The 249,898-nt window shown below is 46.5% G+C and overlaps 1 long non-coding RNA gene across 1 annotated transcript; it reads left to right on the top strand.

The window, feature by feature from the left end:
- The first annotated feature begins 40,065 nt into the window (after positions 1 to 40,065).
- Positions 40,066 to 227,853, top strand: LOC138452548 (uncharacterized). Its single transcript, XR_011260210.1, has 4 exons — positions 40,066 to 40,323; positions 186,196 to 186,342; positions 194,116 to 194,262; positions 227,748 to 227,853. It is a non-coding gene; the product is annotated as an uncharacterized lncRNA (long non-coding RNA).
- Positions 227,854 to 249,898: the final 22,045 nt, after the last annotated feature.

Genomic DNA, 249,898 nt, shown 5'->3' on the forward strand with positions numbered 1-249,898 from the left:
TTTTCCGCTAAAACCCCCCTGAACACGCCACCGGGTCGAAAAACCTCTTAAAATGTGGGCAGAAAAATCACAAGAATTATGGTATCATTTATAAAATTTTCACATGTCCGCTCTATGAATGATCCATCTTTTTAAAGTTATGTTCTGGCTCCAAAGGGGTGTGGTTTTCTCTCAGCACAAGGTAGAAATACTGGTTAATCCAGTTCTGCCAAGCCAGCTTGCTCTCACAGGCAGTGCCCCTCCCCTTTCCTCAGGAGGAAGCCACTTTTTACGACCATTTACGACTCCTGCCAATAAAACCTTTGCCTGAGCCAGGACAGGGCTTTGTTCACTTTCCTGCAGAGCACAGGTAATTCAATTATCAGATAGATGGCATATCCTTAGTGTGAGCAGCAAAAGGGCAGCTAGGCCTGGGAACACAGCTGTGACTCAAGTTTCACTCCTGATGGGGGTAGTTGCCAGGCAGAATTCAGTTCCTTAAGCCAGGTTTCAGATAAAATGTCACTTTTTGTTCCCCAGTTTCTGCCTTCAAATAAAACTAAACATTTTCACATATGCAGTTAGAAGGCTGATTCTAAGTTTAAAACTATGACATTTAAACAATTACAAAGGCATGTGACACCAAACATAGGTCACTCATTTAATCTAACATTTTCGATTTTAGTGTCTTTAAATCCAGTGCAACTTAAACTGCTGACTCCATAGCTCAGCCAGTTTTGTTATAAGCATTGTTCTGGGCTCTTCATTTCCCAGATTTTGTATGCACACAAAACTCCATTCTACCAAATGTCTGCTGGTGTTCAGTGAATATTTTGCACATATTGCAATGTTTGAAATAGGCACTTTGGCTTGCCTTCAGAGAAACACAGGGTGGTTTTAAACTGCCGGCTTTTGGATAGTGGTGAGTACTGGTACTGCACCCATTTTTGGGATTTAAGAAAACGAATTCCCAACAGTTATGGGTTTGCTTTTGGCAATCAGCATTGCCATTCCCAATGGTTTCAGACTACTGTGTGGGTAGTCCAATGGTGGGTTTAGGCAGTGTCCTTCTGTGCCCATAACATCGGCAAAAATGAGTGGCAGCCTATTCTTCATGCATTTCCCTGTGCATTTTCTGGGAAGCTCTGGCCATCATGAGGTTTTCCATGTCAGTACTGCACAGTTTTGAGGTATGGCTCGGATGCATGGGTAAATACATCCCACAAGCCCCCCTCTTGCGATGGCCATTCTATTTCACGAATGGGACTCGCAAGACCTGGGATGTTTCCTCATCTTCTTCCAATAGATGGCACAGTTCAGCATCTTTTCCTCCATCCGGTACTGATCGATCGGTTCTCCTCGCCGGTCCTGATGGGAATATTGGGCGGTCCACTGGGCCCATTGGATCTTCGTTCCCGGTCTCCGGATCGTCCTCCTTGGCCAGTCTCAAGGTCTTCTTTCTCCTAGGACGACAAAGGAAGAGCGGCAATACCTACTCATAGACGTTTTTCCACCACTGTTGAGATGGTGGGACAGCATATGCATTTCATCATAACGAAACATTACATTCTTATTTTGAAAAAAAAACAGTATAACTAAGAGACAGTTTCATGCAAATCACAATATTTTAGAGACTAGATGTGGTATGTTTTATGATTGGAACTGAATTAGTCTGAGACAGTACCCGCTAGGATTCCAGAGGATTCCTCCAGTTGTTGCAGAGTGTGCCTGGGATGGCAACATTTCAACTGGTTTATGTGGACCCACTTGTCTTCCCCCGCTGCCAAAGGACCTTTGGGGATGTGGATTTTGTAGGCCACAGGGGAGATTTTGTCTATGATCTCGAATGGTCCCTTCCATGTAGGCAAAAATTTGCGCTGCTTGGCCTGGTTCCTTTGGAAGTTGTATAGATAGACCCGGTCTCCCACCTGATATTCCTTCCTGGAAGTTTTCAGGTCATAGTGGGTCTTCATGCTATCAGCTGATCTTTCTAGATTCCGCTGAGCATAAGCAAAAGCATGTTGAAGGTGTTTCCTTAAATTCTCCACATACTCATGAGTAGTGGAGGCATTTATCAGTGTCTGCTCTTGGGTCCTGTAGAGCAAATGCTGAGGAAGCACCATCTTGCGCCCAGTCATCAACTCAAATGGTGACATTTTGGTTGCAGATGAAGGGGTAGATCTGATGGCCATTAGGACCAGAGGTAATCGGATATCCCAACTTGGCCCAGAATCTGCCACAAACTTTTTTAAGATGCTCACAATTGTCCGGTTATATCTCTCTACTGCCCCAGAAGAAGCTGGTCTATAAGCAATATGTAGCTTTCTCTTGACCCCCAGTATCTCCCACATCTTTGTCATTACTTCACTGGTGAAGTGGCTACCTCTGTCTGACTCAATCCTTTGAGGTAGACCAAAACGGGAAAAGATGTGGTTAATCATCAAGGCAGCTGCAGTTTCTGCCTTGCAATTTGGGGCTGGGAGACATTCCACCCACTTGGTAAACAAGCATGTCACAGTCAACATGTACTTATTCCCCCTAGCCGAGCGAATCACAGGGCCTACAAAGTCGATTTGTAAATCTGACCATGGCAGTGTCATGCCCCTCTTTTGTAAAGGCGCCCGGTGCGTAAGGGATGATGGCTGAAATTGTGCACACACAAGACACCCCTTCAAGTATTGGTCGAGGTCCTGCCCCATGTGTGGCCAGTATGCAACCTCTCTTAAGATTTCCAATGTTGTGTGAAACCCCCTATGACCGGCGGTGGCCGCATCATGGGCGTGACTTAACATCAGGCTTCGGAATGAGGTAGGAACCACCCACTGATCGTGGCCAGCTTTGGATTTCCTTACCAGCAAACCGTCTTGGATTCGGAACATTTTTGGACATTTCATCAACACTCTTAGGTCCTCTTTCCCAATGTAATCGGTATCCGTCAGGGGAAAGTTCTCAGGGTCCTCAAGGTGCTGGTAAAATTTACCAATTATTGGATCCCCCTTCTGAGCGGTAATCAAATCAGCATCAGGGGTCTCCTTGCTCCATTGTGCAATTGAAAGGTCGTTGTGAGCATTTGTCTGGGACCTAGTGATAGCAGTGACCTGGATTTCCCCCAATAGGGACTCAATCTCAATTAGATCCCCTTGGATGGCCCCGGTTTTGGCCAGCTGATCAGCTAAGTCATTTCCAGTTTTGTCTGGTCCCTCTACTTTGGAATGACCCTTGATCTTTTTCCAATAGATGGTCATCTCATTCGAGGTGACCAGATCATCAATGTTTTGGATCAACTTCCCATGTTTCAAGGGTTTGTTGTTAGCACATAACATGCCTCTGGTTTTCCAACTAACCAGGTGCTCCACGAACCCGTTCCGTACATAATCCGAATCTGTGATTATGACCAGTTCGTGGAGTTGATGCTGGACAGCAGTGAGGATGGCCTGATGCACAGCCATCAATTCTGCCACCTGACTACTTCGGGGACCAATTCTGTATCCAGCGGAGGGTTCTGGGGACTCATTCACCCATGCATTCCCTACGCCGGCCACCAGTTCTTTCTCCCCGTCGTTGTCAACATGGTAAGAGCATCCATCCACATAGACAGTGGGCATTCCCTCACACTTGTCCTCTTCAAAGACTTTGTGTGGGGAATTAAGGTATGCCTCCGTGTTGTCCTTGATTTTTAGACTTTCGTCCTCCAGACAGTTTTCTCTGGCACAATCATGCAAGTCAGCCAGACCTTGCGCGAGTGGACTCTTCTTGTTTTGGCCATATCTGACCTCCACAGGAAAGCCTTGCATTGACAGAATCCAGGAAGTAATTCGGGAATTACTCACATTTCCGGCCCGGATTCTGTCACTTTGGAGATATTGCAGAGGCTGGTGTGGAGTCTCCACTATGATGTGTTCCCCCTGGATAAACGGGCGGTAATTCTTCAATGCCCACACCGTTGCCAGGAGTGCCTTCTCACAATCGTTGAATTTTTCCTCCACAGAGGATAAAGTTTTGCTTGCATAGGAGATTACTTTATTGACCTTGTCATGCTTTTGGTATAATACTGCCGTCAAGCACGTATTAGAGAACCCTGTCTCCAGGAAGAACTCCTTGTTTCTGACAGGGTAAGCTAGGCAAGGCGCTTGTGAGAGGCTTCTCTTGAGTTGTCTTACTGCCTCGGATTGTTCTGGACCCCATTCCCACTTGACCCCCCCCTTTAGGAGATGAATCAGGGGTCGGGTGATCTCTGCGTATCCCTCAATGAACTTTCTGCTGTAATTAGTCAGTCCAAGGAGGCTCCTTAGTTCCCGCAGAGTTGTGGGGTCTTTCAGTTTCTGAAGTGCTTCCACTTTCTTTTCCTGGGGACAGAGGCCCTGAGGAGTAATCTCATGCCCCAAGAAATTAACACGGGTTCTACACCACTGTGCTTTCTGAAAGGAAAGTTTTGCTCCGGCGGCCCTCAACTGTGTCAGAACATAACGGATCTCCGCTATGTGTTCCTCCACAGATGAACTTTTGATGAGGACATCATCTACATAAGCCAGGTTACCCCTCGCACCCAGGTCGGGCATGGCCTTATGTAGGAAAATGTTGAATTCATTGCCGGAGTTGAGGTATCCGAAGGGAGTCCGGGTCCATGTGTACTGCTGGCCCCCAAAGGTAAAAGCCAGTTTGTATTGGTCCTCCCTGCTGACAGGCCCGGTCCAGTATCCATTGGTCAGGTCTATTGCAGTGAATACCTGTGACCCCTGGATCTGGGCCAGCCCTTGGTCAATGTAGGGCAGAGGCCATCGGGAAGTATGGACCCGTTTGTTGAGCTCCCTGAGGTCGGCGCAGAGTCTCCACTGGCCGTTCGGCTTCAATATTCCCAGCACCGGATTATTGAAGGTGCTGTGGACTGGACGGATTATTCCCCGGGACTCAAGGTTCTTAATTATTTCAGTAAGGGACTCCATTGATGCGAGAGGCAAGCGATATTGCTTCACAAACACTGGAGTCATGCCAGGGTCCGTGGGGATTGTTGTTGTGTGGATGTCAGTGCGACCACAGTCATATGAGTCTACCGCAAAGAGATCTTGGAAATCCAAGAAAACTTGTTTCAACTTTTGCTTTTGTTCCAGAGTCACACAGGCATCAGCTAGGTTGACTCTCTCTTCCACCATCTGCCTGAAGCCTGGAAAGACTTCTGGTTTGGCTATTTCAGCGGCCTCCTCCAGCTGGGTGGAGAAGTCCCTGGTCAGAGTGCTGATTTGGACTGGAGGCTTCAGGTGGGAAAGGCAGCCCTCATGGACCTGGAAAATCACCTCATCCCTCCTGAAATCACAAGTCACATCTTCCTTACCATAGGGGCAGGAAGTGTACGCCAGGAAGTTCCCCCCATGCCGGGTAAAAATCCTGTCTGGTGTTGTATGGTCCTCACTGTCACTGTCAAAACAGTCCTTGGGGATTGGTCCTAACAGTTCATTTACAAGATCAATGGAGAAATGTCGGTCATCAACCGCCATTCCAATAATGGTGCCTGCGGCTAGAGTAATACTCTTTAAGTCGCTGTTATCCACCTCTATTGGAATGGTGTCATGTTCTATGTTGACTAATGGAGTTGGGTTTACCCCCAACCCTTGCTGTTGGAGAGAAGCATTTAGATGTATGTAAGCATCAGGGTTTTTCAACTCTTGTCCCCTTTTAACTTTCACTTCCAGGGAGAATTGTCGGGTCCTTTCTGGGATGGTGACTTCCTCTTTAACCTGAATTTCAACTGCATAAGGTAGCAATTGAGCTGACCTAAATGCTTTTTCTGGATCATCAAAGCCCATGGGATTATCCGCTAATCGGGACCAAGCTTTGAAGTTTATTAGGTCCAAACTAATGGCAAAGCGATTGAGAATGTCACTGCCTAAGTAAAAGGCGGCAGGGACGTCTCGCACGACCCAACAATTATGGACTATGCTCTTGTTGCCAATGGAGATTTTGAGCATACACCTGCTTGGCAGGAGATGTTTGGAATTAGGTGCTTCCAGGTCCATTTCACATTTGTCTATCAGTTTGAAGGTGGGAATGGCTGGATCTTTTGGGAGTTGGCGAAACATGGCTTCGCTGATGAAGCTCTTACCGTTGTTCACACACACTCGAGCGAGAACAGAGTCCTTCCCCTCATTTAACTGAACAGGGATGAACAACTGCTCTCCAATTTGCTGAATATCAGCCAGGCTCTGAGCTGATTTCACATCTTTCTGGACTATAGGAGTGGGAGTTTCAGATTGTGGATGAGTATAGAATTTCAGGGTGTTTCCTTCCAGTGTGGAATACCACCTTAAACTGGAAGGAAGGTTGATTTTCAGAAATAGAGAGGACCCCCCATCACCAGTCTGTTGTCCTACTGCTATTACTGTCACGTCTGGAATCTGGTTGTTCTGGAAGTGAAATTCTACTTGGTCAGATTTTTGTTCAACCATGTGGCAGGTGCCGTTTAAACTAACATGGTTGACACTCTGTTTTAATTTTATTGGTCGGCTAGTCTGGGTCCAGAGGACCTTGTTTACGCAATCTATTAAGGGTGACAACCTCCTCAGGAGGTCATTCCCTAGTAAACAAGGGGTGCCCTCTGGGGTCACAACTATGACCGGGTGTTTCAACTTATGTCGCCCAATTTTAATGTCCAAGTCTGCAGTCCCCTCGACAGGAATTTCCTTCCCGTCAAAGTTCTGGAGTTGCCCAGGAAGAGAGGTGAGAGGAATTTGGTAATTCCCTCCCCTTCCTGCATTCAGTTCGTCAAAGGCCCTTCTTGACAGAAGGGTAGCTTGAGATCCAGTGTCCACCAGTGCCGAGATTGTACCCTGCCCCTGTACTTGTACCGGGGCATAATATCTTCCCTCCTTCTCCTCAAGGGGGCACAGATAATGCACATTTTTGGACAACTGGTGGGCTAACTTTCTGGTTTTGGACATCGCTAGCGAAGAGATTTGGGCAGAATTCTGTGGAGAGTCTTGGGAATCTGAAAGAAAAAGTTGGCAACTGGAGATCAGAGCCATTGTGGGTTCCCCTGGCTCCGGTTCTGGGCCGCCCCCCCCTTTTTGGAGGCAGTCACCAGGATGGGTTTGAACCAGGGGATTTTCTTGCTGTTGGTTCTGGGATGAGATGGTGGGCGGCGGTAGCTCAGTCTCCGCATCTCCCCAGTCTGGATTTGCATCCCTAGGGACCCATTTTTCTTTGGGAGGAGTTCCCCCCTCTCTGAAGGAGAAGATCCTTTTCCCAGGATCCTCTGAGGATCCCTCTCCCTCAAATTGGAAGATCTGTACCTCCTCCTCAAACTGAGTCTGTTTGGGTCTTTTGTTTCTCCTACCCCCCCTCTGCTCCTTAGGAGGCAGACTTTCAGGGGCAAGAGATTTTGTTTCCGGTTCCTGGGTTTCCAGGGGCTGTTTACAAGTGAGGAAGGAAGCTTCCTCCAAGGCTTTACACCCCCCTTCCCTTTGTGCCTCCTCCCTGGGAACCGGTGTGTTATCGGGGTGCTGCCCCCGTCATTGTTCTGGAGCACCAGGTCCAGAGTTGGGTGCGTTCTGCGCCGGCACGCCCATCTGAGGGTTCTGCTGAGCCCTCAGTATGTGACCCAGGTCCCGCGCCATGTTTTGAACCTGGCGCTCTAACTGGGAAACCCGCTCAGGCTGATACGGGGCCCTGTTTTCTCCCCTGGGCTGATCCCGGGAAGGGTAGCTGTCCCTCCTCTGGTAATACCCCGGGTTGGGAAGATTTGGGTACCCCTCCACCCTTGGCCTCCCCTCTCCCGGATTCAGTGGTCTGGGCTCAGGGAATTGGGGAAAGAAGGATGGATGGTTTTGGGGCTGGAAGTCGGGTGGATATCTGGGGAAAAAGTTCTGCCCAGGGTTTGGTAAATTTCTGCCCTCCTGTGGGAAGTTTGGAGGGAAGTTCCCTGGGTTAGGTGCTTGTCTGGATCCCCCCCCTTGGGCTGGAGGAGTCCACACATAACCCAGGATGGGTCGATTTCCCTTGTAACGGGGACTTACATAATCAGGAGAGCGAGGGACCCCATTTGTGGGGCTGCCTCCTTGGCTCCCTGTCTGTGACTGGCCCGAGGACCTTCTGGGCCTAGCATTATTAGGTGCAGGTAGGTTTTTAGGCCCCCCCATCTCCAAATCCAAAACGGGGGTGACCTTTACCTCTGCCACCTTGGCAGCAGCAGGGGTGCTGTTGGCTTTGGGGTTTTTCTGGGCATTACTTTTGCTATCTATCGGTTTCTGCACCTCATAGATCCGGGTAGCCTGTTCAATGACCCAGTCTAAAGATCTTTTCTCGTGAAAATCCCTCACGAGCTGGGTCATGATATATTTGGGCAAGGCATGGAAAAACGTATTAATAAATTCCCTGCTATCCGTGCGCACCCTTCTTGTGGTCTGTGCAAAAGCCCGCTTTAACTCCTGCACAAATTCTTGTGGGGCCTGATCCTCCCCACATTGCAAATTGTAGGCTGCCTTGCGAGCCTCTTGAGGATTTCTGTGAACAGAAAAATGTTTCAAGATGGCCGCCTTATAGGTGGACCATCTTAAATGATTTTGGTCCTCCAGCCCCGCAAAGAAACTGGAGTATTCCGGGGAGAAGGTCCACTTTACATATTGAATACAGCTTTGGCTGTCCTTCAAATGGAAAGTCTCCATCATTTGTTCAAACAACTCTAAGTGCTCCCAAACAGAATACTTAGCGTTCTTATGGTAAGGCGTGATGACGCTCCTGATCGCCTTAATCTGCTTTAAAGGGTCCTTAAGCAAGGCCCTTTTTGTCTTATTGGCCTTTTTGGTTCGGGTAACCCTTGTCCATTCTTCCTCAGACTCAGAGGCACTGCTCCCAGAGGTTCCCGTCTGTTCTTCCAGGTTTTCCCGGATTCTGCGAGCCTGGGAATGGCTGGCAGAATGTGGGGACCTGGTCTCCTGTGTCCTGCGCAGTTCAGAGGAGTCTTCAGATTCCTCCTTGCTGCCAGGATTTGATGGGTACCCCCTCCACTGACCTAACTGGGCAGAGGTTTTCAGGATGCCCTTAATGGGCCTACTCTCCTGGGGTTCCCCATTGAACTGTACTGTACTTGGGTGCCCATACCCGGATGCCCACCCCTCCATTCCTGAGTGGTACTGGCCTATGAGCCCCATACTCTTAGCTGGATAGTAATCTGCCATCCCTGTGGCCCTGTGCTCATGTGCGCCAGGGGACATGGGGGTGGTAGAGTCCAGGGACTGGGGGAGATGAAGGCCCCTGGTGTTAGGGCTCCTGCGGTTATGGTCAGGAGTCTCTCTTTCCCAGCGGACCTCATCTCTATCCGCCCCTGCTCCCTGTTGCAATGCAAGAGCCTGCATTTGTGCTTTCAGTTCCTCTGTTAAGGCCTTACTCGACTCTATCAGTCTCTCCTGCATCGCTACCTGTTGTTGGAGCCTATCATTGTGTTGACAGAGGGCCTCATTTTCCCTCTGTGCTTCCTGGTTGGTCCTGGAGAACTGGGCCAGTCTTTGCTGCAGGAGGGTTACCTCCTGAGCTGTGTCCCTATTGGCCTGCTCCTTTCTTGCTAGAGCATCCTCCACCCTCCTGGTGTGCTCTAGCAAGTTCTGGTGTTCTTTTTGGAGGTCACCCAGTCCCTGGTGGGCCAGGTGATTTTCTTCCATTTTTCTTTTTAAATGGCAGACTTCCTGGCCTAAGGTATCCCTTTCCTGACTAAGAGCCTGCATCTGTGCCGCCAGGTCGTCCCTTTGCCTTTGGAAGGCACCAGCATTCTGGCGCTCCTGATCAAACTCTGCCTGGGTATCCAGGTCTTTCAGAATTAGTTTGTTGCTCTCCGCCTTCACTCTATCTAGGTGGCCTTGCAGGGTGACTACCTGCTCAGCACATACCCTGTTGAAGTCCAGTTGTTGCTCCAGCTTTTTCTGGTTTTGCAGTAGGGAGTCCAAACCTTCTTGGTATTCCTCCTGCAAGGCCAGAAATCTGGTATCCTGTTCTGACTTTTCCTTTTGCAGCACATCCATATCCTCCTTTATTTTAGTGATGTACAGTCTGCTGTCATTTTCTGACTCCTGGCTCCTCTGCAGCCTCTGCTCAGAAGAGACCAGGTCAGATTGGACCTTCTCTAACACCATCTGTTGCCTATTTGCCAGATTTTGGCTTTCAGCACATCTATCCTGCATGTCTCCCATATATAGGTACAGGTATGCTGCTATCCTGGCAATCTTATTGTGTTCCTCTTTGGCTTTAGGAGCCATATATAGTTCACTCAGGGCCACATGTAAGGGACCCTGATCTCTATATATATCTGACCCTGTTTCAGTGACCTGTCGCGTGATGGCCTGCAACCAGGCATCCTGGCCCTGTTCGGTCCATTCACCTCTCACAAATAGCTTATGCAAGAGGTGCTCTCTGGCTATTTTCATGTCTACTAAGGTCGTCATTCTAGAGATTGGTCTCTGTCCTGACTTACAGAAGTTTGTATTTTATTTTTGCAGAACAGAACTTTTCTTGGAGTGTCCCTTTTGAGGAATGCTTCACAGCGTAATGCAGCGTGGTGATCCGACTGGATGTATGTATCCCGTCAGTTAGCACACTGTATTAAGCTGCACAAGTGGTAAATCTAACCCAACGTCTCGGCTCGAGCCCCCAATTTGTAAGAGGATTCAATTCAGCACTACAGCTAAGTTAACGCCTAGTCTAGAATACTGAATGAAAACCCTTATTGATATATCTTTAGGTCCAGTTCATGCGTTCTGGATGACTACCCCTATATAACACCCCTCTCTTGGAATCCCCCTGACCCCACTGAGCCAAGAAGTAGTTCTGTTTTGCAAGTTTAAAAGGTTTATTTGATAATTTAAAATATATATATATCACACTTTATAATAAGTTAATAATTGAATAGCACACTTAATCTGATATGATAAAGATCAACAACGGAGAATCTGGCACTAGCACACTTCTTTATAATTACTAAGGAGTTGAGATGAAATGGATAAGGTAGCACACTGGTAAATAGGTACAGAAGTATAATGTGGTAGAAAATGCTTTATAGGGTTCAAGGAAATGCAAGGTTGAATGAATGAAATGCAGTATAGAAAATACAAAACAATGTAATCACTTTTCTCTGGCTATTCACTCCCCCCCTCTTTATGCAATGCAAGGGAATGGGAGGAAAGCACGCAGTTCTCAGAAATGCAATCAATGTAATCAGTTCAATCCCCCCCAAGCTTAGACAACAGAAGTTTAAAACACAGATAGGAGTTTTGAAAACACAGGCCCAAATGCTTTGATATGTGCTAGCAATGGATGAGAAATATGCTGGAAATGCTTTTTAATTCCCTTTCAGAGGTTCAGGGTGAGTGGTATCTAGTTAATATTAGTCCAGGCTCACACTAGCAATGGGGCAGGGATAGTTAGCAGGTTAAACGAATTTCTGGCAAATGGAAGGCAAGCAGCAGCAGTTTTTACATGTGAAGAAATTTGCAAATCGCGGCAAAATTCGCGGATGCGTGTTCCGCGATTGCAATAAAACTATAAGGGGTAGGAATGCGGTTCTAGGTGCGATTCAAAGCTAAGATTCTAAGCTTTCAAATAAAAGTTATTGCAAGTCTCTAGCACAAACGGTTGCGGAGATATGAGCGATTTTGTGAAGGTCGTTTTTCAGATTTGAAATTTTAAAGTTCAAAAAGACAAGTGCAGCTTGCGACTAGAAAATGACAAGTGACAGCTTTACAAATGACAGGTGACAGTTAGGAGGCAGTTCTACTTAGATTAAATAGATTGAATTATATTATTTTAACTAAGAGATTGGTTCTGCACAGTTTTCTAGGTACTCACACTATATTCTTGAGTGAAATGGGCCTCGCCATGGATCTGGTCAGGGTTTTGGACTGGGCTCGGGTCTCTCTCTGGGCACAGCACTGCTTTCTCTCTGGGTACAGCACTGCTTTCTCCCTCTGGTCTGGTCTCTAGTTCTGGCTAGATTGAAGTCTCTAGTTTGGCTCTCTGGAGGTTTGATGGAGGTAAAGTCTGGATCTCTGGATGTTGTATGGTCCGGCAGAGCGCGTTGCAGCAAATGGAATTGAAGGTCCCTATCTGTCCTGTCTGTCTGCTTTTATGTGTTTAGAATGTGGGTGTGTTCTAGCATCACTGACCCTACCTCTCTCTCAGCTTCTAATTGGTCAAACTTCCATTTATCATTTGATTGGGGAATGAACTGTGAGTCAGAGTGATGTCATTTTACAGCCTGCAGAAAGTCCACTCCTCCTGTCAACTTACACACATCTAGATTTGAAACAAATACATATTTGCAGAGGTACATATTGTTTTAAAATCATATGCACCCATCATGCATTACAGGAGGTATCCCCTGTTCAAACTCTGCTCTTCCTGGGAGCTTGCATTCAGAAATGGCACATATTTCACTTTTTAACTGATTTTGCAATTTCTGACATTGACCCAACTTTACATACATGTGCGCAGGGAGTAGGGACATTAACTGATGAAGTTTCAGATTTTTAACATGCACACATTTAGAGTAATATCCACTTTTCCGCTAAAACCCCCCTGAACACGCCACCGGGTCGAAAAACCTCTTAAAATGTGGGCAGAAAAATCACAAGAATTATGGTATCATTTATAAAATTTTCACATGTCCGCTCTATGAATGATCCATCTTTTTAAAGTTATGTTCTGGCTCCAAAGGGGTGTGGTTTTCTCTCAGCACAAGGTAGAAAAACTGGTTAATCCAGTTCTGCCAAGCCAGCTTGCTCTCACAGGCAGTGCCCCTCCCCTTTCCTCAGGAGGAAGCCACTTTTTACGACCATTTATGACTCCTGCCAATAAAACCTTTGCCTGAGCCAGGACAGGGCTTTGTTCACTTTCCTGCAGAGCACAGGTAATTCAATTATCAGATAGATGGCATATCCTTAGTGTGAGCAGCAAAAGGGCAGCTAGGCCTGGGAACACAGCTGTGACTCAAGTTTCACTCCTGATGGGGGTAGTTGCCAGGCAGAATTCAGTTCCTTAAGCCAGGTTTCAGATAAAATGTCACTTTTTGTTCCCCAGTTTCTGCCTTCAAATAAAACTAAACATTTTCACATATGCAGCTAGAAGGCTGATTCTAAGTTTAAAAATATGACATTTAAACAATTACAAAGGCATGTGACACCAAACATAGGTCACTCATTTAATCTAACATTTTCGATTTTAGTGTCTTTAAATCCAGTGCAACTTAAACTGCTGACTCCATAGCTCAGCCAGTTTTGTTATAAGCATTGTTCTGGGCTCTTCATTTCCCAGATTTTGTATGCACACAAAACTCCATTCTACCAAATGTCTGCTGGTGTTCAGTGAATATTTTGCACATATTGCAATGTTTGAAATAGGCACTTTGGCTTGCCTTCAGAGAAACACAGGGTGGTTTTAAACTGCCGGCTTTTGGATAGTGGTGAGTACTGGTACTGAACCCATTTTTGGGATTTAAGAAAACGAATTCCCAACAGTTATGGGTTTGCTTTTGGCAATCAGCATTGCCATTCCCAATGGTTTCAGACTACTGTGTGGGTAGTCCAATGGTGGTTTTAGGCAGTGTCCTTCTGTGCCCATAACATCGGCAAAAATGAGTGGCAGCCTATTCTTCATGCATTTCCCTGTGCATTTTCTGGGAAGCTCTGGCCATCATGAGGTTTTCCATGTCAGTACTGCACAGTTTTGAGGTATGGCTCGGATGCATGGGTAAATACATCCCACACAATGAATGCCCTGATAAGCAGAAGTGCTGCCGGCTGCCATGCAGCATGAATTGTACCAATCCAGTGAACCCAGGTGAGGTGTGCAGTGTAAACTATGGCTTTGAATCATGCAAGGAATCCGGCCGAATCATTAATCATAGTACTGGTTATTTATATATAGCACTCCTCCTTTCAGCTTCCACAAGCACCAATGTGTGGATCCTTTCAGCTTCCACAAACACCAATGTGTGAATCATCACACACTTCATGCCCGACTCCTCCTTTCAGCTTCCACACTCACCAATGTGTAGATCATGGCACACTTCATGCCAGACTGCTCCTTTCAGCTTCCACAAGCACCATTGTGTGGATCCCTCCTTTCAGCTTCCACAAGCACCAATGTGTGAATCATCACACAGTTTATGCCGGACTCCTCCTTTCAGCTTCCACAAGCACCAATGTGTGGATCCCTCCTTTCAGCTCCCACAAGCACCAATGTGTGGATCCCTCCTCTCAGCTTCCACAAGCACCAATGTGTGAATCATCACACACTTCATGCCAGACTCCTCCTTTCAGCTTCCACAAGCACCAATGTGTGGATCATGGCACACTTCATGCCAGACTCCTCCTTTCAGCTTCCACAAGCACTAATGTGTGGATCCCTCTTTCAGCTTCCACAAGCACCAATGTGTGGATCAACACACACTTCATGCCAGACTCCTCCTTTCAACTACCACAAGCACCAATGTGTGGATCATGACACATTTCATACCAGAGGCCTGTTTTCAGCTTCCACAAGTACCAATGTGTGGCTCATGATACACTTCATGCCAGACCCCTCTATTCATTTTCCACACGCACCAATGTGTGGATCATGATACCCTTCATGCAAGACTGCTCCTTTCAGCTTCCACAAGCACCAATTAGTGGATCCCTCCTTTCAGCTTCCACAAGCACCAATTAGTGGATCCCTCCTTTCAGCTTCCACAAGCAACAATGTGTGGCTCATGGCACAATTCATACCAGAGGCCTGTTTTCAGCTTCCACAAGTACCAATGTCTAGATCGTGGCATATTTTATGCCAGACTCCTGCTTTTAGCTTCCACAAGCAGCAATGTGAGGATCATGACAACTTGGTTCTTGGAAACAGAGGCGGCTGAGAAGTCCACCATGACCAGAAGCACCCCATCCTCCCTGCCGGCAGCTCCCCATCCCCCCCTTCCGGCTGCTCCCCAGTCCCCCTGCCGGCAGCTCCCTTAACCCCCTGCCGGCAGCTCCCCTATCCCCCCTACCACCAGCACCCCGCCCCCCTGCCAGCAGCACCCCTATCCCCCCTGCCTGCAGCACCCTTATCCCCCATGCCTGCAGCTCCCCTATCCCTCCTGCCGGCAGCACCCCAACCCCCCTGCCAGCAGCACCCCATCCCCCATGCTGGCAGCTCTCCTATCCCCCCGGGCACCAGCAATCCATCCCCCCTGCTGGCAGCCCCCCATCCCCCCAAGCTGGCAGTTCCTATCCCCCCTGCCACCAGCACCCCATCCCCCCTGCCAGCAGCCCCCCATCCCCCCATGCTGGCAGCCCTCCTATCCCCCCGGGCACCAGCAACCCATCCCCCCTGCCGGCAGCCCCCATACCCCCATGCCGGCAGCTCTCCGATCCCCCTGCCACCAGCACCCATCCCCCCTGCCTGCAGCCCTCCATACCCCCATGATGGCAGCTCTCCTATCCCCCCTGCCAGCAGCACCTCATCGACCTGCCGGCAGCACCCCTATCCCCCCTGCCGGCAGCCCCCCATCACCCCATGCTGGTAGCTCTCCTATCCCCCCTGCCGGCAGCCCCCCATACCTCCATGGTGGCAGCTCTCCTATCCCCCCTGCCAGCAGTACCCCATTGACCTGCCGCCAGCACCCCTATCCCCCCTGCCGGCAGCACCCTTATACCCCCTTCTGGCAGCACCCCTATCCCTCATGCCTGCAGCTCCCCTATCCCCCCTGCCGGCAGCCCCCCATCCCCCCATGCTGGCAGCTCTCCTATCCCCCCGGCTACCAGAACCCCATCCCCCCTGCCGGCAGCCCCCCAAGCCCCCTGCCGGCAGCCCCCATACCCCCATGCTGGCAGCTCTCCTATCCCCCCGGCCACCAGAACCCCATCACCCCTGCCACCAGCACCCCATGCCCCCTGCCATCAGCCCCCCATACCCCCATGCTGGCAGCTCTCCTATCCCCTCTGCCAGCAGCACCCCATCGACCTGCCGGCAGCACCCCTATCCCCCATGCCTGAAGCTCCCTATCCCCCCTGCCGGCAGCCCCCCATCACCCCATGCTGGTAGCTCTCGTATCCCCCCTGCCGGCAGCCCCCATACCTCCATGCTGGCAGCTCCCCTATCCCCCCGCCACCAGCACCCCATCTCTGCTGCCGGCAGCCCCCCATACCCCCATGCTGGCAGCTCTCCTATCCCCCCTGCCGGCAGCACCCCTATCCCCCATGCCTGCAGCTCCCCTTTCCCCCCTGCCGGCAGCCCCCATACCACCATGCTGGCAGCTCTCCTATCCCCCCTGCCACCAGCACCCCATCTCCGCTGCTGGCAGCCCCCCATACCCCCATGCTGGCAGCTCTCCTATCCCCCCTGCCACCAGCACCCTATCCCCCCTGCCGGCAGCTACACATCCCCCTGCCGGAAGCTCCCCATGCTGGTAGCTCTCCTATCCCCCTTGCCACCAGCACCCCATCCCCCCTGCCGGCAGCCCCCCATGCCCCCATGCTGGCAGCTCTCCTATTCCCCCTGCCACCAGCACCCCATCGACCCTGCTGGCAGCCCCCCATCCCCCCATGCTGGCAGCTCTGCTATCCCCCCCTGCTACCAGCACCCCATCTCCGCTGCCGGCAGCCCCCTATCCCCCCATGCTGGCAGCTCTCCTATCCCCCTGCCACCAGCACCCCATCCCCCTTGCCGGCAGCCCCCCATCCCCCATGCTGGCAGCTCTCCTATCCCCCCTGCCACCAGCACCCCATCCCCCTTGCCGGCAGCCCCCCATGCTGGCAACACTCCTATCACCCCTGCCACCAGCACCCCATCCCCCCTGCCGGCAGCCCCCCATGTCCCCATGCTGGCACCTCTCCTATCCCCCTTGCCACCAGCACCCTATCCCCCCTGCCGGCAGCTACACATTCCCCCCTGCCGGAAGCCCCCCATGCTGGCAGCTCTCCTATCCCCCCTGCCACCAGCACACCATCCCCCCTACCGGCAGCCCCCCATCACCCCATGCTGGCAGCGCTCCTATCCCCCCTGCCACCAGCACCCCACCTTCCATCTGCCGTCAGCCTCCCATCCCCCCATGCTGGCAGCTCTCCTATCCCCCCTGCCACTAGCACCCCATCCCCCCGGCCGGCAGCCCCCATGCCCCCATGCAGGCAGCTCTCCTATCCCCCTGCCACCAGCACCCATCCCCCCTGCCGGCAGCCCCCATCCCTCCATGCTGGCAGCTCTCCTATCCCCCCTGCCACCAGCACCCCATCTCCGCTGCCGGCAGCCCTCCATCCCCCCATGCCGGCAGCTCTCCTATCCCCCCTGCCACCAGCACCCCATCCCCCCTGCCTGCAGCCCCCCATCCCCCCAGCTCTCTTATCCCCCCTGCCACCCTATCCCCCCTGCCGGCAGCACCACATCCCCCCATGCTGGCAGCTCTCCTATCCCCCTGCCACCAGCACCCCATCCCCCCTGCCTGCAGCACCCCATCCCCCCATGCTGGCAGCTCTCTTATCCCCCTGCCACCAGCACCCCATCCCCCTGCCTGCTGCACACCTTCCCCCCTGCCTGCAGCACACCTTCCCCCGCTGCCGGCAGCCCCCCATGCTGGCAGCTTTCCTATCACCCCTGCCAGCAGCTCCCCATTCCCCTGCCTGCAGCACCCCATCCCCCGTCTGCAGCACCCCATCCCCCGTCTGCAGCACCCCATCTCCATGCCGGCAGCCCCCCATGCTGGCAGCTCTCCTATCACCCCTGCCACCAGCACCCCATCCCCCCTGCCTGCAGCACCCCATCCCCCGCCTGCAGCACCCCATCCCCCCTGCCGATAGTTCCAAATCCCCCCTGCATGCAGCACCCCATGCCCCCGCCTGCAGCACCCCATCCCCATGCCAGCAGCCTCCAATGCTGGCAGCTCTCCTATCACCCCTGCCAGCAGCTACCCATCCCCCCATGCTGGCAGCTCCCCTAACCCCCTGCCACCAGCACCCCATCCCCCCTGCCTGCAGCACCCCATCCCCCCTGCCTGCAGCACCCCATCCCCCTGCCGGCAGCCCCCCATGCTGGCAGCTCTCCTATCATCCCTGCCACCAGCACCCCACACCCCCTGCCGATAGATCCACATCCCCCTGCCTGCAGCACCCCATCCCCACTGCCTGCAGCACCCCATCCCCCTGCCGGCAACCCCCCATGATGGCAGCTCTCCTATCACCCCTGCCAGCAGCTCCCCATCCCCCCATGCTGGCAGCTCTCCTAACCCCCTGCCACTAGCACCCCATCCCCCCTGCCAGCAGCACCCGATCCCCCTGCCTGCAGCACCTCCTGCCCCTGTCGGCAGATCACGGGCATTTTCTTAGAAACTAATCAGGGGGTCTCAGTCCCAGCTCTTTGACAGTAATGCATAGATCAAGGGTGGGAAACATCAGACTTCATCGAGGGAGGCCTGAAGTGGTCCCACTACAACATCTGCATGATTTGTGCAGCAATGGGTGAATGAGTGATTGATTTAAAAATAGCTGGCAAAGTACTGTCGCTCCCTTTTCTTGCCTGAAACACCTGTTTCAGTGACACCTATTGGTACTGTTTTACCCCAAAAATATCGTTTCTTCTCAACTTCTCCTAAAAAATGTTGTGACTTCTGTTTCCCTTCCACCTTCTGAAGTATTGAACCCTGTGAAGCGCTCCAAGACACTCTGGGAAGGGTCAGCGCTGGAGGACAATTCAAATAAATAACCACACTATGCAAATCAACTGCTAGTGCCTTGAATACGCACTGTAACTAAGCAGACTACTTGGAGGTGTAATCCCATCCCTTCCATATGGGCCACACCTGTGTATTGGACCTTCTGTTCTATGTTCTATTGCACCTTAAGTACATACATCATTGCCTTGCATTGCCATCAAATGTCCACAAACTCCCACTATTGGCATGGATGACCATCACATGTCTAGTTATTTCCCTGACTGACAGGGACTGTGCAAAGTGGTTAGGTGTACCCCATGCAAATGCTGGCCCCTTCATTATGCCCTGTGCAGAGTCTTCTCCGATACACTGGTGATGTAGAGGAACCAGCCAATATTGACACACACTGCTTCAAGGCGCTGGCCCCTTCATTATGCCAATGGGCAGAGTCTTCTCCCACACACTGGTGATGCAGAGGAACCCGCCGATATTGACACGCACTGCTTCAAGGCGCTTGTCCCTTCATTATGTCAACGGGTAGCCTCTTCTCCTATACACTGGTGATGCAGAGGGACCCGCCATTATTGACACACACTGTTTCAAGGCGCTGGCCCCTTCATTATGCCAACAGGCAGTCTTCTCCCATGCTCTGGTGATGCAGAGGAACCCGCCAATATTGACACACACTGCTTCAAGGCGCTGACCCCTTCATTATGCCAACGGCAAAGTCTTCTCCCATACACTGGTGATGCAGAGGAACCCGCCGATATTGACACACACTGATTCAAGGCGCTGGCCCCTTCATTATGCCAACGGGCAGAGTCTTCTCCCATGCACTGGTGATGTAGAGGAACCCGCCGATATTGACACACTCTGCTTCAAGGCGATGGCCCCTTCATTTTGCCAACAGGCAGTCTTCTCCCATGCACTGGGGATGCAGAGGAACCCACCGATATTGACACACACTGCTTCAAGGCGCTGGCCCCTTCATTATGCTAACGTGCAGTCTTCTCCCATTCAATGGTGATGCAGAGGAACCCGCCGATATTGACACACACTGCTTCAAGGCGCTGGCCCCTTCATTATGCCAATGGGCGGAGTCTTCTCACATACACAGGTGATGTAGAGGAACCCGCCGATGTTGACACACACTGCTTCAAGGCGCTGGCCCCTTCATTATGCCAACAGGCAGAGTCTTCTCCCATGCACTGGGGATGCAGAGGAACCCACCGATATTGACACAAACTGCTTCAAGGTGCTGAGAGCATGAGTGAGAAATACAATGAATGAAGAAAACTGTACTGATATTATGCACAAATCACCAGTGTGTATATGGGCAGAGAAAAGGTACTTAAGGACAGGACGGGGAGTGGGATCCAGGGGGGCACAAGTGGAGCCAATCAGATCGTACATGTTGGTTAAACTTGGCATAGATCCTTATGAACACTTTGCACACAAATGGAAAAGCGCAGTCTTGCTCAAGCCTCTCCTGGCAGCAATTGTTTGCATGTTTAAAGGGAGCCGCAATGGCTTCAGTAAACATGCTGAATACCTGATCACAGTGTGTTGATTACATTCAAAGAGCACTGCCTGCGGGCCTTGCACGCACTTAGGGGTTGTAACTGTAACCCCACTGTCCCCCTACCTCCTTGCACTTACCCATACGCGGGCTGCCTTGGGTACACTTCCCCCTTCCCTCTCCCAGGAACTCCCCCCCTCTCCCTTCCCCCTGCACTTCTCGTTCTCGCACTTGCATGATCTGAATGACACAAGGCCTAGTAAGATCGTTTGTCTTGTCCTGCATCTGTCTTTCCTCCCTTGTCTTGTCGCACCTAGAAACACTTGTGTACAGGCGTGTTATAAATGTGATATCATACCATATCATAGTCCCTCGCATTGGGTGAGTGCCTCGTTATAAACAGTTTCATGCAGTAATTAAATCATATGCACATTTTTCTTCATTGCATTTTTTCAAATAAAGGAATGAACTGCTGGCACATGGCTTATTCCTGACACACAATGGCTCTCATTTCGAGTAGGGTGGTAAGGGATACCGGGAACCGGTAAGGAGACCGATGCCAGTAATCCATTACCACCTTACTACGAGGTCGTTTAGCAGGTCCCTTCCTTAACGCCTGGTCTGACCAGGTGTTAAGGACGGGACCCGTTAAGGGACCTGGGCGCAAATAACAGGCTTGGCACACGCCAGCCCTTTATTTTGCACCCTCCCCATTCCCATTGAGCCCCATGGGGGCTCAATGGGAATGGGGAATGGTTTGGTGAATGGGGATTTACCGGTCCTGCCAAGGTCGGACTAGACCGGTAAGTCCCCATTGCATCAAACGGACACGGTACCGTTATTGGTGGAAGTCATGGCGCAGCGCCATGACTACCACCAACCTCGGAATGAGGGCCAATGTCTTTCTCTTCATTATTTGGATGTGTTTGTGCATTGTGCATGCACACTGTGGGGGCATCTGTGTAGTAGATGGGCATATGTACAGTGTGTAGGTATATATGCATTGTACATGTATTTGGACAGTGGGTATGCAAAGGAACATTCTGAGTGCTCATGTGTGCGTTGTGCAGTGTGTGTGGGTATGTGCAGAATGAGGATGCATGTGCAGAGCGAGTGCAGCGTTGGGAGTTGCATTGACCATGTGAGGGTGCATGGACTGTCTTCATGCATGTACAATGTGAGTGTATGAAGAGTGTGTTTATAGGAGCAGCGATGGGGTGTGTGTAGTAGCACTTTGTGGATTTTTAGACATGGAATGCAGGTGTATGTGTGTGCACTGTATGGGTGCATTTGCATTGAGATGGTGTATATGCTGTGTGAGCATGCATGTCTGATGTATGCGTGTATGTTCAGCGTGTGTTTGTATGCAAAGTGTGAGTGTTGTTGTGCATTGTGATGGTGCAAGTTAATTTAATTTTGAATGTGCTTTGTGGGGGTATGAGTATTTCTTTCTGCTGTACTGCACTCTGTGCTGGGCTATATTATGTATCACATTCACAGTGCAGCAGACCACAATAACAAATACATGTGCCTGGGAAATTAAACCAAAATGAAGTGCAGGAACTCAATAATCTTTAAGTGGGCCAGTATCAGCCCTTTGTGTTGTTCTCTATTTGTCTTACTATGTGTGTATCACTTTTTGTGTCTCTATTTGTTTCCTTTTGTATTTGCCTCTCTCCTCATACACGCACTCCCCTGCAACAGTCATGTTTCACCTCCTCTTTGTCTGTCTGTGTAAGTCTCTCTTTTTTTTAGAGCTTATATGGATTCACATGCTTAGAATATTCCCTGTCGTCAGGCTGGGAATCCTCAGTAAGTTATATAGACCTTTTCCATAGGAAAACTTCCGACACTTTTGTGTCCTATCTAGGTCGTTTTGGGCCGCGTACGGCAGCGCCACTAGGACGTAGAGGTATAACTAGCCCCACCCCCGCGGCTCCCTCAGATTTCGACCCCCAAAGTAGTATGCAGGGATCTCTGGTTTGCATGCGTAGGGGAGGCTGGCGGGCGGGTGTGAATCCATGAAAGATACCAATGCTGGAGAAATGGAGTTACAGGTAAGAAACTATTCCCTTCTCCAGCATTGGATCTTTCATGGATTCACATGCTTAGAATAGATTGTACAGCAGTATCCCCCAACATTGGAGGTGTGTATGCAAACCAATATCACAATAACCATAATGCATATTTATCATGGTAAAACAACACATTATAGTATGTTAACAGAGAAAACACCACACTTAAAAGTACATTCGCCGAAGGATGTGACCCCTTAATTGGGGCTTACCTTATTGAACCAGGTGCCGTAGGACTGCACGACCCATCTGTGTATCCTCAGCATGTTGCTGTTCGAGGCAATAATGCCGGGCAAACGTGTGTGGTACCGACCAGGAAGCCGCCTGACAGATATCTCCCAGCGGAATTCCGGACCACAATGCCGTCGACGAAGAAGTGGATCTCGTCGAATGGGCCCTTGGACGCTTCTCCAGCAGTTTTCTGGCTTTTGAGTGACAAAAGGAAATAGCAGACGACACCCATCAGGCTAGTCCTTGTTTTGAGATCGGTTTACCTTTAGCTGAAGGGCCATAAGCCACAAATAGTTGTCTCATGTCTCTGAAGCTTTGAGTGAGATGGAGGTAAAATTTTAAAGCTCTTTTCACATCCAATGTATGGAGAGTCTTCTCCGCAACCGATGAAGGTGTTGGAAAAAACTTCGGCAGCACTATAGAAGAGTGCTTATGGAACACGGTAGGCACTTTAGGAATGAAATGAGGATTAGTAGCCAAGACGACTTTATTATTGAAAAACCTCAAGTACGGTGGATCGATCACTAAAGCTTGTATTTCTGACAGTCGTCGAGTCGAAGTAATAGCCACCAGAAAAGCCAGTTTCCACGACAAAAATTTCAATGATGACGATGACATCGGCTCAAAAGGGGGCTTCATCAGCGCTGCCAGAACCAGGTTAAGACTCCAGCTTGGAGGAAACTTTTTCGTGGGAGGAAAGGTTCGGAACAATCCTTTAAGGAAATGTTTAATCAGCCGGTCACTAAATAACGTAGTTGAATGTCTCTTCCGAGTAAATCTCGAAATGGCAGCCAGGTGCACTTTTATGGATGAAAAAGACAAGCCTTTTTGAGCTAGGAGTAGCAAATATGGTAGAAGCTGTTCCAGTGTGATATTAAGCGGGACCAAACCTGGTTGACCTGTGCACCATATGCAGAATCTCTTCCATTTGTATGAATATGAAGCGTTAGTGGACAGTGCCCTCGCCGCTTGCAAAATGCAATGACAGTCCGCTGGAATCTCTAACGTACCAAACTCGGAGAAATCAGGAGCCAGGCTGTCAGACTGAGGCTGTCGGGGTCGTGATGCAAAACAACCCCTTTCTCCTGAGACAGGAGGTTCGGGATTTTCTGGAACATCATTGGTTCTGCCGCTGAAAGATGGAGTAGATCGGAGAACCACACTTGTCTGGCCCAGTAAGGGGCCACCAGGATCACCCGACATGGATATTTGTGGATCCATTGCAGCGTCCGACGTATGAGCGGAAACGGGGGCATACAGAAACTCGTCCGTCCACGGGAAACAGAACGCTTCCCCTAGTGAGTCTTGCTGTGAGTCCTGAACGCATTTTGTGGCCATTTTTTGTTGTCTCTCGTCGCAAAGAGATCGAGGGCCGGATGACCTCATTTCTCGAAGACACGGTGTAGTTGTTGGTCGTTCAGTTCCCATTCATGTAGTTGATTCATCTCCTTGCTGAGAGAGTCTGCTTGCACATTTTTGGCTCCTGGCAAGTGGAACGCCAATAGATATATCTTCTGTTGAAGGGCCCAATGCCAGATCTCTTGGGCTTCGGTCGACAGAGTTCTGGAGCGAGTTCCTCCCTGTTTCCTTAGATAAAACATTATTGTTGTGTTGTCTGTCATAATCCGTACAACTGATCCCTTTATCCAAGAAAAGAAAGGATTTCAGGGCCCAACGCACCGCCCTTAATTCCAGCACATTGATATGAAGTCCGGACTCCTCCAATGACCAACGACCCTGAACTTGTAGGGAATCCAGATGAGCTCCCCATTCAGTTAGAGATGCATCCGTCACCACTGTCATCTGGAACACCGGTTCCAGCAAGGGCATTCCCTTTGTCAGATTTATGGAAATTCTCCACCATTGAAACGCCTGCACGAGTTTGCTGTTGATGGTCAATTTGTCCGACCAACGCTCTTGACTCTGTGCCCATCGATCCGCCAAGAATTCCTGAATCGGTCTCATGAAGAGACGACAATTGTTGATTAAGGGTATGCAGGACGACATGGTCCCCAGTAGGGACATGTACCTTCGCACTGACACTCTGGTGTCGACTTTCCAATCAGATGCTTTTTGCTGCAGTTTCAGAACCCTTTCGACGGATAGCTTTACCAGTCCTGACTGCGTCTGCAACTCCGCCCCCAGAAAGACCAAGGTCCTTGATGGCGATAAGGAGGACTTTTCAAAGTTTATTGTGAAGCCCAAACGTTGTAGGAGGCACATGGTGGCATTCAGACTTTCCTGTGCCCTTTCCGGAGACAATCCCCTCACCAGCCAATCGTCCAGATAAGGGTACACATAATGACCTTCTTTCCTTAACCAGGCTGCTACTGGAGCCAGACATTTGCTGAACGTCCTGGGAGACAATTTCAGTCCGAACGGTAGGACTTTGAACTGACAGTGGGTTCGTCCGACGACGAACTGTAGAAATCTTTTGTGTCGTCGACGCATCGAGATATGGAAGTATGCGTCCTGAAGGTCGAGCAACGACAAATAATCTCCTGGTTGTATCGAACGGATCACTTCTTGGAGCGTAAGCATCTTGAATTTTAGGTTCTTGAGCAGTTTGTTGAGAGCTCGTAGATCTAGAATGGGACGCCATTTTCCATTGGGTTTCTTGACGACAAAGTAATGGGAATACACACCCTGTCCTCTTTCTGCCACCGTGACCAGTTCTATAGCCTCTTTCTGCAGCATATGCGCCACCTCTTGCATTAGTATTTGAAGGTGGGGCTGCGTCGATACCACCGGTGGAATACGTGGTGGCTTGCCCTTGAACTGTAGAGAATGGCCCAGATGTATCGTGTCCAAAACCCATTGGTCTGTTGTTATGTGCGCCTCCCAGGACGTTCTGTAAGTTGTCATTGTTGGCTTTTGGCCTGTTTATCCTTCGTCGACGAGGAGTAGGCGGCTCGTCGTCTGGACGTTTGGTAATCTCTGCTTTTACGAGTAGCCTGGGCTGCACGTCTGTAGCCTTGGGAAGAGTAGGAGGGTTTGCTGAAACCTCGGTCTCTAGATGATCCAAACCGGGAGTTACCTGATGCTCCTCTGAAGGGACGAAAGGAACAAAAATGACTACCACTCTGGAGGGCTCCAAGGGAATGAGCCGTGTCAGAATCTTCTTTCATGCCCTTCAAGGCTTCATCCACTTTCTCCCCGAAAAGATGTTCTACTTCGCACGGCATATCCATTACCTTATATTGTACCTCCGGTCTGAACGTCGTGCACTTTTTTCGTAACACTACGCCATTGTTGATTTGCTTAAAGCCTGATTCCGCCAGGTCGACAGCAATGTTAATGGAATGATTGGAAGCCTCTCCTCCCTCACGTATGAGCAGCATGGCAGATTTCCTGTGTTCCTTCAGGAGATGGTCCAAGATAGGAGCCAGCCGATGCCACATCTCCCTATCATACCTGGCCATAATAGCCAGGGAGTTGGCTGCTTTAACAGTAGTAGCTCCAACCGATAGCACTTTCTTCCCAAAAGCACCTTGTCTCCTGGCTTTGTTGTCTGGCGGGGTCGTGCATTTGTGTTGCGACCCTGCCTTTCTGGCCGCCGCGGCGGATACCACTGATTCCGGAGAAGGTTGAGACGTCAAGCACTTGGGACTCGATTCCAGAGCCTTGAATTTCTTTTCCAATCGACCTTTTACTGCCGGTTCTGAAAAAGGGTGACGCATGGTTTTTAGTACCTGCTGCCAGACATGGTCCAAAATGGGGATAGCAAATATCGCCTTTCTTCTCTTGCCCATAGGATCGAACAGAAAACAATCTTTTTTCTCTTCTTCTGGGACTAGGCCAAACTCCGCACACGCCTTACCCATCATGGCATGGAAAGCACCCTCGTCATCAGGTGGTGATGGCTGCGCCGGACTCTTTGGAGTTTCCATCTCCGCTTCGGAGTCCCATGTAGGGTCCCTTGAGGGGGATAGCGAGATGTCTGAACCCGACCCTTCACGTTCCGACTCTGACAGTTCTCATTCTTCCTGTGGACAAGGACGATCTTCCTCAACCGGGTAAGCGGTAGGAATTCTGGATGGAGGGCGAGGAGCCGGGCCCGGCTCGTCGATGACTGGCGAAGCCTGTAACACTGTCGGGACAAGCTGAGGTAACCGAGTATCCAACCGCTCCAACAGCTTCTGTAATGTGTTCAACACTTCCAGGGACAGAACAGCCTGGGGATTCAGTAAGGAAGAGGTAACTGGAATGGCAGTTCCACTCAAGAGCAACCCCGAACCAGTTGGTTGTAATCCCAGATCGGTTGGATGTGTGACCGGATCACGATCATCCTCCGCTGATGAGATGGAGAAAGCCGCTTCTGGTTGCAGCAAGGCCTCAGGCGGGATCGGATCAAAAACCTCCAGTTGCCATCCCACCGACGGGGCCACCGTCGACGATGACATCTTTTCCATAGGCGCTGTTTGACCTGACGAAATAGCCGTAGGAAGAGCCGTCGCCGAAGACAAAGCAGGCATCGACGACTGGATCGTTGTCGATGAAGTCTTTGGCGCAGGGCCTTGAGGCGTTCCCGCCGTTTTTGACCTCGACTTGTGGGACGAGGACTCTCGACTCAAGGTAGACTTATGACGGTCTCCTGAGGAGGATTTCGATGAGTCTTTCTCTCCTTTTTAGATGAGGAGGAAGAAGACGGAGCCTTATGCGAAGAGGAGGACCTCGCAGGATGTTTCTCCGAGGGGTGTTTTTCAGATGAGCGCAATTTCTTTGCCGGAGGCTCCGCCGACACGGAGCGACGAGGGGGAACAGGAGACTTAGATCTCGAGGCTGTAGAGCCTACGTCCGATGCCGGGTATGCACCCGCTCCGTCATTGAGCCAAGTAACCAGACATCTGTTGCGGTCTTTTTAGGGTCTTTTGTGAGAAGCCCTGACAGATTTCACATGTGTCCGCCGTATGATGAGGGTGAATACAGTAGATACAGTCCATACGCCCATCTCCCTCATACACCTTCTTAAGACCACATGTAGCACACGGACGAAATAACGCCTTTCCAGACATTCTTCGAAAAGAAACAGTCGAAGAAGCAGAAGAACGCACAACCTAATAAAATAGTAGATACTCGAGGTAATCCCACTACTTTGGAAGACGGTTGAAATCTGAGGGAGCCGCGGGGGTGGGGCTATTTATACCTCTGCATCCTAGTGGCGCTGTCGTACGCGGCCCAAAACGACGTAGATAGGACACAAAAGTGTCAGAAGTTTTCCTATGGAAAAGGTCTATATAACTTACCGAGGATTCCCAGCCTGACGACGGGGAATATTCTAAGCATGTGAATCCATGAAAGATCCAATGCTGGAGAATTACATTTACATTTCATTTTCAGTCTCTCATAGATCATATCTCATCAATCACAGGCAGATTTTTCTCCATTTTGGCATCGGTATTGTGATGTACAAAAATTTGGAGATTTTGAGAACTCCCACTTTTTGCAAATTAGGCAAAGTGAGGTGAATGTATTTGCCCAGGAGCACAAACTTTGTTAAGCAGTGAAACTGGGATTTTAATCCACTGTGCAATTTAGGCACCTGACCACATAACTCTTGAGCTCCAGTTGTGGTAAATACCTTGATTTTGGCTTTCAAGAACACAAGCCTATGGAAGTTACTTGCAAAGTACACAAATCACGTTGTAAATCAACTTGACACTGTATATAGGTCCCCATAGAAGCATGTTGAGCCAGAAAAGCATAATTGCTGTTTCGATTTACACATCCTAAAAGGGAAAATTGCAAGTTCTAGAATGCAAAGTAATACAACAATTACACCACTTTAGTTTCAGAACTTAAAAGCACACAATCAAATACTTTTTGTGTTAAGGTCACCCTCCTAAAGTGATTGTTTGAGGGAAACTTCCAACTTCTTGTTTTCTCGTTGTTAACAATCTTTGAATATCAGCATAAAAGTATACCCTTTTATTTTTGCAGGTCAAACTAGCAGGTATTATAGAAATAACAAAGATTCAAAAGGGGAGCTTTATATTTGTGCTGACTTTCATGGTCTGGTAAGGAGGCAGGTAACTGGAGGGTAATAGCATATTTGACCGAATATATTTGGCCGAATGGTTGCCCGAATTTGGCCTGTACCATTTGACCAACTGTATTTGGTCAAATTGGCTAATACATACCAAACATGTGGAGCAAGGGTTGCAGGGGTCTCCCCATGTTCATTGTGTATTGGCCTGGGGGGATGCGCGGGTGGCCCCTGCTTCCTCGATATTAGCGGCGGTGGACTGAATAAAAAAATAAAAAGAAAAAGGGACCCTGTGGCATCGGATACGACCTGCATTAGAGGGACGGATGTGATACTGCAGGGTTGATGTGGATCAGGCGGCGAGAGAGCAGGTAAGTAGGGGTGGGGAGTGGAGTTTCATCATATGAAAAGTGACCGCATGCAGGCTGGTTTTTTTCGGTCAGTTTGCCGCTGTCACTTTTCCTACAATCAAACACCCCCAATCCTAACGGAGTGGTGTGTTTGCTTTCAGTATGAAACATCCCATCACAGTACCAATCACCTAAGCATTTACACATTAAAAAAGGCACTGCTAATCAATAATACATATATTAAAAGGGAATTGCCACGTCCTTCTTAAGGTGCTGCCCGTGCAGGTGCGCCCTGGACACTCAATTTGCGGTACCGTTATTAGCGCCCTGGTCCCTTAGCGGGACCCATAAAGGACGTGTGGTCAGACCACACATTTTTTTAGGCTCCCGCTAAGGGACCTCGGAATTGGGCGGTAAGAGATTACCAGTACCAGTCTCCTTACTGGTGCCCGGTATCCCTTACCGCCCAACTTGTAATGACCCCCAAGGTCTTTTATTCATTTCAATGCATGTTGCATCAATTTTGAAAAAAGATGGCTGCTCAGTGATGCTGCGTTTCTATGTTAGTGAGCTACATACGAATGTTGTTCGTGTTGCATTCGGTGTATATATTGCTTATGTTATGTTCTTCATGTCGTTGTGGTTGCAAGTGATATTCTTTGAGTATAAATGCATATTTGACCTATTGTCTGTGTTCCTTCATGGTGAGTGTATATTTGCTTTGCGTCTATTGCATGCATGTAGGTTATCTCACTGAGAGCTTGTTCGTTCGTGACATCTTTAGTTAGAGTAGGTCAATTTCCTCTTGTACCTGCCTGGGATAAGGCCGGCATGGTGGTCTTAGGAAGTAACGTTTCCCACATATGCAACATTGGGCTGGGGTAGAGGCAGTAGCTATGAATGACGTATTCATCTGCCTGTGAACAACTTGGATACTGATCCCACTGAAGCTTTTCTTGGAGAAAACAAACCCAAGCCAATGTCCCCTTCTAAATGAAGGGGAGCAGAGCATTTCCAGCAGTGGTATATCTTCACTATATCAGCAGGAGTAAGGGTTGATGGAAGCCAAAAATATATGTGACCATGTCTGTGTGTCCGTAAGTGTGCATACTCTTGCCCTCAGTGAAGTATGGTCTGTGTGTGTTTTCTGTGGGGTTTTTTCGCCCTGTGTGTGCGCTTGCATGCGCTTGATAAAAGGCCTGTCAATGACCCTCCCCTTCAAGCTGTGAGCTAGTATGCTTGGTAATACTCTGCTGGCAACAGCTGTTCCCAAAATTATTTTTAAAGTTGTGCCTTAACTTTTGAGGAATCATTAGGCAACAGCCCACAAGACCCTACGTAAAATTATATTTAAATGTCACCCAGTTTTTGCTAATGTACCTTAAAACACACCATCTGCTATAACCTTTCCTAGAAGTTCCGTGGGTGAGAGTCCCAAACCACGCTATAAAATCCCCAAATCTCACTGAAAAATTGTTTCCAATCCTGTCCAAATTGGACTAATATTGCAAGGTCAGTAATTCTAAATGTACCTTTTTGGTCAATCCTTTGCTAAAGATTGAGGAGGTGTTTTAATTCCATGCAGACTTAAAGGAATGGTTTGGTCAAAATTTGTTATTGTCCCTACAGGTCGACCATGTGTTTTTAAGCCTAAATCACTCGATTTAGGAAAAATTTCCGATGGACCTTACCCAAGTTTTTGACCATTAAACGCACGCAAACACAGGCACCAGGGCGCTGCCATTTTGTGATAATCCTATCACTTGCCCCAATGCCCTGGCTGACCTGCTTTTGCGGCACTAAATCATATCCCCCGCCTCTGAGCCTGTCATCAGCAGACGCGTACCGCCCATTTCAAAACGCCAAATCACGTCTCGTGTCAACAATCGCTGAGCTTCAGCTAATGACGAGTCGCCATGAAAATGGCAAGACGCCTCTTTCCTCAATAAGTATTAACAGACCGTTTCACAACACACAGCGCTGTCCAGTTATTTGGTCGACAGACAAATGGTCGACAGACAAATGGTCGACGCAATTTGGTCGAAAGACAAATGGTCGAATTTTTTTTTTTATTTCTATATATATTTTTCAGGTTTTAGTTTAGGAAAAAAAAGGGTTTTTTAGCAAAAAAAGGGGGCTGTGGGGGACCCCCCCCCCAAAAAAATTGAAAATACAAAAAAAAAAATTCGACCATTTGTCCTGTCGACCATTTATTTTCGACCAAATGACCTGTAACCCACGCAGCAGCAGATTTTTGATTCCATTCCTCTCTCTGTTACTTTGAGTATTCTGTGACTCGTTTCTGTGCTCTGGTCAGCTACCTTTGCCGCTTGTAGCCCGTGTGAACACCTGTACCATAGCTATAAATTATTTTCGTTTGTTTACCACACAATGGCTACAATAATGCCCTACATGTACGAGCCCGAGTGTACCGAGGAGGAACTACTGGAAAGGGAAACATGCGAAAACGATGGGGCTTCGGACGGCAGTTGGCAGGACGAATCAACGGATGAGGACACTGGACCTAGTCGCATAGACGGTGTTTCCACCTGGTGCACATGCAATTGGTGCAAGCTAATGCCAACCGAGGAGGAGAACTGCTGCTGCTGTGAAAACTCGGGATGCATGGCCTACATTTCGGAAGGCGAGCCACGGCCGCAATGCATCACCGAGCTGCCAGACTTCAGGGCAGCCTGCCTCACACGGTCCGTGTTGAGGATAATGATGGTGCTTATGCACGAACTTCGCACAACTGTTCGTCCTCGTAATCCGAGTAATGAGTAAGTATAATCTGCTTGTGATGCCACTACTATTTCATGGTTGTCTCCTATATCCAAAATTACATCTGCATATCATTGTAACGCATGAAAGTCGTTCAATAGTGTGCAGTGTCTAGATTGCATTTGTCCGAGCAGAATGCCATTAGTTACAAGAATTGTCATTGACAACAAACGTTTAATCAACTTATCTTGGTCATTTAAAAACAGTTTGTATCATTATTTTTCACAGGTGGTACCGGCTGGTGGCCTATCGTTCCTTTACATGGTGGCTTCACGAGAGGCTTGGACACCGCGTTCGAAGAGTAATACCCGCCTGTTCCGTTCGTGCCATAAGAGAAACTTTCCCGAGTGACAGCGGTCAGTACAGGGGATTTTCCCTTGCTTGGCTGCAACCTGACCTGTACAATGTGTAAAGTTTTGTATTTTTGTGCCATCAAAAAAAGAAACAAAATAAAACACCACATATATTTTAACAACGGTTGTTTCGATTTTTTTAAATGAATCAAGTGTATCTCCATTCAGCAGTCTTCCTGTGCCTTGTCTGCACGCCCCAGGCCCATCCATCCCACCCCCCTCTATCAAAGGCGGTTCGTGCCAGTGGATGCGCACTGCCATGGGGGGCTGTCAGGGGTGCGAACGGCCAAGGTGCCAAACAGCATGTACACTTCAAAAGGTATCCCACGCCAAGGGCCCATCGCTCACATGGCCTCCTCAGACCCCGTGTGTCCAGCCAGGACCCCCCGTCATGCTGGCCGGCCCCCGGCTAACCACATAATACCATGACATACACACGTCATTCATTCAAACACACCCCTGTTTGTAATACTTTATAAACCACTTGATATGTCTCATGAGAACATCTTTGTGCTTTGCAAGTCAACTCCTGAACGTGCTACCTGAGGACCACTGAGATCTATGCTAATCTGCTCGTATCGTGCTATCCGTGAACTTCTGTGACCGCTTCGAGCAAACTCGTCAGTGTGCTACCTGTGGCCATCTACCTGTTCTCCTGCAACATACTGCTCTGCTTGCTGAATCCAACTGTTTGTTGGTCAAGGTAAGGCCATGTATCCTAGTCATATTTTGTTGATTTTTAAATTTCTATCTATTTGCGAGTAGAGTACTCAATAGGGCTATGTTCATTGGTCTCATTGATATTGACTTGGTATAGTTCCTGCGACCAAAACAAACCTTGCATTGAACATTGTATGGTTCATTTAGTTTTGTATCAAATTTGTATTCATCAATATTGTATAATAATGTCGATATTTACTTTTCAGATTTTTCAACAATGCCTGCCTGTTCGATTAGCGGTTGCCCTTCGAAGACCCATGCTAAATCTGAAGTCACTACAATGCATGTATTCCCGAAAACTGTTGATCGAATAAGAGAATGGGTCATACATTGCGGATATCCACTGGATGAGCTGGAAAGTAGAGTCGAACAAGTCTTAGAGGACAAGAGGGGTGATCGATACCGCATCTGCAGCCGGCACTTTTCCTCGAACATGTACACAACATCTTGGGTAACAAAGAAGAATAAACGGCGAACAACACGAAAATTCCTCACGAACGCTATTCCTACTCTATTCGTCCACATTCCGCCACTGGTGAGTCAAGTGTCCGGATTTAGCTTTAGGCCTTGCGGTAGTGTGTAGGTAGCCGAATGGATTCATTGATATTTTAGGTGTTGTGTCCCTTGTAATACTTTCGACATTGATATGAGTGTATAGCTTTTTGAATAATGACATTTATCAATATATTCTTTTTCGATTTCATAACCCACAAACGAAATCTATATATGGGCACAGAGAACTGTGCTATATTGCGCATTTTCAATAGCATTACTCTCAAGTATTCTGTCTCCTTACATGGCAATTTTTAATATTGGCATTTCATTATCAATCAATAATTTATCTTTACAACTGCTTGACTATCCCTTGAATCTGAAGCAAGAACATTCTACATGCGTGACGTGCTCGCAGTTATCAACCACTTTTAGCGCGTAATCTTATTTGGCTATTCCGCTACAGACTTGTTTTATGCATGTCAAGTAATATTTTTATTGTATCGTGTAATTATTTTACCGAATGTTTGGTTAGTGCTTTCCAATTGATATACACCTTAGTTATCGTCCACTGGTGTTTGGTGTTTGTTTTCAGTTATAATTAGTGTTATCCATAGTAATGCAAGTACTGCCTCTCAGGGAGCTGCTGAAGCGTCCACCACATTGACAACATCCCTAGATATTCTTCAGTAGCACAAGGTATGGATACTGACAGCTCCATCGAACTAGATCATCAGAGCTGGAATACTTGTCGTTTTATTGTTCTACACGTTTCATTCGTGGTTAGCCATTGATATGTACCTGTGCGGTCGACCCCAAGTGTGTGTTATGTTTTCAATATTGTAATCCTTACTAATGCAAGTACTATGTTTCAGGCAGTTGATGGAGCGTCAACCCCTGCACTTGATGCGGAGTCTGACATTCAAGTAATTCCAGGGGAAGTGGAAGCGGGACCTTGCGTATACAAATCGGCGCAACAGCTTTCGGAAGTGCGCACTACATGTACAACATCCCTACATATTCTTCAGCAGCAAGAGGTATGGATACTGACAGCTCCATCGAGCGTCATCATATAACTTGATTCCATTTGCTATACTTTCTTCCCTATTAACGCAAGTACTGTGTTTCAGGGAGACGACGGAGCTTCCTCTACAATTACAACATGATGCAGATGTAAAGAAATCGGAGAAATAAGTCGAAATCTGATCATATTTAGATATTCCTTGATTCTTTTAGACAATGCATCATTTGTGGTTATCTCTTTATATGTACCTGTGCCGTCGACCCCAAGTGTGTGTTATGTTTCCAATATTGAAAACCATACTAATGCAAGTACTGTGTTTCAGGGAGTTGCTGATGCCTCCTCTCCAATACAACCATTCATGGCAGTGTATGCGGAGCCAGAGGTATGGATACTGACAGTTCCATCGAACTAGATCATCAGAGCTCGAATACTTGTCGTTTGATTGTTCTACACAATGTTTAATTCGTGCTTAGCTATTGAGATGTACCTGTGTGTTCGTCCTTACGTGTGTTTTATGTTTTCAATATTGTGATACATAGTAATGAAAGTACTATGTTTCAGGGAGTCGATGGAGCGTTATTCCGTGCTGTCTATGCGGATCCATAAAATATAGTCGTTGCAGCGCAAGAGGAAGGGAAGACATGCGAAAACAAATCAGAGCAACAGCGTGCAGATGGTGAAGTTCGAGTCAAGAAAGTTGCAAAGAAAAGAAACAAAAATAAGGTTAGTTACAAACAGTTCATAATTTTAGGAATTGTTTTGTGTTGGGGACTATATTATGTTTTTTTCCTGTCAATTGTACTTTACTTTATATTGTGTTGAAAATGAACATCCCTTTTCCAATCTGTCCTCTAGTTACCCATGGGTGTATGAACTATACATACACATAGAGTGAAGCAAATGAGAGATGTTGCTTGCCAGACCATTTACACTATGGAGGAACTATTAATTCAGACTCAAGATGCTCATATCCAATGGCCAGAACATGAATTGAATGTGTCCGGAGAATCCAGTAAACTTTTATTGGACCATTGCTACAGTTCGACCGCACCACCAAAAGAAGATGATACTGAACGTATTGAAGATAGCTCTGAAGTAGTCGCAGATCAATTCACACAATCTACACCCGTCAAAAAAATGCCACCCAAAAGGCTGTCGACATTGTTGTGTTCTCCCATCAATGCTGAAGTAACAGACGTAGAAATGACAGAGAATGAACCAGCAGCAGCACCCAACAATGCATCAGAACTTGATACCAGCAATATTTCTTTCAAATTTGTTGATATGTCCTCAACGGCACAGTCCGAAACAACTTTCACGCCGGATGACAGTCTAATGAAAGAGAGCAAATACATAGTATTCGACAGTTGTTTGATGGATATTATAAGTATGCCTAAATGTGGGCATTCAGTTGGAGGGGAAGTATGTGGGGAGCCACTGATTCATGTGACTCGTCAAAAATAAGGCAGTAACGTCAAAATACATGCCGCCTGTAGATTAAATCATGCGTTCTCATGGACTGCACAACCGACGCTGGGGAAGCTGCCAGCAGGCAATCTACTGTGTGCAGCTGCCTTACTTTTTAGTGGATCCGGTTTTAGAAAGTTAGAGTCTTTCTTTCAGTTTGTGGGACTCCATTTCATTTCTAAAACGCAGTATTACAAATACCAACATGATTATCTGTTTCCGGCCATTAGTGATGCTTGGAAAATTTAACAATCGTCTCTAGGAATTACATTCGAAGGGAAACGATTCAGGCTAGCCGGCGATGGACAGTGCGACAGCCCTGGATTTTCTGCCAAGTACTGCACCTACCACTTTCAGGAGATGGATAGTAAGATAATTGTGAGTTTGGTGGTCGTGCAGGTGTCCCAATGTAAATCCTCAGTGGCCATGGAGAAACAAGGATTTATAAAATCATTGCAATATCTACAATCAAGGGGAGTGCACATCGACCTCATAGCCACGGACAGACACGTTTCAATTGCCAAGACAATGAGAGAGCAGTTCCCACATATTAAACATCAATTTGACGTATGGCATCTTGCTAAATCAATCAATAAGAAAATCTCGGCTGCAGGGAAAAAAAAAGGTTTTGAAAGTATTTCACAGTGGTCCCAGTCTATCAGCAACCATCTTTGGTGGAGCTCCAAAACTTGTGAAGGGTCAGTGGAAATCCTACTTGAAAAATGGCGGTCACTGATGCACCACTGTACCAACGTTCACCGCAGGACAGAAAACCAACATTTCCACCAATGTGAACATGGCCCTTTGTCCACAGAGGAGGCACGGAAGAAGAAGTGGTTGATTGCATCTTCACCTACACACAAAGCCATTGAGAAGATTGTTTTCGATAAACTCTATCAAGAGATTTGAGGGGACTGACAGAATTCTGTCACACAGGAGAATTGGAGGTGTTCCACAATATGTGCCTAAAGTACAGGCCAAAGCGATTGCATTTCGGCATACAGGGCATGAAACATAGGACTCTACTAGCGGTCTTGGCCCATAACGAGAATGTAGGCCGTGAACAGTCGAGGACTATGGGAAATGTAGGGATGCTTCACTAAACTACGACCTTTGGAAAAAGAAGTAAGAAATGTTTGGTGAAACCAGTATATGAGGAAATGGAGTTTGACTTTGTTAAAGGCCTTATTGTTAGTGTACTAGAGAAGCACAGATATGGAATTTTGAGCTTTTCTGTGCAGAGCACTGATGCATTGACACCAAACATTGCCACTGTGCCATGTCCACCCAAAGCAGAGCTTGTTGAGAAGTTTGAATCCCTGTTTAAATAAATCATTGTAATCTGATTGTCCTTTTGAAAATAATGTTATTGTACAGTGTGCATACAAAGTATGCTAACCCTAAACCCTCCATTCACCATCCGGGGTGGCGAACAACATGGGTGTCATCTCTCTCTATTCACCTCATATCGCTGACCTTGTGAATATGTGTATGTATATATTTTTGTTGCTGTAACTAAGTTTCGCAATCTCATGTAAATGCTGCGCACTGTTAACGGAGGGGAGGATTGCATATTGCAAATAATAAAACAAATAAACAATAAATCTCACTTTCGACTCAACTCCTCGGGTACTTTATACTTTCCCTGACCTTCCCCCAAAAAGTCAATGTCTCCATAGTTATGGTTCTGTAGGGCTGCAAAGCTCGCGGACAACGAGGACAAAATTGGGGGCCTTAGAACGCGCCAAGCGAGACGTTGCAGATGGGAGAGAAGCCAGTTCGCATTTGCACATTGAGGCCTAGTACAAAGATGGAGTCGAAAATTCAAGTTCTCACAGATGGCTTTACACGGGAAGTTGCAAAGTGAGAATGTACGCTCATGCAGAGTGAAGGTCAGCGGCTGATTTTTTACTTGCGGGCTGAAGAGGTCCGCGAATCGCACTGGCAGTATAAGGTTCTATTGTTTTTTGACCTTGAGAGACAGGGACCATGCCGAAAGGACTTCATTTGAAGCAGGGGGGCAATAATGTAAGACGATAAGGCTGAAAATTCTGAAACCAGACCGAGTTTCATGTTAGTTCAGTATATGAAAAATCGTTGGCACGAACACAGTGGGATTTACGGACTGCATTACGCAGAGATAAAATGGAAATGGCAAATATAATGTAAGTAACTCTTTAGACGCTTTTATACCAGAATGAATGAATGAATGAATGAATGAATGAATGAAGAGCAAGTACAACATTTGTGGGATCGTCTTTCTACCGGGCACATGGGCATGTATGTGCCCATTCGACACGCATGTAGACAAACAGTCGTTTCTCAGTGGTTCAATGGTAAATAAAATCATTAGTTTGTGTGTTTCCCTCTATTTATTTTGTTAGTTTTCGCATTGCTTTTAGAGCCGCACATACTCCATTGCACTATCCTTGCAAGCAAATAGTTTCAGCTCGCCCGTAATAAATAAAATTAATAATAGTAATAAAGATCGGCTGGTGAGACTAATTTCAATTTTTATGTTTTCTAAACAGGTACATCCTACCGTACTGCGACTGCCACCTATTGCAGACCCCGGCCGATGGCTTCTTCAATCGCCAGCTGCAGCTTCTTGTAAACAACTGCACTACATTGACTATCTTATGGGACGATCGCCAAGGGCCCATATGCCCTTATGCAGTACTAGCGGCTAAAGCAACATATCGACCTTTACGGTGGCCTAGTGCCTAGTTGATGGAACAGCCTTGCGGTTCACTGTGCGTCCAAAGTGTTTCTTTTAACGAAAACCAACACCCTGTGTACCATAAAGGAACAGCACGTGACTCACTTTTCCGGATTTGCGGATCGAGAGAAAAGAAAAAAAATTCCATTCTGATTTAATATGCCAATTTCTGAATATTCTCTAAACATATAATGTCAAATAAATGTACTTTACCAAATGTACCGTATTGCTGTTTGATTTTAAAGTACAGTTTCATATTCCGAATTGTGGCGCGCTGTGTTTTGAGTTGATCTGTGTTGGTTTCCGGGTTCTGTGTGAAGTCGCATAGAAGTCGACTGAGCGCATTTGCCTACGCAGCACAGTAATGTCACGGAGAGAGGCGGGAATATGAATGTTTTGATAATGTCAGGCTCAGGGGAGGGGGATATGATTCAGTGCCGCAAAAGCAGGTCAGCCAGGGCGATGGGGCAAGTGATAGGATTATCACAAAATGGGAGCGCCCTGGTGCCTGTTTTCGCGTGCGTTTAAAGGATGAAAACTCGGGTAAGGCCATAGGAAATGTTTCTAAAATCGAGCGACTTAGGCTTAAAAACACATGGCAAATAAAACATTTTGACCGAACCATTCCTTTAACAACTCCTACTAGTTAAGTGAATTTTAACGTGTTCCAGTTGCCCCAAGCCAACTTTAAAGTCCTTCTGAGATGCACAGAAACCCACATTATGGGATTCATAGTACAGATCATTTCGAAGGTAACTTTAGCCAGAAATTGGTCCAAAAAATGCACCTTTTTGTATTACTTAATGTGTCCTGAAAAGTCAAAATCATACACGCGGGCCACTTGTATTTTGGTGCCCTGGCCTAATATTTGCACCAATCAGACCCTGCAGCCAAAGTCTAACCCTGAGAAAATTAAAAGCCATACTTTAAGAGTCAGTGTTCCCTGCCGCTCATCATCAGCTGTGCTATTTTTCTCTTCTAGTTCAGCGGTGGGCAGTCAAAAAATAATACTTCTTATGGAGCTCTTAATTGGATCTATGTGATTACTGCACGACTGAAAACATTGTATTACAAATAAACAAAAGTAAATAAAACGAACATAGAAAAGTGATCAATAATGTTTATGTGTGGTGATTTGTAACGCGCCTCAGGCACAAAGTCAAGCGGGTGCACAGACTGCTTAACGCGTTCTAAATGAGTCAAATATTACGACGCTGTAACCTTATGCGGAAGTCCCCTCGCAATCTCCGGATCGGCTGGCATGCTACATGCCCTGATTTACCTGATATGCTACTGTTTTTTTGATGGGCCCTCTGCTCTCACTCCCCAGGTTTGCATTTATTAGTCACTTCACTGGAGCGGCACGCCTGCAACGTGACGCGAGAGAACAACAAAATGCAGATGAATGTGGAGAAACAGCCCCGTTGGGGCTTGACTGGCGTCATGTTTTAATTCAGTGATTTCGTACCTGCTAAATTCTCAGTAAAGCGGCATGAACCAAAAAAAATCAATGTTTTGGAGCTATAGCCTCTTCATTTTCCACATGGAAGTTTCCTTCCTCAGCACTACTGTGACACTGCAGTGCCTTCCAAATCCGGAGAGGCCCGCCATTTGGCTCCTGCCGACTGTTCGCACGCACGCATCCACGCAGGCAGGCGCCATCTTGACGCCCGACGTCATGACGTCACGCAACACGTGCCCCTCGCGCTCCGGCGGGATTCGAGTGGCTGCATGAGTACAGTGTTGTCTCTGTGTCCCTCTTTGTTGTGTTGGATCAGGCTGATCCTTTAGGCATGCACGTCACCTCTGGGATGTTGAAGTGACATCACCCCTGCCAGAGGTTTCGTGGCAGTGAAGGAGGAATTCATGACTTTTTCAGCTCACACTGAGGACAGTATATGCTGCGCCTATGAAGTTCCCCGGAGCTCCTGCTAGAGGAGTCTGTGCTAAGTCTGAAGACAGCATCTTTGCCCGGGAACATGTAAGTGCCATTTCTCAACTCTCAGCACTAAGAAAGCAGCCTCATGGTTAAAGAAGGAATGTAAAGAAGGAAGGCATTAGAGAGCTGCTGTATGCTCCAAAGGACATCCCCAAAGACTATGCACAAGTTAGGGTTAAGAAACTAGCATCCAGGAAAGGCCTTAGAGCAAGAGATGTGAGTTGGTGATATGATAAGATATGACATGGCTTTCATAACGCGCCTATACACAAGTATTGTATTGTTTACTTATTTATAGAGCGTGCCAGGCCCCCAGGCATCTGGGCGCTTTGCAAGTTAAGTTACAGAGGTTGCAGGTAATACATTGAGAGGAAGAGGTTACAGGTAATAGGTACATCATTATACATATACAGGATATAAATAACTTTGTAGGTCATCATTGGTACATGTAACGTGAGAGAAATCACTGGTCACGTGAGAGCAGCCACTGCTTAACGTTGGTTTTGAATGAATGGAAGGAGGGTGGTGCTCTAAAGGTGTCCGGAAGGGAGATCCAGAGTTGTGCTGCTATGACTGCAAAGCTAGAGCCTCCTGTCTTTTTGAGTTTGAAGTTGGGGATTCTCAAACTGTTACGATTGTGCCATTCTGATGGGTCGCTCTGATGTGTGTTTAGTGAATATGTCCGTCAGATATATGGGAGCCTTGTTAGAAAGACATTTGTATATGATGTTAAGAGCTTTGAACTTCATTCTTTCATTTATGGAAAGCCAGTTGATAGAGTGTCTTTCATGTGAGATGTGCTGCGATCTTGGGATACCTAAGGCCGATTTTAAGGAATTATTTTGGAGTTTATTAGTATTGTGTTTGTTTGTGCCCAGGTATAGTGCGTTACAGTAATCCAACTTGGATAGAATTAAAGCATGTGCTATGGTAGTACAGTTCACCGGGGATAGGTACGGTTTGCATGCGTAGCTGGTAGCAGATCAGGTAGCATTTACTTGTTTGTTGAGTTAAAGTGCTGAGTCCAAGCAGAAACCTAATGTTTTTACTTCATTAGCGACCTTGATTTTGATTCCATCAATAGTGATGAAGCTGTATTGAGAGAAGAGTTTGTTAAGTCTGATAGAGGACCCAATTATTAAAAGCTCGTTTTTTTCATCATTGAGGCATACGCCGTGAGTAGCCATACATGTTTGTTTAATTAGATACATTTTGTTGATCAGTTCCACGTCTTTGTCATTGTTTCCTTGAATTGGGATGAGGATCTGGGTGTCTTCAGCATAGTTGGTATATGGGACATCCAGTTTGTCAAGTATGTCAAAGAGGGGCTTTGTAAATATATTATACAAAGTAGGGGAGACACATGAGCCCTGTGTTACGCCACAGGTGATGGGTACTCGGTCAGCAGCTGTGGAAGGGGAAAAACTCTTATAGATCTGTTATCTAGGAAGGAGTTTATCCACGTGGTGACTTCCTTGGAGAAGTGGGCAGCTGATTTAAGGTGGTTGCACAGGACTTTGTGGTCAACAAGGTCGAATGCAGCTGATAGGTCCAAAAGGAGGAGGATGGAAGCTTCTCCTGCTTCTCCAGTTGGTTCTTCAAGACAAGGAGGGCCGTCTTGGTCGCGTGACTTGGCCTGAAGCCTGATTGTCAGGTGCCTAGTAAATTGTTGATCTCCAGGTAGGATTGGATCTGGAGGCAAGCGGCACAGTCCAATATTTTAAGGAGAAATGGTACAGTCGTGATTGGCCTGTAATTGGTAGGGATGCTATAGTCCAGGTTTTCTTTTTTAAATAATGGTAGTACCCAAGCATCTTTAAGGTTGGTGGGAACTTAGCAAGATTTGAAGGATGCATTGATGAAAGTGGTAACGAACGATGCTAGGTCATTAGCAGCCTCTTTAATGATTGGTGCAGGACAAGTATCTCTGAGGCAGCGGGAGGGTTTGAGGGATGTGATGATGTTTACCGTCTCAGTTCTAGGGATGGCTCTAAATTTAAACTGGCTGCAAGGTTTAGTTTGATTTTTGGCAATTTCTTGCAGGATGGCTTCTTGGGTATGTAAGGCGATCCTGTGTAGAGTAGATTTTTTGGCAGTAATTTTGTTCTGGAGCATGGACATTTTGTTACAGAGGACATCTTGGATGTCTGTTCACCAAGTTTTGTTTTTAATACATGAGTTGTTTGGAGCAATTGGGGATTCTAATTCTCTTAGTATAGAGAACATTTCCCTGGTATTAAAATTGGCTTTTTTGATTTTTTCATTGAATGACTCGTTTTTGGTTTGGATAATTTATTTTTTGTATCTGGCTGTGAGGGATGTGAGTAGTTTTTTATTCTGATCAGTCTGGTTGTATTTCCAGCAAGATTCGGCCTGTCTTTTTTTCTAAGTGTAGTGCTTTTAAGCTAGGGGTGAACTAAGAAAGTGAGCTTGAGGTTTTTCTTTGCTAAACGTCAATAGTGCAATGACTTTAATAGCTGAGTTGATATTATTATTTTATAGATCGACCAGGTCGGTGGGGTCTGCAGATAGGTGGATAGGATTAGTTATTGGGTGGAGCAGGGGTAAGAGGTTTGTCACTGTAATGTTCTTTTTGCATCTAGTTAGGGCCTGAGGGTCCATAGGCTTTGCTAAACTGGTTTGTAGGCTATCTTGGATTGTGAATGAAATCAGGTAGTGATCTGTCCAGACACAAGGTTCAATAGTGGATATTCAGGATGTGCAGTTGATATCTGCGAACCAATCTAACGTGCAACCTTCAGTGTGAGTACGTCTATTATTCCTGACAGTAAGGCCTTCTTCGGTAATGGTGTTAGCTAGAATGGTAGCGTTAGGGTCGTTAGGATCGTTTAGGCCTAGGTTAAAATCACCCATTAGGATTATTTGTGAATCAGGTGTTTGTATTTAATAAGGACATTATGTCTTCTTCGAATGTTCTTTATGGACCAGGTGGTCTGTAGAGCAGGTGTATGGCAATGGTACGTGAGGGCGATGGGGCCAGCTTAATTGAGAGTAGCTCAGCCGAAGGGAGTGACTTAGATTCTGTCTCTCTTATGGTTAGGTTAGGTTTGCATATAAATGCTAAGCCACCTCCTTTAGTGGTTTCTCTATCACGTCTAATAATAGTGGAGTTTGTAGGGACGGCTAGGGAATGGGCAGGTCCGGCTGCTTGTGTGAAGCCAGGTCTCAATGTCTGCTAGGAAGTCTAACTGGTTAGATGTGATGATGTTGGCGATCTCAGTAGCGTGGGCCACAAGGGATCTGCCGTTGATTAGGGCACCCTTCATGGGGTGGTTTTCCTTTTTTGTGATTTTATTCTTAGGTACTGTTTTGATAGGGCGAGGTGAGCTGAGTTCCTTGTTCAGTGTGGGTTTGAGGTTGCAAGTGTTAGGTGTGCATGACCTTTGTGAATGTTGAGTGTTCCCTGACGTGGTGGTTAGAGAGGGTGAAGTGAGTCTGGATCCTAGTCTGTGGTTTCTCCACTTTGTAGAGCAAGGCTGGTTAGGCTTGGGATTGGTAGCGAATCCTAGGACCCATTGGGTAGGTGTCAGTTCAGGCGTGTGTAGGAGGTCAACATTAGCAGAGCAGGATTCCTTTTGTGTCCGAGCTAAGGGAGGCAGGAAGTAGGTAAGCTTCATAAGGTTAGAAGGGGGTCATGTTTTTCTTGAAGATGTAGAGTAGAGGCCAGTGTGCCTCAAAGTAGTGTTGGCTCTCAGTTTTAGGGATGGCATGGTGTAGATGGGAGCCTTGGATGTTGGGGTAGGAACAGAGGCAAGGCTAGCAGTGAGCACTGTAAGGATGACAATTTCTGTCAGGGCATGGATCATGGCTACACATCATACAGGCTGTCAGTGGTGCGACAGTAGTCAGCGTGGACAGATTCTCAAATTCAACAAATGGTTAGTTTAGAGCAGGGGTCTCCAACCGTTACGTTAGCTAGAGCTACTTGTAGTGGATGCCAACAGTGGAGAGCTACTAGCGGACGATATCGGGGTGGGGATATTTATAAGCCTCGGAATTTTTACCAATATTTTTTTGGCTCGATTATTTCCCCTCTATAAACAGATGGAATAACCTATGCCTTCACAAATATATTAAGAACTTCAAAAACCTCTTTGTTGCATTATTATTTATTAGTAGCTGTCTCAAAAAGACAGATATTTGTTGGACTACCATACAAATATCCTGTAATTTTTGTGCCCCTTCCTTTGCGTTTTATGCAGGCTTTCTACATGCTAGGCACACTATTATTTTCCAAATAAAAAAAGTAATTTCCAAATTGAAAAATGTTGCTTGCGTTCAAAAGTTTTCTTTGAAATGTTTTTTTTTGTCAGACACCGTTATTTGCCGGTAAGATAGCTCAGCGGGTTGAGCGCTCGCTGCTGCTATCTGAGCGTGATCTGCAGGTCGCAGGTTAAAATCCCGGCAAGGCCAACTCAGCCTTTCATCCTTCTGAGGTCGATACACATACCAATTTCAGTTGGGTGATATTGCATGTAAATATGTGCTCTGTAAAGTGCTTTGGATTAAGGCGCTATATAAATAACACATAATTATTATTTGTGTGCCCCTCTGTGTTTTAGCACAAGTTATATTTATAAAGATGTTAAATGCTTGTCAAACTGGTTAATCACAAATGCTTCTGTTATGCTGACAGCAGTTTTTAGGAAATTAAACTGTGGGTTCATGGGTGCCAAATTTTGATTTTCACAGGGGCAGAAATATCCTCACCTCAGCCCTGAATATAAGCAAGCAACCAGCCCACCCATACCCTGGCCAAACACATTGTATAGCACTTTGTTTATAATGCATTGCAAAAAGTCATACGATTTAACAACCTGTAGTTTTGAATATATAACATCTCAGCATCGGTCTGTCAACCTGCTGAACTACCCTGGTAGGCTTCTACTGTACAGCGTGTCTATGGATTGCTTAATGTACTAAAAGTGGGTGTACTTGTGTCATGGAAGTGATTTAAAGTGGAAATGTACGGTGTGGAATTTGGAAAGAAATTGCACCATTTTTTAAAATATTATTTTGAACATTTCCAGGCGAGCAGCAGTGCTACTGTGATATTTTCATTGCGTGGTCACAATGATCCTGATCCTGCCCCAGCCCCTCCAACATGTCTGGCAAACAAGAGTAGCTTGCTTAAGAAAGACTGTCGTGGGGGCGCACAAGGCCAACTGTGGTACTACAGGCGGCCTGCAGAAGCATAACGTGATACTGACATTTGTCAGTGGATTTACAAGCAGTTCCAAGTGGCACAGTAGCCAAGCTCTCTGCCTGCAATTGGGCCGACTAGGGTTCTGATCCTGAACACGGAACATGGCTGCAAAAATCACCATTAAATAATATAACTTAGGATAAATGTTTATTTTTCTCAGCGCGGGCGACTGAAAAGGCTCAGGCGAGCTACTAGTCACCCGCGATCGACTGTTTGGCGACTTCTGGTTTAGAGCTATCGATTAAGCAGATGTGGAGTGAATACTCATGATACAACATTTAGTAGTACACAGATGGGAGAGTACTTGCTATAGTTAGGTATGGGATGGATGTCGTTAGTGAGGGTACCAGTGCGCTCAGTGGGTTGAGGGGCTTGCTAATGCTCGCAGGTAATTGGTTTCTGTTGAGCAAAGATGACTTTTGGGATCGTATCAATCTCGTGCTAAGATAGTAGCATAAATCTGAGGGGGCATGTTGACTAACATAATTGAAACGTAGCTGGGGCACAACTAGATATAACAAGAATAGAAAGCAAGGCTGAAGCACGGCTAAGCGTGGCGTTATCAGTTGGTTCTAAAACGTTAAAATGCAGTAGCAAAGGCAGATATGCTTAACAAAGGCAGGTGTGCTTTTCGTATCAAAACATGCATATCAGGTCACAATTGAAGCGTTACTGGGGCACCGCTTGACATAACAAGAATAGAAAGCAAGGCTGAGACACAGCTGGGCGTGGCGTTATCAATTGGTTCTTAAAACATTAAAGGCAGTAACAAGATGCAGATGTGCTTTATGTATCATAACACGCATATCAATTCATAGTATTAATCACAGGCAGTTATGCAGAGTTGTCAGGCATTGATCAGAGGTAACATATTGATTGCAACAGAAGGCATTTATCACTGACACCTCCGGATTAGGCTCGATCTATATAGCTGTGAGACTATAAACAGGTATAGTTTGATCACCCATTGGTAGTATGTGGTCGGTACATATGCCAAGTGCAATTGTTAGATGCAGGGACGTGATAAAGGTTGAAGCATAACAATACGTGATGGCATGGCAAATGGAAGTGGACGGTAGCGTGTCACTTAGTCATGAGGCCGTGGCCATGTGGCGATAAGGCGGACATCAGTTCTGAGTACGTTACTGTCAGGACTGTGTTTATAAATTGGCCTGCGGAAGATGTGCAGGATCAGCGTTTGTTCGATCACCGTTGATACTCTGGGGATGTGTGGAGGGCAGTGCACATCAGGGTTTGTTACGCATCTAGCACATGGGTAGGTGCAGGGGAGACAGACCGGTGCAGGATTGGCAAGGGGAGCAATGCTTACCGCTGAGAAGGATTGAGTGGAGCAGCGTGACTGGCCCCTCGGCCACGGGCAGCCACGCCAGGCCAAGACAGGCCCACAGCCTTAAGTACCTGGCCTTAGGAGTAGCTGGCCGGCTCACGCCTTCCGGTGCTCTTTGCAGACGAATAAAGGCAGCGATGACCAATCTGTGGTCACGTGTTTCAAGGCATGACAAGGCAAGGGGGGAACAGAGGGAAGACAGAGACAACAATCTTACTAGACCAGGTGACATTGAGATCGCGGAAGTGCTGCAGGGAAAGGGTGAGGGCCAGTCCAGTACATGGGAACAACAGTAAAAATAGATAGAATAAATAAAAGCAATAAGAAAAAAGTGTGGCCAGCTGGTGGCAAGTGCAAGGGTAAGCGCAGACATCAGGTGTCAAGTGCTGGTAGGGGGCTGTAGGGATACAGAAAACAGTCCCCAAGTGTGGGGGTTGCCAGGGAGGCAGTGCAGGTGTGCAACTGGCAGGGAAGGGAACATGGCCCAAGATCAGAGGGTAGCCAGGTGACCAGTACAGTTTCAGCGAGGAGTTCAGCAGGGGAGATGAGGAGAGAAAGCAGAGGCAAAGAGGAAGGTTTTGAGGTGCTTCTGGAACCGGAGATGGTTCGCCTCAAGTTTCAGGGAGGCAGGGAGCTGTTCCAGAGGGAGGCCACAGCCGAAGAAAGAGATCTACCATCCACTCGTTGCTCGGAGAAGCGAATGACCCCGAGGGAGTTGGAGGCGGATGAGCAAAGAGCTTAAGAAGGAAAATATTTAGGAAGAAAAAGTTGAAGGTATTGAGGTCCCAGGCCCCAGAAGGCCTTGTGGACAATGCAGAGGGTTTTGAACTTAATCCTCTCAGCAACTGGGAGCCAGTGCAGAGATTTCATTCCTGGAGAGATACGATCCCTGTGCTTGACACCAAGGACAAGTCCTGCAGTCCTGTTCTGGATTAGTTGCAGAGGGCGGAGAATAGAAGCAGGCAGATTTAGAAAGAGGCTGTTGCAGAAGTCCAGCCTAGAGAGAACCAGAGCTCTGGAGACGGTGAGCTTCTGGGGGAAGGAGAGGAAAGGAAGAATACCTCTGAGGAGGTGCAGCTGGTAGTGTGACATCTTAGAGACGTCAGAGATGTGAAGAGAGAAACCTATGAGTCCCGGGAGGTGCTAGAGAAGCTACGAGTCCCTGGTTTTCTGGGAGAAAAACGCTGGATGTGCCATGCTCAGGTACTCCTGTGGCTTGCGTGGATGAGGAAACGTTGGGTTGACTTCTTTAGTATAGACTATGAGAAAGAGGGATAGGACCATTCCCATAGTGTTTGCTGCCAGTATTCTACTGATTCTAAATCAGGCGAGCAGGCTTGGCGTTTTGCTATGATAACCTCTAGAGAGGTTCAAACTATACTAAGGAAACACGTTCTGTTTAAGAGCCCGGGAGGGAATAGGATTCTGAATAACTTTTTTCCACAGGTAGGAGGCCCTCTGGTTGTCCTTTCTGACCTTAGCCTTTAACTCTATTATCGACACTAGGCTAATTCCAACTAACTGGAAGAGTGGGGCTTATAGTTCCCATATTTAAGAAAGGGGACCACTTTGACCTGATTTCTTACTGGCCAAATACCCTCATGGAAGCACCTCTAAAATGTTTACATGTGTTATTCTACGTAGATGACTGGATTGGGTAACGACAAACAAGCTCCTATATGATGTGCAGATGGGCTTTAGAAAAGGGATAGGGACTATACACTAGAACTTAAACCTGTACTTGATCCTAAGTAGGTATGTCCTTGGTGTGGGTGGCATTTATGAATCTATGATCCGCATTTCGCCACATGGACAGGGCCCACCTGTGGAGGGAACTAATAACAATGGGTATTCCTGATTCCGTAGTGTGCATTCTGGTGGAAACTCACTCCAGCACTAATACCAGGGTGCACTTTGTTACAGAGATGGAAATGACAAGAGCATTTTTGGTTAGCAGGGAGATATGGCACATGTGTGTTCTCCCCCCCCCCTTGTTGGACCACTTCCCTCCCGGGTTGGCTAAAGATGACAACCTCCGGTACTCCTCAGATGGTCCTTAGGAGAATCCCCGTTTTGCTTTATGCCGATGCCACTATACTTCTAGTGAGATCACCAAAGGCCTCACAGATTCTGGCTGATTCATATACAGAATATATGGTGGATAGGGGTGTCAGCGTCATGTGTTTCTCGCAATCTAATAAAGGGTTTGAGGAAAATCCAGTGCAATAACCAGCATCTCCTTGTGGTCAATCTCTTGCCTATTTGGGAATTAAATTGAACAGCAAACTTGGTTGGGGCGATCATATCCGGAAAAAGACAATAGGTTTTCCTGAAGTAATAAGTGCCCCTGTGTTAAACACCTACTGTCTATTTATAAGATCAACGCGGTGCCTACTGGGGAGTTTGGAGGTGATATTTAGGTTTTATAAATCTCATTAAATTGCAGAAGTCCAATATTCTTCTGCATGTACGTTGTTGGAGGATCCGCAAACGACATCCACTTTCATGGGTCGTATGGAATTTGGTTTGGATCTCTTTACTGACTATCCCGCGATGCAGGCCCTAATTTATTGGGTATAGTTTTGGAATAATGATAACTGAGAACTTACAAAATCCAAAATATATAATTTAAGGGACTCGCCAGTGTGTGAAGAGATCCCCTGGCTAGAGTTTGTAAAATAACCTTTTGCTGCTGTTAGCAGAGGAGAGTGTTTTGAAATTTGTGATATCGCCCCACATAATGTAAAACGTGCACTTAAGGTTGGAAACTGTTGGCAATTGTTGGAAATTCTTAGAGATAAACAGAATGTTGCTTTTACATACAAAAGTAAATGAAAGGTGTATTTGCCAATAGCACCAGCAATGGATCATGCAAATTACTCAGAATACGATTGTAGGAAAGCTCATTGTGTTATTTCTCATATGAGATTTAATATTCTTCATTTGGCTCATGTTAGGGTTAACGGGTGTAGTAGGAGTTGCATTGCAGAGTCTTTGTGCAAATGTGGGGAACAGGAAACCCTTATATATTCTCTTGTTTTTCGCTTCTTATTTTACACTGAGGAAACAATTCTTGATGCATGTCCTGCAGACTTTGGGTTCTGGCGAATAGTTGTGTAGCAACTACTTTTTCCAAGATTTTGTCGATAAACAGGAGGCTCGTAATGGGTCGGTAGCTGGCCAGATCTTCTGGGTCTAGAGTCTTTTTTTTTCATAAGGGGTCACATGAGATAAGTCGTGCGGTTTTCCAGGAATGACCCTTCAATGAGGGATGGATTATTTATGCAAAGGAGTGCTTTAAGAGCTGGGCCATTCAAGTTTTCAATTATGGAGGCCTGGATGATATCATAGGAGTAGGAGGTAGGTTTGAGGAAGGCAAATGTTTTTAGATACTGCGGGGAGAGAGAGGAGAGAATTCAGTCCAGAGGGGCATTGTGCATGCTGAGGTGCAGGTGGGTGGGTTGTAACCCTGGAGGAGGTTGATTTGATGATCTGTCAGATTCTATTCAGGTTTTAAATTAAAAAAATGATTCCTTCCCATTTTTCCTGAGTTGCTGACACGGCGGGGTTGGGTGAGCATTTGGTACAATTCTTTACTTTTTTGAAGAGGGCTTTGCTTCTGGTAGAGGCTGCTGTGAAGGTGGTGTAGTAGTAAGCAGCTTTGGTCCTGGTGATCAGAATCCAACGGCTGGCGCAGAGAAACTTAAGGTTGTGCGATCTCCAGTGTTACGATTTGTGTGCTACCGTTTATAGAGCATTTGTGGGAGGCTAGCTGAGGGGTGTACCAAGGGCCTGATGCTTTGGTCGTAGTGTGGCTGGTTTGTAGTGGGGCATGAGTGCCCACCAGTTTCATAGCAGAGTTGTTGAATAATTATTGGAGGACTGTGCCATTCTTTGTGGTGGGGACGTCTGTGATGTTTGCTTCTAGTTCATTTACCAGAAAAGTTTTGAATGAGCAGCTTGCGCTAAGGGAGTGGGCATTTAGCTTGACCTTTGTGGGCCTTGGTCGAGTGGATGATCAATAATGGAATGGCAGTGTTGTCAGACCAGTCGAGTGGGACAGGGCCTGTGCAGGAGATGAGGGGGAATGAAGTAAAGACTAGGGCCCTGATGTGTGGATTTATTTGCATGTAATACACGGATTTGTGTGCCATTCTGCATGCAAATCCCTGTTTGATGATTGGGGATTTGAGGGCAGAATCCCGGTTTTACACCAAATAATTCCATGTATCAGGGCCTAGGTCTATAGTGTTGTCTTTGGTGTGAATGAGGAGAGCACAATTTGCCTACGGTTTATGGATGCAGTCCGTGCGAATAGCATGCTTCGAGTGTGGTTGTTGGTGTGAGACTGAGGGAGGTTGAAACCGCCAAGAAAGACATTAATAATGTGCTAATTTGACAGATAAGAGTAAGTTGTAGATATCGTTAATGAAATTGTCACTAGTGTGAGGTGGTCGGTTGATGAGGTCGAAAGTGATGGATTCCTTGTGAGATAAAGGGGACTGATAGATGAGAGATTTGAACACGCTTATTCTGGACACGTGAATGATGAGGCATTTTCAATAGCTCCTGTAGATGACTGCCTTTTCTCCTCTGGTCCTTCCTTGCTGGTAAGCATGTTGATTCAGTAGTCAGGGGTTAGGAGGACATCAAAAACATGGGGGTAGGTGGGCGTACACAATGTTTTGGTTCTGAATAGGGCATCAAGGTTTTTGTATGAGATGAGGTTGGCGATCTAGACTGCGTGAGCGACTTCTGAGCGAGCATTGATCAGCATGAGGGGCATGTTTGTTTTTTGTTTATTTGGTAATGCTCACCAAATCCTTAGATAGCTGGACACAACAGGTACAATGTTACTTAAGACTTAGTTACACAATTAATAAGTACAGTAAAGACAATAGGTAAAATGCAGTTAGAAGCAGTGATATGGTACAGTAGGATACAAACATAGGCAGGTCCATACATGGGCAGGTACATGGGTGTATAAGGTAGGGTCTCCAGTGGTCACATGTCATTGGCATGCAACCAGTTAAGAGTGTCGCACCTGAAGCTGTAGTAGGACTGGTCAGTTCTGAGGGTTAGGGGTAGTGTATTCCAGGATTGCGCAGCTTTCACCGGGAAGCTGCTACCTCCCGCTTTTGTTAGCTTAAATCTTGGTATCTCTGGGCAGTGGGAGTTGGGCATTCTGGAGGGGCGGGTCAAAGAACTTCTGACCATTCTCTCTGTAAGGTATGGTGGTGCTGCATTGTTAAGGCATTTGAATGTGAGTGATACTGTTTTGAGTAGGATCATGTCGCTTATCTTTAGCCAATGGTGATCTCTTCTGGTGTTGGAAATGTGTTCTCTGTATGGTATGTTAAGGGCAGTTCTGAGGGCATTGTTTTGTAACGTGTGAATTTTGTCGAGGATATATTTGTTAGCTCCTAAGTATAAGGCATTGCAGTGATCCAATTTTGAAATTATTAGGGCATTGGCGAGGGTGATGTAGCTGGTTTTGGTTAGAAATGGTCTGCAGGTCCTGATGAGCTTGCAGGTATACGCAGTAGAGGATGCCAGGGAGTTGAGCTGTTTTCTTAGGGTGGGTGGAGTCAAGGTAGAAACCTAGTGTTTTTACCTCTTTAACTACTTTGATTGTATTGCCGTCTATGTTGAATGCGGAATAGTTTGTTCTTTTTTTAGGTTGGCATCAGAACCGAGAATAAGGATCTCTGTTTTATCGTCATTCAGGCAGAGGCCGTGGGATGCCATCCATGCCTGAATGAGGAGGTATATTTTATTTACCAAGGCTGTGTCTTCGTCAAAATTGCCCAAAAGGGGAATGAGGATCTGGGTCTGCATAGTGTGTGTAGGTGACAACAAGTCTGTCCAATTTGTCAAATAGAGGCTTGGTAAATATTTTATACATAGTGGGAGAAACACATGATCCTTGAGGGAAGCTGCAGGTGGTCTGGATGGGGTCTGCAGATGCCGAAGGGGAGAAGACCCTCGTTCTATTTTCTAAGAAGGACTGGACCCAGGCTATTGCATCACTCGAGAAATGGGCTGCCGACGCCAGGTCTTTACATAAGACTGCATGGTCCACCAGGTCGAAGGCCACCGATAGGTCAAGGAGGAGTAGCATGGCCATCTTGCCTTTGTCCTTAAGCTCGTCAATTTGGGTTTTTAGGTCGATTAATGCCATTTCCGTGCCATGTTGTGGCCTCAATCCAGATTGGTGAGAGCCGAGTAAGTGGTTAGCTTCGAGGTATTTCTGGATTTGTAAATATGCCACTCTATCAATTATTTTAAGGAGAAAGGTTACTATGGTGATGGGTCTGTAATTAGTGGGGATGGAAGGGTCTAGAGTCTGTTTTTTGAACAGAGGTAGAACCCAGGACACTTTTAAGTTACTTGGGACAGAATTAGTTTTGAAGGGGGCATTTATGAGCTTAGAGATGAAAGGCGCTAAGTCTCTCGCAGCATCTTTGATTATTTGTGCAGGACAGTTGTCGCATGTGCATGTGGTTAAGATTACTTCATAACCTTCCATCCATTACATTTTTGTCTATAGGCACAAACAACCGCAGACATCTTGTTAAGATTAATTCATGACCTTTCACCCATCGTATTTTTTGCTGTAGGCTTATTTGCAGCAGACTATTGGTTATCATGTCCAACACACAAAGCTCTGCATACTTTAATGTAATGCAACGCCATGATTATGGTTAACCTTTCAGTAGCATCCATCTGGTGACACAATATTCTATTTCCTTACATGTCAACATGTCCGCGGGATGAATAGTAGCAATGTGTTTCTCATGCAACTTTCACTTGGGCAGTTTTTCAATTTCTTAGTAGTTTAAATAACAGGAGTTCCTTATAGCCAATTTAAGGGTACACATATTGCCAACCTAGGAAAGATGAAAGGCAGAGTCTGCCTTGCGAAGACTCAAACCTGTCACCTGCAGCTTACACTCAGATGTGAACAGTGAATGCTTAACTCTCACTGACTCATGATACGGACACATGGCGTTAGTGCTAGGCAGATGATGGCAATACATGGGCAGCGTGAGAGTTCCTTTGTATGTCTTAGCATTGCCTGAACACCCTAGAGGACCCGAAAGCCAAATCCATTGACTTTGCCAATGCTTGTTATTACGTAAAGTTTTAAAGTCTCACAAGAAGTGTTACAAAGAGAACTGTCGTGCCCGCCTGGACCTGTATCCCAGTAAGTGCCTCTGTTACTGGATGGGATTACACCAGAATAAATCTGTGTCCAAATAACCGGACAAACTCAAGAAGATGGCAAGTTGCTGTTTTATTAGCAATTATCTAAAATAGGATAAGAAAAATGGTGGTCTCCTGGTTATCTCGCTTTGGAAGTTAGTGAAGTAATTACTGTGACACTTTGTTCCATACGAATTGGTTCGTTTTTATTAGTGGTGGTTGTACTTGCATTGAGTTATTACATACTCATAGTTGTTTTTGAGAAACACTGTTTCAACCTAGATAAGCAAGTTAGGTCAGCCGACACGTGTTTCGACCCGTACGGTCTTTCTCAAGGCATTTAATTCTGGTGTGTGCCCTCTGTGGGGCTCTGTTAGAATGTGGACTGTCCTTACGTCAGTCCAGGCTCCTGTTGGGCCCTGAGTGCTTCTCTGTAGTCCCTCGGCGGGGCACACACCAGAATTAAATGCCTTGAGAAAGACCGTACGGGTCGAAACACGTGTCGGCTGACCTAACTTGCTTATCTAGGTTGAAACAGTGTTTCTCAAAAACAACTATGAGTATGTAATAACTCAATGCAAGTACAACCACCACTAATAAAAACGAACCAATTCGTATGGAACAAAGTGTCACAGTAATTACTTCACTAACTTCCAAAGCGAGATAACCAGGAGACCACCATTTGTCTTATCCAACCAAACAGGGGCTTGGGCTAAACCCCTACAATTACTCCTGTGATCTTGCTCATGATCAATATAACTGAAGCTCAGCACTGGCAGGTTCCAACCCTAGAGCCTAAAACTACCTTATATCTAAAATAGGAGTTAACAGCGAACATCAACCGACATATGCTCATTCGCAGCGATGACCACATGAAAAACAATGATGTACTCTGTTTGTGCGTCAGAATGACATCACGCTACCTGGCAATAGTGAAAAACCTATCAACGGTTGGGATTGGTTGAGCAGCGCATCTAGATATACAATCATATAGGAGCTAAGTTTGTTATTGGCTGTCCGATATCAGGTGAACAACTCATGACTACCTCTTCAAGCATGTAATTTTAAGAAGAATCAGTTACACAGTGTTTCATTGGTTTCTCAAGCTATAAGGTCTTTCGTTGTATGGACTAATACAATTGGTTGGCACACTTGTGCCATGTCTGGAACTTTCGGTTCAATTAGCAGCACAATTCCTGGGTGAAAGCAGGAAGTGAATGCGGCAAGTGTTGGTGGCCACAGTTTCACAGAGGACGCTTGGATCATGTACTGGGGTGCACCTGATCTGTTTCAATTGTTTTGACCTGGGAGCTCGGTGCTCGGCCTTATCCCCTGACTGCCTCTGCTCCTGCCTTGAAATTGACATCCTTAGCGCAAAAGCGCGTGCAAAAGCAGGAAGTGAAGGCAGCAAGTCTTGGTGGCAACGGTTTCACAGTTCTGTGGCTCTGTGGACTCTATGGATTCCATGGACTGATACTGTGAGTATTAAAACTCTGCTCTACTACAACCTTACCCATGCTACAAGGCTTGTTCTGGGTCTTAATAATTGTCACAATGCCAAAACCTAACCTCCACATGTATGGTTTATGCAGCACTGCACAGTGTAATGGCAAACGCCCAAGAAATCAAGTTGCAGGGAAGCAGGATTTGGGTGCCTCCCTACCCCCCAATCGCTCTAAAAAGGACAAGAAGGATTGTACAGGCACACAGGGCTCATTACAGCCCAAAATCACCATCTTCATGGGCGCAGCACAAACTGCGCACAAGGAAACTCCCGTGGTAAACACTGCAGTGTCTTGTCCACATGGACCATGTTTTGGAACCCGTGAACACTGCAATACACCACTCCCCTGGGTTTTCTAATATTGACAATAATGAATCACTACTAAAACATTGTCTGAACATACAGCACAACTCCCTGGATCCCTCAAAACTGGACTATAACCACTTGATTGGTTCCACCCTATCCAATACTCCAGACCTGGAAGATTTTCTTTCCACCTCAAACTTTTCATCAAGTGACAGTGAAAGGGAGGATGAAGAGTACAACTACGAGCCTGCGAACAGGGGGAAACCTACCCCAGTGAAGCAAGGCGTGCTGCAAAAAGCCAGCAAATTGGACAATCTGGAATTCGAAATGGAGGCCCTATTCCTACTCTGCTCCAGCATAGCTAAAGAACAGCGGTTCTTAAATACACTACTGGATAAAATGCATGAGGCTATCTCCTGATGCATTGTCATATGGACAATGTAGGACACAGCAGACAGCGGAAGGCAAAAAAAAATAAGTCTCCTGGTAAAACTGTGACATCTCAACAACCTGCCTCGCTACCACCTGCGGTTTTTACCATCGCCTCAGGGGAGGGTGGTCATCCCAGCTCAATCTCTACACATTTCGTGATGAACCCAGATCTATCTGAGGCTATGGTCCACTCTGCAGCAGTGACAGACTCTGTTAGAGTAACTGCAGACTCCGAAGAACACGCCTTATCTGCTCTTCGCATTGAACAGTGCCTGTAAAACAACTGAAATACAAGGCGGACCCCAGGGGTTAATCAGCCATTGGCAGATCAAAAAACACAGAGGAGGGCCTGTCCCTGATCAGTACTAAATCTAACCCCACTGCCCATGCATCCACATCATTGGGCCATATCTGGTCCAACGAACTAACCAACAGTGAGGTCAGGTGAGTCATACTTCACGGCCCTCTGGATAACTGGGTGGTATCAAGAGCAGGCCAACTGGCCAATGTTTCGGGAACTACTTCCGTGGGAAAATTTTCCACCACCCTGACGCCTACAGGTCAACCGGCCCACCTTTAAAACCATGGAATACAAGCAGTACACAAGTCGGGGCACCTTCTGAGGTCAAACAGAAATCATTGCCTGACCCTTCTGCAATGGCCACTCCTACCGTCCCCTGGTATAATTGTCCTGGGAAATCACATAGTTCAAATGTTCCTCTCCACTCTGATCCTACCTGGTACACAGATGTACGACATATAAAGCTGGTTGAAACTTTCAGCGACATCCAGCAGTCAATTTCTAAATAGGAAATGGCTCTTGAGACTTCTGCATCCCATTCCTGATCTCAGCACAATATCGAGCAATGACATAGCTTTATTCGAACTGCCTAGATATTCCAGTGCAACAAACTGGGTAATCACATCTTTCCACTCGCCTTTAGTAGTTGAACATATATGTAAGCATGCACAAGTATTCCTGGCCTTAGGCCTCGAACTTACTGCTTTTCGACCATTCGGTCTCAATAATCAATTATGGGGGTAGGGTGCTTTGGGCACAGTTGCTTGTCATACTGTTGGACATGAGAACAAGGCAACTAGGGAAATGCCTAAGAGACTTGAGGGCTGTTGGTCTAAAGTGTATGCTACCTGTTGAATCCCCTCTTCACATGACTTGCCCCTAGTAAAGGTTGTGTCCTGGAATACAAGAGGGTATAGCTCTTTTCTTAGTCATCCACGAGGGTTAGCTCATTTGACTGGAGTAGAGGTTTTTACTCTGCAGGAAACTTGGATGACCTCCCCATTTCAACTTGATGACTATAGCATGTTGCACAGCCTTGCAGCTCTGGTCAAAACGGGTCTCCCCAAAGGGGGGTTTTGCATAGGCTCAAAACTAGGCTACTTAATGGAGTTTGTTGACAGGCCCACACACACAAATCTCTTGGCTGCATCCTTCTCTAATTCTACATGGTGCCTTGAACCACGCTTAGTGTTCACACTGTATGACCCCCCCACCCCCCTCCCGGTGGGTACTTTACCAAATGTGTCATGACTGCAGTCATGAAGACATTACGAAATGGGTGTGGTATATACCCCAGAGCAAGTATTGTATTACAAGTGATTTTAACGTAGACTGCACTGATTACGTGATTGGAAGCAAAAGGGGCAAGCAAGGTTGTGTAGCCCAGACAAGAATCTTGCTTTGGCAAGCAACTCTCGTAGAATATGACCTGGAGATGCACGTTGATAACTCGGGAGATCCTATGTTGACATGGTCAAGTGGTACTTACATTTTTTAAGCACCCGCCACAATTGCAAGCTGGTTGCATAGACATATGTGACCATGCTCTATTGAGTATATAGTGCCAATCAACAATCAAACGGCACGGGATGCGCCTGGGCATGAATCCGATTTTAACTTCACTGGGGAACAGGTTATGTTGGTCAGCTCTCAACATCAGTCACTTCAATACGAATTTGAGAACTAGCATGGAGAACTTTACTTTACTTTATTACATTTATATTGCGCAGCCATAAACACGGGTGTGAGGGCGCAGACAAAACAGATAGGCTTTAAGCAGACCGGTAGGGTCGGGAGCAAAAAGGAGAAACTGAGGATCGTATACTACTACTTAAAAAGGAAGGTTTTAAGGTCCTTCTTGAAATTACTCAGGGCTACCGAGTATCTTAACTGAACTGGTAGGGTGCTCCAGATAGCTGGTGCCACAAAGGCGAAGGCACCCCATTGTGCTTTTTTGGTTTTGACTTTGGGCTGGTGAAGCAAGTTCTGATTATTGGAGCGAAGATTTCTGAGATTGGGTTTTATTCCTATGTACCTTTGTAGGTAGGTGGGCATAGTACCCTTGAGGCATTAAAAGGTAATAACCATGAGTCTAAAGGTAATACGCGAATCCACAGGCAGCCAGTGCAAAGCGCGACGCGCCTCAGAAACATGTGCTCTATGGGCCAGACCAGCAATAACTTTGACCGCTCCATTCTGCACCACCTGAAGGCGGCTGATGGTCTTTTTGCTAGTACCTGCTAAGAGACTGCAGCAATAATCCAGTTTTGATCCTATGATGGCACGCACAATGGACTCTGCATTAGGTTGAGAAATAAGTGGTTGCATGTGGGATAGCAATTTAATATAATAGGTGGCCGAGGACACAGTACTAGCCACATAAGAATTCATGGTGAGCGATTGGTCCAGAACCACCCCCAGGATCTTTACTTTGGGAAGAGAGGGGATGAGAGCATCTCCCAGCTGTAAGTGTTTATAAGCTGGGTCTAATTTAGCCAAAATGCTATCAGAACCCACGATCATGAGTTCCGTCTCTCCATGGTTAAGAGGGAGATTATTCAACATCATCCAGTGTTCAATGATTGAGAAGATGCAATTGAGTTCTCTTTCATCCGGGTTGTGCTGGCCAGTGATGGGGATGACACACTGTGTGTCATATGCATAATTAGAGACTAGAATTCCCTCCTGGGCAAGGTGGGCAAAGAAGGGAGTAATGAAAATGTTGTATATGCAAGGTGACAAGCTGGCTCCTTGAGGTACACCAAAGTGTATCTTAATTGCAGGAGCTTTGGCATCATGAGCACATACTCTACTGGATCTATTAGATAGAAAGGAGAGTAGCCAATTAGTGGCGGACCGCGAGAGGTTGGCTACTGACATAAGCCTTTCTGCCAATATAACATGATCGACAAGGTTGAACGCTGCCGATTGGTCCAAAGAGATGAGAAGGGAGACCTTCTGATTGTCCATTCTTTGGAGCAGTTGTGACTTGAGATCCAATAACGAAGTCTCAGTGCCGAAACCTTGTCTGAACCCTGACTGGAAAGGGTTTAGAATAGGGTGTGAGCTAAGATGTTGAGCCAACTGAGTATAAGCAACCCGATCCAGGATCTTTAATAGGAACGGGGTGTTAGTTATAGGCCTGTAGTTAGTGGGTACGCCTTGATCCAAATTGGGTTTTTTCAGTAATGGGGTAACCCAGGCTTGTTTCAGGTCATCTGGGACCGTACAACTCAGAAGAGAGGCATTAACGAATTTACATATGGCCTGTACCAGAGTAGGGGGGCACGTTTAATGATAGTAGAGGCACATGGATCACCTGTGCAATTAGTAGCTTTCAGTTTGTCGATAATGGAGGCTCGCTCCACCTCTGATATGGGTATGAAGTCAAAGATGGGGATGTCTGGATCCCTGGTAAAAGTATTATTGACTGTGTGGGTGCCCTGTATGTTGAGTGCACTTTTTTTAGTGTCTATGGATTCTCGGATACCATTCCGTTTATTAGCTATGGCATTCTGAATATCCAGACACCAGTCATCATTTTTTATGATCATCGATACTACAGGTTCTGAGACAGTCTCTTGTTCTTTCAGAATTTTGAATAATTCCTTAGAGTTCGAGGTAGCCTGTAGGATTCTGGAATCCAGATAAGATTTCTTGGCTTCAGTGATAGCTCTTTTATAATTATGGGCGGATGCCATGGGGTTTTACTTAGTAGTCACGATTGGGACTTGAAATGCTTGCTGGACAGGTATAATTTCCATGCAAGGAAGCTAGTCTCACGGCCAAAACAAACAACCAGTTTAGGGGTCTTGTATGATCCAGAAATAGCAAAAAGGAAGAGATCTTTAAAAGATACCAATTGAGAAATAATAAAAAATGAACAAACACTGGTCAGCAACAAATGCAGGCTTAAAGTGGCAGCAAGGTTGAAGTATAAGTGCTAGTTGCGTGCATATAATTACAGTAATAATGCTTGTAACTGACGTCTAATTGACAGAATCATTAAGATTAATGATACCAAGAAATTATGGTTCTTGCTGCAAAACATTAGCCTAGCAAAAACTGAACAAATGGTATGTGGTATTTCCGAAAACACTTGGGCCATGCATATTAAAAAAACACTAGATGGCACTTGAGCCCAAGCTACCCGTATTAAAAGGTCCTAATATAGGCTCAATGGTCTGGCACCACGTGAAGAAGGCAGACATAACCTCCAGGTGTCCAGATGGACTTTGTAACATATTCTTGGAGGATGACCCTGAATATTGTGCAGAATTATTGCAGTCGCTATTCCTCCATGTTTGTGAGAGTGGTCACTATCCTTCTACATGGCTGGAGTCCATTTTGATTCCAGTTTACAAGAAGTGTCCGCGAATGGACCCTAATAATTATCGCCTACTAGCCATGTTGGACTCCAGCTCCAAGATATTTTCCCGACTGCTGCTGGAACTACTCTCCTCATGGGCATGTGCAAATTATATATTGAACCCTACGCAGATGGGTTTCAGGAAGGGGTACAGCACTAAACATGCCATCTGGATGCTCCTTATACTGATATCAAACTCGCTGCATAACCCAGGCATAAGTCTTTATTTGTGGATTACAACTCAACGTTCAATACCGTAGACAAGGGCAGACTATGGAACAAACTGTCAGGCTGGGGACTGAATCCCTCAGCTCTATTTCATCAGACAGCTGCATGATGAGACTTTAGTAAGGGTGTGGTTAGCACAGGCTGGCTCCCTTACGGGACCATCATACACTAATGTTTGCCTCGAACAGGGTTGTGCACTCGCCAAATTGTTATACTACCTCTATGTGGCAGACTTTGCCCAAACCCTTGAAGCTGCACACAATTATCCACCGTCCTATGGGGGCAAAAAGATAAGCAGCATTACCTATGCAGACGATGCTGTCATACTTGACCACACACCCATGGGTCTACAGCTCTCGCTCGACGCCCTATTAAAGTATGCTGAGTCAAATGGCCTCCGAGTAGCACATGATCTAAATAGTACTCACCAAGCGAAGGTGGTTTCTTCCTCAGCATGGACCAAATGGTGACACTAAAAAAACACTAAAAAATGTTGTCGATAGGCAGGGGGCAGATCCATGGAGGCAAATCTCACTGCATATAAGTCATCCATATATATATATATATATATATATATATATATATATATATATGCACTGGAAAGATTGCCCTTGGGTTCAGTTCTCTGGCTGACTAAACTGGAGGGCAAAATATTGAGATTGATACTGGGCCTTCCAAAATCAGTACCTGTTGAATCTGTGCGTCTAGAACTAGGATTGCCATCCCTACATGTTCTGTGGCAGTTGGCTGTCAATATGTGGTGGGGCACTATATACTTCAGTGAAAATGGCAGACCCTCAATCATAATGAAGTGCCATGACCAACACTGTGGGTGCAGTGTTTGGTTTTCTGACATGCAAAAACTTCATTTAAATCACTGTGTGGTAATTGGCATGAAGGGCTTACCAGATTCACTAGGCGAGGTATATGCTTTCGACTTCGAAAGAAAGTTGTTGGGCCATGACCGCAGGATGTCCATTGATCACCTCTCTAATAAACGCAAATAGAACTTGTGCTCCACACAGGGAATGAATGTAAATGCCCTACGTGATTACCTGGTTAAACCTTATTCTCCACATCTGGTGCACTTCATTCTTTTCCTGCGTCTTGAAACCTTTCCGGTTCATGAAAATATAGGGGTGGGGATTGGGCTGGAAAGAAATGACCGACTCTGTCGTATGTGTAAGGCAACTGTGAACTCAGCTAGACACCTTCTCACCCAATGCAGTATGTTAGAACCCCTCTATGAAAGGGGATATTATAAGTTTGTGGACTATACATCAGACAAATCTTGGAGTCTTATTTACGGAGCAAAATCCCTGGTCATGACCGCGGCTGCATTTCACATGTGGAGGGAAAACTGGACTTGTTGGATACTTGCTCCTTGGTTAGTAAACCTTTGTGCTTGCCCTTGCTAAAGGCTGGTACACATTGATGACATTGATTGTTTTAACTGTTATAAATGATTTGATCTGGTTTTAATTTTAATTGTATACATTTGTTAAAATTGTAATATGTGCAATTGTCTGAACAGTATAGTTTAAAGGTCACGATTGACCATAAACCCTAATTAAAAAATTTTAAAATAAATAATTATCAGCACATGAGCCAAAGACCAGGTGCAAGTAGATAGTTCAAGAAGTGGCCTTACCACCCAGATATCCCAACATCTCTCGTCACCTGTGCCTTCTGCTAGGAAATTCTCTTTGTACATGGCCTTGCAGAGTATTCTTGTCCTAGGAATGCAAAGGGAGTGAGGGCCCTCACTATCGTGTCTGGAACGCTAAGTTCAAGCCCTATTTCTAGCCTCAACTCACGTGAAAAGAGACCACGATTCTGTTCATTCTGCAAACTTTTAAATGCTTTAAATGAATTAAGATTTGGCATCCTCTGTGTTCTTTCTTGCACCTTAACTTGAGAAGATTCATCCTCCGCACACATGTTCCCCTTCAGCGTAGATAGCTGACCTCTGTTAGGTAAGAATCGATGTAGTAACACTGTGTGGGGCTACACAACACCTATCTGCTTGGTATTAGGTAGCCCACCTTTTGGTATAGGTCTGTACTACACGAGTTGGTAGTGTGACTGAGCAGCCAGGCTTATCTCAAGAGGGGTAAATGTGAGCTGTAGAAATGAAATTCGCAAATATAGGTAGGCAAATAACACTTGCACTCAAGTTTTCAGTTATAAATTGTTATTTATTTATTTAACATCAATTTTTAAATAAGCGCTCTTTAAAAAGGGCAAGATAGGTAACATTCAAATATACTTTACAATACTTTTCCAGAATCAGCACAAGTTAGTGGATACTCTTTGGATATGCTTTGTACACACTTCCTACACCCTGAGATGACTTCATTCACAAGGACAATAATGGCATATGTATGTCACTAGTTATACTTTGCATATTCTGAGGTTGCAGAAAGCCAAGGTTAGAGAAAGGAAAAGGTTAAACAGGTTCTCAGGGCATGTGAGTATACTTAAATCTTCCAATGAAGTCTCGACAAGCCTTTCCCAGCAATAACAGACTAAAACAAGTTACCACTTATGAGAGACAGACATATCAAAGTCAATGGACTAGAAGAGTCTGCGGGGTGCCAGGACAGCCAAAGTCAATTGGAGCACAGTCTATGGAGCTGAGGCACTTCTTAGACAAAATAAAGTCTTGCAAAAAAGTTAGAGAGTTTTCTAGAAATCACTTGGAGGGTCACAAGCTGTTAAGCCTGTGAAAAGCAGAGTTGGAATCAACTCTGAGGTAAACCAATGCAAGTCTCAACAGAGAAAAGCACAGCTCAAAAAGACACCGAGTTAGTACCCCAAGTCTCAACAGTACCTCTGGTTTGAAGAACAGTGGTCCAGCTGGATTCTGTCCTGTTGCAGCGGTGCAGACCCTGGGCTCCTGAGATTCAGTCTTGGGGACAAGAGGGAGGACGTCTCGAGGGCTCCTCGCAGCTACGGGCTCTTTTCGGATGAGCGCCACTTTGCGGTTTCAGCGATCGGTAAACAGCACCACTGCAGATCTTGGATACCAGTTGGGATTCCATCACTCCTTGGGTCCTGCACTCTGGTGAGGGGACTCAAGCTCTGGTCGTCCTGCTTCTGGAGGGTCCTTAGGAGACTCCTGGAGCTTTTGGACGGATTTCAGACATTGCACTCGACTACGGATTTCTCGACCCCTGGCACTCGGTTCTTGCAGCAGCGAAGAAGTACAGCCAATCAGGGAAGATGGTCCAGTAGAGTTTGTCTCGGGGTTAGTTGGTCCCACTAACCCAAGGGAAGAAGTCGCCTCTTCCAGAGCTTCTCTTGAAAAAGGAGTTTCAGCACCGCAGCAGGGCTTCACCGGGCAATTCAAAGATCCAGGTCGATGCAGCAAGCTTCGTTCACAGTTTCTTCGTCGTGTGTTTCTCCCAGTGGTCGACTCTGACTCCAGTCCCAAAACCCTCACCTTTTAAGCAGGTTTCTTCCGTTCATGCACATCCTAGCCTGTCAATCACACAGCAGGGTGGCCGGCCAGTCAGGACTAGTTGCGTTTAGGCATTCCTAGAGGCAAAGGGCAGGGGCGTCTTGGGAACCTCCCTCACATCCTGCCTTTCCAGACACACTGGAGCAAGAGGCAGGCTACAGGGCTGAAGCCTGCCAAAAGCAAAATGAACAAAGGGCTCAACTCGGCCTCGACGCACAGAGTAAAACCCAAGAAAGATCTCACAGACAGAAAATGGCAAAAAAAGAAGACCAGGGCCATTTTGACAAAAATGGTCACCCATGGGTGCTATACTGCAGCTGAGGGTTCAGAGCACAATGGTAGGAAAATGAAACCACTACCACCGGCCACCGCTGTTTGACCTGACGAAATAGCCGTAGGAAGAGCCGTCGCCGAAGACAAAGCAGGCGTCGACGACCGGATCGTCGTGATGAAGTCTGTGGCGCAGGGCCTTGAGGCGTTCCCGCCGTTTTTGACCTCGACTTGTGGGACGAGAACTCTCACACACAACCTAATAAAATAGTAGATACTCGAGGTAATCCCACTACTTTGGAAGACGGTTGAAATCTGAGGGAGCCGCGGGGGCGGGGCTATTTATACCTCTACGTCCTAGTGGCGCTGCCGTACGCGGCCCAAAACGACGTAGATAGGACACAAAAGCGTCAGAAGTTTTCCTATGGAAAATGTCTATATAACTTACCAAAGATTCCCAGCCTGACGACGGGGAATATTCTAAGCATGTGAATCCATGAAAGATCCAATGCTGGAGAATGAAAATACTATTAACATGGATGGAGAGAGCGTGGAAAGAAAGCAATGAGTGATTAAAGAGAACTAAACTCGGAGGACAGAGAAGCTGAGAGGGAGGAGAGGTTAAAGTCTCCGGTGACAATGAGGTGATCATCGGGTGAGATAGAGTCAATAGGTTGGGAAAGGTGGTCGAATAATTGACCTACAGTGCCAGGTGGCCGACATAGAGAGATAATGTGAATGTTATGGGGGTGGTGAGAGTGGAGATAGTGTACTCAAGAGAGGGAGAATTTGCAGGAGATAGATCAGTCGGTGAGATAGGAAGTATGTTTGATGGAAATGTCCTATACCAGCACTCCTGCCTATAGGGCGGAGAGAGTGGGTGAAGGTGTGGTCAGGGTCCTAGAGGGCAGCAAAGTTGGCAGAGTCAGAAGGCGAGATACAGGTTTCAGTGAGGGTAATTAGGTCAAGAGAATGAGAGTGAGGAAGGATGAATTTGTGGTAAAGGGGATTTTATTACAGACAGACTGCACATTCCAAAGAGCAATGGCAAGGGAGTGAGATGTAGAAGCATAGCAATGTTGAGTTTGGGAAATAGAGAGGTGGTGAGGGTAAGAGCAAGAAGAGGAAGTATTCTGACAACTAAGGCTGGGGTGAGTGATGTCGAAAGGAAGAGAAGTGATGTGAGATGATGATAGCATTGCATCAAGTGAAAGAGATGATTGGGATGTGGAGGGAGTTGAGATGGTTAAGGGCAGAGGAGAGCAGTAACAGGGAAAAGAAAAATCAGCAATGGCATTGCATTGCAAAGGGGATGGAAGAAGCTAAAGTGTATATTAGAAGATTTGTAGAAAAATATGAGGACACAACAAAGCAAAGGACACAACAAAGCAAAGTCGCATAGGCAAAGAGGCTAGAAGCTGGCTAGGGAGTTGGCCCTTAGCTGTCAGCCCTTTGCTGGAGCCATCCATTGCTGAGTTGCCCCAGTCATGATGGGTTTGTGAGGGGGTGAGTGGAGTGTCTAGTGGTGTGCATTGGGAGGCGGGCCCAACAGCCAGGTGATGCAGGCTGGGTTATGGAGTCTTGAGCAGCTGGTGTTGAAGGTGCCATGGAGGGCAAGGTAAGAGACTGGAGCGGGCTGGAGGAAGGAGGCCTCGCCCTGAGGCTGGTGGTAATGGGGACCCGGGGTCGCCGAGGGGCAGAATAGTATAGGCCTCACCTTGAGGAGGAAGGAGTCCCTCGACAAGAGTTCAATGGAATTAGTTAAGGGATATGAGGGAAAATTAAATAGGATTCATTTGAGGAAGTGATGGAAAATGAAAACTGGATTTAGCCAAATGAGAGGTAGAAACCTGAAATAGGATTTAATTGAGGAAGAGATGGAAAATCGAAATCGAATGTCGTTGAATGAGTGGGGGAAACAGGAACATGATTTAGTTTAGTAAGAAATTGAACATTAAAACATGTTGTTATGTTACGAAAATGTATAAAGCACAAAGTCACTGAAGGTATCTTGGTGCTATAGAGGGAGGTAAATGATCCACATGCCCATCTAAAACTAAAAGTCATCTAAAACAAATAGGTTCTTAAGGTCTTTCTAAATGCCAGATGATTTGACAAGTTTTTCAATGCCATTGTGAGGTCATTCCATAACTGGGCTGCGTCCACCGAAAAAGCCCAGCCTCCAATACGAGGGTGGCAGAAGGATGGTACACAAAGCTGACCCGCTGAAGCTGATCGTAATGACCGATTAGGGAGATAACGTGTGAATTTAGCCCGTAGATATTCCGCCCCTTGATTGTGCAACGCACGATGGACAAGGCAGAGCGCCTTAAACCCAATGGGCTGAGTCACAGGCACCCAATGCAGAGAGCGCAAAACTGGTGAGATATGAGTCCCATAGGGGGATCCCATAGCCGCCCGAGCTGCCAGATTTTGCAGGCGCTGCAACCGCTGGACTATGCCCTTAGGCAGGGCCAAGTATAATGCGTTGCAGTACTCCAAGCGATTCAGAACCCTGGCCGCTAACACCGACGGACGCAGGTTCATGGGTAGAAAAGGAAGCACCTTTCGTAGTATCTTGGGAAGAAAATGACCGGCTTGACAAACCGCTGATACTTGTGCATCCATAGAAAGAGTAGCAGAGATGACCACTCCTAAATTCTTTACTTTAATGACCAGGACTGGAAGAGAGCCAAGAGAAGATGGCTAGAAAGAAGACACCCAAAGTGAAGGATCGGGGGGGGCGGAGCCAACCACAAGCACTTCCATCTTGTCTCCATTTAGCTTCAGCCAATTGTGGTTCATACAGTCTCCTGCGGCAGACAGGCACTGATGCAAGCACAACGACATCTCAGCCTGATCAAGATCTAAACGTATCAGGATCTGAGTGTCATCGGCATATAAATAGCACCTGATGCCGAAGGAGCGGATGAGACACACTAATGGCCAAATATAGATGTTAAAAAGAATGGGAGACAGGGCGGACCCCTGCGGCACCCCACAACCAAGGGGACAAGAACCAGAGAGGAAATGAGGGAGTGAAAGGATTTGAGTTCTGTCTTCCAGGAAAGAAGTAAACCAGGCTAACACTTGACCTGAAATTCCAGCCTGAGCCAGGCGTGCCAGCAGGGTAGGATGGTCAACAGTGTCAAAAGCCGCCGAGAGGTCAAGTAAAATCAATGCACCAACCACCCCCTGCATCGACCAGCCTGGCCATATCCTCCTGGAACGAAACCAAAACACTTTCTGTACCCCGGCCGGGCCTGAAGCCGAGTGAGCGGGGTCGAAAAGTTCAGAGGACTCCATGAAAGAGGACAAGAGTGGGGAAATCAAGGACTCCAAGGGCTTCATGAAAAAAGGTAAGAGTGAAATGGGACGGAAAATAGAAGGGAGTGTAGGATCTAACAATGGCTTTTTTAAAAGGGGAATCACATTTGCAACCTTAAGCTCTGGTGGGATGCAACCCAACTGGCAGGAGGCATTAATAGCCGTTGTGTTCTCCCTCAGTAACTCAGAAGAAATTCCTTCATAACTGCTAGAGGGACCACATCAGACGGAGCCCCTGACTTAATTTGTTGGGTGGCTGTGAATATCACTGACTCAGTAAATAGAGGAAAACGAGACCAACGTCCAGATGCAATCAAGCCACTAGGAGCTAATGGTTCAGTCACAGGAACAGATGCCATAGCTGCCACTGAAATACTGGCTCAAATGGTCTCAATTTTGATGGTAAAAAACTGTGACAGCGAGTCACAGAGTTCTTGGGATGGGCTCACTGTAGGCACAAGTTTAGCCGAAGATGACAATGATTTCACCACAGCAAAAAGGGCTTTAGGCTGATAAAGAGATAACAAAATGCTCTGCGCCAGGTAAGTTTTCTTCGCAGCAAGAATTGCTGCAGAGTAAACTACTGCACAGGCTTTATACTGAGCTCTGTACACAGGATCATAGGCTATCCGCCATTTCCGCTCTGCCTGTCTAAGTTCAAGTCAAGCCAATTTGAGCTGTTCAGAGAACCAAGGTTCAGACGAGAGCCTCAGTGGCTGGATTAGCTGTAAGGGGGCCACCTCATCCGCTGCTTCTTGCAGTGAATGGGATAGCACAGAGAGGACGGCTACTGGGGCCGCATTACATTTAGCTCTAACTGAAGAAGCAAGACTTGGTTGAATGTTGAACATGACTTGGTTGAATGAGAGGTGGACAATTGAAATAGAATGTATTTGATGGAGAGATGGAACACTGAAATAAGAATTAGTTGAGGGAAAGTTGAAAACTGAGATAGGGTTTGGTTGAAGGAGAGCAGGACAACTGGAATAGGAGTTAGTTGAATGAATGCAGAACATTATAATGGGATTTATTTGAGACAAGGCTGGAAACTGAAGTAGGATTTGGCTGAAGAGAGGTGGAAGATTGATATAGAATTCAGTTGAAGGAAGGGAATAAAATGAAAATAGTTAGGCCATTTCTTTGACCGCTAATGAGGTTTAGGATCGCAGTGACCGCCTTGCATGACTTGCAGGCAGTTGATATTTCTTGTCCTTGCCTTACAGTGGATAAAAGCCTGGAAGTGGTTGCAGGCAGGCATGAGACATTTAGTGGTTTAAACTGAATATGTCATTTTTTGTGTGGAAACAAAATGCAAGTGAAGAGACTATTGTAGAATTCTTTAAAAGCAGGGGGATACATTTAGGTGGAATGTCACTGAGGGTTTCACAGGGGTTTCTACAAAGCGTGACCCCCAAAGTGTATTTTTTGTTGTTGTTGTTTTTTTCTTTTTCAACTGAGGTTTACAGGTAAAGAGTTTTCAAAAGTACTGTTGATGGGGTGTCACACAAAGAGTTGCCATCAAATGGTTTATTTTTCTCTTTTCTCGTTGAAATGGAAAGGTTAAGAGAGGGGGGTTGAAAATCATAAAAGAAGTCACAAAGGTCTCAAAAAAGAGTTTCACAAATTATTTTATAAACGGCTTCTTTTCTTTTTGGGATGAAAACGGAAGGTTAAGAAAAAAGATTTGAAAGCAAGCACACATACAGGGTATCACAAAGGGCTTCTGAAAGGGGAATTGGAATTTAAGGACCTTCCCAGATCAAGCACAGTAACAAATAAAATGTCAGAAAAAAGGCACACACAAGATGTTCTGAATGGCTGCAGCAAGACATAGAATAAGCAGTATCACATAGCAATTTGCTGTGTGTGCTAATCAAATGGACAATTGTGTAGCAAAGTTAGCTATTTAAGTTGCCCTCTTCAATGCAAGCACAGCTCACCCTGCATTCCTTTCTTGCTCCCGATGCTCTCTTCACCCTCTTTTCTCTGTTCACGTAGAGTTCTAATGGAGAGAAAGTGCATCAGTAATCAGTTTTAAAAATGTACATGATCAAATGCTTGTGATGTCAAACCTAGTTCTGTAATCTTCAGGTTGCATACATCTTGCAACTCGTGCTCAACCCATGAGCGAACCCATACTCCTTGACATTATATATTATCAACCCGTTGCTTTATATCAGGTACCCTGAAAGTGAGATGACCATAAGCTACAATATTCCACCTAGTTTGCCCATTTGTCTACCTCCTATGCATTCCATTCTGCTTAGTCTTTCTTTGTTCTTACATAGCGAATACACAAAGCAAACTAGATGCTTACGCAAAGTAGTGATCAATAGTTCCATCCAGTCTGTACATCTACAGATCTACTGCAATACGAAACACGAGAGCTTGCTGTGCTTTATGAATATTATTGTATTATATGTTACCACCTGCAGGAGCCAGCTGGCCAAACTGTTTTCAGAGCCTTTTTATCTTATCTATTTATTTGTTCATATTCATGCAGCTAAACATTTACATTTTACAGACACTCTTCTCTGGCTCATAAAGTCTTATCGCCCACTCGCAATGTCGAGTAGATTTTATGAAGGGCGAGTAGCATTTACAAGAGATTTTTGAAGCTTTTATTTAACATTTACTTTGTTTGCAGTAAATGTCAAATACAAGTTTCACTGTGCATGGCTAGCCTCTGGGTGGCAGTAGTGTGCCAAACATAAAGTTGGTTTGTAGTGACATGCACCATTTTACAGAAATTGCATTTTACATTTGTTGTCCTCCGTTGCTATAGGTCTAGTACATTTCTCTTCGGTTGTATAAGTAAACTAAGTTACCCGACCTGCAGGTCTAGCTGAAGTTTCAAGGCCTGACTCCTCTCACTAATGTCTTATTTCAGCGGTTCGCAAAACTGCTGTATTGTTGCTCATTCCATGTCGTGGGTACAAATAACTTCTGGTGGCATTAACATTATTAGTACACAATTGCTAATCAAACTGCACCATTTGCTAATCAAAAGAATTTTCATTAGCAAACTCTGCTAATCAATTTCTTTTTTGTGTGCATTTTATATGGCGCTACAAGCCCTCAGGCCAAATGCCAGATAAGAGATTCAGTTTGACCTACAAGTTCGGTGGACGGGACGTTTGCTGGGTACTACCTGTGAGAAAATGTGGTGTTTTGCAGAATGGAGCAGCAATCCAGGGTCCTGGTCCAGGTGTGATGTACAGGCCTGGAAAACACACATCTTGGTATCCTAGCAAATGTGTACATTGGCTGATCGGATGTATAGCCTATATTTGATTGTCTAGTCCTTCAAATCTCTAACAATGCTGCTTTCAGCCAAGTTAAATGTGTGGTGGAACCGTCCTATAATTATGAATTGTAAACACTTGTGGCCGCAGTCCGCATTTGGGTAACGTTAAAAAAAGCATCCCAGACATGTTTCGGCCTCATTGGGCAATATCAGTGAGGAGTAGCTTGGGTCGGGACCCACATATGGAAATTCCCGTCCCACTCGGGGTGACAAAGCAAACCAATGAGGTGATGGCTGGAAGGTTTAGAATTAATCATAAACCTCTTCCAATTGCTCTGGTCAAACCTTCCGGACCCGCGTTCTTCAACTGCCAAGCCCTTACAGAAAGGCCAGAAAGTCCAGAACATGTCTGGGGCGGCTTGTGGTCTTGTGCAGAAGGGATGTGAACAAACAGTTTGGGCTGGTCTGTCCCTTTTGGGGTGGTCCAAGCCTGATTTGCGTATGGTCTTTCCTGTTTTGTAAAGGCTTGGCAGGAGAAGGACGATGGTCTGGAGGGTTGCCCAGAGCTATGCCAGAGGTTAAGATTAATTCTAAACCCTCCAGCCATCACCTCTGTTTTATAATTGTTGGAACAATTTTTTGCTGGAACTGCAAGTAGCAGAAAACCCAGGGATATTCTTAAAGGCCAGAACTGACTTGGTACAGGCACCTCCCTTGATAAACTGCAGGGTAGAGTTGGTTCTACCTTTTGAATAAGTTCTAAATAAGCAAAACAACTCCAAAAGCCTAATATCCAAGTTGAATAAAGAACAGTTTCAAGGTAGAGCATCTCAGATCAAGAAGTATAAACTGCTATTGGAAAATGGCTTGAAGCAAGCTCTCTCAGACGAGTTGTGGTCACACCTGTGGCATGGACATGACTGATATCTATGCAATATACATGACATGATTACAAGAGGATGCATTGATGGCACCATCCCCCAAAGTTATCTAAGATGTTTGTCAATGCTAGTCTAGATAGTTGGAGAGGTTGTGTGGCAGTGGTCCGGGTGGTCACGCGTGCCAGGCACATGGAAAGGGATCTTAGCATGGATAAAGGACTTGGAAGGACTTGAAAGAAATATGAACCCGCTACTGGTTCTCTTCGACACAGTGACAGAATGAGATTGCTTTAAAACCTGACCGCATTTGGTTCCTACACTGTCACTTGGCGCCAGGGTATGTCTTGCAATGCACTGGAAGCGCCCAAACTACCCACACAACAGGAAGAACAAAGAAAGGTTTGTTTTGGAAAACCTCAGAGCAGTGCTTCTGGGAAGGAGACGATTGGGAGTGTATTTGGTAATTTGGAATTTTGAAGCAAATGGGTGCCGTGAAAAGATTTCATGAGATTGCTGTCTCTTTTTGTGTATGAAACAAGTGTCCAATAAGTTGTTCATGATTAACACTTAAAGAAATCTGCTTGGAAAAATATGTTGACCTTTGCATAGTCTTTATTTACCAACATGAAATCGGCATTGTGCTGATGTACTTGAAGGCTACAGGAAAATCTTTTTGTAATTTTGAGTTTTCCTGCCCCATTTTCATACATCTCGCTTATTCTTTCCTGACTATGGATCTGCATGTCGCTTAAAAACAGTAGCAACATTTTATGACCTTAGTTTGCTTTTTCCAAAGCCTGCCAAAGTGAACGTTCTGTAATGTGGCCTCTTTGATGTCTTCATGATCACGAGGCACTGACATTTAAAAGAGGATGTATTTGGACTAGAGCTGAGCGGTTCAGGTGGAACATTTGAAGCAGCCAAGAACATCCGCCAACTACCCGCGAGCAACAGGATGCTTTGCTGTGCCAGCCTTCATTGGCAAGAACCCATGCCCATGCTCTGCTGATTGGCTGGCACGCAGGCGATGGCTGTGCGTCCATTCAGCGTAAGGCTGGGACTGCCTTGAGGCTCGAGTAGCTCCTTGATAATAGCAGACTTGTGTCAACACCGGGCAATGCCTGATGCCATACATAGCAAGGGTGCGGTCTGTGACGGGCAGTTCAGCGGAGGGGTGGATGCGCATACCCTCACATGGCACAATGCCTGATGCTAAACATAGCAAGGGTGCGGTCTGTGGCAGGCACTTCAGCGGAGGGGTGGATGCGCATACCCTCACATGGCACAATGCCTGATGCCATACATAGCAAGGGTGCGGTCTGTGACAGGCAGTTCAGCAGAGGGGTGGATGCGCATACCCTCACATGGCATAATGCCTGATGCTAAACATAGCAAGGGTGCGGTCTGTGGCAGGCACTTCAGCAGAGGGGTGGATGCGCATACCCTCAAATGGCACAATGCCTGATGCTAAACATAGCAAGGGTGCGGTCTGTGGCAGGCACTTCAGCAGAGGGGTGGATGCGCATACCCTCACATGGCACAATGCCTGATGCTAAACATAGCAAGGGTGCGGTCTGTGGCAGGCACTTCAGCAGAGGGGTGGATGCGCATACCCTCACATGGCACAATGCCTGATGCTAAACATAGCAAGGGTGCGGTCTGTGGCAGGCACTTCAGCAGAGGGGTGGACACGCATACCCTCACATGGTACAATGCCTGATGCTAAACATAGCAAGGGAGCGGTCTGTGGCAGGCACTTCAGCAGAGGGGTGGACACGCATACCCTCAAATGGCACAATGCCTGATGCCATACATAGCAAGGGTGCGGTCTGTGACAGGCAGTTCAGCAGAGGGGTGGATGCGCATACCCTCACATGGCATAATGCCTGATGCTAAACATAGCAAGGGTGCGGTCTGTGGCAGGCACTTCAGCAGAGGGGTGGATGCGCATACCCTCAAATGGCACAATGCCTGATGCTAAACATAGCGGGGAGATCCCCATTGGACACCCCCACCTCCTTAGGTCAGAATAATAGTACATTGAAATGAATACACAGACCACTTTTTAAAGTTCTTTGGAAAACACAAGGTCACAGTTTATTTGGAGCAAGACAACTTGGGACGGTCCCAGCCACATCACAAAAAACAGTCAGATACGGGTGAACCATGTCACCTCTTTAGCCACTGGCCAAACAGTCAGATACGGGTAAACCATGTCACCTCTTTAGCCACTGGCCAAACTGACAAAAACTGCTGGTTATTCCAGCTACACTGGTACTACCAGCAGGACGACACTCAGGGGCACTGACCAGGAGATTGTTGGCCTAAAGGCCTAAGTAAGGGAGTCAGTGCCCGTCGAGGGATCGGCTCGAGCCCGGCCAATCCCGAGCCGCTGCAGCTGCAGCGTGAAGTCCCTCATTGGCTAGGACCGCCCCGATACTCCGCCTGTAACAAGAGAAGAGAATTAGGAACAACTCATACAACACACTAAACTTATCTTATCACTAATTAACTCTGTTCACCTTATCACTCCTATTGATGATGCGAAAGCCTCACCCTGATCCTACTCTACTACCGGTCTGCACGTATTAACTCCCAGTTACACCAGTAGGACACTGTCCCATATATGCCACTGGCACAAGCTGACAACGCTTCTGGTTACTACCAGGAGAACACTGATTACTACCAGTAGGACACTGTCCCATATATGCCACTGGCACAGGCTGACAGCGCTTATGGTTACACTCCAAATCTTACCGACCTTCAACTTGTTTGCCCCAAGACTTTACTATCAGGCGTGGGTGGGTGGGGATTAACACTAGGCGGGAGCTGCAGGGCAAAAGACTGATGGCCTGCCGCTCCCGCCCTTATAAGTGTCCCCGGGGAGATCTGACCGGAAGCCAGGTCCCCGGGGACACCTCTTCCGCCTCGCTGAGGTGGGAGGAAGAGGAGAGGCATGCCCAGCAACCGGAAGGGGGTGGCCAGAGGGGACAGCCCGCTATGTAGGCTGTCCCTCTAGCGCCCCCTGCGGGGGCCGGTCAGCCTCTTAGCGGGGAGATCCCCATTGGACACCCCCACCTCCTTAGGTCAGAATAATAGTACATTGAAATGAATACACAGACCACTTTTTAAAGTTCTTTGGAAAACACAAGGTCACAGTTTATTTGGAGCAAGACAACTTGGGACGGTCCCAGCCACATCACAAAAAACAGTCAGATACGGGTGAACCATGTCACCTCTTTAGCCACTGGCCAAACTGACAAAAACTGCTGGTTATTCCAGCTACACTGGTACTACCAGCAGGACACTCAGGGGCACTGACCAGGAGATTGTTGGCCTAAAGGCCTAAGTAAGGGAGTCAGTGCCCGTCGAGGGATCGGCTCGAGCCCGGCCAATCCCGAGCCGCTGCAGCTGCAGCGTGAAGTCCCTCATTGGCTAGGACCGCCCTGATACTCCGCCACGCTTTGATGGTGGCTCCCGCTGCCATCAATGCCCCCAAACCTTAGGACCTTACTTCTCCTTAAAACTTTCCTAAACATCTACATTGTTACCATACTCACCATTGGTTTACTGCAACCAGCCCTCCTTAGCTCACCCAGGCGGCTACTACCAGGAGAACACTGGTTACTACCAGTGGGACACTGTCCCATATATGCCACTGGCACAAGCAGACAACGCTTCTGGGTACTACCCGGAGAACACTGGTTACTACTAGTAGGACACTGTCCCATATATGCCACTGGCATAAGCTGACAACGCTTTTGGTTACACTCAAAATCTTACCGACCTTTGACTTGTTTGCCCCAAGACTTTACTTATCAGGCGTGGGTGGGGATTCACACCAGGTAACTCGTGCGCCACTATGCGCAACGTCACCTGTATTTGTGTGGGCAAACGTCCGCGACCTATTGTTGCCCCCCAAATGACTTAATAACCGCCTTGCTGCCCGCCTCCCCTGGAGTCACCAGTGAATAGCAGGCAGCAAGGAATGCCACCTCATTCCAGGAGTGCCGCCACACAAACCCTCGGTACCATTGAATCCCAGGTTGTGGCCGATCGTCCATTGCCTAGCTTTTTTTTTTTTTTTTGTATACCACACCATAAGTTTTTTGATCCAACCCGCCCAACTACCCAGCCCGGCCCTTGAGTGCTCTTGGTATCTAGTATTCTTCTGGGAATGCACTGTGCTGGGAGCGGACATACAGTCAATAACGGCCTGACTCCCACCTCCCCACCTTCATGATTGCCCGTGGAGACATGCCCTGCTGAAAGGCAGTGGTAGCTGCGCCTATCCTGAAACTATGGGTAGACCACCCCTCCCCCTGAATTCCCAAGGCCTTCAATGCCATTCTCAGCACCATGCGAAATTGAAATACAGAGAGGGGGGAAGTGTCGGCGTGGATTAGCGGGGGCCAGCGCTTGTAGCTCTTATTTGTAGAAACCGCTTAAAAAGGTGCACAGGGCAGCAATCCGCCAGGGGGGCCCCATGTAGGCATATGTGAAAACCTTTTCCCTGCTGATCCGTCTTGCTTTTCCTCAACCATATACTGACCCCTTCACCTGAGTCTTTGTGGAACAGGGATACATCACCCAAAGCAATGGCCCTCCCAGATGTGTCTTCCTTGGATGCAGAAACTAGCTCACTAATCCTAAAGGCCCCAAAAAAGGCCCATGCGAACGCCAACCTGAATAGAGCTGTTTCGTATTCGCCGAAGCATATGCTAGGTAATATGGCCAACAACCTCACCAATAACCCAAAGTCAATTGGTTTGCGCACGTCCTCAGACCTTGGCTCCGAACGGGCCCAGCCTTTCAATGCCGAGCGCACCAAAAACCCCTTTGTGGGATCACCCCTCCCCTCCAACTTGGAGTGGAAGGCAACCGCCGCCAGGTGCGACGCCGCCCAACTCTTTGACAATCCTTCTGAGTGCGCCCAAACCACAAAAGTGCGTACCTGTTCCTCCGTGGTCTGTTTTTCGCACTGTAGATAAGAAATCACGCTCTTGAACTTACCATAACCTTGCTGGTATCTGCATCTTACTCTGGGCGTGAGTGAGCGCTCACTCAACTCTGCGAGTGCCCTGTCCACACCACCAACTGCTGCCATTCCTTTTTGAACTGTGCTCCCTCCAGCTTGCCCTCCGGGTGGGCATTCCGGAACTTGGACCACTGAAAGCGAGAAAGAGCGTCAGCAGCAACATTTGCAGTGCCCGGCACATGTCGAGCCCTAAATTCAATGTTATGATATAAACATACTTCCACTAGTTTTCTGAGCAAGCTCAACATTGCTGGGCAAGAAGCAGACTAAGTTAATGGCTTGGACTACCGCATTGTTGTCGGACAAAAAACGAACCCTCTTGTTGGACAGAATCCTAGGCCACAACAACAATGCGACTACAATGGGGGAACATCTCTAGGACCATTATGTTTTTTTTTTTTTTGTTCTGCCCTTCTTGTGCCATTGCTGCGGCCACTTCTGAGCACACCACTCAGGCCCTAGGATCACACCGAAACCTTCGCTTCCTGCAGCATCCGAAAACATCTGTAGCTCAGCGCTGGTTTCCCACGGGGTTCGCCATAACTGAACCCCATTGAAGCTATCTAAGAATCTGCACCACATCTACAAGTCCTCTTTGAGGGCAGCGCTTAATCTAATGTGGTGCTGCTTCTGACCCACACCAGCTGTTGCCCTGGCTAGCCTTATTGCAAAGACCCTCCCTGCCGGGATGACTTTGGCCGCAAAATTCAGCTTACCCAGGAGTTGCTGCATCTTCTCCAGGGTGGTCTTGTCCTTCGACAAATTACTCCTAATCACAGCGTTTAGGCCTTCGACTTTGTCCTCTGGTAACCTGCAGGTCCCCTTAACAGTGTCAATCTCAATGCCAAGGAATGTTAAAACCCTACATGGACCCTCTGTCTTACCAGGCGCTAAGGGAACCCCCATCTCTCCCATCCATTGCTGAAAGGCAGACATTGCACTTGAACATTCATCGGACCCATCCTTGCCAGTAAATAGAAAATCGTCCAGGTAATGGACCATTGCCCCCCGCTGCTCTCTTCTGTGCGCCGCCCATTCTAGGAACGTGCTGAATGCTTCGAAAAAGGAACAAGACACTGAGCAGCCCATGGGCATGCATTTATCCACAAAGAAACCCTCCTTCCAAAGGTGGGCAGGGCCAACAAACTATACCTATGTACAAATGCCTGGCCAGTCGGCATCTGCGACCTTTCGCTTGACCCAGCTGAAAACTCTGGTCTAGTGATTTCATTAAATATCACCATTACAATTACCCTGATATAGGAGCGAGCTCCTAAATGATACCATTCTGCCTGGCATTACTTGAAAACACTGAAATTCCACCCTCCCTTCTCACAGAGGGTCAAATGTTACAATCAACCAATACTAAATGCTGTGGCTCAGAGGCCCTCACCCAAAAACCATAGTAAACAATCCCACGTTTTGTAGCAAACGCATTAGCTAAAGACTGTACTGCCGGTGTTCCAACAGGATGATTGGGCAGCCAAATTATAAAGAGTTAGCAGCATGCATTCCGCTGAACCGGCCTTAAACACTAACCACGCTGACCACTTGGCTAAAGACTGTACTGCCTGCATTCCAACAGGATGATTGGGCAGCCAAATTATAGATAAAGAGTTAGCAGCTTGCATACCGCTGAACCAGCCTTAAACACTAACCACGCTGACCACTTGGGACAGGGTGGCTACAGCATCCTTTAATGAGATACACCACGCCAGTGCACCGAGCTGCATGATTCAAAGCAGTGCAGAATTCACCACTGTTTTACAGTGACCAAAAGACCCGTGCCTAGGTACTTCCCAAAAAATGCACTGGGTACCGTATTCACCATTCGTTCCCAAGTGACGCACTGTACAAGTGTGTTCTTTATGGTAGCGATAAACCCCCATATCATTTTCAAATCATCAATTTGTTCGCCAAAGTAGTATGTTAATTCTGGTATGCAACTCCCTTTATGAGCCCATAACGCCATCTTTGTTTAGTCGTAACAGCTGGCCAGTCAGCGACCGGCCAGCCTAAAGTTATTGCTCAGCCATACTACCTTGCCGCTCAGCGGCCAGCCAAAATAACCAAAGAAGCAACCCATATACCTTAATTGCGCACTGTAGTTTAATAGCCTTGTCATTAGTGGGAGCCTGTTCAACCCGGGTCATAAACCATCAGTCTGTGATGCCCCGTACATACAACCATTCTGAAAAATGTAATAATAATTTTGCATTTTATATAGTGCTACGAACCCTCCGGTATCTGGCGCGGCTTATTATTACCCACGGTGTGTGGTGTTCATTTATTGACCTCGGAAGGATGAAAGGCTGAGTTTGGCCATGCAGGGATCCGAACCAGCGTTAGCAAGCTCCGCATTGATGTCAAAGCTTGCGCTCTACTCACTGTGCCCTTGCCCGGGCGAACTATGTATCATAATCAAAGAAAATTGTGTTGCGCCGAGGACACGTACGACCTATTCATAATACACAGTATATGCCGAAATGACACCTGCGGCACATGCTCAGACCCACTCGGGCTAAAGAGCGGCGCTGCTGAGATCGAACTCAGGATCCCCCATTTATTAGACAGGCGCTTTAACCAACTAAGCCACTGCGCCACATCCTCGTTCAAAACAAGAACACCTGTCCTGAACACAAGGCATCAAACTATGCACAGAAACGCATGGCAAAGAGGCCATGACACCACGCTGGAATGGGCAATCTTTTCTTAAAAATTGGTGCCTGCATTGAACCATAAAGAACGTGCGTATAAAGCCACACATAACCAAACATGTGCTAAACGCGAGGCGCGAGGCCTCGTTTATACATCCCCCAACCGAAGGTGGTCCTTATTCATCCACCTCGTAAGGGTGAAAGGCAGCCTCGGACTTGCTCGGGTTTCAAATCTGCGACCTGTTGAGAACATACAGGTCGCCTCAGCAAGCGCTGCACCCACTGAGCTTCCCTTCTGGCTTGCATCATCGTGTAATCCCAGTTTACGCACCCACCCTGTTTTTATCACTCGAAACAAATGGACCCGGAGAATGATAGCCTAGCGAGGCTTGTCATTACACGGCAGCCGTTTGCCCCACATGGCGCCCTCGTATCTGAAGCCATCCACGCCTGGTCACAGTCTAAATGACATTCCAATTGGCGCGGCGGCCAGCGAATACCACTTGCACCAATTGAAATACCCCCTGCAAGTAATTGAAGCCTCTCCATGCGGTCGGCAAACCCAGGCATAGCATCCTGCTTGCAAAATGGATAACCCTTGCAACTAAAGTAACATAACATGCGCCCACGGACTGATGCTGCAAAAGGAACGCTAAATGCACCACACAGACAAAATTACCTTACTACCGCTTGCTACTGCTTCACGCAACTACTTCACACCCACTTCAGAATATTTTATGTTGGCGGCTGGGCGCAGAACCCCCAACCTTTCAGGTATAAGTCAACACTTACTGAGCCACCGAAACCGGCTTGCTACATAGGAGGAGCCTTAAACATCGGAATATGTGAGAAAAGGAATTTACTCGGGGATTTGCCAAATTACAATGGCCTCAACACCATCTGAGACCAACATGTTCCAATTAGCGTGAACCATCGACCCTTCTAACCTATGTTTTATGCTCGGCAGCTCATCGGACCCAAAACATGCAAAAGGCGCGGCGGCCATGAAATCCCCTTAAACAAAGCGCATGTCTCCACACCCGACCCGCGAATTACAATGGCGAAGTCATTCTGAGTGTAATTACCCTTAATTGTCACATTAAAACTGGCACGGCGGCCGGGAAGCGTGCAAATGTTAACCGCAATAACATACGCCAAATAAATGAATCCACTTTAAAAACTCTTTATCCTTCACAATGGCGCGGAATAATAAACGCATGCAAACCCACCGACATGTCCCACGGCGAGCGTTACAAGTGGCGCGGCAGCCAAGAAAAGATAAAATGTCAGATAAACCATAACCCCCATTTCATTGCACGTGGCACGGCGGTCCCGTGGTGCCAAAACATTGAAAATTGCACCACATCCTACCACCCCTAAAGGGACAGGTTTGCACCGCGGCTGTACAGCAATCATTAACGAACGATCGTAGATTCAACACACACCCAGCATCCCATGACACGTGGCGCGGAGGCAGCGCCAACAGTTTGAAATATGTACGCACCTAAACATTCAAATAAGCTCCACGGCCTACAACGAAAACAGACGGGTTTGCACCGCAATAATTACCAGTGCCACGGCGGCCCCAACTATCGTATGTTATATAAACTACAACCCGCATTTTATTAAAAGTGGCGCGTCGGCCACAACTATCGTATGACCAACTACAACCAACAACCAGCATTTCCTTGCACGTGGCGCGGCGGCCTCTTAAACATTTTAAGATATATGCGTGCCAGAATATTACAATCTCGCAAATGAAAAGAGACAGGTTTGCACAACATGCGTACGACTGGCGCGGCGGCCCCACAGCTATCGTGCAATATGAAAAATATGACTTTTAACATGCCCCTTAGGTTCCGGACATTGGATTAGAACACAGGTCTCCCGGCATTACAAGCCCAAGCCCTTACCGCTTGAGCCACTGGCGGCTTTGCTAATAAAGAAGCGGGCACTGCTGAGAACCAAACTCAGGATCTCCTGTTTACTAGACAGGCGCCTTAACCATCTAAGCCACAGCGCCACATCATGTATCACACGTGGCGCGGCTGCACCGTAGACAGTTCAAAATACATAAGTGGCAAAACTTGTGCCATTCTGCCCATATTGCACCACGGCCCGTGACCGAAAGTTGCTGTGAAAGTTGCATAATAACCCCTCCTTTACAAAATCACCACAACTGAGATGCACAGGGGCAACTGCGTTCTCGATCCCTCACTTGAAACAAAGGCCAAGAGGTGATGAAAACAAACAGCCGCCCAGGCGACCACAGAAACCCATGAACCGCGTTTGAACCAGTTTTAGCAAGAAACCCAGATACCATAAGTCAGCCATCAGCACCGCAACTGTCTACGATAATACCCCGTCAGCCATCAGAAAAAGATCTTCATTCCATGGCGGAGGACTGGAAAACAAAACAAGGCGGGAGCTGGTCAACGAAGCCGCGCTTATCTTAACACTAGGCGGGAGCTGCAGGGCAAAAGACTGATGGCCTGCCGCTCCCGCCCTTATAAGTGTCCCCGGGGAGATCTGACCGGAAGCCAGGTCCCCGGGGACACCTCTTCCGCCTCGCTGAGGTGGGAGGAAGAGGAGAGGCATGCCCAGCAACCGGAAGGGGGTGGCCAGAGGGGACAGCCCGCTATGTAGGCTGTCCCTCTAGCGCTCCCTGCGGGGGCCGGTCAGCCTCTTAGCAAGGGTGCGGTCTGTGGCAGGCACTTCAGCAGAGGGGTGGATGCGCATACCCTCACATGGCACAATGCCTGATGCTAAACATAGCAAGGGTGCGGTCTGTGGCAGGCACTTCAGCAGAGGGGTGGATGCGCATACCCTCAAATGGCACAATGCCTGATGCTAAACATAGCAAGGGTGCGGTCTGTGGCAGGCAGTTCAGCAGAGGGGTGGATGCGCTTACCCTCACATGGCACAATGCCTTATGTTAAACATAGCAAGGGTGCGGTCTGTGGTGGATGCGCATACCCTCACATGGCACAATGCCTGATGCTAAACATAGCAAGGGTGCGGTCTGTGGCAGGCACTTCAGCAGAGGGGTGGATGCGCATACCCTCACATGGCACAATGCCTGATGCTAAACATAGCAAGGGTGCGGTCTGTGGCAGGCAGTTCAGCAGAGGGGTGGATGCGCATACCCTCACATGGCACAATGCCTTATGTTAAACATAGCAAGGGTGCGGTCTGTGGCAGGCACTTCAGCAGAGGTGTGGATGCGCATACCCTCACATGGCACAATGCCTGATGCTAAACATAGCAAGGGTGCGGTCTGTGGCAGGCACTTCAGCGGAGGGGTGGATGCGCATACCCTCACATGGCACAATGCCTGATGCTAAACATAGCAAGGGTGCGGTCTGTGGCAGGCACTTCAGCGGAGGGGTGGATGCGCATACCCTCACATGGCACAATGCCTGATGCCATACATAGCAAGGGTGCGGTCTGTGACAGGCAGTTCAGCAGAGGGGTGGATGTGCATACCCTCACATGGCATAATGCCTGATGCTAAACATAGCAAGGGTGCGGTCTGTGGCATGCACTTCAGCAGAGGGGTGGATGCGCATACCCTCAAATGGCACAATGCCTGATGCTAAACATAGCAAGGGTGCGGTCTGTGGCAGGCACTTCAGCAGAGGGGTGGATGCGCATACCCTCACATGGCACAATGCCTGATGCTAAACATAGCAAGGGTGCGGTCTGTGGCAGGCACTTCAGCAGAGGGGTGGATGCGCATACCCTCACATGGCACAATGCCTGATGCTAAACATAGCAAGGGTGCGGTCTGTGGCAGGCACTTCAGCAGAGGGGTGGACACGCATACCCTCACATGGTACAATGCCTGATGCTAAACATAGCAAGGGAGCGGTCTGTGGCAGGCACTTCAGCAGAGGGGTGGACACGCATACCCTCAAATGGCACAATGCCTGATGCCATACATAGCAAGGGTGCGGTCTGTGACAGGCAGTTCAGCAGAGGGGTGGATGCGCATACCCTCACATGGCATAATGCCTGATGCTAAACATAGCAAGGGTGCGGTCTGTGGCAGGCACTTCAGCAGAGGGGTGGATGCGCATACCCTCAAATGGCACAATGCCTGATGCTAAACATAGCGGGGAGATCCCCATTGGACACCCCCACCTCCTTAGGTCAGAATAATAGTACATTGAAATGAATACACAGACCACTTTTTAAAGTTCTTTGGAAAACACAAGGTCACAGTTTATTTGGAGCAAGACAACTTGGGACGGTCCCAGCCACATCACAAAAAACAGTCAGATACGGGTGAACCATGTCACCTCTTTAGCCACTGGCCAAACAGTCAGATACGGGTGAACCATGTCACCTCTTTAGCCACTGGCCAAACTGACAAAAACTGCTGGTTATTCCAGCTACACTGGTACTACCAGCAGGACACTCAGGGGCACTGACCAGGAGATTGTTGGCCTAAAGGCCTAAGTAAGGGAGTCAGTGCCCGTCGAGGGATCGGCTCGAGCCCGGCCAATCCCGAGCCGCTGCAGCTGCAGCGTGAAGTCCCTCATTGGCTAGGACCGCCCCGATACTCCGCCTGTAACAAGAGAAGAGAATTAGGAACAACTCATACAACACACTAAACTTATCTTATCACTAATTAACTCTGTTCACCTTATCACTCCTATTGATGATGCGAAAGCCTCACCCTGATCCTACTCTACTACCGGTCTGCACGTATTAACTCCCAGTTACACCAGTAGGACACTGTCCCATATATGCCACTGGCACAAGCTGACAACGCTTCTGGTTACTACCAGGAGAACACTGATTACTACCAGTAGGACACTGTCCCATATATGCCACTGGCACAGGCTGACAGCGCTTATGGTTACACTCCAAATCTTACCGACCTTCAACTTGTTTGCCCCAAGACTTTACTATCAGGCGTGGGTGGGTGGGGATTAACACTAGGCGGGAGCTGCAGGGCAAAAGACTGATGGCCTGCCGCTCCCGCCCTTATAAGTGTCCCCGGGGAGATCTGACCGGAAGCCAGGTCCCCGGGGACACCTCTTCCGCCTCGCTGAGGTGGGAGGAAGAGGAGAGGCATGCCCAGCAACCGGAAGGGGGTGGCCAGAGGGGACAGCCCGCTATGTAGGCTGTCCCTCTAGCGCCCCCTGCGGGGGCCGGTCAGCCTCTTAGCGGGGAGATCCCCATTGGACACCCCCACCTCCTTAGGTCAGAATAATAGTACATTGAAATGAATACACAGACCACTTTTTAAAGTTCTTTGGAAAACACAAGGTCACAGTTTATTTGGAGCAAGACAACTTGGGACGGTCCCAGCCACATCACAAAAAACAGTCAGATACGGGTGAACCATGTCACCTCTTTAGCCACTGGCCAAACAGTCAGATACGGGTGAACCATGTCACCTCTTTAGCCACTGGCCAAACTGACAAAAACTGCTGGTTATTCCAGCTACACTGGTACTACCAGCAGGACACTCAGGGGCACTGACCAGGAGATTGTTGGCCTAAAGGCCTAAGTAAGGGAGTCAGTGCCCGTCGAGGGATCGGCTCGAGCCCGGCCAATCCCGAGCCGCTGCAGCTGCAGCGTGAAGTCCCTCATTGGCTAGGACCGCCCTGATACTCCGCCACGCTTTGATGGTGGCTCCCGCTGCCATCAATGCCCCCAAACCTTAGGACCTTACTTCTCCTTAAAACTTTCCTAAACATCTACATTGTTACCATACTCACCATTGGTTTACTGCAACCAGCCCTCCTTAGCTCACCCAGGCGGCTACTACCAGGAGAACACTGGTTACTACCAGTGGGACACTGTCCCATATATGCCACTGGCACAAGCAGACAACGCTTCTGGGTACTACCCGGAGAACACTGGTTACTACTAGTAGGACACTGTCCCATATATGCCACTGGCATAAGCTGACAACGCTTTTGGTTACACTCAAAATCTTACCGACCTTTGACTTGTTTGCCCCAAGACTTTACTTATCAGGCGTGGGTGGGGATTCACACCAGGTAACTCGTGCGCCACTATGCGCAACGTCACCTGTATTTGTGTGGGCAAACGTCTGCGACCTATTGTTGCCCCCCAAATGACTTAATAACCGCCTTGCTGCCCGCCTCCCCTGGAGTCACCAGTGAATAGCAGGCAGCAAGGAATGCCACCTCATTCCAGGAGTGCCGCCACACAAACCCTCGGTACCATTGAATCCCAGGTTGTGGCCGATTGTCCATTGCCTAGCTTTTTTTTTTTTTTTTGTATACCACACCATAAGTTTTTTGATCCAACCCGCCCAACTACCCAGCCCGGCCCTTGAGTGCTCTTGGTATCTAGTATTCTTCTGGGAATGCACTGTGCTGGGAGCGGACATACAGTCAATAACGGCCTGACTCCCACCTCCCCACCTTCATGATTGCCCGTGGAGACATGCCCTGCTGAAAGGCAGTGGTAGCTGCGCCTATCCTGAAACTATGGGTAGACCACCCCTCCCCCTGAATTCCCAAGGCCTTCAATGCCATTCTCAGCACCATGCGAAATTGAAATACAGAGAGGGGGGGAAGTGTCGGCGTGGATTAGCGGGGGCCAGCGCTTGTAGCTCTTATTTGTAGAAACCGCTTAAAAAGGTGCACAGGGCAGCAATCCGCCAGGGGGGCCCCATGTAGGCATATGTGAAAACCTTTTCCCTGCTGATCCGTCTTGCTTTTCCTCAACCATATACTGACCCCTTCACCTGAGTCTTTGTGGAACAGGGATACATCACCCAAAGCAATGGCCCTCCCAGATGTGTCTTCCTTGGATGCAGAAACTAGCTCACTAATCCTAAAGGCCCCAAAAAAGGCCCATGCGAACGCCAACCTGAATAGAGCTGTTTCGTATTCGCCGAAGCATATGCTAGGTAATATGGCCAACAACCTCACCAATAACCCAAAGTCAATTGGTTTGCGCACGTCCTCAGACCTTGGCTCCGAACGGGCCCAGCCTTTCAATGCCGAGCGCACCAAAAACCCCTTTGTGGGATCACCCCTCCCCTCCAACTTGGAGTGGAAGGCAACCGCCGCCAGGTGCGACGCCGCCCAACTCTTTGACAATCCTTCTGAGTGCGCCCAAACCACAAAAGTGCGTACCTGTTCCTCCGTGGTCTGTTTTTCGCACTGTAGATAAGAAATCACGCTCTTGAACTTACCATAACCTTGCTGGTATCTGCATCTTACTCTGGGCGTGAGTGAGCGCTCACTCAACTCTGCGAGTGCCCTGTCCACACCACCAACTGCCGCCATTCCTTTTTGAACTGTGCTCCCTCCAGCTTGCCCTCCGGGTGGGCATTCCGGAACTTGGACCACTGAAAGCGAGAAAGAGCATCAGCAGCAACATTTGCAGTGCCCGGCACATGTCGAGCCCTAAATTCAATGTTATGATATAAACATACTTCCACTAGTTTTCTGAGCAAGCTCAACATTGCTGGGCAAGAAGCAGACTAAGTTAATGGCTTGGACTACCGCATTGTTGTCGGACAAAAAACGAACCCTCTTGTTGGACAGAATCCTAGGCCACAACAACAATGCGACTACAATGGGGGAACATCTCTAGGACCATTATGTTTTTTTTTTTTTTTGTTCTGCCCTTCTTGTGCCATTGCTGCGGCCACTTCTGAGCACACCACTCAGGCCCTAGGATCACACCGAAACCTTCGCTTCCTGCAGCATCCGAAAACATCTGTAGCTCAGCGCTGGTTTCCCACGGGGTTCGGCATAACTGAACCCCATTGAAGCTATCTAAGAATCTGCACCACATCTACAAGTCCTCTTTGAGGGCAGCGCTTAATCTAATGTGGTGCTGCTTCTGACCCACACCAGCTGTTGCCCTGGCTAGCCTTATTGCAAAGACCCTCCCTGCCGGGATGACTTTGGCCGCAAAATTCAGCTTACCCAGGAGTTGCTGCATCTTCTCCAGGGTGGTCTTGTCCTTCGACAAATTACTCCTAATCACAGCGTTTAGGCCTTCGACTTTGTCCTCTGGTAACCTGCAGGTCCCCTTAACAGTGTCAATCTCAATGCCAAGGAATGTTAAAACCCTACATGGACCCTCTGTCTTACCAGGCGCTAAGGGAACCCCCATCTCTCCCATCCATTGCTGAAAGGCAGACATTGCACTTGAACATTCATCGGACCCATCCTTGCCAGTAAATAGAAAATCGTCCAGGTAATGGACCATTGCCCCCCGCTGCTCTCTTCTGTGCGCCGCCCATTCTAGGAACGTGCTGAATGCTTCGAAAAAGGAACAAGACACTGAGCAGCCCATGGGCATGCATTTATCCACAAAGAAACCCTCCTTCCAAAGGTGGGCAGGGCCAACGAACTATACCTATGTACAAATGCCTGGCCAGTCGGCATCTGCGACCTTTCGCTTGACCCAGCTGAAAACTCTGGTCTAGTGATTTCATTAAATATCACCATTACAATTACCCTGATATAGGAGCGAGCTCCTAAATGATACCATTCTGCCTGGCATTACTTGAAAACACTGAAATTCCACCCTCCCTTCTCACAGAGGGTCAAACGTTACAATCAACCAATACTAAATGCTGTGGCTCAGAGGCCCTCACCCAAAAACCATAGTAAACAATCCCACGTTTTGTAGCAAACGCATTAGCTAAAGACTGTACTGCCGGTGTTCCAACAGGATGATTGGGCAGCCAAATTATAAAGAGTTAGAAGCATGCATACCGCTGAACCGGCCTTAAACACTAACCACGCTGACCACTTGGCTAAAGACTGTACTGCCTGCATTCCAACAGGATGATTGGGCAGCCAAATTATAGATAAAGAGTTAGCAGCTTGCATACCGCTGAACCAGCCTTAAACACTAACCACGCTGACCACTTGGGACAGGGTGGCTACAGCATCCTTTAATGAGATACAGCACGCCAGTGCACCGAGCTGCATGATTCAAAGCAGTGCAGAATTCACCACTGTTTTACAGTGACCAAAAGACCCGTGCCTAGGTACTTCCCAAAAAATGCACTGGGTACCGTATTCACCATTCGTTCCCAAGTGACGCACTGTACAAGTGTGTTCTTTATGGTAGCGATAAACCCCCATATCATTTTCAAATCATCAATTTGTTCGCCAAAGTAGTGTGTTAATTCTGGTATGCAACTCCCTTTATGAGCCCATAACGCCATCTTTGTTTAGTCGTAACAGCTGGCCAGTCAGCGACCGGCCAGCCTAAAGTTATTGCTCAGCCATACTACCTTGCCGCTCAGCGGCCAGCCAAAATAACCAAAGAAGCAACCCATATACCTTAATTGCGCACTGTACTTTAATAGCCTTGTCATTAGTGGGAGCCTGTTCAACCCGGGTCATAAACCATCAGTCTGTGATGCCCCGTACATACAACCATTCTGAAAAATGTAATAATAATTTTGCATTTTATATAGTGCTACGAACCCTCCGGTATCTGGCGCGGCTTATTATTACCCACGGTGTGTGGTGTTCATTTATTGACCTCGGAAGGATGAAAGGCTGAGTTTGGCCATGCAGGGATCCGAACCAGCGTTAGCAAGCTCCGCATTGATGTCAAAGCTTGCGCTCTACTCACTGTGCCCTTGCCCGGGCGAACTATGTATCATAATCAAAGAAAATTGTGTTGCGCCGAGGACACGTACGACCTATTCATAATACACAGTATATGCCGAAATGACACCTGCGGCACATGCTCAGACCCACTCGGGCTAAAGAGCGGCGCTGCTGAGATCGAACTCAGGATCCCCCATTTATTAGACAGGCGCTTTAACCAACTAAGCCACTGCGCCACATCCTCGTTCAAAACAAGAACACCTGTCCTGAACACAAGGCATCAAACTATGCACAGAAACGCATGGCAAAGAGGCCATGACACCACGCTGGAATGGGCAATCTTTTCTTAAAAATTGGTGCCTGCATTGAACCATAAAGAACATGCGTATAAAGCCACACATAACCAAACATGTGCTAAACGCGAGGCGCGAGGCCTCGTTTATACATCCCCCAACCGAAGGTGGTCCTTATTCATCCACCTCGTAAGGGTGAAAGGCAGCCTCGGACTTGCTCGGGTTTCAAATCTGCGACCTGTTGAGAACATACAGGTCGCCTCAGCAAGCGCTGCACCCACTGAGCTTCCCTTCTGGCTTGCATAATCGTGTAATCCCAGTTTACGCACCCACCCTGTTTTTATCACTCGAAACAGATGGACCCGGAGAATGATAGCCTAGCGAGGCTTGTCATTACACGGCAGCCGTTTGCCCCACATGGCGCCCTCGTATCTGAAGCCATCCACGCCTGGTCACAGTCTAAATGACATTCCAATTGGCGCGGCGGGCAGCGAATACCACTTGCACCAATTGAAATACCCCCTGCAAGTAATTGAAGCCTCTCCATGCGGTCGGCAAACCCAGGCATAGCATCCTGCTTGCAAAATGGATAACCCTTGCAACTAAAGTAACATAACATGCACCCACGGACTGATGCTGCAAAAGGAACGCTAAATGCACCACACAGACAAAATTACCTTACTACCGCTTGCTACTGCTTCACGCAACTACTTCACACCCACTTCAGAATATTTTATGTTGGCGGCTGGGCGCAGAACCCCCAACCTTTCAGGTATAAGTCAACACTTACTGAGCCACCGAAACCGGCTTGCTACATAGGAGGAGCCTTAAACATCGGAATATGTGAGAAAAGGAATTTACTCGGGGATTTGCCAAATTACAATGGCCTCAACACCATCTGAGACCAACATGTTCCAATTAGCGTGAACCATCGACCCTTCTAACCTATGTTTTATGCTCGGCAGCTCATCGGACCCAAAACATGCAAAAGGCGCGGCGGCCATGAAATCCCCTTAAACAAAGCGCATGTCTCCACACCCGACCCGCGAATTACAATGGCAAAGTCATTCTGAGTGTAATTACCCTTAATTGTCACATTAAAACTGGCACGGCGGCCGGGAAGCGTGCAAATGTTAACCGCAATAACATACGCCAAATAAATGAATCCACTTTAAAAACTCTTTATCCTTCACAATGGCGCGGAATAATAAACGCATGCAAACCCACCGACATGTCCCACGGCGAGCGTTACAAGTGGCGCGGCAGCCAAGAAAAGATAAAATGTCAGATAAACCATAACCCCCATTTCATTGCACGTGGCACGGCGGTCCCGTGGTGCCAAAACATTGAAAATTGCACCACATCCTACCACCCCTAAAGGGACAGGTTTGCACCGCGGCTGTACAGCAATCATTAACGAACGATCGTAGATTCAACACACACCCAGCATCCCATGACACGTGGCGCGGAGGCAGCGCCAACAGTTTGAAATATGTACGCACCTAAACATTCAAATAAGCTCCACGGCCTACAACGAAAACAGACGGGTTTGCACCGCAATAATTACCAGTGCCACGGCGGCCCCAACTATCGTATGTTATATAAACTACAACCCGCATTTTATTAAAAGTGGCGCGTCGGCCACAACTATCGTATGACCAACTACAACCAACAACCAGCATTTCCTTGCACGTGGCGCAGCGGCCTCTTAAACATTTTAAGATATATGCGTGCCAGAATATTACAATCTCGCAAATGAAAAGAGACAGGTTTGCACAACATGCGTACGACTGGCGCGGCGGCCCCACAGCTATCGTGCAATATGAAAAATATGACTTTTAACATGCCCCTTAGGTTCCGGACATTGGATTAGAACACAGGTCTCCCGGCATTACAAGCCCAAGCCCTTACCGCTTGAGCCACTGGCGGCTTTGCTAATAAAGAAGCGGGCACTGCTGAGAACCAAACTCAGGATCTCCTGTTTACTAGACAGGCGCCTTAACCATCTAAGCCACAGCGCCACATCATGTATCACACGTGGCGCGGCTGCACCGTAGACAGTTCAAAATACATAAGTGGCAAAACTTGTGCCATTCTGCCCATATTGCACCACGGCCCGTGACCGAAAGTTGCTGTGAAAGTTGCATAATAACCCCTCCTTTACAAAATCACCACAACTGAGATGCACAGGGGCAACTGCGTTCTCGATCCCTCACTTGAAACAAAGGCCAAGAGGTGATGAAAACAAACAGCCGCCCAGGCGACCACAGAAACCCATGAACCGCGTTTGAACCAGTTTTAGCAAGAAACCCAGATACCATAAGTCAGCCATCAGCACCGCAACTGTCTACGATAATACCCCGTCAGCCATCAGAAAAAGATCTTCATTCCATGGCGGAGGACTGGAAAACAAAACAAGGCGGGAGCTGGTCAACGAAGCCGCGCTTATCTTAACACTAGGCGGGAGCTGCAGGGCAAAAGACTGATGGCCTGCCGCTCCCGCCCTTATAAGTGTCCCCGGGGAGATCTGACCGGAAGCCAGGTCCCCGGGGACACCTCTTCCGCCTCGCTGAGGTGGGAGGAAGAGGAGAGGCATGCTCAGCAACCGGAAGGGGGTGGCCAGAGGGGACAGCCCGCTATGTAGGCTGTCCCTCTAGCGCTCCCTGCGGGGGCCGGTCAGCCTCTTAGCAAGGGTGCGGTCTGTGGCAGGCACTTCAGCAGAGGGGTGGATGCGCATACCCTCACATGGCACAATGCCTGATGCTAAACATAGCAAGGGTGCGGTCTGTGGCAGGCACTTCAGCAGAGGGGTGGATGCGCATACCCTCAAATGGCACAATGCCTGATGCTAAACATAGCAAGGGTGCGGTCTGTGGCAGGCAGTTCAGCAGAGGGGTGGATGCGCTTACCCTCACATGGCACAATGCCTTATGTTAAACATAGCAAGGGTGCGGTCTGTGGTGGATGCGCATACCCTCACATGGCACAATGCCTGATGCTAAACATAGCAAGGGTGCGGTCTGTGGCAGGCACTTCAGCAGAGGGGTGGATGCGCATACCCTCACATGGCACAATGCCTGATGCTAAACATAGCAAGGGTGCGGTCTGTGGCAGGCAGTTCAGCAGAGGGGTGGATGCGCATACCCTCACATGGCACAATGCCTTATGTTAAACATAGCAAGGGTGCGGTCTGTGGCAGGCACTTCAGCAGAGGTGTGGATGCGCATACCCTCACATGGCACAATGCCTGATGCTAAACATAGCAAGGGTGCGGTCTGTGGCAGGCACTTCAGCGGAGGGGTGGATGCGCATACCCTCACATGGCACAATGCCTGATGCTAAACATAGAAAGGGTGCGGTCTGTGGCAGGCACTTCAGCGGAGGGGTGGATGCGCATACCCTCACATGGCACAATGCCTGATGCTAAACATAGCAAGGGTGCGGTCTGTGGCAGGCACTTCAGCAGAGGGGTGGACACGCATACCCTCACATGGTACAATGCCTGATGCTAAACATAGCAAGGGTGCGGTCTGTGGCAGGCACTTCAGCGGAGGGGTGGATGCGCATACCCTCACATGGCACAATGCCTGATGCCATACATAGCAAGGGTGCGGTCTGTGACAGGCAGTTCAGCAGAGGGGTGGATGCGCATACCCTCACATGGCATAATGCCTGATGCTAAACATAGCAAGGGTGCGGTCTGTGGCAGGCACTTCAGCAGAGGGGTGGATGCGCATACCCTCAAATGGCACAATGCCTGATGCTAAACATAGCAAGGGTGCGGTCTGTGGCAGGCACTTCAGCAGAGGGGTGGATGCGCATACCCTCACATGGCACAATGCCTGATGCTAAACATAGCAAGGGTGCGGTCTGTGGCAGGCACTTCAGCAGAGGGGTGGATGCGCATACCCTCACATGGCACAATGCCTGATGCTAAACATAGCAAGGGTGCGGTCTGTGGCAGGCACTTCAGCAGAGGGGTGGACACGCATACCCTCACATGGTACAATGCCTGATGCTAAACATAGCAAGGGAGCGGTCTGTGGCAGGCACTTCAGCAGAGGGGTGGACACGCATACCCTCAAATGGCACAATGCCTGATGCCATACATAGCAAGGGTGCGGTCTGTGACAGGCAGTTCAGCAGAGGGGTGGATGCGCATACCCTCACATGGCATAATGCCTGATGCTAAACATAGCAAGGGTGCGGTCTGTGGCAGGCACTTCAGCAGAGGGGTGGATGCGCATACCCTCAAATGGCACAATGCCTGATGCTAAACATAGCGGGGAGATCCCCATTGGACACCCCCTCCTCCTTAGGTCAGAATAATAGTACATTGAAATGAATACACAGACCACTTTTTAAAGTTCTTTGGAAAACACAAGGTCACAGTTTATTTGGAGCAAGACAACTTGGGACGGTCCCAGCCACATCACAAAAAACAGTCAGATACGGGTGAACCATGTCACCTCTTTAGCCACTGGCCAAACAGTCAGATACGGGTGAACCATGTCACCTCTTTAGCCACTGGCCAAACTGACAAAAACTGCTGGTTATTCCAGCTACACTGGTACTACCAGCAGGACACTCAGGGGTACTGACCAGGAGATTGTTGGCCTAAAGGCCTAAGTAAGGGAGTCAGTGCCCGTCGAGGGATCGGCTCGAGCCCGGCCAATCCCGAGCCGCTGAGCTGCAGCGTGAAGTCCCTCATTGGCTAGGACCGCCCCGATACTCCGCCTGTAACAAGAGAAGAGAATTAGGAACAACTCATACAACACACTAAACTTATCTTATCACTAATTAACTCTGTTCACCTTATCACTCCTATTGATGATGGGAAAGCCTCACCCTGATCCTACTCTACTACCGGTCTGCACGTATTAACTCCCAGTTACACCAGTAGGACACTGTCCCATATATGCCACTGGCACAAGCTGACAACGCTTCTGGTTACTACCAGGAGAACACTGATTACTACCAGTAGGACACTGTCCCATATATGCCACTGGCACAGGCTGACAGCGCTTATGGTTACACTCCAAATCTTACCGACCTTCAACTTGTTTGCCCCAAGACTTTACTATCAGGCGTGGGTGGGTGGGCATTAACACTAGGCGGGAGCTGCAGGGCAAAAGACTGATGGCCTGCCGCTCCCGCCCTTATAAGTGTCCCCGGGGAGATCTGACCGGAAGCCAGGTCCCCGGGGACACCTCTTCCGCCTCGCTGAGGTGGGAGGAAGAGGAGAGGCATGCCCAGCAACCGGAAGGGGGTGGCCAGAGGGGACAGCCCGCTATGTAGGCTGTCCCTCTAGCGCCCCCTGCGGGGGCCGGTCAGCCTCTTAGCGGGGAGATCCCCATTGGACACCCCCACCTCCTTAGGTCAGAATAATAGTACATTGAAATGAATACACAGACCACTTTTTAAAGTTCTTTGGAAAACACAAGGTCACAGTTTATTTGGAGCAAGACAACTTGGGACGGTCCCAGCCACATCACAAAAAACAGTCAGATACGGGTGAACCATGTCACCTCTTTAGCCACTGGCCAAACAGTCAGATACGGGTGAACCATGTCACCTCTTTAGCCACTGGCCAAACTGACAAAAACTGCTGGTTATTCCAGCTACACTGGTACTACCAGCAGGACACTCAGGGGCACTGACCAGGAGATTGTTTGCCTAAAGGCCTAAGTAAGGGAGTCAGTGCCCGTCGAGGGATCGGCTCGAGCCCGGCCAATCCCGAGCCGCTGCAGCTGCAGCGTGAAGTCCCTCATTGGCTAGGACCGCCCTGATACTCCGCCACGCTTTGATGGTGGCTCCCGCTGCCATCAATGCCCCCAAACCTTAGGACCTTACTTCTCCTTAAAACTTTCCTAAACATCTACATTGTTACCATACTCACCATTGGTTTACTGCAACCAGCCCTCCTTAGCTCACCCAGGCGGCTACTACCAGGAGAACACTGGTTACTACCAGTGGGACACTGTCCCATATATGCCACTGGCACAAGCAGACACCGCTTCTGGGTACTACCCGGAGAACACTGGTTACTACTAGTAGGACACTGTCCCATATATGCCACTGGCATAAGCTGACAACGCTTTTGGTTACACTCAAAATCTTACCGACCTTTGACTTGTTTGCCCCAAGACTTTACTTATCAGGCGTGGGTGGGGATTCACACCAGGTAACTCGTGCGCCACTATGCGCAACGTCACCTGTATTTGTGTGGGCAAACGTCCGCGACCTATTGTTGCCCCCCAAATGACTTAATAACCGCCTTGCTGCCCGCCTCCCCTGGAGTCACCAGTGAATAGCAGGCAGCAAGGAATGCCACCTCATTCCAGGAGTGCCGCCACACAAACCCTCGGTACCATTGAATCCCAGGTTGTGGCCGATCGTCCATTGCCTAGCTTTTTTTTTTTTTTTGTATACCACACCATAAGGTTTTTGATCCAACCCGCCCAACTACCCAGCCCGGCCCTTGAGTGCTCTTGGTATCTAGTATTCTTCTGGGAATGCACTGTGCTGGGAGCGGACATACAGTCAATAACGGCCTGACTCCCACCTCCCCACCTTCATGATTGCCCGTGGAGACATGCCCTGCTGAAAGGCAGTGGTAGCTGCGCCTATCCTGAAACTATGGGTAGACCACCCCTCCCCCTGAATTCCCAAGGCCTTCAATGCCATTCTCAGCACCATGCGAAATTGAAATACAGAGAGGGGGGAAGTGTCGGCGTGGATTAGCGGGGGCCAGCGCTTGTAGCTCTTATTTGTAGAAACCGCTTAAAAAGGTGCACAGGGCAGCAATCCGCCAGGGGGGCCCCATGTAGGCATATGTGAAAACCTTTTCCCTGCTGATCCGTCTTGCTTTTCCTCAACCATATACTGACCCCTTCACCTGAGTCTTTGTGGAACAGGGATACATCACCCAAAGCAATGGCCCTCCCAGATGTGTCTTCCTTGGATGCAGAAACTAGCTCACTAATCCTAAAGGCCCCAAAAAAGGCCCATGCGAACGCCAACCTGAATAGAGCTGTTTCGTATTCGCCGAAGCATATGCTAGGTAATATGGCCAACAACCTCACCAATAACCCAAAGTCAATTGGTTTGCGCACGTTCTCAGACCTTGGCTCCGAACGGGCCCAGCCTTTCAATGCCGAGCGCACCAAAAACCCCTTTGTGGGATCACCCCTCCCCTCCAACTTGGAGTGGAAGGCAACCGCCGCCAGGTGCGACGCCGCCCAACTCTTTGACAATCCTTCTGAGTGCGCCCAAACCACAAAAGTGCGTACCTGTTCCTCCGTGGTCTGTTTTTCGCACTGTAGATAAGAAATCACGCTCTTGAACTTACCATAACCTTGCTGGTATCTGCATCTTACTCTGGGCGTGAGTAAGCGCTCACTCAACTCTGCGAGTGCCCTGTCCACACCACCAACTGCCGCCATTCCTTTTTGAACTGTGCTCCCTCCAGCTTGCCCTCCGGGTGGGCATTCCGGAACTTGGACCACTGAAAGCGAGAAAGAGCGTCAGCAGCAACATTTGCAGTGCCCGGCACATGTCGAGCCCTAAATTCAATGTTATGATATAAACATACTTCCACTAGTTTTCTGAGCAAGCTCAACATTGCTGGGCAAGAAGCAGACTAAGTTAATGGCTTGGACTACCGCATTGTTGTCGGACAAAAAACGAACCCTCTTGTTGGACAGAATCCTAGACCACAACAACAATGCGACTACAATGGGGGAACATCTCTAGGACCATTATGTTTTTTTTTTTTTTGTTCTGCCCTTCTTGTGCCATTGCTGCGGCCACTTCTGAGCACACCACTCAGGCCCTAGGATCACACCGAAACCTTCGCTTCCTGCAGCATCCGAAAACATCTGTAGCTCAGCGCTGGTTTCCCACGGGGTTCGCCATAACTGAACCCCATTGAAGCTATCTAAGAATCTGCACCACATCTACAAGTCCTCTTTGAGGGCAGCGCTTAATCTAATGTGGTGCTGCTTCTGACCCACACCAGCTGTTGCCCTGGCTAGCCTTATTGCAAAGACCCTCCCTGCCGGGATGACTTTGGCCGCAAAATTCAGCTTACCCAGGAGTTGCTGCATCTTCTCCAGGGTGGTCTTGTCCTTCGACAAATTACTCCTAATCACAGCGTTTAGGCCTTCGACTTTGTCCTCTGGTAACCTGCAGGTCCCCTTAACAGTGTCAATCTCAATGCCAAGTAATGTTAAAACCCTACATGGACCCTCTGTCTTACCAGGCGCTAAGGGAACCCCCATCTCTCCCATCCATTGCTGAAAGGCAGACATTGCACTTGAACATTCATCGGACCCATCCTTGCCAGTAAATAGAAAATCGTCCAGGTAATGGACCATTGCCCCCCGCTGCTCTCTTCTGTGCGCCGCCCATTCTAGGAACGTGCTGAATGCTTCGAAAAAGGAACAAGACACTGAGCAGCCCATGGGCATGCATTTATCCACAAAGAAACCCTCCTTCCAAAGGTGGGCAGGGCCAACGAACTATACCTATGTACAAATGCCTGGCCAGTCGGCATCTGCGACCTTTCGCTTGACCCAGCTGAAAACTCTGGTCTAGTGATTTCATTAAATATCACCATTACAATTACCCTGATATAGGAGCGAGCTCCTAAATGATACCATTCTGCCTGGCATTACTTGAAAACACTGAAATTCCACCCTCCCTTCTCACAGAGGGTCAAACGTTACAATCAACCAATACTAAATGCTGTGGCTCAGAGGCCCTCACCCAAAAACCATAGTAAACAATCCCACGTTTTGTAGCAAACGCATTAGCTAAAGACTGTACTGCCGGTGTTCCAACAGGATGATTGGGCAGCCAAATTATAAAGAGTTAGCAGCATGCATACCGCTGAACCGGCCTTAAACACTAACCACGCTGACCACTTGGCTAAAGACTGTACTGCCTGCATTCCAACAGGATGATTGGGCAGCCAAATTATAGATAAAGAGTTAGCAGCTTGCATACCGCTGAACCAGCCTTAAACACTAACTACGCTGACCACTTGGGACAGGGTGGCTACAGCATCCTTTAATGAGATACAGCACGCCAGTGCACCGAGCTGCATGATTCAAAGCAGTGCAGAATTCACCACTGTTTTACAGTGACCAAAAGACCCGTGCCTAGGTACTTCCCAAAAAATGCACTGGGTACCGTATTCACCATTCGTTCCCAAGTGACGCACTGTACAAGTGTGTTCTTTATGGTAGCGATAAACCCCCATATCATTTTCAAATCATCAATTTGTTCGCCAAAGTAGTGTGTTAATTCTGGTATGCAACTCCCTTTATGAGCCCATAACGCCATCTTTGTTTAGTCGTAACAGCTGGCCAGTCAGCGACCGGCCAGCCTAAAGTTATTGCTCAGCCATACTACCTTGCCGCTCAGCGGCCAGCCAAAATAACCAAAGAAGCAACCCATATACCTTAATTGCGCACTGTACTTTAATAGCCTTGTCATTAGTGGGAGCCTGTTCAACCCGGGTCATAAACCATCAGTCTGTGATGCCCCGTACATACAACCATTCTGAAAAATGTAATAATAATTTTGCATTTTATATAGTGCTACGAACCCTCCGGTATCTGGCGCGGCTTATTATTACCCACGGTGTGTGGTGTTCATTTATTGACCTCGGAAGGATGAAAGGCTGAGTTTGGCCATGCAGGGATCCGAACCAGCGTTAGCAAGCTCCGCATTGATGTCAAAGCTTGCGCTCTACTCACTGTGCCCTTGCCCGGGCGAACTATGTATCATAATCAAAGAAAATTGTGTTGCGCCGAGGACACGTACGACCTATTCATAATACACAGTATATGCCGAAATGACACCTGCGGCACATGCTCTGACCCACTCGGGCTAAAGAGCGGCGCTGCTGAGATCGAACTCAGGATCCCCCGTTTATTAGACAGGCGCTTTAACCAACTAAGCCACTGCGCCACATCCTCGTTCAAAACAAGAACACCTGTCCTGAACACAAGGCATCAAACTATGCACAGAAACGCATGGCAAAGAGGCCATGACACCACGCTGGAATGGGCAATCTTTTCTTAAAAATTGGTGCCTCCATTGAACCATAAAGAACGTGCGTATAAAGCCACACATAACCAAACATGTGCTAAACGCGAGGCGCGAGGCCTCGTTTATACATCCCCCAACCGAAGGTGGTCCTTATTCATCCACCTCGTAAGGGTGAAAGGCAGCCTCGGACTTGCTCGGGTTTCAAATCTGCGACCTGTTGAGAACATACAGGTCGCCTCAGCAAGCGCTGCACCCACTGAGCTTCCCGTCTGGCTTGCATCATCGTGTAATCCCAGTTTACGCACCCACCCTGTTTTTATCACTCGAAACAGATGGACCCGGAGAATGATAGCCTAGCGAAGCTTGTCATTACACGGCAGCCGTTTGCCCCACATGGCGCCCTCGTATCTGAAGCCATCCACGCCTGGTCACAGTCTAAATGACATTCCAATTGGCGCGGCGGCCAGCGAATACCACTTGCACCAATTGAAATACCCCCTGCAAGTAATTGAAGCCTCTCCATGCGGTCGGCAAACCCAGGCATAGCATCCTGCTTGCAAAATGGATAACCCTTGCAACTAAAGTAACATAACATGCGCCCACGGACTGATGCTGCAAAAGGAACGCTAAATGCACCACACAGACAAAATTACCTTACTACCGCTTGCTACTGCTTCACGCAACTACTTCACACCCACTTCAGAATATTTTATGTTGGCGGCTGGGCGCAGAATCCCCAACCTTTCAGGTATAAGTCAACACTTACTGAGCCACCGAAACCGGCTTGCTACATAGGAGGAGCCTTAAACATCGGAATATGTGAGAAAAGGAATTTACTCGGGGATTTGCCAAATTACAATGGCCTCAACACCATCTGAGACCAACATGTTCCAATTAGCGTGAACCATCGACCCTTCTAACCTATGTTTTATGCTCGGCAGCTCATCGGACCCAAAACATGCAAAAGGCGCGGCGGCCATGAAATCCCCTTAAACAAAGCGCATGTCTCCACACCCGACCCGCGAATTACAATGGCAAAGTCATTCTGAGTGTAATTACCCTTAATTGTCACATTAAAACTGGCACGGCGGCCGGGAAGCGTGCAAATGTTAACCGCAATAACATACGCCAAATAAATGAATCCACTTTAAAAACTCTTTATCCTTCACAATGGCGCGGAATAATAAACGCATGCAAACCCACCGACATGTCCCACGGCGAGCGTTACAAGTGGCGCGGCAGCCAAGAAAAGATAAAATGTCAGATAAACCATAACCCCCATTTCATTGCACGTGGCACGGCGGTTCCGTGGTGCCAAAACATTGAAAATTGCACCACATCCTACCACCCCTAAAGGGACAGGTTTGCACCGCGGCTGTACAGCAATCATTAACGAACGATCGTAGATTCAACACACACCCAGCATCCCATGACACGTGGCGCGGAGGCAGCGCCAACAGTTTGAAATATGTACGCACCTAAACATTCAAATAAGCTCCACGGCCTACAACGAAAACAGACGGGTTTGCACCGCAATAATTACCAGTGCCACGGCGGCCCCAACTATCGTATGTTATATAAACTACAACCCGCATTTTATTAAAAGTGGCGCGGCGGCCACAACTATCGTATGACCAACTACAACCAACAACCAGCATTTCCTTGCACGTGGCGCGGCGGCCTCTTAAACATTTTAAGGTATATGCGTGCCAGAATATTACAATCTCGCAAATGAAAAGAGACAGGTTTGCACAACATGCATACGACTGGTGCGGCGGCCCCACAGCTATCGTGCAATATGAAAAATATGACTTTTAACATGCCCCTTAGGTTCCGGACATTGGATTAGAACACAGGTCTCCCGGCATTACAAGCCCAAGCCCTTACCGCTTGAGCCACTGGCGGCTTTGCTAATAAAGAAGCGGGCACTGCTGAGAACCAAACTCAGGATCTCCTGTTTACTAGACAGGCGCCTTAACCATCTAAGCCACAGCGCCACATCATGTATCACACGTGGCGCGGCTGCACCGTAGACAGTTCAAAATACATAAGTGGCAAAACTTGTGCCATTCTGCCCATATTGCACCACGGCCCGTGACCGAAAGTTGCTGTGAAAGTTGCATAATAACCCCTCCTTTACAAAATCACCACAACTGAGATGCACAGGGGCAACTGCGTTCTCGATCCCTCACTTGAAACAAAGGCCAAGAGGTGATGAAAACAAACAGCCGCCCAGGCGACCACAGAAACCCATGAACCGCGTTTGAACCAGTTTTAGCAAGAAACCCAGATACCATAAGTCAGCCATCAGCACCGCAACTGTCTACGATAATACCCCGTCAGCCATCAGAAAAAGATCTTCATTCCATGGCGGAGGACTGGAAAACAAAACAAGGCGGGAGCTGGTCAACGAAGCCGCGCTTATCTTAACACTAGGCGGGAGCTGCAGGGCAAAAGACTGATGGCCTGCCGCTCCCGCCCTTATAAGTGTCCCCGGGGAGATCTGACCGGAAGCCAGGTCCCCGGGGACACCTCTTCCGCCTCGCTGAGGTGGGAGGAAGAGGAGAGGCATGCCCAGCAACCGGAAGGGGGTGGCCAGAGGGGACAGCCCGCTATGTAGGCTGTCCCTCTAGCGCTCCCTGCGGGGGCCGGTCAGCCTCTTAGCAAGGGTGCGGTCTGTGGCAGGCACTTCAGCAGAGGGGTGGATGCGCATACCCTCACATGGCACAATGCCTGATGCTAAACATAGCAAGGGTGCGGTCTGTGGCAGGCACTTCAGCAGAGGGGTGGATGCGCATACCCTCAAATGGCACAATGCCTGATGCTAAACATAGCAAGGGTGCGGTCTGTGGCAGGCAGTTCAGCAGAGGGGTGGATGCGCTTACCCTCACATGGCACAATGCCTTATGTTAAACATAGCAAGGGTGCGGTCTGTGGTGGATGCGCATACCCTCACATGGCACAATGCCTGATGCTAAACATAGCAAGGGTGCGGTCTGTGGCAGGCACTTCAGCAGAGGGGTGGATGCGCATACCCTCACATGGCACAATGCCTGATGCTAAACATAGCAAGGGTGCGGTCTGTGGCAGGCAGTTCAGCAGAGGGGTGGATGCGCATACCCTCACATGGCACAATGCCTTATGTTAAACATAGCAAGGGTGCGGTCTGTGGCAGGCACTTCAGCAGAGGTGTGGATGCGCATACCCTCACATGGCACAATGCCTGATGCTAAACATAGCAAGGGTGCGGTCTGTGGCAGGCACTTCAGCGGAGGGGTGGATGCGCATACCCTCACATGGCACAATGCCTGATGCTAAACATAGCAAGGGTGCGGTCTGTGGCAGGCACTTCAGCGGAGGGGTGGATGCGCATACCCTCACATGGCACAATGCCTGATGCTAAACATAGCAAGGGTGCGGTCTGTGGCAGGCACTTCAGCAGAGGGGTGGACACGCATACCCTCACATGGTACAATGCCTGATGCTAAACATAGCAAGGGTGCGGTCTGTGGCAGGCACTTCAGCAGAGGGGTGGATGTGCATAACCTCACATGGTACACGAATTCCAATCTCTGCATGCCAACCCAATTTACCATCACCTGCACGCCAGGCATCCCACGCAAAGAGACAAACCTAGCCACGGTCAAGATACTACAACCTCGCAGCAGGTAGAAAGACTCTTAGGAATTGAGAGGAGAAGAAAAGAGTCCCAGGCCCAGAGAAGAGAGAGAGAGGCAGATAATGAAAGTATCCATGCTCATTGCAAGGGAGGCCTTTATGTGAGGACTGCTCCATGACCACATGGTAGACCATCTAGCAGCATATGGCAACACGGTAGACCTTCTGCTGCCCATGGCAACACGGTAGACCTTCTGCTGCCCATGGCCACATGGTACATTTTCTGGCGGCCATTGGGCGCATGGTAGACCTTCTGGTGGCGTACCTCTCCCTTTATGTCCGAAGAATAAGTCTGACGGTGGCAAGAACATAAAATGCAAATACTACTATACTGGGGTTCACATCTTTATGCCCCCTGCACTGCCCTGTTCATGTGTTCAAACGATCAGGCTCCATTGAACGTGCCAAAAGGAAGAGCCCTGCAAAAGGGTTTCAGGACCTTGCTAGTCACTGGCAGATGAGAGTAGGTTTTTCTATTCAGCGTAATGTACCTCACCTCACTGCTTTAGGGTCATCAGGCTCACAAAAGCGGTGCCGGGCTCTGCTTCTGAAACATGGCATATGTTTAGAAAGTCCCACAGGCCCATTGACTCCCACGATAGAATAACGAGCATTGGCAAAGTCAATGGTTTTGGCTTTAGGGTCCTCTAGGGTATTCAGGCAATGCTAAGACATGCAAAGGAACTCTCACGCTGCCCATGTATTGCCATCATCTGCCTGGCACTACCGTCATGTGTCCATATCACAAGTCAGTGAGAGTTAAGCAGTCACTGTTCACATCTGAGGGTAACCTACAGGAAACAGGTTTGAATCTTGGAAGGGCCAACAGTGCCTTACATCTTTCCTAGGTTGCCAATATGTGTACCCTTAAATTGGCTATTTGGAACTCCTGTTATTTAAACTACTTAGAAATAGAAAAACTGCCCAAGCGGATGTTGCATAAGAAACACATTGCTACTATTCATTCCTCAGACGTGTTGACATGTAAGGAAATAGAATATTGTGTCAGCAGATGGCCTCTACAGGAAGGTTAACCATCATCGTGGAGTTGCATACATTACAGTATGCCAAGCGTTGTGTGTTGGACATGATGACCACAACTTTGCTGCAAATAAGCCCACAGCCAAAAATACGATGGGTGAAAGGTTATGAATTAATCTTAACAACTCTGGGGTTGCTTGTACCCATAGCCAAAACTTTGATGGCCAGAAGGTTATGAATTACATTTAACCACATGTCTGGGGTTGCCCGTACCTATAGCCAGAAATGTGTTGGGTGGAACGGTATGAGGAAATCTTAACCACATGTCTGCGGTTGTTTGTGCCCCTAGCCAAAACTATGATTTGTGGAACTTCATGAATAATTATTAAGCACATTTTGGAGGCTGCTTGTGCCCATAGCCAAAAATGTGATGGGCGTAAGGTTATGAATTATTCTTAACAGCATGTCTGGGGTTGCTTGTTGCCATAGCCAAAAAGGCATCAACATGTCTACGTATTACTATTGCTAACGTTTATACACTCAATTTAAAGAACGTCAAAGAGAGTAAAGGTTAAGGTAGCTTTTCCCGTAAAAGGCACTATGGTTTTTAATGTTAAAACAAATCTCTGCAAACACTCAACACACTGATCAATCTTCATAATCATTGTGGCGCTCAAACATATGTGACAGAGAGACAGGAACAGAACATTCAAGACACAATGACACAAATGGCCTCATTACAAGGTTGGCGGTAACCCAAGTCCCGGTGGAGGGGGAAGTCAGGTGACAGATTCGGTAACTCTCTATTCCCGTGGAGTCCAACATGACTCCACGGGAATGGGGACTTGGAAGCACCGGCAACATTCCTAACGGTGCTGGTGCTTCCATGACAACTCTGCCTACAGGGGCCACTGCGCCCGGCAGGGTCAGACCTGCCGGGTGCAGCACCCCCGCAAGCCAGACTTGTTGTGTGGCGGCACAGAAATAAGGGGGCCCGGCAAGCTTACCGGCATCCTTGCTTCCAGGCCGCCACACTCGTAACGAGGCCCAGATAATGCAATTCAACACCTTAGTTATAAGTATAACATGTTCGAATGGGGTTAAAAGCAAAGCCTACAGGTCTTGAGGTGCTATATATAACTGAGGAAAGGTTTAGCTAGTCTCAATGTGTCAGGATGAAAAACCTAAAATGAGGTACCAAGGTCTATTCTAAAGGACCCTGTTTCCTTGTTGGAGATCCCTATTCTATCACACTATGTTGCTCCTTCAATGGCAGTCCTGTGGATATAGTGCTCAGCACGCTTCTTGGTTCTCTGCGCTTTAGGCTTAGTCAAGAAAGTATCACCCTCAGGACCACGGGTAACCTACCTTTGCTCCTTAGGCTCTCCAATACTTACAAGCAAGAACATCTTAACCCACTCCTGCTCCAATGTCTGGGTATTACAGTTATGATGAGCAGCCTGACTTTCCTCTCCCTGCATGTGTATTTTGTATTTGTATACCAATGCAAGGGTTGTTGTCAGCCAAGACTAGCCTCCTCGACCTGAGTCTCATCAGGCTTTGGCATCTGTTTTTGGGTGGGTTTCTGGCCACTCTATGAGAGCAAACTCTCAGCACCATAGTTCCAAATTCTCCTCCTTGCTTTCTGACCTTGGTCGGTGCCTGTTCTATAGCATTCAGAATGTTAGTGCCCTATTTACTTCCTGCAGTAAGGATCTCCCCAGCAGCTAACTATTGGGCCCATCAGGCATTATAATTGTTCTTTTATAACGCGTTTAATAACAGAGATAGATTTCTAAGTGCGATATCAGGATTCAAACCTGTGTTGCGCTGCATTGTCTTGCGCCCAAGACCAATGTGTTGCCCATGGGCTATCCCCCCTCTTCCTTTTGGTTCTGCAGCTAAAGCTCCTTCTCCTTTGGACCACAGTTCCCAATATATCAAACTCCAGCATAAGCAATCACTAATTTGATGTGAGGCCAGAGATTTTGTTAAAATGCTCTTTCCCCTATTTTCCTCGTATTTGTTGTACCTCTCTACCAGCACATTTATGTGTGGTGTGCTTTTCTCCTCCTCGTTGACACCATTGGTCTTGTTACCCAGGTTTACGTTGACCGCTGTGCACCATTTTGAGGTCAGGCAGATGTGCACTGCAAGATGCATGCAGCCATGCCCTGCCTCCCAACATCAGCAGTAATCTCTCAATATGCCGATTATTTGTATTGCCAACTGCATTCTCACTAGAGTACTGCCTTGGTATGCCAGTGTTGGGGGTCATTGAATTTACACCTACAAAAATCCAGCGTATGCAAGGGGTACTGTCTTCCTATTCCCATGTAGCCCTGTGTGGCAGTGCCACCTTCTGCTATTTCGTTCTATGTGATTACAACTCATTTTGTTTTTTGAATCCCAAAACATTGATTTTTCTTTACTTCTTATAAACGCATTTCACTGCAATTTATTATGGGGGAAGACCCCGCAGCCCCCCCCTCTACACATCACCCACCTTATTTATTCCCCTTGCCAACCCCCATCTGTTGGTGCTGACAAGTATAGATTCTTATAGGAAGTCACTTGTCTGTTATAGCATCATATGTAAGGACACACTAATGTGTATAGTATCACCTCACATGTACAGGTGCTCCAAGAACGGCTTAAATTCCCTAGTGCTGCAACCCCGAGAGTTATAGGTGCAGGTGCTGCCATTATATGACACATTTAGCCTTCGGTTCTTGAAAAATACCATCTAATTCTTGCTGATGCAACACAGATTTGCCATAAGAAATGTGCAGCTAAGCCTTGTAAACACCCCATGTAGAAACTACTTAGCGAACAGGCTAGTAACATGCCGGAGGCAGGCCCATCTGTGCTGAGCCCAGATCGGGCCTGAGCCACTGGCTAAAACCTCTTTTTCCATCATTGCCATAGGCCCAACATATGTATACACTAATTGCCCAACTAGCCCACTTTCATTTGGCTCATCCCTCACCACAGGAAATGCTATGGGTTTGCCTTTGTCATGTCATAGCATGTGAATCACCAGCCTATTCCACCAACAAAGGACACAATGATCACCTCTGTGATTCTGATGGACGGTTCTTACTCACTAATCCAATTGCAGCTACAGGGCTGGCAACGTTCAAAATTATTCAAAAAAGCTGGGCCAAGGCCACTTTTGAAAAGTCCTCGCTTGATCTGAAAATCCTCAAAAGGCCTATTTCCTTACTGCCATACATGGGGAGCTTGCTTCAGAAGGCGGTGGCCCCAAAAGTGCATGCTTTTGTAGAATGTAAACAGTCTACGGCATCAGCAAGAATTTGGTAGGATGGGGCACTGTTTTTGTAACTGTATTAGTTGACCTTTTGGAAGTAGCTGATGTTGGAGGCTCTGCTCCTGGTGGACCTGTCTCTGGCCTGCAGCACAATCGGCCACCGACTCCTACTGCACCGGCTACATCAGCAGGGCCTCCACAGGACAGCACTTGACTGGCTCAACACCTTCTGGTCGGGTAGAGTCCAAATGAGGTCTTGCTGGCCAACAGCTCAAATGTCATATAAAGATTGGCCTTTCTTGTGTAGGACCTTGCCCTAATCCATTGAGTATGGTGAAACATCTGCCATAGAAATGGATGCCTCGCTTTTGCAATCAGCAAAGGGTACGTCTGCAGTTTGTTTGTTTGTTTGTTTGTTTATTACATTTATAAAGCGCACCAGACCCAGGAGTAGCAGGGCGCATAAAGGATATGCGAAGCTTACAAGTGCTGCATATAATACAGACAATAAATGGCCAGTAACATTACACAGGAAGTAATAGAATATACAGGCTTACAATACGAGGAAGGCAGTTATTTACATCTTAGTAGCTATAGGTATGCACAATTAGCAAGTATACAATCTAACAGCAAGACGCGCTAGTGTCTCCCAGTTACAGAGGGGAACTCATTTTCAGTCAGGTTGAGGTGAGTAATGAGGTTTTTTCTAAAGAGAGGATAAGGTATGTCGGCTCTCAACTGGTGTGGTAAGGAGTTCCAAAGTTTGGCGGCCTTAACAGGGAAGCTGTTGCTGCCGATCCTGGAGGATTTGAATCTGGGTACTACCAGACAGTTCGTGTTGATGGTTCTAGACGGTCTAAAGGAGGTTCTTCTAGAAATGTTGTCAATTAGGTAGCTTGGTGCATCGTTATGTAGTGCTTTGTACGTCAGGGAGGCCATTTTCAGATGAATTTTATTGTGGGTAGATAGCCATTTGTGGTGACGTCTGATGGCAGAGATGTGCACTCTTTTGTTAATGCCTAGTGCAGCTCTGATGGCGTTATTTTGTAACGTTTGGAGTTTTTGAATGATCGTTTTGTTGGCACTACTGTAAAGGGCGTTACAATAGTCAAGTCTTGATAGGATTAAAGCTCTGGCCATTATAAGGCAATTATCTTTAGAGAGGAAGGGCCTACCTGCTCTAATCAGCTTACATGTGTAGGCTGTAGTGGACGCCAGGGAATTTAGTTGCTTGGTAAAGGACATAGTTGCGTCGAGGTAGAAGCCCAATGTTTTCACCTCCTTGGAGACAATGGTAGTATTGCCGTCAATGATGAAGGAGGTATATTCATGTCCTAATTTGGAGATGTGATTTAGGGTTTCTCAATCACTGCTCAGATCACCCTGGTATATGCACTGGAGAATAACATAGGCCTGTTATTAGGCCATACGTAGATTACAGTGAGCACAGGATGGTTTTCCTTTGTTTTTCTTTGTGCAAATACAGAGACAAGACTTCTTCCTTTGAACCAAATACCTTGATCTCACTGCCTGTTTAAGGGGAACACTAACATAGTGACTGCTTCACAAGTATGTTTGCCCTGCAGTCCAGAAGCTCCTTTTTCATGAGAAACCTCGATTCCAGTAGTCCTTTCCGCTCTAGAATCCTGGTGGCTCCTCCCCTCTTCCTCTGTAGTATTTTGGAACATGCCCCTCTCCCCATCAGCCCACTTTCTTCATTGCTCCTGTGTGGACTGCTGTCTTGACACCCAGTGATAGGTTTCCAGAAATGCGCACATTCAAACAGGAAAATAGGTCCATGTGGAAGGGCCTGTCCATAAATTGTATTCCGTTGGCACGTGTGGACAAAATCCATGTGCCCTACTGCAGGGACCTGGTCCAGGCTTGATCGACAGTCTGGCAAATGCAGAGCATGGTAGACTGGGGCTCAGTCCATGTGTAATGGGCCACATCTAGCAAATATAGACCTTGGCTAGTGAGATGCCTACCCTCTATTTGATTGTCTAGTCCTGTGATTGCGTACTGCGGCCACAGTCATCGTTTGGTGGGACTGTCTAATAATAATGGAACACAAGTACGTGCATCCGCAGTCCAGATATGGCGGATTGTGCAAACAAAGGTGTCCCGCTGGTTTTTGCCGCTGCCTTCCATGTTTGATGGCATGGTTCTGCGTAAATTGCTTTCCGAAACACCCACAGCTATTCTTCCCATTTCCTGGAGATATTTCAATTATGATACCACAAAAGGAAACAATTGCCCCTTGTAAGCCTGCACTCGATTTAACAATAGAGTCTTATTTCTTGTTACATTGCGTCATTGCTGGCTGCATATTTGATGGCTGCCAGACATTGGACAATGATGACCTTTACCTATTTCCTTGGAACCTACTGGAAATTGGCGCAGTCATTGCTGCCTGAATGAGGATGTCTTCAGACTAGAGCGAAACGGTTTAGCAGAAGAACCTAAAGCAACAAAGAGCATGGGCCAACGGCAAGACAATGCTTCTCAATTGACCTATTGAAATACTAATTCTGTAGACACTCTATAATGCATATTCCGATATAGTAACTAGCAGTTTCTGGTTTTTAACTTGAGAGGAGAAGAGAGAGAAGTTAAAGTTAATTGCAGCAAAACATCTTTTAATACATCTTTTGTTTCTTATTTCAAGGTCTCAGAAAGTCATTCAGAATTACACTGACATATATATAGAGCCAGCTCTCTGACATCCAGGACTCTTTGTGGAACCCTCATTGCTATGTTGGCAGTAAATCTGCCCAAATGACGAGTAGTGCTGAGGACGTGCTACTCCCCATTCAAGGACTCCCGTAGGACTTTTTTTAGAGGAATTAATCCAACTGGGGTCATTGCTACATCTTTATAGGTAAAATGGAGGAAAAACCTCCAGTTAAGTGCTGCAAAGAAGGTTCACTGCCATCCTCTCTCAGCATCTCCCCTATAACGTGGCCCACACGGCTCAGCGCAACAGAAGCGCAGTGGACCATCTGGAATTTAGCTGCTGTTCTTTGATGGGGTAATCACTGCATTGACAACCTCACCAATGTGTTGCATTTGGCATCACAACGGCAATTTTGTTTTTCTTAGCAGTCTTCAGGTTTTGCAGAAGAACACTCAAAATCCTGTTGACTCTCTTTGTCCTCTGTTCACCTTAAGTTTGGAAACTCTGGCTCTCGCCTCTTCTCCCCCTTTGCTGGTAGCCTGACCGAGGCCCTGGAATCCTCTGTGACCTAGAGGCAAGTCATAATATGTCCACACTTCAGCTGCTCGGTCATCATGGTGGCCAGAACCAGATTGAACTGGCCTAATGTTGGATAACTCCTAGTTCCTTTCCAGGATATAATTTCTAAAACACTCCTCCTTCATCAGGATAGCTCATCCTCCATGTCTGAATTACATGCAATGCAGTTATGGATCAAATCCCATGTAATGGGGAAAGTGCATCAGATGAAAATTAAGAACTGTAATTCAGCATGCATATCCATGGCAGATATTATACACACCGCGTCTGTGCTATTTGGAAGTCACACAAAAATGACGCAGTTCATTGAACAGTCAAATAACACTTGAAGTGGCTGAGAACAGTTCCTTTTTTGCCCAGAAGAGAAGGCCATCCCCCTAGCATTTAAAGATGCATTTTACTCAGACCAATCACTCTGACTTGGAATGCACCCTAAACGGCTGGGCAAGGGCACACCCAGCATTATGTTGGTCACAAAAATGAAAAGCATAACATTTTGTAACCCAGTGACGATTTCATCGGGATTACACCAATGTGGATGAGATCAGGAGCAAGGATGTCTCTCATAAGTGCCGAGATGCCATGAACTTCGTAGAAGGGTGTGTGATAGTCCTGTTATTTATCTTGTACGCGGTTTCCAGCCATATTTCTCCAATTTTATCCATTTTAATTATTATTAATATTAGGGTACTTATTTAGTACAGACATAGCTTCGGGAATCAATGGAGCACTTTAAAAACGTAGGGGAAAGAACAATGAGGGAAACAGAGAAACAAGGGAGCAGGAGCTGACAACAGGGGAGGGGGAGGGTAGCAATTTAACAGCACAGGTTCTACAAACAACCAGGAGAGGAAACAGTAGGGAGTAGATCACCCAGGCTCAGATAGGTTGGGGAGTAGAAGGTGTGTGGAACTAGGTGTTGGGGAGGAGCCATTCCTTGAAGAGGGGGGAATTGTGCTCTTTCCAGAACTGTAGAAGCAATTGGGCAAGTCTGATGTTTATGAGGAGGATGCATAGGTACTTTGGGGCATAAATAGAGAGTGCCTGTCTTCTGGTCCTTTCCTTTCTGCAGCCGATGAGTTCAAGTCTGCACATGTCTTTCTGGTGGATCGTAGGCCTCCGGAGATGCTAAGATTCTCAGTGAGGTGGCTTGGGGACTTGAGTGTGACAGCCTTGTAGATGATGCAGCAGGATTAGAAGATGGTCCAATCAATCTGTCTCCTGCTGCAAGTAGGTAGGAGACCGTGTGGCAGGAGACAGTGCGGTTCAATAAGGGACAGGGTAATGTGGTCCAATTTGCAGAGTAATTTGATGAGTCGTGATGCAGCATACAGAACACACTCAGGGGTACCAGGGTAGTTTGCAGAAGCCTTTGGTACATCTTAGAGGGGCCAGGGTCATTGCCGAAAGGCCTTCCAAAAGGTCATTTCCACCATTGTGGTAGGAGAGCACCAAGGCTTGGACAGAAGATCTGAAATTATTTTCTGGGATGAAGGGCTTGATTTTACGCAGGAGGGAAAGTTGGTACGAAAACATTTGTGGCTTCCTTGCTATGTGCTATTTGAAGGAGATCTTGCTGTCAAACCCAAGGGCTTTGGGGCAGGTGGCCAGCAGAGGGGTGAAGCCCTTGAGGTTCTTAGCAGAGAGCCAGGTCTGGATCTCGGTTTGTTCAGGGTTGTTGGTCAGCAGTAGGAATTCGGTCTTGAAGGGGTTAAGATCAGGTAGCAGTGAACACCGGATTGATGTAAGGCAGGCCTTGATCCTGTGGGTGTCTTCAATGGTGGATATCTTGAGGATGAGCTGCACGTCCTCTGTGTATTGGTGAAGGTGGATGTTGTGTGGAGCAAGGAGTGTTCCACGCAGTTCAATGGAAAGGGGAGAGAATGGATAGAGTTGCGAATCTGTCATTTATACAAAGTATCAGTGATTAGCAAGGTAGGATTTGTACCAGCTATGGAGGATCTTGTTGATCCACATATAGGGATGTAGCTTGTCAGTGAGTGTCTGAAGGTCTAATGTCTGAAATGCTACTGGGAGATCAAGGAGAAATGATTTAAATGGAATTGTCGCTCTCCTTGGTGGTAGCTGTTTCTATGCTGCATCTGAGTCTGAAGCCAGATTGGTAGGACTGAAGAAGGTTGTTGATTTCAATGTGCTAGAGGAGTTGCGTGGTTACTGCTTTCTCAAGGATCTCGATCCGCATTTGAAGGAGCCAACCCCCTGTGCAGGCAGGTGAAGCCGGCCCACACTGAAGGCCAACACTCAAGGCCACTTCCTCCCTCAGTCTCTGCCGGTCTCAGCTGTGTTGACCGCGAGGATACACATGCTACGCAACAGGTATTACCATACCAGGCCATTGACTCATGGGCTAAAAACCAAATTGACTATGACATATGTGTGATGTATGTACTGCATAATATCGATTTTATGCTTGCCATCCAGTCTTTAACAACATTAGTGTTCTTAATCAATCAGAAAATGGTGTTTTCCCAAACTACATGCCTCAGACTTCACCTTATATGTCGATATCTACTGTGCATAGTAGGCCACTTGTTGATCTGCATGGCTCCTCTGAACTTGTTTGTAACACCTCACATTACGCTTATAATGCTGCTGCAACACAATTCCCATGTAGTCGCAAGGTTTGCGTCAGGCACAATGCTAACGCGACCCGGTCTAAGAACTCGGTTTGCCTATTGTGACACACTCACAGTGCTCACCCCACCCTCCCTGCCAAGCTCATTTCTTCTTTTGGGCCGTTACACAAAGCCGCACTCATCTATGGTGGAACCTCGCCTGGCCCCTAAAACCACTAGCTCATCCCATTACACATACAGCCCACTCTCAAGGTGTCGCGCTCCTCATAAGCACGACACACTGGCCACCATCGATAAGGACAAGCCTCATCTGAACAAGCGACTTTTGTGTCAGCCATTGAATACTGTAGCCGCCAACGCTCCACCATGCACTACCCCAGATGGTCTCTCCTCACCTCCACTGTCTGGCCTTCAATCCGGCCTAGGCCCCAATGTTACAGCCAACCCGTGCCTTGCCCCTCCTCCAAGACCTCAATGCCATCATAAGTGGTCTAATCCTTGAGGCTCATACCGCGATCAGCTGATATGCCGGTCCGCCACTGCAAGGGACGGCATCATCCCATACACCCCCTCCCTCTCAGACACACCTTCCCTGGTCTCAACCACTGCCCACCATATGGCCGCTAAACCCATCTCGCGCAAAGTTTCAACAGTTCTCCATTCTATGGGACCACAATTCCCTACTGCCCTCGAGGGGGCGCATGCACACTCGACAACACACCCTTTGCTCACTTCCATACCCACAAAATCCCCACATACACCTGCAATCATGCCTTCTGCTGACAAGTACCTAACTACACCACTACTACCATCTGCTCTACCTTCAACCCCAACACTCCTTGCTAAAACAGCACCACTGAAGTGCCACATAATCAGGCATTAATACATACAAACCATCCACGAGACATCACTCATGCGCTCTCACAGCCCATCTGCTCACCCCAAAAGCACCACACTCACCACCCAGCATATTACACATGCCACCTCCCCCACTACCAACTCTCTGCATTGCTTACAGGTACTCCCTACCCTCAGACTAAACACACCCCACCTCCTACCTTCCCCATCAGTCTCCATGCTATAAATACAGGACTGAGACAGCACACTCGTCATTGCACACTCATCAGACCTCTCAACTGCTCACGCATCCCTACAAGTAACACCAGCCTCATCCCAGATAGCCCTACACATTTTGTGGACACACTCTCAGCCACCCCCACCCCACCACCTGACTCCATCACATCTTGCACTGGCCGTGCCTGTACATACCGACTCCGCTCCTGAACCCACTCCCCTTCCTCCAAAAATAATGTACCCAATAATTTACCCACCTGGGCCTCTGCCCCTAAAACCCCCTTTGCCACTTCACTCCCTCACACCCCATTTGGCCCCCACCAATTAAACCCCCTGCTCAGTCCCTCTCTCCTCCCAAAACCATCACCTGCACTCTTGTTAATGCCCGCTCCATCTGCTTCCACGCACCTGATATCTACGACATCCTAATTGGCCATAATCTTGACCTACTAGCTGTTACCAAAACCTGGCTACACAATGCTGCTGGCCCCCTCCTCTCCCTCGCAGTTCCTACTGGCTACTCCACCCTTCGAGCAACCGATCATCAGGATTGCCTAGGAGATGGTGTTGAAATCATTCATAAATCCACACTTCCTTTCAGAGTCTCACCTCTACAACAGCCATTGGCTCTGTAGACTCTGAAAGGAAGTGTGGATTTATGAATGATGGCAACACCATCTCCTAGGCAATCCCGATGATCGGTTGCTCGAAGGGTGGAGTAGCCAGTAGGAACTGCGAGGGAGAGGAGGGGGCCAGCAGCATTGTGTAGCCAGGTTTTGGTAACAGCTAGTAGGTCAAGATTATGGTCAATTAGGATGTCGTGGATATCAGGTGCGTGGAAGCAGATGGGACAGGCATTAACAAGAGTGCAGGTGATGGTTTTGGGAGGAGAGAGGGACTGAGCAGGGGGTTCATAGCCTGGTGGCCAAATTTGAATCCAACATCCAAACCACCATCAACTTGCTTTTCCTGTACCGCCAACCTTCCCATTCAGCCACCCCAGAATCCGACATCCTCTTCTCATCACTCCGCTCCTTAAGCCAAACACCAAACTGATTCTCCTAGGTTCCCTAGGAGATTTCAACTTAGGCTTCACTGGTCCCTCTGACCACAAGACATCCACCCTCACAGCTAGCCTTGAAGAGATGAACCTCTCCCAATTAGTCCTCTCTCCTACCCATGAAAAAGGAAGAACTTCTGATTGGATTCTCCCATGTTGAATTCCACTCCAAGTATCCTCCCCTCGCCCCTTCTTGGTCTGACCAGTTTTTGATCCCGTTCACCTTCACCACCTCCACCAACAACACCTCCATTTCTAGCAAACACCCTTCGCATTACTGCCAGACACACGCACAAGCTCACAGTCAAGCTCCTAGCCCCTTCCCTCCTTGCCTCCCACAATCCACCTCCTGACAATGCCACTCTAGAAGTTATTCTGGCATCTTACAACTCAGCTCCCGCAAAAAACATAACACCCAAAACGGGTTCTCCGATGGCCTAGCCTCCCTCTGGAAAAAGAAACGAGCCCTTGAACACCCCTGGAGGAAAAAACCCTCTGCCACTAATAAAGCAGCCTTCCAATGCTCTGGCAACTCCTACAAATCAGCTATCATTCACACCAAAGCTAACATCTTTAACACCAGAATCTTAAACTTTAGCTCCAACACTAAAGAACTCTTCAGAATCCTCAGGGAGCTCAAATCCCCAGCACTTCTTTCTGACACCTTCGCTAAAAATAAAGCATTGTGCACACTCATCCAGTCCTCCCTTGACACTAAAACACAGACATTAAGGGACAAAGCTATCCACAAAAAAACCCTCCTACCAACATCACTATCTTACCCCCGGTCCAGCACCCTCACCACTGCAACCCCACCTCCCCAATTCCATTTCTCTGTCATCTCCCCTGCTGAAGTCTGTGCCACTAACACCTAAAAGCCTTGACCTGTGTCGGCAACACCTGCCTAGCCCAAATTGTCAAAATGTGTGCCGAACCACTGGCCTCTTTCATAGCCATCCTCATCAAAGCTTCATTCAAGGCCAATTCGATTCCTTCTGTCATCAAAGAAGCATGGGACACACCCCTTCTGAAGAATACCACTCTCGACCCCACCATCCTGACTAATTATCGCCCCATCACCACTGTTCCCTACCTTCTAAAAATCCTGGACCGCACAGCATGCTTGCAATTGCAATCACACCTCGAAAGCCACAATTTATGAGACATTTGCCAATATGGCTTTAGATCACGACACAGCACGGAAACCGCCCTCCTTGACCTCAAGATCCAGCTTGACCACATCAAGGATAATGGTGAGCTTGCCATCCTTCTACTCTTAGACCTTGCTGCAGCCTTCAACCTAGTCGATCTTGAAATCCTCTTTAAACTCCTCACCACCACCTTACACCTCGCAGCAGAAGCCACTTTCTGGATCCAGTACTTTCCAGCAGAACTACAAGGGTCTTTGCAGGCTCCCAGTCATCTGACCCCATACCTGTGCCCTACGGGGCCCCTCAGGGCCCATGCCTCTCCCCCACCGTCTACAACATGGACACCAAACCACTCTTTGACCATCTCGACAGTCTCAACATCCCTTAAACCAACTTTGCTGATGACACCACACAGGTCCTCCACAAACTCTCTGGCAACCACGACATCGACTCCATGCTCATCAATCATGTCTTTAGCATCATACAAGCTTTGATGGCCACCTAACATCTCTGACTTATTGATGGAAAAACAGAACTCCTTATCGTAGGATCCCCACATCACCTCAAGCTTCTCAGCCATGCCTTCTCCTTTTGCATAGACGGCAACACCATCCCCGTCTCCAACCATGTAAAAACGCTAGGCGTTTACTTGGACACAGAATTAAATATGCAAAAACATGTCAAAGTCATTACCTCTTCCACAGCCTACTCTACAAAATGTATTAATCTTTCCAGGAAATTCCTCACCTCTGAAAACTGCCTCACACTAGCCAGAGGCATCATAGGCAGCAAATTAGATTACTGCAATGCCATTTTAGCAGGGACCTCCACCAACATCTGAACAAACTCCAATTGCTTCAAAACAACGCCCGCAGAGCATCCTGGGATTGAAGCACTCCAACCACATCTCCCACATCAGACGGGAGGCTCACTGGCTTCCCATCAAAGCCTGCATTGATTTCAAACTCCTTTCCATCACCCATCGTTGCCTACACAACACAACCCCCCCATACCTTACTCAATGCATCACCAAGAAACACAACGTATGCAATCTCCGCTCCTCCACCACCTCTGCCTTGTGCATTCCCAGATTTACCAGACAAAGAGCCGTGGGCTCCTGTTCACAACAATCGGAACACCCTGCCTCAGCACATACAAGATGAACCTGTTTACGCTCTCTTCCATAAGAAAGCGAAAACCCTACTCTTTGACAAATATATGTAATGTACTGCCTTTCCTACTATGTACCTGATTCTCGACCTCTGACACCTTGTAACCACTTTTTGCTATGGTACCTGTAACCTAATATTCCCCTAACCATGTACTTAGCGCTGTGATACCTCTGGGTCTGGGCGCCACCAACAAATACAATAAATAAATAAATACATCTTACCTAGGAAGGAAAGATGTGTGATGTGGTGGTAGTTTCGGAGGTTGACAGGTTCCAGTGTTGGTCTCTTGAGAAGCGGGAGGATTTGTCTGTTTTTGAGGGCCGAATGCAACGTGCCTTGAGTTAGGGTCTGTTGATATGATATGATCGTTTATTTATATAGCGCCTATACACAATGTGTTTCAAAGCGCTTCAAGGCAAGGTAGAGAGCAAGGGAAAATACAATGACATTCTTACAGTCCATGAAGAGTAAGGATGTGAAATTAACTATCGTACTCGGCCTGACGACATTTCAGATAGTGCAAGAGCTAAGACATAGATAAGGAAGGGAGGGGGAGAGTGGGAAGGAAATGGAAACAGACAGGCGACTACCGTATTAGGCCTGATGACATTTCTGGTAGAGCCGGAGAAAACAAAAGGTGAGGGAGAGGGGTGCAGAAAGGGAGGGTAGGAACAAAACAAGCGTCCATCGTACTAGGCCTGATGACATTTCAGATAGTGCTGGGGGGGGTGAACAAGTAATGGGAGGGGGGAAGAGACAGACGAGGTTGCTATCATACTAGGTCCAGGGACAATTCTGATAGAGTAAGTGCATAGAAGAAGTGCATGATGATTAACGAGTAAGGGAAGAGTACTTCAGTTGGATGGGTCTTGAGTACAGAGGCAGGGAGGATGTCGTCTGAGCATGATGTGGCCATGAGGGATGGCAGTGAGATCTTCTATAGTGAGAGTCTTGAAAGTTGTCCAGGTGTTAGACAGACTCCTGTGCAGTGCCCTTAGGGACCACTACACACAATTAAGACTACAGGTGGCAATACAAGTTTACCTTTGGTACAAGCCTGTACTACTATGTTAAAGTGGTAGCAGTAGCGGAGCAGCCAGGCCTATCTCAAACAAACAAACAACAAACAAACAAACAAAACATATGAGCAGTAGTAGAGATTACACAAAGGGACCCCAATTACTGTGACTCAAGCAAACACTGACTCAAGGTTTCAGGTAGAAAAATATAAGTACATTTATTTTTAAACCATTTGTTATAAACACAACACTTCTATTAAATTCGAAATCACACGTAAAATACACTAACACTAACCAATTCACTTTGTACGGTATGAATCAAGATAAGTACCCTGTGTTTGAATGGACCGGTGTTATGAAACAAGTAAAGTTACCGTGAATACAATTGCGATACTTTTTGACAGTTCGGTTTACTAAATAAACGCGTACCTACGGCAAGAATTGCTACTGGGGCAGAAACACACTTAGCACTTGAGATACCCAGAGGGAGTTGGGGGCAAAAATCATAGGCAATACTTTTGTCAGGCAAACAGAATAGAAGAACACTCATAGACAGAAATTTAAGAGTCAAGAGGCCGGACCCAGTGTCAAGTGGAACCGGGTTCCTGTTGTCGAGCATCACACAGTCGGACAGTTCACGATTCAACGAAGCCAAGAGTACTTAGATAGTGTCAATGTTCGGAAGCAAAAGTTATAAGAAGGAGGGAAAATAAGGACAAGCCTTGTAGAACGAGAAATAGGGATTCACCCAATTTTCTCAAGCAGGACACAGTACATTGTTCGAAATGAAGAAGCTGGTGCGACAGCAGTTGTTCCTGGTTGTTTCCGCAGACCCACGGTTCCTGGAGCTTCAGAAAGAAGGAGGACAATGAGGGGGTCTGCACCACAAAGGCAAAGGGATGAGGCCGGCATCAGCGAGGACGAATAAAGGGTGCGCTCCTTAAAAACAGGAGAGGCTCTTCAGGTGGCTATCTGGACCACTACAGCAGTGTGCAGCGATTTCGACCACAAAAGAAATCCTCTGGCTGTAGAAGATGAGCTGGTTATCCCCACCAGGCTCAAGGGAAGAAGACTCCGGACTGGATCTTCTCTTAGTCGTTGAAGGGTAGATAGCTCAGGACTGCAGCAGGGCTTCACCGCAACGGGATAGTTGCAGCAGCTGACTTCTTCTCCGCTTCACTTCGGTTCCTTTTAGTTCCACTGGCGACTCTCTGACTTCCAGCCCAAGAGACCTGCCTTTTATGCGAAAATCCCCCATTCACACAGCCTGGCTGTCAATCACGCAGCAGGGGGGGGTTGTCCAGCCCGGACAACCACTTCAGCCAATCATGGAAAAGTGTGACTTGGGTTTCCTAGGATACCCTGGGCAGGGGTGACTACACCCCTCCTTCACATTCAGCCCACCTAGAAACCCAGGCGCCTAGAGGAGGGCTTCTTGGTGGAAGGCCGCCAAAAACAGCGAACAAAGAAGGCAAACCTGGTTTGCCGCGCAATGAAAAACATATGAAGGAGTTTAACAAAAAGAAATGGAGAATAAACCGCACCGGAGCCAAAAGAAAAAGTATTTGGTCAAGCAGGTTTAAGTTTGAGGCTAATACAATAGCCTACAATACTACCACGTTTATATAAGATAACCACGGTAGAAAAGTTTAGGGTAGATGCCACTGCCACCAGCCAATTCTAAATGTTAAAAGAGCGAAACAATGCTCTAGGAGGTACAGATAAAAAGGCTAAGGATTAACCCTTTCCAGTACTCCATGTAAGATGGGGTGTACTGGATCTGTGGTTATATGACTAACTAAAGTTAATGGCAACTTTACCCTTTTCTGGGGGACAGTAGTCAGCCTCAGAAATGGAGTCGGGGGGAATTCTGCACGACAACCCTGTGTCACTGCACTGAAGGTGCTGTGTAACACACAAAAGAAAGGGGCCACAGAAGTGGTGCACTCCAGAGCCCACAATCATAAAAACAGGTAAAAGATACATAGCAAAACATGGGTAAGAGTGGGGGAAAAGCTCACACTCTTACCAAGTGGAAAGAAATAACTCCAGCGATTCAGCAAAGCTGCTGAGGGACTCACTAGGTAAGGGAAATTAGCCATGAAATGAGAATTCTCCCTAACACCAGGTAGTTGTGGTTTTGTGAGATAGGATGTGTAGTGTAATGTTGATGTCTGTTTGTTAGTGGATCATGCTCATCTTATTGATGGAGTTGATGGCAGTGGATTTTGTTTTGGAGTGCGGTACGCATGGTTCAGGCAGAGGGTTGATGCAGTGCTTTGTGGCATTGAAGGGGCTCTGCTTTCATTATTGGCTATGGTGTTTTGATAGTAGTTGTCCATGGCAGTGCAGATCAGTCGCCTGCGTGTAGAATGGAGTTCCTTGAGCAGGGTGAGGTTTGATCCACTGCAGGATTATTGCAAAGTCATTTCTTGTTTTCTGATGATTCATTTGTTGAAGTTAAGATCTTGAGTGTGCCAGGGTGTAGAAGGTTTGGGATTGAGACTGTGTTGTTACACTGAGACATGATGGTTGATGTTGGTTGTGAGGGTGTTGTTGAGTTCTTAGAGAAGCGAGTCGCAGTTCTGGTTCATCAGAGGTAGATAAGCCAATGTGAGGTGGAGGTTGGTGTAACGCTCACCTGATTCCCGTAGAGGCGCCAGTCTTGACTGGGCGTATACCGTATCTTCAAAGGTGATGTGTAACACACGGCTGGCTCTTTGGGCTGGACCTCTGTGCACTGTATGTCTGGCTCGAAGGGTAAGATGTCTGCAGATAGAAAATGTGGGATTAATGAACTGGGTTATTGAATGTCTCTCTCTTCTTCCCTTTCTCTTCTCCTGTAGAACCCCAAAGGTTAACGCTCTCACCTTAGGTAAGTGAACGCCGTGCTCTCCATCTGCCTCGAGGCAGGGTGCTGTAACCAGTTTCTTCACTGGAAAAGGGGAGCAGGCCTCTTGACTTCAGAGGACTGCTGTCCGTCGTTTACTGCACGAACGGTAAGTTTCGAGTAATTCTAATGTCTTTAAAGTCTTTAGTAATGATGTCTCTTGTTTTGCAGGGTTCCGGCGATGGCGGATGGCGGGCTGAAGTGAGTTGAAGATGGAGCCCGTGTGATGAATAGAAGCGCCTGGAAGCACGTAAGTAAGCGCTTGTTGCCTGCTTCACGATGCGCTCTAACTGTCTTTTTATTTTGCAGGTACAAGTTCGGGGCGGCTGCAGGGTGCCGGAATACCCACTGGGTTAGATGTGGAAAGGAGTAATGGCACGTGAGTATTAAAGTTCCCCAATGTCTTTAAACGCACCTTGTTTTGTCTTTCAGATGCGGGATGCAGCGCCGAAGGCCTCCGGAGCGTGCGAAGAGTTGGTAAGCTTTTGTCTTTCAGATGCCGGAATGCAGTGTGAAGACCTCCGGAGCGCACGAAGAGTAGGTAAGCCTTTGTCTTTCAGATGCCGGAATGCAGCGCGAGGCGTTGGTGACAGCCGATGGACCAGGTAAATGAAGTGCTGTCACTGAAGACCGTAATGCTAACCTGTTCTTTCTTGTCTTTATAGGTGTTGCTGAAGACTGGATTCAGAATGGTAAGCCTTTTTCCTTAGGCCCAGGATCAGATGCAGAAGACACGATGAGCGTTCTGCTGCTGAGGATGCAGAATAACGCAAAGCAAGATTCATCCATCGGGTGTGGTTTAAATAGCCTCCTGTAGTGCTTAGGTGTCTCCTTCCACAGCCACGCCTAGGTAAGAAAAGAGTTCCTGCTTTCCAGAAGAGTTCCAGTGTTCTGAATCTAGGGAGTGGCTCCTGCCCCACCCAACAGGAAAAGTAGTTCCAAACAGAAGAGGATCAGAGACTCAACTGGCAGGCAAGTAAGCAGCATGGTCTGCTGCAGGTAAGTCCACCCAAGCATTATGAGCCCGGCGCTTCCAGCGCTGGGACTGGGCATATTTATGAGCCTGGTGCCACTGGCGCCAGGACTGGGTCCAAAAGGTCCCAATTGGGACTGGTTGGCACTCGAAACCTGGGTTATGGATCTGCTTCCAAGGGAGTTGGGAAAACCCTGACCTTTTGGAAGCAGAGATCATGACAGTTGGTGAGGTATTCCGTGATGGCCTCCACTGGGAAGTTCTTGAATGATCTGATGGCTTGTTTGCTGGGTTTCCAATGGGTTTGATTCACTGTGTGGTGTGACTAGTGTCAAAGGGTCACCAGATGGTCTGACTAGTCGAGCAGAATTGGAGAGGTGTGATGGAGGGTGAGCAGGGCTCTGATTATGAAGTCGAGGATATTACCTATCCTGTGAGTTGACTTTTTCATGTGCTGTGTGAGGTTCAGAGTTTCGAGTACGCGATTTAGTTTAGTTTCTTTATTTGTACTGTGTACCAAACCCTCGGGTAACTGGGCACCCAAGGCTTATGCAAGAGTTACAGACACTATAGGCAACAACAAAAGGAATAACAGTAGCAGAAATAAGTACAGATGGACCATGGATAAATGGAAGACCAGTTACAATACCAGACTGCTAGTGTTACAAAAGACATAAAGAGGATAAGCAGGCAGGTGATTGCAAGTGGAGCTCGCTGATCACTTCTGTTTCTTACCGAAGAGGCAGCCCTTTACTATGGCTCTAAAGGTCCAAAATGAGGGTTCCTTTCTAAGGCTGAGGATTAGGGTATTCCACTGTTTGGCGGCTAACACAGAGAAGCTCGCTCCCCCCACTCTTTTTAGGAGGAATCTAGGAACGGCAAGGCTGTGTGAGTACACAGCTCTTGTTGGTTTAGTTGGTTGGCGTTTGTTGACTCTGTCTGCCAGGTATTTGGGGGGCGGTATTTGAGAGGCACGTGTGGGTGATGACGAGCGTGCAAAGGGCAATTCTATCTCGTACTGGTAGCCAATGGGCGTCCTGTCTGAAGCTGGTGTTGTGTGTCGATCTCAATATACTTAGTGCTGATCTTAAGTCATTATTTTGAAGGACCTGGAGTTTGTTGAGGTTCCTTTCTGAGGTGCCTAGGTATAGGGTGTTACAGTAGTCGATCTTGGACAACACTAGCCCCCTGTCTAAGGTAATGCAGCTACTAGGCGATAGGAATGACTTGCAGGTGTTAATTAGCTTGTTAGTGTAGGCCGTGGAGGAAGCAGTGGCATTCACTTGCTTCTTGAGAGAGAGGGTAGAGTCTAGGTATACCTGCAAGGTTTTGATTTCTTTGGCCAGTTTGACCAGGTTTCCATCAATGTTGAAGGATGCATAGTGGACATCTAATTTGTTAAGGCGTGTTTGGGAGAAGTCAATCACAAGCTCAGTTTTTTCGTTGTTTAGGCTAAGGCTGTGGTCTGCCATCCACGCCTGGATTTCTAAGTATATCTCATTAATCAGTTTAGAATCATCTTCATAGCACCCTGAGAGCGTGATGAGAACATGGGTGTCATCTGCGTAGTTCGTGTATGTGACTCCCAGGTTATCAAGACGGTCAAAAAGGAGCTTAGTAAAGATGTTGTAGGGCGTTGGCGAGACACATAAGCCTTGTGGTATGCCACAATGGATGGGAATTGGGTCCGCTGAGGCGGATGGTGCGAAGACCCTAGTGGTGCGATTGGACAGGAATGAGTGTATCCAGGTAGAGGCGTTACTAGAGAAGGCAGCTGCTGTGGACAGGTGATCAGTGAGGATCTGATGATCGACAAGATCGAATGCTGCCGATAAGTCTAACAGCAGTAGCATGGCAAGCTTACCATTGTCCTTAGCCTCAATCATTTGGATTTTAAGGTCAAGGGGGTCTGTTTCTGTTCCATGTCTTGGCCTAAAGCCAGATTGTCTGAGGCCCAGTAAGTTGTGATCCACCCGGTGTTTCTGGATTTGAAGGTAGGCCACTCTGTCTAGAATCTTTAGGATGCAGGGAACGGTAGTGATGGGCCTATAGTTAGTGGTAGTATTGGGGTATAGGTTTCAAGAGGGGCACGACCCATGCCTCCTTAAGGTTGTTAGGTACTGTACTGGTCTAGAAGGAAGAGTTGATTAGTGCCGAGATGAAAGGGGCCAAGTCCTTGGCGCCTTCCTGAATGATTGCCGCTGGGCAAAGATCTCCTTGGAACCTGAAGGGTTTGAGGCTTTTTATGATCTTTTCCACTTCTTTGACCGATACCGGTGAGAAGGAGAATGGGGGGCAGTCGGGGGTGCTGAGAGGCGGTGGGGGTGTGGGTTTGGCATTCTTGGCCAAGCTGTTCTTTTTTTGCTCAATTTTAGATTGGAGCATAGCAATTTTATCTGCAAGCGCTCTCTGTATATTAGCGCACCAAGCTGTGTCTTTCACACAGGGATGGTGGTGCTGGGGACTCAAGTTCCCTGAGGATACTGAAGAGCTCTTTAGTTTTGGATTTGGCATTGAGAATTCGGTTTTCATAAGTTTCTTTTTTTGCGTTGAGGATAGTGGATTTGTAAGTGGAGGCGGCTTAGGTGAATCGAGCCTTGTTAGTGGGGTTAGGCGCCTTTCTCCACGTGGATTCTGCTGCTCTTTTGGTGTTCCGGAGGATTTTTAGTTCGGGGGTAAGCCATTTGTTAAGGTGGGATATTGGTTTGGCTTTGGATAGTTTAATGGCCTCAATTGTGTTGTTGTAGAAATAAACTAGCTTATTTGTGTCCACGTCCTTGTAGTTAGTTGGGTCTAGGATGTTCTGAATCAGAGGATGTACGTTTTGAAGCATTACGTTTCGGTTGTTTCTGGCGAGGATTTGCAGGGCAATGAGGGGCGTAGGTGTGTTAGGTGTATTCCCCTGGATGGTAAAGGAAATGAAATGATGGTCAGACCAGGTTGTGGGTTCATTTTGGAGGATGGTGGTAGAGCAGTTGAGGTCTGGCAGCCAATCTAATGTTCTTCCTTTGTTATGCGTCAGGGTTGTGACGCGATGGTTAAAGCCGAGCAGGGAAATATAATTTTCCTGGGATGAGGCATTGAGATTGTTAGGATCAAGGAGACCTAAGTTAAAGTCACCAAGCAGGATTACTTGGGATCCTGATTTGGTGTTATTAGTCAGTAGGTCAGAGATATCTTCCTCGAAAGAAGAGATATGACGTGGGGGGCGTTAGATGAGGTGCATGAGGATAGATTGGGTGGCTGATAGAGGGATCTTGACTGACAGTTCCGTTGGGGGGGGCTTACAGCAGGGGTGGCTCTGAGGCCTAAAGACATTTTAGCAATGAACGCTACTCCGCCTCGTTTGCTGTCCTCTCTATCTTTCATTATTATTGAGTAGCCATCTAGGATGGCTAGTGATAATGCTGGAGCTGCTGCCTGAGGCAGCCAGGTCTCGGTGATAGCCAGGAAGTGGAGGTCATTACTAATGATTAAATCTGCAATGTCTAGCGCATGGGCGACAAGGGATCGGCATTATTCAGTGCACCTCTAATGATCGGTTGTTTAGGTTGTTTGGCTAGACTGGGTGTTTCAGGTGCATTGGACATAGTGGGTGGTGGGGGAGTTGGGCTGGTGAGTTAGTGGTCTCTCATGTGAGGTATCCTACGTTGGGGGATCCAAGAACATAGTCTTAGGTTCCTTGCCTCCACTGAACAGGGGGTCCAAGGTGTGGGTGGAGATGCAAAGCGCTGGATCCATTCAGCAGGACTGAGAGTGGAGTTGGGTGGGGAGACTGAACTGCAATCGTAGCGATCTGTGGAGTCTACATAGAGTACACAGACCGTGGAGATCTTCCTTCATTGACTTGGTTGCTTGGTTGCCAGGGATTTTGAAGTCACAGAGGAAGGTTCTGTTGGCATGTGTGAGAGACATGGGGGTGTTGAAGTTTGTGAAGTCTTCAATGAAGGCTGTTTTCAGCTTGGGTAGTCTGTAAATGAGGTAAAAACCAACCGTGTCTGTTAAGGGAGAGCGGGAAGTGGCAGGAAAGGTTTTCAAAAGAGCCATAGAGTTGTGTGTATGACTAGGCTGCCTTGTGAATGATGGCGAGGCATAGATCGATCTTGTTTGGACAGTCTTTTTTGTAGAATTCTGTTGCAGTTGGGCATAAGGACATCTAATATGTGGCCGGAGGTGGAGGTCATGCAGGTGTTAGTCATGAAGGAAGTGTAAAAGTCATGTGTGGCGAGCATCTGTTTTCATGTAGCAGTGTATTATGGAATTCTGATGGGTTCCATGGTGTTGTAGGTGAGGTTGCAGTAATGCAGTGTCCATGATGCCACTAGTGAGCTGTGTGGTTGGCAATGAGTGGTGATGATAGGGATGGGCTGTTGGGAGAGAGGTATGAAACACCTATTCGAGGGAGATTGCCCAATATTAGGGGAGCAGGGATTCTGGTATTCAGTCTTTTTGGTGCCAACAGGCCAAAACAGGAATTGACCTTTCTTTCATCTTCCCTTCACTTCTGACCCCCAGTGTAAGACGTCCTTGATGTAAGAGTTTAGAAAGGAAATGAAGGGGTGGGCTAAGGCGATGGGTGGAGTTTAGGTCACGTTTTGAAGATCCACTTGCACCTGCTCACCAACTGCAAAGGAACATATGCTGGAGGATTGCTTAAGTAGGGAAAAGGGTGGAAACCACAAAGGCAGCAAAGATTACCAGTGATTGACAGGTGTGTGGGGTATAGGTCATGTGACCAAGATCTATTTCAACCTGCTCACAACAGCAAAGGAAAAATGCCTGGGGGGCTGCTTAAGTAGGGAAAAGGAAAGCAAAACATCCATGTCAAATATATGTGCGACTAGCATCCACTGGACAAGCATCTTAGTTGCCTTCATGTAGGTCTGGTACACTTTCCTGACTATAATTCACTGATCGTTCTCTATCTTTCTCTATTGATCTCCCCCTTCTTCTCATGGGCAACTGCTACAAACAGTATAGCAATTGCCCCGGCACAATTAAATTGACTCCTGCTTCCTCCATGTTGATTACTTTGTTTGTGTCAGATCTGTCCATTTCTCTAGGGTAGCCTTGTGTTTACCATATGGTTTTGGGTGTTGTCAACAATTTATACCTTGCTTCAATTCTACCACCTGTACTTAAAATGGTCTTGTATCACAGTGTGTAGTATTATCACAAACAAAAACTATCACTGTTTCATGTGCATATGGTAATAAGCCTGCAGTTAGTGATACCTGAATCTATGCAGTAATTCAACCAGGATGTTTTATTGCAGCGTCCATACAGTATTTACTCATGAGTAAATGTTGATATATTATGCATACAGGAAAGTGAAACATCTGTAGGTCCACTACCCTTTCCCTACTTATTATCTCAAAGCAAGAAAATGCAAGGGAGGGGAAGGAGTTACAAACCAGGATTTAACAGAGGTGTTAAGAAGACCAGATTGTTGTACACTCAGATAAATATATTTAGGTATGATGGCAGCACAGTTGCAGCACCTCCAAAACCCATATTCACTTCTTCTGTCGATCTTTATCCTGTATCCCCAACCTTTAACCTCTGTAGCCACTCTCTGTGTTTCCTAACTACCATTAATATGCTATCCTTGTAATTGTGTTAATATTATTTTAGAACCTTGTTGAACAGCACTCTGGTGTTTGATAGCTATGTTTGCTCTACCACATTTACAGCCATGTGACTCCCCCTTCAAAATTTCAGACTTTTTCAGGATTATTTGTGAAATATCTCAATAAAGGTAAAATAGTACTCACAGCTGTTACATTATACATTTTACATACAATTGTGAATGGTATCTTGTTCATTTGTGCCTATCATGCGTGCCTTTATAGAAAATCAAAGTAGAAAAGGCCATTTTAGCTAACAAGACACATATGCCATGGCACCACCCAGTAACCAGCCCTATAAGTTTGTAATCCACTTTGCATTGTGGATATAGAAATCAGCTGAAAAGCACATTTGTATGATCCAGAAGAGTCTCTTTGTTTAAAAGGGCAGTGCTATTTTATATATATATATCTAGCAACACAAGACCAACAGCCATCAAGGGCGCAGACAATCACATGCATTTCATCTTCATGAGGGACCATCAATATGGTATAGTCTGACATCCTCATGACTGGAAAGCTGGTGTATGTTTAGTAAAACCATAAATGTTACAGTGGGTTTAAAAAACACATGAAGAATCCCTTCTCCCTCGAGTGTCAGGGTAGAACAGGCCAGTTCAGAAAAGACGCCACACATAACACAGTACCACTTAGGAGTCATCCCTGGAAGTATACCGTCAATTCAAAGCCACTGAGCAATGCATTGTGGGTATGCAAATTAACTCAAAAGCATGCTTTCTGACTTCAGAACTTGCTCTTTGCCTTATAGGGCAATTCCATTTCATACATATCTTTATTAACCTACGAAAGACAGCTCCCAAGGATCAGACAACCACATTGGGGATCATCAGTGTGGAAGAATATGCCCAGTATTCTACTGCCCAGGACCCAGACAGATGGCAACGATAACCAGAGACCTTTGCCTACAATCCCCACTCATGAGGCAGAGTTGGACAACCTAGTTGCAGACGCTACACCTGTTGTTCAGCCTCGAGTTGCGTCCCATGTTAATGATCTGCTTCTGTTCAACAATATTCTGAAAAAAGCAGAAGAACATTATAAGCTACACACTCAGGAGGCAATGCCTAGCCCTGACTTTGTTGAAGATATCATTAAAGAAAAAATCCCAGTGAGTCAATATATTTCATTACTTAACTCTATAAAGAAGCAGATTGCCCCTTTTTTGCACATGCCTTCCCTGACACGAGCAGAGAACCCACGGGTTGAAAAGATGTTTAGACCTGCCCCCTCGGATCCCCTATACATTTGGGGCCACTCTTTTCCTGATTTTCTGGCTGTTACTACAACCAGGATGCTTGCATGAGTGCCACTGTCTTCAGCTGAAGCTCCCCCCAACAAGAAATCTAAGAAGTTGTATGCCTTACGCAAAAGAATCACAAATTCAGCAGCCTATATATACAACCCGTATTGCACATTACTGTTTGCCAGTTTCAGCGACGTTCAATGCGGTCTTGTACAAGAAGGCCTGGAAAGTGTTCCTGAGCCAGCCAAGCCGCAATTGCTCAATATTCATGAAGGCAGACAGGTCACTCAAAATATTTTGAAAACACTTTAGACTCTGCTGGGACAGCTGTCAGAGCCTTAGCTGAAGAAACTCTACCCAAGTGCCGTGCATGGTTATAGAACTCTGGGTTCAAACCAGAGACGAACAACAAAACCAATAGGGGAGTCTGCTTTGTGCAGGAAAGCAGTCAACAAAGCTCTCAAGACAACAAAAAAGAGCGTTAAACTCCAAAGCCATTGAATCAAATATTTGAATTTGAATTTATTAATATACTTTCAGCATAATAGCTTTGTATATACACCATTAAGAACAACTATTAAAATGTACATTACAAACATAAACATAAAACACATAAAATTACAAATGGCACTCTGGAACTACAACCATAAAAAGTCTCCACTAAAATGCTTAAGACAATTTCATTAGTTACATCAAATTTGTTCACATGTCAAAGCCATGGTTTCTTTCTAAAATGTAATTAAAATAAATCCTACATTATTCAAAAAAGTGCAAGTATTGCATTCATATAAAATGTGATCATGTGATAAATAAAATTTAGATTGTTTCGGTTCATTAACATTTGCCATAGCATGGTAGGGTCCAGAACACTAAAATTTATAAAAGTATTAGATGCTTTCAACGTCTGGTCTCTAACGTATGTCAGACTTTCACATCTTGTCAGGAAATGTTCTAATGATTCCTGTTTATTTTGTGCTAGGCCTTTCTCAGCTCCCTCAGTTCCCAGGACATTACTTTTATTACATTAAAAGTAGATACTGTCTCATCAGCCATGATTCTGGGAAAGTCACAATATAAATTGGAAGGCTAGTACGTGATTCTATGTACTGGATAAAAGGTTCACTATGAGAGTTACACGCAACTGTACAAAGTTGTTCTCGTGAACAAATAGTCCGAGTTTCTTTTTAGCCAGTATTTTATCCTTTTTACATTAATAGTGGATATATCAATATCACATCCTCTCCTCCATCGATTATAGGTAGTAAATATTGTTCGCCATGTGCCAATCTGTACGTAATTATACAAGCTCAGAAAGGCCTTGGCATAATTGACAATAATGGTCTTATTGTTCAAGGTCAGTAAATCAATTGGACACATGAAAGTCCTTAGTATTAAACTAGATAGAACACAAGTCAGGTGGCATCCAAGATAAAAGAACTCAACGGATAGGGACTGTGGCATGCAGAACAATTTCCTAAGCATTTTGGCTTCAAACCGTTTCAATTCTACATGTAAACTGTGGCCCCAGATTTCCATTCCATATGTTAGTACTGGTACTATTTTCATTGTATACAGAAGGAGTACAGTCGTTACTGAGAGACCACCATTTCTTCCTATGAAGGCGCTCACAGCACCTACCATTCTCCAACATTTCAGTTTTGCTGTTTTCCCAGTGAGACTTCCAGTCTAAGGTCTCGTCAACTAAGAGGCCAAGGTAAGTATAAGTATTTACCCGCTCTAGTTTTTTACCTTCAAAATACCAGCTCATATTTGCCAGCTTTTTGCTTTTTCCAGAGAATATCATCAATTTACTTTTTCCTACATTCACATGGAGCCCATTAAGTTTTGCAATCAAATATCAACAAACCGTACCTGAAGCGCAGGGTCTTCAACACCCGATGGTCCTTTCGAGTGCAGTCCTTTTCCAGACCTACACAGGCCTCCTACACAGGAGGTTCACCCTGGTACTCCACGTAAGGGTCACCAAGCAACTATTAAATCACTGAACCATGAGGTTTTCTTTGCGGCAAAGGAGGAGGTAGGAATGCAGCCGTCAGAGGCTCCCCTACTCCTGTCAGAAAATTACTCTCCAGTCCGAGTACCCTCCCATGCATCTCCTTAGGAGGTTGTATAACATGCTTCACCCATGCATGGGAGGGGATTACATCAGACAAGTGGGTGCTCAAGACTGTGGCTGAGGGATACTGTATCAGGTTTCTCCAGACATCTCTGTACCACCCGCCAAAAACAAGAAGAATGACTCAAGACCATCTCATATTCTTCAAGCAGAAATTGGGGCCCTGCTCCAGAAGGGAGCAATAGAACTCATCCCTGCTCGCCAGCCAAACAAGGGTATCTATTCAGTATACTTCCTTGTACTCAGAGGATCTGACCATGTGCCCTGCATTAGATTTGCGTCCTGCAGACAAGTATGACAACTCTGCAGGAGGTAATTCCACGGCTAAAGCACAGGAATTAAATGACAAACTTGGATATGAAGGATGCATACTTTCATATTTCAATGTTTCCAGCGCACAGAAAATACCTGAGGTTCAAAATAGGAGACACTGTGCCTCATTATGAGTCTTGGGGTAACCAAGGCGGTAAAACCGCCTGGTTACCGCCAGACTCGTATTACCATTCCGCCTCTGTGATTCCCGGAATTACCGTGGCATTACAACCCCGGTTTTCCGGGAATCACGGAGGCGGAATGGTGTTAATCCCCATTCCCATTGAGTCCTATGGGACTCAATGGGAATGGGGATCATGGAAACACCGGCAGCATCTCGTAATGCTGCCGGCGTTTCCTCGTCCGCCTGCAGGAGTTGTGATCGCCCGGCATGGAAACAACGGTGGTGGCGGGTTTACCGCCACCATTGTTTCCATACCGGGCAATTTGTAATGAGGCCCACTGTCAATTCAAGGTCTTTCCCTTTGGCATAACCCACCTGATAATTCTGGGAGACATCAACATATGGTTTGAAAAAGAGAACGCAAACTCACAGAAATCACTACTTCAACAGCTCGAGATAATGAAACTACGTCAGATGGTAAAAGGAGAGACAAATATGGCAGCACACACAATCGATGCAATCTTCGCCAACAAAAAACTGATCTCAACCACGCCACCAATACAAATACTATTGAGCAACCACCTCATTATCCCTTTTATGATCCAACTAACATCTAAGGCATCCAAACAGCCCCAAAAGTTCCCTGATCTGAAAAAGAAAATGGAATACTGTCAAAGAACAACTGGAATTCTCAAAACCATTGAGCGCAACCGGGGACACAACTGTCTTATAAAAAAAGAAGACCTAATCCAGAAATGGATCGCCGAAACAATTGACAGCATCGCCCCAGAAAAATCCTTCATCCCATCACGAAAGTAAGCAGTGGCAAGATGGTTTACACCCCACCTCAATACAATGAAAAAAACAAACTTGAAACTAGAACAAGAATGGAGGAAAAACTGTGACCAAGACAAAAGAATAAATTATCAAAAACAAATCCGAACATACAAAAAGGAAACTCTAAAGCCAAAAAGAAATACTTCAACGACTGTATCACAAAAGCTACCAACACTCAGAAAGAACTACTAAACAACATAAAAGGAATTCGTAATCCCCTGGATGCAAATACACACTGGTACCTTCACAGAAATGATGCAATGATCTTGAAGATCATTGTTAAGAATAAAATCACTGGCATACACCCAGATCATATAAAGTAGACCAATCAACCATTCCATGCACCATCCCCTACAAATCCCGTGACCACAGAACAAGCTGGAAAGCTTTGCCCAAATGTCAAGAGAAATATTCCTCAACCTGGTGATAAAAAGCACTAAGGCTGGCTCCCTAATGGATCCCTGCCCCCTGACATCTATAATTCAATCCTTACACAGGGCACACCATCGGAATGCTGCCTAAACCTCTTCAACCTATCACTCTCCACAGGGAAAGCACCAAGAGCTTTCAGAATGGCCTACATCAAACCGCTCCTCAAGGATACAACGGGTGATGTGGAAGATCTCTAAAGCTACAGACCAATCTCAAACATTCCCTATCCAGCAAAACTATTAGAAACATATGTCTATGAACAAGCAGTAGCGCATGTAGAAGATTTCCATCTACTGAACCAGGCACAAGTTGGCTTCAGACCTATGAGAGGGACGCGACTGCACTTCTCTCTATATGGGATGACTTAAAGACCAACGCAGGCTCCAAAACAAACTTGGCTCTGATACTACTTGACCTCTCCACAGCATTCAACACAGCCAGCCACAACATCCTCTTCAATACACTAGGAGAAAAGGGCATCACTGACATAGCGCTTCTCTGGATTAAATCTTTCTTGTCTGAAAGAATGGAAATGGTTTGGATAAAGCCATTCAAATCCACACTGCAGGACACCACCTGTGGAGTACCACTAGGATCCTTGCTATCCCCACTCCTCTTCTACATCTACATGAGGACACTAATTAACCTCATCAAAAGACACAGCTTCAACTGCTACAACTTCACAGATGACACCCAAATCATCTACAAAATCAGCAATGAACAAGAGGAAAACACAACGCTAATAGACATTCTCAAGGAACTCTACCAATGGACGAACAACAGCCAACTCAAAATCAACCCGGAAAAGTTGGAGATCATGATTACATGCAACAACCTAGGAAGCAACCGATACATCCCATGGCCCACTAAACTGGGAACAGCACCAACACTATCAAAAGTCGTCAAAAACCTTGGAAACCTAATAGACAATGAGCTAACCTTAGAACTGCAAGTAAACACGGTAATCAAGAAATGCATCTTCAATCTACACACTATCAAAAATATTCTACAATTCCTCTCCTTCACACACAAAACACTGGCAATCATCTCCCTCATCATGTCCAGGATAGACTACGCCAACAGCCTATACCTCAGAATGCCGGACTATTTACTGAAGAAACTCCAAGATATACAGAACACAGCTGCCAGATTACTCCTGGAGCTCTCACGAAGGGACCACATCACTCCAGCGCTAAAGATGCTATATTGGCAGCCAGTCAAAAAACGAATCACCTCAGAACAATGGGCATAAGACACAGAGCAATCCACAGACTAGGAGCAGAATTAATAAAAAAAAAAATCACCATCTATCAGCCAACTCGAACACTCAGGTCCAGCGAGGACATCCGCCAAGAAACTACCATACACAAAGAATAAACTCAGTGGATCAGCGTTCTCTTGCCTAGCCGTTAAACTTTGGAACTCACTCCCCAGAGAAATATGAACCACGAGGAACCATCTAAAATTCAGAAAACTGTAGAGCTGCAGCACTCATTCTCTCTCATACCGAGCACCTTGATGCATTTACTGGCCTTTGTTCGCGCTCTACAAGTACTTGTGAAATACAATACAATACTGTATAGCTCAATTCCAAAGACAGATCCTTTGCCCATCCCCCAAAGCAAATTCCAGGTCAGAGGCATCCGCAGTACACATATACAAATTAATTGTATCCATTTGCAGGTTTGAATGTCCTCAGAAAGGAATGTTAGCTGTTGAAGGACAAAGTTATGAGAAAAGGGCATGAGGTTTTGTGATGCCAACTGGGCCGGTGAAAATTTAGAGCACTACTGCCCTCCCAAACCAGCGGTTATCCTATTAAATTACAAGTGAACACACAAACAGAATACATAAATCCCTGAAATTCAAACTCAAGAGTGGTGCCCTGATTATATCATTATTAGGGACCTGGGTTGAAAGAAGATAAGGGAGAAGCAGTGTCTGGAATGCTCTGTGATTTGGGGCAAGAGGAGCAAGAGGTGATGCCAGTAAATTCAGTTCAAGGTCGGGGGGCCAGCTTGTGTGCGCCGCAGTGTCTGGAGCAGAGTTGGCCAATATATTTACTGGCCAATCATGTAGCTGGATTTAGTAGCGATGCAGTAGTGAATCATGTGTATAGAGGAGTGGGCTTAAATAGGATGTGGCAAATCGGTCAAGGGTCTATAGAGGAGGAATTAGCATGTATATAGGTGGTAGCCAATGAGGGTGGTTGGATGAGTTATGTAACCTATATATTCAAATATATGGGTCTCCGACTATATTAACTGAAAGCTCCTGTGATGTAATGAGCTCTGGTTCGGTTCGGTAGTACGGCACGTTCTGAGACATCTTGCATGTAATAAACCTTGTTTTCCTTGCACACTGGTGCCGTGGTCATTTTGACTGGTGGATCATTTTTATTGTTCTGGTTTACAGTTGTTTTCCTCTATACACTCCCTACCAAAGGCTCATGGCATCCCTGGAAATGTGTACAGCTAGAAATGTATACGGCTCTCCCAGAGAATAGAGTCACTCTTGGACAATGGTAAGTCTCCCCTACTGAGAGCCACTCCATAAAAAACATAATATTACTCTCTCAGAGGGAAGCATCACTCTAAACATATTTACAACTATCTACAGAGTTCATTTGATCCTAAAAGCATTTTACAGCTCTCTCGCAAAGGATAGTTTCCCACAAATTTGGTAAGGTAAAGTGGATGGTCACTCTAAAAGCACTCTAAAAATATGTTTGGGCTCGTCACGGAAACGAGAGTCAGTCATCTAAAAGATGTAAAGAGCCACTCTCAAAAGATGAAATTGCTCCCAAAACATTCTTATAACTCTCCATCCCTGCAGAACCAGATATCTCGCTCACAGGAAAGCCACTGCATATGTAACTGGTTAACACCCCCCCAGATGTCAATCAATCCCTCTGACAGGCTCTGTCATTTTCCAGTTACAAGAGGACAAATATGACTGAGGGTGTAGTTTTCTGCATTCTCCATCATCCTCTTGCAGAAGTAGAAATCGTCAGCGTCCAGGTCCATTGGGCCAGTGTTGGTGGGGCAGCCTACTACCTGCCTTGCCTTCCTCATGACAACATGTACAACATAAACATCCTTTCCCACTTCAGCCAACACCGTCTTCCCAAACACCATCCCATGCACCACTGCAGCTGGCACCTCCATATCAAAAGGCCCTCCTTCAGCACCACAGGCTCCAACACTTAATTCTCGACTACCAATGCCTATAAGGATTTTGTATTTAATTATAATGCCATCCAGCACACAGTGCACTTGAGGTGCAGGTGAGCAGGGATTGAAGGCTATCATTGGAATGCCGCTCATCGAGTGTTCAACATTCTCCCTACAGATCTTGGCAACAGATGAATACATTCAGTTACTTTAATGGGGGTTAATCAAGTTCCAAGTTGCATTAGCTCAATCGATGGAGGTCCAGGAGTGATCACCCTGCATGCCCCTTCAATTCAATAAAGCCCACGAAGCAGTTATTCTGGTGTTACCTTTACATGGAAACCGTCTTTGCCCACCACACCATCGTCAAGAATTATATTCTGCTCAGACGCCCCCCACTTCACACCTTCATAGTGGTGTATGGTTGAATTAGAAAGACCCATTGGAGGCCCACCTACTAAGACACAATTCCTTTCTGTGACTTCCATACTATTAGCACCCACAGTGGGTGACCACTCAGGCTATTCAAAACCTGGGCTTGGATGGTTAGGTTCGGAGCAACCCGAGCAGAAGAGGCAGCCACCAGAGATCTTCACTCTTGTGCTGTCTTGCACATCTCCATCCCCGTTCCACACCAGCCCTCAACCCAACCCCTCCATCCCCCACTCATCTGTTGCGGTGCCGCTGCGCCACACCTCACCTGACTCCACCGATGGCCCGCACAGGATCCCCGATCTCCATGTTAATGGCAGCCATGATAGGTGAGAATGCCTTTGTTTGAATCAATGGGTCGCAGGCTCGCCGCGACCCCTTGATCCTCACAACTATATTGCTGCTGGCACCCCGAGGGTTAATAGCAATAAGCACCGTTGTGGGGGTTTCACCTGGTGGTAACGGTGCATGGACCCAGCGTTTTGGCCCTTGCTTCGCTCGTGCCTATTGTCAGGTTGCCCACATCGTTGTGTGGGCGGATCCCTGTTGGGTCCCACAGGACATGACGTCCCAGACGTGACGTCAAGGGAAGGGGAGGGACGAGGGCAGGTTCGGCAGTTCCGCCGATGTGTTGAATAAAAGAGGTTGCATGACACCTCGGCTCCCGCGTATCATTCCTGCGCAAGCAGGGCCTTCTCCGAGGGGACGCTTCAGGTAGAAGCGGCGCCTCAACACTGGCGACGAGCGGGCACGGACTCCCGCTGGCACCGTGCCGAGGTCTGCGGTCGAGCAGTTCAGCGCGTCGGCGCGCCTCGGGCACGTCGGCCGACTCTACACGGCCCCGCCTCCCGCATGACAAAGGCCCGGATTCGGCACACGGGCGCACCAGAATCACGGGAGCACTGACTACGCGCGGCCCTGCCTCCCGCGTGACAAAGGCCCGTACTCCTCACACGGGTGCCCACGGCACACGGGCGCTCCAGAATCACGGGAGCTCTGACTACGCGCGGCCCCGCCTCCCGCGTGACAAAGGCTCGAACTCCACACCCGGGTGCCCACGCGAAGGCATGCAGGCGCGCCCGGTGACAGCAGGAAACGGGGGAGTGGCGCTAGAGGAAACAACCCCCTCCCACGTTGCGGAGTGAGGCTGCGCAGGCCAAGAAATAAGGCCACGCCGCGAGGGGAAGGTAATTCACCTCACACAGCAGAAGGGCTGCTGCAGCTGCCCAAGCACAGTCCCAGGTGCCACAGCATATCGGCACACAAACTCTTCACTGCTACGCAGTCATGTCGGACACGGTGACCACACCAGCGTCCTCCTCGGGCGGGGTAGGACCGGCGCCTGCAAATGCTGACACAGCACAGGACAACAGCCAGCATGCACACCAGGAGGGAGCAGCCCAAGTCATGCATATGCCCAACCCATTTGAAATCAGAGATACCTCCAATCTGGGGCCCAGATGGAACATATGGCTACGGGACTTCAAGTTCTACACAGGTGCCATAGGATTGACGGACGACACGAGACTGAAAAACACACTGTTCATGGCAGTGGGACCAGCGGTAAGAGACATTGCGGGGGAGCTGCTGAATGTAGAAACAGTCACATACGGGGAGCTACACGCCAAGCTGTCCGAATACTTTGCACCACATACAAACGTGGATTATGAGCGCCACATGTTCCACACAACAAGACAGGAAAAAGGGGAATCAATAGACAGTTTTGTGATGCGCCTCCGCATCAAACTGAAACATTGCGAATTCCATAGATACTCCAATGAAGAGGCACTCAGGTCCCAAGTAATAGCCGGATGCCTCTCACAGCCTTTTCGTAAACAGCTCCTACAGAAACAACGATCGCTAGAAGAAATCCTGGCGCTGGCCCGCATGGAAGCAGCGGTGGACTCGCAATTGGACAGCCTAGGAAAAGTGTCCATACACCAACCCAGTGACAACACTGAGTCGATCAATAAACTGTATACCCACCCAAATCAAGCCAACAAACACCCCGATGCCACATGTTTTAAATGTGGTTATGAATACCCACACGCAGGGACATGCCCGGCTGTAGGGCAAAAGTGCACCGCATGCGGGGGAATGGACCATTACAGGGCCATGTGTAAGAACGCCCCAACCCACACAACTCCCAAACATCGCTACCAAGAAAGGCGCCGGCCCACCCCACAGAGCCCGCCCAGACCTGCAGTGGACAGCGAAAGACGGCGCGCCAGGAAAGAAGACAGCGACCGCAGAAGCCGATACACACGCGAAGATAAACGTTCGTCAGAGGACACGACACGATCACACAGGCGGCGTTTTGTAAGATACGTTGAGACCAGATCCCCCACCAGTACTGACACCCCTTCGTCAGATGAGGATCAGAGAAGGAAAGGTTACGTATGGGCCCTACAGGACAACACGGCGGCCACCCAACACAGCCCCATTTTGACACTTCAGGTGAATGACACCCCACTGAAGTTTCTCGTGGATACCGGAGCGACGGTCAACATTATCAGTGAAAGCGCATATCAGTCCTTGACCACACAGCCAAAGATCAGAAAGCCACGGTAGACATATACCCCTATGGCGCCACGACACCGCTGCCATGCAAAGGCATGATCACAGCCAGATGCACACATAAAGGGCACTCAGCAAAGATCCCGCTGTACATTCTAGACACAGAAGCCAACAGCGGATGTATACTGAGCTTCCGGACAGCAGTAGACATGAGACTAGTACACATCTTATACCAGCTGATGGCCCACAAGTACTTTACAAAACCGGACTCAATCGAACAATCATACCCAAAACTCTTCACCGGCCTAGGCAAGCTGCGAAACCGGAAAGTACACCTCCACATCAACCCTCAGGTCAAACCAGTGGCCCAACACTATCGAGGCATTCCGTTCAATATCCAAAGACAGGTGGAAGAGGAGTTGGACAAGCTCATCAAAATGAACGTCATAGAACCGGTATCGGGCCCGACGCCATGGGTATCGCCCATCGTCCCCGTCCCCAAGAAGTCACCAGAAGGATCCATACGTTTATGCGTAGATATGCGCAGAGCCAACACAGCCATCGAAAGGGAGAGGCATAAAGCGCCCAGGATCACGGACATGATTCACCTTCTTCATGGGGCGAGAGTTTTCTCCAAGTTAGACCTCACAAAAGGATACCACCAAATTGAAATCGCACCGGAATCCCGTTACATCACCACATTCGTCACTCATCTCGGCCTGTTTCAATACAAAAGACTCAGTTTTGGCATATCCTCGGCCACCAAGATCTTTCAGGAGGAGATTCACAAAGTCATCAGACACGTCCCCAACTGTCTGAACTATTCGGACGACGTCCTAGTCTACGGCAAATCACAGGAAGAACATGACCTAGCACTACACAGGGTATGCCAAGCACTGGACGACGCAGGGCTAACCTTGAACAAATCCAAGTGAGTTCTCGAAAGGATCTTGAGGTTTTTCGGGCACATCTTCTCGGATAAAGGCATGAGACCCGACCCGGAAAAAGTAGAGGCCCTCAACTCAGCCACGCCCCCCGTGAACACCACCAACCTCAGGTCGTTTCTAGGACTGGCCAGCTATTGCTGAAAGACAACGCCACAGTCAGTAATCCCCTGCGCCTACTCACCCGGAAGGACACGCCATTCACATGGTCGAAGGAGTGTCAAGCAGCGTTCGAAGCGATAAGGAAGGCCATCGCACAGGCAGAAGACATGGCATACTTTGACGCCAGCCGTGACACCGAACTAATAGTGGATGCCAGCCCGGTGGGACTTGGCGCCATATTGACCCAGAAAGATCACAAGGAGCCACACATCACGCATGTGGTAGCATACGCCAGCCGGAGCCTGACAACCACAGAACAGGCATACTCTCAGGCCGAAAAAGAGAGCCTCGCGGTCGTCTGGGCTTGTGAATATTTTCATCTCTTCCTGTTTGGCAAGGAGTTCACCATCATCACGGACCACCAGGCACTACTTACCATATACGGCAGCCCGAAGGCCAGGATGCCACCGAGAATTGCCAGATGGGGCCTCCGCTTACAGGACTACAGGTTCCACATACAGCACCGGCCAGGAAAGGAAGAAAACCCAGCGGATTATCTCTCCCGGCATCCCATGTCCACGACGGCGTCTCAACCGTCCATAGCGGACGCATACATAAATTACATCATACATCACCTGCAACCACTCCCAGTAGGGTGGCTGGAGCTATCGATACAATCAGAGGCAGACCCAGCGCTGCAAATCGCCCGACACTGCCTACAGATGGACAAGACGGCCCTCATGAAACATCAAGCCAGAGGTGAATCGGACCCTACGAGGGAAGACATCAAGTGGCTGGATCAAGTCCGGGAAGAGCTGACCGTGGTAGAGGACAACATCATACTAAAAGGTTGCAAGGTCATCATCCCGAGAACGCTCCGGGAGAGGATAGTACACCTAGCGCATGAAGGACACAGAGGCGTAGTCGCCACAAAGCGCCTCCTTCGCCAGAAAGTCTGGTTCCCTCAACTAGATCGCTTGGTGGTAACCATAGTGGGAAATTGCCACGTATGTGCGCAAGTGGCGCCCCCGCCGCACCCAAACCCATTACAATCTTCACCGCTGCCAAACAAAGTGTGGGAAGAGCTAGCAATAGACCTATTCGGACCACTGAACAACGGGACACACGTGGTCGTACTTATGGACGAACATTCAAGATACCCGGACGCCCAAATAGTAGAGAGCAGTGCCACAGCATGTGTCATTCCAGCTATTGACAGGATGCTCTCTGCCTATGGCATCCCCAAGATCATAAAGTCCGACAACGGTCCCACATTTATAAGTCAAGACTTTCAGCAATTCGCAAATTACATGGGGTTTCAACATCGACGCATAACCCCCCGATGGCCACAGGCCAACGGTATGGTCGAGAGGTTCATGGCCAACACAAAGAGGACCCTCCAAATAGCCCATGTGCAAAACAAGCCATTCGAACAGGCCCTCAATCAATTACTACGAGAATACAGGCACACGCCCCACAGCACGACGGGAATGTGCCCCGCAGACCTAATGTTCCGAAGACCGATCACCACGTGACTACCTGAAGACCCGAGACCACAAGATCTGACACCGCTTGAACAAGAAGCGCAAGCAAATGACACAGCGAGGAAAGCAAAGACAAAAGATATCACAGACAGGAAAAGAAGAGCTCGGGAGAACATAATGCAACCAGGAGACGAAGTATGGCTCAGGCAACCCAAGAACCGGAAAGAAGAAGCCACCTTTGCACCCACGCCTCTGGTCGTGACACACAAGAAGGGCTCTATGGTCACAGCACAAAGAGACGACCGCTCAACGGTAACCAGGAACAGCTCGCACTTCAAACGAGTCAGACTGACTCCAGCAGGCCAATGGACCTGGGACGGAGATAGCGATGAGGATAGACCACGCGAAGAAGCGTACCAAGGAGACGGGGAAGAGTCAGAAGGCGAGGCACCCCTCCCCACACTCGCCAGGGACGAACCGACCCCGATTAAGACAACACGACCGCAGAGGAGTCGCATGAAGCCGACGCGACTCATCGAGGAGATAGGGTAAGAGGGGAGCCCCTCAACTCGCATGTTAAAAAGGGGGGAGATGTCAGGTTGCCCACATCGTTGTGTGGGCGGACCCCTGTTGGGTCCCACAGGACATGACGTCCCAGACGTGACGTCAGGGGAAGGGGAGGGACGAGGGCAGGTTCGGCAGTTCCGCCGGTGTGTTCAATAAAAGAGGTTGCATGACACAACGGCTCCCGCGTATCATTCCTGCGCAAGCAGGGCCTTCTCCGAGGGGACGCTTCAGGTAGAAGCGGCGCCTCAACACCTATAACATCAGATTCCATGCCGTTATTTTTATACAGTATGGTAAAATTAACCAATACTTACAATGCTCATGAACAGGAAACACAGAGAGGGAGAGAGAGCATGAGCGCGTGTTAAGCATGCCCGCTGATCTGTGGCATGAAGTAAGCAGCACAGAGGAAACGCCTATGCTGGTCAGAGATTGTGCCGCTCGGAAAGTTTAGTACATTCACATGTAATCCTCTTTTCTTGCTTCTCATGGGATTCATTCTTTGTCTTTTTCAAAACAAGTTTTTAAATCTATTTGGAAAATACCTTTTGGCTGAGTAATCAAAAGCGCTCCACTCCCTCAGCCAATGGAAACGTGTCTTTATCCGGGTGCAACCTTTTCATGGCTTGGATGTCTGTCCTGTCTGCCTGTCTTTTAGTTTTACCCTGCCCCGGCGTCAAGCAATTATTCTTAGGTGGATCATGGACCCCAATACTCTACCGTCATGATCAGGGATGTCATGTGTTGACGTTCTACGGTATAGCACTAAGAAGCATAAACCAGGGTCAGATCTAGCATGGAAGCATGCACTTCCTCCCGCTACCATCTGCAGCTTCTCTAAAACGCCATTAGTCGACTGGTGTTCATAGGTCTCAGCTGGGCTGGTCTGGCCTCTAGCTTCTAAGAGGGTCTTGAAGCCCCTAGTTCTTCCTGGAGACACATGGGCTGCATTTACGACTGGCACATATTTCAGAGAAGTCCCGTTTTGTGGTGAATGGCTCCCATCTGCAACAATTTCTATTTTCAAATTCTGTATCTTCCTGCTGTGATATCATAGTGGAGGATTCTGAAAGCCATATTCAACTGATATTCAGAGGTCAAGTCCTAAAAGTGTAAGTGGGGGGACTCATCAACAAGTGCGATGGGATGGGACATCGCCAGAAATTAGCATATCAAGGTGAAATATGCACATTTCATTACATTTGTTTGCTGGAACACCCAAATTGCACCGGCCGAATGACATTTGCTTTCATAAAATCAACACCCAAGAGATAGTTTCTTCTAATAGTGTTTTTCAAAACGTTTAAAGGTGTGTATGTTTTAAAGTCCGAGAACCAATACAAATGTTTTCCCTGGAACTTGCAGTACCGAAATGGGATATTTCACCTTTAGTTGTTTGATATTTTTCATCTGTGGTTCCATCCCAGAGGTCATCTTTTTGTGAAAGTGGACAAAATTCACTAAATGTGATGCTAAACACAATATTTGGTTTAATGATGAGGTGATACAAGCCAGGCAAGTGGCGAGTGCTGTTGAATGTAGATGGAGGAAGAACTCATGTGCCAGCACATTGTTATCTTATACAAGAGCTGTCAAAGAATATAAAAACACTATTTATAAGGCCAAGCAAGCTAGCTTTAATGAGAGAATCGCTGCTGCTGCGAAGTCTAAATCCAGGGAACTCTTCTCTATCCTCTCTGAATTAGAAGGAAAATCTAATAATAGCCCCAACATTGAAGTGGATAATAATTGGTGTCAAACCATTCAGGAGGAGTTTTCCAGGACAACATCATGTCACCAAGATGCTATTAAGAATCATCTATCACTGTTTGAGAAATCTCCTCTGGTACCTGAACTATTATTGCATTCAGAGGTCTCTTCCGAGACACAGGGCCTCATTACAAGTCAGGCGGTAAGGGGTTAACAGTGCTGGTAAAGGTGCCGGCGCCGCCAATCCCGTACCACCTGATTACGAGGTCCCCTCACGGGAGCCGGTCTGCATGTCTGGTTTCACTAGACGTGCAGAGCGAGTCCCGCGAGGGTAAGAGGGAGCAAACAACGGGCCGCTCGTAAGCGGCCCGTTGTTTGCTCCCTCTCCCATTCCCATTCAGCCCTATGGGGGCTGAAATGGGAACGGGAAAGGCCCGGGTCCGACTTCACAGAGGGAGGAATTACCAGGCCCTCCGAACTTGGAATGGCCCGGTGATTCCTCATTCTGTGAACCCGGACCCGATTTTGGCAGCAGCCATGCCCACAATAGCGGAATGGCTCCCGCCGAAATCGTAATGAGGCCCACAATCTTTATTCCCCTTCAAGGAATTAATCGAGAGCAAGGTCTATAACATATTAAAAAACATAAACCCACTGTCACTAAAATGATGAATCTTTCTTTTGCTGAAGCGCAGCTTCCTGAATGCCTCAAGGATACATGGAGTATACCACTCTTAAAAAGGATCATCTAGACCCTGCTGTCCAAGCAAATTATAGGCCCATAACAAATGTGTAATTTCTCTTTAAAATTCTTGACAGGGTTGCCTACTATCAATTCAATGAATGTATTGAATCTCACAAGGTGTTCGGAGCAAGACAATTAGGGTTTCGTACGAATCATGGAAAAGAGACCGCCTTACTGAATTTAAAGTCCAATATTGCTAAAATCATTGATAAATGTCATATGGCATTGCCCATGCTTTTAGACTTGATCTGCCGCGTTTGAACTAGTTATGATATGATATGGCATTTATAACGTGCCTATACACAAGTGTTTCAAGGCGTTTCAAGTGGGTCATGTTCAACTAGTCAAAAGGTTGATGAAGGTAGAAGGATGTTCTAATGAGGTTGTACTCTGGTTCAAATCCGTCCTGGTGCCACAGCATGGATGAGTGATTAAGAAAAACTGTCAATCATCGCCTATGCTTCTTTCTTACATGTGGTATCCCTCAGGGATCATGTTTATCCCCTCTATTATTCAACGTCTATACTAAATCATTGTGTGATCATCTGGATGCCTCGTACACCAACTATGCAGATGACACACACATTTATTTGGGCTTTCAGGGACTACACGGAGGACTCTAATTCTATTAACAAAATATATGTATCCCAAAGTCTTGAATGTCGACACATGCTTTAGCTCTAATGTCTCCAGATTGAATAAACTAGATTCCCAATACAACCCATTTGTAATTGCTGGTTGCGCTAAGTTCTGTTCAATAAGCATGTGGCACACCTCAAATCTTCCTGCTCTTACACAATGAAGCTGCTATGGCATATCCGCCATTACTTATCCAAAATGAATATGGCTTTAGTGGCTTCTCCTACGATCAATATGAAGATAGAATATTGTAATAGCCTCCTGTTGGGTACATCCTTGACAAATATCAAGCAACTGAAAGTAATTCAAAATCGGGCACAGCGTGACGTTTCTGGTCTCGGGAAACGAGAGCATGTCACTGAGGGCCCACGCAAATTACACTGGCATCCGGTGCAGCATAAGGTGTGGCATATGGCGGTGCCTGTTTTCATATTTGGGCTCCAACATTATGGAACATCCTCCCGGTTTCTTTGAAGAAGAGTTCTTGTCTCTCTCAGTTTAAGAAGTGTCTGAAGACCTTCCTATTTGATAGAGGTATAGAATAATTTGCCATCCTTTGTCTCTGGTACCTGCTTTCTTTTCTATGTTATGTGTATTGTGAGCACCCTGAGGCCTCCAGGTATGCAGCCCAATACAAATAATAATAGAATAGATAAGAATGGAATAGAATTTTGTAGACCATGCAAGCACTTTCGTTTCCTCTCAATGTGCTCTCACTCATGCCGTGGTTTATTTTGAAATCCAGACTTTTACACAGATGTGGCACGGGGCTGGCTTGCAGGTAATGGAGAACTGTGCAGACGTGGTAATTGAGGTAGGAATGATGTTGCCAGCCGTGAGAGAGGAGACAAAATGGGAAGGGTGAGCCCGTGGGGCCAGGTTATTCCTCGAGAGAGAGAAGAATATATTTAGCCAATACTTACAAGATCCTTAAATGCACCTATGATATGAAATGATTATACTCACTATTGCACAGCCTCAAAGGTCCCAATGCCAAGCATTTTTGGGGAGGACCCATTTTCAGGGTGTATCGTGATTTACTTAATTTTTGCTCAGTTGCTTGGAATCCAAGTTATTTTAGTCAACTCTTGTGTTGAATTTTGGCCATGTTATCTTTTTATTGCATTGCATCACCTATAGTTTAAGCTCCATTGTATGTTTGCATCCTTTACCCATACTTACATGCCAATAAATATACATCTGATAGCTGCCAACAGGCAACCACTTTCTTGCCTGTTTAATGCGATCAGCATCTTGTGAAGGCATCATAAAGCAAGACATAGAGAATAGATTCAGAAAATCAAAATAAACAATTGTATTAACTTAAATTTCAGGATGGGGAAAGGCCTAACTTGCCCTATGCTAAGGTGGGATTTCTCTTCCTAAAGAAAACTAAGGAAAGTCTGAGTCAAAGAGTTCAACTGAAGAATCTTTCTGTGTCCAAAACCTATACTTACCCTCACAGCTAATTCTGTACTATGTGTAAGGATGTCAGCAACCGGAAAGAAAACGGTGTTTAACACAAAGTTCTGAGCTTTATCCAGCTCGGTATCTGGACTGTCCATCTAAAATGTATTCATCGAATACATATCCAACTAAATGTATTCATTGAATTGCTTTTCCATCGTATTGGGTGCTTTTTCTGGTTTAAACTGACCCTCCTGGGCAGCCCCCCTACCCAGCAGCCCCCTCGGCTAAGGGCCCCTAGGCAAAGGGCAGCTCCCTGACAGGCGGCTCCTGGTGGTGTCTGCAAATGTCCGCAGGGGACACCTGTTGCCACCCTGCTCAATGGTCTGGGCCCCCTGTCCACTGTGTCCACCTGGTTTGACCCACTAACTCAGCTGTGATCTCACTTGTTTCAACTATGCACTGTCACCGTATTTAAGTTGCTCTGTAAAACCTAGGCCTTTTTCTCCCTCTTTAGGATTCTCAAATGTAGGTTTGTCTTCTTCCCTGTCTTAGAATGTCCTGTGCCTTTCTTGCGCTCGCCTCCTAAGTGCCGTTGTCGTGTGCCACTCTCCTGCACACTTGCCTCTCGCTGTCTTGTCTGTCTACCCCTTGGTCCCCCTCCTCTCCCACCTATTCTATGGTGCTCTCTGTCTCCCCTATCTTTTCAAACTGTTTCACTATTGACTATCCTGCTCTCTTCACTAAGTCTGATAGGAAAAAGTTTAAAAAGGCCATCCTGGTCTCCAACCCAGGCCTCCCTATCGCTGACACCTACATCAGTGCCTCCTCCAAGGAAACTCTCACTGACATCCTCTTTGTCGTTCCATCTCCAGATCTATGGACCCCTCATATGGTCTCTGTTCTCTCTCCTTTCTCCTCTTCTCCCATTAATGGTGGTACCCGTTGGGACGCCCTCCTGGCCTCCTTCCTATCCTCTAAGGTCATCATTAATGTCTACTCTAATGGGACCATCTTGGTCCAAGGCCCTCAGGCCAACCTTCATCTCTTTGATAGGCGTTTTCCGCGCCTCATCAACTTCCTTTCTTCTCCTGCTGTCCCCTCCCCCCTTTCCTTGGCTACCTTGCCTTCCCCCTCCCTCTCTGCCCCCACTTGGGTGCTTTCTACACTTCCGCATGGCGTACCTCTGATCTGTACCCCTCCCCGGAAGTCTTTCAAGGAGGGCAACCTTCTCCACATTGCCACTCTTAACTCCTGCTCCGCTGTCAAACACTCCTCTGATATCTGCCGCCTTCTTGAAGAACTTGACCTCGATGTCCTCGGTCTCACTGAGACATGGTTTACGGCCAGCTCTGTCACCAGCTTTGACACGCTCCTACCTGATGGCTACAAGATCCTCTCCACGCCCAGGCCCAACTGATCTGGTGGGGGCATAGCCCTTATCTTCCCTCAGTGGATTCCTGCCTCTGTCATTCCTATGCAGGCCTACTCCTCTTTTGACTGCCTAGTCTGCAGGCTCTCTCCCTCGCCTAGCCATTCCCTTACTGTGGCTACTATCTATCGGCCACCTGGTCAGGTTTCTTCCTTCCTCTCTGAGTGGGGGGACCTCTCCTCCTCACTCCTGGACTCAACCACTCAACTCCTCCTTCTTGGAGACTTCAACATCCACCTGGATGCCTCCTGTCCCCCCTCTGAATTCTTATGTGACCTCTGCGACTCTCTCTCACTCACCATTCTCCCCTCTGGCCCGACTCACTCTGCAGGGCACACTCTCGATGTTCTGATCTCTTCAGACCTTCCCCTCTCTGTCCCTCTCTCCACTCCTCTCTCCTGGAGTGACCACTTTCTCCTATCCTCCCACCTCACCCTCCCTACCCGCAGGCCAAGCCACTTCCGTCACTGCCACCCACCTTCTCGGTCACCTGACCCATGAAGCGCGTGTCAGTTGAGGCTTTAGTTGAGGCTTTCACTGCCACCTTCTCACCCCCTCCTCCCCCCCCCCGGCTTACTCTCACCCTGACACAGCCCTCTCCATGTCCACTCTGCTATATCTGATACTCTTGATATCCTTGCCCTGTCATGAGAATCTGCCTGAAGCTAAAAAGCCGAGTGCAACTCCTGGTATGACTCACAACTCGTCACCCTAAAACGCAAGTGTAGGGTTGCCAAGAGGAAATGGAGTGCTTCAAGTTCATCCTCTGACAAACTGGCCTGCTGCCTGCTCTCCGCACTCACCAAGAAGAGAGCTCATATCCAAGCCCGTGTCTCTGCGGCATCTATCAACTCGGCTGAACTCTTTAAAATCTGCAAGGAACTGGACAATCCTGCCGCATTCTCTACCTCTCCTGTCCCTTCCCAGGCCCTCTGCACGGCACTGGCTTCTCACTTCATTTCTAAAACTCAGGACATCCTGTCCTCATTCTCCTCCTCTCATCCCCCTCCCGCTATTCCCTGCTCTTCCTCTGGCCCTTCTGCAGGCACCCCTCCTCCCGTCTTCTCTACCTTTCCCCTTTTCTCTCCAGACGAGGTTTCTAGACAAGTCTGATCTATGAAAGTCTTGTCGAAACAGGTTCACCCCTGTTCCTCCAAAACTATCAAGGATCACATCGACTCCCTGGCTCCTGCCCTGGCGGATTTCTGCTATCACTCTTTCGCCATTGGAGTCTTCCCTTCCCCCCTGAAGCACTCCCTTGTGCACCCTCTTCTTAAGAAACCCTCTGCTGACCCCTCCTGCCTGGCTAACTATCACCCAATCTCCATAACTCCCTTCCTGGCAAGCTCCTGGAGAAACTGGCCATCTCCCAGCTCAATGACCACACTGAATCTGTTGGTTGTCTTCATGACCATCCGTCTGGCTTCAGAGCTGCCAGAAGCATGGAAACTGCTCTCCTGAACATCTGTGAAGACCTGTTCTCCAACCTCAACTCAAACACCCCTTGCGTTCTTATCCTGCTTGATCTCTCTTCTGCCTTTGACACTGTCAACTATGCCATCCTGCTCAACTGTCTCCGTGATAACCTGGGTATCAATGGTCAGGCTCTGGTGTGGCTGACTTCTTTCCTCTCCGACCGACCCTCCCAGGTCCAACTTGGGTTCTTCCTCTCCGACATCTTTTTCTCTACCTGTGGTGTCCCCCCCAGGGATCTAACCTCTCTCCCTGGCTGTTCAACCAATACCTGGCACTCCTTGCCCACTGCATCGCCGCTCTCTGTCCCAACTTTCAGTACTATGCGGATACCCAGCTCATTTTCAGGCTACCCTCGGTCTCCTCTTCCTCCTCTCCTTCCCTCATCTCTGACTGTCTGTCTGCCATCCAGGAATGGTGTGCCGCCAACGACCTCTGCCTTAATGCCAGTAAGACTGAGATTCTACTCCTCGGCACACCCACTCCCTCCTTCCCTGCAGCTCTCTGGCTGGCCTCTCTTGGCCCTCCTCCCACTCCCACCTGCAAGGCTAAAAACCTCGGGGTCATCTTCGACTCTGCACTCTCCTTCTCCCCTCAAATCTCTGGCGTCTCACTACCAGCTGCACCTCCTTAGAGGTATTCTTCCTTTCCTCTCCTTCCCCCAGAAGCTCACTGTCTCCAGAGCCCTGGTCCTCTCCAAGCTGGACTACTGTAACAGCCTCTATCTAAATCTTACTGTCTCCACTCTCTGCCCTCTTATCCACTGCGAGACTTGTCCTTGGCTTCAAGCACAGGGATCGTATCCCTCCAGGACTGAAATCTCTGCACTGGCTCCAAGTGGCTGCGAGGATTAAATTCAAAACCCTCTGCATTGTGCACAAGGCCTTCTGGGGTCTGGGGCCGCAATACCTTCAACTCTCTCTTCCTAAATATCTTCCTTCTCGAGCTCTTCGCTCATCTGCCTCCAACTCCCTCAGGGTCAGTCGCTTCTCCAAGCAACGAGTTGCTAGCAGATCACTCTCTTCGGCAGGGGCCTCTCTCAGAAACAGCCTTCCAGCCTCCCTGAAACTCGAGGAGAACCATCTCCGGTTCCAGAAACACCTCAAAACCTTCCTCTTTGCTTCTGCTTTCTCTCCTCCCCTCCCTTGCTGAATTCCTGACTGAAATTGCACTGGTTACCTGGCCACCCTTTTCTGATCTCTGGCCCAGGCCCCGTCAACTGCCCACCTGCACTGCCTCCCTGGCGACCCCTGCACTTGGGGACCGTTTTTTCTGTATCCCTACAGTCCCCCTTCCAGCACTTATGTCTGCACTTCCTTGTACTTGCCACCAGCTGGCTGTTTTATGTGTTTTATTTATCTTATTTATTCTACTTTCCCATGTTCTGCACTTTCTACTCTCCCTTCCCCCCGCGTACTTTTCCTTTCCCCCCCTTCCCCGATCTGAATGACACCTGGCCTAGTAGAATCGTTGTCTGTCCTCCCTTTGTTCCCCCGCTTGCCTCGTCGCGCCTTGAAACACTTGTGTATAGGTGCGTTATAAATGCCATATCATATCATATCATATCATATCAAGTTTCAATGGATATGTACTTTGAAATCAAAAGATAGCATTTCGATGCATTTATTTTCCTTGGATTTTTTTCAGTGTATTTCATTTTCGATGCATCATTTTCAATGCAAAGACCATAAACCTTCCAGCTCGCAGCTTCCTTTGAGCTCCATTCACCAAGTGTTAGCCAATTCCACAAAAAGTCTCAAAATGACTTTCCTTGGACTTAAAATGAAATAGTCTGAATCAGGACCCGATGTTCCCTTCCCCAAGTCAAGACTCTGGGTTCTGTGCCCCAAGACTTAAGTAACACAGTTTAAAAAGCACAGTATCCTTATTTTCTAAATTTAAAGTTCAAATTTCAGGTTTTCAAACATTAGTTCCTTTAGTTTGCAGCTTTCCTACAAATGGACATCAATATTCCTTGTTATTACACTGTAAATCAACTTTCAGCACCTTTTGTTTGCATGTTCCTTAAAGTCTCATTCAATTTAGAAGTCGGCATGCATTGGTTTGTTTATTCTTTAAAGTTGTATTCATTTCAGCATTTCAATATACCATGGCTTGTTTGGATTTGAGGTTCTGTTCCCTTTCTGGGTTCCAAATATCTTAATTTTGATTGTTAACAAGGTTTTATTTCCATTTGGTATTCAATAATCATTAGTTTTGCTTATATTTCATTCCTGCTTTATCTGTGGTTAAATAAGTGTTGGTTTCACTTTAATTGAATTGCACGGTGCTCAGAGACCTTTAAAAACATGTTTCTTGACACACATGACCTCTCCGATGCAAAGTATTCTCAGCTCTTTCCAGCTCTTCAGTAATTGACAATGAAGGATCAGAGACTTTCAAAAATGTGTTTATTCAAGGCACGTGACCACCCAATACAAGGTAGTCAGTGTATAACAATGTTCATACATTCGCGCACCGGGTTTACCATTCTTTAGAAACTCACCTGTCACTTTCACAGTTCTTGTTGTGGCACGGATCACACAGCCTTCTGGTTTTGGTGTCAGGGCTTCAGCTCCTGCCCTTCAGACAACCCTGTGTTGGTTCTCTCGTACAGGGGAACAAGCACTTCAATAAACATGGAAAGAGGCAGCCTTCCCGAACGGCTCCTTTCACCGTGTTCATCCAGCTCCAGTGAGTCCCACCTCCCATGCCACACTTCTCTGGACTTCTCTCTCCATAGTCCCAAGCGTCTCAGCGTCCTGCTTCAGCTGCTTGGTTTGGCCTCGTTGCTGCCTCTCCTGTCATTCTCATCACTCCCCTTGCTCTCTTTTCCACTGGGCAGGTCTCCTTGACAACCTGCAGGTGTGAATGTTCAATTAGCCCTGCCTGACCACAATCAAAGGGACATGCCTGACCTTCCCAGATCTTAGCAGGCATCTTCATTGTCCCAGTCCCAGAGTGGTAAAAGAACATAGTCTTCATTGCTCTTAGTTGCTTCTTCTCCGTCCCAGCACTGACAAGTGTCAATTGTGGAGAAATTATGGGAACTGGCTTATACCTGCCTTCTGAAGGCTGGGGGATACCATGTCTCGCTCAAGGGAACCCCACTTCTATTCCTCAAGGACCCGCAACACAGGTGATCCTCCCTCGCTTCTCTGCCCCAGAGTCAGGATCCAATAGTGATGGCCTTTACCTGGCCACCTGCGTAGAGGATCCAGGGGGATTCGGAGTGAGATTACCCCCAGGTTCCTCACAATCTACAGCAATTTTGCTTTCTTGGTATTTGCTGCGGAAGAATGACTAATTTACAGATTTAGGAGGATAGTTAAAGGGAACTACCCCTCAGAAAGAAGCTGCAGACTTTTGATTGGCTCTCTAAGTTTGAGTGAGTAGGTATTTTGCATACATTGTATGAGACACACTGTGGATAAGGGGTTCTGGCTCTATTCTACTGAAGGTGGGCGCTATCATTAGAGTTTGATAGGTGGCGTGGGATGTAAAAGTGGCAACTATATGTTAACCTACAGCAGTCTTTGTCCACTCTAGGTGCACAGGTGGTTCTCGATACACAAAAATTCCATTACTAGGAAGCCCACGGCCAGCACAGGGAACAGAATGCATTGACATCACACAGCTCACCCACCTAGCATCAGTAAATTGCCCTTATAGAGAGGCTATGCACATATGACTGTTGTACAGAGGTTTTCATTTTCTTCTATCCTATTCCGTCTCTCCATTTGTGGTTCCCCGTATAAATCTTTTCACACAGTCAGCCCTTGGCTCTGTCACATTTGCGAGCTGTTTTGGCGGTGCCAGCTTATATCCCTGTAGTCTGCATTGCGTGCCTAAAAAAGTGCTGCATGACAGATTTGGCATCCACTCTTCAAGAGCTTCCCGAGCGCATTTCAGGGCCACTACACATCCATGCTCCCACTAATTTCAGTACTTCTTATCAATGTATGTGTTTATATATTGCACATATCGTGTTGTGAACAGAAATAGTTACAGAAAGAAACAGTTGACCGCTGGCATAACAGGGACCCCCACAGTACTTGTGGCATGGAGGACCCCACCACCCCAGGTCGAGGGGGGGCCCCGTCCAGCCTTCACCCTGACCTTCAGTCAGAGGGCTGAGCTGGGGCCGACTGCAGCTGGCGCAATGGTGTTGCATTGCCTCTGGTTCACTCACTGCGCACGTCAGACAGGAAGCAGAGTCCCCACTTCCTGTCTGTGTGCCGCACCAGAGCTGGAGGCCTGGAAGGAAGGAGCATTGCTCGCACAGTATGTGTATGTGAGTGCCTGTTTTGATTGTGTATTTAATGTTATGGATGTATGTATGTTTATGTGTGTGTGCATGTGAATGGTGCATGGATGTATGGGTGGTGAGTGCACCTGTTGTGTGATTCAGAATGAAGTGTGTGTGGACGAATGTCCAGGGTGCTGAAGAATTCAGCGTGGGTGAATGTGAATGTGAGAGATGTATGGGTGAGTAACTGGTGGGTGAATGGGTATGAATGTGATTATGTGCGTGAATGTTCTTGGTGGGTGCTCAGGTGACCATTGCAGTGTTAGTGAAAGTGAGAGTAAAGGTATGGGTGTGTTTGGGTGTGTGAAAGTTCTGGGTGGGTGCCTGTCTAGAATGCAGTGTGAGTGAATTTGAAAGATGTATTGATGAGTGATAGGCGAGTGAATGGGTATGAATGTGACTGAATGTTCTCGATAGGTGGGTGTCGTGTGGAGAATGCAGTGTGAGTGACTATTAGAGAAGGTATATAGGTGAGTGCCAGATGAGTGAATGAGTATGAATGTGAATGTTCTGGGTGGGTGCATGTGTGTAGAATGCAGTGTGAGTGAATGTGAGAGAAAGTGTATGGGTGGGTGAATGGGTATGAATGTGATTGTGGGCATGGGTTTAATTATAGGGGGAGATGGTGCGTTTTGACCCCCCAACATTTGTGGCATGCCTTTTTGTCCCCCCCCTCTTTTGGCAGGAAGGCCGGGGGCTGCATGGGCGGCGGCGCTATGTTCGGGCCAGGGTCATGCCCCGCACAGCTCAGGCCCTCAGTTACTGTAGGGTGCTGGTCTGGGTGGTGTGGGGCCCGGCGCCTGTGCTGTCAGACTGTGAGCACTTCCGCGTAGAGTATTGTTTTCCGGCTTCGCTACTGGCCTGCTGCTTGCGCTTGTGGACCACAGACTGGAACTAGGAAGTTGGTTTCTTTCTGGAGGCACGCAAGGCTAGCTAGCTAGGTGTTAACTCTGTGATGTGCCACTGCATTTGAGAGCAGAGCAGAGATTCCTAAGCACGAATCATGGAGATCCTCAGATTCCCTTTGAACATACTCCACACAAAGTCCACCCTATGTAGATATGCAATGACTGCAGGCTCTGACAAATGTAGACTGTAAAAAGCAAACAGAATCTCTTGGCCCGAACTCAGATCTTACAGGAAGCTACACATATATAGCGAACTACGGAACAAACGTGGGGTTGATGCCGAAGCATCAGGCCTGGAATGGCCCAACGGGACACCAGGAGTTTCCCCCGTAGGCCTCGGGTCATAGGGCCTCTTTTCTTGGGGGAGGAAGGATACATACATTTGTGCATATTGTGATGATTCTGCCCATTCATTAGCGGCTTGTACCGGCGCATTGTTGGGGACACAAAACCACACGTGCCCTAGCATGCTTGACAGGCCCCTCAGGATCTGACAGAGTCATGTGAAGGCCTCTTGTGAACGGAAGGATCCCCGAAATGAAGGCAAGCCCCGGGACACAAGGGTAGGCGCAATGGGCTGGCTGGAGGAGCCCAACTGGCAGCTCCATGTGGCCCTGCACATGTTGCTCTCCCTGCATACCAAGGGTAAGACCATAAAGTGTGCTGTTTTCCCTGAGCCTGCGACGAGGTTCTGCCACTATGACAGCGTTATTATACATGTGAGAAGTCTGCAAATACAGGCTTACTTTGTCCTACCTAAAGGCTCGCTGTAGCAAACTTTAAATCGAGAGCTTGCACGATGTTCAAGCACTGGCCAGCCACGGTGTGTAAAGCTTGGTGCAAGTCGCTATAATGGTTTGCAGCGAACATTTGGGTTCATAATTTATGCTTTTGGAGTCATTCTTTGCAAATATGGGACGACATTCTATTAATGACCATATGTTTGACTGAAAATGAGAGTCTTGTACCGGTATGCATTTTTGGGAGGTCAACACCCAATCTGCCAGAAAGCCCACAATGTTTTCTGTGGTGGTTAAGTTTCTGCATCGCACTCCCCCATGCCCCCTTGTGCAGACTTGAAATCTTTTGCGATGTGCATAGCCTGCCGCTCACATAACCCGGTTCACACTTTGCAGGATCGCGGGCAGTTTGCGCGAATAATCACAGTACATCTGGCGCAATCGTTTTCTTTGTTACAAACTAATCACATGCAAATTCTATTTAAGAGAAGTTCTTTAATTATAGAAGCAGGCATGCAGTGTGGTGTTGGGTAACAGCACACGTCACGCACACCACGGGGTGGATTAGAGGAGACAAAAATGTATACCAAAGATCAACATTAGCACCTTGGTGGTAATCCGTGGGCTAAGAAACTCGTGTTGTCTATCAACAATGCAATGCACGTTTAGGAGTTTACCTACAGTGTTGCAATTGGGGCAAAGCGTATTTAGTTTGCATGGTCACACCTACGTACCCCAGGAGCACACTTTCTTAAGGTGGTCGTTTTATGCAGATCCCTCTAACAGAACCCGTGAAGCAAATGTGCTAGAAACAGCAGCTGTGCTGCCTGTGGCTGCCTGTGTTTCTATGTGTTAACACGTAAGGGTCCCAGTGACACTGTGCCACATTAATGCAAGAATTTAGAGCCAGTTTTTGGGATTTATTTGAAGTAAGTGAACTGCCTGACACGTGTTTCGAGCTTTCCTAGCTCTTCTTCCGAGGCTGATATAACACAGTTACAATATAAATGTGGTGGTATTCATCAAAACAATATATAACATTTAGAACATTTTGACCATAATATATAAACCATTACAGCCAAGGTAAAAAAAAACGGGAAGCAACACAGGGGTGGTGCCCCATAATACAAAGGTAGACATCACAATTTCAAAATAATATACACATTTGGAATGTCATTTAAGTTAGCACATCCAAAATTGGCATAGAAATCAAATAAGGGACGGAGAAAAGGCAAGATAAACAATGAGAGAACAAAAGAAAAAAATAATAAAGGATCAAAGAACAAGGTCATTAATATTGATATTAATTGGAATAACGTGACCAAAAGAGAAAGATTATGCCATATTACAAGCGTAGGAAAGGAAATTACCTTGTTAATGAAAAGGATTTTTTAATCCAAAACGGTTAAGGCAAAACAAATGTTTTGCCTATTACAGCAGCCAATTAACTGTAAGGACAAATGTATTGTTTAAGAAATAGGAAATTTGCCTAAAGAGCAATGACTTAATGACATTCCAAATGTCTTAAATCCCTCCACTGGCTTCCGGTTGCTGCAATGGTCAAGTGTTCAAGACCCTCTGCATCACCAACAAGGCTTTCTGGGGCCATGGCCCATATTATCTCCAAGACTCTCTTCCAAAGTACCTTCCTACTAGAGCCCTCGGCTTGTCTAATTCTAATTCTATACAGAGGAGTCACTTCTCCAAACTCTCTCCTGTGCAGTTACCGCCCCCTCTGGAATGGCCTCCCTGCCTCTCTCTGACTTGAACTGGATCTCCTTAAGTTCCGGAAGCTCCTCAAGACCTTCCTTTTCTTCTCTTCCTTCTCTCTTCCTCTCCCCTGCTAACCATCCCTTCCTCCCGCACCATTATGCTGACTGGCTGCTTGGTGTTCCTCTGAGTCATACAGGACACCAGCCCTCCCATCCCTGTCCAGTCCCCCTACACTTGCCTGCTGGCCTTCCTGCACCACCGCCTGGCCTACCATGCACTACCGGGTGTGATTCCCCTTGGAGTCCCAGCCTTCCTTGCACTTAATTCAGGACCCTGCTGCTCTGGGTGCACTTCTCCCGTACCCTCTCCCCTGCACTTCTTGTCTGTGCACTTTCACAGTCTAAGTAATACTAGGCCTATTAAGATCGTTTGTCTTGTCCTCCGGTGTTCACCCTCCCTTGCCTGGTTGCGCATTGAAGCACTTGTTTATAAGCACATTATAAATAACATATCAATCAATCACCCAATAGCCTGGTGTGCAAATTGGCTATATGGAGCACAGAGGCACCAGTATTACTCGGGAATTAATCGTTTAGGGTGTTTCTGGAATGCAAAGTGCAGATTGGTTAGAGGTGAAACTGAAGGATAAAAGAGCAAACCCTTAGTTTGGGTACCTAAACAACGGCCTCGTACACCAGGTAAACTGTTTGATCGTTTGGAACTTTGATGTATCACTGATAAGCTGGAACTCTCTGGGGTGTAACGGCTTCCATGTCAACAATGCTCACCCAAATACCTGATTATAGTATCTTTGTGTTACAAGAAGTGTGGTTGTCCACCAAATCTATACAAGACGGATACTCCATTTCTCTCAAACCTGCTATAAAGGGGTTGAGCGGTCGTCCCTATGGTGGGCATATAATTGGCATATCGAACAAATGGGATTTTGCCACTAAAAGGGAGTGCAATTGTGAGACATTTCTAGCTGTGGGAATAAAGGGGCATGGGGATTAAATGCTGTTAATTAATATCTGTTGGACCCCGGTGAGAGTTGACAAGGAGGCTTTATTTGACACTCTGGAAGATCTTGTGCACTAGGACCCCAACCAGCCCATAAAGCTGGGGGTTGCCCAATAGCACTTTAGATGAGGCAGCAGCACCCGTGAGATGGATGGGGATGCAGATTAATACTCTAGCATCAAATTAATAATGACAACTCAATGGTTTGGCAAAGGGAGTCCGTTTAATGACAAGTACAAAAAACAGGATGTTCATGAACATCAGCTATTGCTCGATCTTCCTTCTTGCTTCAACAACTCCAACAAACTTCATAAAAAACACATCCTTTATACTAAAAACTCGTCATCACTGACGTGTAATGCTTAAAATGTTGCATGCAATTCTATTGGTTATAGGAAGGTAACTTTAATATAGGTGCTATATCTGTATATGGTAACGGAGTGAGGGGATTGGATAAACAGTGTCAGGTGGGGCATCTAAGCTCTTCCTTCAAAATGGCTACTGTGGACGTCACTAAAAGGACAACGTCTCATTGGTTCTACCAACTATAGGACCCTAGATTATTTGGTCCACTATGATTGGGTTGGCACCAACCCCACTCATACTTTTCCACTAGCTTAGCAGCGTGCAGAATAGCCGGCCAGGTGCAAGGTGCTTGTCTGCTCCCCCAGCCTTCCTCCAATTATTGCTACAATCAATCATCTCCTCAGTGGTCATGTGTCAATTATTTCTTGGTGGTTGGCCTCGAGACTGCATCTCTGTCTGGAAAAGTTCAGATTTCTTTGCATGGCACAAGGCCACGCGTAGGTGTGAAAGTTTCATCTCGTCTCGCTTGGCTTTTCACGTGATTCAGACACTGTGAAATCATCTCATTCTCCATGCAATTTGTGTATTTGATTTAGTTTTGCTCACCACCTGCCTTCAGCAGCTTATCTTGACCTCTCTGAACAGGATATTCTGTTATTTGCTTCATTAATTGTATCTACTGTTGGTTTATTTCAGCCAATACGACCTTGGTTTCTTGGCATGATTTGCATGCATCTGAGTTTCTCTATGTCTTTAGTTTTCGATCTACGTGCTGAGGGGCTCCTCTCCTGAGACCTTTAGTAACCTCTGGTTGATTCTGCTTTTGTGCATAGTGGAAGTATACTTATATAAAATGCTCCTTTTTTAAGGTAAATATGTATAGGTGGTGCTTGCCGCAATCTATCTTACTACTAAGCATAGCAAGCCGCACGATTTTCTTAGCTTTCTTGCGGTTCCAAGCATATGTACACGTGTAAACTGGCTGAATATCTTCATTGTGCTCAGGGCATAAGCTTCTTACATTTGACATTGTTATTTCACTTTAGGTTCAGGATGTCTCTTATCCATGGTGTTTCGTCTCCTTTTCATCATTCTCAGGTCGTCATATCTTCTATATGTGAGTCAGTCCAGGTTTGTGTGACGTCACCATTCGTCTTCCTTCAGTATCTTTTTAGCTTCTTCCGGGATTGCATTCTGACAATCTTCATTTTGTTTCATTTGTCGATATGGCTTTCTCAATGGGTACCTTACTGTCCAGGTTTTCTTAGGTGTCGGTACTTCGGCAGGTGCTGTTCTCTTGATAGGTACTGAGCAGAGCCCCACTGCGGCTCTCTGCTGGTTTATTTGTTCATCATACGTCACATATTTCGGTGTGAAAGTTCCTGGTACTTCAAAATGAACAATTTGAGTGCGGGTCGTGCTCGGGACCTCCTCTACAATCTATCAATCAGATGGTTTGATATAACCTCATCTGACAATATGTTGATAGCAGGAGATCTAAACTGGATCTAACAACATTTTTTTACTGTAGAGCCAGACAATAATAAGTTAACCAGAGGAGATGCCGGGATGAGGCTGATGGACTGTTGGGGCTTCCAAGCTTTAAAGGGAAATGTGAAAGGAGAGATTCCCTCTAGGCCCACATGGAAGAATGGGTCTTCTAATTCAACTTTAGATTATGTGATTATGTGTTTTCACCCAGGGGGGATTGCTACTCGGGTGAACACTCTTGAAGTGTTAGATTCCCAAATTAGTTATCATTGTTTTTTTAAGTTGTCATCCAATCTTTTAGCCCCGATACTGTTAGTGGAAACGGGGCTCATACATTTGAAGACCAACTTTCAGACAAAACAGGGGCTGATGGGCCAGTTGAAAGGTGTGAGCTCCTTGGCAAAGATTTGAATATATTCTGAAGTATAGATGGTTATGATACATCGTTAAACAGATGTGTATATAGTAGTGTGCCTGATGGGAAAGTAGCCTTCAAGCAGTTCATTATCAATAGGCACACCTCTGATTACGAGGTCATAAAAAAGAAAAGAGAGCTCAGATGCAACATAAGAGCGCTTATGAAATATTCCAGTTTATCAACAACATTTGTATATCAAGATCGGGAAGGAGTTTACACCAAGGTTATAAAAATATGCGAAATTAGACATAGAACATATATGTTGTGGGATGTTTTTACCCATGCATCTGAGCCCTACCTCAAAATGTGCAGTACTGACATGGAAAACATCATGATGGCCAGAGCTTCCCAGAAAATGCACAGGGAAATGCATGAAGAATAGGCTGCCACTCATTTTTGCCGATGTTATGGGCACAGAAGGACACTGCCTAAAACCACCATTGGACTACCCACACAGTAGTCTGAAACCATTGGGAATGGCAATGCTGATTGCCAAAAGCAAACCCATAACTGTGGAGAATTCATTTTCTTAAATCCCAAAAAGGGGTGCAGTACCAGTACTCACCACTTTCAGAAAGCCGGCGTTTTAAAACAACACCAGATTTTACTTTTTGTATAAAACTGAATAAATGAACCCAAAGCAAGCCAAAGAAAGACTTACTGAGAGGTGGATACAATGTAAAGTTATATTCTGAAGTGACTTGAAGGTTTATAACAAGACTGGCTGAGCTGTGGATTTCAGCAGTTTAAGTAAATTTGGACTGAAAGACACTAAAAATCTAAATGTTTAAAAGAAATGAGTGACCTACTTTGAGTGTCACATAGGTTGCAATTGTTTAAATGTCATAGTTTTAAACTTAGAATCAGCATTCTAGCTGCATATGTAAACATTGTCTTGACTTAAACTGGGTAACAAAAAGTGACATTTTATCTGAAACCTGGCTTAAGGAACTGAATTCTGCCCACCAACTACCCCCCATCAGGAGTGAAACTTGAGTCACAGCTGTGTTCCCAGGCCTATCTGCCTTTTGCTGGCCACACTAAGGATATGCCATCTCTCTGATAATTGAATTAAGGGGAGCCCCCACAGAATACAGGAGCTCTGAACAAAGCCCTGTCCTGACTCAGGCAAATGTTTTATTGGCGGGAGTCGTAAATGGGGCTTCCTCCTGGAAGGACAGGGGAGGAGCACTGCCTGTGAGAGCAAGCTGGCTTGGCAGAACTGGAAAAACCAGAAATTCAACCTTGTGCTGGGGGGAAACCACACCCCTTTGGGGCCAGAACATAACTCTAAAAAGATGAATAACTCATAGTACGGACCTGTGAAAATTATTTAAATGATACCATAATTCTTGTGATTTTTCGGTGCACATTTGAAGACGTGTTAGGACCCGGTGGTATGTTCAGGGGGGTTTTAGCGGAAAAGAGGATATTACTCAATATGTATGCATGTTAAAAATCTGACACTTCATCAACTAATGTCCATACTCCTTGCACACATGTGTGTAAATTTGGGTTAATGTCCGACATTGCAAAATCAGTTAAAAAGTGAAATATTGCCATTTCTGAATGCAAGCCCCCAGGAAGAGCAGATTTGGACAGGGTATACCTATTGTAATGCATGATGGGTGCATATGGTTTTAAAACAATATGTACCTCTGCAAATATGTTTTTTTTATCAAATATATATTGTGTGCAATTTGACAGGGGAGGATCCTCTGACCCATAAAACCTACAGCATCACTCTGACTCACAGTTCCTTCCCCAATCATGGGAGAGGGGAGAATTGGGCCAATGGGCAGTTGAGAGAGGGGCTGGCTAGTAATTCTGCACACACACCCATTTTAAAAACAGATAAAAGCAGACAGACAGGACAGATAGGGACCTTCAAATCCATTTCCAGCTGGAAGCTCTGCCGGAAAATCCATACTTTACCTCCATCAATCTCTAGAGAAAGCTGTGCAGAAAGATCCAGACTTCAAATCCATCAATCTCCAGAATCCAGAGAGAGAGAGAGAGCTGACCCAGATCACTGTGAAGTGCAGAGACCAGAGTCCAGTCTAAAACCTGACCAGATCCGTGGCGAGGCCCATTTAATTCAAGAATATAGTGTGAGTACCTAGAAGACTGTGCAGAACCAATCTCTTAGTTAAAATAATATAATTCAATCCTATTTTAATCTAAGTAGAACTGTCTCCTAACTGTCACCTGTCATTTGTAAAGCTGTCACTTGTCATTTTCTAGTTGCAAGCTGCACTTGTCTTTTTGAACTTTAAAATTTCAAATCTGAAAAACGACCTTTATTTAATCGCTCATATCTCCGTGACCGTTTGTAAGTAACTTTCCTCAGAAAGCTTAGAATCGTGGCTTTCCTACGAACCTGGAACCGCATTCCTACCCCCTATAGTTTTGCCGTAATCGTGAAAGACGCACTCGCGAATTTTGCCGCGATTTGCAAATTTCTCAACGTGTGAAAACAGCAGTTTTCTTGCTTTCATTTGCCAAAAATTCGTTTAACCTACCAATTACTCCTAGATCCTTGCTAAAGTGAGCCTGGACTAATATTAACTTGATTTCACTCACCCTGAACCTCCTAGAGGGAATTAAAAGCATTTTAGTATATTTTTCACTTCATTGCCAGCACATATAAAAGCATTTTGGGCTTGTGTTTAAAACTCCGATCTGTAACCTAAGCTTGCTGGGGTGAACTGAATTACATTTGATTGCATTTCTGAGAACTGTGTGCTTTCCTTCCGTTTCCCTGCATTGCATAAAGGGGGAAGGGGATTGCCAGAGAAAAGTGATTACATTGTTTTGTTGAAATCATATTGAGTATTTTCTGTATTGCATTTTCATTCAACATTACATCCATCTGAACTTATATAAAGCATTCTCTACCACCTTCTTCTTCTGTTCCTATTCACAAGTGTGCTAGTGCCAGATTCTCCGTTGTTAATCTTTATCATATCAGATTAAGTGTGATATCCAATTATTAATTTATTATAAAGTGTGATATATATCTATATTGTTTAAATTCTCAAATATACCTTTTAACTTGCAAAACAGAACTACTTCTTGGCTCAGTGGGGTCAGGGGGATTCCAAGGGAGGGGTGTTATATAGGGGTAGTCATCCAGAACGCATGAACTGGACATAAAGATATATCAATAAGGGTTTCCATTCAATATCCCAGACTAGGCATTGACTTAGCTGTAGTGTTGAATTGAATCCTCTTACAAATTGGGGGCTCGTGCCGGACGTTTGGGTTAGATCTACCATTTGTGCAGATTAATACAGCGTGCCAGATGACCAGATACACATATCCGGTCGGATCACCACGCTGTGTTACGCTGTAAAGCACTCCTCAAAGGAACGCTCTAAGAAAAAGGTCTGTTTTGCAAAAATAAAATACTAATTTCTGTAAGTCAGGACAGAGACCAATCTCTAGAATGACGACCTTAGTAGACATGAAAATAGCCAGAGAGCACTTCTTACATAAGTTATTTGTGAGAGGTGAGTGGACTCACCAGGACCGCATGGTCTGGTTGCAGGCCATCACGCAACAGGTCACTGAAACAGGGTCAGATATATGGGGAGATCAGGGTCCCCTACATGTGGCCCTGAGTGAACTATACATGGCTCCTAAAGCTAAGGATGAACAAGACAAGATGGTTAGGATAGCGGCATACCTGTACCTATATATGGGAGACATGCAGGATAAATGTACTGAAAGCCAAGATCTGGCGAATAAGCGACAGATGGCGTTAGAGAAGGTCCAATCTGACCTGGTCTCTTCTGAGCAGAGGCTGCAGGGGAGCCAGGAGTCAGAAAATGAGAGTAGACAGCACATCATTAAAATAAAGAGGGATATGGACATCCTGCAACAGGAAAAGGCTGACCAGGATACCAGATTTCTGGCCTTGCAGAAGGAGTACCAAGAAGGTTTGGACTCCCTACTGCAGAGCCAGAAAAAGCTGGAGCAACAGTTAGACTTCAATAGGGCATGTGCTGAGCAGGTAGTCACCCTGCAAAGCCACCTAGATAGGGAGAAGGCAGAGAGCAATAAACTGATTTTAAAAGACCTGGATACCCAGGCAGAGTTTGACCAGGAGCGCCAGAAAGCTGGTGCCTTCCAAAGGCAAAGGGACGACCTGGCGGCACAGATGCAGGCTCTTAGTCAGGAAAGGGATACCTTAGGCCAGGAAGTCTGCCACTTAAAAAGGAAAATGGAAGAAAATCACCTGGCCCTCCAGGGACTGGGTGACCTCCAAAAAGAACACCAGAACTTGTTAGAGCACACCAGGAAGGTGGAGGATGCTCTGGCAAGAAAGGAGCAGGCCAATAGGGACACAGCTCAGGAGGTAACTCTCCTGCAGCAAAGACTGGCCCAGTGCTCCAGGACCAATCAGGAAACGCAGAGAGAGAATGAGGCTCTCTGCCAGCACAATGATAGGGTCCAACAGCAGGTAGCGATGCAGGAGAGACTGATAGAGTCTAGTAAGGCCTTAACTGAGGAACTGAAGGCGCAGGCTCTTGCATTGCAACAGGGAGCAGGGGCGGATAGAGATGAGGTTCGCTGGGAAAGAGAAACTCCTGAGCATAACCCCAGGAGCCCTAGTACCAGAGGCCTTTATTTCTCTCAGTCCCTGGACTCTGCCACCCCCATGTCCCCTGGCGCACATGAGCACAGGGCCACAGGGATGGCAGATTACTATCCAGCAAGAAGCATGGGGCTCATAGGCCAGTACCACCCAGGAATGGAGGGGCGGGCATCCGGGTATGGGCACCCAAGCACAGTGCAATTTGATGGGGAACCCCAGGTGAGTAGGCCCATTAAGGGCATCCTGAAAACCTCTGCCCAGTTAGGTCAGTGGGGGGGGGGTACCCATCAAATCCTGGCAGCAAGGAGGGATCTGAAGACTCCTCTGAGCGGTACAGGACACAGGAGACCAGGCCCCCACATTCTGCCAGCCATTCCCAGGCTCGCAGAATCCGGGAAAACCTGGAAGAACAGACGGGAACCTCTGGGAGCAGTGCCTCTGAGTCAGAAGATGAATGGACAAGGGTTACCCGAACCAAAAAGGCCAATAAGGCAAAAAGGGCCTTGCTTAAGGACCCCTTAAAGCAGATTAAGGCGATCAGGAGCGTCATCACGCCTTACCATAAGAACGCTAAGTATTCTGTTTGGGAGCACTTAGAGTTGTTTGAGCAAATGATGGAGACTTTCCATTTGAAGGACAGCCAAAGCTGTATTCAATATGTAAAGTGGACCTTCTCCCCGGAATACTCCAGTTTCTTTGCGGGGCTGGAAGACCAAAATCATTTAAGATGGTCCACCTATAAGGTGGCCATCTTGAAACAATTTTCTACTCATAGAAATCCTCAAGAGGCTCGCAAGGCAGCCTACAATTTGCAGTGTGGGGAGGATCAGGCCCCACAAGAGTTTGTGCAAGAACTGAAACGTGCCTTTGCGCAGACCACCAGAAGGGTGCGCACAGACAGCAGAGAATTTGTTAATACTTTTTTCCATGCCTTGCCCAAATATATAATGACCCAGCTCGTGAGGGATTTTCACGAGAAAAGATCTTTAGACTGGGTCATTGAACAGGCTACCCGGATCTATGAGGTGCAGAAACCGGTAGATAGCCAAAGTAATGCCCAGAAAAACCCCAAAGCCAACAGCACCCCTGCTGCTGCCAAGGTGGCAGAGGTAAAGGTCACCCCCGTTTTGGATTTGGAGATAGGAGGGCCTAAAAACCTACCTGCACCTAATAATGCTAGGCCCAGAAGGTCCTCGGGCCAGTCACAGACAGGGAGCCAGGGAGGCAGCCCCACAAATGGGGTCCCTCGCTCTCCTGATTATGTAAGTCCCCGTTACAAGGGAAATCGACCCATCCTGGGTTATGTGTGGACTCCTCCAGCCCAAGGGGGGATCCAGCCAAGCACCTAACCCAGGGAACTTCCCTCCTAACTTCCCACCGGAGGGCAGAAATTCTCCAAATCCTGGGCAGAACTTTTTTCCCAGGTATCCACCCAATTTCCAACCCCAAAATCATCCATCCTTCTTTCCCCAATTCCCTGAGCCCAGACAACCTAATCCGGGAGAGGGGAGGCCAAGGGTGGAGGGGTACCCAAATCTTCCCAACCCGGGGTATTACCAAAGAAGGGATAGCTACCCTTCCCGGGATCAGCCCAGGGGAGAAAACAGGGCCCCGTATCAGCCTGAGCGGGTTTCCCAGTTAGAGCGCCAGGTTCAAAACATGGCGCGGGATCTGGGTCACATACTGAGGGCTCAGCAGAACCCTCAGATCGGCATGCCGGCGCAGAACGCACCCAACTTTGGACCTGGTGCTCCAGAACAATGACGGGGGCAGCACCCCGATAACTCACCGGTTCCCAGGGAGGAGGCACAAGGGGAAGGGGGGTGTAAAGCCTTGGAGGAAGCTTCCTTCCTCACTTGTAAACAGCCCCTGGAAACCCAGGAACCGGAAACAAAATCTCTTGCCCCTGAAAGTCTGCCTCCTAAGGAGCAGAGGGGGGGTAGGAGAAACAAAAGACCCAAACAGACTCAGTTTGAGGAGGAGGTACAGATCTTCCAATTTGAGGGAGAGGGATCCTCAGAGGATCCTGGGAAAAGGATCTTCTCCTTCAGAGAGGGGGGAACTCCTCCCAAAGAAAAATGGGTCCCTAGGGATGCAAATCCAGACTGGGGAGATGTGGAGACTGAGCTACCGCCGCCCACCATCTCATCCCAGAACCAACAGCAAGAAAATCCCCTGGCTCAAACCCATCCTGATGACTGCCTCCAAAAAGGGGGGGGTGGCCCAGAACCGGAGCCAGGGGAACCCACAATGGCTCTGATCTCCAGTTGCCAACTTTTTCTTTCAGATTCCCAATGCTCTCCACAGAATTCTGCCCAAATCACTTCGCTAGCAATGTCCAAAACCAGAAAATTAGCCCACCAGTTTTCCAAAAATGGGCATTATCTGTGCCCCCTTGAGGAGAAGGAGGGAAGATACTATGCCCTGGTACAAGTACAGGGGCAGGGTACGATTTTGGCACTGGTGGACACTGGATCTCAAGCTACCCTTCTGTCCAGAAGGGCCTTTGACGAACTGAATGCAGGAAGGGGAGAGAATTACCAAATTCCTCTCACCTCTCTTCCTGGACAACTCCAGAACTTTGACGGGAAGGAAATTCCCGTTGAGGGGACTGCAGACTTGGACATTAAAATTGGGCGACACAAGTTGAAACACCCGGTCATAGTTGTGACCCCAGAGGGCACCCCTTGTTTACTAGGGAATGACCTCCTGAGAAGGTTGTCACCCCTAATAGATTGCGTAAACAAGGTCCTCTGGACCCAGACTAGCCAACCAATAAAATGAAAACAGAGTGTCAACCATGTTAGTTTAAACGGCACCTGCCACATGGTTGAACAAAAATCTGACCAAGTAGAATTTCACTTCCAGAATAGCCAAATTCCAGACGTGACAGTAATAGCAGTAGGACAACAGACTGGTGATGCAGGGTCCTCTCTATTTCTGAAAATCAACCTTCCTTCCAGTCTAAAGTGGTACTCCACGCTGGAAGGAAACACTCTGAGATTCTATACTAATCCACAATCAGAAACTCCCACTCCTACAGTCCAGAAAGATGTGAAATCAGCTCAGAGCCTGGCTGATATTCAGCAAATTGGAGAGCAGTTGTTCATCCCTGTTCAGTTAAATGATGGGAAGGACTCTGTTCTCGCTCGAGTGTGTGTGAACAACGGTAAGAGCTTCATCAGCGAAGCCATGTTCCGCCAACTCCCAAAAGATCCAGCCATTCCCACATTGAAACTGATAGACAAACGGGAAATGGACCTGGAAGCGCCTAATTCCAAACATCTCCTGCCAAGCAGGTGTATGCTCAAAATCTCCATTGGCAACAAGAGCATAGTCCATAATTGTTGGGTCGTGCGAGACGTCACTGCCGCCTTTTACTTAGGCAGTGACATTCTCAATCGCTTTGCCATTAGTTTGGACCTGATAAACTTCAAAGCTTGGTCCCGATTAGCGGATAATCCCATGGGCTTTGATGATCCAGAAAAAGCATTTAGGTCAGCTCAATTGCTACCTTATGCAGTTGAAATTCAGATTAAAGAGGAAGTCACCATCCCAGAAAGGACCCGACAATTCTCCCTGGAAGTGAAAGTTAAAAGAGGACAATATCTGCAAAACCCTGATGCTTACATACATCTAAATGCTTCTCTCCAACTGCAAGGGTTAGGGGTAAACCCAACTCCATTAGTCAACGTAGAACATGACACCATTCTAATAGAGGTGGATAACAGCGACTTGAAGAGTATTACTCTAGCCGCAGGCACCATTATTGGAATGGCGGTTGATGACCGACATTTTTCCATAGACTTAGGTAATGAACTGTTAGGGCCAATCCCCAAGGACTGCTTTGACAGTGACAGTGATGCGAATACAACACCAGACAGGATTTTTACCCGGCATGGGGGGAACTTCCTGGTGTACACTTCTTGCCCTTATGGTAAGGAAGATGTGACTTGCGACTTCAGGAGGGATGAGGTGATTTTCCAGGTCCATGAGGGCTGCCTTTCCCACCTGAAGCCTCCGGTCCAAATCAGCACTCTGACCAGGGACTTCTCCACCCAGCTGGAGGAGGCCGCGGAGATAGCCAAACCAGAAGTCTTTCCAGGCTTCAGGCAGATGGTGGAAGAGAGAGTCAACCTAGCTGATGCCTGTGTGACTCTGGAACAAAAGCAAAAGTTGAAACAAGTTTTCTTGGATTTCCAAGATCTCTTTGCGGTAGACTCATATGACTGTGGTCGCACTGACATCCACACAACAACAATCCCCACGGAACCTGGCATGACTCCTGTGTTTGTGAAGCAATATCGCTTGCCTCTCGCATCAATGGAGTCCCTTACTGAAATAATTAAGAACCTTGAGTTCCGGGGAATAATCCGTCCAGTCCACAGCACCTTCAATAATCCGGTGCTGGGAATATTGAAGCCAAACGGCCAGTGGAGACTCTGCGCTGACCTTAGGGAGCTCAACAAACGGGTCCATACTTCCCGATGGCCACTGCCCTACATTGACCAAGGGCTGGCCCAGATCCAGGGGTCACAGGTATTCACTGCAATAGACCTGACCAATGGGTACTGGACCGTGCCTGTCAGTAGGGAGGACCAATACAAACTGGCTTTTACCTTTGGGGGCCAGCAGTATACATGGACCCGGACTCCCTTCGGATACCTCAACTCCGGCAATGAATTCAACATTTTTCTACACAAGGCCATGCCCGACTTGGGTGCGAGGGGTAACCTGGCTTATGTAGATGATGTCCTCATCAAAAGCTCAACTGTGGAGGAACACATAGCGGAGATCCGTTATGTTCTGACACAGTTGAGGGCCGCCGGAGCAAAACTTTCCTTTCAGAAAGCACAGTGGTGTAGAACCCGTGTTAATTTCTTGGGGCATGAGATTACTCCTCAGGGTCTCTGTCCCCAGGAAAAGAAAGTGGAAGCACTTCAGAAACTGAAAGACCCCACAACTCTGCGGGAACTAAGGAGCCTCCTTGGACTGACTAATTACAGCAGAAAGTTCATTGAGGGCTACGCAGAGATCACCAGACCCCTGATTCATCTCCTGAAGGGGGGGGTCAAGTGGGAATGGGGTCCAGAACAATCCGAGGCAGTAAGACAACTCAAAAGAAGCCTCTCACAAGCGCCTTGCCTAGCTTACCCTGTCAGAAACAAGGAGTTTTTCCTGGAGACGGGGTTCTCTAATACGTGCTTGACGGCAGGATTATACCAAAAGCATGACAAGGTCAATAAAGTAATCTCCTATGCGAGCAAAACTTTATCCTCTGTGGAGAAGGCACTCCTGGCAACGGTGTGGGCATTGAAGAATTACCGCCCGTTTATCCAGGGGGAACACATCATAGTGGAGACTCCACACCAGCCTCTGCAATATCTCCAAAGTTACAGAATCCGGGCCGGAAATGTGAGTAATTCCAGAATTACTTCCTGGATTCTGTCAATGCAAGGCTTTCCTGTGGAGGTCAGATATGGCCAAAACAAGAAGTGTCCCCTCGCGCAAGGTCTGGCTGACTTGCATGATTGTGCCAGAGAAAACTGTCTCGAGGACGAAAGTCTAAAAATAAAGGACAACACGGAGGCATACCTTAATTCCCCACACAAAGTCTTTGAAGAGGACAAGTGTGAGGGAATGCCCACTGTCTATGTGGATGGATGCTCTTACCAACAACGGGGAGAAAGAACTGGTGGCCGGCGTAGGGAATGCATGGGTGAATGAGTTCCCAGAACCCTCCGCTGGATACAAAATTGGTCCCCGAAGTAGTCAGGTGGCAGAATTGATGGCTGTGCATCAGGCCATCCTCACTGCTGTCCAGCATCAACTCCACGAACTGGTCATAATCACAGATTCAGATTATGTACGGAACGGGTTCGTGGAGCAACTGGTTAATTGGAAAACCAGAGGCATGTTATGTGCTAACAACAAACCCTTGAAACATGGGAAGTTGATCCAAAACATTGATGATCTGGTCACCTCGAATGAGATGACCATCTATTGGAAAAAGATCAAGGGTCATTCCAAAATAGAGGGACCAGACAAAACTGGAAACGACTTAGCTGATCAGCTGGCCAAAACCGGGGCCATCCAAGGGGGTCTAATTGAGATTGAGTCCCTGTTGGGGAAAATCCAGGTCACTGCTATCACTAGGTCCCAGACAAATGCTCACAACGACCTTTCAATTGCACAATGGAGTAAGGAGACCCCTGATGCTGATTTGATTACAGCTCAGAAGGGGGATCCAATTATTGGTAAGTTTTACCAACACCTTGAGGACCCTGAGAACTTTCCCCTGACGGATACCGATTACATTGGGAAAGAGGACCTAAGAGTGTTGATGAAATGTCCAAAAATGTTCCGAATCCAAGACGGTTTGCTGGTAAGGAAATCCAAAGCTGGCCACGATCAGTGGGTGGTTCCTACCTCATTCCGAAGCCTGATGTTAAGTCACGCCCATGATGCGGCCACCGCCGGTCATAGGGGGTTTCACACAACATTGGAAATCTTAAGAGAGGTTGCATACTGGCCACACATGGGGCGGGACCTCGACCAATACTTGAAGGGGTGTCTTGTGTGTGCACAATTTCAGCCATCATCCCTCACGCACCGTGCGCCTCTCCAAAAGAGGGGGATGACACTGCCATGGTCAGATTTACAAATCGACTTTGTAGGCCCCGTGATTCGCTCTGCTAGGGGGAATAAGTACATGTTGACTGTGACATGCTTGTTTACCAAGTGGGTGGAATGTCTCCCAGCCCCAAATTGCAAGGCAGAAACTGCAGCTGCCCTGATGATTAACCACATCTTTTCCTGTTTCGGTCTACCTCAAAGGATTGAGTCAGACAGAGGTAGCCACTTCACCAGTGAAGTGATGACAAAGATGTGGGAGATACTGGGGGTCAAAAGGAAGTTACATATTGCTTACAGGCCAGCTTCTTCTGGGGCAGTAGAGAGATATAACCGGACAATTGTGAGCATCTTAAAAAAGTTTGTGGCAGATTCTGGGCCAAGTTGGGATATCCGATTACCTCTGGTCCTAATGGCCATCAGATCTACCCCTTCATCTGCAACCAAAATGTCACCATTTGAGTTGATGACTGGGCGCAAGATGGTGCTTCCTCAGCATTTGCTCTATAGGACCCAAGAGCAGACACTGATAAATGCCTCCACAACTCATGAGTATGTGGAGAATTTAAGGAAACACCTTCAACATGCTTTTGCTTATGCTCAGCGGAATCTAGAAAGATCGGCTGATAGCATGAAGACCCATTATGACCTGAAAACTTCCAGGAAGGAATATCAGGTGGGAGACCGGGTCTATCTATACAACTTCCAAAGGAACCAGGCCAAGCAGCGCAAATTCTTGCCTACATGGAAGGGACCCTTTGAGACCATCGACAAGATCTCCCCTGTGGCCTACAAAATCCACATCCCCAAAGGTCCTTTGGCAGAAGGGGAAGACAAGTGGGTCCACATTAACCAGTTGAAGTGTTGCCATCCCAGGCACACTCTGCAACAACTGGAGGAATCCTCTGGAAACCTAGCGGGTACTGTCTCAGACTAATTCAGTTCCAACCATAAAACATACCACATCTAGTCTCTAAAATATTGTGATTTGCATGAAACTGTCTCTTAGTTATACTGTTTTTTTTCAAAATAAGAATGTAATGTTTCGTTATGATGAAATGCATATGCTGCCCCACTACCTCAACAGTGGTGGAAGAAATGTCCATGAATAGGTATTGCTGCTCTTCCTTTGTCGTCCTAGGAGAAAGAAAACCGGGAGACGGGCCAAGGAGGACGATCCGGAGACCGGGAGCAGAGACGCAACGAGCCCGGGGTACCGCCCAATATTCCCATCAGGACCGGCGAGGAGAACCGATCGATCAATACCGGATGGAGGAAAAGATGCTGGACTGTGCCATCTATTGGAAGAAGATGAGGAAACATCCCAGGTCTTGCGAGTCCCATCAGGAAACAGAATGGCCATCGCAAGAGGGGGGCTTGTGGGATGTTTTTACCCATGCATCCGAGCCCTACCTCAAAAACTGTGCAGTACTGACATGGAAAACATCATGATGGCCAGAGCTTCCCAGAAAATGCACAGGGAAATGCATGAAGAATAGGCTGCCACTCATTTTTGCCGATGTTATGGGCACAGAAGGACACTGCCTAAAACCACCATTGGACTACCCACACAGTAGTCTGAAACCATTGGGAATGGCAATGCTGATTGCCAAAAGCAAACCCATAACTGTGGAGAATTCATTTTCTTAAATCCCAAAAAGGGGTGCAGTACCAGTACTCACCACTATCAGAAAGCCGGCGTTTTAAAACAACACCAGATTTTACTTTTTGTATAAAACTGAATAAATGAACCCAAAGCAAGCCAAAGAAAGACTTACTGAGAGGTGGATATAATGTAAAGTTATATTCTGAAGTGACTTGAAGGTTTATAACAAGACTGGCTGAGCTGTGGATTTCAGCAGTTTAAGTAAATTTGGACTGAAAGACACTAAAAATCTAAATGTTTGAAAGAAATGAGTGACCTACTTTGAGTGTCACATAGGTTGCAATTGTTTATATGTCATAGTTTTAAACTTAGAATCAGCATTCTAGCTGCATATGTAAACATTGTCTTGACTTAAACTGGGTAACAAAAAGTGACATTTTATCTGAAACCTGGCTTAAGGAACTGAATTCTGCCCACCAACTACCCCCCATCAGGAGTGAATGTGTTCCCAGGCCTATCTGCCTTTTGCTGGCCACACTAAGGATATGCCATCTCTCTGATAATTGAATTAAGGGGAGTCCCCACAGAATACAGGAGCTCTGAACAAAGCCCTGTCCTGACTCAGGCAAATGTTTTATTGGCGGGAGTCGTAAATGGAGCTTCCTCCTGGAAGGACAGGGGAGGAGCACTGCCTGTGAGAGCAAGCTGGCTTGGCAGAACTGGAAAAACCAGAAATTCAACCTTGTGCTGGGGGGAAACCACACCCCTTTGGGGCCAGAACATAACTCTAAAAAGATGAATAACTCATAGTACGGACCTGTGAAAATTATTTAAATGATGCCATAATTCTTGTGATTTTTCGGTGCACATTTGAAGACGTGTTAGGACCCGGTGGTATGTTCAGGGGGGTTTTAGCGGAAAAGAGGATATTACTCAAAATGTATGCATGTTAAAAATCTGACACTTCATCAACTAATGTCCATACTCCTTGCGCACATGTGTGTAAATTTGGGTTAATGTCCGACATTGCAAAATCAGTTAAAAAGTGAAATATTGCCATTTCTGAATGCAAGCCCCCAGGAAGAGCAGATCTGGACAGGGTATACCTCCTGTAATGCATGGTGGGTGCATATGGTTTTAAAACAATATGTACCTCTGCAAATATGTTTTTTTTATCAAATATAGATTGTGTGCAATTTGACAGGGGAGGATCCTCTGACCCATAAAACCTACAGCATCACTCTGACCCACAGTTCCTTCCCCAATCATGGGAGAGGGGAGAATTGGGCCAATGGGCAGTTGAGTGAGTGGCTGGCTAGTGATGCTGCACACACACCCATTTTAAAAACAGATAAAAGCAGACAGACAGGACAGATAGGGACCTTCAAATCCATTTGCAGCTGGAAGCTCTGCCGGAAAATCCATACTTTACCTCCATCAATCTCTAGAGAAAGCTGTGCAGAAAGATCCAGACTTCAAATCCATCAATCTCCAGAATCCAGAGAGAGAGAGAGAGCTGACCCAGATCACTGTGAAGTGCAGAGACCAGAGTCCAGTCTAAAACCTGACCAGATCCGTGGCGAGGCCCATTTAATTCAAGAATATAGTGTGAGTACCTAGAAGATTGTGCAGAACTAATCTCTTAGTTAAAATAATATAATTCAATCCTATTTTAATCTAAGTAGAACTATCTCCTAACTGTCACCTGTCATTTGTAAAGCTGTCACTTGTCATTTTCTAGTTGCAAGCTGCACTTGTCTTTTTGAACTTTAAAATTTCAAATCTGAAAAACGACCTTTATTTAATCGCTCATATCTCCGTGACCGTTTGTGCTAGAGACTTGCAGTAACTTTCCCCAGAAAGCTTAGAATCGTGGCTTTCCTACGAACCTAGAACCGCATTCCTACCCCCAGTTTTGCCGAAATCGCGAAAGACGCAATCGCGAATTTTGCCGCGATTTGCAAAATTCTCAACGTGTGAAAACAGCAGTTTTCTTGCTTTCATTTGCCAAAAATTCGTTTAACCTACCAATTGCTCCTAGATCCTTGCTAAAGTGAGCCTGGACTAATATTAACTTGATTTCACTCACCCTGAACCTCCTAGAGGGAATTAAAAGCATTTTAGTATATTTTTCACTTCATTGCCAGCACATATAAAAGCATTTTGGGCTTGTGTTTAAAACTCCGATCTGTAACCTAAGCTTGCTGGGGTGAACTGAATTACATTTGATTGCATTTCTGAGAACTGTGTGCTTTCCTTCCGTTTCCCTGCATTGCATAAAGGGGGAAGGGGATTGCCAGAGAAAAGTGATTACATTGTTTTGTTGAAATCATATTGAGTATTTTCTGTATTGCATTTTCATTCAACATTACATCCATCTGAACTTATATAAAGCATTCTCTACCACCTTCTTCTTCTGTTCCTATTCACAAGTGTGCTAGTGCCAGATTCTCCGTTGTTAATCTTTATCATATCAGATTAAGTGTGATATCCAATTATTAATTTATTATAAAGTGTGATATATATTTATATTGTTTAAATTCTCAAATATACCTTTTAACTTGCAAAACAGAACTACTTCTTGGCTCAGTGGGGTCAGGGGGATTCCAAGGGAGGGGTGTTATATAGGGGTAGTCATCCAGAACGCATGAACTGGACATAAAGATATATCAATAAGGGTTTCCATTCAGTATCCCAGACTAGGCATTGACTTAGCTGTAGTGTTGAATTGAATCCTCTTACAATGTATAATGCACATAGCCAAAACATCCTCTCCTTCTTGAGCTCTAAGAACTTCAAGTCATTTTGTGAATGTGGGAATTCTAATGAGGAGTCGCAGAGAAAGCTGCAACCTAGGCCTATTTCTGAAGACATCCAGGTTGCATTTACTAATGCGAATTATGATAATCCCCCAGCAACAAAACTAATCTTCCAGGTACACTATACAGGAGGTTGGGATGATATTCTAATGGAAGATATTATAGAGGAAAGGATTATGGTATGTAAATCTTATAGAACTTGCAGCCTAAGTATTGGGCTAGTACTTTACGGCCCCTATTTGAACAGATACAAAGAGAGATCATAGTGCCTAGTTCCTGGCATAAAAGTTTCATAGTCGCAAACTATTTAAAAAAGGGAGATTGTGAATTACCAGCAAATTATAGGCCAATTGAACTAAAGGATTCCATAAGTAAAATCTTTTCTGGTATAGTTTCACAGTATCTGGAAGATTGGGTGAACATCTCCGGCACCCTATCGCCATCCCAGACAGAGTTCAGGAAGGGGATATGGACTTCTCTAAAAGGGCCCATCGTTAAAATAGTGAAAGATCAGTTAGGGGGGGGAAGAAAATGCAAAATTGTACATAGCATTTCTTTAAATCCATTCAGCAATTTGACGATATTGATAGAAACAATGTATGGAACAAACTATGGTCTTGAGGGTTGCTGCTGGGATTCTTGAAAATAATTATGCTTTTATACAGCGATACTGCAATGCAAGTGAGACTGGATATGGAAGCAAGGGTAACCCAAGAAATAGCTACCAAGACGGTCTCAGGCAGGGATGTGTGTTGGCTCCCCGCTTCCTTAACATGTATGTAAGTGATCTGGTAGAGAGATTAGCTGGAACCAGACTCTTTCCTCCAAACATCGGACATACGCACCTGGGATTCTTAGCCTTTACCAATGGTTTTCTGCTAATGGACACTACCACGATTAGATTACAACGCCAGTTGAACGCCACACACTATTAGAAAACAATCTGAAAATAAATACCACCAAAACAGCTATTCTCCCATTAAAAAAGGTAAGAAATTAGCTAGAGAAAATTGGTTTATCGATGGGTGGAAACTGGCCTCCTGCAAATTCATAACTTATTTAGGGTTTTCAATATTCAATTCTTATAATAGGGCTGAGGATGTAAGAAAATTACTTAGCAAACGTACCTCATTGGGGGCACAGATGAGGAGAATCAAACAAAATGGTTGTAAGTTCTCAATAACTCCTGCATTGACGTTCTACAAATAAAGCGTCCTCCCAGCTCTTTTATGGTGCTGAAATAGTTGAATGTCATTGAGGGGCTTGTCTGGAAAGGCTTGTTGAGTCTTCTTAAACGTACACCTCTAGTAGCAATTCGATTGGAACTAGGATTGTAATCCAAAAGCTCCATTACACTAACAAAGCAACTGAAGATATGTCATAATATCCCTTGGTTAGTTCTATGTATTGCATTTTGCAGGAGATTTTGGTAAAAGGCTCATTGACACTATTACACTCTTTTAGAGATTACTGTAATAAGGCACTATGGGAGGCCGGATGTGACAATGCTCTTTAAATTCAGGTACAATAACACATAAAATATGCACATTTGATTGGTTTAGGCAAGGTGAATGTATTCATAGGTATGTTTCCCTAAAGGAATGTGCATCAATCATCCGGAAGTACAATGCAGTCCGTAGCTACTTAATACACCTCCCAAATTCTCGGATACCTTCCACATTTATGCATTTAGACTGAACCAGTTCCACACATTAGAAATGCAGGGTCCTATAAGGGGGCCCCAAAAGGAGGAGCAAAAATTGTCACCTTTGCAAGGAGCAGGAAACTATGGAAACCTGTGTGCATGTCATTTTAAATTGCCCACAATTTCGACTATTGTCCTTAGAAATCTATGGGAAATTCGCCACATGCTTTCATTTAGTATCTCATTTTTTTAACCAGAATAGTTTGGTTGCGACTGCTGTTTGGTGACAACCATACGCTTATTATGGTATTGATGTATTTCATCAAGTCCATATTCCAGGAGTGGGGAGAGAGCTGGCCTTTTGGGAAGTCTGTCATGAAAAAGAGATTAAGATCCATGTTATGTATTGCTTTTTTGGGATCCATATTGCATTATGCATTGATCGATAGAAGTACCTGGAATGTGCTGTGAGTCTATACATGTATTGTATTAGTTGTAATGGATGGTAATGAATATACAGTAAAGATTGGACCAAGCATAGATTTGGTGGAAGTTTTAAGGAACACAGTGTGAAATGTTATATGTATTGTAGGAATTGTAATGCATTTTAATGAAATACATGTGTTTTTATTGTATCAAACAATATGTTGTAGAAAGGTTTTTGTATTTAAAACATACAAATAAAATAAAAAATGATGTATGCTTCCTCTAGTGATATTCATGGCTATTAATGATAAAACTACATTGTGTGTATGACTCCAATCGTTGATTGCTTATTCAAGAAACAAGTGAAGGCTCTCTGCCATATTTAGGCCTTTTGGTTTTATCGTGTTTAATTGCATCGCATAGGTTGGCTTTGGTTGCATTAATGCACTTTGCTGTGCTTGCAATTGTTGATATTGAACATTCCAAGAATGCCTTTTTTGCCAGCAATTTACAAAAATTAGCAACAGTGCCAGAGGCGACAGCCACCCAGTTTGATAGGAATGCAGCCCGGTAAAATCAGCCTACAAACACTGCCTCATCACCCCAGGATTCAACAGGAAAAGAGCTGATGGAGCGAGTTTCCTTGCCTGGGCACCTGTCCTTTGGAATGATCTCCCCCTCCACCTGCGAGATGAAGCATCATACATTACCTTCAGGAAAAACCTGAAAGCCCACCTCTTCAATTAACTTGCATTCCCTTCTTGGTCCCTCTTCCCATTCATCCTGTGTAACCGGCGCCTAGATGCCTCAGGCTTTGTGTACTCTTATAAATGTACCAAATAAATAAATAAAGACATTTGAAGGTTTAAGCCCCCTTTCTTCACAGTCTTACGGCTGGCGGAAACCTGTTTGTCTTCTTGATGTTTGGAAGAAAAAAGCATCACTTTTGTACACTTTCCCTCCTCTTCCCATGTTGCACCTCTTCCCTAGACACATATCAGAGCTGCAATGCAAAGGGAAAAATGGCTTGCGCACCACTGTCAGAGCAATTCCCACTCTCTCTACTGAACTCCACCCCTTCATTAACCTCGCCACCATGTGAGCAATGGCCACCAAAGTGAGGCTATCTCTACTAGACCTCTGCTCATTTACAAACCCCCTAGAGGAAGGCTCTCTCAACTAACTTCTCTCCATTCATTGCCCTCACCACTGAGGGGCAATAACTACAAACGGTAACCTTTCTCTATTAACCTCCGTGCATTCCTACACTTCACCACGAAGGGGGAAATGACCAGCAAAGGGAAGATCTCCTCTGAACTCCTCCTCATCGTAAATCTCAGCAGTGATGGAGCAATGGCCACCAGAAGAAAGCATCCATACTAACATCTGCCTTTTCATATCCCGGGGTAATAAATTCTGCCCATTCATAGCCCTCGCCACTGAGTGGCAATGACCTCTACAGAGAAGCCCCTCTACTAAACTCTGCCCCTACTAAACTATGCCCTTTCATAGCCCTTGCCACTGAGGGGCAATGACTATTAGAGAACCGATCCCTCTACTAAACTCTGCACATTCATAGTCCTTGCCACTGAGGGGTATTGTCCACCAGAGAGAAACTCCCTCTACTAAACTCTGGCCATTCATAACCCTCGCCACTGAGGGGCAATGACCTCTACTAAACTCTGCCCATTCATAGCCCTCGCCACTGATGGGTATTGTCCACTAGAGAGAAACTCCCTCTACTAAACTTTGGCCATTCATAGCCCTCGCCACTGAGGGTCAATGACCACTAGAGAGAAGCTCCCTCTATTAAACTCTGCCCATTCATATCCCTTACTGCTCAGGGGCAATGACCACTAGAGATAATCTGCCTCTACTAACTCTGCCCGTTCGCAGCCCTTGCCAATGAGGGGCAATGACCTCTGGAGAGAAGCTACCTCTACTAAACTCTGCCCATGCGTAGGTCTCACCCCTGAGGGGCATTGGCCACTAGAGATAATCTGCCTCTACCAACTCTGCCCCTCACCACTGAGGGGCAATGACCTCTAGAGAGAAGCTCCCTCTACTAAACTATGCCCTTTCATAGCCCTTGCCACTGAGGGGCAATGACTACTAGAGAACCGATCCCTCTCCTAAACTCTGCACGTTCATAGCCCTTGCCACTGAGGGGTATTGTCCACTAGAGAGAAGCTCCCTCTACTAAACTATGCCCTTTCATAGCCCTTGCCACTGAGGGGCAATGACTACTAGAGAACCGATCCCTCTACTAAACTCTGGCCATTCATAGCCCTCGCCACTGAGGGGCAGTGACCTCTACTAAACTCTGCCCATTTGTATCCCTCACCACTCCGGGGCATGACCACTAGAGAGAAGCTCCCTCTACTAAACACTGCCGATTCGCATCCCTCATCACTGAGGGGCAATGACCACTAGAGAGAAGCTCCCTCTACTAAACTCTGCTCAATCATACCCCTCGCCATTGAGGTCCCTCACCATTAGCGGTAGGCTCGCTCTACTAACATCTGCCCATGCGCAAGCCCTCACCACTGAGGAGCAATGACCTGTAGAGAGAAACTCCCTCTACTAAACTTTGTCCATTTGTAGCCCTCGCCACTGAGGGGCATTGACCACTAGAGAGAAACTCCCTCTACTAAACTCTGGCCAGTCATAGTCATCGCCATTGAGGGACAATGACCTCTAGAGAGAAACTTCTTCTACTAAATGCTGCCCATTCGTATCCCTCACCACTCCGGGGCAATGACCACTAGAGAGAAGATCCTTCTACTAAACACTGCCCATTCGCATCCCTCATCACTGAGGGTCAATGACCACTAGAGAGAAGCTCCCTCTAATAAACTCTGCCCATTCTTAGCCCTTGCCACTGAGGGGCAATGACCACTGGAGAGAGGCTCCCTCTACTAAACTCTGGCCATTCATAGCCCTCACCACTGAGGGGCAATGACCTCTACTAAACTCTGCCCATTCATAGCCCTCCCCACTGAGGGGCAATGACCTCTAGAGAGAAGCTCCCTCTACTAAACTATGCCCTTTCATAGCCCTTGCCACTGAGGGGCAATGACTACTAGAGAACCGATCCTTCTACTAAGCTCTGCACGTTCGTAGCCCTTGCCACTGAGGGGTATTGCCCACTAGAGAGAAAATCCCTCTACTAAACTCTGGCCATTCATAGCCCACACCACTGAGGGGCAATGACCTCTAGAGAGATGCTCCCTCCACTAAACTCTGCCCATTCGTATCCCTCACCACTCCGGGGCATGACCACTAGAGAGAAGCAGCCTCTACTAAACACTGCCCATTTGCATCCCTCATCACTGAGGGGCAATGACCACTAGAGAGAAGCTCCCTCTACTAAACTCTGCTCAATCATAGCCCTCGCCATTGAGGTCCCTCACCATTAGCGGTAGGCTCGCTCTACTAACATCTGCCCATTCGCAGCCCTCACCACTGAGGAGCAATGACCTGTAGAGAGAAGCTCCCTCTACTAAACTCTGTCCATTTGTATCCCTCGCCACTGAGGGGCATTGACCACTAGAGAGAAACTCCCTCTACTAAACTCTGGCCAGTCATAGTCCTCGCCATTGAGGGTCAATGACCTCTAGAGAGAAACTCCCTCTACTAAACGCGGCCCATTCGTATCTCTCACCACTCCGGGGCAATGACCACTAGAGAGAAGATCCCTCTACTAAACACTGCCCATTCGCATCCCTCATCACTGAGCGTCAATGACCACTAGAGAGAAGCTCCCTCTAATAAACTCTGCCCATTCTTAGCCCTTGCCACTGAGGGGCAATGACCACTAGAGAGAGGCTCCCTCTACTAAACTCTGCCCATTCATAGCCCTCACCACTGAGGGGGCAATGACCGCTAGAGAGATGTTCCCTCTAATAGACTCTGCCCATTAATATCCCTTGCCACTGAGGGGCAATGACCACTAGAGGGAAGCTCCCTCTACTAAACTCTGCCCATTCGTATCCCTCACCACTCCGGGGCATGGCCACTAGAGAGAAGCTCTCTCTACTGAACAATGCCCATTCGCATCCCTCATCACTGAGGGGCAAAGACCTCTAGAAAGAAGCTCCCTCTACTAAACTCTGCTCATTCGTATCCCACACCACTCAGGGGCAATGACCACTAGAGATAATCTGCCTCTACTAACTCTGCCCATTCGCAGCCCTCACCACTGAGAGGCAATGACCTATCGAGAGAAGCTCCCTCTACTAAACTCTGCCCATTCTTATCCCACACCACTCAGGGGCAATGACCACTAGAGATATTCTGCCTTTACTAACACTGCCCATTCGCAGCCCTCACCACTGAGGAGCAATGACCTGTAGAGAGAAGCTTCCTCTATTAAACTCTGCCCATTCGTAGCTCTCGCCACTGAGTGACATTGGCCACTCAGAGAAACTCCCTCTACTAAACTCTATCCATTCATAGCCCTCGCCACTGAGGGGCAATGACCTCTAAAGAGAAGCTCCCTCTACTAAACACTGCCCATTCATAACCCTCACCACTGAGGGGTAATGGCCTCTAGAGAGAAGCTCCCTCTACTAAACACTGCCCATTTGCATCCCTCATCACTGAGGGGCAATGACCACTAGAGAGAAGCTCCCTCTATTAAACTCTGCCCATTCGTATCCCTTCTTGCTCAGGGGCAATGACCACTAGAGATAATGTGCCTCTACTAACTTTACCCGTTCGCAGCCCTTGCCAATGAGGGGTAATGACCTCTAGAGAGAAGCTACCTCTACTAAACTCTGCCCATGCGTAGGCCTCACCCCTGAGGGGCATTGGCCACTAGAGATAATCTGCCTCTACCAACTCTGCCCCTCACCACTGAGTGGCAATGACCTCTAGAGAGAAGCTCCCTCTACTAAACTATGCCCTTTCATAGACCTTGCCACTGAGGGGCAATGACTACTAGAGAACCGATCCCTCTCCTAAACTCTGCACGTTCATAGCCCTCGCCACTGAGGGGTATTGTCCACTAGAGAGAAGCTCCCTCTACTAAACTATGCCCTTTCATAGCCCTTGCCACTGAGGGGCAATGACTACTAGAGAACCGATCCCTCAACTAAACTCTGGCCATTCATAGCCCTCGCCACTGAGGGGCAGTGACCTCTACTAAACTCTGCCCATCCATAGCCCTGCCACTGAGGGGCAATGACCTCTAGAGGGATGCTCCCTCTACTAAACTCTGCCCATTCGTATCCCTCACCACTCCGGGGCATGACCACTAGAGAGAAGCTCCCTCTACTAAACACTGCCCATTTGCATCCCTCGCCATTTGCATCCCTCGCCATTGAGGTCCCTCACCATTAGCGGTAGGCTCGCTCTACTAACTTCTGCCCATTCGCAAGCCCTCACCACTGAGGAGCAATGACCTGTAGAGAGAAACTCCCTCTACTAAACTCTGTCCATTTGTAGCCCTCGCCACTGAGGGGCATTGACCACTAGAGAGAAACTCCCTCTACTAAACTCTGGCCAGTCATAGTCCTCGCCATTGAGGGACAATGACCTCTAGAGAGAAACTCCCTCTACTAAACGCTGCCCATTCGTATCCCTCACCACTCCGGGGCAATGACCACTAGAGAGAAGATCCCTCTACTAAACACTGCCCATTCGCATCCCTCATCACTGAGGGTCAATGACCACTAGAGAGAAGCTCCCTCTAATAAACTCTGCCCATTCTTAGCCCTTGCCACTGAGGGGCAATGACCACTAGAGAGAGGCTCCCTCTACTAAACTCTGGCCATTCATAGCCCTCACCACTGAGGGGCAATGACCTCTACTAAACTCTGCCCGTTCATAGCCCTCGCCACTGAGGGGCAATGACCTCTAGAGAGAAGCTCCCTCTAATAAACTCTGCCCATTCTTAGCCCTTGCCACTGAGGGCCAATGACCACTAGAGAGAGGCTCCGTCTACTAAACTCTGCCCATTCATAGCCATCACCACTGAGGGGGCAATGACCACTAGAGAGATGTTCCCTCTACTAAACTCTGCCCATAATTATCCATTGCCACTGAGGGGCAATGACCACTAGAGAGAAGCTCCCTCTACCAAACTCTGCCCAATCGTTGCCCTCACTCACAACCATCGCCACTGAGGGAGCAAAGATCACCAGAGGGATGGTCTTTCTATTAAACCCTGCCCATTCATAATGTTACACTGACGGCCACTCTCATAACTCTGTGTAGCCCTCCATAACCTGCAGCAGTGACAGTGCAAGCGCATATCGGGCCACTTGGCCAATCTGTGTAGTCTGGAACATTGGGTATTTGTTATAACCGGTGGACAGTGTCCGAGCTGTTATTAGTTTTTGTCTATAACGGCAGTGTAGACCTAGCGTGGGGGTCGTGGGGGCTGCCTTAAAAGTAATGCAGTAACATTACAAATTTGTGCTATTTTAAAATACCATCTCTATTTGCAACATGCCTGATATGGGCCAGTCAGAATTACCAGGTAAGTGCTGCATGCAGTAATTTACACCATATTATGAATTCAAATACCTCATATTTCAGCACCATTATTTACCACCAACTAGGAGGTAGTTGTAAACATTGTAAAAACTGGCCAAGTGTTTGCTAAACTTAATTTCCTGAACTGAAGGGAAGTGCAGGTAACTGCTTCACTTCACTGCATGCAATGATGCCCACCTCATCACCACCTTTGCCATGAAAAGCACAAAAGGGTCATCATAACAATTTAGTGTTTTTAAGAAAACCAACAGCCCTATAAACTTGGACTGAGAGGGATGCATTTCATCCTGAAAAGAAGGGTGGAAATGAATGAAAACAATCAGAACACAAATCCCTTTGGATTACCCGGAAGTAATGCTGCAGTATTTCTGGATTCCATATTTTATCGCGTCTACTTGGTGGATTTTTAAGAACTAGGCAGGTTTGCAGACATACTATATGCTGTAATTTCAATGACCCCATGCCGTGTTTTCATATGGGAAGCCAGCTGACTTTCAATGTGGTTTCTACTTATACTTTTATCTCATGAGAGGGCAGAGTTTGACAAATGTGCATCTTTTCCCAGTTGAACCGAAACCAGGAGAGTGCCCAGAAGACACCATCAGGTGCATCATGGCTGAACCTGACCAGTGCCAGACCGACAGAAACTGCCCCGGGGATGAGAAGTGCTGCCACTTCCAGTGCGGCTTAAAGTGCAAGAACACGACAGCAGGTACCGGTAATGTCTGGCTGTGAAATATATGGCCACACTTAGCTAACACGTTTTCTTTCAAGCTGGGACAGGTCTTTTCAAAAGACAGGGATCTCTTCAATAAAAAAAAACACTGCACAAAAATAATGTGAAGTCTGCTGAATTTCACCTATAAGTTCTCTCGGTCACTAGTCCTAGAGGAACTCATTTGCATGAATTCTGAATTACACAAATATTGGTGGCTTTGTTCATACCGGGCTGGCTCGCTTTGCTTAGCTCTTCTATGGGTGGCGGTTCGTGGCACTCAACCCATCATGGATAAACCACAGAACTCAACAGTGAATTGAAACACCAGTGACCACATTGCAATAGAAAACCCAGCAGATTCGTGATTCTCTGCAGACATCAAGGGGCAGAGATTGTGACAGAAACACACGGGCGCACGAGCATCATTTAGTAATAGCCACTGCCCCTATTTTCCTGCTTTCATTTACTTATTAACGTCTTTGAAAGGTATGAAGACTGCATTGAATTGAAACAGCACACTGTACAGAAAAACGTATAAGAAATAATGGAATCGACACATAATTAACATTAGCACCCTGGCTGGGTGAAACAGCCAATCAGGTGTCTAGGAACACAGGCTTGAACTGCCGGTACAAGTCTGTGTTCCAAGCTGCCTGATGGCCGGCTTCCCTGCCGCCTTCTTCCCCTCACCCCCTGAGTGCCGCTGCAGCGCAGAAGGGCCACCATGGACCATGCAAGGGAAGAGGGGCTCAGTATAGAGGCCTGCCTTCTCTTTCTATGGTAGCCATCTTGGAATGTCTCCCGGTGTAGGACCGCTTTGGCAACACAGTGTGCTAACGGCCTTCATCCCTCGTTACAGGGGCTGGAACAGGGGATAACAGCCCAGAGTCCTCATTTTCCTCCCTCACTTCACTCTGGATGATAACTTGGGCTGCCAGGCCTTTATGCCCAGTTCCAGCCCCTGGAATGGGTGATGAATGCCACAAAATGAACAAGTCCCTGGATAAATAAGCAGGACAGCAGGATTTACCCCGATGGCAAACTGCAAAGCCAGTTTTTTTTAGAGACTTTCTAGCTATGAATCAATCAAATTGGCTTTATTTTGGCTGTACACCACGAAAGCAGAAAAAACTATTACAAAATCAAATACATAAAAACACACAGCAAGTTCCTTGCATGATTTCATTTACTTGAGCTAATTATCGTTTTATATACAAAATATTAATAGCTACGTTTCCAGCATCATGAGTCATAAGCTTTTGAAAAAGGCTACGTATAGGCAAGCCTACTAGGCAGGCCACTCTTTATACATACACAGAAAAAGCTCCTCAACTAAAAGGCCTAATATTTAGTTAAATGTCCATTGCGCCACCACCGAGACCAATTCTTGCGACTGCGGTTAAACGCGTTACAAACAAATTAAATGAGATGGTTAAGAAAAGATCTGGAATAAATAAACGCCTTATGCAGACACTGCAAAAAAGACACGGAATCACTCTACCACCTGATCAGAAATTGTGACGCAATCCTGACCCAAAGGTCTTTTTACTTGGGTTTTTGCTTTCCAACAAACAGAAACAACGAGGAATGGTGGTCGCGTGTGATATCAGGTCATAATATAAAAATAACCTGTGCGTTAATTGACTTTCTAGACGTAATTCTGAAAGAATCATAGAAGACTCTGATGCAGACTTAGATAAGTAAGAAACAATGCGAATTGGAATAACTCTGCTACTAAAGATGAATGTGATTGGATGAAGATGCTGTGATAAAAGTTTGTATAAACTATAGATCACAATAAAAAAAACTAAAAATAAGAAAAAAAGGCCTAATGAACTACAAATTATTTGAGAAACTCCCTTGTTTTAAGGGCAGCAAATAAAAACGTAGAAACATCATTAAAACAACAATGTTCTGAGCATGTTTTCATAACTATGAGAGCCTCTCGTCTGGTATTGGTCCCACATAAGCTTAATAACGGCTTCAGCCCCTTCCATCCATCCCAGCGTTTTATACAATGGACCAGAGAGCATGAAATGCAACTCATCTTCCACTAGAGGGGGGGCGTGCTGGACAGAAAGCAGTCGATCCCTTCCTCCAATGTCTCATGACTTTGGCAAGGGGGCGATACCCAGGCAAGTGTTGGTATACAGAGATTCTTCCTAATTCCCACTGGGTAGTCCAGGTATAGCTCCATTGCCCAATGGGTTTTAAACACCAGCTAGTTGACAACCGGCCAGAGTAGCAGTTATCCAGTTTTCTCCCCATAGCCCAGTCATAGAATTTCCCTTTGAAATCTGTGTTGGACCATGGGTTGATGTTAGAATGATTGAACCACTGAGCCTCTAAATCCAACACCGCAAGCAGATGTTGAACATGTTTTATCCACAGTAAGGATTTTGTACCATCCATGGCCAAAACATCTGCAAGACCCTCTCTGTATGAAGCAAGTTCATCCAGAGTCCCAAACCTGAGCCAATATAGCAAGGGTTTCATCATCACCTCATATTTGATTCCAACATGCCCTACTTTGAGGGCCAAAGGTGAACATGGTGCACTACCTGGAAGCCCCAGAGACGCTATATACATTTGTTTTCTGCTTTCTGCAGAGAGACAAATGATGTGTGGCCCCATCGTTCTGCTCTATAAACTATAGCCGGAATAGCTTGGGTCCTATATACCATCATGGCCGAGGAGATAGATCTACCTCCAAAGCTAACCCAGAAGGCAGCCACTGGCCCAGCTTGTCTGGCTGTTATTAGACTGCTCTTTTCAATCTGTTTATCAAAACATCTGCAATCAGATGACGATTGAGAGCTTTTGCGAACAGGAGAAAACAGAAATGATCAGCAGAGGGTTGAAAATGGGGACATGCATTTGAAGTTGATTGCAGCTCATCGCTCTCGTCAGACTGTCGAAATCCATATTTTGAAGGCCAAGAAGACGCCTGCACTGCTGTCATGGCTATGCTATGAGCAAAGGCCAAGACGCCTGCACTGCTGTCATGGCTATGCTAAGAGCAAAGGCCAAGACGTCTGCACTGCTGGCATGGCTATGCTATGAGCAAAGGCCAAGATGCCTGCACTGCTATCATGGCTATGCTATGAGCAGGATAGGAATCCTTGAAGGAGATCCTGGAATCGACAGAGATAATCAGGCTGTATTTGGTCATCTGAGTCTTGATGGCATTTGTTGCTCCGGGAATAAACACACCATCAGCGGAGCTAAAGGGGATTTGTGAAGACCTCTAGAGATGGGTTAGTGATGAAAGATCAGAAGGACACAGCCAACAAATGAGAATCAGCAACGTGGCCTAGGGTTATGATAGCTTTGAGGGATTATAGTTCAAATGATCAGATTAAACTAGAGGTGCAACGTATGTTTAAGATAGATCATTAGTCCCCGGAGAAAGGGGGTGGCAACCTCCTAGCCAATGAGGAGGCTCATAACGGGATCCTTACTACACAGGGAAAGACCCCGCTCCAAGCCTGCTCAGAGCGGGAGGCAGCGGTCTTCCCTCATCGGGAATCAGGCAAGTGCAGTCTCCCTGCACCCACTTCCCTCCACCCCACCTTTCCTCATATTTAAGCCTTCCCCAATTTACCTTGTGCTGCATTATCCCTCGCTGGAGCTGGGAACAGTGGTATTCCTGGCGCATCTCTGCATCGCAAATGGCCGCCATGGCAAGGGAAAAGGGACAATTTGTAGTCCCTTCATCCCATTCCCTGGTAGCCATTTTCTTTGTTTACTTTTTTAAAATAATGTTTTAATTGCTGCCAAGGAAAGGGAGAAGGGACTACATGCAGTCCCTTCTCCCCAATCCATGGAGACCATTTGCTTTGCTTTTTTTTCTCGAGTTGAGAAACAGTTCACACAACATGTCTCAACTCGAGAAAAATACTATTAGTACTCTGGTATAACAGGCCAGGGTACTAATAGCAATAGAACCCTCAGAGGGGGGGACGTTACCCATCTGGTATTGCCTCAGGCTTACATTAAATCCCTTGCTTCGCTCAGGCTTGTCACTGATCGCCCGGGGCATTACCAGACCAGTAATGACCCCCTCCTCGGGTTCTATTTCTTAAGTGGACCGGTTGGGGACCTCTTTTTTGCTACCACTCTTACAACTGATTCTGTAAACGCAATGATTTGTGATTGTTTGTTTTATTAGTTGGGTGTTTTCCTCATCATGAGCATTATGTATTTCGATGTTTTCAATAATGATAGTTTGAAAAAGATACAATAGTGAAGTCTTTGAGTGGCGAAGGGCAGTCTGATATCACTTCCTGTGATACCCTTCTTGTGATGCCTTTGAGTGGTCAAGGGCAGTCTGATGTCCATTTCTGTGTTGCCCTTCTTGCAATGCCTTTGTGTGCTCAAGGGCAGTCTGATGTAATTTTCTGTGATACCCTTCTTGTGATGCCTTTGAGTGGTCAAGGACAGTCTGATGTCACTTCCTGTGATACCCTTCTTGTGATGCCTTTGAGTGGTCAAGGACAGTCTGATGTCACTTCCTGTCATACCCTTCTTGGGATGCCTTTGAGTGGTCAAGGACAGTCTGATGTCACTTCCTGTGATACCCTTCTTGTGATGCCTTTGAGCGGTGATGGGCAGTCTGATATCACTTCCTGTGATACCCTTCTTGTGATGCCTTTGAGTGGTCAAGGGCAGTCTGATGTCCATTTCTGTGTTGCCCTTCTTGCAATGCCTTTGTGTGCTCAAGGGCAGTCTGATGTCACTTGCTGTGATACCCTCCGTGTGATGCCTTTGAGTGGTCAAGGACAGTCTGATGTCATTTCCTGTGATACCCTTCTTGTGATGCCTTGGAGTGGGCAAGGACAGTCTGATGTCATTTCCTGTGATACCCTTCTTGTGATGCCTTTGAGTGGTCAAGGGCAGTCTGATGTCCATTTCTGTGTTGCCCTTCTTGCAATGCCTTTGTGTGCTCAAGGGCAGTCTGATGTCATTTCCTGTGATACCCTTCTTGTGATGCCTTGGAGTGGTCAAGGACAGTCTGATGTCACTTCCTTTGATACCCTTCTTGTGATGCCTTTGAGTGGTCAAGGACAGTCTGATGTCCCTTCCTGTCATACCCTTCTTGTGATGCCTTTGAGTGGTAAAGGACAGTCTGATGTCACTTCCTGTGATACCCTTCTTGTGATGCCTTTGAATGGTCAAGGGCAGTCTGATGTCCATTTCTGTGTTGCCCTTCTTGCAATGCCTTTGTGTGCTCAAGGGCAGTCTGATGTCACTTGCTGTGATACCCTTCTTGTGATGCCTTTGAGTGGTCAAGGACAGCCTGATGTCACTTCCTGTGATACCCTTCTTGTGATGCCTTTGAGTGGTCAGGGACAGTCTGATGTCACTTCCTGTGATACCCTTCTTGTGATTCCTTTGAGTGGTGAAGGGCAGTCTGATGTCACTTTCTGTGATGCCCTTCTTGTGGTGCCTCTGAGTGGTGAAGGGCAGTCTGATGTCACCTCCTGTGATGCCCTTCTTGTGATGCCCTTGAGTGGTGAAGGGCAGTCTGATGTCACTTCCTGTGATACCCTTCTTGTGATGCCTTTGAGTGGTCAGGGACAGTCTGATGTCACTTCCTGTGATACCCTTCTTGTGATTCCTTTGAGTGGTGAAGGGCAGTCTGATGTCACTTTCTGTGATGCCCTTCTTGTGGTGCCTCTGAGTGGTGAAGGGCAGTGCTGTGTAACTTCCTCTGACATAGACATGCAAATTCCACTGATGTTTTGTAGATGCCAGCTGCACTTTGACTCACATCTGGGATGTCTTCAAGTGACTGATGACAGTGACTTAAGGGTCAAGGTTAGGAGGGATGTCACTTGCTCTACCCCTTTGCATTGTGGCGAATGGCACCACAGCAGAGCCAGGCGAGAAATGTCTTAATAGGTACATGTCTATGCAACACAGTGACAAGGTCCTCCACCTCTGGGGTCCTGGAGATTGGCAAATAGTGATAGGGATAAATTATAAGGTGGATCTCTGGGGTGCACTGTGATGCTTGCATAAAGGACAGGTTTGACCCGAGAGTGTGCATTTTAAGCTGTGATGTGCACTGAAGGTCTTTTCATATGAACACAGTTCAGTGGGAGGTAAAGCTCCAGTTCAGTGGCACTAGGACCTCACCATTGCTGCCTTATGGCATTTGTATCCCCTTCAGTCACAGGGTTTTCTAATCTGGCTCAAACTTTACTACAACAAAAACTGGTCAATGTCCAAAAGACGATTACATATATGTTCCTATCTTGTCCACTTCAGGACCCTATAATCATGCTGGATACAGCTCATGGCTGAAAAGCCAGTAGTCTCCAGAACATGGCTTTATACGTCTGTTGTGTCCTGCTCATGGGTGTGCAATCATGTTTGGTAAAGCTCATGTTGACAAAATAACGCTGTGCCCACCTGACAGCTATATAACCATGTTGTGTCAGCTCAAATCTGCATAATGCTGTTACATGCTAAGGGATGCATTTAGTGCAAGCTGGTGCTGTTACATGCTATGGGCATATTTAGTGCAACCTGGTGATGTTACATGCTATGGGCTTATTTAGTACAAGCTGGTGATGTTACATGCTATGGGCATATTTAGTGCAAGCTGGTGATGTTACATGCTATGGGCATATTTAGTGCAAGCTGGTGATGTTACATGCTATGGGCGTATTTAGTGCAAGCTGGTGGTGTTACATGCTATGGGCGTATTTAGTGCAAGCTGGTGGTGTTACATGCTATCAGCTTATTTAGTGCAAGCTGGTGATGTTACATGCTAAGGGAGTATTTAGTGCAAGCTAGTGGTGCTACATGCTATGGGTGTATTTAGTGCAAGCTAGTGGTGCTACATGCTATGGGCGTATTTAGTGCAAGCTGGTGGTGTTACATGCTAAGGGAGTAATTACTGCAAGCTGGCGACCTCTGCATGCAATGGAATGGCAGTATGATGGGTCCTGGGGATCCTGAAAGCTTATCTTGATTAGATATATTACTTCACATACAGAGGCTAATGCCATGGCACTCTCTTTGTAGGGCATGCGTCATCCTGTTGGTAAGAAGGAGCTCAAGGGTGATTGAGGGGTCATGTTACTGTATCCAGGCAACATGGCACCTTATGGAAACTCATGGCATTAGCAGGAGGCTTTCCAGATTCCCAAATGCCAGTGTTAGCCTTTGATGGCGCAAGATGCCCTACTTGTGTCTGGACAAACTTCCAATGAAACCCCTGGAGACTCCTTAAAACTGAATCGCAGAGTTCATTAAGAACAATCAAAGTCAATTCCCCACCTGCACCTCACTGCATTCCCTCAGCAGAAGCCCTTGTTACTGGTTCCATATCAGTGAAAAAGTAATCCATTATGTCCAGTCTCGGGCTTTAAGCCATGTTCTTCATCAGACTTTCTCACGTCCCTGCTTACATTACTGTTCCATCAAGCATCTTTCCCTGTTGAAATGATGAGCAGGAGAGGATGGTACTTACAGAAGCGGATGGCACTGACAGGAGAGGATGGCACTGACATGTTCTTACTGACGCTCCGGGAATGATCCCGGGAAAGACTCCAGACGAAATCTCTAATGGCCGCCACTGTCTCCAGAAAGTGCATTCTAACTATGACAAAGTAGACAACTCTGTCACGTGTGGTTGCAATGCACTTGCACATTACAGTAGAAATATTTACATGTTCACTACTAGTACTTAGTTGATAATAATAATATTTTATGACATGAGTGTACCGAGTTTAACAAATCTATAACTTTTCCCAGTGAAACCGAAACCAGGAGAGTGCCCACCAGACTACTTCAGATGCAAAGCTCCTGAACCTGACCAGTGCCAGATCGACCGCAACTGCACCGGGGATCTGAAGTGCTGCTTTTTCCAATGCGGCTTCAAGTGCAAGCCCCCAGCAGCAGGTACCGGTAATGGCTGGCTGTGAAATATGAGGCCACACTTAACTAACACGTTTTCTTTCAAGCAGGGGAAAGAGGCGAGGGTCTAGCAGATAACTCCACAAATCATATACAAATAATGTGAAATCTGGTGATTTGCTTCCATAATCTCTCCCCTCTCTCTAGTCCTATGAACTCTGAAACATTTGCCGAAAACTTCTTCTCAAACTTCTTTTGAGATTCGGGCAAAAATGTTTGAGAAGTCCAACCAGCAGGTTATCTACTAAGTGTGTGCTTCCGAGGAATGGCATCAGTGGGTAGAAGGTACTGGGGAGGTAGGAGATCGGTGGCAGGTGCAGGAACAGGGGATGGATTCGAATTGGAACTGGACCCCGGGTCATCGAATTCAATGAAAAGCTGAAGAAGGAGACTGCAGTTTGCAAAAAAGCTATTCCATGATGTCCGCCATAAAAAACAGGAAACTCCAGAGAGAGCATATTCCTTCTCTCATTGCAGAGCTGCCTGTTCAGGGGAAGAGGGAGGGCACACCTGAGGAAAATAGCACTTGCGCTCCCCACTCTGTAGAATTTGTGAATTGTAATCTGTTGCCACTATCAGTCAATGGGACCTCTACTACCTCAGAAAGCAGGTCACATCAATGGGGAATTCTGACCCTCACAAAGCATTCTGTGTGAGAGGAGCTGCCTCACTCCAGGATTTTCTGGGCTCTCTTCTCATGATTGCCACTCAGGCTAGTCACTAGTCTAAGGGGCCTGTGCATCCTGCTGCGTGCGTCCAATTCAAATAAACATTTTACAAAGCACCTCATGGAATTCCAATTGTACAGGTTTTTTAATCGTATCAGCGTCCATGCTGTGCCGCTTTTCTGTGGTGCAGATGGTAATCCCCGGCAGGTGAGTGAAGCCGACGGGTAATGGCACCACACTGCCCTTGGTAAATGCCCTTACTCTAGCTGGAGGTGGTTCCCTGGTGAGAAACTTCTCTTGCCTGTCCTAATGGCCCCTTTGTGCAATAGTTCCCCTGGAAAGTTCACTTATTTATTGACAAAGCATAAAATGAACTGTTACCAATACCACAGGCTATATACTTTAAGCCGATCTATCAAAATATCTGACACACATTTTTATTTCTCTGATCTGAGCCTTTCTATTTTGTAAAAATGTGCATTTACTTTAACCGGGGTGCGTCTTTTTGCAATGCATTACCCCACTCTTAAAGCTTTTATATGTAATATTGTGCTTGGCCCTATATAGGGGGCACTTACTTAGGGAGCAACATAGCGGTATGGGATGTTGGATGAGCGTTACAGCAGCAATGTAAGACGGCTTCAGGGAAGACCTATTCTACTGTAGATCCGGGGGGTCCTGCTCCATAGAGGTCCCAGCTGAGGATCCTTGATATTCCCGAAGTTCTTCCTCGAGACGGGCCTTGAGATTTATCCTGAACATCAAGAGCATTGGTGCCACCCCAACAGTGCCACCGGGAGAGTGGTTCAGCGGGCAGGTGCATCCCAAGAACATGCTTGTTTTTTCTTTACGTGCCAGCCTCGTCCTGAGCCTTGCTATAGTCTAACTGCTGACGGTGCAGGTGAAGAGGGTTTAGGTCCCTGTACAATGTTGCTTCGTGGGGGCCTGGTCAGGCATGCTCTGGCCAAAGGACCATAGTAGGGTGCCAACATTTATTTTATTTGTATTTATTTTATTTTATTGTTTGCTTGTTAGGCTCTGATACTGTAGGAAATACTGTCTCACGGCGCCCACAGGGCAGGGAGGGAGCAGGAGTGGTAAATACATTAAGATGCATCAACAACACAAAATATAAGAGCATTGGGGGAAGTGGACAACAGGATGAACCTACTATGCCTTGTGAGTATTCAGAACGTGCAAGTGCAGCAAGGAAGAAGGCAGGGGTCAGTGGAGTCTGAGCTCACGGGTGAGCCATAGATGAAGGGCTAGGAATGTTGAGTGCTACGCAGCCAGGAGCTGCCTGTGAACCACCAGGGCAGAGGGCGTAAGTGCAAGTGCAGATAGACAGGAGCTGGGCTGATTGGTTGTGGGAGGTGCGGGCCCCGAGGATGCATAAGGGCCCAGGACACCAATAGCAGCACCTGTGGGATTAGCAGGGGAGAAAAGAAGGGAAGGAGGAGGTAAAGAGGAGAGTCTTAAGCAGCTTCTGCAATTTAAGAACATCCTGCGCAAGGCGCAGGCGGAGGGGGCGAGCCAGTTGAGGAGAGTGAACAACTTTCTTTATTTATTTATTACATTTATATAGCGCACAGACAGCCCAAGGGCATTGTGGCGCTGTTACTTGCAGTAGACTTCGGTTCATTCAGCATACGTTAGTGCATTGGAGAGCAGAGATGTAATACAAGTTATGCTTAAAAACATACACAGTTCGTAGTATCCCGGGGAGGGGATGGATTCCATGTCAGGGGGTAGGGTGATCAGGCGAATAGGGTGGTTTTCATGGTCTTATGGAAGGCAGTGAGTGATGGTTCAGCTCGCAAGGCAGTGGTGAGGGCATTCCAGTGCAGGGTGGCTAGGTAGGGGAAACTGACGCCACCTGCTCTTGCTCTTTTTACCTTGTGTACGGTGAGAAGGTTTGCATAGGGGGCCCTAGTTGGTCTTGAGGAAGAGGCAGGGTGGATTCTTTGCTGGTGCGGCAAGGTGTATGCATTTGTGGGTGAGCGTCAGGGCTTTGAAGATGATCCTCTCCTTTACGGGGAGCCAGTGGGATGCTCTTCTGGCAGAAGTGATGTGCTCTCTTTAGGAAATGCCTTGTGCTGCGCGTAAGGCGTTGTTCTGATTTATTTGTAGTTTCTCAAGGTTTTTTTGTGGAGGTCCCTAAGAAGAGAACATTACAGTAATCCAAGGTTATCAGGATCCAGTCATGGCTCTCGCTATGTTTTTGCAGGTGTCATTGGAGAGGAAGGGTCTGACTGCATTGAGGAGTTTAGCATGGTAGGCAGCCGAGGAGACAGTGGCTTTTACTTATCTAGTCATGGACAGATTTGAGTCCAGGTAGACGCCTAGGGTTTTTACTGACTCGGATACTGGAATTGGAGTCGATGATGAAGTGGCTGAACTGGTCGTCTAGTTTTTCGGGGGAACCTACAAGTAGGAGTTTGATTTTGTCTAAGCTAACTGGACGGCTGTGCCCAGTCTGCACGGTTACATGTGTGGGGGTTAAACGAGTTGAGACAGAGGCTGTTGGCAGCCAGCCATGTTTGTATGGTGTTGTAGATGATGTTGACCTGCCCTCTGTTTATTTTTTAATTGTACTGTATGTAGTTGAATTGAACATTGTTTTGTAATTCATATATTAAAATTACAAATTATTGTCATCACAATTTCATTCTATTACAAATGTGAGCATATATTCAATGTACATTCCTTATCCAAAAATTCTCTACATTAAAATCATCAATTACATTGCATTACAAGTTAAAACATTGACTTGATGTACATTATTCCGCATGAATTCTCAACATTCTTAAACCACTTCAAGGATGTAGTACCACAGCTGTTACTTTAGGCAGCCTATACATATGTTCTTGTGTGTCGGAACTTACATTTGAGAGTATATGACTTTTAGAAAGTGAAGAAGAGAAGCGTTTGCGCCCAAATCAATCTTGACCAGAGAAAGTTAACAAAAAAAATCAGATTTTTATGACACATCATCCCCATAAAGCTCTGACCTGGGAATATAAAAGTCTGGGGATTTCCGTATCCAATGTTTTAAGGTTTCTACTTTTGCAGGCAATTGACAAAACCGACAACACAAGTTCTCATCTGTATTCTTACTGCTGACCCAACACCTTGTTCTTTCTTAGGTAAGAAAGTGATTAAAACGAAATCACATATAAAGTGCACACACTTTATTGCAGGGCAAGTATTTAATATATGTGCTGATATGTTTTCTCTTTCTTGGGCAGCATGCATATTCTTTGTGAAGTGAATACTTGCTCAAGGACTCCAGTCGTAGTCATATATTTTTGCTTTACTTTCTCTGGGCGGTTATTCAACTCATCCTCATTGGAATCAGTGGTCAAGAGTCAGGTTTGCATTCAATGACTAAACATATTCATAGATTTCACTGAGCTTCCCTTTACCATTAAGCAGAGATTTTCATAAAGGGAGTTTATGGGTGGATTTATGATTTTCGAGTAGTTGGAAAGTTGCCTCCAATTTAAGTCTTGAGGACAGTGATACTAATCCCAACTCTTGCCTTAACATTGCATTGGGCAATGACTTGGCGAAACAAAGGACCACTTTCCATAACTGACCCTGAATAGAGTTTAGATGTTCACTTAAATCTATTAGACACATGCCCAGACCATAGTGTGTTATGGGCTCGATCTTTAGTACATAGTATTCAATGATTGGGTGTAAGGAGAACTTGCAGATTCTTCAGAATAGACATATTTGCTTCCAATGATTCTTTCCACATATTGATTGAAGCAGAGTTGCACAGATTATGGCCTAAGTATCATAGCTCTGGGACGCTTTTGATTCTCTCTGAACCCAGGGTCCATTTAAACATTTTTAATCTCTTTGATCCTGTGAAAACAACAATTTTAGATTTAAGGGCATTAGCCTGAAGATTTTTTATCAGGCAATGTTGCTTGAATATTGCAAGCTTTGCTTGCAAACCCCCCAGGCATCTTGTCAAAGAATATGAAATCGTCTGCAAATGCTCACCAATTAATTCTTAGTTTGCCAAATCTTACAGATGTTATTTTGTCATTGTTCCAGATTTCATCCATATCACTTAGATACAGGTTAAAAAGAGTGGAGGACAAACAACAGCCCTGCTTGACACCCTTACAAGTCTGAATAACCCTTGTTAAAGCTCCCTCCTGAGTGAGACGAATTCTGTATGTGGTGTCACGATGTAGCACAGCCATCAGCTGCACTAGTCTCACAGGCATTCCAAGTCCCAGCAGTTTATTCCATAGAATTGATCGGATTACACAGTCAAAAGCGGATGACATATCTAAAGATGCCAAAAATATGGGGCCTGTGTGGCAGTTCTTGACCGTATCTAAAAGATGAGCCAGTATCTTCGCACTCAGGAGGCTTCCCATCCTTTTGCAGAAACCCACTTGGATGCGAGATAAGGTATTTGACTGGAGCAAGATTTCTTCCAATTCCCTAAGAATCAAGAAAGCAAACACCTTGGATGAAGCATCAGTTAATGCTATGGGTCTATAGTTTGTGGCTTCAGAGAGATCTCCTTTCTTGTGAATGGGAATGACAAGAGACTGGGACCATGATTTTGGAAGAGATTTTGTAATACAGATCATATAAATTTGATTTTTAAAACGGATGTCCAAATATTCAGATCTTTTTTAATAACAAATGAAGGAATACCGTCTGGGCCAGCTGCTCTCGATGGATTGAGTTTGTTCATAGCCCCTCAGATTGTCTTCGTCTTTCCAGGGGCATAAGCCATGAATGCTTTAACATTCACAGGGATTACTCACATTAGCAAACGATTGCAGTAGATTGTATTTATCCTGGAAAAATGTAACCCAACCTTCGAATGAGATATTGGATTCCCAATTATCACGGCAGTTACCAATAGTCTGATTCATAGTAGACCAGAATGCTCTGGAATTATGGTTACACACATATTTAATCATGGCCTAATTGTCTCTTTGTACATGCTGATCCTTAGTGATTTGAGCAAATTAGCATATACGTCTCTTCTCTTCATTATATTGTTTTATACGAAGGTTCATCGTTAGAAGTTCTCTGATTTTTCTGTTTTTATCGCCTGAGCAACTTCCTTATAATAGGCATGATTTTTGATTTTTACAGGAATGGATCTATTTGAGCTAATAGTTGTCTTCGGACCGTGAAACACAATCTCGGATAGTATTTTGTCCCTGTGTATCTGATGCATATTATTCCTAATTAAAACCCCAGAGGAAAGAGCTTCCATGATCAGTAGGTTCGAGAATGCTGTACTTTTTTATTGTTCTATTTTAGGGCGATGCCTGGACGATCAAATTCAAGGAACGCTAATGAAGGGTTTATATCGAGCATTTGAATTTTACTTAAGTAATCAAATTCAAGCAACGTATGGTCACCCCTCCAGGATCCCTAATAGACACATTCCCACAGCAAGATGTAATATTTGAGGATACATAAAAATAGTGTATCCTAGAATAGGAGCCACCTCAATGCCAAGTGTGATAGGGGAGGTGACCTGCCTTGTTTATTTCTAACTGTGACAGCTCCTATTTTGTTAGATATGTGTCCCATTTCTTTCCCTTTTATCCACTTTTCGAGGCCATTGCTTCGATTATGGAGTCATTGTCGATCTTTAGGCCCTCATAACAGTCACAGTTGAAATCGCCACTCATTATGATTGCACAATTAGGATGTGATATGACCCATTGCTTCAAAATATTGGAAATTCTTTGGAGAAATTTGTAATGATGTGGCTTGCTAACCAGTGTTACTGGCAAGTTACTGTTCATGAGCTTATCATAGGCCTGTGTATAATATAGCTGATGTTTGGAATGTATTAGGTCATTCAGCTTGTCATGTGATTCTAAATGTGATGTGCTGGCTTTATGATCTACTTGTTTATTTTCCTATGGTGTTCCATTGATGTCAGTTGCTGTTTAGTTTTCCTTGGTAGTGTTGTGCTGGCACTGCTGGGGGTCTTATTCTTAGATTCAAGCTTAATAAAAGCTCTTAAGACTTTCTTGAGTGTGTGGATCTGTCCAGCTTGACAAAAGTATTCTAGTTTATATTTCAACAGATTCCAGTAGACTTTAACTACCAGTAATGGTAATTTAGTTTCCTCCAATGGATCTACTTTGATGGTCAAGAGTCCATCAGAAGAGTGAACCAGTTTGTTCTTACTTTTAAGGTTTCTATTTATTGCTGTCGCTAGTCTGCCACTTGGTCGACCAGTCAAAGCTCGAGTGGCAGCGCATATGTATGTTTCATAACCATTCCGTTGGAAATGGGAACACATCATGGTTTCTTGAATCATCAGGACTGTGGCTTTATTCTGATCATTTGGGTTATAGAACCAGGAATTTAAATGATTTGTGCCACTAGCATACCATGAGGTTATTTTAATAAAATCATTGCTAAAGTTGAGAGAGCCCTCATTGAAGTGCCGTACAGGTTTTTATCACTGGTTCAACCCATGACCAATCCTGACCTATTTTGCTCACACATGATATTAGAGTTTCCACAGACTCAGTTGTGACTCCGTGTGTCTCACTCATTCGAGCTCCTTTTTTCTTCGTATCGGATAAGACAGCTTGAAATGATATGAGCTCCTTGCCATTATCAAGGAATTCATATCGAACATCTTATAACTCAAGATCGCCAGAATCTGACGCTGTTTCCATACCAATCTAGAGAATATAACAGATTAGTACACACAGAATATCCGGTTATTATTGGTCTGAGGGAGTGTAACCCATTCATTGTCGTCTGAATCTAGGAATTTTAGTGCTGGAATTTGTTTGAATAGATGTAACTGGCACGATCTGTTTATTTTACCACTGCCATTCATTTGTAAATCACTCTTCCATCCCATGAGGAATAGATTTCTGTTGTCAGTCCACTTTGTTGGTTAGTGCAAGTGTTAGCTATAGGAGATGGAATGGGTACAGATATTGGTACCAAAGCATCGTCATTGATCTCTTGTTTTTGTTCAATAGTGAGTATTGGATTTGGAGGAGCCTCCTCCAGTGTGATATTACAAACTACTGGTTTTATGGATTCACTCTTAGTTTTTTCCCCAAGGCAGGAAAGACCAGGGACAATGTACTTTGTTTTATACCCTCTCCTCCATTAGTAAGGTGTGCAGGTAAAGACAGTGAGTCAACTTGCGAGGCCTTCTGATTATTCAACGATGTTGACTTCCCCAATGTGAGGTAGTACCCATCTGCATTCTCCTTTAGTTGCTCTGTTAGGGTATTGCTAGGGTCCTCATTCACAGTTTCAGAAAGGCCAAGCATCGATGGGTTAGATGCCTTAGAGGAATTTCTGACAGCATGCCCTTTTTTGGCCTCATTACCCAAGGTATTAAAGTCAATCGTCTCATTTTCTAAAGGTAGATCTTGTAAATGTTTAATTGTCGAGTTAAGGCCATGGATTTAAACAGCATTCTTTTTTCTTGACAGTTATTGGAGTTCCTAGTTTCCTTTCTTCTAGCTTTGTTTTCTTTACGCCTGATTCTGCGCGAGTTTAGATTAATTTGTGGGGGAGACGTGGAAGATTCTGACTCTATGATGGGATTTTTTGTCATTTCTTGTTCTGTATTCAGTTGTCTCTGTGATATAAGATCCACCAAGGCTGATGGACTATTTGGTGGAGAAAAGTCTTAAGTCACCTTGACTCAGCGTAACTCTTGTTTCCTTTTACACTGTAGAGGGGCCACTCCCAGATTGTGGATGTCCCTTTCCATCATTGCCAATTTGGATGCATTAGAGTTGACAATTTTTCTAAACGGCTTCCCCATGTCTATCCTGTGCTAATTCAGTAGGTATATTTGCAAATTGATGTACACATTCCTGGATCTCCACTACCTCCAAATCAAGATCAGACACATCTTGGCTTTTTGCCACTGATATTGCAGACGTCTGAACACCAATTGTAACATTTGTGGGAGGTATTGGGGAATTATCATTGATCCTTTTTGTTTGCATTGCAATCGATACTCTACAAGCTCTTTTTTCAACAAGCATATCCTTTTTATTAAGAATGTCTGTGCCACAGGCCAAGATAAATCACTCCAGTATATTAATATTGGCCATCATATCAATTAGTGTTGACCTAACTTCCCGTATCTCAAGTTGTGTCGTGTCATGACCCCTATCACTTTTTATGCACTTTTTATGCGGACCTGGAGCCTTACCAAACGATCAAGCCAAGGTAGCCTTTGTATTGTCATATCTCAGCAGCAATGCAGCTGATTGGTCAATTCCACTAGTTACTCAGGATGACCCAATTCTTCGGGATTTTCAGGGCTTTCAAACTAGCATGGAAACTATGCTAGTTTGCCCGGCACTCCCAAGGACAAGCACTGGATAACGAACTTTTGTCCCTATGACAGGGTATCCAGGACCTTCTATCCTACATCGCGACCTTTAATAGGTTAATAGTGGAAACTGGATGGCCTGAGGCAAAACGAATCACGTCATTTCATCGAGGGCTTCGAGGAGAACTCAAGGATGTCTTGGCTCAAGTCATGAACCCACCTGAAGACTGCGCTGAATATATAGACTTAGTGGTCCAGTTAGATCACAGACTTCAGAACAGAAAGGCTGATCGAGCCAAGTTTGAGAATCGGGTGTTGGTCAAAACCCACGCTAACCCCAAAGGAGCAGATGCTTCAGAACCCATGCAAATCGGAGGGGTTAAAGGACCTTTAACCCAGAAGGAAAGAGAAAGTAGACAGCAAATGCAATTGTGTCTATATTGTGGAACTTCTGGACATTTTCTACGGGATTGCCCTGTAAAACCACTCAAGAAGGTGGTAGGAGCTTCTGATAAGAGCCATATGGAATCAGACTCGGGAAACGACCACGCCCGACAAGCGTAGAGGTCCGCTTGCCGAGCTTGAAGAAGGATACTCAGACCTCGCATTTCATCATACCAACAGTCCTCGTAGATCCAGGGCAGCCATCGCGTATGCACACAGTAAGGGCATACATTGATAGCGGGGCCATAGGAAACTATGTGGACTATGAATTGGCTTCCAGGATGAATCTACCTCTCTGCCAAAAAACCACCTCAGATGTCGTCACCACAGTAGATGGAACTGAAATTGCCTCTGGGCCTGTAACTCATTCCACCGCAGAGATGACACTATTGGGTCAGGATGGGCATCGAGAGACTATTGTGTTTGATCTAATCAAAGCCCCACAGTTCCAAATAATACTGGGGATACCTTGGTTGGATACACATAATCCTTGTATTGATTGGCGAGAGAAGAGAATAACCTTCCCGGATTGTGCACAAACCTTTTTACCCAAAGAAAAATCAGAACGCAGGCCTGGCCACAGTAACCACAGCAGTCATGCAACTACCTCCAGAATACCAAGAATTCCAGGATGTCTTCCAAAAGGAGAAGGCAAACACCTTACCTCTTCACAGATCGTACGATTGTCAAATCGATCTCATACCCGGTGCACAACCCCCTTGTAGCAGGATCTATGCCCTTACGGAACCTGAGAACCTTCACCTACGACAAAACTTAGACCAGTACCTTGCCAATGGCTTTATTCGCCCATCCAAGTCCCCTGCATCTTCAGCTTTGTTATTCGTACCCAAAAAGGAAGGTGACCTCAGAACGTGCATAGACTAATGCGCATTGAACCAGATAACTGTTAAGAACTGATACCCATTGCCTCTGATCCCTGAACTACTAGACCAAGTGAAGGACGCTTGTATATACACTAAATTAGATCTCTGGGGGGCATACCATCTGCTACGTGTAAAATAGGGCGACGAATGGAAGACTGCTTTTCGTACTAAGTATGGGTTATTCGAATACCAGGTGATGCCTTTCGGGTTGTGCAATGCACCAGCAGCCTTCCAATACTTCATGAACGATGTCCTTCGTGAACTCATTGACGTTTGTGTTGTCGTGTATATCGATGATATTCTAGTATACTCCTCTTCAGTATCTGACCATGTGAAGCACGTCCGAGCAGTGCTTGAGAAATTGCGCCAGCACAAACTATATGCAAAACTAGAAAAAAGTGTTTTTCATGCCACAGAAGTTGAATTCCTTGGGTTTATCCTGACCCCAAAGGGAGTCTGAATGGACTCACGAAAGGTGGACGCAATCCTTAAGTGGCCATCACCAAGTTCAGTTAAAGGAGTACAAAGCATGCTTGGCTTTGCCAATTTCTACCGCAGATTCATCCCAGATTTTTCACATGTCGTACATCCCATCACAGCACTCTTGCGAATAAATAAACACTTTATGTGGACTGAAGAAGCTGAAAATGCCTTCCAAGAGCTGAAAGCGAAATTCACGTCTGCACCTGTGTTAAAGCACCCGCGCCCTGAACTTCCATACATAGTGGAAACTGATGCATCCAGTCTAGCCATGGGAGCTGTCCTGTCTCAAAAGGACCCTGAAACTAGCCAGCGTCACCCAGTAGCATTTTGGTCCAGAAAGTTCTCGGCACTCGAGTTAAACTATGCGGTTACCGACAAGGAGTTATTAGCCATTAAATCCGCCTTCAAGGCTTGGCGGCACTATCTTCTCGGTGCCAGGCATACCATTATTGTGATCACCGATCACTGGAACTTACAGTATTTAAAAACAGCCAAGGCCCAATCGTCACGTCAACTCTGATGGGCATTGTTCTTTGCCGAGTTCGATTTCGTGATAACCTATCGACCAGGTTGTAAGAATGGTAAAGCAGACGCCTTATCCCGAATAGGGATGGGAGAGGCAGAAGTGAACCCAGACCCAGTAACTATAATTTCCAAACAAAGGATTCTTGGCATGACTACTCTACAGACACTAGAGGACATTCAGGTAAAGATCCAGCAACTCTTTGATCCTACAGCCCTGCAGGACTGGGTAAAGAAAGGCCCAGACTACTCTGTCACCAATGATCTGCCTTATTACCAAGGGCGGCTATTTCTGCCGCACAAGGAACTACAAGAGCTAGTCATTTCCCGTTATCATGATACCCTAATGGAGGGGCACCCAGGTATTGCAAAAACTGAAGCTTCAATTAAAAGACAATTCTGGTGGCCCACCTGGCGAAAGGATATTAAATCATTTGTGATGTCTTGTGGCATTTGCGCCCAAAACAAAAATCAAAAGAAAAAACCAGCTGGACTCTTACAACCTTTAGACATTCCGCCTACACCATGGCACACCCTATCGTTAGACTTGATTACCGATCTACCTCCTTGTAATGGGTTTAACACCATTCTAGTTATTGTGGATCTTTTTTCCAAGATGGCCCACTTTATTCCTTTAAAAGGACTACCTTCAGCCTCAATCCTGGCCAAAGAATTCCTCGAAAACATTGTTCGCATAAATGGATTTCCGTCCGTGTTGGTCTCTGACCGGGGCAGTCAATTCATTTCACATTTTTGGAAAAAATGCTGTCAATTGGCGCAAATCGATTGTTTGTTCGGTGCGGCAGGGGACGCAGAATCCTCTGACCCGACTTGCCCAGGGCAGCTGCCCACCGGATTCATCCTTAATACTCTTGAGAGGAGGCGGCGCCAGGCGGACCTGGACCTGTCGCAGTCGGATGAGGGAGAGTGGGGGAGCCCGCAGAAGAATTAAGGCGACGTACGAGCAAGGCACAGAATAGAACAAGAAATAAGGTACCGGCGCAGCAGACATTGGGTAAAAGCTGGGGCAACTGTTGGGCCATACACGTATGCGTACTGTGGCGGCACTGCAATGGGCTAACGAGGAGGCAAGACCGAGCGGCCGTGATAGGCGGTGGCAAGCCGTATGGAAGGGCATCACACACGCTGATCCAGCGATCGCTGTCCTGCGGTCCCCAAACACTCCACGTTCATCAGCTAAGTGGGAGCAGTGCCTGCTGTGTGGGCCCAACGGGCCTGACTGGAGATCCACTGCAGCGCGACTGACTCCCCTGCTCATACACTGCTGGAGCGGCAAGAGGAGCACCCTAGAAGCAAGCACAGGGGCCGCTTCTTGAAGTTTCGGTGGAATCAATAACTTGGCGAGGCCAGCACCGCAACCTAGCACAGTATTCACAAACCCCATCATCATGGAGTTGGGCAGGGGGCTGCACACCCGGATCCAAACGAGGCCCCCAAGACAACATGAGGTACCCACAGAAACTCCGCCCTAGATTTGTTATAATACTTCTATACTCCAGCGGAGCCTCGGCTGGGGCACTGATTGAGGTCATTACAGATTGCATGTCTGGTGTGGCCCGGAGACATTATACCTCATATTCTACCAAATACATCCTCACGTTGGTCAACAGGGAGAACATAGGGTGGAACGCATGCCCAGTGGGACTACGTGACTGTGACTCTCACACCGCTGCCCTTGAAGCCCTGCACCAATTAGACAATAGACGCTGCTAGAAGCATTTTGATCATTCAAATTTTCCTAGTGAGCGTACTGGCGGGTCTGCAGCTATCACAGGGGCACACACAATTAAGGCCCGGATATCTTATAAGTTCTGCAGTAAGCATACCATTTAACTCCTGTACGGATACATACGCATTACCCTCTCCCTCGAACACAGGGATGATGCTTGGGGCAAAAGGCGGCAAAAGGGGCCCCATGGACGCGTATACAAGCACTACTGCTGCTGAGGAGGAATCAGGCTCCCCGCGGTCGACCCCAGCACCCAGTCCAACGCAATCAGAGAGCCCAATGGACCCATATATGGCAGCGCTGAAGGCAGGGTTTGCGGCGGACAATGGCAGACGGGGCGAGATTGGCAGTATTATCCATCAGATCAGATTTGCAGAAAGTGAACTCCACAGTTACGGAGGCGGAGGTGAGAGTCGGCACACTTGAGGATATCGTCATAACACATGAAAAGGAAATCGAGAACATTAAAAGATCCCTGAAAGGACACCAATCTAAATGTGACGATTTGGAATCAAGATCAAGCAGAAATAATATACGGGTGGTTGGACTGGCGGAGAAACCTCTTAACAAGACATTAGAACTGTTTATGGAAGAGGTACTACGAGAGATATTCCCGGACGCCAACTTTTCCCAGCAATTCCTGGTTGAGCGTGCTCACAGATCGCTCGTCCCTCTGCCCAAGCCAGGCGCCCCACCGTGCACTGTCATTGCGCGCCTGCTTAACTACCGGGACAGAGACATGATTCTACGCCTGGCACGGGAGAAGGGCACACTAACATTCGTCTCAATGGGGGTACATATATACCCCGATTTCTCAAGTGGAGTCCAAGCTGCGAGACATGCATTTGACTAGGTGAAGAAGGCTCTAAGGGCTTGGTCTATCCCGTATGCCATGATGTTCCCTGCAAAACTCTGACTGCAACATGCAGGGAAAGCCCATTTTTTTGAAACGGCAGAAGAGGCCATGTCATACATTGAACATAACACCCCAGCTCCTCCAAATATGAAGCCCAGTAACCCTCGTCCTCAAGACACCATATGGACTGATCCAGATGGCTGGAACAATCCCAGTACTTTGGTATCAGCTGGAACCATACGTAAACAACACGTCCGTTTCCGTAATGTGGCCTGGAGCGTCATGTTAAGATATGGCTGCATAATGCCACCCACAGTTGCAGGTTTTGCATAAAAGAGTTGGGGATACATTGTCCAGTTACAGGGATGGTGAGGGTGGCATAAAAGGGATGGGGGGGCCTGTTGTCCCACTAGTTGTATAATGGTTTCATGGGGGAGTTTGTTCAACAAGAAAAGCTTACGGAAACATGTACTTTTGGAAAGGTTATAGTGTTGTTGCAACAGGTCTGGGGATATATAGGGCCACTTAAATGTCTGCACCTAGATGATGTAAGTTGCTTAGGTTCCTAACGTGGAACATTAGAGGACTGGCTAACCCCATCAAAGCAAGGAAAGCTCTTGCATACGTCAACTTACATAAAATAGATGTCCTCCAGTTACAAGAGACACATGCCAAATCACAATCCAGGGGGGTCATGACCCTTGTCCACCGCTGTGTTGGTTTCCAACTCACAAAGTCTGAAACTGATGAAGAAGGGAGATATGTGATTTTATGGGGTATGGTAGATAACCAAGAACTGATCCTAGTTAATACGTATGGCCCAAACCTAGACTCTCCTGATTTCTATCTCAAAGTGGTTTCTCGGATCACACTGTTGGGAGAGGCTAAGGTAGTGTGGGGGAGGAGACCTGAACACAATACACAGGAATCACACCAAGGCTGCATTGACCATTCTGCAGATCATGTCTACCCTCTCCCTCATTGATATATGGCGGCAAACCCACCCAACTCGGGATGAATACACATTTCATTCTTATGTGCACAACTTTAGTTCAAGGATTGATTACTGGCTGTGCTCCCCTGAACTGAGCCCGCAGACACACGAATGCCTCAAACTTCCATGCACAATGTCTGATCACTCACCGGTCCTTCCACACATGAGGACAGCAATTGTAGTTCAAAACTTGCGATGCTGGCGCCTGCCCCCAGCAATGTTAAAAGATGATTCAGTGATTGAGCCTTTGAAGATTGAAATAATAGACTTTTTTCAACGAAACAAGGGTTTGGTGGGGTCAATGGCCCTCATATGTGAGTCATTTAAAGTATGGCTGAGAGGTCACTTGATGTCATTATCTGTGGCAATAATGCACAAACTATGGAGGGAATTAGTCCAGACAGAAGACAATTTAAATCCCCTGAAACATCGTACTCACAGGGCCCCTGATACCGAAGAAATGCTTAAGCCACTACAAGCCCAACTCACGAAGTTTAGGTCCCTTGCCGAGCGGGAGGTGATGTATACCATGCACCCTATTCGAGCCCGGAGATACAAGGAGGGAAACAAGGCCAGCCTATTAATGGCTAACTTGATTAAGGCAGAGCATGGCGCTAAACCCATAACGGGGATGATCTGGCCTGATCGAATAGTACATACGGAGGCCCATAAGGTATACTAGGTATTCATGAACTTTTACTCCTAACTTTATGCAAACACAGACCAAGCCACATCAGAGGAACTCGACCAGTATCCTGCCTCGTTCCCGTTGCCCTGACTGGAAAAGGAAGAAAGGGAGTCGTTAGACAAAGCAACTGGGCCAGATGGGCTTTCGACAGACCTGTATAAAATAATGTGTACAGAATTAGCCCCCACAATGAAAGCAATGTGGGAAGAAGCCCTAGATCTCAGCACACTTCCGAGCTCTATGAGGGAAGCCATGACTTCAGGGCTGCTTAAACCACAGAAACTGCTGCACGACATGCTTCATACCAACCTTTGTCCCTAATAAATTTGTATATAAAAATATTCGCCAAAGCGATCCCTAACCGGCTACTACCACACATGAATACATTAGTTAATCCAGATCAGTCCGGTTTTGTTCCCACATGCTCCACAGCCCTAAATTTGCATAGATTCTTCGCCATCTCATTACAACTAGATCTGAAAGCCAAAACTATTGCTGTCGCCCTTGATGCCGAAAAGGCGTTTGATTCTGTCTCCTGGGGTACATGTACGCGATCCTGCGGAATGGGATTCGGGCCAGGCTTCCTAAGATTCATCCGAGTATTATACAGGAAGTCGAAGGCTAGAGTTTGAACGAATAATACGATATCGCAGAGTTCTCATTGCACAGAGGCACGCGCCAAGGCTGCCCTCTGTCTCCTCTCATATTTGCTCTCACTATTGAAGGAATGGCAACATGCTTGCGTCACAAGCACTCTTGGCGGGGTATTCTCATTAGGGGCCCTCCTCAGCTCAGTTCATTATATGCTGACGATACCATGGTATATCTAAGAGACCCCGAGCGCAACCTCCCCCCGGTGATGCATGAAATTCAGAAGTTCTCAGGCTATAAAATGAATCGCTCCATATCTGAGATCATTCCCCTTACACCGGGAGCGGTAAAATCGAAAGCCACCGCACAGTTTAGTTGGTCCCCGTACTCGGCCTGATACCTAGGCATTATAATGGCCACGAATAGGCAGACCGTATATGATACAAACTATGCACCCTATTTGACACTTCTCGAGACTAAATTGTAGGTGTGGAATAAGTTACCGATTTCATTATATGGCCGGATAGCCCTGCTTAAAATGGTTAAATTACCCAAACTGTTGTACCTTTTCTGTAACATCCCAATCTAGTCTGGGCACCCCTTTTTTGATAAACTTCAGAATCGCTTCCACATTCATATGGGGAGGGGGAATGGTTAGACTTAGCTGGCCAAAACTATGTGAACATTACGATACAGGTGGCCCCAGACTTCCTAGTATATTACTACGCGGCACAAACGCACTTTGCCAAATATTTGTTCCCAAACTCAGAACAGTACGCCCATATTCAAGAAGAAAAATTCTCTGCGGCTCCCACGACACACCATGATGTTCCCCAAGTATAAACAACACAAGGGTGAAGTAGACCCAGTCTATTGTATGGTGGGGGCATGGATGGCGTTGTTTAGGAAAGTTGGGTGTACGGAACCATATTGGCCACATACCTCCCTATGGCATCATCCGGACTTGGTACCCACGTTGGATACAACATTACAGAAAGGGTGGGACCCAGGAAGGGAAATGCGGGTGGGGACCTGTTTGCTGTTGGAAGGTTTGTACACTTACAAGAGGTTCAGGAGAAAGTAGGAGCCAATCTCACCATAACATTGCAATATCATCATCTGAAGGCGGCGTGCAGGGTCAAGTGGGCGTCCTTCGCAGTTGCCCTGACCCCACATCCTTTCCTTTCAACCATCATGACACAAGATGAATTCAGAGGCGTTATATCTACACTGTATAATGCAGCCCAACTACATGCTTCTTCTCAAAATACAATGAAGTCCAAGTGGGAAAAAGACTTGAACATGTCTATAGAGGATGCACAATGAGCGAAATACTGTTACTTCACCAAATGTATCTCCCTGTGTGCTAACTTCAGGCTAATATAGGTCAAACTTTTAAATCACTTATATAAAACGCCAAGCAAGTTGGCTAAATATGGACAGGCCTGTCAGACTTGCTGCCCCAAATGCAAAGGCCCAGAAGCTAATTCGATTCATATGTTCTGGGAGTGCCCCCCAATCAGAACATTTTGGGAAGAGGTTGCCGGCATACTCACTGACATACTTGATACACACATACCAGCTACTCCATTGAAATATCTACTAGGAGATATAGGGAAAGTTTCGATTAAAATGGAAGACTCTTATCTGTAGCAGGGGCAATTGCCAAACAAAACATTCTTAAATGCTGGCAGGCAAAGAAGGCCCCTACAATTCAGACATGGCTCAGAGACTTGATATATACATATGAATGTGAAGAAAGTTATATTAAGGGAGTTTCCGCTGTATGCAGGCCTAAGGACATTTGGGCGCCTTTACGGTTATACTTGACAGAGAAACGCGACGAGAAGGGAGATGATGCTGCAAAGCTATTTCCAAGTGGCCTAGTATGCAACAGCACATGTTGTATTTCTTATCGAATATTGTATTACCATGCATCACACTGTACTGTATATTGATGATGTAGCCATCAGATGAAAAATATATTTTTTTTAAAATAAACTGAAGAATCATGAGTTTCTGTCTCACTCTAGTGATTCCTCATGCTGAGGTGGCACAGCTGCTACTGTTCCACGAGATTGCCAACTCTTTGGAGATGTCTTGACACGTGTTGGTTAATTGGCCGCAGTTGACCGGCACACACGATAAATGCATTGCTGTCACCATCCACATTTACAGTGAATAAAAACACCATTGCCTTTACTTTGCCCATCACAGGTGAACATGTTGAGACAATGCTTGATTCTCTGTAGACTGCTTAGGCTCTTGGGTGCAAGTGCCAAAGCGTGATTTGGTAGTTTCGAGGAGTAGGAGTAGTCGTGACTCCCACCTAAGTTGCTGCTTTCAATTATACATTACCATTGTTCTAAAGTGAGAACAAAACATTGAATTGCTGTGCAGTAAATCTAATATCAGATCATCAAAAGCTACAACTACAAATGCAGTGCAAACAAGCGCCTAGAGAAAGAAGGCATGATGTCAGGGCCTACTTCGATGCCGATCTGCAAAGCCAGGTAGTCACAGATTGCCTACATTGCAAACCATCGGAAATCAGATGAAGATAAACATGGAGCGTGTTCCAACAAGAGAGACCCCCCCTACCCACCAAAGAAAGAACGAGAAGGGTTGAGAAGTACAGGACATTGGGGACTTACATTCAAAGTTGATCTCAACTTCCCAAGCCTCATGAGGCCAACAGAATCCAGATTCAGGAGTTCCGAAGAGCTTGCATGGCCGCATGGACCACATTATGAGCAAGGCAGAAAGCCTTGAAGGGGGACCTGGCACCCAGGGAGAGACAGCGCTGCTGTCTCAAGACATGTGGCTCATGCTCACATTTGATGACTCCCAAAACCAGCCAGGCTGCAGCATGAAGCAGGGCCTCCAGAGGAGCAAGAGGGGATGCAGACCTTAGTTATAGTTGGGATATGAAAGGAGAAAGGAACAGGCAACCAAATGAAAACCCGAGCCAGTGGGTTGGATTGAGCAGATTGAACAGGAGGGGTGAGTTTCAAAGAACTGGGCTCTGTGATCTATAGACATGTAAATAATCTTAAACCTAATGTTTTACATGTAGTCATTTGAAATTATATTTATTTTAGTGTTTGCTCCCCTCATCATATGTGTGTATTTAAGTGTTTTAAATAAAGATTGTTTAAAACACATGCATTGGTCCATCAGTGAAGTCAGAGATGGTGTAATATCCCTCCTTCCTGGTGAAGTCTTTGGTGGGTCAAGGACAGTGTGATTGCCTCTTCCTTTGATGTATTAATAGATTCATGGGCCGTTCAATGCCACTTTCTTTGATGTCTTTACAGATTCATGGGCAGTGTGATGCCACTCGCTTTGATATCTTTACAGAGTCATGGGAATTGTGATACCTCTTCCTCTGATGCCTGTACAGATTCATGGGCAGTGTGATGCCACCCCCTTTGATGTCTTTACAGATTCATGGGCAGTGTGATGCCTCCTGCTTTGATGTCTTTATAAAGTTAATGGCAGTGTAATGCATCTTCCTTTGATGTCTTTACAGATTCATGGGCAGTGCAATGCCTCTTGCGTTGATGTCTTTATAGATTCAGGGCAGTGTGATGCCACTTCCTTTGATGTATTTACAGATTCATGGGCAGTGAAATGCCTCTTGCGTTGATGTCTTTATAGATTCAGGGCAGTGTGATGCCACTTCCTTTGATGTCTTTACAGATTCATGGGCAGCGTGATGCCTCTTCCTTTTTTGTCTTTACAGATTCAGGGACAGCGTGATGCCTCTTCCTTTTGATATCTTTACAGATTCATGGCAGTGTGATGCCACTTCCTTTGATGTCTTTACAGATTCATGGGCAGTTTAATGCCTCTTGCTTTGATGTCTTTATAGAGTCAATGGCAGTGTAACGTATCTTCCTTTGATGTCTTTACAGATTCAGGGGCAGTGTGATGCCACTCCCTTTGATGTCTTTACAGATTCATGGAAAGTGTCTGTACAGATTCATGGGACGTGTTATGCATCTTCCTTTGATGCCTGCACGGTTTTATGGGGAGTGTGATGTGTCCTGCTTTGATGTCTTTATAGTGACAATGGCATTGTAATTCCTCTTCCTTTGATGTATTTACATATTCAGGGCAGTGTGATGCCCCTTCCTTTGATGTCTTTACAGATTCAGGGGCAGTCTGATGCCACTTCCATTAATGTCTTTATAGAGTCAATGTCAGTGTGATGCCTCTTCCCTTGGTGTATTTATACATTCAGGGCAGTGTGATACCTCTTCATTTCGTAATTGTCTGTCCAGTGAGGTCTATAAATGGTCAAGCATAAACAAACAAATTTGATTGGTGGAAGCATATCAACCCTGACCACTATCAATGCTCTGGTCAGCATCGCTTACGTATTTTTGTATCGCATCTGTGCCATTGCAGAACAGTCTTGGAATGCCATCAAAGGATACAGTCCATTCATCCATGGTTGTAAATGGTACAGTACAGTGTGATGTCACTCCCTGTGATATCTTTCAATCTTGCATACCCTAGTGTTGCAGTAATACTCTTGGAAGCAGCTAGGTCTCCTAAAAGGATGATAATTGCTAACACATTCATGCCAAAGACCTCCTCTGATTTCTCTAAGGACTGTCAAAGTCTGATGCTCATGACATGTGAGATGGCGCTCCCTGGGGCAAAGAGATGTTAGGTAACTGGCAGTTATGCCTTGTGATGTGGGGCTGCACCAGGAAGCCACTATTATTGCCTTGCTATAGTGGTATCCCCTTCAGTCACAGGGTTTTTAGTCCTGCCGCATACCTTTGTTACAGACAAAGCTGGTCAATGTCCAAAAGACAATTGAATATGTAAGCAAAAGGACCCCGATCAGTGCAATAACGACGGCAGTTGCACAGGGAATCAGAAGTGTTGCAACTTCCACTGCGGGTTAAAGTGAAAGGAGCCAGAACCAGCCAGCACTCTGGCATAGGATCACTAAGCCAGAAAACCATCACGCCCATTCATTAACAAGTAGCAGGCTGAAGAACTGTAGGGTTGCCTACAGGCTACAGCAATGCCAGAGGTTAAGATTAAGTCTAAACCTTCCAGCCATCACCCCTTTTGTCTTGCCTAAGTCATCCCGAGTGTACAAAGAAATGGGTCCCGATCCTTAGCCACACCACCATGCACCTGAACGCTATCATGACTCTAGGATTAGACGTCAAATCATGCTCCATCCAGCTCACAGCCGTAAAATCACTCTGAGTGCAGGCTATAACGCTACATAAGATGTTACCACACTGCATCCTCTCTATTAAAGGGAATAGCAGGCCGATTGATACTGGATACAGGGTTTTATCCAAGTAGATGGCATTCAAAGTGAAGGTGGTGTCCGATATCAAAGCAAGAGGATTGAGTGAAGATGTGAAAATAGCCCGAACTCATGTAATGAGTTCCAGACCTACTGAATGTGGGCAGATGTCAGACATTCCAAAATACAGTTGCATCTAAAACATTTGATGGCTCATGGTGCACATTTGTTTCAGCAGGCTTCCACCAAAACTCCCAGAATTGTCTATTTAGGATCATATAAACAAAATCAAAACGTTCACTAAGAAAAGCCAAAATGAATTCATTAAATGTACATCTTTCATTGACTCAATAGAAACACTGGTTGCCTATGTCCTAGGCATGTCCAGGCTCTGGCATTATTCCACGTTCCTTAGCAAATCTTCTCAGGTCCTCCCTCACGCTACACTTCCTTAAAGCTTCTTTCATTTGCAGAATTGCGAGATTGAGATCATGTATTGACAGAATTGTAAAGATTTTCAGGCAATGAGCTAATGAATGTAAGCCCATGTCATTATTAGGCATAACTGTGATCAGAAAGTCAATTTTTTTTTTTTTTATTTTTTTTTATTTTATTGGTTGGTTGAAAATCAACCTTTCAATTTAATATATAACATAATTGATCACAAATTAAAACAGGATAGAATTAAGCTCAAAATCTGCATTCAACAAAACCCTACAAACTCACCACTTTAACCTTCAATTGTTTCTCATTAACAGCAAAAAAAATAATAAAATCACAATTCATATATATACATCATCTGAGTTTTCATCTAAAATCAATCCAAATAGATTCAAATTCCACATCATTGGAACCACTAGTGATCCACCAGCAAGGAGGTATTAGTTGGAAAACACATGTCATCTATTTAGGGGCTCATCTCAAGATTTAGGGCTAGCAGAAATTGGACTGTGGCTATACGAACAGCTTGGAGAGGTGAGGAGAATATTCTAGACCACAGTACATCTTTAGTTAAACAGGTATAGTTTTCGTACAGTTTTTTAAAATATTTACAACGTAAATCCTTTAGTGAGGGGCAACCTACTATCAAATGTTTTAAAGTTTCCTCGCACTCTGGTAATTGACAAAACCGACATTTATTTTCTTGTTTTGTTATTTGACCTCTTCGAGCTAAAATTTCTCTAGTGGGCCACAAATTAAATCTAAATCGAAGATAGTTGTTTCTAAAATGGTGCGAGGGAAATTTAAGTAAATAGGAGGCTGCAACTCTCATTCTTTTCGTACCAAAAGGCAGGCTGCAATAATCTTTGTACTGTGAGCAAAGCTCTAAAGTGCAGATCCAGTCATGCTGATATAGTTTTCTCTGGGCACGATTGGGATTAGTTAGAAGCAGTTCAATGGTTATATCGGCCTCTACTAACAGGTTGGTAACAGAATTTCTCCACTTATTGGGAAAAAAGTGTGTGGATTTCAACATATATGTGGCCAATATATAAGATAAATCCGAACAATTAGTGCACAGCAGAAATTTCTTCATTAGCGAACACAGTTTCCATGCATAAAATACAAACATTGAAAGAGCACCCAACTCATATCGTATCAAAGGCCCTGGTGTTGAATTCGGTAACTTAAGCACTGACCGCCAGAATTTTGCCTCCAGTCGATCCCAAAACATACGGTCTCTTGGTAATTTACATTCTGAGCCGTATGTTATTATTGGTAAAACTTTTTGCGTATAATATAACAATATCTGCGAACATGTGAATTTACCAAATTTTTGCAAAAGGACTTTAGCTTGACTTGTTAATGTTTGCAATTTTTGTTTTATATCCTGCACATAGGGGGTGTCACACTTCAGATTATTAATAATCACTCCTAAGTATTTGTATTGCGGGGTGATAGAGATAATCTCTTCCTGAAAAGTCCAGACGGACGATTTTAGGGGGCGACATTTTTTTTTATTATTATAACATTGCATGATCTGTGTTTTGCTTAAGTTAACAGCCATATGGTTTCTTTGAACATACAATGAAAGCCCTTGTAGTAGCCGCTGTAGACCGGCCGGCGTTTTAGAGATTAAAATAAGATCATCCGCATATAATAGCCATGCAATTTGATGCGGCCCAAGTTTTGGGGCATCTGCGTTGATATCAATAAAATTCTTACCCATGTCCAATATAAATAGGTTAAAAATAGTAGCTGCCAGAATACAGCCCTGTTTCAGACCTCTTGCTGTCGCAATTTTAGTAGTTAGATGCCCAGCTAAAGTGGTTCTTATCTGAATTGCTGTGTTTGTATAAAGAAGCGCAATCAATTTAACCACTGAACTAGGGCAGCCCATTTTGATCAATTTGTTAATTAGCAGGTGTCTATCGATTGAATCAAAAGCCTCTTTAAAATCTACGAAAGCTAAAAACAAGGGCTGGTTGAGATATTCACATTTAGCTTTAATCGCATTAATTGCTGTAATGTTTATTGCCGTGCCTTTTCCCGCAACAAATCCGGTTTGAAATACATCAGCTTTACCAGCAGTTTCAATCCATGCTCGCAAGTCTCTAAGAATCAACCGGGCGAAGATCTTGCCCGGTGTATCAAGAAGGGCAAGCGGTCTATAATTTGACGGATCTTGTCTATTACCCTTCTTGAACACCGGGACAATAATTGAGAGAGACCATGATCTAGGCAATTGTTGAGTGCGTATGATTGTAGTGTAAAGTTGATACAAAATCCTTGCCCATAGGTTCGGATCTTGTTTCATCATATAATTAGATATCCCATCTGGACCGGGAGCACGTGAGCTACTAGATTTGGTAATGTAAAATAAGATGTCTGCTACTGAGAATTGCAAGGTAAAAGCTCCTGGATCACACTGACTAAGTAATGAGTTTGTAGTCTCAGGACAGGCATACAAATTTGCATAATGTTCAACCCATTGAGCCTCTGCCACATCATTGATTTGTAGTGAAATCTGCGTATTAGGGTTAGTCTTATTAATTAGAGCCCATATTTGCGCAGAGTTTTTTGAGCCCATCTTTTGGAGCATGCATTCTCCATCAATTTGATAAAGAGTAGCTCGATGGGCCTTCATCCAGTTTTTATGTTTTGTTTTCAATGATTTAAGGGCTTGCCATTTAATTTGGGAGGGCAAAGCTAAAACTACTCTTTTTTCTCTTCTAAACCAGGACTTTTGTTGCTGTACTTCCTTGTTAAAAGAATGCAAAGGGAAGTACTTTGTCTTCACCTTATTTGTTGTAGCAAATGTATGCAATAAGTCACTATACTCTAGTGACTTGTTGGTTCCTAGTGTCTTTTCATACACAATTGATTGTTCGAAGACTCTGGCAAATTTTGTCAGGTTGGGTCCAGTCCAGTGAAGTCTATTCATACCTCTATTCACTAGTAGAGGATGGTATGTATTGTATATCTCCTCTTTTCGCTGTGGAGCCGTACAGTGCCATTTCGCATTCAATATGTTGTGATCACTGTCCTCAGTAGAGATCACACAAAACAACTTAATATCAAAGAATAGTTCACGATTAACGTAAATATAGTCAATAATTGCACCGGAATGACCTCTTTTCCACGTATAATGTGGTGGACTATCGGCCGAGCATGAACCATTTAACATAACCAAGTTTTTTGACTCGATAAAGGTGTTCCATAAGACCAGTCTGCTATCTCTGCGATTATGGAGAACATCCAGGCAGTGTAAATTTAAGTCGCCTGCCAAAATAATATGCGGGTATATAGGGAGTTTAATAATCTCTGACCATAACTCTTCCAGATCTTTAAAAAATGTTTTAGTGGATATTGCAACTGGATTCCAATATATATTTACAATCGCATATTTTTGTTCTCTTATTGTGATGATTACCAGTTGAATGTATCGATTTGGAGCAGACTGGTGTTCTAGAACAACTTCGGAGGACTTATTTAGGGCCACAAGGAGACCGGACATGGGCCGACCTTTCATAGATCGTATTGCCGGATTAAAGACTATTTCAAAGTTATCCCACACTGGTCGCTCCGTGAGCCAAGTTTCTTGAAATAAGATAATATCATGCTTCGATATCTCATTAGAACTATTCCTCAGTAAATGCCCATGTCCTCGAGTATTCCAACTTATCATAGATAAAAATGGTGGGAGGTGTTGCAAGGTTAGTTATGACTGCTTAGATATAGATTGTAGCATTGGGTAATAATTTTGATTACTGGACTGAGCACATAAGCCCTGTCTCTGGTTAGAAATATAGGGCTGCATTGCAAGATGTTGCACCGCAGGAAAAGGAACTTGGTTTGACACATCGGTGAGAAGCTCAAAACCTAGTTCATATATTTCGTGTTTAGCAAGCCACAATGTGTTTAACACCACTCGTGAGGACACCCAAAACCGTGCAACAGAAAGATCATTATCGCAGATAAATTCCACCAAATCAATATCGGAGGATTGCAGATCATCTAACGCAGGGATTTCAGCTAAAATTGCAAGTATACTAGAGCGATTTAAGTCATACTTCGCATAAGGTAAATCTCTGCACCGAATGATCAATGGATATAGCGGTTGTTTGGATGGTATTTTCAAATTTTTTGATGGTACAGACGAAAACTTGTCAGAGTACGGCCAGCTTGTACCCAATGAGTGATTTTGTTGTTGAGGATGTATGTTAATCTTTGCAACAGGGCCAGCTGGATAACGACTCAGATCTTTTGATTGTGAATGTAAGGTATGCTGGACAACCTCTGACTTTGTAAGTAATGCAGCATTTTTGTTTAGGTTAGTCATGTAATCTTGTACTGCGGTTTTGATTACTTGTTGTATGGATATTTCGGATACATCAATTATGGGTTGTTTGGAAGAAGCTGTATCAGCCGAGTTAGTAGTAATTTTGAGGGGAGCAGACATTTTTTTTGAAGAAGGTGACCCAGAGATCAAGGGCGTAATAAGTGGTTGTGCCACATGGTTCTTTTCTGTATGATCTGTCATATGAGATCTCTCTCGAATGTTAGGGTCTTTCAGTATCTCTACTTGGGCATTCGAGGGTCGTTGTTTGGTCATATAGTGATCAATCTCCTTTCTAATTTCGTTCCGTCTGGCTTCAGCATCCTTATCTATAATCAGCTCAGGAGAACAAGATGGTGGTGCTACAAGGGTATCACACTCTTTTACTTGTACCGCAGGACATAAAGGTACTAGGGGAAGTGAAGCTTGTGAGTTTACCACCTTATCATGTTCAGCAGCCTCGACCAATGCGTCTAATGGGCCATAGGCTACTATCTGGGCCGGGCATGCTGTTGGCTGTGTACTATTTTTCTTACCATTAGCCAAGGTGTTATATTTTTTTTGTACTGCTTCCGCAGCCATGATGGTATGTTTCCTAGGCAAGGATAGGGCTTTAATAAAGGCTTTAGTTGCTGAGGTTGTCGTTTTAGTTATATCTTTAACATTTTTTGTTTTTTTACTACTCGGGTTCTTTTTTGGTTTAGATGTAATTTCGGGTGGTTTAGGTCCGTTAGATGTGAATATATTAAACACTTGTTTGTCTTCGGGCACTATCGGGTCTAAGAGCGGTTTATCTTTTGATGGTTCAATTTTTTGGAGCAATGAGAAATCGTCGTGAATTACATTTGAAAAGGCAGGTAAGGGCGTGAACTTCATAGGTAGTGTTTGTGTAATGGGCTCGGTGGGGAATTTATCAAGGATCAGTGATTGCTCAGAATTTAATGTTAGTTTTTTTCGGGTATTCATTTCAATACTGTATTTAAGCGTTGCCTGCCAATGTAATAATTTCTCAATCTGTTTATCGTGTGTCTGCAGTTTTCGATCGAGTGTTTCAAACAGCTTAAAAAGAGAGGAAATGGCCAAATTCATGGCATGCAACGTGGACTCAATCAAAATAGACGGGGAAATAGCTGGAGGCAAAATAGGGCCATCAGATGGTAGGACCGGAACATCCGGAATACGTCTAGGAGTGGGAGCAGCAAATGAAGCGACTAAACTATGTGCTGCGTCTGAGTATATGAAAGAAACTTCAGGTAGCTCTAGTGAGTTCCGACAATCATCTCCTGCCAAAAGAGAAGAGTTTGAACTCAGTTCAATTACTGCAGGTTGAGAGTCAGCCAAACCAGCACCGCTTTTAATCAGGGGGAGGGGCGGGGGAGCATGACAATCGTGTGGTAATATACTCCCACCCCGGACCCCCCCGGTGGGACCTAAAGGGTTCGGACGTGGAATTTGAGGTTCTTGATTTCTATTGGGATCGATAATAGAGCCTGGGGATCCTGGTGCTTCACATATTATAGGCATTGTATGAGGCTCTTTTAAAAGGGGGATGTCGCCCTCTTTAATAAGGGTGTTATCAGAAACTCCCAAATAATTTTTTGCATTAGAGCCTTGGGCGTTTGTAGTAAACTTAAAGCAAGAATCAATTGATTTCCCAGTGAAGTCAATTTTAACTGTGACTGATATACGCCTATATTACTTGTGGTTTGTACTGCAATGCATAGGGCTGCAATTCTCTCTCGTGGGAGTGCTCACCTGTTCTATGAAGTCTGTCCACAAGAGACCCCAGAGATCCCACCCTGACACTGATCACAAATGGTCCCCTCTGCTGCATGTTCCTGTCAGCTCTGCTCTCCAGTTTCCTAGCCAGAATCTTTTTGGTTGAATCCGACTCAGACAGAAAAAGGTTTCAATGGTATTTTGATGAAGAGCTGTAAACAATGGAGGAAGATTCCTTGTGCCCCACTGAGAACCTAGATGTCCTCCCCCCCAGCGAGAACCAAGATCTCCTGACCCCCAACAAGAACCAAGATCTTCTATCCCCCAGTGAGAACCAAGATCTCCTGCCCCCCAGCGAGAACCAGGATCTCCTGCTCCCAGCGAGAATCAAGATCTGCTGTACCTGTGCAAGAACCAGGATCTCCTAATCCCCACGAGAACCAAGAACTCCTGTCCCCCAGCGAGAACCAAGATCTCCTGCCCCACAGTGGGAACCAAGATCTCCTGTCCCCTGGCCAAAACCAAGATCTCCTGCCCCCATTGAGAGCCAAGATTTCCTCCCCCCAGCGAGAACCAAGATCTCCTGTCCCCCTGTGAGAACCAAGATCTCCTATCCCACCGCGAGAACCAAGATATCCTGCCCCCCAGCAAGAACCAAGAACTCCTGTCCGCCAGCGAGAACCAAGATATTCCATCCCCAAGCGAGAACCAAGGTAACTTTTTGAAGTCAGACAAAGGCATATTTACCTGCAGAAAAGGAAGGCCCAATTGTGTTTTTATACTTAGGGCCACCAACTTGAAAGGGTCCCCAGTGCAAGGAAGGAACATCAGCGACAAAGCAATGCAGAATGCATCAATACCGCCACACTAGACTGGCTTCACACACCACTTACTAGCTTGTGTAAGGAGGTATGCAGATGCATCTGGAACATGATGCAGTCTCAGCATGAAGAAGGCCAGGAACCCCAGGCACAGGTTGTTACTGCAGGGCTTGAGTTGGCTTTGAATTCGGAAGCAAGGAAAATCATCTAGGGATGGAAGCAGAACTCTAGGTATTCCTTTGCAGAGCCTCCCTTGCACGCCAGCTGATGCTGTGGTCACAATGAGTGGATATTGATCTCTAGCTGCTGCTGTGGTCGCAATGGGAGGATATTGCCGTCTAGCTGCTGCTGTGGTCGTAATGGGAGGATATTGCCCTCTAGCTGCTGCTGTGGTCGCAATGGATGGATATTGCCCTTTAGCTGCTGTTGTGGTGGATATTGCCATCTAGCGGCTGCTTTGGTCGCAATGGGTGGATATTGCCCTCTAGCTGCTACTGTTGTCGCAATGGGTGGATATTGCCTTCTAGCTGCTGCTGTGGTCGCAATGGCTGGATAATGCCCTCTAGCTGCTGCTGTGGTCGCAGTGGGCGGACATTGCCCCCTAGCGGTTGCTGTGGTCGTAACAGTCAGTAAATGACTGTTATTGCTCTTTAGCAGCTGCTCTGGTCACAATGGGTTGACATTGCCCTTTAGCTGCTACTGTGGTCGCAATGAATGGACATTTCCCTCTAGCAGCTGCTGTGGTTGCAGTGGGTGGATATTGCCTTCTAGCAGCTGCTGTGGTCGCAATGGGTGGATATTGCTTGTTAGCTGCAACTGTGGTTGCAATGGGTGGACATTACCCTATAGCTGCTGCTGACGTTGCAATGTGTGGATATTGTCCTCTAGCTGCTGCTGTGGTCACAATGGGTGGCTATTTCCCCTCTAGCGACTGCTATGGTTGCAATGGGTGGACATTCCCCTTTAGCTGCTACTGTGGTCGCAACAGGTGGTCAATGCCCTCTAGCAGCTGCTGTGGTCGCAGTGGTTGGATATTGCCCTCTAGCGGCTGCTTCGGTTGTAATGGGTGGAGATTGCCCTCTAGCTGCTGCTGTGGTCGTATTGGGTGAATACTGTCCGACAGCTGTTTCCTAGCCACAGCTTGTATTTATGGTTCCATCCGACTCAGATAGAAAAAGGTTTCAGTGGTCTTTAGAAGAAGAGCTGTAAACAATGAAGGAAGATCTCCTGTTCCCCAGTGAGAACCAAGATCTTCTATTCCCCAGTGAGAGTCAGGATCTTCTGTCCCCCAGCGAGAACCAAGGTATCTTTTTGAAATCAGATAAAGGCACATTATTTGCAGAAAAGGATGGCCCAATTGTTTTTCTTATACTGAGGAGCACCAGCTTGAGAGGGCTCCCAATGCCAGGAAGCAACATCAGCAACAAAGTTTACACTTGTGGAATGCAGAATGCATCAACACCACCAAACTAGACCGGCATCCTACACCATTTACTAGCTTGTGTAAGGAGGTATGCGGCTGCATCTTGAACATGATGCACTCTCAGCATGAAGAAGGCTAGGAACCTCGGGTAACAGGTTGGTACTGCATGGCTTGAGCTAGCTTTAAAATCGGAAGCTAGCAACATCATTAAAGGAAGGAAGCAGAACTATAGGTATTCATATGTGCAGCATCCCTTGCACCCTAACTGCTGCTGTGGTCGCAACAGGTGGATATTGCCTCTAGCTGCTGCTCTGGTCGCAACAGGCAGATATTGCCCTTTAGCTGCTGCTGTGGTCGCAACAGGTGGATATTACCCTCTAGCTGCTGCTGTGGTCGCAACAGGCGGATATTGCCCTTTAGCTGCTGCTGTGGTCGCAACAGGTGGACAATGCCCTCTAGCAGCTGCTGTGGTCGCAGTGGTTGGATATTGCCCTCTAGCGGCTGCTTTGGTTGTAATGGGTGGAGATTGCCCTCTAGCTGCTGCTGTGGTCGTATTGGGTGAATACTGTCCGACAGCTGTTTCCTAGCCACAGCCTGTATTTATGGTTCCATCCGACTCAGATAGAAAAAGGTTTCAGTGGTCTTTAGAAGAAGAGCTGTAAACAATGAAGGAAGATCTCCTGTTCCCCAGTGAGAACCAAGATCTTCTATTCCCCAGTGAGAGTCAGGATCTTCTGTTCCCCAGCGAGAACCAAGGTATCTTTTTGAAGTCAGATAAAGGCACATTATTTGCAGAAAAGGATGGCCCAATTGTTTTTCTTATACTGAGGAGCACCAGCTTGAGAGGGCTCCCAATGCCAAGAATCAACATCAGCAACAAAGTTTACACATGTGGAATGCAGAATGCATCAACACCACCAAACTAGACCGGCATCCTACACCATTTACTAGCTTGTGTAAGGAGGTATGCGGCTGCATCTTGAACATGATGCACTCTCAGCATGAAGAAGGCTAGGAACCTCGGGTAACAGGTTGGTACTGCATGGCTTGAGCTAGCTTTAAAATCGGAAGCTAGCAACATCATTCAAGGAAGGAAGCAGAACTATAGGTATTCCTATGTGCAGCATCCCTTGCACCCTAACTGCTGCTGTGGTCGCAAAAGGTGGGTATTGCCTCTAGCTGCTGCTGTGGTCGCAACAGGCAGATATTGCCCTTTAGCTGCTGCTGTGGTCGCAACAGGTGGATATTACCCTCTAGCTGCTGCTGTGGTCGCAACAGGCGGATATTGCCCTTTAGCTGCTGCTGTGGTCGCAACAGGTGGATATTGCCCTCTAGCTGCTGCTGTGGTCTCAACAGGTGGATATTGCCCTCTTGCTGCTGCTGTGGTCATAATAGGTTGATATTGGCCTCTAGCTGTTGCTGTGGTGGATATTGTCCTCTAAGCTGTTGCTGTTGGATATTGCACTCTTGCGGCTGCTGTGGTTGCAATGGTTAGACGTTGCCCTGTAGCGGCTGCTGTGGTCGCAATGGGTGTTAATTGACCACTAGCTGCTGCTGTGATTGCAATGGGTGGATATTGCCCTTTAGCTGCTGCTGCGTTAGCAACCAATGGATATTGCCCTTTAACTGATGCAGTGGTCTTATTGGGTGGATATTGCCCTACAACTGTTTCCTAGCCAGAGTCTGTATTTATGGTTCCATCCGAATCAGATAGAAAAAGGTTTCAATGGTCTTTAGAAGAAGAGATGTAAACAATGAAGGAAGATCTCCTGTTCCCCAGTGAGAAGCAAGATCTTCTGTCCCCGAGCGAGAAGCAAGATCTCCTGTCCCCCAGCAAGAACCAGGATCTCATCTTCCCCAGTGAAAACCAAGATGTCCTGTCCCCCAGCGAGAACTAAGATCTCCTGTCCCCCAGCGAGAACCAAGATCTCCTGTCCCCCAGCGAGAACCAAGATGTCCTGTCCCCCAGTGACCCAGTGAGAACTAAGATCTCCTGTCCCACAGCGAGAACCAAGATACCTTTTTGAAGTCAGACAAAGGCACATTATTTGCAGAAAAGGATGGCCCAATTGTTTTTCTTATACTGGGGAGCATCAGCTTGAGAGAGGGCCCCCAATGTCAGGAAGCGGCATCGGCAACAAAGTTTACCTTTTTGGAATGCAAAATGCATCAACACCACCACACTAGACCGGCATCACACACCATTTACTAGCATGAAGAAGGCCAGGACCCTCAGGCACAGGCTGTAACTGCATGGCTTGAGTTAGCTTTAAAATCAGAAGCTAGCAAAATCATCCAAGGAAGGAAGCAGAACTATGGGTATTCCTATCCGCAGCACCCCTTGCACCCTAACTGCTGCTGTGGTCACAACGGGCGGATATTGCCTCTAGCTGCTGCTGTGGTTGCAACGGGTGGATAGTGTCCTCTAGCTGATGGTGTGGTTGCAATGGGTGGATATTGCCTTCTAGCCGCTGATGTGGTTGCAATGGGTCGATATTGCCCTCTAGCTGTTGCTGTAGTGGATATTGCCCTCTAGCTGTTGCTGTGGTGGATATTGCCCCCTAAGCTGTTGCTGTGGTTGATATGGCTCTCTAGTGGCTGCTGTGGTCGCAATGGGTGGGTATTGCCCTCTAGCTGCTGCTTTGGTCGCAATGGGTGGATATTGCCCTATAGCGGCTGCAGCTGGGGTTGCAATGGGTGGATATTGCCTTCTAGCTGCTGCTGTGGTCGCAACGGGTGGATATTGCCCTCTAGCTGCTGCTGCAGTCGCAATGGGTAGATATTGCTCTTTAGCTGCTGCTTTAGTTGCAATGGGTGGATATTGGTACTGAAGGAGGTGGTGGAAAAACCATACTTGGTGGTGTTTGCGCCCTATGGTTGCGTTTGAGTTGGTTTGCAAAGATTCTGTACCCAATGGGTGAGTGGTGTCCAATTTTTGGATAATCTATGTGTACAGTGTTTGAAGTATCATGCATACTAAGCATTCTAATATCACCCATTAACGACTTTGAAAGTTGCCCCATACCTTATGAATGCTATCGACCCGCTGCACCACTTTCGCCTATATGGTCATGGAACGCATCGGTTTGCTTGCCACAAACTGGTCACGGAATTTATCCCACACATTAATATGATGCTGATATGTCATGGTCCATTGAATTTTCTTCTTCTCCACACACTTCTTTCTCTTCCATTTGCCAGCATTTGTCTTGTTTTGATTAATCATTATTTTCTCAGCTCCAGAAAAGAGTGGCTTGTGCCCGTTGCCTCCCAGCTATCCAACATGCGACATTTTCCCCACCCCGCCAAGGAACGAATGCGCCACAGACCAGGAATGCCAGGATGACCAGAAGTGCTGCCAGTACGGCTGCATTATGCAGTGCAAGAAGCCCCTGCAAGGTACAGAAGCAGCCTAGGTCACTATTCATACATGTCGTGGGGTCCTGGGCGGGAGAAGGGGACAGGCAGTGAGGGGATTAGCCGGATTGCTCACTAGGAGCCAGGACCTGAACTCTAACTGAGGACATTATCCCTGAGGACAAAATATGATGAGTAAACAAAGTGAGGGCCATTATGAGGCAGAAGTAGGCCAGATCACCCTTCACTGGCAGCAAGTGACAATCTGTGCCGTATTCATACATTGTATTATTAGGGAGTAGTTTCTTACCTGTAACTCCATTTCTCCAGCGTTGGTATCTTTCATGGATTCACATGGTTAGAATATTCCCCGTCGTCAGACTGGGAACCCTCGGTACACATATATAGTCGTTTCCTATAGGAAAAAACTTCCGACACTTGTGTGTCCTATCCACATCTACGTCCTCCCCGGGGACGTCCACGCATGCCCCATAGGACGTAATGGTATAAAAGCCCCGCCCCCGCGGGTCCCGTCAGATTTCGACCCCTCCAAAGAAGAAAGGGGGAAACCTGTTTATGCACATATCCTGCACATTGCATTTCGGGGAGGCTGGTGGGCGCATGTGAATCCATGAAAGATACCAACGCTGGAGAAATGGAGTTACAGGTAAGAAACTACTCCCTTCTCCAGCATTGGATCTTTCATGGATTCACATGCTTAGAATAGATTGTATAGCAGTATCCTAGAAGAAGGAGGTGAGAATGCAATGCAACATACATTACAAAAACAAACCACTCCCAGTCCAAATATATATATATATGCACGTAAGCAGTAACATATTTTCTGATATAAACATATTCATAATACATACATACATATATATATATATATATATATATATATATATATATATATATATATATATATATATATACATATATCTATATATATATATACATAAAGGCGACACATCAAGGAAAAAACCAAACATCGGCAAGGTAAAAGACAACAGTCTCACCATTTGGCTTACCTCATTGAAAAAGATGGCGCAGCACTGCCCTCCCCATCTGTACTTCATCCGCATGCTGCCTTTCCAGGCAGTAATGGCGTGTGAACGTGTGTGGGACTGACCACGCCGCCGCCTGGCAGATGTCTGTCAGAGGAATTCCTGCCCATAGCGCCGCGGAGGAGGCTGTCGATCTCGTGGAATGGGCTCTAGGGTGCCCTTGTAGGGGTCTCCCGGCCTTGGAGTGACTAAAAGCAATTGCCGACGAGACCCATCGAGCCAGTCCTTGCTTGGAAATTGCCCTTCCTCTCGTCGACGGACCATATGCGATGAACAGCTGTCTGGTAGTTCTGAGTTCATGCGTTCTTTGCAGATAAAACTTTAACGCTCTTTTCACATCGAGCGTACGAAGAGCCTTTTCCGCCGTCGACGACAAAGAAAGTAGGGAGAGCAATGGTCGAGTGCTTGTGATAGACCGTCGGTACTTTCGGGATGAAAGTAGGATTAGTTGATAGTATCACTTTATCTTTAAAGAATCTCATATATGGAGGGTCTATGACTAATGCCTGTAATTCCGACACTCTTCTAGCTGACGTAATGGCAATTAAGAAAGCCAGCTTCCACGATAGGAACTGCATGGATGAAGAGGACATTGGTTCGAAAGGAGGCTTCATTAAAGCCGCCAACACCACATTTAGACTCCACGATGGTGGGAACCGCTTTGTAGGGGGAAAAGTTCTAAAGAGACCCCTCATGAAATGTTTCACCAGTCTGTCGCTGAATAACGGTGCGGAATGTCTCCTTCTCGTGAACCTTGAGATGGCCGCCAGGTGCACCTTGATGGATGACGAGGATAGCCCACTCTCTGCTAGGTGAAGAAGATACGGTAAAATTTGTTCAGGAGTTACTTCCCAAGGCCATATTTCATGCTGTGTTTGCCACCACATACAGAACCTTCGCCACTTGCATATGTATGACTTGTTAGTGGAAGGAGCCCTAGCCGCCTGTACAATTTTTCGGCAATCCGACAAGACTTTCAAATTGCCAAATTCTGCAAAGTCAGGAGCCATGCCGTCAGGTTGAGGCTGTCCGGCTTGTGATGCCACACCGTTCCCTTGTCCCTGGATAGGAGATTCGTAACTTTCTGGAAAGTTATCGGTTGTTCCAACGACAGGTGTAGTAGGTTGGAAAACCACGGTTGTCTCGACCAATACGGTGCCACCAGAATGACCCGGCATTTGTATCTGCGAATCCACTGTATTGTCCTCCGTATAAGGGGAAACGGAGGGAAGGCGTACAGGAACTTGTCTGTCCACGGAAATGAGAACGCTTCCCCTAGGGATCCTTTCTGAGGCCATCTGCTCGCGAACTGCTCGCATTTCTTGTTTTCTTTCATTGCGAAGAGATCGACTGAGGGGTGACCCCACCTTTTGAAGATTCTTTGCAGCTGAATGGTGTCCATCTCCCACTCGTGTATCTGAGCCATGCTCCTGCTCAGGGAATCCGCTTGTACGTTCTTCACTCCTGGGAGATGGTGAGCCACTATAGATATGTTGTGTTTCAAAGCCCAATGCCATACCTTTTGAGCCTCCACAGAAAGGGTCCTGGATCTTGTGCCGCCTTGTTTTATCAAGTAGAACATGGCTGTCGTGTTGTCTGTCAGCACTCTTACTCTCGACCCCTTGATATGTGGGAGGAGTGATTTCAAGGCCCATCTCACTGCCCTCAGTTCCAGCACATTGATATGTAGGCGTGATTCGGTGGGAGACCATCTGCCCTGGGTTTGGTGGTTGTCCATGTGTGCTCCCCAGCCCGTCAGGGATGCGTCCGTGATGACGGTATTCTGAAATTCGGGTTCTTGTAGAGGAACCCCTCTGTCCAGGTTGTGCACGATTTTCCACCATTGGAGGGCTCAGATGATTTTGTCATCGTCGACGGTTAGCCTGTCTGACCACCGACCCGTGGACTGCTTCCATCTGTCCGCTAGGAACGCCTGAAGTGGCCTCATGAACAATCGACAGTTGGCTACTAGATGGATGCAGGAAGCCATGGAACCTAGGATCGCCACATACTTTCTCACTGAGAGTGTGCCATGAAGACGTAGTTGACTCGTCAGCCGATTGATCTTTGACATTCTGTCTAGGGAAGGCTTCACTATTCCCAACTGGGTTTCGAATTGAGCTCCGAAGAACTTTAAGTTCTTTGATGGCCTTAGAGAGGACTTTTCGAAGTTCACTGCGAACCCCAGTCGTTGCAGAAGCTGTAAGGTAGCCTGTACGTTGTCGTTGGTCGACGTTGAGGAGGATCCCCTCACAAGCCAGTCGTCGAGGTACGGGTATACATGATGCCCTTTCTTTCTCAGCCAGGCTGCCACGGGCGCCAAACATTTTGTGAACGTTCTTGGGGAGGATTTGAGACCAAACAGGAGCACTGCAAATTGGTAGTGTGTCTGACCTACCATGAACCTCAGAAACTTCCTGTGTTTTTGACACATAGGGATGTGGAAGTACGCGTCCTGTAGATCTAGAGATGCCAAAAAATCTCCCACTTGAACAGACCTGATCACTTCCTGCAGCGTGAGCATTTTGAATTTCTGGTTCTGTAAGGTCTTGTTGAGGTCGCGTAGGTCGAGAATGGGACGCCATTTTCCGTTCGGCTTTTTTACCACAAAACACCGCGAGTATACCCCTTGGCCTTTCTGCGATGCAGGGACTAACTCTATGGCACCTTTCTGTAACATAAGTGCTACTTCCTGCAGCAAATTGTCCAGATGTGGTTGGGGTAGGGGCATAGGTGGACACTTTGGAGGTTTGCATTTGAATAGTAGAGAATGTCCGTACCTCACTGTGTCCAACACCCACTGATCTGTTGTGATGTTTTCCCATTCTTTGACGCAGCTTGACACTCTTCCTCCCAGAACGGTGCGCTTTCCGTCATTGCTGGTCTTTCTGTTTGCTCGTCGACGACGAATAGGTCGGTCGTCTCTTGGATGACTGGAAGTTTCTGCGCCGGCTTGAGTTTTGAGAGGCGCGTCTATATCCTTGGGAAGGGTACGCCGATCTGCCGAAGGATCTATCCCTGGGTGTAGAAAACCTTGAGTTGCCAGATGCCACTCTAAAGAGACGAAAGGATCGAAAGTGTTTACCACCCTGAAGAGCACCCAACGACTGTGCCGTATCCGAATCCTCCTTCATGCCCTTCAAGGCCTCGTCCACCTTTTCCCCGAAAAGAAGGTCACCTTCAAAGGGCATGTCCAATATCTTATACTGCACCTCGGGTCTGAAGTTGGTGCACTTAAGCCAAGCCTGGCGTCTTAGAACAACTCCGTTGTTTATCTACTTAAAACCCGAATCTGCCAGGTCCACCGCTATGTTAATAGCATGATTCGACGCCTCTTCGCCCTTTCGTACCAGAGACATCGCCGTTCTTCTATGTTCCTCCGGAAGGTGGTCCAGTATAGGGGCCAGTCTGTGCCACATCTCCCTGTCGTACCTGGCCACAATAGCCAGAGAGTTGGCTGCTTTCACAGTTGCAGCACCCACGGAAAGAACCTTCTTACCAAACACGTCTTGGCGCCTTGCCTCATTATCCGGAGGGGTAGAGCACTTGTGTTGAGCCTTGGCTTTCCTCGTCGCCGCTGCCGACACCACTGAATCAGGTGTAGGTTGGGACGAAAGACACTTCGGGGTCGAGTCTGGCACTTTAAATTTCTTTTCAATGCGGCCTTTGACGGCCGGTTCAGAAAACGGGTGACGCATGGTTTGAACACCCTCTTTCCAGACATGATCTAAAATGGGTATTGAGAATATTGAGCGTCTATTCTTACCCATATGATCGAATAGAAAGCAGTCCTTTTTCTCCTCCTGCTGGGCCAGGCCAAACTCCTTACATGCCTTTTCCATCATTGAATGAAAAGCGCCAATATCGTCTGGTGGCGATGGGTGAGTGGGGCTCTTTGGTGTTTCCAGTTGCACATCCGAAACCCAGGATGGATCCCTAGATGGAGACAGGGAGATATCCGATTCTGACCCACGGTCAGATAAAGAGTCCGAAAGCTCACCCTCCTCCTGGACTACTGGAGTCACCGGAACTCTGATCGTTTTAGTTGGACGGTGTGACGGGCCGGGTTCGTCGACGGGGGGGGTTGACGCCACAGGTGGAAGCCTTTCATCCAACGATTTTAGCAGCGAGTGTAAGGAGGACAGGACCTCCATGGACAGGGCCGATTGAGAGTTTGGAATATTGGTAAACACCTGAGAGCAGGTTGCTCCTGATGGCGACTTGGCTCGTAGCCCAAGGTCTTCCGGGCCCGCAATCCTGAAACCGTCGTCTTCCTTCGAGGAAATCGACACTGCTTGTTCCTGCAGTAACGTGTCCGGCAACCCCATATCAAAAACTTCTGGTCTCCAGGCCAGAACTTCGGTCGACGAGGACATTGTCGCCGTCGTCATCGGGTTGATGACGGGGGAAACCAACTGCGTCAGAGGCAGTGAGGACACTGACTGGTTCGTCGTCGTCGACGGTGGGCCTGCAGGTGGCTTAGGCGGTCCCGCCTTAACGGTGCTCTCCCTGCGTTTATCCGATTCTCTACTCGTGGCAGATCTATGAGGATCGCCCAAGGAGGATTTTGGCCTTTCCTTTCCTTGTTTTTTCGACGATGATGATGATGGTATCTTTTTTGAAGATTCTTTTGAAGAGTCCTTGGAAGAGTGGCTTCGTGGAACAACCCTTTCCGCCGGTCGAGTCTTCTTCGCCGGTGGTTCCGACGAGGTTGAACGGTGCGGGGCTCCCGATATTTTCGTCGAGGCCACGCTGCGCACGGAGCCCACCTCCGACTGAGGGTATGCTACCGCCCCGTCATTTAACCACGACACCAGCCGCCGATTCCGATCTTTCAGGGTTTTCTGAGAAAAACCCTTACATATTTCACACTGGTCTGCGGAATGGTGAGGGTGGAGGCAATAAATACAATCTAGATGGCCGTCCCCCTTGTAAACCTTCCTCAATCCGCATGTGGCGCACGGGCGAAACAGAGGTTTGCCCGACATTCTGGTAAGACCAAAAAACCTCAGAGGCTCGTTCGGTCAACCCAGAGAGTAATTTCAACGATAGCCTAGAAAGTAGAGACTACGCGAGGAGATCCCACTATCTTTGGAGACGGTTGAAATCTGACGGGACCCGCGGGGGCGGGGCTTTTATACCATTACGTCCTATGGGGCATGCGTGGACGTCCCCGGGGAGGACGTAGATGTGGATAGGACACACAAGTGTCGGAAGTTTTTTCCTATAGGAAAAAACAACTATATATGTGTACCGAGGGTTCCCAGTCTGACGACGGGGAATATTCTAAGTATGTGAATCCATGAAAGATCCAATGCTGGAGAATTATTATTATTGTATTTATTGAGCTTCGAGAAGCAACTGAGTGCTCTACAGAGGTATACACCAATACAGATACATAACATACAGTTACATAACTGAGTGCTTTACAGAGGTATACACCAATACAGATACTAACAGAGGGGTTTACAGAGGTATACACCAACACAGATACATAACAGGGGGCTTTACAGAGGTATACACCAATACAGATACATAACAGAGGGCTTTACAGAGGTATACACCAATACAGATACATAACTGAGTGCTTTACAGAGGTATAAACCAATACAGATACATAACAGAATGCTTTACAGAGGTATACACCAATACAGATACATAACAGAGGGCTTTGCAGAGGTATACACCAATACAGATACATAACAGAGGGATTTACAGAGGTACACACCAATACAGATACATAACAGAGGGCTCTACAGAGGTATACACCAATACAGATACATAACAGAGGGCTTTACAGAGGTATACACCAATACAGATACATAACATACAGATACACAACAGAGGGCTTTGCAGAGGTATACACCAATACAGATACATAACAGAGGCCTCTACAGAGGTATACACCAATACAGATACATAACAGAGGGATCTACAGAGGTATACAGCAATACAGATACATAACCTATAGTTAAATAACAGAAGTCTTTACAGAGGTATGCACCAATACAGATACATAACTGAGTGCTTTACAGAAGTATACACCAATACAGATACATAACAGAGGGCTCTACAGAGGTATACACCAATACAGATACATAACAGGGGGCTTTACAGAGGTATACACCAATACACATACATAACAGAGGGCTCTACAGAGGTATACACCAATACAGATACACAACAGAGGGCTCTACAGAGGTATACACCAATACAGATACATAACAGGGGGCTTTACAGAGGTATACACCAATACACATACACAACAGAGGGCTCTACAGAGGTATACACCAATACAGATACACAACAGAGGGCTCTACAGAGGTATACACCAATACAGATACACAACAGAGGGCTCTACAGAGGTATACACCAATACAGATACACAACAGAGGGCTCTACAAAGGTATACACCAATACAGATACACAACAGAGGGCTCTACAGAGGTATACACCAATACAGATACACAACAGAGGGCTTTACAGAGGTATACACCAATACAGATACACAACAGAGGGCTCTACAGAGGTATACACCAATACAGATACACAACAGAGGGCTCTACAGAGGTATACACCAATACAGATACACAACAGAGGGCTCTACAGAGGTATACACCAATACAGATACACAACAGAGGGCTCTACAGAGGTATACACCAATACAGATACACAACTGAGTGCTTTACAGAGGTATACACCAATACAGATACACAACAGAGGGCTCTACAGAGGTATACACCAATACAGATACATAACTGAGGGCTCTACAGAGGTATACACCAATACAGATACACAACTGAGGGCTTTACAGAGGTATACACCAATACAAATACATAACTGAGGGCTCTACAGAGGTATACACCAATACAGATACATAACTGAGTGCTCTACAGAGGTATACACCAATACAGATACATAACAGAGGGCTTTACAGAGGTATACACCAATACAGATACATAACAGAGGGCTCTACAGAGGTATACACCAATACAGATACATAACTGAGGGCTCTGCAGAGGTATACACCAATACAGATTCATAACTGAGTGCTTTACAGAGGTATACACCAATACAGATACATAACTGAGTGCTTTACAGAGGTATACACCAATACAGATACATAACAGAGGGCTCTGCAGAGGTATACACCAATACAGATACATAACAGAGGGCTCTGCAGAGGTATACACCAATACAGATGCATAACAGAGGGCTCTGCAGAGGTATACACCAATACAGATACATAACAGAGGGCTCTACAGAGGTATACACCAATACAGATACATAACAGAGGGCTCTGCAGAGGTATACACCAATACAGATGCATAACTGAGTGCTTTACAGAGGTATACACCAATACAGATACATAACAGAGGCCTCTACAGAGGTATACACCAATACAGATACATAACAGAGGGCTCTACAGAGGTATACAGCAATACAGATACATAACCTATAGTTAAATAACAGAAGTCTTTACAGAGGTATGCACCAATACAGATACATAACTGAGTGCTTTACAGAAGTATACACCAATACAGATACATAACAGAGGGCTCTACAGAGGTATACACCAATACAGATACATAACAGGGGGCTTTACAGAGGTATACACCAATACACATACATAACAGAGGGCTCTACAGAGGTATACACCAATACAGATACACAACAGAGGGCTCTACAGAGGTATACACCAATACAGATACACAACAGAGGGCTCTACAGAGGTATACACAAATACAGATACACAACAGAGGGCTTTACAGAGGTATACACCAATACAGATACACAACAGAGGGCTTTACAGAGGTATACACCAATACAGATACACAACAGAGGGCTCTACAGAGGTATACACCAATACAGATACACAACAGAGGGCTCTACAGAGGTATACACCAATACAGATACATAACAGAGGGCTCTACAGAGGTATACACCAATACAGATACATAACAGAGGGCTCTACAGAGGTATACACCAATACAGATACACAACAGAGGGCTCTACAAAGGTATACACCAATACAGATACACAACAGAGGGCTCTACAGAGGTATACACCAATACAGATACACAACAGAGGGCTTTACAGAGGTATACACCAATACAGATACACAACAGAGGGCTCTACAGAGGTATACACCAATACAGATACACAACAGAGGGCTCTACAGAGGTATACACCAATACAGATACACAACAGAGGGCTCTACAGAGGTATACACCAATACAGATACACAACAGAGGGCTCTACAGAGGTATACACCAATACAGATACACAACTGAGTGCTTTACAGAGGTATACACCAATACAGATACACAACAGAGGGCTCTACAGAGGTATACACCAATACAGATACATAACTGAGGGCTCTACAGAGGTATACACCAATACAGATACACAACTGAGGGCTTTACAGAGGTATACACCAATACAAATACACAACTGAGGGCTCTACAGAGGTATACACCAATACAGATACATAACTGAGTGCTCTACAGAGGTATACACCAATACAGATACATAACAGAGGGCTTTACAGAGGTATACACCAATACAGATACATAACAGAGGGCTCTACAGAGGTATACACCAATACAGATACATAACTGAGGGCTCTGCAGAGGTATACACCAATACAGATTCATAACTGAGTGCTTTACAGAGGTATACACCAATACAGATACATAACTGAGTGCTTTACAGAGGTATACACCAATACAGATACATAACAGAGGGCTCTGCAGAGGTATACACCAATACAGATACATAACAGAGGGCTCTGCAGAGGTATACACCAATACAGATGCATAACAGAGGGCTCTGCAGAGGTATACACCAATACAGATACATAACAGAGGGCTCTACAGAGGTATACACCAATACAGATACATAACAGAGGGCTCTGCAGAGGTATACACCAATACAGATGCATAACTGAGTGCTTTACAGAGGTATACACCAATACAGATACATAACAGAGGCCTCTACAGAGGTATACACCAATACAGATACATAACAGAGGGCTCTACAGAGGTATACAGCAATACAGATACATAACCTATAGTTAAATAACAGAAGTCTTTACAGAGGTATGCACCAATACAGATACATAACTGAGTGCTTTACAGAAGTATACACCAATACAGATACATAACAGAGGGCTCTACAGAGGTATACACCAATACAGATACATAACAGGGGGCTTTACAGAGGTATACACCAATACACATACATAACAGAGGGCTCTACAGAGGTATACACCAATACAGATACACAACAGAGGGCTCTACAGAGGTATACACCAATACAGATACACAACAGAGGGCTCTACAGAGGTATACACAAATACAGATACACAACAGAGGGCTTTACAGAGGTATACACCAATACAGATACACAACAGAGGGCTTTACAGAGGTATACACCAATACAGATACACAACAGAGGGCTCTACAGAGGTATACACCAATACAGATACACAACAGAGGGCTCTACAGAGGTATACACCAATACAGATACATAACAGAGGGCTCTACAGAGGTATACACCAATACAGATACATAACAGAGGGCTCTACAGAGGTATACACCAATACAGATACATAACAGAGGGCTCTACAGAGGTATACACCAATACAGATACATAACTGAGTGCTTTACAGAGGTATACACCAATACAGATACATAACAGAGGGCTCTACAGAGGTATACACCAATACAGATACATAACTGAGGGCTCTACAGAGGAATACACCAATACAGATACATAACTGAGGGCAGAGGTATACACCAATACAGATACATAACTGAGTGCTTTGCAGAGGTATACACCAATACAGATACATAACTGAGTGCTTTGCAGAGGTATACACCAATACAGATACATAACAGAGGGCTCTGCAGAGGTATACACCAATACAGATACATAACAGAGGGCTCTGCAGAGGTATACACCAATACAGATACATAACAGAGGGCTCTACAGAGGTATACACCAATACAGATACATAACAGAGGGCTCTGCAGAGGTATACACCAATACAGATGCATAACTGAGTGCTCTACAGAGGTATACACCAATACAGATGCATAACAGAGGGCTCTGCAGAGGTATACACCAATACAGATACATAACAGAGGGATTTACAGAGGTATACACCAATACAGATGCATAACAGAGGGCTTTACAGAAGTATACACCAATACAGATACTTAACAGGGGGCTTTACAGAGGTATACACCAATACAGACACATAACAGAGGGCTCTACAGAGGTATACACCAATACAGATACATAACAGAGGGCTCTACAGAGGTATACACCAATACAGATACATACCTGAGTGCTTTACATAGGTATACACCAATACAGATACATAACATACAGTTACATAACAGAGGGCTTTACAGAGGTATACACCAATACAGATACATAACAGAGGGCTTTACAGAGGTATACACCAATACAGATACATAACATACAGTTACATAACTGAGTGCTTTACAGAGGTATACACAAATAAAGATACATAACAGAGTGCTTTACAGAGGTATACACCAATACAGATGCATAACATACAGTTACATAACTGAGTGCTTTACAGAGGTATACACCATTACAGATACATAACAGAGTGCTTTACAGAGGTATACACCAATACAGATACATAACAGAGTGCTTTACAGAGGTATACACCAATACAGATACATAACATACAGTTACATAACTGAGTGCTTTACAGAGGTATACACCAATACAGATACATAACAGGGGGCTTTACAGAGGTATACACCAATACAGATACATAACATACAGTTACATAACTGAGTGCTTTACAGAGGTATACACCAATACAGATACGTAACAGAGGGCTTTACAGAGGTATACACCAATACAGATACATAACAGAGGACTCTACAGAGGTATACACCAATACAGATACTTAACAGGGGGCTTTACAGAGGTATACACCAATACAGACACATAACAGAGGGCTCTACAGAGGTATACACCAATACAGATACTTAACAGGGGGCTTTACAGAGGTATACACCAATACAGACACATAACAGAGGGCTCTACAGAGGTATACACCAATACAGATACATAACAGAGGGCTCTACAGAGGTATACACCAATACAGATACATAACAGAGGGCTTTACAGAGGTATACACCAATACAGATACATAACATACAGTTACATAACAGAGGGCTTTACAGAGGTATACACCAATACAGATACATAACAGAGGGCTTTACAGAGGTATACACCAATACAGATACATAACAGAGGGCTTTGCAGAGGTATACACCAATACAGATACATAACAGAGGGCTTTGCAGAGGTATACACCAATACAGATACATAACAGAGGGATTTACAGAGGTATACACCAATACAGATACATAACTGAGTGCTCTACAGAGGTATACACCAATACAGATACATAACAGAGGGCTCTACAGAGGTATACACCAATACAGATACATAACTGAGTGCTTTACAGAGGTATACACCAATACAGATACATAACAGAGGGCTCTACAGAGGTATACACCAATACAGATACATAACAGAGGGCTCTACAGAGGTATACACCAATACAGATACATAACTGAGGGCTTTACAGAGGTATACACCAATACAGATACATAACATACAGTTACATAACAGAGGGCTTTACAGAGGTATACACCAATACAGATACATAACAGAGGGCTTTACAGAGGTATACACCAATACAGATACATAACAGAGGGCTTTGCAGAGGTATACACCAATACAGATACATAACAGAGGGCTTTGCAGAGGTATACACCAATACAGATACATAACAGAGGGCTCTACAGAGGTATACACCAATACAGATACATAACAGAGGGCTCTACAGAGGTATACACCAATACAGATACATAACTGAGTGCTTTACAGAGGTATACACCAATACAGATACATAACAGAGGGCTCTACAGAGGTATACACCAATACAGATACATAACAAAGGGCTTTACAGAGGTATACACCAATACAGATACTTAACAGGGGGCTTTACAGAGGTATACACCAATACAGACACATAACAGAGGGCTCTACAGAGGTATACACCAATACAGATACATAACTGAGTGCTCTACAGAGGTATACACCAATACAGATACATAACAGAGGGCTCTGCAGAGGTATACACCAATACAGATACATAACAGAGGGCTCTGCAGAGGTATACACCAATACAGATACATAACAGAGGGCTCTACAGAGGTATACACCAATACAGATACATAACAAAGGGCTTTACAGAAGTATACACCAATACAGATACTTAACAGAGGGCTCTACAGAGGTATACACCAATACAGACACATAACAGAGGGCTCTACAGAGGTATACACCAATACAGATACATAACTGAGTGCTCTACAGAGGTATACACCAATACAGATACATAACAGAGGGCTCTGCAGAGGTATACACCAATACAGATACATAACAGAGGGCTCTGCAGAGGTATACACCAATACAGATACATAACAGAGGGCTCTGCAGAGGTATACACCAATACAGATACATAACAGAGGGCTCTGCAGAGGTATACACCAATACAGATACATAACTGAGTGCTTTACAGAGGTATACACCAATACAGATACATAACAGAGTGCTTTACAGAGGTATACACCAATACAGATACATAACATACAGTTACATAATTGAGTGCTTTACAGAGGTATACACCAATACAGATACATAACAGAGGGCTTTACAGAGGTATACACCAATACAGATACATAACAGAGGGCTCTACAGAGGTATACACCAATACAGATACATAACTGAGTGCTTTACAGAGGTATACACCAATACAGATACATAACAGAGGGCTCTACAGAGGTATACACCAATACAGATACATAACAGAGGGCTCTACAGAGGTATACACCAATACAGATACATAACTGAGTGCTTTACAGAGGTATACACCAATACAGATACATAACAAAGGGCTTTACAGAAGTATACACCAATACAGATACTTAACAGGGGGCTTTACAGAGGTATACACCAATACAGACACATAACAGAGGGCTCTACAGAGGTATACACCAATACAGATACATAACTGAGTGCTTTACAGAGGTATACACCAATACAGATACACAACAGAGGGCTCTACAGAGGTATACACCAATACAGACACATAACAGAGGGCTCTACAGAGGTATACACCAATACAGATACATAACTGAGTGCTCTACAGAGGTATACACCAATACAGATACATAACAGAGGGCTCTGCAGAGGTATACACCAATACAGATACATAACAGAGGGCTCTGCAGAGGTATACACCAATACAGATACATAACAGAGGGCTCTGCAGAGGTATACACCAATACAGATACATAACTGAGTGCTTTACAGAGGTATACACCAATACAGATACATAACAGAGTGCTTTACAGAGGTATACACCAATACAGATACATAACATACAGTTACATAATTGAGTGCTTTACAGAGGTATACACCAATACAGATACATAACAGAGGGCTTTACAGAGGTATACACCAATACAGATACATAACAGAGGACTCTACAGAGGTATACACCAATGCAGATACTTAACAGGGGGCTTTACAGAGGTATACACCAATACAGACACATAACAGAGGGCTCTACAGAGGTATACACCAATACAGATACATAACAGAGGGCTCTACAGAGGTATACACCAATACAGATACTTAACAGGGGGCTTTACAGAGGTATACACCAATACAGACACATAACAGAGGGCTCTACAGAGGTATACACCAATACAGATACATAACAGAGGGCTTTACAGAGGTATACACCAATACAGATACTTAACAGGGGGCTTTACAGAGGTATACACCAATACAGACACATAACAGAGGGCTCTACAGAGGTATACACCAATACAGATACATAACAGAGGGCTCTACAGAGGTATACACCAATACAGATACATAACAGAGGGCTTTACAGAGGTATACACCAATACAGATACATAACATACAGTTACATAACAGAGGGCTTTACAGAGGTATACACCAATACAGATACATAACAGAGGGCTTTGCAGAGGTATACACCAATACAGATACATAACAGAGGGCTTTGCAGAGGTATACACCAATACAGATACATAACAGAGGGCTTTGCAGAGGTATACACCAATACAGATACATAACAGAGGGCTCTGCAGAGGTATACACCAATACAGATACATAACAGAGGGCTTTGCAGAGGTATACACCAATACAGATACACAACAGAGGGCTCTGCAGAGGTATACACCAATACAGATACACAACAGAGGGCTCTGCAGAGGTATACACGAATACAGATGCATAACAGAGGGCTCTGCAGAGGTATACACCAATACAGATGCATAACTGAGTGCTTTGCAGAGGTATACACCAATACAGATACATAACAGAGGGCTCTACAGAGGTATACACCAATACAGATACATAACAGAGGGCTCTACAGAGGTATACACCAATACAGATACATAACAGAGGGCTCTGCAGAGGTATACACCAATACAGATGCATAACTGAGTGCTTTACAGAGGTATACACCAATACAGATACATAACATACAGATACATAACAGAGGACTCTACAGAGGTATACACCAATGCAGATACTTAACAGGGGGCTTTACAGAGGTATACACCAATACAGACACATAACAGAGGGCTCTACAGAGGTATACACCAATACAGATACATAACAGAGGGCTCTACAGAGGTATACACCAATACAGATACTTAACAGGGGGCTTTACAGAGGTATACACCAATACAGACACATAACAGAGGGCTCTACAGAGGTATACACCAATACAGATACATAACAGAGGGCTTTACAGAGGTATACACCAATACAGATACTTAACAGGGGGCTTTACAGAGGTATACACCAATACAGACACATAACAGAGGGCTCTACAGAGGTATACACCAATACAGATACATAACAGAGGGCTCTACAGAGGTATACACCAATACAGATACATAACAGTGGGCTTTACAGAGGTATACACCAATACAGATACATAACATACAGTTACATAACAGAGGGCTTTACAGAGGTATACACCAATACAGATACATAACAGAGGGCTTTACAGAGGTATACACCAATACAGATACATAACAGAGGGCTTTGCAGAGGTATACACCAATACAGATACATAACAGAGGGCTTTGCAGAGGTATACACCAATACAGATACATAACAGAGGGCTCTGCAGAGGTATACACCAATACAGATACATAACAGAGGGCTCTGCAGAGGTATACACCAATACAGATACACAACAGAGGGCTCTGCAGAGGTATACACCAATACAGATACACAACAGAGGGCTCTGCAGAGGTATACACCAATACAGATGCATAACAGAGGGCTCTGCAGAGGTATACACCAATACAGATGCATAACTGAGTGCTTTGCAGAGGTATACACCAATACAGATACACAACAGAGGGCTCTACAGAGGTATACACCAATACAGATGCATAACAGAGGGCTCTACAGAGGTATACACCAATACAGATACACAACAGAGGGCTCTGCAGAGGTATACACCAATACAGATGCATAACTGAGTGCTTTACAGAGGTATACACCAATACAGATGCATAACAGAGGGCTCTACAGAGGTATACACCAATACAGATACATAACAGAGGGCTCTACAGAGGTATACACCAATACAGATGCATAACTGAGTGCTTTACAGAGGTATACACCAATACAGATACATAACAGAGGGCTCTACAGAGGTATACACCAATACAGATACATAACTGAGTGCTTTACAGAGGTATACAGATACACAACAGAGCATGTGACAGCACACACGGGGTGAGAGACAGAGCCTGAAGTCTGCTTCTACCTCTCCCAGGCGCTCTGTGCTGCAAATCCACGTACAGCTCCGTCTATGTGCAGTTTCTGTGTGCACAGCGGTGCTGGCACCACTGTGGATTGCACCTGTTTTTTTGAGCTTCCAGAATCCCAACGGGGATGCATGTGAATGCCTCCTGCAATTTAAGCGCATACATGGTGACCAGAATTAAGGGTACTGTACTGGCAGGGGCTTAAAGTGGCTTGGTAACCTGAAATCCCCCTGATTACAATCACCATTGCACAGAGAAGACGTGGGCATGCTCGTGGCAGCAGTCATTTAGTGCTATCTGACGAGTGTGCTCGTCCTATTTCCATAGACTTGCATTTGCATTGATAACCTAGCATTTAAGGGGTTAACAGACCATGCAACATGGCCGCCATCGGCTTGGGAAGGGCTTTTAGATGGACTAGTGAATATATCGATATGACAACAATGTGTTCTATCAGTATCATCACTGCGACGAGCAAAGACTATCAATAATGATACGGCTGGCATCTTTTAACAGTAGTGCAGTAGTATGAGTAACAGGTCTGTGTGTCGGCATGCTTTGGGCCCCGCTGTTCACTCTACCGGCTGAGGGGTGTGGGAGTCGGAGTCCAAAACATGTGGTGAGCCAAAGTGTCCAGACACCCGATCTAGAGAATCTTTTCACCCTAAAGCCTGTCCAATGTATGCACGTATGCATGCAAATATCTCAAATGCACATTATGTGCACACAAGACAGGGTAAAGTGGTTTAAATAGACACAAGACAATAGCCTCAATTAAAGGCCTCTATAATGCTATATGAATTCTGACTGTGTATCTATCAAAGGTTTCAATATTCTGCACCAAGTCGCCGGGCGATGTTTCTTTTACAAACCCTAAAATGCATTGTGACCATCAGACCAACTCGACAGTCATTCTGCATAAAACTATACTATGGTTGAAAGTGCGTAGAATAATGATTTGTATAACTATGCCCAATTTCTACAATGCATGGATGGCAACAGCACGTGAAACATGTAATTATTTTCTGAATTCGTTCTTTTCCAGATAAATCTGGCCACTGCCCACCCTTCAACAGCTCCATCTGCCTATATGCCCGCCCGGCACCTGCCGAATGCAGCAGCGACAGCCAGTGTGAAGGGACTGAGCGCTGCTGCTGCCATGGCAGCTGCAGGATGGAGTGCACAGCGACAGGTAAAGAGATATTAAAGGCCGTCTGCAATGAACGTGTTTCTATCCCAGCCAAGGGAATCCCGTGGCAGCGTCAGAGTGGGCCAATGCGACAGTAAGTGGGTGGACTGGGGCTAGGCTCATTATGGCAGGCTCATGACCACATCATCTATAATGGAACTGACTTCCCTTGACTCCTCTGGCGTGTTTAACTTATTCACCAACAACCTCCAGTGCTTCTCACCAGACTCCCATTAATGAGGAAGGTACTTATGTTTATACTGCCGATTTTTTGGCAAAGTAATTTTTTACTGCCATTTTGTTATGATTTTTTTAATGCCGAAATGAGGGGTCTGTCTGTCCACACTACCTCATCATGACATTCCCCTACTCAACCCACCTCAACCCAACCCACCATCCACTCTACCCACACCATATTGCCTGCCCATGATAAGAAAGCAGGCCTGTGCGCCTCAGAAACCCTGCGATGCAACTCTTCATCTGCATCCTGTAGCCTGTGAGCTCCTCGGATAAGAGGGTCCACCGCCCATGATAGCCAGAAGCATGTCTTCTGGGCCAGTGCTTGGCTCACTCTCAACTTTAGAGTCTTTGGGTGGGTGGAGCCTGCTGCTGTCCTCAGAGGTCACCTATTTCCCAGAATCAGGCAGGGTCTTAAGGGTGGGGGAAGCAGCTCGGCTGTTGTGCTTCTGTCTCCACTGCTCCCGGGTTTTGGAATCTCACCAACACAATTCAGAGAGAATGATTTCCCTTCATCCAAAGTTTCTCCCTATCTATACTCCTTATCATGAACTGGTCTCTAACATCTTTTTAAAACTTGCCTGCAATGTGGCAATAATCCTTCAACACTGTGACGTTAACCCCTCGTTCTAAGTGCCACTGCTGCAAACAGGTAAGGTGGGGGTTGGGATCTTTAAAAAATAAATAAAAATAAAGATATAGGAGGGGAAGGAAGGAAGATGGAGGCCGGCGTTGGGGTGGCAGCCTGCGGGTTCTGTGCACCGCGGGCTGAGATTATAGGTTTCAGCCAGTGATCCACGGGACCTGATTGGCTGTGTGCTCCAGCATCTTGAAGCCTTTATTGTGCTAGATGGAATTACCTATAAAGATCACAGACCAAATAACCAGACAGACTCAAAGAATATGGCAAAACGTTACTTTATTCTCATTTAATAAAGATGGGAGACCTGGCAGAAATTGTATTGATGCATGCACACACACACACAAACTTGTTTATATAGAGGTATTTTACCCCATTGTGCGTCATTTATGATGTCAACCTACGTGGCAATTAATAAAACCTATCGAGGGAAGGGATTGCTTAGGGGAACAGATCTACTAATAGAACATATAAGGATTAGTGCATCATTGGCTGCCCTTTATATGTAGGGCACGCCTTGAACTACCTGTAAATGCATACAGTACTGGTTATTTTGGACAAAATAGTTGGGGATTAGTCTATGCAACATTTTATGTTAGGTTGCGCACTAGACCCACTGATTGCTTGGCATTTCCACCCAACCTTGGACTTTCGGCTCGTTACAGCATGTAAATGAAATGAAACCTAGGTGCTTTGAATCACATCAGACTACTCCCTGCATTCCCAATTAATCCATCATCTCACATCTGTTCGCCATAAGCCAAAGTCTTCCGTCTTTATTTGACCTTGTAGCCTGTTCACTGTCCTGGAATATTTGAGGAAGTGTGAGCACGCCACTATCTTCGTCTGAGGCTTAATGACTAGCCCTTGTTTTCGACTTCTGGATCACATTTTAGGAGACCACAAATGTGTCCAATTTCAACCTTTTATTTACTGCTATTTGATTCAATTATACTGGGTGTCATTGCTCCTTTTGGCCTCTAGAGACTTGCTCACTTCATCTTGTATGAACTTTATACACTTTTAATTGTCCAATACGTGGCTCTTGTAAATATGTTCTACTTCTTTAATCTAAAAGAAATATGTCTCACGTTGAGGGCTAATCCATCTACCTCCCCTTGTGTCTTGCAATCATTCCTTAAAATAGTATCCTTAATCCTAGGCCAACATAGACTCCTCTTTGTTTTGCACAGAGAGCTTTCTACCAGCATCTCCTGATTTTGCAGCCTTGGTCTATCTCTGAGGTAGCTTGGTTGAATCTGAAACTAGCCGGCCTCCATTTTTCTATCATGGCCGTCCTTGCCATGTTATATTTACCTCTAGAGCATGCTTCTATATGTCTCGTCTACCTTGCGTTACTGCATATTTACAGTTATTGGCCAGAAAGTTACATCATCTTTGGGTATGTGTTTCTCTTAGTGCTTCAGTTACATCGTTACTTCTTAGGTGTTTCATATTGTTTCAGTATAGCTTCAGATATCTTCTTTATGACATCACTCGGCCCTTGTCAGATTTCACTTAGCGTTCCTTGATGTCCAGTGGTGTGTGCTAACATCCTTCCACGCAATATCCTTCCACTTGCTCAGTGTGAGGGTACATTCTGTCTGTACATCTAAGTGCATAGCATCTCTAACACACTCTGTGCGGTATAGGGACAGTACATGGGGTCCCATTCACAGCTCTTCTACTGCTGTTCCAATATGACAGTGGTGAGGTGGCAGCAACAAGTGAGAAAGCATCCACCTGCTCCTCTACATTCCCCCCTCTGGTCGAATCTTCAACCATATTCTCTTCTTCAATAATTTTCATCTTCTATTCATGCTGTTCTTTCCCCAGGATCCATGTCTTTGTCACCCCCCCACCAGGTGACCTGCATTCTTTATATGTTCATCCACACTCCAGGTCATGTGGCAGCAATCTCTTGATGGTGGACAGAATATCCACCATCCTACATATTTTTTATGATCCTTGTGGTAGTAGAACTTTGTTCCTGGAGGTGCAAGGGGACTCTTCTTTATGTTCTCATAGGTACTTTCCTCATTGTGAATTTCTTCCCAAGTTGCAGTGTCTATGTCAATCATTAGCTTCATCCCAATAGCTTTCTTAGATGTCTTCTGGCATTGTCCCAAGATGATCCTTATAAGACAGAATCCTTGCAACACAAACACTAGTATTGCTCCAATTAGCTTGAAGGCATTCACCAACCAGGTTGGAATCCACGAAAACAAAGATGTTAACCAATCATCATCCTCTATCTCATCTGCTTCATCCTCCATTTTCATGTGCAGGGTTGACAACAATGTTATTGCTTCTGTCAAGTTCCTTTTTCTTAATCGTGGGCAGGAGTAAATGTACAGCAAGAAGGCCCAACCTTGGTGCACACGTTGCATTCCATTGTTATAATTAAGTCCAGGACATACTTGTTCTGGAGGGCCATGAGCCTCTTTGCCCACAGTTCTTCTCTGATCGCATTAAATCCTTTTATTGTCGTATTGATCGTCTGCAGCAGCTCCCATCTTGTGATTTGTAACCACTTGCAGTCTGAATTCCTAGAAAGAATATTGCTGTAAATAGCACTGCCGTTCTGCTGAACAACTTGTGCTCATCTGGAAAATCATGATAGGCTTTTACTGATTTTGCAGAGAAATAATTCTCCAGCATGGGGTCTGGCATGGATGCACATGCTCATGAATATTACCTGTCGTCAGGCTGGGAATCCTTGATAAAAGAAAAATCAGTTTCACTTTTGTTTATAAACTGTCTTTCTCCTGAAAACCAATCGCTGAGCTCTGGGTCATACTGCCCCTAGCCAATGACTGCCCTCTCCCTAAGCCCCTCCGTTGGCAGCTATCTTCAGATTTGTACCGCATGTACAAGTGTTGGGAGCCCACGCCTATTGCTCTTCAAGCTTTCTGCGTTTTTCTGCACTTTTTTGATAGGAAAACTCT

The sequence above is a fragment of the Ambystoma mexicanum genome, chromosome 4p, assembly GCF_040938575.1.
Source record: "Ambystoma mexicanum isolate Mex_15411 chromosome 4p, UKY_AmexF1_1, whole genome shotgun sequence".
NCBI lineage: Eukaryota > Metazoa > Chordata > Amphibia > Caudata > Ambystomatidae > Ambystoma > Ambystoma mexicanum.